A 284463-nucleotide genomic window follows, 5' to 3' on the forward strand; every position below is an offset into this window, starting at 1 on the left:
GTGGGTGTGAAACGATCTCAGAGTCACACCAATGCCTGGGTTGGAGCTATACATGACAGGAGGGTGTGAGCTGCGGGGCAGGCTGTCGGCATGTTGTATTTGCTTTCTCCCCTCCACCCCCAAGAGGAACAGTGATGTATATTTAATTGACATGTGAGGCTGGCTCTGGGTAAATGTTTTGTAGCCTCTTCCTTTGCAAGGGGGGAAGTGTTTGCTCAATCTGGGACATCGCCACCCTATTCCCATGGGAATCAAACCTCACCAACTGTGGAAGTCAGCCAGCAGCAAGCCTTTCCCATCCCTGAGGAACCCCACCTGTCCCTAGCAGAGTGGGGTTAGGGCAATGGGTGCAGCCTGTCTTGGGTGGGAATGAGCAGTGTGAGCCTGTCTCCGCTGGCAAGAGGCCACCTCCCCAGTGTGTGACTCATTGCGTGACCCACAGCCTGCCCTGCACCCCCCCCCCCCGAGCTCGCTGCACTGGTTCTACCAGCAAACACACCCCAGCTGGCCAGCGAATCGGTTCAACTCCCTGCTTGGTGCCCTAACCGCCAACTCCCCCGGCCAATCAGCCCTCGCCCCGTTACTTAGTTCCCTTGCTGTTAGCCAATCAGCTCTCGGTCTCTTTCTCCTCTACCCAATCCACTCCTGGGTGCCCTCGCCCTCGCCCAATGGCGGGGGGGCCGGGGCAATAAAGCTGCACGCTGACGCCTCGTTTTGGGTAAACAGTGTCAAGGTCAGAGCACGTCGTTGGCTGCAGCCGTAAATCTTTATTGCATCCCCCTTCCTAGGCCCTGCCAGAAACGGAACTTTCCATAACCCATCCCTTTATGGTGGGCCGCTAATGATTAACTCCGCTGGTGCTGGAGCGCCCCGGGCAGGGGGAAGGGAGATACGGTAAAGGAGGGGGTGGCTCATGCACAAAATATAGGCATCCGTCTCTCTTCCAGGGCACAAGCTGCATCAGGCAGGAGGGGGGTTGCTCTGTCTTTGGGGAGACCACGCCCCACCATTCAGTGCCCCTTAGAGCGGAGTAGGTGAAATCTCTGCGCCGCTCCCCCTGCAACCTAAAACGCTAAGTAGGCCGCGGTCATCTGAGGGAGTTATTCCTCGGGCCCCTTCCCCTCCGCGTTCACAGCCCTCTTCCAGCACACCAGCCGGCGGGCTTGGCCCTGGTGCACCTCCCACCGGTGCCTGGAGCCTGTGATTTCAAGCGGATGCTGTCCTCCAGCCGGCCATGAGGCAGGGGTCACACTGCAGGGAGCCCAGTCCACGTCACAGGGAGGAGGCAGGCGCTGGCTGGGCAGCGACTATGCAGGAAGCAGCCATGGTGTGCACAGCGACAGCTCACCTAGAGCCGGGGGACTCCTGACAAGAACACCGGGTCTGCCTCAGCGCAGACAGGACAGTGCCAATGTCTGTAGTTCCCTCTGGGAGGCCCATCAATGCAGAAAGGAGATGATTGAATTCGTATTTCCATGTAATGCTATCTTATCCCCGCTTGTGTCCGTTGCCCCAGCATCCCGCAGCCCCAGACACAGAGCAGGACCCCGGTGCACGGGGTGCTGTACAAACCCAGAACAAAACAACGGTCCCTGCCCCAAAGAGCCAACAGTCTAAGCCAGGGGTCGGCAACCTTTGAGAAGTGGCGTGCCAAGTCTTCATTAATGTAAGGTTTCACGTGCCAGTAATAAATTTTACATTTACAGGGGCCCCCAACAGAACCCTAGACTGGCAGCGGCCTGAGCGGGCCCGCAGCCAGGACCCCGGCTGGCAGGGGGCCGGATGGCTGGAACCCCAGACCTGCAGAGAGGTGAGCAGGGCCGGCGGCTGGTATCCCAGGCCGTTAGCAGGCTGAGCGAGGCCAATGGCCGGGACCCTGGCTGGCAAGGGGCTGGCGGACAGAACCCCAGACCGGCAGCGAGGTGAGCGTGGCCGGCGGCTGGTATCCCAGGCCGTTAGCAGGCTGAGCGGGGCTAATGGCCGGCACCCAGGCTGGCAAGGGGCTGGCGGTCGGAACCCCAGACCGGCAGCGAGGTGAGCGTGGCCGGAGGCTGGTATCCCAGGCCGTTAGCAGGCTGAGCGGGGCTAATGGCCGGGACCCAGGCTGGCAAGGGGCTGGCGGTCGGAACCCCAGACCGTCAGCAGGCTGAGCAGGGTGGCGGACAGAACCCCAGACCGGCAGCGAGGTGAGCGTGGCTGGCGGCTGGTATCCCAGGCCGTTAGCAGGCTGAGCAGGGTTGATGGCTGGGACCCCGGCTGGCAAGGGGCTGGCGGCCGGAACCCCAGACCGTCAGCAGGCTGAGCAGGGTGGCGGACAGAACCCCAGACCGGCAGCGAGGTGAGCGTGGCCGGCGGCTGGTATCCCAGGCCGTTAGCAGGCTGAGCGGGGCTAATGGCCGGCACCCAGGCTGGCAAGGGGCTGGCGGTCGGAACCCCAGACCGTCAGCAGGCTGAGCAGGGTGGCGGACAGAACCCCAGACCGGCAGTGGCTCACCCGCCTCCGGTCTGGGGTTCTGTCCGCCGGCTCCTGCCAGCCGGGGTCCCGGCCGCCGGCCCCACTCAGCCACTGCCGGCCAGGCGTTCCATTCAGTCAGGCCAGCAGCGGGCTGAGTGGGGCCGGCAGCCGGGAGCCCACCTGGCAGCAGCGTGCCAGTAAAAATTGGCAGGTTGCCGACCCCTGGTCTAAGCAAATGTCCAGCTCTCTTTGGAAGAACAGCATCGCTAGTCTCACAGCGCCCTCTGTTACTGCATTGCCTTGGGCCTGAGCCCAGAATCCACGCATTGCTAGGCCAGGTTGCAATGGCCTAGCAACTGTGTCACACATGCAGCTGGCTAGGACGCATCCATTTCCTTTGCCCGAGATGCTGCAGATTTGCCATGTGCCATGAAGCAATCCGTGTGAACGCAGCCTGGTTCTCTAGCTGCCACAGGCAAAGGAAGGCCGGGGGAGCAGGAGTGATCGTGGTATTGTTGGAGCAGAGCATAGACAGCGAGGATACCAGCTGTCTGAATGGAGAGGAAATGGGAGAAATACCAACCAGAGCCACACCGGAGCTAAAGCTATTTTAGTCTCCAGGGCTGGGAGCTGCATGCTGGGGACCTGATCCTGGGAGGGGCTGAACCCCCTCAAATCCCAGTCAGCTCAGTGGCAATTCATAGATTTCTAGAGTTTAAGGCCAGAAAGGACCAAGCTTGTGCCTAGATTGCCAGCACCTCTGGGCAGGGCCCGTCTTTTTGTTCTGTGTTGTACAGCGCCTAGCGCAACGGGGTCCTGATCTTTGACTGGAGCTCTTAGGTCTTTTGGTAACCTAAATAATGAGAATTAGCTCATGTAGCCTGGCCTCCTGTATATCCACAGGATAGAATTTCACCCAGTTTCCCCAGTGTTGAGCCCCACAACTTGTGTCTGACCAAAGCCTACCTAGCTAGCTTGGGGCTCTGTTCTGGCACCCAACTCTGCCCCTCTCCGGCTCGGTGTCTGAGCTGCAGCAGCCGTGCCGGGATTAGGCAGGGAGGGGAAGGGAAGACCCTCACTGCTGGGGCCCCTCAGTCTCTGGGCACCGAGAGGAGGATTGTGAAAGTGAGTCAGATGGAATAAGTGTGGAAGGCTAGACGCACGAGGAAAGCAAATGGTGACCCAGTGGAAAGTGGGGCAGGGTGGCCCTGACACTGAGCCACCCTCCCCTGAGTTGCTCGCTCTGGGCACCAGGTGCTGACTGTTGCTGGAGGGGCGGAGAAAGCAGCGCGGGACATCGGGGTGCTCTGGGGTAGAACAGTTCCCAGCTGTCCTCAATATGGCATTCCGCATTCACTGGGGCAGGCAGAGGGAGCTGTTAGACAGGACAGCAAGAGCCATTCGAGCCCTTCCCTGGGCTCTGAGCTGAGGGAGATGGCATATTGGCAGGGGAAACAATTAGCAGCGTCACCTCCATTAGGCACCAGTCATAAAGGGGAAAAGCAGTGCTCCGAGTGGGGAATAGCTGCGTCTCTCTCGAGTGCCCACTATTAACCCAGCCTCGTGCGCACACGCAGGATGAGCAGCCGGCCAGCGCGGGAATGTCTCGCTCCCAACCGCTCGGGTCTCCATCGCTGCCAGCCGCAGGTGCTGGGATACCTGGGACTCCAGAGGGAGGAAAGAGCTTTATTTCATTGTAACAGTATTTACACTCATTGTCCCCGTCCCCCTGTGTGCGCACCCATGGCCATGGCCACGCCAGTACATGTTCACTGTGGCACTGAGGAAGGGAGCGGCATGTGGGAGATGCAGAAGGGACCCCAGGAGATGCCGGGGTCAGTTATATGCTGTCCCTGGGCAGCGCACGGGTGGGTGGCCGGGAGAGGGTTGTGTGTCTCTTCCCAGTCTTCAGCGCAGAAAGGAACTGAGATGAGAGAGGACTGCAGGGCAGGCCCGGCCTCGCTGAGGAAGGGCCACCATCCTGCTCCTTGGTTCACAGGACTCTCTGCTGGCATCCTGGGAGCGGGCTGTTGTGTGTGGGCAAAAGATGGCACAGCCATTCAGAGAGCACTTTCCCTTTCTGGGCTGGCTCCCCAGCCAGGAGCCTGGATTGCAGGGGTTGCTTCTTGTGTATTTATCTTCTTCAGGGCAAAGATCCCAGGCGGGAAGTCTGCAGGGCTTTGGTCAGCATGGCCACTGCACGTCCAGTGGGGCAGAGTAGCTGCCCACAACATGGTGACTTGTAAGGCCACCAGTGCTAGAGATTGCATTTAGCACTAAGCACATGGTACCACAAAACTTTGTTTACCCATGAAAGCCATCTACAATCAAACCCAATCCAGTCCAGGATAAACCTCGGGAACACACAGCCCTTCAAACCCCAGTCCAGATTGCCCTGGCTTCCAGGGGATGCAGTAGCCCTCAGGAAGTGGGGAGGTTCAATTTGGATACACACAGGGAGCTGAGCTATTGGAGCTGGAGACAGGCTCAAACCATAAAATCCAGGTCCAGACGGAGACTTTAAGCCCATGTGGGGGTCGTTGGAACCTGGGGCTCGGCTGAGCCCACTGTAACGATAAAGGGCCATTTGCAAAATTCAGCCCTGGGTTCAGAGGTGTTTGGGGCCAGGATTTGGCCCTGCTCCGTCTTGAATACAGTCATGGAAATCAGGGTGTCGAGGAAGAAGTCCAGCTTTGCGAGCTTCCCAGCTAGAAGAACCCCCAAGCACAACCTTACTGGTGGTACATTGGTGTGTCTGCTTCTGGTCTCTAAGGGTGTGTCTCCCATGGGTTTTTCATCCTTGTGTAGACGTACTCAGCATCTACACAACTGGCTGTGCAGAGGATAATGAATATGAAAAACAGCAACCCAAGACCCTCCATGGGGTAGCTCTCTGGGTGGTTTTGGGAGATGATGCACTGGGCTCCCTGGCCTCTAGGAAGGAACCGGTAGGTTTGGAGCCTGTGTTCGGGTTTGAGCTCAGGTTAAGGGAGAAGTTTGGGCCCTTTGATGCTGTGTCTGAAACACTGCTCAGCTCGAAGTGGAAATAACCCTCCTCCCCCACAAGGTGGCGTCTAGCCACTACACAACTGGTGCGTTAATAACGCAAGAGCGAGTGAGCTGGGGAGCCGCCCGGAACCAGCCCATTTCAAGCCCAGTGTGCAGTGAAAACAGCACGCACAGAAGGGTGGATCTTCATTTGTTTGCAATGTTACACCAACGACACACGCACACTTGAGAACACACATCACAGCAGGCGAACACGGGGTACATTACAAACCACCACGGGGGCAGCTTAGGTATTGAACTGCTGCTCCTTAAAAGAGGATGCCCTGCACCCTCCAAACACAACAGCACCGGCAGGAGCTGAGCTGCTGACGCACAGACGCACAAACGCACAGCGGCTGCCAGGACCCTGCGGGGCGGGCTTTCAAAGTTGGAAATCACATGACCCAGAATCATTGACGCCCTGGCTACGCTGGAGCAGGACGGGCGAAGTCTGGCGCAGAGAGACGTACCCACGCTGGCTCTGATCAAGCTAGTGCGCTCACAGCATTACGTACCCGCAGCAGCGGGAAGGCCTAGCAGCCTCAAGTACAAACCCGGGGGAGGCCCTCGGCACCTACTGGGGGGCAGCTACCCCCTCCCACCGCAGCTCATTGCTGTTTTTAGGGCACAAGCTCTGATTGCGCTGACATGGGATTGCAGCCCCAGCTCGAGTGCGGATATCCCCGCACTGCACCGTGGACCTGGGCTTGTGGACTCAGTGTTTCCAAGCCTGCACTTGAGCGTCCACACTGCATTGTAAACCTGGGTTCACAGCTGCTGGACCCGGGTCTCACAGCCATGCAAATGCTTCCATGCTGCACTACGCAGACCTTCTGACTTGGGTCTGCGGCTTGACCTGCAGCCACGCTGCAAATTGCCAGGGCTTGGACCCACGTCACAGCAGATCGCAGACTCTGACCCACTCCCCTTGCAGGGTTCTAGGATCCAGGTCAGACTGATTTGTGTGTGGACAGAAGTGGGACTTGGGCTCAAACCTGAGTCAGAGCCCAGCCTTAGGTTATGTCTACACAGCAAAGAGCCTAGGTCAACTGATGCAGGGTTCAAGCTGTGGGCTAAACATAGCAGTGTAGATGCTCAGGCTTGGGCTGGAACCTGGGCTGTGAAACCTGGCAGCAGGTGAGGGTCTCATATCCCAGGCTTCAGCCCGAACCCGAAAGTCTACACTGCTCTTTTGAGCTCGGAGACTCGCTGCCACAGACTGATTGATTGATTTTTGCTGTGTAGATGTACCCACAGTGCACAGGTAGACATACCCTCAGACTGCTGGGGGAGGAAGGTGTGGAGAACTGTGTGTAGCATGGGGTGAGCAGAAGACCTGATTTTATAGGGACAGTCCCGATATTCGGGGCTTTGTTTTATGTAGGTGCCTGTCACCCTCCACCCCCATCCCGATTTTTCACACTTGCTATCTGGTCACCCTGGTGTAGAAATTGTAACAGGCCATGTGGGGAGAGGACTTCCTAGAGACTTTGACAAGTCAGTACATTCCTGGAACTTTACTCCATGTCATGCAAGCAATGACTGCCAGTCCAGGATTTTCCTATTACCATGTGAGATAAGGGGCACCCTCCCCCCAAACTTCAATAACAGGGACTACAAGGGAAGGTGATCCGTGCCCCCCTTGAGTGGACTCTGGCACTGGAGGAGAAGAAGTGAGACTGGATTTCTGTCCCTGCCTGGAGAAGACTCTGGAGGCAGCCCCTCAGCATGGGGTCTCTGTGCCCAGCGAGTGGGATCTTACAAAGAGCCCATGCAGAGAGGTTTCTTCCATTCCTTTCTGTGAAGTTATTTTAGTAACACTTCCAATAGCTCCTCATTCATAATTCACGGGCTAGTCAGCGCAGCACAGGCCCTGCAGCACAATGGACCACCGGTGCCAGAGAGCACGTGGCTGGTCCTGCTGCAGCCTTCACTCGGCGAGTCGGCCGACCCCTTCGCATTGCAAACGTGGAAAAAACACACGTCAAGTGTCCCCCCCCGCCCCCCGGCCTGCACTCTGCTCCCAGGGCGTGTGACTGGGGGGGCACTGCTGAGATTAGACATCGCCCCCTCCCAGCCCCCACTCTGCTCCACCCTGGGCGGGAATAGGGGAGGGACAGCCACAGCCAGAGGCTCTGCCCCACCATCAGCTGCAGTCCACGGAGGGGTTAACGTGACGCAGCCTCACCCCGAGGTTCTGAATTCAGCTGTGTGAGCAGGGGCCCAGAGTGCAAACGGCACCTCTTAAGAGCAACCTGCAAAGGACTGATTCATCCCAGGACCAGGGTTTACCTTTCTCTGTCGTGCACAGAAAGGCCTGTCCAGGGGCGGGTTGGTTTGTTTTATAACATGGGGTTTCTTTTCCCTAGACTTATTTATCAGGAATGGCCACTCTGGTCTTCCCTGGTGTTGCTGGAGGCTCCCAGTAGGGGCAGGACACACGGGCACCATGAGGACCTGGTGTTGCTGGAGGACCCCAGCAGGGGTGGGACACACAGGCACTCCACTGACAGGGTGGGGTTAACAAAGACATCCTTTCTCCACAACGTCCGTGCGTCATTGGAGTTAAACAGGCTTAGCAACAACAAACACCACCAACAACTACTAGCCTTGTTCTCCACTGCCTTGCTCACTGATGCCTGTGCAAAAGGAGCGCAAAGTGGGTGCATGTCGCAGTCTTTACACAGGGGTCAATGAGTCATAACTCTGGGCAGAGGGCACCCAGGCAGGGTGGGGCGGGCCTGGAGCAGGGTAGGGTCCGGGCAGCTGGTCCCAGACACTGGAGAGCTAACACACACATTCATTACACAGCTTGCCACACTGAACAAAAATCTCAGCAACACTGGAATTCTCAGCAGCGTTCTCCTGGAGAGGCCAGAGCATCCCGTGGGATGCTGGAAGGTCAGCAGCTCGCAGAAGGCCTGTTAACTGGCCCGAAGTGCCTAAGTGCAACTGAGCAAGTTCAGGGGTGCAGTCCCCCATTCTCTGCTCCCCACCGGGTTCGTGGCCTCCTCACATCATAGACTCCTCTTCCTCCTCGATCTCCCTGTCCACCTCGATGGCTGTGTTCTCATAGCTGGTGATTCCCCCATATTTCCTCATGTGGACCATCAAGGGTTTGGGGGACTGGCTACCGGCCAGGGTAGCCACGTACATGCCGGTTCTGTTCTCCTCCAGAGAAGGGCCCCAGTCCATGGCTGGCCGGCTGGCTTGCTGGATTCTCTGTGGTTGAAATCAGGAGATGAACAGCAGTGTTACAGAAGCACCTGCTAGGCACTAAGGCTCAGTACTGGTGACAGATCACCAGGAGAGCGCTTCAGACAATGCCCCAGCATCCAATGCTTTGGACTAGACTCACTCCATAGCTACTGTCAGGGTATCAGAACCAACGGGGACTCTAATCCCATGGGGCACCAGACCATCTCCAGCCAGCCCACTGGGGGTACTGTAATCACATGGGGCACCAGACCATCTCCAGCCAGCCCATAGGGGGCACTGTAATCACATGGGGCCCCAGACCATCTCTAGCCAGCCCATAGGGGGCACTGTAATCACATGGGACACCAGACCATCTCTAGCCAGCCCATAGGGGGCGCTGTAATCACATGGGGCACCAGACCATCTCTAGCCAGCCCATAGGGGGCACTGTAATCACATGGGACACCAGACCATCTCTAGCCAGCCCATAGGGGGCGCTGTAATCCCATGGGGCACCAGACCATCTCTAGCCAGCCCATAGGGGGCACTGTAATCACATGGGACACCAGACCATCTCCAGCCAGCCCATAGGGGGCACTGTAATCACATGGGACACCAGACCATCTCTAGCCAGCCCATAGGGGGCACTATAATCACATGGGACACCAGACCATCTCTAGCCAGCCCATAGGGGGCACTGTAATCACATGGGGCACCAGACCATCTCCAGCCAGCCCATAGGGGGCACTGTAATCACATGGGGCACCAGACCATCCCTAGCCAGCCCACTGGGGGCACTGTAATCACATGGGGCCCCAGACCATCCCTAGCCAGCCCATAGGGGGCGCTGTAATCACATGGGGCACCAGACCATCTCTAGCCAGCCCACTGGGGGTACTGTAATCACATGGGGCACCAGACCATCTCTAGCCAGCCCATAAGGGGCGCTGTAATCACATGGGGCCCCAGACCATCTCTAGCCAGCCCACTGGGGGCACTGTAATCACATGGGGCACCAGACCATCTCCAGCCAGCCCATAGGGGGCACTGTAATCACATGGGGCACCAGACCATCTCCAGCCAGCCCGTAGGGTGCACTGTAATCACATGGGACACCAGACCATCCCTAGCCAGCCTACAGGGGGCACTGTAATCACATGGGGCACCAGACCATCCCTAGCCAGCCCATAGGGAGCGCTGTAATCACATGGGGCACCAGCCCATCTCTAGCCAGCCCATAAGGGGCGCTGTAATCACATGGGGCACCAGACCATCTCTAGCCAGTCCACTGGGGGCACTGTAATCACATGGGACACCAGACCATCTCTAGCCAGCCCACTGGGGGCACTGTAATCACATGGGGCACCAGACCATCCCTAGCCAGCCCATAGGGGGCACTGTAATCACATGGGACACCAGACCATCTCTAGCCAGCCCACTGGGGGCACTGTAATCACATGGGGCCCCAGACCATCTCTAGCCAGCCCATAGGGGGCACTGTAATCACATGGGGCACCAGACCATCTCTAGCCAGCCCATAGGGGGCACTGTAATCACATGGGGCACCAGACCATCTCTAGCCAGCCCATAGGGGGCGCTGTAATCACATGGGGCACCAGACCATCTCTAGCCAGCCCATAGGGGGCGCTGTAATCACATGGGGCACCAGACCATCTCTAACCAGCCTGCAGGGGGTACTGTAATTACACGGGGCACCTGTCCAGACCATCTCTAGCCAGCCTACAGGGGGTACTGTAATCACATGGGGCACCTGTCCAGACCATCTCTAGCAGTCCATAGGGGGCGCTGTAATTGAGTCTGAATGGAGCAATTGAAGCTCTAAAGGTGCCCCAGCCAGCACTTGTGTGTGGACAAGGATTTGCTGCTGCTCTGAGCCCTGTTCCCCGTGGCTGGGCCTCTCCTTGGACCGGTGCAGCACTAACCCGGCACGGCCGTTTCTGTGTAACCTGGCCTGGAGGATGGTGAAATTGCCAGGGAACGCTAGTGCCATCTGCATCGGTGCCCTGCACCGTCGCTAGACGCTGGGAGACTCCCTGGGCGCAGTCAGGCCTAAGGGCGCCTGCGGAGATTCCCCAGGGACAGAAGAAAAAGGGAATGTCGTCCCTGTATTGAAGCATTCCCAGTGCAGTGAATGATGCTGCGTGCCAGGAGCCAGCGGACTCAGGCCCTGCTGCCTGGGGCTGCTGTGTGTTTGGATTAATGCATCGGGCACTTTGCTCACTGCTCTTTGGCCCTCCCAGGGGTAAAGGCACTCCCAGGAGCCATGTGATCAGCACCCACACAGGCCGCCTGTCTGCCCAAGTCCTGCAGCAGTGGCCCTGGGGGGGGAGACAGGCGGCCTGTGTGAGTGCTGAGCCATGTGATCAGCACCCACACAGGCCGCCTGTCTGCCCAAGTCCTGCAGCAGTGGCCCGAGGGGGAGGACGGAGGGGGGGGACTCCCTCTCGCTCCAGACCTGCATCTCAAAGGGCTGCTCAGCTGGGCAGCTCAGGGGTCTGAGCTGCTGCACTCTTCCTGTCAGGTTGTGACCTGATGCACCTGAGGACTAATCAGCAGGGTGAAAGGCTTTGGGGGCAGAAGCACTGGGCAGGGGGTACAAGGAGGAGGAGGGGCTTCCCCCTGAGAAGCAGCTTCCCACTATTCTCCTCACATCTGTGTGATGAGAGCAGCAGGGCTCAGGGGACACCAGTCCAGTGCAGGAAAATCACCACCCACCAGAACTGCCATTGCTTTGATGAGTAATCACCAGCTCGCAGCTGCAAGCCACCAGCAGAAACCTCTGCTTGCACAAGAAGAGGAGGGGCCACTCAGGCACAGAGGGAAGGGATTGGCTGAACCACCCTTCCATTAAGGACTGGAGAGGTGGGGACAGCCTTGTCCCAAGGCATGATGGGAAGGCAGCTCAGTATAAAACCCCCAGCAGTGGTCTAGCAAGCTAGCTAGTGGAGTTGTTTATGGTGTATGGGGAAAGGGTTTGGGGGGGGGTCTGAATTCAGTGGCTGTATTTGTTATGATTTGTCCTAGGTGCTGTGGCTTTGCTATGCAGTAAGTAGGGACTGATAGGGAGTTTCCTTTATTTTATTAGTCTGTATTAGAGATTGGGCCAAAGCAAGAACCCAGCTTCATCCCTCTCCTGTGGCCAAAGCAGTAGAGAAGCCTGGATCTGGGTGCAGCTTTGCCACTTGAACCCTCTCAGTTGCGTGTTTTTCCTTTGTCAGGGAATGAGGAAATTCACTGAAAGAATCAGACCTCCCAAGGCCACTTACATGCTGCTATTTTGGGAGTCAGCTTGGTCATTTAACCTCAAGAAAGCAGGTGTCTGCCTCTCTTTGCAATGGCCTCTGGGAGCCCGGCTGGGCTTCACGCTGGTATAGGGCACAAGTGAACTAGTGTCCTGAGCTCTAATCCTACTCCCTAGGGGGTGTTTGTTGCCCAAAGCCTGTGGGCAGGCAGGAAGGGTGTGGGCTTCTGGGGTGTGTTAATGGAGTCAGAAAGGCTGTTGCTATGGCTCAGTGTTATCTACAACAAGAATGTAGCTCCTGTCAAGAGGGAGGGAGAACGCTGCGAAATGTACACCGCAATAGCAGAATCTTCAGAGCACTGGCCAGAAACAGCTGACTTGACTGACCCAAGCTACTGCCAAACCTGGCTACCTGAGCCCATCCCAAATGCAGCCGTGGCCCAATGTGCTCAGAGAGGTTGCTTTTGGGGCAATAGTGAGCCACAAGGGGTAATGGTTATCTGACACAGCAGAGCTGTAAGCACGGACCCATTAAGGCTCAGCATTTGGACAGTTGTTGGGAAGCCTCTCACCTGACTGAGTTAGGCATTTGTTATTTCTGTCTCTTCCCCTTTTGTTGTTCATCACCATATGATGCTAAAGACCAGGGCGAAGTACTACGCTCAGGAAGGAAAAATCAAATGCACAGCTCCAAAGTGGGGAATAGCTGGCTAGGTAGCAGTGCTGCTGAAAAGGATCTGGGGGTTATAGTGGGTCACAAACTGCATATGTCAACTGTACAATGCGGTGGCAAAAAAGGCAAATGTCCCTCAGGGCTGTATTAACAGCAGTGTCCTAGGTAAGACCGGGGAGGTAATTGTCCCACCCTGTGTGACACTGGTAAGGCCTCAGCTGCAGGACTGCATCCACTTTTGGGTGTCACGCTTGAAAAATGATGTGAACAAATTGGAGAGAGTCCAGAGGAGAGCAACAAAAATTAGATGTTTAGCAAACCCTGATCTATGAAGAAAGGTTGAATGTGTTTAGTCTTGAGAAGAGAAGGCTGCAGGGGCATGTAACAGTCTTCACATTTATAAATGGTGGTTCTGTAGAGGACGGTGATCAATTGTTCTTTATGTCCACCAAGGGTTGAACAATAAGCAATCAGCTTAGTTTGCAGCAAGGGAGATTTAGGTTAGATCTTAGGAAAAGCTTTCTAGCTACAAGGACAGTTAAGCACTGGAAGAGGTTACCTAGGGAGGTTGTGGAATCTCCACCATCAGAGGTTTTTAAGAACAGGCTGGACAAACACTTGTCAAGGATGGTCTAGGTTTACTTGGTCCTGCCTCATCCCAGTGGGATGGACTAGATCTCTTGAGGTCCCTTCCAGCCTATGTCTCTATGATCCTGTAACTCAGGGAAGTTCTAGGATGAGAACAGAGAGGCTTGAGAGAGCTGTATATGGAAATCTGTAGCACCTCTTTAGCTGTAGCCTCTGCCATCAGAACTTCACTTTCCTGAGGCAAATCCACTGATTTACACTGGTTTAACCGCATAGCCTGCTATATTAATGTCACAAAACGCACCAAGAGGTGCGAACACACATGGGTCTGTGGCCTGCTGTCTGCTGTGCAGCATGCACTAGGAATCCACCTACAGCTATCCCCAGGTACGCCCCAGTGCATCCATCCCCCCTCCCTGCACGTGGGCTGCATTCGGAATCTGTGCACAGGCTCCGTCCACGTGTGAGCCACGAATAGTGATATCACCATGTGTTGCCATAGGGCCTGGCAAAGAAGTGAGGCGGGGCCTGTTTCCTCTCTGGATTATCATTCCCGTTCTACATCCCAAATAAGCATGACTTTGTGATGTCCCATGCAAACCACTAGAGGGTGCCACACACCATTGTAAATTCACGGGAATAAGCTGTCCTGTACACCAATTCTCAGGATTCGTGGACAGGGAGGGTGGGATGGGAACCCGTGCTTCTGAAGTGAGGCCTTTGTCCTTGCTGGGGCAGATGCATTAAATCCATTCTGCAAAGGTTAGACAATATGGGTATGCTGGGGCCCTCAACTCCGGACCAGGCAGAGCTTGTGAGGGAGCTAACAGGGTGAGCCTGGAGAGCGGAAGGATTGCCCTAGACAGGCTGCAGTGACAAGCCACAGGTTGAGCAGGCCGTGAGGTAGCCCAGTCTGACATGATGCTCAATTCTCAGCCCTCACACCTGGGAACAGCCCCAGGAGCCGGCCCCCTTTGACCTATGGCTAGAACGAAGACTGCAAAATGAGCAGGAAGGGGGTTGTCTTTTACCCAGCATGAACCAAAGAGCAAGATTTCATGGCACAGAAAACCAGTATCTAGCAGTGGGGAGAGCTGGGGAACGCAGCCAAGGGAAGAAACGCCCTGGAGGGGTAGAGTCCCCTCCCTTTTTACAGGCTGCCGCCCACGTCCATCTGCCACTTACCTCCCACAGCGTCCCTTCTTCTCTGAGCACCGCGACCACCATCCCTGCGGGGATCATCAGGCAGGAGAACAGCCCCATCAGGATGCCCAGGACCTCAGCCCAGTATGGGAAACGGTAACTCCCATACTCTGAGGGCTGGTACTTTACTATATTGTACACCAGCAGGGCCTGCAACACAGGGAGAGAGTCAAAGGGATGAGTCCTTCCTGGGGCTGTGTGACACAAGGACCCCTCAGTGCCAGCTGGCCAGAGGGTTACAGGAATGACCTGATTCTGGGATGCACATTCTGGTTCACCAACATCATGTGAGCTCTCAAATGAAAGCCAGGGTCACACCAGTCACTAATCTCTTTGTGAACTGTATGTACAGGTGCTATGCAAGGAGTTATGTGTACACACAACACGGTCAATACATTCTTATTTTGTATCACAGCAGAGGTGGAGAACCAGGTTTTCTGCCAGATGAGGTGTTTATTCACCTGTCCCTCTGTTGGCTAGACAAGATGGGTGAGGGAATATCTTTTATTGGACCAACTTTTACTGGTGAGAGAGACAAGCTTTGAAGCTACACAGAGCTCTTCTTCAGGTCTGGGGAAAGGGTGTCACAGCTAAATACAAGTTTCAGAGGAACAGCCGTGTTAGTCTGTATTCGCAAAAAGAAAAGGAGTACTTGTGGCACCTTAGAGACTAACCAATTTATTTGAGCATGAGCTTTCGTGAGCTACAGCTCACTTCATCAGATGTTTACCGTGGAAACTGCAGCAGACTTTATATACACACAGAGAATATGAAACAATACCTCCTCCCACCCCACTGTCCTGCTGGTAATAGCTTATCTAAAGTGATCAACAGGTGGGTCATTTCCAGCACAAATCCAGGTTTTCTCACCCTCCACCCCCCACACAAATTCACTCTCCTGCTGGAGAGTGAATTTGTGTGGGGGGTGGAGGGTGAGAAAACCTGGATTTGTGCTGGAAATGACCCACCTGTTGATCACTTTAGATAAGCTATTACCAGCAGGACAGTGGGGTGGGAGGAGGTATTGTTTCATATTCTCTGTGTGTATATAAAGTCTGCTGCAGTTTCCACGGTAAACATCTGATGAAGTGAGCTGTAGCTCACGAAAGCTCATGCTCAAATAAATTGGTTAGTCTCTAAGGTGCCACAAGTACTCCTTTTCTTTTAGCTAAATACAAGTCAAACAAAGAGTTTAGCATAAGTAGTTAGCACATATTCTAAGGGCCCATTCAAGGTGAAGTGGCCCATTTACACCTCTGCAGTCATAGGACAAAAAGGGGGAGGGGGCTAGTGGGTTGCAGATTGTTTTAATAAACCACAAATCCAGTGTCGCTCTTCAGTCCATGACTTGTAGTGTCTAGCGGAGTTGTGAATTTAAGCTCCCAGGCTCGTATTTTGGAAGTGTTGGGCAGGTTTCTTTGGAGGCTGAGGACTGAGAGGTCAGATAGAGAGTGATCGCTGTCAGAAAAGTGTTCTCCCACAGACAACAGGGTGGTTTTGTCTTTTATCATTTTCCTGTGTGAGTTCATTCAAGAGCATAGCGATTGACTGGTTTCCCCTACTTAGGTGCTGGGGCATTTAGTGGGCTGTTGTGATAGGCATATGTGGGGACCCATGGATCTTGACGGGTGTGTTGCGGAGATATGTCTGCAGGTCTGATCTCTGTAGGATGTGAATTAAACATTGTAGCTAACACAATGGATGCCCCTTTACATACAAAATTATTGAAAATATGTGATGTCAATAAGAGAGCAGCACACAGGAAACACAAGCCCCGGGAGGTTATCCTGTCTCTGAGGATAGACAACAAACTCTGGGGATACAAGTAGAAGTCAAAGAAAACACCCCTTTACCCTGCCCTAGTAGGTAAACGGGCAGTGCTATTACATTCATGAAATCAGGATCGCAGCCCAGCTGGACTGAAGATGTTGCAAAAGGCTTTGAGTGAGATAAAATTTATTAGACAGGAGGCTAACCTGATAGTTAAGGTTAGTCTCTAGAAAATGGGCAATGATTTTGTTTCCAGTTTCCTTACTCATGATCACTTGAATCTTGGCACTTTGATAGTAAATGCATTGCTGTTTTCACTATCAATGTATCTCAGTGCAGTGGTGTGAAGCAACGTGCTGGGCCTGAGTTGAATCGTACACGCTGGTGTGCGTACTGTTCCTTTGGGGATGGCAGACCTGGTGTTTTCGGGAGTGTTCAATGGAGAAGGGGCTGAATGCTATGGGGAAACGCTTCAAAGGGGCTCGGGGGCTGGGGCACACCTAATGTTAACCTGCAAGGCAAAGCTATGGCTGGCATAGCCCAGAGCAGAGGGCTTGGGTGGCGATCAGGCTGGGGATGTGAGGGAGCAGACACCCAGTTACACACAAGCAAGACTCTCTCATGCTGGCAGCAGGAGGGTAACAAGGTGACTCCCAGACCTAGCTACCCCGAGGATCATCACAGGCTATCATCCAAAATCTTTTGAGGGTTTCACACCCAAGCCCAGCCCTAGAACTTAGTGACACCTCCCCCGCACCCAGAACCTGGGCTCCCCAGGCTGGGATGGGAAGGGGCTACCTGGACCCCACCGAGACAACGCAGGTTGGAGACCCATGCTGATACCAGGGTGCAAAGACCATTCCATGCTGCTGGCTGTGAGGGGGAGCCAGGCGAGTTGGGAAAGATTTTGTCCCAAAGGGACTAATCCAAATGGTGCTGAGACCATGACAATGGGGAGTGGGCAGAGTAAGGGAAGCTCAGCAAACGTCGGCAGGGTCACACCAGTTACCATCATCATTGCCGGGGACAGGAACATCCAGCAGGCTTTAAAGTACAGCCCTGGTTGGAAGCCCAGCATCATGTGAATATCCCGGCAGAACCGCTTCATGCCTAGAGAAAGGAGGAGGAGATGGCATCAGAAACCAGCCAGCAACTCTAGCTGGGGGTTCTCCTGGCGAATCCCTTGGCTCCAGAGAGGCACCCCACCAGCTGTGTGAGCTCAGGGATTGGGCTGTCAGCCACGGGGGGCAGAGAGAGCCAGGAGAACAACGGATGTGTTGTTTCTCCTTCTGTATCACGTGACTTTCGCTGCTCTGCTATGAGAGCAAGGAAGGGGTCAAACTGAGGTGTCCGCTACCATTGTGATGACACAAATGTCTCTGGCTTGATCTGGAACTTCCATCCAGCTGCATCGACCCTGGGAAGCAGCAAGAGCCTGGAGCTGAAGTGTCTAGCCCTCTGCCGTGGGGTTCATCTGCACAAGCTGGAAACTAGACCTCCTGCTCCAGTTCAAACGCCCACTGAATGGACAAGTTTCTCCCCCCGCAGCTCTCACTTCCTTGTTCCTCCATAAGCTTTTGCAGGAACCTCTAAATGTTGCACCACTTGCCCTGCTCAGGAGAGTCCATGGAGGCCAGGTCCCCTTACCATAGACACGTGTCACCACCAGGCAGGTTGTAATCACCACCACCATGAGTCCAAACCCAGCACTGTAGTCATCCAGCAGGACTAGCCAGTACATCCCGCCCTGGAGAGAGAGAATGACAAGCAGCCAGACCCTCAGTGAAGGACCCGTTATCACCAGAGCTGGTCAACATGCTCCCACCCTCGCCTTCCGGGATAAATTCTCTTGTGCCCCTTTCCTGGTCACATTTGGGAGGCTGAGTTTTAGGGGCCTGAATATTCGTGGGGAGCGAATGCCAGTGGATCCATCCTGTTTGCACGCTCATCCAATCAGGGGACAGAAGTAATGCCACGCCACATATTAGATCAATTGCAGCTTGGATTGTGAATCTCAAGTATGGAATACTCACAGCAAAATGTTAATAAACATGGGCTCTACCGATTAGATAAATTATTCCCTGCGAATGATTCACTCTGCTCTGAAGTCACCTAGCGTCTCCACTCCCACGGCCCTATCCGGTGGGACGCTCCATCCATTTCTCTTCCCGAGCCCCCTCCCACTCAGTCATAGTCACAAATGATCATGGATCTGATAAACGTCCCCCTGTAAATCCTCAACTAACTGAGCACTCAGACGCCAGTCAAAGTCAACTCTGACAAGCTGGCCTGTGGGAAAGATTGCCTACCTCTGTCGTGAGAATGAGCCCCATCAGGTACATGGCGATACAGATGATGGCTGAGAAAAAAGCCTTCTTGGGCCGCAGGTAATAAGGAAACTCATCTGTCACTGCAGTAACAATGGTCTCCATGAAGGCAAACTGCACATAACGGAAAACAAGCCACCCTAAGCGTGTGTGTCTGTGTGTGTGTCTGTGTGGGGGGGGTTAACGTACAAGGTTCGGCATGCTGTGTCCTTACCTGGCTGTCCAGGCCCAAGGTCAGCAGCATGAAGAAGAAAAGGAAAGACCAGAGTGGAGAAAGAGGAAGCATTGTCATGGCCTGGGGGTACACCACGAAAGCCAAGCCGGGACCTAGGGGACAGGCAGAGGATGGGACAGTGAATGGGATCGTACATCAGACACAGCTGTTACCGCTGGGCAGGGGGAGGCAGTGTACCAGCCCAGGCAGGGTATGGCACCGCTGGGAGAAGGGGGGGCGGGAGAGGTGTCCTACAAGAGCAGACAGGAGGTGTTCCCATGTGTGGGATCGAGCAGAAGCAGGCAGGGGCCAGCACCGTGGGAGGGGGCAGGAATCCAGCCTCAAGGCTTTTTCATGCTATTTTTTTAGATAAAAGGTCACGATTGCCTTTTCTTGATCAACAGGAGTGTCGCGCAGCGCACGGCGGGCAAGGAGAGCCCCCAACAGCGGGCACCTCCCTTCTGCCCGGGAGGTCTCCCCCTGTCACCCACGGCCCCAGGTTTTCAACAGAATTGTACGCTGCCCGCAGCCTGGGAGATGCCCTGGCTGTGGTGGCAACGTCTCCCCAGCAGGGGGCACTGTAGGGGAGGCTACCCAAGGGGGAGCTGCTAAGTCGCTCATGGCTTCACCCGCCTCCCAGTAGGAGGCCCTATAGGAAAGCCCTGGCTGGTGGGAGCTCCCAGCTGGAGGAATTGCAGTAGCCTGCCGATGGAGGAGGTCCCCAGTACCTCAGGTCTCCCCACTCACTGCACGAGCGTCTGCCTCCAAGACCTGGGAGGGAACCAGCGCGGAAACGGAGGTTAGCCCTTTGAGAGGGGAAGCTGACGGATCACAGCCTCCAGGAGCCACTAGAGCGGGACTCTCCTCCCTGCCTAGTTCCTTATTGCCCCACCAAGGCCCTGAACGAGACAGCTGAGCATGATGAATGCCCCACTCCCCCCAAACCCACTCGTCTATATCAAGCTGCCATTGCTACAACAGGCAGCGCTGGCTGGTGGAGCTGCGTGGCTTTATTCAGCCTGTTGTCTGTCACCCCACCACCACGCAGCTAACATTCCCCCCTCTGCCAGCCCCGGGTTTGTCCTGGGAACGACATCAGTGCATGCAGGAGCTCCTGGGACGTCTCCCTAAGCACCAAGGGACAGGGTTGTCATTCGGCCCATTCCTGTGGGACTTGTCGCAGCAGCTCCTGCCCCGATGCACTGGGGTGGCTCATGTCTCTCGTAAGATGTTTCCCCCTGGGCCCCCAGTCAGGAATGGGCTTTGCAGAGAGCCTGGAGGAGTGAGAAGCTGGCTCTGATTATTGTTTCAGTGCTCTGGCCTGGTTTTGGAGAGCTAGGCTAGTGCCCACAGCTGCATGCTCAGGCTCTGTGTGTCCTGCTCCATCCCTCCATGTGTCAAGCCTCCCCTCTGTAAGTAACACCATCCCCTCCTTCACCCGTGGCCTCTGGGCAGCGCCTGGTCCCCACCACGCTTGGCAAGGAGAGTCCCAGGGGCTCCCAAGCCATCTCTCCTGCATGGCAGAATGAAGAGCTGGCATCACACCACCAAACCGCCCTTCTCTTCCTCTGGGCGTTCCTTGCGTTCTCTGACACCCGCTGCGGTTTTGTTTCAGTGCCTGGCTCCTCTGGTTCCACGGGTGCCCAGGGAGACATATGTCCCACCTGAGCCCAGATTCCTCCCTGGGGCTCCGTGAGCTGGCTTCAGCAGTTTTATCAACCTAGACCACTTTGTTACAGTCCTACCAGACCAGCTGACACTTGGGCAGCAGCCTGGACTCACTGCAAGGGAAGGAGCAATGGCTCCCTGCACACGGGAAAGGATAAGGGCCTGACGACTGCACCAGAGGAGCTGCTCTGGGGAGTTCTGTCTGCGCTGGGAGCTGGAGAAAGAAAAACGACCCACCAATGGAGGATAATACCACCCACCAATGGAGGATTTTTCCCACCCACCAATGGAGGATTTTTCCCACCCACCAATGGAGGATAATACCACCCACCAATGGAGGATAATACCACCCACCTTCATAATGTGCTTTGAACTGCTCCAGTGAATGGCTCTTTATCCATGCAAAGTCTCATGGTTATTATTGTTTTAAACTATCACACCTGAGTCTTATAAAGCACTTATAAGCCCGTCCCTTCTGCATACACACCCCAACCTACATATATCCCCACACACGCATGTATTCACACACACACACACACACACACACACACACCAAGAAAAGAGGGAAGGAATTATTATTTTTTGGTCTGACCTGCTTTTGCCACTTGGTTAACCGGGATGCCCAGCTCCTGCGACATGTAGCCCAAGACGGAAAAGATGGCAAACCCGGCCAGGATGCTGGTGATGGCATTGCCTAGGGTGACTATAAATGTATCCCTGCAGAACAGACAGCAGCTGATCTGAACGTGTCCCCATCAGAGCCTAAAGAGACTACACTGCTGAGAGCTCGCATGGTTTCCAGAGGAGAGAGAGGAGGCAGCGGCTGACTGGGGAGGGGCACCAAGAAAAGACCCACTTTGGGGGCACAAGCTGGCTTTCTGCGCCGAGCTGAGATGGGTTCCCCAGTTAGAGAGGGGACAGGCTCTTTTCTCTTTGCCAACATCCGCATTCAGGAGCCTGTGGGGAGCTGGACTTACAGAGAAACTAAAAGTGCGGAGGTGACACTGGGCAACTTCCCCACCTGTTTTGGGTTTTTATTACGAATATCAGGGAAAATCAATGGTGGGGGGCAGCAAATTCAGCTGGTTCTCAGCTCAGCTTGGCTGTGAAACACCCCTCTCAGCACTGGACAAGGCAACCCGTTCCTCAGCATCTGCTGGGGGCCGGAACCAGGCTAGGGAAAGCGGCACTCAGTACCTAGCTCGTGCCAAGAGAAGGGCCCCTCCTGCATGCAGATGAGGATGCAGGTGTCTCTCCTTACAGGTTGCCACTGGGCTCCATGCATCCCTATCTTTCTGCTTGTTTCTTGCCTGCTTCCTTCTTCTTATCCACCTTATCCTGACCCATCTGTTCCCTTTAAAGAGACAGTTGGTGCTTACCCGTTGGTGCCCCATGATATGCAGCTTCCATTCCGGGAAGAGAGGTTGTAATAACTCTAAGGACCCAGGTCAGTTTGAACCCCACTGTGAGTGTCACCCCGAGGCTCACCTCCATTTCCTGTGTAAGGACTGGAAACCTACCTGTAAATATTCTGGTGGAAGGTGTTATAAGACGCAAAAGTGAGCAGTCCCCCGAAGCCCACCCCAAGGGAGTAGAAGATCTGCAGAGCTGCCTCTATCCACACCTGGGAGGGGGAAACAAGGAAGAAGAGCTCACTGCACCGAAAGGAGTGCAAATCTCAGCTCCACTCTCAAGAAGAGAGTGCTTTCCGGGAGGGATTCCCTCTGCTCCAGACGGACATGCTGACTCCTTTTACCGAGCATATCTCCACTCTTTGTCTGCATCGCCAACACTGATTCCATCCAACACGGGTCTCTTAGAGTCAAGTGAGGGCAGTTCCCATGGTCCTTCGCTTCTGGGCTTCCTTCACAGAGAACTACCAAATGCTCCAGTGGACTCCAGCCCTGACCTGGTGCAACCACCTTGGGCAGGTGTTTGGAGTCCATGCTTGGACTTCTCCACCTGCTCTGAAATGGAGACCCCATCAGATTTGGAAGTACCCACATGGAGGAGGGAATTCAGTCTAGTTGCTTATTGATTACCCTAGGCTGCTCCACCAATGGGCCATCACCCTAAGGGAGGGAGAAGGTAATCAGTCCAGGGGTTTCTGCACTGGCCTCCAACCCAAAAGCCAATGGTGGAGAAGAACTGCATTTGGCCTTTTTGTTCGGGCATGCTTGGGCTTCTCTTAAAGTGCAGGCTGTCCTGGGCTTCCTAACAGCTGCTATTCATGCTGCTGATGTGTTTGCCGTACTTTATGCTGTGCAGTGAGATCCTGGTTGCAGGGATCAGGCTGGAAATGATTTCCTAGGTTTTCTTTTCTACTTTCAAAGGCAGGAAATGATTTTGCATCTTGTTTGCATGCCAGTCAGCTGGTAAGAGTGTTAATTAGAGCCACGAATAACCAGATTGACCTGCCGTGGCATTAAACGTCCTTATACAATGGAAGCTTTTCTTTTACACACATGTCAGATTTGGGGATTTCCCTGTTTCACAGCTCTGCTTTGCTTGTCATCATCACTTGAAAGCAGCGGCCAAAAGACTGGATCCCAGCCTGATCCAGGTAACTGAACCCCACAGTATGTTAAAAGTGCCCTGTCCCCTTCTCACCTTGGAAGACAGCAGGTGATCAAACTGGGGTGTGAGGTAGAACTTGATTCCTATCCAGGCCCCCTCCAGTGTCACACCACGAATGAGCAGCATGATCAGGATGAAGTAAGGGAATGTGGCAGTGATATACACAACCTGCGGGAAGAGCAGATGGATCTGAGTTGAAGCTTCAGCAAGACCTTCCCTTAACCGCACTGACACACAGGGGATCTTTGCCCACTGGACAGTTCCGGAGTCACTTGCAGAAGAGGCGTGCCCTTTGGGGAGCATCTCTGTTCAACTAAAAGTCTGCTTTATCTTGCACCTCACTGCTGTGTGGGTTTATGATGTGGGCAACACAATGTTGGATGGGTCACTGTGGTGTATCCATGCAATTTACTGAGGCACACGGCCATGCTAATTCCATCGGAAGCAGAGTTGTGTCATTAACTACATTCTAGCCCTGAATAGTGGGCAGGCATTTGATGATCTGCAAACTACCACCCTCTCCAAATTGTGCCTATTGATAGCCATTGTATTTAGCAAGAGAGCTAGTTATTCTAATTGATATTTCCAAGATATATATACACAGCCACACACACACAAATACTGTAGATCACGGAAAATGACCACTTAACCTCGCTCGGTTCATTCTCGTGAAGCAAAAGACAGGGGGCTGCAGGAGGAGAATGACTCCTGGTCTTACCTTGCCGGAGGATTTGACTCCCTTGAGGATACAGAGGTACACGATGACCCAGGAGAGCAGGAGACACAGGCATAGATTCCAGCGGATTCGCCCAGGGTCCCCGATCCCAGAGCTCCCTTGGATATGCAGAACATAACGACTAGGGCAAAAGGAGAGCCATTAATAAACAGGTAGCATCCTCCCTTCAGCAATGTGCCAGGGACCAGAGCTCCTGTCTGAGAGCCCGTACTTTACGCTGCAGCACCTTAGAACCTGGATCTAGCTTTGACTCTGACAATAAAAATGATACTGAAAATCCCTTTGCGCAAGGAGAGCCAAGGGTTTGATTCCTTGGCGGGGGGAGTTAATTCCTGACCACACGTTAATGAACTGAGAGGTCCCCAGGGAAAGGCTGGTTTTTAGCTTAATTGTCTCAATCAACACAAATGAACTATTTTGAACATAAGAACGGCCATACTGAGTCAGTCCATCTGGCCCAGTATCTTGTCTTCTGACAGTGGCCAATGTCAGGTGCCCTAGAGGGAATGAATAGAACAGGGAATCATCAAGTGATCTCATCCCATCGTCCATTCCCAGCTTCTGGCAAACAGAGGCTAGGGACGCCATCCCTGCCCATCCTGGCTAATAGCCATTGATGGATCTATGCCTACATAGGCTACATGTTCCATTTTCACAAGTTCGTGTAAATTAACCCTTCTGCTGGGTCACATGATCATTCCGTACCATGGGAGACTCCAACAGGGCCAGAGAGTGCAGAAGTTCTTGACCTCGCAACTGAAAACGTCTCTCCCACACCTGCCCCCTGCCAGAATGGGCACTTAGGGTGGCATGAATTTTCTATGGCATGGTCACCCAAGTGTTTGGACCCTCACTAGCTACCAAGTGCTCTGTGCCTGGCAGGGTGGAACGGGCACATTGTAAAATGACATCCAGGGGTTTTGTACAGCCACAAAAGCTATTCAAATGTCAGCCTTAAAGAGTCAAAGAAGAGAGAGAGAGAGACACACACACACAAAGAGAATGACTGCGTTTAAAATAGACAGTAGAACCGTCGCTAATGGTCATCCACTAACCAGGGTCACCCATCCTATGTAATGGCTAGTGAAACTTCGGTCCCTGCAAGTGGTTAATCTCGTCTGACCATGCAGCCGCCTGTCAGAACAGCCAGCAACATACCCAGGCATTTGGTGGCTAACAGGTTCCACTGAATCAAAAATACACATGGAACCAAGGCCGATTACACACAGACAGGACCAAACCCAGGCCCCTTTTGCCCATAACCACATGCCCCTTCCACCTAAACTACAGCTTCCTGTATCTGTGAGTAAATGGCAAACTGTTAGATAGTGAAGCCAGCCATGAGAAGGCACCATGATCCCAGGTGCTAAGCTGGCATATAACATATACGACCACTGTCTCATTGCAGCAACGCAGTCCAGGTTGTGCCGACACGCTGGATAGTGCTGATGACAACAGCCGCACGCCTCATCGTGCACTTGGAGAAGGTGGGTGCCCATCAAGCCATAGCGTGTGTGTTGTAGACCCATCGCCATGGTTCCTACACCAGTCTCACTCACTCCAACCCCCACCCTGCTCTGCCACGGTCTCTGGCTAGCCTCCTTACTTCCAGTACTCCTCGCTCGGGCTGACGGTGTTAGTGATGTTGAATGGGATGGCAGCATTCCCTGCCTTGACGACCTGGTGATCCAAGCAGAGGTCGGTGTTCCACCAGTTGCCGCAGTGCTCCCAGGGCAAGTTGCTTGTCAGGGATGCGAAGAGGTAGAAGAGCACGTAAGCAATGATCATGTTATAGTAAATGGCCACCAGAGAGACAATCAGGATCGTGCCCATCCCAACACCTAAGGGAGGGGAGATGTAAACACAGCTCAGTGTGACGGCAAAGAGACACCACCCAGTCATCTCTCCCAGGTGCTGCTTAGCTACTGCGATACTACCAGAGGCATCCTAGGGGCCCAGTCCTTGGTACAAGCAGACCAGCTGTTAGGAATCTAAAATGAACCTTAAACCACAGCCATGAGCTAGATCAAAGCAGAGCTGCTAGGTTATTGTGCAGGAAGGAACAATAACCCACCATAGCGAGGGGGATGTTGCATGAGAACATCAACGATCTGCTAACAGGCTCATTGCTTTCCTGGCTTTTCCTGGCTCAGGCCCAGAGCCAAGAACTCTGCTCCAGCCACATCTGAGCCTTTCCTCCTGAGATCGCTTTGAAAGTCACAGGCACTGGTGCAGAAATGTGATAGATCTATGCAAGGGGGAAGCTGCCTTCCGGTGGAGAGAACTATTCTAGATTCCTGTAGACAAGTGTCAGCCAGAGAGACTTCTTTTCCCTTGTCAGAACTCCCTTTCCAAAGCTTAGCAGTGGATTGGGGGTTTGCACTGGGTGAGAGAAGTAGCGTATATGCGCATACAGACCTTATATAAACTTTAATTATTTTTATATCTTAAATGAGTTTCATCTTGAGCAGTTTTTAAGTAACTTTTCTCTTTCAAGATGAAACTTTCAGAGCAGTGTTTGCCTTATGGCCCAGCCCCTGTATACCCAGATTGTCTTATTTGCATGAAGAATGATGGCATCTGATCATAAGATGTTCACGTTTATTTTTACTTTTGCTGATGGATGGACATTGAGTGGCTGGTTGTTGCCTAGAGTCTTTTCAAGCCATTATTTTTATAGGATTTGGGGTCAAACTTTCCATAAAGTGGTGAAATAATGTCATCGCAAGTTCTTTTCACCCAGCCAAGGCCATGTCAGCCTTCTCAAAAGTAATCGTATGTTCTCTACGTTTGATATTTGAAGGAGTGGAGGGTGGCTGTCACAGACGTACAGCCTCTGTGGTAGGCAAACAGCCTCTGTGGTAGGCAAAAATTTTTTAAATTGCTGGCTTAAGCAGGACTTTTCTCCAAATTGACACTAGCTAAGCATGATCTAACTCGAACCTGACTGGAGCAAGTTGCATGGCCATGCAAGAATTGAAATTGAAGGAAGGATCTGGCACTGAGGTTGAGGTTCAGTCATTAGATAATAACTTGGTTTCAGTGTCAAAATATTTAAAGAGCTCCAAGTTATAGATTCGATTGACTTTGATGAAGCTCATTAGCTCGGCTTTATAATGAAGTGGACAGTCAGCTCCTTAGATGCTGTCTTAGAATTTAAAAGGGTTGATTACTTGTTGCATTCATCAGATGATTTAACTAAATGATGATTTAATTACAATCCAATATTGAAACTAATGTGTTGCTTTTACCTTGATTTGATGGCTGCATTGCTTTATTCTTAGGTTAGTTTAATATTTGTAACAACAGCTTAGCTGTGGTGATGTCGATATTTATTTTTGTTCAATAGTTGTAATAAAATTTATGAAATTGACACTGAGTCACATTTCTTTCTGGAAGTAACGTGGGTCCAGAGCCCTGGAGGACCTGGATGGATAGATGCCAGCTAGTCAACCTAAAAGCCTGACGAGCTCCCCCTAATTAGCTTGTAGTTCTCACAATTGCCTTAAAGATCAAAGGATGGCGATGCTAACATGTCTCACCATCAGCCCTCTGTTATGAGGTCAGGAAGAAGGAGAGAAAAGAGAGCAGGGTTGGGGTTCGTCACACACCTTTAAATAGTGGGCTTATCTTCCAGACTGCAAGTGGCCCCAGGCTGGAGAACTGGCCTAGTGAGAGTTCCATGAAGAAGATGGGGATACCACATATTGCCAGCATGATGAAGTAAGGAACAAGGAAAGCTCCTGTAGGGGACAAAAAAGGCAGGGAGGGTGAGCCTGGAGCGCTGGTGCTGGGACAGGAGATCAATACAGTTTTATAAAGCTCCTGAAACATCTCAAAGTGCACAGAGCCAAAGCCTGGAAGGTGATGAGTACCCACCACTCACATTAAAGAGTCAATGAGGGTTGGGATTGCCTAGGGCCTCTCAAGATTTGGCCCTGTATATGTAGGGATCCCTCCCCCCACCACTGCAACACAGTCCTCTCTGCAGCAAAATGCTGTTCCAGCGAGACTAAGCATCAGTTCTTAGGTCAAGGAGTCAACGACTGGGGGAATTTCAGCAGGGAGAATATCATTATTATCTGCTAGAGTATGGTCAGGACCCCAGGGTTAGCACCCCACGAGTGTGAAAAGTTCTGGGAAAGTTATAGTAAGCAAGTAAGTAAGTAAGTCACGGCCTTCATTTTAAATCTCTTCTGCAAAGATGGCATCTCCAACAGCAAGGCACCCCTTGGTGTCATATTATCGTGCTAGCTGGACACTGACTCAGCAGGATGCTGCCTGCCAAATCATAACCATTTACTGCAGCGTCCGGGAAATTTATTAGAGGTGTTCCAGGACCAGCTCTGACTCTGCTTAGCTTTTGGAATCTGGGGCAATGAGAGCTGGGCAAATAATGCATCAGGAATGGTTTATTTCCTGTCCTTGAACTCTCTGCAAACAGGCTGTCAAATTCTCCAGTTTATTTACTATTCCAAATGACTAGCAAGTATCTCTCTGGAATAATTCTTCATCTGCGGGCTGTTTGCAAATACCCTACTGTGAAGATTTGTGATGATGTGCGGGATGGCCATATCATGATGGATCAGATCCTGGAATGGATGACGCATGTGACCAGACAAAACCCTGAATTTCAGGAGTCAAGTTGGCAATTAGCACTGTTGGTTAGTTATTGCATTGTGAAGAGTGCATGATGTTTGAGGTTTCACCCATATTCAGGCTGGGGTAGCCTGTTCACTGAGACATTTGCAGGGAGCGATTGCACAAAGGGCATGCCTAGATGCTGCAAATTTGTTCCATAAGTGAGATGAATACCCGTGGGAAATGTTTGCCAGGATCTACAGAGGTCTGGATTGGACCAACAGCAATGTGAGGTGGCTTTAGAGGTGGTGCCAAAGACCAGGAGGGACTCATAGCGTTTAAGACTATCAAAGCCCAATCCACATTCCCATTTTAAGGTCTTTGAATAGCAGGCCCCGTGGGGTGCTGTATTGTCACACACAAAGTGGGGGTTCCCAAGCATGCACTGTATATCCTTCTAGGGCATCATCAGATGAAATCATCCTTAGTCCATGGTAAGCCACTCCTGTACTGAGATACCAAGCCTCACAGAAGTGGACTGGTCCACTGAGATAAATCCTAGGCTGTTCCTCCTGACCAGTCTGAAGAGAGACCAGGCAGTTGCAGGGAAATCATCTGAAAGCCAAGAATTTCCAAGTAACTGCAGATTCCCAACCCTGAGAGGGAAGGGGAGAAAGGGACATAAGTGAGGCTTTAGTCCAACATGAGGGGATGGAAGTGGTGCAACTGAACCCATTAAAGAGGGGATGATCGAGCATGTACCTCCCCCATTGGTGTAAGCTCTGTATGGAAACCGCCACACATTCCCCAACCCCACACAGTAGCCAATACAGGAGAGAAGGAAATCCAGCTTCCCGGTCCAGTTCCCTCTCTCTGCTGGGTACTCCATCTCCAGGTCCCCATCTCCTTGGTCGCTGGGGCTCATCAGCAGGTCTGGAATTATGGGCTGACCGAGAAAGAGAAGAAGGGGGAGGAGGGTAAGGGAGTCGGAGAGAAGTAGGCCAGAGAAGGAGAAAGAGAGAATGAATAAACGAGAGGAGAGGAGAGTGCAGGCCGAGACAGGAGAGAGGATGAAACGAGGGAAGAATGACAGAAAGGCAGAAAGGGTTTGTTGTAGAAAGGGAGAAGGTGGAAAGGGAAGAGGTATGAGAAACAAGGTTAGAATTCATGTGGCTGATTCACCAAGACTTTAACCCCAAGGAAGGGTCCCCTAAGAGTCCCCTTATGGTCAGTTCCCAGAGGGCAGGCTGACACAAGTGACTCCAGGAGACCCTTGGCCGTCGTTCAGTGGAATACTATCCCTTCCACGTTTCTTCCCACTCCTGGCTGAGCTAAGGAGTGCCATGGGGACTCTCCTTGGGTGGCCAGAACCATCTCCCAAGCACTATCCTGCCTGCTTTTCCCAACCAGAAAATTCAGAGGTGGTAAAGCCAGAAGAGACAATGATGAACATCTAGTCTGACCTCCTATAGCACAGGCCAGAACATTTAGGAGGACAGAATGAGAAGAATGGTCTCTACATTGCCACAGACTGTCACATACCCACTGAGCCTGTGCTGGTGAGAACTGTGGTTGACCCTGCTTATATCCCCTTGCTACGTGGGACACTCCATGCTAAAAATGCTGTATTTATTTCCCACGCTTTTGGCTTACGGTGACCAGATGTCCTGATTTTATAGGGACAGTCCCGGTTTTTGGGTCTTTTTCTTATATAGGCTCCTATTGCCCTCCCACCCCCGTCCCGATTTTTCACACTTGCTGTCTGGTCACCCTATGTTGGCTTGAAGTACAGTGCTTCAGTGATAACCATGTGCCTGGTGCCTAAGATCCCTTCCAGGCTCACAGAATCTGACCCCTGATCCGCAGAGTGCATGCTGCTATCACGTGGCAGGATATTAACCCTTTCCTTTCCCCCAGGATCTCAAAGCTGGGCCACAGCTCAGCAGGATTGTGGGGCAAATCTTAAAACACAGCTAGTTTTGCTCACGCTCTTTGATCTGAAAGTATGATTGGATATTTGGCTTTGCAATGAGATATCCAACCCTTCCTGGTAAGACACGCTTTCCGTAGCCAAAAAGACGGCAGAGCCTTACTTGGGGGATTGGCTAGATCAGGGTTTTCAACCTTTTCTCATCGGCAGACCTTTAAAAAAATTCGAATGGAGGTGCGGACCCCTTCGGCATCTTAGACAAAGTCTGCAGCCCCCAGGGGGTCTGTGGACCACAGGTTGAAAACCACTGGGCTAGAAGATTAAGGCTGGTCCTTACTTTATCTGAAGTCATGCACCCAAATGACCGAACCTCCCTGACACACCATTGCCCGATGAGATCCCTGTACTGGTATGTCCCCAGGCAAGGGCTCTCTGCCACCCACAGGCATCACAGACCAAATGTCACAGGGCCAAAGCCCAGTGACAGAATGAGGGCCTCTCAGCCACTGCTTAGCTGCATGCTGAATATTCTAAGCCCCCAAGCTGCCGCCGTGTATCATGCTCTGACCAGTGCTGTGATGGCAACGAGACAGTGGAGGCAAGTAAGGCGACAGGTGTCATGGGACCACAACAAACTCACTGGCCAATAGAATACACACGGGTCAATGGGATGACGTCCTCCTAGTTCTAGCATTTGTACTAGGCTCTTACAAGAAAGACCCTATAAGGGTTTGGGAAACATCTGTATGAACAGCTGTCACACGGCGGGGAATCTGCAGGGGGCACCTGGTCTGTAGTTCCATGTTTTCTGCACAGGGATGGAGATGGCAGAAGACCCAGCTGCAGCTGTAGAGTCCCTTTTGGTCTGCACCCCAGAAAAAAAAACAGACCAGCAACTAAAACGTGACTGGAAAGCCCAGTGCTGACCGTGCCGCTGACCCGCCTTGCCAAACCCGCCCAGCACTCAGACAGCTGCCGTCCCAGCAGGTGAAATGCTGGTGAAGCCTCCCCTGCCTGTCCTCCGGCCCCCTCTTCCACTTCTCTCCCTCTCTTGCGGCTGAGCTAGGGCTGCAAAATTCCTGCTGCTCAGTTTCCATGGAGACGAGGAGTTGTTCGAATGGAGAACGCATGTGTGATGTTTAGCCAATCTGATCATTAAACACAGACCTGCCTGGGACGTGGGGGTTTGCCCAGATGGTTACACACCTATATGCCTCATGCCTGCCTAACATTTACATCCATGCATGCACACATAGACATACTTACACATGGGCACACATCATGCACACACATCCACACGCCTGCGTACCCATGTGCAAATACACACACCCACATTCTGGCAAGCTTGGAAAGAATATCAACCTAATACATAGCAGCAGCGTCCAGCAGTTTGGACAGAATTCTTCTAAAGTCTCAACAAAAAATCCAGCCTGAAGAATCTAGACTGAGACCAAAATAGTATCACTAAAAAAAAAAATAAAAAAATGCAATGATCATTGAAGACACCATTAAAAACCTACCAGTCCCTGCTGGATGCCCCTATAACAATACAAGGGCTAAATGAAAACCTCCAAAAATTCAAACTCAGAATATCATGCAGCCCTGTTAGTACATCAGATGAGTGGCTTGAACGCAGCACTGACCACATCAAGGAAGCCTTTCTGAAGCAGTTTCATTTGGCTCTCCAGTTCAGAGACTTCCCTGAGGTATGGTCACAGACTAATTGCCCCAATACACATAAGCAGTGGTGACTTTCACTCACAGAAGCACCTGGGTTTGCCGTAACACCAGCAAATTATTCTGTAGCCTCCTTAATGAAAGATTTGACCACTAACGAAGTCAGCCAGGAGGGTCGAGCTGGATTCCTCACTGAGAACCAACCTCCCCCTCCCCCAACCCCATCCTTACCACCCAGAGAGCACGTTCACAGATGTGTGGACTGGTAACCAGACAAGGGATCTGTCTGCTGTGGAAGTTTTTAACAAGCTTTTGACTCAACCTGGTGCAGAGGGCTGAACCTTAAAACGGGAAGGAAAGGGAACGAGTGCCGCAATGTATGACCCTGTTAAATCCATAGACCAATCATCAAACATAACTTAAAAATAAACAGCACAAGATACGGAAGCCCTTTAAGCAAGAAAAGGCAGCAAAACAACCGAGTCACCTCAGGCTGCCCTTTTCCATCACGAATGAGCTTGGCACTCCCACCAAAAACCACAGTGGCAGGCAGGTGATCCGCTAGCACCTCTGCAAGACAGTCGCCAAAGGCATTCCATATGACAGCTGCCACCAAGCTAAGTTTGACACTTGCCCAGTCCAGAATCAGTGACTGCACACAGAAGTGGAAGCCAGGGGAAAGCAAAGCAATGCTGGCCCCCCCAGTGAGCAGTGACTGCGAGCAACCTGGGGTGGAGATGAACTCTCTACTGTCATACACAAAATGCCAGGGAGTGGGAGAAAGAGATTCCCTCACATTATTGCAAATAAGAAGCACATTAAAAAACAATGAGGAAAAACGATGCCTAAGAATGGAGAGACCTGGCAGAGCTGGCGTCAGGGGACAGAACAACCTGCCACCGGGTCAAGGATGACCAATGGACCTAGGGGTTCAAATCTTCATAATCCTGTGAAGCTCCATCTGGGGTAGACTGTACCTACTTGTAACAGCGGCTGGAGGGTCTTTGGCAACACGTGTATTCGGCACCGTTAGTGAAATTCAATAGTGACACTAAATCTACACTGTCTGGGGAAAGCTGGGGTTCATCAAACATTGGACCCGCTTCACACAAGGACTTTCATGAGCTGTGGGGCCCAACCGTGCATAGCACGGGGGCGTGGTGTTGCATATGTGAGTATACACCGTAAGGAGCGCTGAGGGGGCCGGGGAGTGCAGCAGGACCTGATCCTGCATCGCAGAGAGCACTGCTGCCCAATGACGCCAGCCTCACAGAAGGAGTGAAGCCGGACGGTTTGCCCCAAAGCCACTGAAATCAGTGGCGGGGCTCCCATTGATATTTGAGCACTGAATCACGCCCAAACAAAGACACCTGTAGCTAAGAACCTTGTGGACATGCTGCGGTGACGATTAAGACTCTTTCTCCTCAGAAATGCCCATTCTCTGCCCAGGCTCAGCCTCTCTCTTATCCTGGCACCTGTGAGTAAGGCACGCAGAGGGGCTCTAGACTTCTTTCTGCTCTGTGCAAAGGGCTACACCTCAGACTTAGCTTTCCTCACACCTTGTGCAGCCTCCACCTGCTCTTGTGCTGGACGGAGCACAGCAGCCTGGCACGTGGGCGGTGAAATACAAGCAGAATGGACACTGACCCGTAGTGCCCCCCGGGAAGTCTTTAAAACAAGACTTGAGCGTAAGAGAGGGGTCAGGACAAGGCTGAACCTCACATCCCAGCCCCCTCTGAACTTCCTGGGACCCACCCCAAATCCCAACCCCCAGCTCTGGTTGTGAATTTTGGGCCCATCTCCAGCAAAACCCAACTCAGACCTTTATGGAAGCACTGGTTAAGGGAAATCGGGTATAAAATCCATCAAGCATGAGAGATGTCTTGTTTTCTGTTACACCTGAACTTCCATCCATTTCGGAAAAAGACCTTAAACTCCCAACTCATGGATGGAAAGTGGATCAAAATCAGAGGGAAAAGCTCTTGAACTATCCGAGATGTGACCCCCCCCCAAAGCCAACACTGTGTAAAACCTCTCAGCAATTGTACTGGGCTCCTTGGAGGAAACTTGATTTAAGAGATAATAACAAGTGTTCAAAGGTTCTAGGTGACAATGAGCACATGGGATTGTGGAACGGTTAAAAGGCCTGATCCTGTTATCCCCCTGCCATTAAGTTCCATGAGAGTTTTGCCAGGATAGGGCCCAAAATGTTCTGTAGCAAAACAGCATGAATAATGGGGAAAACAATCCTGGAGACATACATTTTTACTTGAGCTGGTATTTCAGGAACTAAATGTATCCCTGAATCAAAGTTTAAAATTGATCTCTATCAGGCGCAGTGATTGCTCATATGGAGACTTTGGAAGAAGGTAGGAAAAACTTGCCTATATGAACTTTTAATGGATCTGGCAGTCACTTTGTCATCCAAAGCAGTAATTTATGGGAAAGTGAATGAGAGGGAAGAGCCCAGCATAAGCTGGACCCTGCACTGAAACATCAGAGGGAGGGAGGAAACGTAGAAAAACATCCTACATTGTGCTGGGCAGCATAAGAGAAAAAGTGAACTAGGCAGAGACTTACAATGGGCAAAGAATCATGGGTAAGGGGTGATTTTACTTTAGCTCTCTAAACAGATATATATTACACAGATTATTCCAGGGAAACCTGTTGCAGGAGGTCAGACTAGAAGATCATAGTGGTTCCTCTTGTCTGGGAATCCATGAATCCAGGCTCAGTTACAGATGAGAGCAGGAGTTCTCAAATCTTTTCATGGTGTGGCCTACATTTCAATAGTGAGATTATCTCCTAAACCTCTCCCCTCCCATTCACTACAGTACATCCCCACCTTCTCTCCCATTCCCAATCCTGCAATGTCCCTTTGGTAGCTACAGGAAAGAAACATCTGAATGTCTGTCTAACTGTCTTTTAATGTGGATTGGCAGCTAGAAATAAAGAGGAGCCTGAACCGTATGACTAGCTCATGGAGGATCAGTCCATCAAGGGCTATTAGCTGAGATGGTCAGGGATGCAACCCCATGCTCTGGGTGTTCCGAAGCCTCTGACTGCCAGAAGCTGGGAATGGACAACCAGAGATGTATCACTTGATAACTGCCTTGTTCTGTTCATTCCCTCTTCTGAAGCATCTGGCACTGGCCACTGTCAGAGACAGGATCCTGGGCAAGATGGGCCACTGGTTTGACCCAATACGGCCATTCTTATGTTCTTAGCTAGGTAACTGCAGACCATTGGTGGTCAACAGAGCACAGTGTGAGAACCTACATACAAGGCTGTAAATGGCACCTATGGGATGGAACAGTAACGGTAGTAGGTGTAAATAGAGAGAGAGAGGTATGGAAAGAGAGTGTTTATACCTCATTCATTTACAGAGAGGGGAATTTAATTTTCAGGAGATTGAACTGTCATTATTTGAGACAAAATCACTGACAAAATAATTATATATATTGAACAATAAGCAAGCCTTCCACGAGAGCAGCGAGAGACAGGGCCAAAGCAGCCAAGGCTGGTAGAGTGACCGTATGTCTTGGTTTTACTAGGGCAGTCCTGGTTGTTCATACCATGTCCCGGTGTCTTAGGAACTTCTTTCATCATACCTGAAATGTCCCACGTTTTCGTTTCAGCCATCAGGCTGCTTGGACTTTTAAGAACTACAGAATATGTGGTCAAGACCAAGCTGGAATCCAGTCTAATAGGAAGAGTCGGGCGGCATGAGCACCCAAATGGGAGAAGGGAGAAGTTGAGCAGGCGTTCACGACACTTGTAACACGTTTTGTGATACGCTCAGACAGGCACTATGCCGAGCGCTATTCTAGCAGGAGCAACCCCAGCCCCCACTTCTTAATGAAGCGCACTCTTCTCTTTTAAATGAGCGTTGGGGGTCTGGCGGGAGATTGGGGAGCAGGGCGCCGTGGCAGAGAGAAGGGCTTGGTGCAGGTGGAAAATCTCCACACGTGCTGGAGAACAAACAGAGTGCTGGAGAAGAGAGAGAGCCCAGAAGCAAGAGGAAGAGGGTCAAGAGGAGAGACAGAGTCTGCGAAAGCAGGGCCTGAAAGCAGAGGTTTAATAGTAGGTTCCTAGGCTGAGAGTTCCAAAGGGGCCGGAGAGGGAGCGGAGTGCCCAGCACCTGTGGGATGACAGACCCCCTCAAGGCCCTCTGAACTCCCATCTTATGTGAAGAAAACTCCCTTCATGAGACCCAGTGTAGCCAGGCATTAGGGCTCAGTCCTGTCTGGAAGCAAAGGGAGAGATGGGTGGGAGAGTGCCCCAGTCACATTCGCTCCATTGTTTGGTCCCCTCGCGAGGCAGAGGAAGAGAGGCAAGTGGAGGGGAAAGGGGAGTTTTCTGGGGGTTGAAAGGTCTCTGAGAAAGGGGGGTGCTTTGGTAAGGGCGGGAGGGGCCACGCGAGCTGAGGGGGGATTTAAAGATGAGACGGGGTGAGACAATACCCGCTTTATTTGAAACTATTCTGTAAAGAGCCTCTCAGCATTCTCCATGTCTTGTTAGCTGGATTGTTTAAAGAATCCCACCGGTTTCCCTTAAGGTCTCCAGATGTTCCCCACACAACCTGGGAATCGCAAAGAAACCTGCATCCGACTGGCTGTGAGGCTTCAGTGCCCAGGCAAGGGAGCTATGGAACCTGACAGGAATAAGCCAAAGGGGTGACATTTCCTACCGGGGTGACGTTTCCCTTTCCTACCGGGGTGATATTTCACCTCAGCTGCCAGGCTCTCATCCAGGGCAAATGGAACATTTGTGCCCCTTTGTGGTCCTGCCCCTGTCTGGGAGGGGAACACCACTCCCAAGAACTAGACTTTGGGCCGGGGGGAGTCTCTTTATCAGCCAAAAGTCCAGCTGCTGGCAACTGAGGCAGGGGAGCTGGCTGGGACATGCCAGGGAGAGGACCAGTGCCTGGTCTGGGGAGGATCAAACTGCTTCCTGTCCGCTGGCCAGTCTGCTAATCCCAACAAAAGATCACTCGGGCTCTACTCCCTCCCCAGAGCACCTGTGCCCACCCCACATCCGCTGCACCTGTCCCACCTTGGGTGTGATGCCAGGCAACCACCCAACGCCTCGAGGAACAGCATGTTCCACCTGAGCACCCGCCCCGACACAACATGAACCATCCCGACGGAAACACCTGCTCGCTAGGAAAAGCATCTCCACGACGAGGCTGGCGGGCGAACGTGGGACCAGCCAATTAGCTGCACAGCGCCGGGCGTCGCTATTTACTGAACTTGCTAATTAAAGAGAGCGAGAAGAGCTCGTTACGAAATGACAGCCACCCACCTGCTTAATCTGCTACTGAGCCAGCTTTGGCTCCCCAAAACAGAAAACTCTGCTCTTCCCAGGTGCAACGAATGACCGTTAATAAGTACCCGAAACAACCCCCCTACCCCAGGGGGAGAGGAGATGGAGGTACTGTGAGGCTGAACGTTAGTCCCCTCGACCTGCCTGGTTTGCATTAAAAAGGCATCCCCATGCTGGTCAGCCCTGCAGCTTTCCCCCTCCTCTCCTTCCCTGGCATCTCATTCTGTGTGGTTACAGATTGCTGCTTCCTACCTCCCGGAGATGGTGCTCCTGGACCTTCTTCATCTCTGAAGCCCTGCTGCGATGCTTCCCCTGCCTCTCCGCGCTCTGACACCTTCGCTCGCCTCGGAGACCGTCTCTACGGCGATGGGGAGGGAGACGAGTCCGAAAAAGAAAAGGAAGAATCCCACTTCTCGCTCTCCGGCTCTCTCCTCCTCGGCTGGGTGTTCCTGGCACAGGCAGAGGAGATGTTAACCCTGTCTAGAATGAGGCAGAATGAGAGAGGGATGCCAGGCAGGCAGGGTGCAACCATAAGGGTTGGCAAACAGGTTTGCTCTGAGTTGGAAATCGCTGGGTGGGGAGCAGCAAGTGGGAAGAGGAGGGATCCCAGCAGGCTGCAGATGGGCTCTCCATCAAAAGGGTTTCTGCCATCTGCGGGGTCTGTGGGCTGAGTCCTGCTTCGGGAAAACAATGAGTTCCAATGAGGACAACCCCGGTGGCTCAGGGACTGGAGATCCTCAGTAACCCAGTGAGGGAATGCTCATTGGGTGGGAATAAGGAGGAGACCAGAGCTGCATCACATGTGGAATGAGTGTGCTGGATCTCATTGTGGTCCATCCCGGTCATGGATCCGGCTGGCAATCTGCCAATGCTGGCCACCTATGCCCGAAAGTGGCCCGGGATTGGATCAGCAGGCCATGTCACAGGTGAGGTTTGAGGTGGATGAGCTGTGGGGGGCACTGGAATAGCGGGGCACAGTAAGACGGGGCTGAAATGCTGCGGGGGGGCGGGGGGGCAGGACTTTAATAACAGGGTGTGCTGCTGGTAAGGGTCGAGTGTATCAGCAGATACAATGGGATCAAGCCACTAAGAGTTGGCCTAGATATCCAGAGAGACTAGACTCATGGGGTTCATCCAATCCGCACTGACTGGGCCCTTCTTTATGCAGGCCCTGCGATAGCCCATGCAGAAGGCACCCCAGGGTTCTCCAAACATCCTGTAAGAGATGGGCTCTGAGACAGGGAACCCCGAAGCACAGCTGTAAATGTCAGACACTGGCGAGTACCCCAGCAGCCTCCCTGGACAGCGCGACAGCCCAGCAACATACAACAGGGTTAGTGTGTCTGTCTGGGAGCAAGAGCTGATTCCCCAGCAGGAGAGGGGAACATGTGAGGGAAGTCCCTCTTTCTGGTCGTAGAGCTGTCGGCCAGCATGCAGGTGCAGGACAGAAAACCAGACGTGTCACGCTGCACCTCCCGGTTCATTCCTGCCCGTATTTATTTCCCTTCCCCCAAAGAGACATCGCCACGGGAGCCATCGCCTGCAGCAGCCGGCGCTCCAGGGAACAGTGCTAGGACAGGGGCTCTCAAACATTCTCATAGCGCAGAGCACCTCTTCCTAGAGAGATGGGCTCCCAGACATCTCCCCTCCTGCCATGTCCCTGGGATAACTACACCAACTGCCAACCCACAAAAGGAACCTGAGGGACCATCAGCAGCTGGAAATAAGGAGGAGAACATGCCTCATTTACTTATTGGCTTTTCTCTGGTGCAAATTACTGGAATCTGAACATCTCACATATGCTAATGAACTAATCCTCAGAGCACCCACGCCCGATGAGGAAGTATTATGACACCCTTATTCTGGGGAAACTGAGGCACAAAGTGGTTAACTGATTTGCCCAAGGTCCCAGAGGTCTGATGCAGTGCTAGGAACAAACCTCAGATCTCCTGAGTTCCAGCCCAGTGCCTTAACCACAAGCCCATCCTTCCTCCCACGCAATTAGTCAGCTCTCCAGGAACCACCTGCAAGGGTTGCATAAATCATCATTTGTCCCTGGATCACAGCTGAACACCTGCTAAGCTAATGGGCTGATGCTGTGACTTCCTGAGGCAGGACTCTGGGCACTGGCATCATACTGCGGTGGCAATTTCCCAGTTGCACAGAATCTAAGACTGCATGCACATAGGCACCGGGAGTCCATTCCTTACCTCCTGCTTCCAGAGCAAGAAAATCTTTAACATCCCCAACTCTGTGTTCCAGCCTGAGACCCCAGCACAAACCGAGGCTGCAGTGAGACACAGAGGGACAATGCTGGGATGTCGGGGAAAGATCCCCCCCTCCCCCCCCCGGGGCACAGGCGACATCCCCCCATCCCCAGGCTGGGGCATGAGAACGACCCAAGCAGAGGCAGCTCCCAGAGAATCCATCCCAGAAGCTCTGAACGGTGGGGGAGAGCTCTTTACTTGATCTCCAGCAGACAAGCAGCCATGACCGAGGTGCCCGACAAAGCTGCCTGGAGTCTGTGTGCTTAGTGAAGGCTCCCAGTAACCTCAGCCTTAGGCCCCCGTCTGCACAGAACTGGGCTAGCGCTCAGCTGTGCCTCCCGGTTCTATCGCGCGTTGGCCCCGTCCGCACTGACCAGTCACAGCAGGTTAGAAATGAGTTCCAGACACAGGCCCCCACCCGAGGGGGGCCAGGGGACCCTCATACCCACAGGCCAACCAGACTCCCCCTAACATGGAAGGGCTACAGAGAATATGTCTCTTTCCCTGCGGTCCCCATCCTCCAGTGAGAGACCCTGCTGGGCCGTGGGCTCTCTGAGGAGCGGGGGATGTTGCTGCATACCTCAGCTGGTCTGGACACCATGATCCTGCCCACTCCACCCCTCGCCCTGTAAAATCCGACGGATCAGATCAGATCTGGGCTCCTTCTCTCTCCCTTTCCCCTCCCTCCATCGTGGCTCTGCTGCTGTCATTCTCTCCCCCTCCTGTCTTGCTTTCCTCCCTTCCCTTCTCCTCCTCCCCTTTAGCCCTCCTCCGGGTGGGAGCTGGTTTCCAGCCCTGCTCTGCCCAGGGGAGTTGGGATGATGGGCTTTGGCGGCTGCCATTCCTACAGGGGTCTCTGCACAAGGCCCAAACCTGGTGTCCCTGCTCCCCCTGCTGGCGGAGCTCTGCAGCAGGCCCAGTTCGGAGAATTCTTGCAGCATGGGAGCAATAGAAATAATTAACTGGCGGGAAGGGTTGATTTTAAGAGGGGGAGCCGCTCCCTGGTGGTTAGGGCTGTCAGGGGCAGGAGCAAACCCCAGGGAGGGAGAGGGGTTATTTAGGGTGGCACACAGGGGTATAGTTCGGGCGACATGTAGCAAGCAGCGATGTAGGCGGGTGCTCAGCGGGGACCTGCTGGCAGTGAGCTGTACCAGGCTGAGCCATACGATCTCCAGTGAAGCGCTGGGACACTGGGATATTTTAGGACATCGGCCCCTTGCTTGGGGCATTTTGCTCCCAAGCAGGCGAAGCGATGGACAATGCAAGGACCAGCTCTGTATTGGGAGGGGACCAGCTCCCCTCAGCAGGGCTTGCCAAGCTCTTATCGCTCTGTTTCAAGAGCGAGAAGCAGGAATCCGCACAGTAAGGAACTGGGCCGCTCTCCCTTCCGTCAGGGCTTGCTCTGCTGGTTGTTAGAAGCCCAGGAGGAGGAATGGGCAGAGACTTCTTCAGCCCAGACGTCTCTGGGTCATTTAACAGACCGGCTGCAGATTTGAGGGACGGGCGGGAGGTGCATCTGGAAGGACTTGTTGAGACTGGAGAATAATACCCGACAGTGCTGAGCGTGAGCCCGGCATGGCCATTGTAACAGTGGGTAGGGTGAGCCAATGGCCTGAGTTACTGGTAAGACCCCACTTTTATGGAGTATCCCAGTGAATTATAACCGTGCTGGTATCTTATCCCATGGTGTCTTATCCCACCCACACTCACTGCTGCAAAGTAACCCTGGAACCCCAGTGGAAGGGCCTTTGGGCTGGGCCCCTGAGTGGCATTTCCCTTTCGCGCTGGTCCCGTTGCTCTCTTCTAATCCACGCGTCTCTTCAGCCAGGCTTCTCTGAGTTATGGGGAGCAGACGCCAGGGGGAGGCTGCTTGAGCTGTCATTGGCCACAGGCAAAGCACAGTTCACATTCCCGGGTACTTGGAAATCCCTGCTGGCTACTTAGTGGGACCAGGTGTCCCTGAAACCCAAGGATGTCCCTGTTTTCCTCCCATCATGTTGAGCCAAATCCACAGGGGGCTGAGGAGGACAGTTGCTTGACTGAGGAGAGGAAGAAGTGGGTCCCCTTCTCTGTCTCAGCCTCCCTGATGGCCACCAGAACCATCTCCAGCGCACTATCTCCCCCTCTCCAGGATAGCTGTCCTGGTTTGCCCTGTTAGAGGCAGGTAAGTGCCACATCCCTGAGGCTAATGAAATCTGGCCTTTGTTTTCTGCTCTCCCTCCCCTGCCCCCGGAGCTGGGTTCTACATGTGCCCTCTGCACGACAGGGGGCGTGTTACAGGCCAGGACATCATAGAGCGAATGGCTGAGAAATCCCTACAATGTGCCAGCCCTTGGGGGAATTAACTTGAGGACCCCTCTGAACATCACTGAACTCCTCTGTCAGAGCTCTAGGCATGAGGGGGCAGGACCATCAGAGCACGGTGGCTTCACAGACATGGGTAAAGATTCCAGGGTAGGTCCCGTTCCCCCCCCCCCCCCAAGTACCTTGTCAAACATGATCTGTCCAATACAGGGCCTGGCAGCCATGCTGCAGTGGCTGCTAATCTAATGGGAACGTCCCCAAGAGCCGCTGAAGCCATGATATCTGCCTCCTGCAATCTGACACTCCATGTCTGTGTGTGAGAGCAACTTTGCCCATAGCCGGCTGCAGCAGCGTCTGTCCTCAGATGGCAGGAGCACTGGTCTTGCAGTAATGCCCAAAGGTTCCAGTCAGGATCATTACGGCTATAATACTTTGCGTAGAGCATCCACAGATCTCAGTGTGAGTTATGAACACCCATTAGCTAAGCCACACGACACCCCAGGCAGGGAGATCGCCACCATGGGTTGGTCTAGGACTCTAGATATATTTAATTCAGTCTCAGCATGGGATGGGATGGATGAGATGGCCTCTTGAGGTTCCATCTAGCCCTACATTTCTGTAATTATCCCCATTTTACCAGTGGGAAAACTGAGGCATGGTGCAGTGAAGTGACAGCAAGTCAGTGGCCAAATCTGGAGTGGGATCTTAGCGTCCTGACGCCCAGTGCCCTGCTCTAATCTGGGCCACAGATGGGCTCCTGTGGAGGGGAAGCAACTACAGGCACTCCTTAGGGAAAGACGGAGCAGCTGCTAGAGAAGGAAATAGTCCCTGGGGCTGGTGGTGCCCCCGGAGCTGGGATCCAGTTTTGGGAAGGGCCTCACGCAGGCAGAAGCAAGGTGTCTGCACTTCCAGGAGCTCTCACAACTCCTTGGCACTCTCAACCCAAGAGAGCAGGGGGTCTGCGGCTTCAGGGACTGTCTAACAGGATGCTGGCCCGGTGAGCATGTTAAAGACATGGAAGCCACCGCCAGTGAACAAGGACAGCTTGATGCCACCTGGCTGCAGTGCCGCAGCCGACGTGCTGTTTCTGAACTGATGAGAGCAAAGAGGTCAGGCAAGCTGCAGACATCACTCTGAACGGAGGTTCTCCCTTTCTTGACTGCTGGAGGCTGCATCATCACCGATGCTAACAAGGCTCCTATAGATCACCCATGTCTGTAGCAATAAGTGAATGTGACAAAATATTTGTTCAGTGCAACCCCCCTTGCCGTCTACAGCTTGGCAGCCAGCCATCTGATGCGTAGTACGGGGTGCCTGGATTGGAATTCCTGCTCTCTCACGGACGTGCATGAAGCCAGTGAATTGTACCCAGGTGACATCGCCCTCTCTCCGTGGGTGCTGGAACTAGGGGCGCGGGGGCGTGCTGCAGCACCCCCTGACTTGAAGTGGTTTCCATCATACACAGGTCTTACAGTTTGGTTCAATGGCTCTCAGCTCCCCCACTATCAAAATTGTTCCAGCACCTTTGCTTCTCTCTGCTGTCTGACATTTGGATAAAACTTTTCACTGGGTGGACTTGTTTTGTGCTGTACAGCGTATAATAGCTGGGTAGGCCCTTGGTGACATGGGGGGGCGGGGGCATTATTTGGATCACTCTATCCAGCTCCGCCTTGTGAATGTGCAAGCATTCTCCTGAACCCTCCAACCTGCTTAGGTCTGAGGATGAACAAGGAGCGTAGAATTTGTGTACGTTGGGGAAGGTATTAGATTAAACGATAGCGAGATTTTCAAAGTGCCCAGGGATTTAGGAGCAAATCCCATGGATTTCCAGTGGGATTTATGCGCCTAAGTCCCTTTAAGCAGTTCTGAAAATCTACCCCTAAAAGGAAAAGGCGCCTACACATAAAAAGAATTAGCTACAAGAGCAAAAGGATGATGCAGTGCCTCAAAGTTTGCACAATTTACCACTTGGAGTCTACGTTTTATGATCTGAATTTCCCAGTGGGAGTGGGTGGAGCTGAGTGAAAAATGTATCCAGTGAATTTCTCCTCTTATCCTGCTATTAGAACAAACAGAATGCCAGATCCCATTTTTTTCAGCTGTATTCCCTATTTGGGAATACTCCGTGACTGCCCCCGCCGCCCCCACATACACCAATTTTGTTAACTCCATCGATCGCTCATGAAAGACAGCTCTTTGCAGATCTTCACTTTTGAGCTACATTGGTAGGCTGTGAGAGGGCAAAGAAGTCACATGGTATTATTTCTGTTCCCGGATTGGCTGAGTGTGCAACCACGTAGATTCATAGATTATTCAGACGGAATGGACCACCCAGATCATCTAGTCTGACCTCATGCACAGAACGTTCCTGAATTAATTCCTGTTTGAACCCCAGCAGACCTTGTAGAAAATACATCCAACCTTGATTGAAAATTTCCAGTGCTGGAGACTCCACCCCAGCCGGTGGTACGTTGTTCCAGTGATTAATTACCCTCAGTCTTTCAATTTTGCACCTTATTTCCAGTCCGAATTTCTCTAGCTTCACCTCCCAGCCATTGGATTGTTGTCAGACCTTTTGTCTTTTAGCCCGAAGAGCCCATTTTCAGAGGTCTCACTTCTGGCTTACACTGTGCCTCGGCAGAACCAAGTTTCTCCCGTCATTTGCATGTGCAACTTTGAGCTTGCCTGGAACATTTGTACCAGTGAAAGCCAATTGCATGAATGTTCATGGACAGTGGAAACAAAGCACCTGCCATGGGCAGTGGGTGAAACTTGTGATGTCAATGGAGTTGGGGCCATTTGCTTTAGCAGAGAATTGGGTCCAAAATGGGTGTGGGTGAGACAGATGCAAATTCACTTTGGTGCAGACCCGTGTAAGGTGTTCTGCAGAACCGGCCCAGCTCTGGCAGTAGGAGGGAAAATGCCACTCCAGCCGGTTTGGGCCCATTCAAGAGGAGAATTTGAGCAGATCAGGGATTGCACTTGGAATGCTGCTAAGATCAATATCAGGTAATAGGCTAAAAACCCAGACCTGGTGCAGGTGGCAGGGCCTCCACTGAGTTCAATGGGCTTCCTTCAGGGCTGCTGAACCTGGACCAACACTGTAGCAGAGATGGGAGGGAGTGGGGGCTGGATCTGCAGATTGGGAGGCTGGGATTTGGTGATGGGATAGGTCCCGCAAGAAGGCAAAGTGGATCTGGGACCAAGAAAGAGGCAGGGGGCCTAGGAGCAGCCGCAGTTCTGTGTTAAAACCCTTGCGATTCCCTGTGCAGATCCTGCCGAAGTGCCGCCTTCTGCTGCTTTCCCACCCTCCTAACTCCCCAGACGCACCGGTTGCGTGTCAGTTCTCAGCCCCAGAGTGGAATTTATGGCCACTTTATAAACCCGTGAGAAGACGCGTTTCTGATGGAAAGGCTGGCACAGTCCCCACCCCGCCCCGCAGTTCTGTTCTGTCCCGGTAGTGCTGTGATCGGCAGAGTCTGCCGGTGCCTAGCCAGCCCCCCGCACTCCTTCCATCGTAACCCTCTCTGCACAGCTCCCGAAGGCCGCCAGGGAAATAGGGCCGTACAGGCACTTGACTAATGAGGAGGCAGACACTTTCTATGGAAATGCCCCGGGGAAATCGCTTGGCATTGCATGGCAGCTTTCCAAGGACTGAATGGTGCCGAAGGACCAGGAGCGGGTGCTACGGGTGGAAGAGGGTGCAAGGAGGAAGAGAGCCCACCGACACACCCGGTGCATACACAGGCTGAGCACATTTGCAGTCTATACAGGGTGGTGCAAAGTTAGCAGCACCCGCAGCGCCCCAAGCCTCTCCTAAGAGGGTGGGCAGGGGCATGGTCATATCTCAACTCCTCCCTTCTGCGGCTGTCTGCTGGGAAGGGATGGTGCCGCACCCTGCAATCGTGCAGTGCCCCAGCCATGCTGCCCCGCCCCGCGTCCCCCGCCATTACTTACTATTATGCTATAGAGCAGGAGTGGGCAAACTACGGCCCGGGGGCCGCATCTGGCCCTCCAGCCATTTTAATCCGGCCCTGGAGCTCCAGCTAGGGAGTGGGGTTGGGGGCTTGCCACGCTCCACATGGCTCCCAGAAGCAGTGTCATGTCCCCGCTCTGGCTCCTACGCGTAGGGGCAGCCAAGGGGCTCAGCATGCTGCCCCCGCAGCTCCCATTGGCTGGGAACCGCGGCCCATGGGAGCTGCAGGGGCGACACCTGCGGACAGGGTAGCGTACAGGGCTGCCTGGCTGCGCCTCTGCATAGAAGCAGGAGGGGGACATGCTGCTGCTCCTGAGAGCTGCTTGAGGTAAGCGCCACCCGGAGCCTGCACCCTGCCCTGACCCTCTAGTGCACCCCAACCCCCTGCCCCCTCCCTCCCTCTGAACCCCTCGGTCCCAGCCCAGAGCATCCTCCTGCACCGCCAACCCCTTATCCCCAGCCGCAGCCGGAGCACTCACCTCCCCCCCCCCCCCCGCACCCCAACCCCCAATTTCATGAGCATTCATGGCCCGCCATACAATTTCCATACCCAGATGTGGCCCTCGGGCCAAAAAGTTTGCCCACCCCTGCTGTAGAACCTCAAGGGTCCACCTGAGACTGTGTGTACCCATTGTGCCAGGTACTGTCCTACGTCAACCCAGAGTGCCTGGCGCCATTGTCCTTCCATCGGGGCAGCGTGCCGTTGCACCTCTTCAGGGCTGGCCTTTGGCCTAAAGTCACAGCTGAGCACTGAGAGGACAAGCCTGTACAGTATCAGGGGTGGCACACATCGCTGGTGAAAGTGAGGGGCCGATTGAGCTGGCTGGTGTAGCCAGCCATTGTGCAGCTTCCCCTGCAGCTCTGCCCCTGCCCGTCTGTCCTGCAGCACGCCCCCCGCCCCCCCGCTAGTCCCACTCACAGGCTCACTTGAGCAAAGGCTACGTCACACGGGCATCTTGCAATGGGAACGAGTCCGTAGGTGACAGAGATGAGGACTGCAAACACATTTTACCCAGGAATTGGAGCCAAGGCCCTTGGTGAAAATTGGTGCAGTAACTCCCTGCACCCCGGCTGGAAGGCGGTTTGTCGCTGTGCCCACCTGGGACTCCAGAAGGAGTCAGATGTTTCATATCGGGCATTGTCACAGCTCCACCCTTTCCGTTCCATGCACTGATGCTTTGTTTGCATTTTGCCACTTTTTTATCTCAATCAACCTTTTGACTTTTTCCCCAGGGATCCACCTAAAACACACAACAGCATTAAAGAGAAGAGGTGGGTGTCTGGTTGTTAAAATTGCCCCAGCACAATGTCACCAGGGCATATACCTAACTGATTAAAAACAATGCAACATTTAGCTGAACTGATATCAAACTACGGGCTTGTTTACAGGGAGGAATTTTACCAGCAGAACTATACCAACATAATTATACACTACAATGATACTGGTATAGCTCTACATGGGAACAGTCTTATTCTGGAATAAGAGGATCTTTATTCCGGTTTAGTTTATGTCATTTTGAAAGCAATATAATCACACCGGTATAGTTTCTGGTCAATTTACCCATGTAGACAAGCCCTAAATGTAAAGAGATTCACCTCCACCATCAGCAGAAGTATGCCCTGGCAGAACCACCCACATGGGCAAAAGCCTGAGTAGCTAAATGAACTTTGTCCTTGTTCTGAAGGTCAACAGATCTGAGCTCCGTTCGAGCATTGAGGGCCCTCTTCTGCAAAAGTATTGCCCTAATGTGTCTTCCTGCAAAGAGAAAAACAAATACTTTCATTCAGAAATGAGAGTAAAGAATAAAGAAGGAACCAAAGTAGAATCTCTAAGAGAGAGCATGGTGCAGGGGCCTCTATAAAGGGCTGCAGCTACTCTGAGAACAAAATGGCTGCTAAACACTGCACACAGAGAGAGATCTTAGGCTCTGGAAGGTGCAGCACACCTAATAATCGTAATAATAATACCAAGCTCTGTTCATCCATAGACCTCAAAGTGCTGTACAAAGAAGGGAAGCATCAGTACCTCCATTTTACAGATGGAGAAACTGAGGCACAAAGCAGGGATACTTGCCCAAGGTCACCTAGTCACTTAAAACCTAAGGCATCAGTTTCAAAGCTGCATACGCTGCATGCCCCAGCGCCCAAATGTTCACTGCTCGGGAGTGTAAGTGACAGCACGGCTGTCGATTTTGGCTGCTGTGACAGAGCATGAAGAGAGCTGCTTCCTCTTGTGCTTCCTGCTGAGGTGGTGCCAAGCCAGAGCTCTGAGGGCAAGGCTGGGCTGAGCTGCTGAAAACATTTGCCCTGCTGGGGTGGCAATCCCAGCAACCATAGAGAAACATTTCACAGTTTTGCCACAAATTTTCCTGGCAAGCTTTGCCTGTGGCCAGACTCACCGTAGCTTTACGTGGGAACTGAACTGGCCTGGGTGCAAAGGAACTTGTGACAGACCAGGCCATTTATGGCCAAGAAAACACGTCCGACCCTCCGGTGACTAGCTGAGTGCTGTGAGCGGGTGAAGGAGAATGCTCCTCTTCTTCCTCCTCTTCTTCCTCCACTCAGCCCTGGCACTTCTAGGCTTGGCGGTTCATAGCTCTGGCACCTGTGGGCTTGCTGTGTCAGTTATGAGAGTAAAAAGATTGCTTGAGTGCCGGCACCTCTTTCATTACAAATTAAGCCCTGCTTTGGAGAAATTGACTTTGGGATGTAAATCATCATAACTGAGGAGCTGGCCCTTTGTGTCAGTAATGGGGCTGTGGATTGGGAGGTGAGTAGGGAAACATACCAGCCTCTGCTCTGGGCCCATTGTACTGATCCCAGCTGCCTCAGACCCTGGGCAAGCGGGGGCTATTGTTATTTACGTGATTGGTGCTTTACAGCCGGGTCTGAAGAGCAAATATCAGTTCTCTGCTGGTGTGAACAGGCAAAATTCCATTGATGTGACAGACGCTGGGGTCATTTGTACCAGCAGAGAATTTGGCCTTTCAACTTCTCTGGTCCCAGAAAGCTTATAAACTGCACCGTCCTGAGCCAACTGGTCTAGCTGCTCCGCTACCATGCCCCAGCCATCCTGCAAGCTAGCAGAGAGCCCCTGATCTCGGGACACGGGTGTCCCAATTCAGGCTCCACTTTGCAAGACGTAAGAAAGGAGACAGACGTCTCAGGGCACCAGGTAGTCACTGTCTGGTAATGTACCTGTTTGGAGACTGTTGGCAGGGTGGCTGCGTGTTGGGCTAATTATATTTTGTGGGTTTACTTTGTAAAGAAGGTGTCTCCATGCAATGATTTACCAGGATAGCATGAGATCAAGGAAATGGTGCTGAATGCCTCTAGGAGCATTGAAAATCCTGACGTGTAAGGGGCTGAGATATATACACACACCTGCAACACACACACGGTGTGGCCATGCTCCTTGGCCTTCCTCAGAGCCACCCTGTAAGTGCCAGCAGCCCAGTCTCTGTCCTGTCTGCCAGCGCTGGGATGAACTGGGAGCAGACCGTGCAGTGGCCGCTGGCAGCTGGTAGGACCGGGGAAGGAAAGTGAGTGCCTGCCACCTGCTGGTGGTGTGCCTGTCACGGCGACACGTGGCATCTGGCAGAGCTGCCCGGGGGGAGAGTTTGTGTGTATGTGTCTGTTGGGGAGCTGGCTCGGTGACTAACGATCAAATTGCTCCCACCTTCTCCTCCAGCTACAGTCATTGACCAGTTCAGGGCAAACAGCAATATCCCAATGCTTTCGAAACCTAAAGCAGGGTGGCCCCCGAGCCCCAGCAGGGACCTGGACAGATGCATTTCATCACCCTGGGCAAGGTGTGTTCTGGGGTTGGGGGCACATTTATTGCCACTTCCCGAAGGTGCCTGCTCCCTGCACACACATGGCCAGCAGGAACCTGAGGGCACAGCGGCTTCATGGACTTTTACCCTGCTATGCAAACAGTCAGGCACCTGATACGAGTATCAGGTGGAATTTCATCCCGACATCGTAGTGCAGGAACAACCTGCAAACGCGTCTTCTCTCCCTTCCCCAGGGCCATCCCGTCCCAGACCCGTCCCTCCACCCCTAGCTCTCCAAGATGCCACCTCTCCTTCCTGCAGCTCTCCCTGCGGTACCACGGCTCTTCCCCCATGGCTGCATCACCGTTCCCTTTGCCCACCTGGTCAGGGCCCACTCCCCTTCCAGCCCAGTGCCCTTCCTCCCCTGCACACCAGTGCTCGCACACGCAGACTTGCAAACCTGCCTGTCACACACACACACAGCGTGATTAGCCTGCTATCTCCACGCCAATGGTAGGATGATGGCAGAGGTGCCAACGGGCAGTGATGGAAAGACCTGTTCCAGCCACTGACTGGTGTGTGCCAGTGAGGGAGCGGCAGGGGCCTTTCTCTCCCCACCAGCTCTCACAGCTAACCTGGTGTGTTAACAACCCAGGCAATCCACAGCACCAACATTCAGCTGCAAGCCTGGGCTGGCTGGAAGGAACTTTGCTGCTTTGTTGAATGCTCTATTCGTGTAACTCACCCACCCCAAACCTTGGCGTGATTCCCCCTTCTCTTAACTTTTCCCTGCTCTTGTCCTGCCAGTTGAGAGGAGAGACAGCTCCTTGAGACACTCCAGGTCCAGGCAGCACTGGGGAATATGTCCCTGCACAACTGCCCCTTCCCAACCCCTCCCCTCCTATGAGACCTTCAGAGCTAACCCAGAATCTCTCCTCTGGCAGATACCTTCTAGTGCAGATATTAGCCCAGGTGCTCAGAATCTCCCATCTCCTTTACCCAGCTCGCCCAGACCCAGCTTAGGTGTGCAAGGATGGTCCAGTGGTTAAGGTGCTAGACTGGAGCTTGGGAAGGCGGGTTCATTTCCCGGCTCCATTGCAGCCTTCCTGTGGGATCTTAGGTACGTCACTGAGGGCTCATCTACCTGGGTAGAAAGCCCCACGCAGCTGGTGCTGAATAGCTAATAGCTATTCCACGCTAGTGCCCCTTTGTGGGGATCCGGTTAATCTGCTCTAGCACAGAATAAGAGTGTCTACACGAGGCAGTAGTGCAGAATAGCTATTGCACTTTAAATTTACCCCCTAGCTCTTGCACACTAACTTCCTTGTGCATTCCCCACGTAGGCAGCCCTTCATCTCCACGTCTCCATTCTCTTGCTGCTAAATGAGGGACACAAATAATTATGGCTGGAAATTGAAGCTAGACAAATTCAGACTGGAAATATGGTGTACATTTTTAGCAGGGGGTAATTAACCACTGGAACAATTTACTGAGGGGGGCAGCGGATTCTCCATCGCTGAACATTTTACATCAAGACGGGCTGTTTTTCTTATAGATTTGCTCTCGTCCAGCCAGGGATTCATTCAGGCCCGTGTGAAGCCAGAGGTCAGACTAGATGGTCACAGGGGTCCTGTCTGGCCTTGGAATCTGTGAGTCTATGAATAGCTGCTGTGATGACCACCCTGGTCATGTCCCCCTCCCTATACTGCATTGACCCCCCCTGTTCTATATTAACTTCATCATGCCCCTTCTCCAGAGCCCCGCGGAGCTCTGCCCACCTCTCCCCCTTCACCTGTTCCCTGCATTCTCCCTCTCCCACTCGCTACCCCATCTCTGTACCTCCAGCCCCTCCATGCATTAGGCCTGTAGTAAGCTCCCCATGCTTCCCCCGACCCCACCTGCCAGACCCACCTTCACTGCAAAGCGGCTTCCCCACGCCATGCAGGTGTTCCCACCTCTCTCCATGCCTCCGGGGGAGGGCGCTGTGTTCCGTGAGGTGAACAAACAATAAAACACACTGCTGATTAATACTGGAGAGGAGTCCCAGGCGCGGGCAATGGCTGGAAAGGGGTTTTCAAAGGCACTCAACCTTGCCCTAACTTTGCCATTGGCAGAGCAAGGCCCCATGTTGAATCCTACAGACAGCTCCACCCCAGCATGCCTGAGTCTGGATCTCCCTCTCCAGGGCCGTGGCCCACAAGGCACTGGGTTAATATGGAACCAAAATGACTCGTAACCATCCGGTCCTCCTCACACCAGCTCCTCTCCCCTTCCCCCTCAGGTTACCCCAGAAGCTCTCTGGTGCTAGCAAGCCGAGAACAGCAGGGGGAATTGGCAGGGGGAGTTGTGGGGCTGGGCAGTTGGGAAGAGGGGAGGGTGAGGAGGGACAGTGTAACCGCGGAGGAAGGGCGAGACAGGGAACAGGAGCAGGACCAGGATGTGTTCCCAGAGCCAGTCGCTGCCCATCCGCCCCCGTTCTCCTTCACCATCCCTTCACCGCGCTGCCAGGCACCGGTGCCAGCTGTTCCACGGGCTATCTTGCATCTTCTCTCTTTGTTTATTGTTCTTGACTGGGGAGGGTATTTGGCCTGTTAACCGCCATAAACAGAGATTAGAGGTGAGAAAACACCTATCAGAGGCTGCCACGTTTAGTGGTGGCTGGTGGCCTTGTTCTTTGTTCTTTCCCCTCCTCCATGATGTTACAAGATTACAGCCTTCAGGGAGGTTCCCCCAGGCACGGCAAACTGGCCCAGGAACTGGGAACCAGGACACTAGCTGCGTGACAGTCTCGGCCCATTGATGGAGCCACCTGATTCTTGCTAGGGCCTAGAGGAACTAAATCTCTGTGCACTGCACCCAAAACATGCCTGCATGTGCTCGGGGCACTGGGCACTGATGTGCCCATATGGGCCAGGGACACTGGGCACCAGGGAAATGCCTGTATGAGCCAGAGGCACCAGGCACTGGCGATGTGCCTGCATGGGCTGGGGGCACGGCACACTTCATACGTACCCCTGGTGTTAAGGCCCGGAAAACGATCACACTAAAAACCATAGAACCCTTTATTAATGTGACACAGACACTTCAAAACGAGTCAACAAGGGGGACGAAGGGCCCCTGCGCAGACAGCACCAGACACAAGCGTGCCCCCCCAGCCATCGATGTCGGCGTCGGTAGCCAGGTGATTGGGGGCATTAACTTGGCTGGGATCGTTGCCTTTTTCCCAGCCTCCACCAAACCCGGCGTAATGAGATGCCTGCCCAAATCTGACAGCCGGCGGGCTGGGAGCTGTGCGGAGATGGTCAGCATCCTGTTGGCAGCTGGGAGGAAAGCGAGAATGGCAGTGTCTTGCTTTGCTGCCTGGAAAACTCTCATTAGTTTAGATCACATCATGTGAATCTGGTCCGAAGCTTCCTCCAAGCCTGTGCTGGATACTAACTGAGACCGTGAGACCATTGGGGTGGGAACTGGCTAGCAACAAATTCACAGTGGGCCAGGTTCTTGCACATTTTTATTTTTCAAGCTGTTTTTTAAAAAAGGATTCCCCTGTATGTACAAAACCCTGAGCCGAAGCCCTGAACCAATATAAACATCAACGTTTTGACCCCTGACAGCAGCAGGCAGGGGGTGTCCAGGGGGCAGTGCTCATGTGTCGTGGGATGGGAGGGAGCTAAAACTGCACTGGAGGCTGGACGCAGGAGCAGGGCTGGCCCAGGGAACAGTCCAGGACCCTCTGTGTCATCATTGAGACCTCAGTTTCCTTCCCCCATTGGACTTCTTGCTCTCTGGGCTGGAAGTTTCTGGCAGTACCACTGGGGTATTAACCTCGGCCCCAGGGGACTGGGAAAGGAATGCATGGTATTCACCTGCAGCCCCCAGCAACCGACGGGCTGAGCAATGGTGGGGGAGATACAAAGTGGGTCTCGTCCAGTCCTCAGACTGTTATGATCCCCACGGAACTCCAGGCCGGAACGCTGCACCAACCCAAGAGACAGACCCAGAAAAGGCCATCCCAGCTTTGAAACAAGGCCCAGTGTGTGGCAGGACAGGACATCTTCAGAGGGTTCCTGTTCACTTCTGTGGTAGCAGAGCTGCAGATGCTCAAGCAAGCTGCTAGTTCTTTACCTTGGTACTGAGGCCCAGAACCCAGGCTATAATTAAGGAGTGCCCAGCTCAGGGTGGGGGTTGCAAGGCTGGACACAGTGCTCCCCTGCATAGGGCAGCTGGGTGCAGTAACTGTCCCCTGATGTGACAGGGTTTGTCTACACAGTGCCATAGTCCAAACCAGGCCCTGCTGGCATGAAAATGGGACCTAGTTCACACTGATGTAGTCCCATTTCAAACAGGACTACGTTAAAGTGAATGATGGACCTTTGAGTTCATGCCAGCGGGGTCTCCATGGAGCAGTTAGAGCTCAGAGCGTTAAGAGCGCGCTACAATTCACACACACAATCCTAGTCCGGACTCCGGCATCATGTAGACAAGCCCTTAGAGCATCCTAAGGGCTAATGTAAGTTACGGTGACTACCAATGGCCTCAAGGGGCCAACGTGACAATAGTGGCTCGGGGAAAGAAGGGCCATCCTAGCCATGCGTCTACGTGGGCACCCAGGACCGGGGGTGGTGTAGAACTCATGATGCCAGCTGCACACCACCTGAGAATTCTCCCGACACTGGGTGATCTTCCTGAAGCTGGTTATGCCAGCTGTATGTCCAGATTGCTCTGCCAGTGCACTGGGGTCTGGATCTTTTCCGTGTTTATCTGGAACACAGTATAGATGGTGACAGGAGCAAGGGGCTTTGCAGCAAGAAGAGGGCAAGGGGGATGGTGGTGAGGAGAACAATGGATGAAAACTCAGAGGGCTCTGCAGTGTGCAGGACTCCACTGAGGCAGAGAAATGGGAAACAACCATGCTCACTAGCTTTGGAAAACCACAACTTTTACAGCATCTTCCTGGAGCCTGCATTTCCCCACACATGTGGATGCCACTGTGTGTGCTGTCCCCTCACATCCATGGGGTGAAATCCCACCTTGGTCACCAGGCTGGTTGCATACAAACCCGATGCCACAGCAGCTGTATTCATTGTCACGCGTCATTTAAATCCTCAATTCTGCGCGCTGTACTAAGGGACCCTCTAACTTCACACACTCCTTCCCTTTGCACTTTTATCCTCCTCCACCTATTGGCTCATGCCACAAGCTGCAAGAGAAGACCTGCTGGTGGCTCCTGAAGCCTCCAGTAGGACATGCTCTGTGACTAGGACCAATAAGAGGTGCCCAATGGAACCAGCATGACCAGCAGGAAACTAACAGACTATTGTATCACCTCTGTAATAGCCCCATTCTGAATTTGCTCGGTCACACGAATCTCAGATATGACTTCCACCCCCCGCACCCAGCCTCAATTGGTTATGCTGCCCAGTTATCAAACCCCAACACAACTAAAAATACTCTTATGCTCAGCTTGTTCTCTTTACAGTTCAGACTGCTCCTACAGGAGGACAGATCTGCAGACCAGATGAGGAAATCTCTCTGCATTTAAAGACTTCTTAAGACAAGAATGAGCTAGCTCTGGCAGTTCCTTCAGTCAGCCTTCCTCTCTGGCTAACCCCAAAACCAGGTTATTTCTTGCCACTCGCATTCCATATGGAGAATTATTCTTGATGCTCCTTGGAAGGGAGGGATGACTCTGTTGCCTAGCGGATTTAGGAGCTGATCTGTCACCTCTGGAACTCAGCTTCAGCCTTTGGCTTGGAGCACAGTAAAATAAATGTGGGCGAAGGTGGGCGGGTGGTGTCAGCCTGGCTCCTTCTGGACATTTGTCCACTTTACAAATCAATCCCTATGCACCTGAACCCGGTATCCCAGCTGTTCAGGAGACAGGCAGGACTGGACTAGCATTGGCAGAGCTGTGTGTAGGGAACCTGGGACTAAATAGTGGGTGCTGCAGATGAGGACAAAGGCATGTTAGTGGAGTTCCCGCTCCTAGCCCAGTACTAAGAGGCCCTTGTTTAAAGGAGGACCAAAATCACCCTGTTTAAAACAGCCACCTTTCCTGGAACAGCGCTTACTCCACCTCCCACTTTCATGCCTCAGACTTACAAGAACACACTTGCTCCAGAGAACGTTCCTAGCTTGTCCCCATGTCCCCTCTCCACTTCTGTTCTCCCTCCAGGCACCAGCTGAGTGTCTTCTCCTGGCTAATCCCTTCAATCCTGTCTCCTGTGTGCTCCTCACCCGATTCTCTGCAGAAGGACTTCCACTGCTTTTCTCCCTTCTCCCGCTCTGTGACTGTGGGGGATGCCGGAGACTGATTCAGAGGCTTGTTCCCAGCAGCACATCTACCTAGTGGTTAGTCCAGACTTGTTTGAACGGCCCCATTCCGCCTGATGTGCTGAGGGGAAGTCATTCCTGACCAGTCTCCTGAACCTCCAGCCAGGAGCCCAACCTGTCCCCCTCCTGCTAATGACATTTCCTCGGCCTCACTGTCTCCTCCCATCCCCCAAGCGCCCCCTCTTGCATTTGATTATAAATATTTGAGGCCCGATCAGTGTTTCTTTCCTACCACAGAGTAACAGTAACTAACCTATTGTTTTTATACATAGAACTGAGTCCATGACACGGCCACAGCGGGGTCGTCTGCCATCAAGAAGAAAGCTTATTCTTCCTCCGGAGAGAGAGGAAGTGGCTTCATAGGCTCAGCCATTGCAGCATCAGGTCTTTGTGAAGGGATGGCCAGTCTCCAGAGCTCCCCACCTGGTTCCACGCCGCTGCACGGCACATCTAGCCGTGTCTTGCTGTCTGCTGGCCTTAGGGCATGAACTCTTCTTTGATAGTCATTGGGGAAGAGGAGACCAGGTTGGTGGTGCTGCTGCAGATACCGCCAATGGGACCCGGGGTGCCAACGGCCGGCGGGGTGGGAGTGGTGGTGCTTGTGGGTTGCGTCTGCTGCTGCATCTTCTTCTTGTTCACCTTCCTCTCCTTGGCTCTCCGGTTCTGGAACCAGATTTTCACCTGGGGAGACGAGACGAGAGAGACGGACAGGCATGGGAGGGGCCGGGGGAGAGAAACAGGGAAAGGAGAGAAGCAGGCAGGATGAAATATGGCAGTGAGTGAGGCCAGGGACAGAGGGGGAACGAGCATTTGGGAGGGAAAGAGCGTGTGAGGTGATGGGGATGAGAGGGTTGGAGGGAGTCAGTGCAAGGAGTCAATTCTCTGCCGGGTTAGTTTTTCTGTCTTCACTATTGTTCCTCTGGCACACACAGGATGGAGAGACTTTCCGACAGGGGACACCAGGGGATAGGGTGACCATATTTCCCAAAGGACACCGTGCAGGGCTAGCCCTGAGCCCCTCCCCCCCGGCCCGGGGGGGGGGCTGGCATCGCCATTTCCCCCACACACACAAGCACATTCCTCCACACCCCACATTTTTGACAGAAGTCGGCACTTGTCCCGTTTACTCTTGCCAACTGATCAAGCTTGGCAAGAGCAAACAGGACAAATGCCCACTTTTGCCAAAAGAGTCGGGACAGGGCTTAACAAAGGGATTGTCCCGGCCAAAACAGGACGTATGGTCACCCTAGGCAGGAAGGAACGAGGAGCCGTAGTGCGGAGCTTGGCGGGGAAGTCTTCGTTTTATGAGCCACGTCGCCGCTCCGAGCCTGTGCCCGAACACGAGCCTCCCGCCCCCTCAGAGCGCCCCTGATTCCTAACCTCGCTTCCCATCTCCTCCAAAGCTTTCTCATGTCCCCTACAGCGTTCCCGTCTCCCCTAGAGGGTGCTGACTCTGCTGTTTTATAGGATCACCCTAAGAGTGGGCGGGTTTCAAGAGCTCTCCGCATTGGTTTAATTGCAATGGAGTGCAAAGGAGTGCAACTCCTATGCACTCGGGAGTTTTACCGCTGGCTTCAATGGGTGCAGTTAGGCCTAATGTCCGAGGCTGCCTGCATCAGCCCATCCCACGGGACAATGCAGGTGCCACGTCTCAGCTGCCGGGGATGGGATCGGCTGGAGGAGCCCTTAGCCACTGGCAGTGGTTGGATGGTCACCCATCATCCTCCCATTGACGGTAGCTGGTGGGGCGAGAGGGAGAATAACCCCAGCCCGGCCCAGCGCGTCGTGGCTAACGCAGCACTGACCTGCCGTTCGGTGAGCCCTAGCGTTGCTGCCAGCTCTGCTTTCCGCCGGATGGTGATGTAGCGGCTGTAGTGGAATTCCTTCTCCAGCTCCAGGCGCTGGTGGTCCGTATATACCACCCGGTACTTGTCTTTTGTTCTGGTCTTGCCTAATGGGAACAGCAGAGAGGACCATGTCCAGTGACTGGAGTGGGGACTTGGAGTGCCGGCTGGCAAGGGATAAGTGTGAGGACATTACCCCCAGGGACCTGCCGGCTAGCCACAATTCAATGCCATGGATCGCTTGGTAGCACTGCAGAGCCCTGGTACCCAGAGGGCAGCGGAGACATCAAGCCCTTTCGGAAGGGATGCGGAAATGCTCTGCCCAGCAATTGCCCAAGTCAGTCCACCAGGGAGGCCCACAGACTCCTACCCGTTGGCAAGCAGTCGCTGGAAGAAGAGAGCTGGCTGGGGCGGGGGCATCCAAGAGAGAGATGACACTGTAGACTGAGGAGGAGGCTGTGCGGTATCTAATTGCACCCAAGGAAGAGAGAGACACACGTTACGGCACCAGAGAGAGACAGAGTGCCAGAGTCAGGTGTTGGAAGGCAATGATGGACGCTGGCTAGGAAATGTAGAATGAACTGGTTTGAAATGAAACCTGAGAATGCAAAGGAAACCGGAGTCCCTTGGCCATAAAACTCCAAACCCAACCTATTGGAAGAAGGTCAGGTTTGATCATTTTAAGGTGCATGCGCTAGAAGCCAGGGAGGGAAAGTGTAGTGGAGTCTAGGGGATGGGGCAGTGGATTGGGAATCAGGAGACCCGCACTCTGTTCTTCTCTCTTCCTCTGACTTGCTGTGCGTCCTTGGGCAAGTCGTCGTTCCCCGCTCCAGGCCTCGGTTTCCCCTCCCACCCTTTGTCAGTCTTGTCTACAGAGATGGTAAGAGCTTCAGGGCCAGGGCTGTTTCTCGCTATGTGTCTGTACAGCGCCCTGCACAAGAGGGCCCTGCACTTGGTTGGGCCTCCAGGGAGTACTGCAACCTGCACAAGAAATAATAACAGGAAAAGAAGATACCAGCAGAGCTAAAGATTTTCCCCCGGGAATAACAGCAGGATTGCAGATAGGAACAGCAGCTATGTCACAGCAGTAGCCCCAATGAGTTTACTGTCAGCTGTTTGGGGCCAGTTCTAGGGGTGAGCAAGCAGGGTTGTTTCTGGGTGCCAAATTCCAGGGGCAACATGTTCCTGTGCCCCTTGACTTTTTCCCCCTTTCTCTGCTGCATTGGCTGACCTGGTTTTTCACTGTTGCTTGGCCAGCCGGAGTTGGTTTGTTTGATTTTCCCCCTCCACTGCTGAGGCGGGGGCGAAAACATTTTCCACCCTGGCTGGCAAAATGGCTAGGGCCACTCCTGCAGCTGCAGGCGAAGAAACCTAAGGGCCGAGCTCTGTTCCTGGATACCTACCCGAGACTTCTAGCAAGTGACCCCAGGAGGCAGTGCACCTAAGGAGGGAAGAAGGCCCTGAATTGCTCACCTCAGCCCCTAAGTAATAGTGAAGCAAAGGGGCGGCTTATGGAATGTGCTATGAACACACGTGTGTCTCTGCCACTGGGACAGGGCAGTATCACTTTTTCAAAGGGCAGCACCTAAGTTGTGTCTGCAAATGTGGGTTTTGTGCACAAAGCAGATGCAAAGGTATATTTTGCAGGTGCAGCTTAGCTGTCCACCTTCGACCAGCGTTTAGCGAGACAAAGCGTAGGGCAAGTTACTTGTTTGTTTGTTGAATGAGTTAAATGTGTTCTTTGGGGATATTTGTTGTGAATCTCTGCATCTGTTCACTGAATAATTGTTCGCAAACATATTTTTCTGTTACTCCGTTGGGCCCATTGATTTCAATCAGGAGTTCAATAGGGCTCTTCGTAAGCAGCAGATTTGATTTGAGTGTGTTGATACATTTCACATGTAACACTGGAAAGGAAAGTGAACTGTTCTTCAGATCCATCACATGGTAAGTTATGTGAAAGTTGATTTTCTTTAGAGATGGCTGCTAGGCGGTAATAGAATGATGTATAAAATATCTAGAGCCTATTTACTGTAATAGAAATGATGATGATGATGATTAATAATAAAAGACAAAGCAGAGATGAAGCCCCAAAACCCCCAAACTCCACAACTGGACCCCACACATTGCTTCTCAGCCCCAGCCATAAGTAATTTAATTCCTCTGTATAACTATTTTCTCCTAAATGGAAAAATAAATGTAGAAGATGATACACAGGTCTCCTGCATTAGCTCATTCAGTGTGTGACATATATTTAGGGATAATATGCAAACTAAAAGATAAAGGTTTAATGAAAATATACCGTAAGAGAGAGGGCTCTGTCTTGGAGATCCTGTGGGATTTTGCAGAGTAAGACCTAACTCTAACCACACAACAGGATAATGGGATGTATGCGTCAAAGACCAGGGGTCGGTCATCCATTTTGCTAACCCACAAAGGTTTTGTCCGACAATTCTAGGGGTCCAAAATGTAGCATATTGGCTTTGTTAGCATTAAATACAAATGTCTGTTGAGCAATCCACATCGCTACCAAACAGAAGCCTAATTGCAGCAGAACATTCAGCTCCGCAATACCACGAGGTTGCCGGAAGACAAATGAGTCATGCACAACAGCGTCCTTGTGTACAGACAAGCAGTGACTCAGAAATACAGCAAATAAATACAACATAGGCCTTTGATGGTCCTGCCATCTCACTTATTACATTCCTGGATCAGTGGACATAGGTCCTTTCTTTCAAGACGTTTTAAAGAAGAACTGGATATACCCACATCAACAGGTTTACTAATAAGAATGTTGTGATTATCCCTACCAAATACCCAAGAGAGAGGGCAACAAACACAGCCATGAAAGTTTGTTTCATATCCAGAAATCAATAAATTCTGTTCCAGAATGGCAGGTGGGTCATGATGGTGTTTTCAACTGCATATTCAACATCCTCCTGCCTGGGAATCAGTCCATTTGTCTTCTTGGAAAACACAGGACAACAGATGTAGATGCCTGTCTTTTCCTAAACTTTTGCCAAAGAGACTGGAGCTGTACCAGGGAACAGTGGGTGCAAATCCAAAGCATCTTAATGAATTTCAATTGAGTTGCTCCCGATTTACATCAGTGTCACTGAAAACAGGGTTTGGCCGTGTGTTTTTTGACCTTCAGAGGTTCTCCAGAGCTTGACACAGCAACAACTAAGAGATTTCCAAAATTCAAGAAGGCAATGGGCCAAAATCTGTTCAGTTGCACTGGTGTAAACCTGGAGTCACCCCACAAAAGTCCGTGGAGTTACACAGATGTAAATCTGGAGTAATAGAGGGCAGGATTATGTTCAAGACAGCTCATGCTGCATGGTGACTGGTGGTGCCAAAGCATGGAAAGCCTCTTTCATTGAGAGGACAGAATATTGTCACCTCCCTCTTTTTTAATTTGGAAAAGCATGTGAGGGTATTAAATATATTATTAGAGTGTCAGTGTAATACTGTAGCAGTGAAAGGAACCATGAAGCCCTTCCAAACTAAGAAGTGTCAGCAATAGATTACATAAATCATCACAACCAGTCCCCCATGCCCACCCCACCCCACCCCCCATATACAGCTACCAGTTACTTTGCTTGGATCAGTTTAACCAGGAGGACATCCTTATATGGAGGGCCCAGTTCTTAGGTTGCTTGACACCCCTGCATGGTACAAAGCAGCTGGAAACCTGGTGGACACTGCCCTTCTGAAGATTCCCTCTGTGCAGGGGGAATCTGTGAGTGCCATAAAGAAAGTTTAGTGCTCTCTAGCATCCCGTCCTGGGACAGGGGACCTGGCCAGGGGGAAAAGGGCATGAAAAGGGATGTGAGAAGCCCACTGGAATCTCTAAAGAGGGGAGTTATTTGCTTTAGTTTTGTTTGTCTTTATCCTTCTTTAAGAAAAAAAAATGTCCCTTTCTCCTGATACTGGAAGATTCTTGTATGACTTGTTGACTCCATCTCTCCATGATGACGGCCATCAGTCACACTTGGTAAGACTGGCATAGTGAAAAGGAATGGGGGAGCTATGTATGATGCTGTGTATGCCGCTGCTGTGGAAAGTCCAGGCCTGGAGACCAAGATCCATTCCTACAGAGCAGGACAAGGTATCGGGATACAAAGCCTTTCACTTCAAGTTCTCTGGTTCACGTCTAGCCCAAGACAGGAATGTTGCCTTGCTCTAGAGAAGTGATCCTCACACCTCAGTGATTCAGGAGCCAAATTAGTGATCAACATTACCCAAAAGAACCACAGTCGTGTGAATTCATTGTTTCATTTCCTAAAGTACTATCGATTCACATGTAAGCAGTATGCCAGGGGAAGTGTTTAGTATAACATAGTAAAAGCATCCTGACTGGTTAATAACTGAGATTGGCTAATAATTAAATGACCCAGTGTTTTAATACCATGTACTGAAAACAGCTGCAGGAGACACGTTAAAGAGCCACTTGCAGCTTGGGACCCTCAGCCTGAGTATCACTGCTCGAGAGGCATGATAACATATTGTTATATTGTCAGACAATTCTAGGTGTCCAAAATGTTGCATAGCTCTCCTAGGTGAAATAAATGGTACCTGGTGGACAGGTATCAATGTCACCACAGGTTTCAGAGGAACAGCCGTGTTAGTCTGTATTCGCAAAAAGAAAAGGAGGACTTGTGGCACCTTAGAGACTAACCAATTTATCTGAGCATGAGCTTTCGTGAGCTACAGCTCACTTCATCAGATGCATCCGATGAAGTGAGCTGTAGCTCACGAAAGCTCATGCTCAAATAAATTGGTTAGTCTCTAAGGTGCCACAAGTCCTCCTTTTCTTTTTGCGAATGTCACCACAAAGCATGGGCAGCGTGGTATTCTCATGGGCATGTCTACTCACCCCAGGAGGGGTTCCTCCAGGAGAGGACTGGGCCCCATTGGCGGGCAGTGGAGGAGAAGCTTGAATTGCTGCTTCGGTGCTGTTCCTGTTCCACCGAGAGACGGCTCAGCCTTCCTGGGCTGCCAGCCTGGAGCCTTTCCACAGCACTACTCAGGCCTGCTCTTCACATCCCTGTGCCCCGCTCACTGTACCCTGACTCTTTGGGGGCCTGGTCTTTGCCCAGACTGCAACACCATCTTCGGAGAGCTAGAAATACAAACATACAGCCTGCCTGGCTGCTAGTCGATTTACTATGCCCATCACCGGGGTATCCGAACACCAGTTAAAAAGATCAGCATCCATGGCTCATGTGGAAATGTCCTAGAGGCTCTGCTGTGGAACAGGCTGATTTGTCTTATTATTAATCCCAGCAACCAAAGAGGATTATTGACCAAAGGGAACTGAAGCAGGAGAATTAACGCAGCAAAGGAAGCAGCGGTGAAAACGGGGCAAGATTTGCACGCAGAGTGCAGGGACGACCCAACTGACTCAGTGAGCAAAATGCAAAGCCAGTGGCAAGGGACTGAAAAGGTTCCACTGTGAGTTGCTCATTTTGCATCAGTCTGGGAATTTCACGTGGCTCCGTGTCATAAAGGCTCCAAGACTGGCACTTGGCCTTTTCTGGCCATCAGTCAGCTCCTTGCGCTCAGGAGGGTAGCCCACAAAAGGAAGAAAGCAGAGGAGGAACAGGGTTCAGAGGAGGAGGCACACACTAAAAAGGAAGAAAGTGGGACCTTATGCCCATCACTGTGGTATCTGAGGGCCTTGCAGCCAATGCCTGGCCGGCAAACCCAGGCCAATAAAATATTAACTGGTCCCTCCCTCAAAACCTTCCCCTAAAATATGAGCAAGCCCATTTCTGAGGGTAAAAATATAGGAGTGCGTGTCAGGCTGTCCTTTTTTAATTTATGAGTAGCAGCCTGGGCATTGCCTGCTGTCGGCCTCACCCTCGGGATGGAAAGGCCAAATGGCAACGGAGAGGCTCTTCCTGGTAAGGGTGGGGCTGGGCATTATTACACCACCTCACCTACCCGAGGCTTGGTGTTGATCGTACCAATGTTTGAGGGTGGGAGCAGGAAGCTAAGCCCCTTGCCCCAGTCTGGTCTCCCTGTGCACTTGGAACGCTTTGTCCAGCAGGTTCCAGCCACCAAGTTGCCCCTTTCAGCCTCTCCGGCTTCCTTTGCCGTCCCATGGAGGGTTTGGGAGGGGAGGGCTCGAGGTCTCTGCAGAGTACACCAGAGAAGGAACCGCTGGAGTGGAAGACGCAACGCCCCCTTGCAGCCCTACCTAGCTGGATTTTCCCCTCATTCTGGGAGGCCTCAGCCGGCCGGGTGTGTCTCTTCTATACCTTCCCCATCTCAACGAGATGGGGATTTTTTTTTAAATGGTTTCTTTCATGGAAAGAGGAGAGGAAACAAGGGTGAGCGTCATCAGAGGGCAGCGGCTCTGTGGCGGCCTGGGGCTCGCCCTGGGCCAAGGCACAGGACCCCGGAGGGAAGAGTCCTCAGGAGAGATGTTGAGGGCAGGGTCACCCTGCTGAGTGATTGACGAGGGATCAGCCCACTGGCGATAAGAGCGGGAAAGGACAGCCACCACAACAGGTGATGTCTGAGCGTCGGGGCAAAAAGCAGCTGCTTTTCTAATGAGTAACCAAGCCCAAGCCAGTTTACTTCCTGCTTCCAGTTTGCCTCCAAGCCAAATGCAAGAGTGTAAGCGTGTGTCAACACATGCGTATGTGTGAACGCATGTGTGAACCCGGGGGATGTGCCTGCATATGGGCGCAAGTGCTGGGAGACAGCTGATCCTGCTGGGACGGGACCTGAGGACCCCCGGCTACAAAAGCAGTCGCTCACCTTTTCAAGTGGAAGCAGGATTTCCATCCCTGTACCACTCACCGGGGCTTTTGTGTCCTCTCTCTAGGCCTCTGGCTGAGGAGGCCATTGAAGTGCATGTACTCGGCAAACAGCTCGAGCATGTGCCCGTGCATGCAGCCAGGGTTGCTCATCCCTATGTCAGTGTGTGTTCGGAGGTACACAGGCGTGGAGCATGGATTTGTATGAGCACCTATGTGGACAGAACAAGAGTGGGATTTCATATAGCACCTGTCATCTAAATAATAATGTGCACATCTATGCAGCCTTGCCTTAGAGGAGCTCAAAGCAACTGACAAGCAGCAATTAAGTCTTCCAAGAACTCGGTGAGGTGGGCAAGAGCACAGCAAGTCTGTAACACGGCCAGGAATAGAACCCAAATCTCTTAGAACTGGGCGTTAGCCACTAAATCGCAAGTAGCAGAAAAGACCTAATTTGATCATCCCTTTCATCCCTTGCCAGTAGAAGGGAAGCAAGGTAGTAAGACTGGCTCACGTCATATCTGCTCAGAAGAGAGCACCCAAGTTGGGCGCTGGGACGATTTTTATAGGGATTTTATACTGAAAGCCACTGAACAAAACTCTAAATGCTGCATGTGATGGAAACCGCGCATTTGGATGTTATTATTACTTCAAGCCAGCACCTCCAGTTCCAGCGTCCTACCTCAATTCCTCGTCACAGCTAGCAAGAACGAACAGCTTGGTGACCACTTGAGAAATGTGTTTCAGTGTGAGAGTAAGTAGGTGTAGTTGTGCAAAAGAGAGATTTTATGTTTGTGTGTGTAACACGTGCAAATATAGAGCGAGACAAACACAAGGTTAAGAAAAGGGGCCTTATTATATTATGGACCCACCATAGCAAATCCACGTTTACTGTTGTAAGACAATTTGCATTATAAATCTGATTTCCTCCCTCTAACTTCCACAGACTATAGGGCCTTTCCATCTGAAATTTGCATCTATATTCTCCTGCTCAGGGGGATTGTTGGTGAGGTTTTTTGCAATTGTGAGGTGGATCGCACCGGCTGTGTATGCAACATGTGACTTCAAAAATTACTGATAAAAGTTTTGAGCTAGGAACTCTAAAAGTGTTGCAGTCACTAGATGCCAGAGAGAACTAATGCACAGATGTGTATTAAACTGTGCCCGATGGATTATTGAAAAGCTATTAGCTAAGCAACAGGAAAATGGAACATCTTGGGGGCCATTGCTCCATGTATTCTCTGCAACGGCGATAACTTCCATGTAGAATTCTGTGTCTCTCACAACTCCCGCAGGCAGAGTATGTGGACAAAGTGATCCGAATTGCTCCAAGTCTCTAAAGTTACAAGCTGTGTAGGTGCAGCCTGAAATTCATTACCTGGTCAGGCACCCCTGGTCCTGAAATTTATAAATTCCGTTCACTAATTCTTAAGGGTCCTCTGCGTAGTTTATAAACTCTGCGGGGATTCTTGCAGAGTTAAATTTTGGAAGGACTCCTTCCAAGTTTATAAGTACTGCCGGGCTTACAAGCCCAATAATTTATAAACACAAGGAGTCATGAAGAAGTTGTAAACTCCACATGATCAGTGAGGTGGAAACCAGGGCTTCTACTCATGCAAAGCATATGGAAGCTCCATGGGAATCTGACTTCTAACTCTCTTTGCCCTGACTATTGTTGTGGGGGCGGGGGGGACCATTGGGAAGAGAGGAAATAAGATTAAAAATAAATGTTTGAAAGTCAAAAATCAGATGGTGGGTGAATCCTGAACGTTCCATGAATTTTAGCAGGAATTATTATTCATCCAAAAGTCCCTGCGGGAAATTAGTCATTCACTGTTAGTTGCTGTTCACCAGATCTCATTAATTAATTCTCCTCTTTGTTTCAAATGTTTCAGTCACCTAATCAGGCAGATGAAACAATACCATGTGACTTGAGCGACCAGTCACTCACCACAAACATTATTATTAACCTTGTTTATTATGTTAGGGCCTAGCAGCCAACCAAGAGCGGGGCTCATTGTGCTAATACCACACAAACACAGAGTAGACAGGTCCTCCCATGTGGCACTTACAATCTAAACAAAGTAGCAAAGGTTGCACATTCAACCCAAAGACTGACGGTAATTCATCCCAACTAATGGTCAAATGCAAATACATCTGCTGAATTCTAAAGTGGCTTGTGGCAGATTTAGAGGCAGAAGAAAAGACCGAAATAGTACTCACAATGAATAATTCAACTCTCTTTAAATACAAATGCAGAGCTGCAAACTTAATGCTATCTTTACTGTGATTTTTGTCCATAACAGCAGCGCAGACTCTGCTGTCAAGCTCACCTCAGGGCCTGAGCCCAAACGTCTACACAGCTGGTTTCAGTGCGATAGAGCAAGGCTCACTGCCATGGGTTTTCAAACACGGTGTAGACGCACCCTCCGTGGTGGGTGTAGAAAGAGAGAGGGCTTCAACCAGGCATTTGTGGTGTCGAGCTCTTATTTGCAACAGAAAGCGACGCGTCTGCGAGATGAATGATGTGCTCGCTCCGCTCAGTCGCATTGGAGTGAATTAAATCGTTGGTGGCTGGGACAGAAAGCCACTCATTATGCAAAATCCTTCGGCCACCAAAGATTTCACCTCAAGACAGCTTTGCTCTGTTTGGAAAGACCAGAGCTATAAAACTGGACCTTTATTTCCAGCAGTGAAGATGGGAGACTTAATGTCCGTACTCTAGTGATGCACATTATTAAAAATCAAATCACATCTCCAACTACCCTCATCCATGTCCCTCTTAAGGTGTGGCACCCCCCCCCCCGCCACACACACACACCTGAGTAGACAGCCCTTCCATACTGCGTAAGCTTCATTTAAACCCTTAGGGGCCAATCCAGTCCCCTCCGTCATGGCTGCAGAGGCTCCCCTGGCAGGGCATTGCTCCAGGGTGCAGGAACATATAAAGGACATGCTCCCCTAGCATGGTAGAGAGCCCAGCTCTGCTTTGCCCACTGCACTGCAGGGCACTGTAGTGCGTGGGTGGGGCAGGGCAAAAGAAGGTTGGGAAGGAGCCGCACCAGAAGGCAAACGGCGCAGCCCTGCAGCTCTCTCCTCCTCCTCGTAAAGGGGTAACTTTACTGCCACTCACTGTGCTGCAGCCTCAGAGTCGCAACAGCAGCTGCAGAATGATTCTGCAGGCTAGGACTTCCTTCCCTGCTGAGCAACCCGCGTAGCTCCCCAGCCCCCGGCGCAGCATCTGGGCTCTGTGCCGCGTGACTACGTTTGGGCCCGAGGGCAGAGCTCCCGTGATCGTGCACAAGCCCGCTACACCGGGCCACACCAGCCTAAGTGTAAGACTCATTCACGCGTGATGCAAGCCTGCAAGGATCGTGCGTGGAGTGTGGATGCCCCCCCGCCCACGCTCCCCAAACATGGAATCTTAAATTAAAACACAACCCCCCGGGGCCCAATGCTATGTTTCATCCCCAGCTGTTTAAACTGACCGCACGGTGCTCCCGTTCTCCAGAGAAAGGTCCCGTGTAGGGGCAAGTGCTCCAGTGCCCCGGGCCCCTCAGGAGCCACAGCAGCAGGGAGGATGGGCTTTAATGAACAGCCCAGAAGCCACAACCAAGGTCTCCATGAGCACTTTCCACCCTGCCATTAATAAGTGGGCACATGTCAGCTAAGGGAGCTTACAGAGCCACCTGCAGTGTTGCCTACAGCCACCCTTCTCTTTGCCCCCCCGCCCTCCAACAAGGTCTGAGGGGAGCGCCAAGGTCCCCACACTGGGAGCTTGAGCCAACTGAGGGCTGAGGGATCGCTCAGTGGTTTGAGCATTGGTCTGCTAAACCCAAGGTTGTGAGTTCAATCCTTGAGGGGGCCATTTAGAGATTTGGGGCAAAAATTGGGGATTGGTCCTGCTTTGGTTGGACTAGATGATCTCCTGAGGTCCCTTCCATCCCTGATATTCTATGAGTCTTTTGGATAGCTCTCAGGCAGGCCCAGTTGCGTGCCATGGAACCTGGCCTCAGGTTCCTGAGAGTATCAGCATGAACTCGCTCCCTCTCCCTGACATCAGATTCTCGCTCGCCACCTTTGCTTTCTAATTCCCCCCTACTCCTTATGAATGAAGCCCGCCTCTCCTGACAGCCTGGCCACGGGCCTCCTCAGGCCTGGAGCCCTTAACTGGCCGCTCAAATTTTTGAAAACGTTATCACTGCTGCTTCACAATCTGCAGCCAAGTCAGGCCGGCTTCTTTTTAATCTTTCTCTGTCCTATCACAATCATGGCAGGTGAATGACCGGCGGCAAGGAGCCCTTCACGAGGCCAGTGGGAAGGATTTCAGCACCAGGATCAAGAAAGGGCCAATGTCTGTGTGGGGAGAGGGTATCATTATCTTTGTTAATATATAACTCTAATAGCCCTCACCTTAGCCACGATTAGATAAGGGAGCAGCTTTAATGTGCTGTGGAAACCAAAAGGGACTCACTTCTGAGCGTGTGCACACAGAGACACACACCCACTCGCACACATGGGGAGGGGGACGGGGATGGTAGGTTGGGTCCAGATTCTGAGCTGCACCCAGCATCCACCTGCTGCACTGCCTTCTCACAGATAAGGCCTCGTGGGCTCTGCCTGAGATCGCGCTCGCTCTGAGACAAGGAAGGGAGCTCCGGCCTCAGCTCCAATGCACGGCATGTCCCATTATACCACATCTCATCAGAACGCACCTCTCTCACCATCTCCCAGCAGACTGGGATTGGCTGTGGCTGGGTTTAGGAGCTGGGTCTCCATCCATTCGCTGTGGCCCATGCAGCCCCAGACAAGGCGAGCTTTGTCGCTCCCTCCTAGCGGGGGAAGAAAGGGGAAATAAAAACTTCTTCCTGCTTCCTCTATTCTGTATCCTGGACTAGAGCAGCCTGCATGAGGCCAGCAGATAAATGAGGAAGTCAAAAGTCGCTGTTGGGGCTAGAAAGCAGAGTTTGGCCTTCAGTGAGGTCAAGGCGAATGGAAGATCCCACTTGCTCATGCCCAGAGAGGCAGCAGTAGTCAAGTCTTTCTCCTCAGGACTGACCTCCTCTTCCTGCTTCAAGACAGAGTTCTCAATGAGGAGCCTATGAGACTAGGCACCCAAAAGAATACTTTGGCATTGAATTGATTGTGCAAAGAACAGAATGATTCAAGGCGTTAGGTCTAAACTCGAAGGAATGGGCAAATATAGGGATGTTCAGATTAGGGTGGTATTAGGAACTGGAGGCTCAGGAAATACTTGGGAATATTCTGATTTGGAATGGAAATAACTGCATTAAAGAGTGACGGGCAAGGGCATAAAGACAGAAACAGCATTGGAGGAGCAGGCAGAAGCAGAGGAGGGGTGAGACTTGTATTTATTTAACAGAGGTGGCTGTTTCCTTCAAGAGATAGTTACCAGAGATCCAGCCAGCCCCGGGTGAGGAGGGCACAGCTGATGCAGCAAATGGGAATGGCTAAGAGGTGGGCACCATTGTGTTGGCAGATGGATAACAGGCATTCGGCATACACTGCAGCAGCAGGAGCAGCACAAATGCATGCAGAGAGGACAGGAGAACTGTACACTTTTATGATGGTGATGGACTCATGAGCACAGTGATAGAAAGAGACACAGATTGGAGCAGGTTGTGTTGTGTCCCTATATAGTGACTGCTCCACATAGAGGACAAGAGCCTACTACTGCTACCAGCTAGTGGAGTTACTCCTTTAACTCAATTGGTAGAGGCTGGTGTTTCTGGTGCTGAAGGTTCAGGATTATATGCTCATTGACAGCCCCTGGTGGGGACCCTCTCACAGGGGAGAGCACAGTGTAGGGGCTGGGGTTGGCAGTTATTAAACCAAAGTAATTAACACTGGAAACTCCAACGAGGGAGAGTGACCTCGAGAAATGCCAGCTGGTGGATGTGGTCAGGAGCACAGAGCGCCGAGTCCAGCCATTTATGCCTCAGCGTGTAGCACTGCTGATCAGCCCTGCGCATGTGGCTTCACTCATCCACAGTTAAAACTAAAACAAAGAATGTAGGTTTCCTAAACCGTATGAATAACGTAATAATAGACTGGCCTCCAGAGTCAAAAGTCAGAAACATCCAAAACTAAACAGGCAGAACCTGCAGCAAGCGAGCTTGAGCCAGGCCAGCTGTCTGAGAAGGGCACAACGCCCTGTGTTTGATGTGTGTGTAGTGTGGGGTGCCTGTGTCCACTTCTTGCTAATGCTGCCTTCTCTGCCCCTCACCCTGCACTAGCAATGAAGCCAGCAGCAGAGCCTGAGAGAGTGTGGCACTTCTGTTCATCCATCTGTCTGTCCCCATAAGGATCTTCTCTCTCTCTCTCATGTATCCCTTTCCATAACATCTAGCTGCCATTTTTGTTTTAATTTTTTTTATGATGAAAATCCGTACTTATCCAAATACAACCATGGCACAAACGTTGACTAATTACACCTCTCACCACCCCTGTGAAGTAGCTAAGTACCTATTATCCTCCCTGTTTTATGGATGGGGAAACTTAGGCAGGGAGGCAAAGGGACTTGCCCAAAGCGACACTGCAAATCAGTGGCAGAGTCAGGACTGGATCTCAGAAACTACGGACTCCAAACCCTGTGCTGACTGCTCCTACCTGCACTTGCTCCAACTTTAAATCAATGTCTCTTTTGTAGTTTGGAATAGGAGCAACCTACTGGTTTTTCTCCTCATCTCCTGCATGAAGCACAGAGAGGAAAGCAGCAGGCAAAACGACTCATCGGTGATGGCAAGATGGCTGCCACATCAGTTACATGACTGAGATTGCAGATCTAGACACTTATTGGTTCTCATGAGGTTTGAAGGCCTCCCACTGGACTCTAACCCTCTCAGGCAGTCAACCATTTTCCAACCCTTTCAGTGTGAATAGTCCTGAGGTTCATGCTCGTCGGCCAGTGTATGATTACAGTGGCCCCTCCCTAACATACATCCCTTCCGGCAGCACCCAAAGCAACAAGAAGAAGCCAAATATACAATACACCACTGTCAACCATGGCACATCTTCCTAAGAAAATCACAGAGAAGAAATATAGAAGTAATTAGCTGCAGGGGCAGTTATTCTATTCTCTACTGTTGCAGCCTTATCCTGGCTCCTAAGAAGCCCCTGCAGCGTTTCGGTCTCACAAGACCGACAATCCTTGCACTACAAAACTGTGGGGTTTGTAATACTGAGCCTGCACCCGTCACAACTCGCTCCAGCCTCTTCCACCAGGCCCACAGATCCTCCGAGTATATACCCGTAGGGTCTATCACTATTATCTTACCCCACAACTCTTGGTAAATCCCACCAGGGTCCGTGAGAGCCACAGTCCCTTACAATATCATCCAGCAGGATTGCCCACAAGTAACTAGGAATCCAGTACCTTAAGGGTACTTCCATGGGTTGGCTGAGAGAGAAGAGGAATGTGCCAGTAAAGAGATGGTTTCCTATTAAAGTCTCTAAACTATCCATGCAGGTGTGGGGTGGGTATTTTATTATTGAGATGGTAGGGGGCTTGATAGCTCAAGGGGCTGATAATGGGACATGGAGAATTTCGCCCCTCAGACAGTTATTCCGGCCTGGGTCAGGTCAATAGCCAACCACAAGCTGTTACCAACTGAAGGCTGCTCAGTAACCTTATGTGAAATGTTTGACGGTCCCAGTTCAGTTCTCACTGCAAAAGGGCTCCCATCACCGATAGAAATAATGGTAATTGCCTCCTAGTTCACAGTGTCACCAAAGAGGCCAAGAACTAAGCAGGAGGGCCTGGGACCCGAGCTACACGTCCTTATGGAAGCACAATAATCATAATGCTTTGCATTGATACAGCGCTTCCCCTCAGAAGAATGCCACACACTTTTGGCACATTATCTATTTTGCTAATGAGGTTGCATGGGGAAGCTGTTACCCACGGAGCTAAGTGTTCCCTGGCTAAAGAGCGGCCATCAGTCCTCAGGACAGTCAAACCAGCACATTCCACCATCACTAAACCCACTTTGTCTGAAGGAAAAGAAAGGTTGAGACAACAGCCTCCGTCTGAGAACCTGTGAGCCCTGGTAGCACCTGCCTTCCCTATTCTACCCACGCTCCTTTGTCGCCCTTGTATTTCATTGACTTCAGGCAGGAGCTCACGGTAGCTCCTACGGGGTGGGGGAGCCAAACGCACGATGGTTGAAGGACACTGTCCTGGCTGTGAATCAACAGGCCTGGTTTTCACAAGCCCTCTCCTACCCCTTTCTCAGCCCCCCACCACAGGAAGTGGAGTAGCAAAAATATAGACAGTGGATGAAACACTAGGGGTGTAATCTCGCTTTCAGAGGGGAAGGGGATGTCAGGTCATAGATGTGGCCAACAGCCGGTGTAGGAATCCTAAGAAAGCCCCTCCAAGTGTCCAGCAGCCAACATTGTACGTGTTCCAGCAGAACTTTCACGTCCGCTGAGTGGGAAAATTCCAACGTCCCATGTGGGAGTTTTCATTGCAAACAAACTTTTGTTTCATGTGCGCAAGTATTACTCCTGGGGAATTCTGTGCCACTGTGCAGAATTTCCTTTTCCCCACAGAAATGCACTGCCGCCACTATGGGCTGCCAGACCTGGCAGAGCCCAGTTTGCACGCCGAAGACACTGCTGGCGGGAGGGAGTGGGAGCTAGAGGGTTCCTGGTAGCTGCAGTTCCCAGCCTGCACACGGGAAACTCCGTGCAAGCCTGGGACTGAGCATCAGGCTGTTTCTCCCTCTGGATCCCTGGGCTCTGAGGAGGGGGAGGGAGGCGAGTGTCTGGGCTGGGGGCGGGGGGGCTGTGGCTGGGCTCTGGGGTTGAGGGGTGCAGGTGTATTGGCTGGGGGGGACCTGCAGCTGGGCTCTGGGGGGAGGGTGTCTGGCCCCCTGGCTGGGCTCTGGGGGGGTCAGGGAGCAGAGAAACAGTAACTGGATTATCATAGGGGTTTCTTTAACTGTACTCCAGGGGGAATTTTTGTGTGTGTCTCTATTGTTACAGAAATGCTTACTAACAGGTATTATGAAACAAATTACCAAAATAATTGAAACTGGCGTGATTATGTAGTTTGTTATTTTGACAAATAAAATTTCCAGAATTTTGCAGAATTTTTGTTTTTTTGGTGCAGAATGCTCCCAGGAGTAAAGCACAGTGTTCATCTAGTCAGGGAACAGAAATAATGCCATGTGACTCATCTTATCGGACCAATCACAATTAACCGCTACATCTCCAGTGCAAACTATTCACAGAAGGCTGGCTGCAGTCAACTATTATTTACAGAATTGTAGTTGATTTGAGGGCTTTTGTCTGAATGGGGGAAAAAGTGCTTCCAGAAATATGAATTATTTCCCCAGTTTTGTGCCTATCGGAAAGTGGTTGTCAAAGGCTCCACAGTGCTCCAAAGCCAGGCTTAGTTACAAGTTAAATAGAGAAAAACCCAGTCCCTCCTGGATCTCACCATAACATTAGAGGCATCTCACAGCAGTGAGGAAGGATCAAGAACCTGTGAGAATTGCAAACCAAAGCAAGGATTTCTTAATACAACCCACAATGAAATTCAGGACCCAGCCTAGGAGATGGTAGAACAGCTACAGTTTTCTATGTCACCCATCCCTAATCATCATCACACCCCCCTATTTAATGGAAAATGCACTGAAAACGGTGCTCTCTCTGAACCATAGGTGGATTAACTGTTAGGACGACATCACACGCAGACCTAGGGCATGTATTTCACGCAGACTCGTCTCTCCCCTTCCAATTCCTCAGAATTCAGCACTGATTTTGGCACCTGGCTGATTCTTTTGATTGCTCGCCCGGCTTTTCGTTAGTAGTACACTGCTAAACCTCCCATCAACCGTACCTGCTGTGTCATGTCATATGTGGGAAGGTAGAGCTGAGGCAACAAACAGATCAGCTGGAGGGTGGGTGTATTGCGTACCAATTTCACATGGTTCGCCACACCCTGGCTAATGAAGCATGGGCCTACAGCCCCAGCCTACCGTAATTCAGCACCTCTTAGGATTTTGCCTGCTGTGTCAGAAGGAGCAGTGCCTTCCTACAAAGCAGCTGCAGACAGTCCCTGAAAAAAGAAAAGGAGGACTTGTGGCACCTTAGAGACTAACAAATTTATTAGAGCATAAGCTTTCGTGAGCTACAGCTCACTTCATCGGATGCACTGAATGCTTATGCTCAAATAAATTGGTTAGTCTCTAAGGTGCCACAAGTACGCCTTTTCTTTTTGCGGATACAGACTAACACGGGTGCTACTCTGAAAACAGTCCCTGAAGATACTACAAAAAGAACAGGAGTACTTGTGGCACCTTAGAGACTAACATATTTATTAGAGCACAAGCTTCCGTGAGTTCTTTTTGCAGATACAGACTAACACGGCTGCTACTCTGAAACCTGAAGATACTAGCCCATCTTTCCAGCATTTTCTACTCTTTTCTCAACTGCTTTTCAGCTCCCAGCCTCTGCGCCACAGTCAAACTGTCCAGAGCGGGCCTGATTCTCCTTGCGCTTATAAATCAGAAGCAACTCCACTGAAGTTCATGGAGTGACCCCAGTGTAAATCTGGTGTGAGAGCAGAATCGGGCTCCCTTATCACCATGAAAGCACGGTGTTGACAGAGCGGGAAGGTGGGCATCCTTCAAGGTTCCCCCGTAAGAAACCTCCTCCGTTGGCCAGAGGTTTTAAGTGTCCCTTCACTAATCTCAGGGTATTATCTGGCCTGGCCTGTCACGTAGGTATCTTTAATGTTCAAGGGAAGCCCTTTTTTGTTCAAGGAAAGTCAATTCTAAGAAAGTTTGAAAACTCTGTACCTTGGACAGGCGACTAGCTGCTCAACAAATCCCTGGGTTAATAATTTAAGGGTGGCGGGGGTGGTTTGGGTGTGTACGTGCATGTGTATGGGTATATAGTGTGTGTGGAGGGTGGGGGGTTAATTGTGTTAAGGACTTTAACAATGGAGCATCATTTACTGAAAATGCCCCCCCCAGACACACACAGTTTAGCAGGCTGAATGAAATATACTGACCTCCTCAGATGAGACAATCCCCCTATTCACGAAGACATTGGGAATGGCTGCAAACGTTCCATCCCTGAGACTTCCTGCAGCAGAATTTCCAGAGCAAAACTTGCCACAACATCTCAGTAATTAGATTTTCTCCTCTCAAGATTTTGGGGTTAATACCAGAGCTGAGCAAATAGCGTGGGGAAAGTTCTGAGAATACTTGTTTGAATTCTAGACACATTTTGATTTGACCGCGCTTGCAGCAAGTTTAACATTTGCTTCCCACCAGCATTCAAGCGCTCAAACGTCACTGACATGAATGTTTGCAAAAAGCAGACTTTTTCCACTCATGGATGCACCAAAAAGTGAAGTTTTAATTGTACAATCAGCTGCAACGTTTGAAATTCACACCATGTTCATGAGTTACACAAATCCTAGAACACAATCCATACCATGCGCTTTATGTAACTCACCAGCACCGCGTGAATTTCAAAGTTCAGATCTGAAACATTTTCAGCAAGCCCTTCCAGCTATTTCCAGAGTGAGGTGAAATTCACAAGGAGGTTTGCAAATAACTGTGAACCATGAGCAAGCACGAGACTTTCACACTCTGCTTGTGAACATTTTATGAGCAGAAAAAAGAGGTGACGTTCGACAAATAATTTGTTAGGAATTATGTGTTCAATTCTATTGAATGCTTGGTTTCTTAACCAATTTCCCAACAACCCTTTCCCTGAAGTCTCTCAATTCTCTTGCATGGTACAGACAGCTGGGACCTCCCCCCGATAGTTTGATAGTTCAATTGGAGGAGAACATGTAAATATTTAGCGATAACTATATAAAATGTTCCCTTATTTAAGGCCTGTCCAAAGCTCATCGAATGACTCAACTAGAGACTTTTCATGGGGTCCCCTGGGCTTTGGATCTCTCTATAGGATTTGCACCCCTTTCTCCCATATAAAGTTTGATGTTATTACAGTATCTTATTACCTAGGAAAAACTCTTTCCCAGCGGCTTTCAGGCTAGAGACTAGTAGCTGTTTATTCAAGGAGTGATAGAGAGGAAGGTGTAATTTATAACCTTCTGAAATATTATGATTTATAGCACTCATAATTAAACAGTTGATATTTATAGTAAAAACGCTGTGGTATCAATTTCCTATTTCTTTTGCAGCAAGGTGGGTAGTTAATCAATCCAGGCTGATTAATGCCCAGTTTATTGATTGCAATAAAACAGTTCATTTAAGCATTTCTCCCTTACCTGTGCCAAACCTGCCTCTAGGCTGATTACTTTTTGTCTTAATAAAGAAAGTTTCTGAAGCATTTGCCTGTTTTAAAAAAGAATGGCCCAGGAAAGCCCTCAATATTTTATTTCCATTAGGTATGAAGGACCTGATTCTGCAAACGCTCTGCATACACAAATCCCACTGAAGACTGGGGTATATAAACAACATCTAATTGGTGCTAACCGATACTAGTCAATGGGAGTTTTGCTATTGATTTTGGTGAGGATTTCACCCAAGATCTCCCTGCAGGATGAAACTGCAGATTCTTACTAAGAACCCTGCTGTCCTACTCAGGCAAAAAATCCCACGTGTGGAATGTTTGTTCATGGAGGAGAGGGACAGAAATTCTAAGCCAATTTTCGAACAAAATGAACTGGTACTACTGGATATTGTCTGATTCGGCAGCTCTTTCCCGGGGAAATGCCCATGGACTTTGCTGGGAATTTATCTTGAGTGAGGCCTGCAGGACTGACTTCCCGAGGTAAGGACTGCAAGAATGGGCTTGTCATTAGAAGCCAACGATGCACTGGGCAGACGCAGAACTTGTTTTACACCCTCCTGATTTTAGACATTGGCTGGGGAGGGGAATTTCCTAATATGCATTGAAGGAGACAATGGCTACTTTATTTGGCCTTTGGTGTGTATTTAATCTAAGAGATACGAACTGAGCACCTCACGATATTTTTCACAATTCAATCAATCCAATTGTCATTTAACTCAATCAGAGGCGCTTTCAAGCCCCCATTTTATCTTAATTCCACTCCTGGGTGTAAAATTATTAAACAAGGTTCACCCAGAGAAGATGTTTGTTGGTTTCTTTCTCCCTTTATCAATTGTTTCAAACTTCTGCCCCTCCCAAGTTTCTTCTCCAAGGGCTGACCTGAGAGCCCAAAACTACCCCGTGCAGCTGGCTCTTCTTTTGATAATAGTGGATCATGGAGTTTTGATCATTCCAGGATTTCACTGAGCACTAATCAGAACGGGAATAAATTCCTGCCCTGGTACCGGGGGCTCTGGAGTCATCCACCCAGATAGTAATATCATGATTCACTCATCACATGTCCTCTCCAAGTCCTCAATTCTGCTATTTGCTGAATGTGCCTATGCAGAGCCCAGTGGGAAGGCAACAAGCTGCAAAACTGGGCACAGTATACGACAAAGAATTCACATGTGCTCTGCTCTAGTCAATTAATAGTATACATACAACTAATTCAATTAGGATTCCTATCGTGTAATCAATTATTGTTGTTAGAGTGCCTTTAATCTCAAAGTGTTTCTCAAGCTATGTACTTAGAGCACCATTGAAATACAACCACCTCTGGGGCAGAAATGCACAAGCAACTCTTGCACAGTACAACAGTACTGAGGGGATGGGGTATTTTCAGCCAAAGATATCTGGGCAAATGCCATTGCCCCTGAGAAATGCCAACCGATCTTTAGTGTCCACATAGAGCAGAGAGGGTCTCATATGAGAACACCGCACCCGCCATCTTACCCCACGTTGAGACCCTCCTCTCCCAAGCCAGTCACTTGGGAGAAAGAGTTCCCATTCCTATATCCTGAGCTACTGCTTCATCCAACTCATGACAGCTGCACCCATCCTGCTGTAAGAGGGAGAGGGCATCTGACCTGGTCGACATGTAGGTTTTGTATCCGTATAACTATTTCAGTTAATAGTGTGACTTATTACTGAAATAATGACACTGGAGTGCGATTACACTGGCGCATCCCAAGTGTGGATGCAGTTATACCAGTATAAAGATGCCTTGTAGCAGTAGAGTTTATTCCCCTTCCGGTATGGGACTAGCTGTACCAGTATAAGCCCTTTTATACCAGCATAACTGCATCCACACTAGGTGGCTGGTACTGCTGTAATTATGTTGCTACAGTTGAAGCCGTACAATTTTTGTGTGACGACAGCAGCAAGAGATGGCTACACAGCTCAGCAACGGGACCTTCTTGGCAGATGAGAACCCCCCATGGCCATATCTGTCCGCTTCTCATTCCAGCAGAGACTGAGGCTATCCCTCATGACAGCCCTTTTCCCCTTGGACTCAGGTCTCCTGCATGGCAGTGCAGAGCTCTCTCTCTACCCGCTAGATCATTACCCTATCCAAGCCATTCAAACATGTTGGAGGGGGTTGTTGTCAAAACTTTGAAAAGCTGCATAAAATAGGAAGTGCAATATTTAGATCACAGCCAAAGTGAGACACGGAGCATGTCTCATTTTGGCTTCTATTTTATTTAAGTTCTGATACCACCCCCACCCCCATGGCATCTGGATAGATGGATGAAAAAGATCTTCAGTGCTGATGGATCACATTCTAGCAGGGACATATTTCCAAGCTGAGGGGCTGGTAAACCCACTCAGATTCATTTGATTTGTAAAAATTCCCTTTTCAAAAGGACACCTCCAAAACTCTCTTGACCATGAAGCGTTAGGTACCTGAATTTTAACTCAGAACAATTGCGTGGAAGTTAGCAGGAATTCCTGGGTGCTGATCAATGGCCCGACTGGACATTATTGGCCTGATTTTCAAATGTGATCCCCAGCAGCTCTCACAGAGATGGATAATTGCAGCTGAGTGCTGGGCAGTTTTGAAAATAAGGGTGTGCACCGATTTCCCAAAACAACTTTTGAATCAGAAACTTCCCTTGCTAAGGTATTTATTCTGTGTACTGTATGCTCCCAGATATGGTCAAATTGGTGCAGATTATATGATTAGTGTGTAAATGAAGATTTTTAATATTACCAAGACCCAGTACTAGTGGGGAGGGGGCATCCTAAAAATCTGTACTCAGATACGTAGAATTTATACACAGCTTGATCTTTCTCCCACTGCAATCAATGGCAAGATTCCTACCGATTTCAATATAGCAGGATCAAGCCGCAAGCTGTCTGTTCTGGCCCAGATCTGTACAGCCCTGCAACTCCACAGATATCCACTTTAAATCCAGATGCAGATATCTGTGGACCATTTTTGCGGCTCATGGATCAGATGTGGATACAAATTCAGATCGGCCCCTTTTGCTAAGGTTGAGTAGTACCTTACTGAGCTACAAGCCCCAGGAGAATTTGAAAGCCCACAATGCTTCTGGGCTGTATTACTACTTGAAGAGTAAGTAAGGCAGTACTCAGTCTAGTAAGGTTCCTGGATTTAACCTTCCACTGTCATCTTGCTCAACTCTGAACCAAATCCAGACCAATCACGGTAGATGCAGACATGGAAAATCAGGGATTCCCCAGCCTGGGAGTGTGACTCCCCAAGAGAGACCATCCAACATATCACCACCTACTGCCCAATTTATAAATATGAAGGAGGCATTACTGCAATAAATTCTGCTACCCCTGATGTAGCCATATGGCTTGATCAACTTCAGGGGAAATTGTAGATGCTGCTCTACACCAGCCATAGGAAAGAAGACATAAGGAAGACAGAACTGGACCCTTTGTAAGGGCAATTTAAGTGATGGGCTGGTCTACATGGGGAAATTTACCACTTCTGATCCGCAGCTCACTCTGGGCAGAACCCTGGTGCATGTGAAGCCAATGCCAGTAGGATCTGCTCCTCTGATACATATATATTTTTAATAGGAGTCCACTTTGAGTTTGATATTGCTGGGGCTTTGGGGTCCTCACACCTGATGATGATAACCCCCATCTGAGGGGCAGTGATATGTAGCTGGTAGCCTTCCGGGTCAAATCTGGCTCTCCCCATGTCCCCTGAAGCCGCCCACCTAACTCCAGTGGGGCTCTGGGATCTAGGGAGGATCTAGGCAGCAGGATTTGACCCAAAGGCAGAGCGGGGAAGGGAGCAGAGCCCAAGCCGGGCTGGAGATGCGGGGCAGCCAGCCATGGGTCCAAGCCACTCACAGCCGGCCCCTTTCCAGCCTGGATTTCCCAGTCCTGCCAGAGCCCTGCCGGGTTGGCGACGGCAGTGGGAGAAGGCCCCTGTGCCGCAGGCTGGGGAGGTCGGCCAGCAGGAGCTGGTTGGGCCAGTCCCCTTCGCAGCCTAGGGCCGGGTCGGGGGCATTGGCCAGGCCTTGGCCGCCCCGGCAGTGGGAGCGGGAAGATGTCTCTGGGGCGAGGTCCTGCCCCGCACCGACCTCTCGGCTCGGCTCGGAACATCAAAGAGCAGAGCAGGGGCGACAAAGGCCGAGGACAATGGGGCTGCTGGGCGCCCCGCGCCTTCCTGCAACCCGGAGTCACTCCGGATCTGCATGACAAAGGGCAGCGCTTGTAAATTTGGGCTGCCCCCACTTCCAGCCCCCCTGCCTTAAACAACCGCGCTGCCTTTGAACTGGGCAGCCGGGCGGCCGCGGAGCGTGTTCATTTGGGTTGGCCTGGGGAGAGACTTCCACCTCCTCCCCCCCCCCCCCGCCGGCCCCCAGCCTCCGGAGGGGTCAGGAGTTCAGCTGCGGCCCGGAGCCTGCGGGAGAGGCAGCGAGGTGCAGCCTCGAACCACGAGCGGCGGGGCCCGGGGCCACACTGCGCCGGGGGGCAAGGGGCCGGAGAGAGCAAGCCTGGAAGGGGGAGCTGGACACACACACACACACAACCCTGCACACCTCACACAAACCTCCTCTCTCACACAAGAGCCCACACAACCCCTACACACACCGCTCTCTCACACACAACCCCGCCCGCACCTCCCACACCCCAACTCCCCTATACACCCCCCCTTTCTCACAGACACACTCACACAACCCCCCTCTCCAGCCCCCACCTCACCCACACACAGCGCGGGGGGCAGGGGGACGGGGGCGCTCTCTAAAATCAGTGTAGGTCACTCCAGTGACTTGTGCAGGGTCTGTCCGGGATCTCCTCCAGAAAGGGTCTGAACGATCAGAAACTCTCTTCCCTCCTGCCACTTCCCTTGGGGACGTGTGCTCCCAGCTCTCCGGCCCCAGCCCTGATCCAGTGGGGCTTGGGAGAGGCCCCCAGTCTGCGCTTAGAAGCCTGTTGCTCCGAGGGATAAGCTCTGGGCATTTCTTAACTACACCAGAAATGGCAAAATTAGAAGCCACTGGGCCGCCTGAGATCGAAGCTCGCCCGTTCATAATGCCTGGCTCCCAATAACAGAGGACAGGAGGGGATATAGGCTGTCTGAGTCTGATCCTGCATCAGCGGCACACCCCGCACTGGGGGGGATTGGGGCCCTCAGGGGAGAGTGTCCCAGGCTGGGAAAAGCCAGCCTAGCACCAGCGTCTCCTTGCCGGTTTGAGGAGAAACGGGTAAAACACCCAGGCCCTGGAAAATTGGGCCCTGAATCGGCCCCTCTCCGAGGACCATTGGGCTTTGGATCAGGTCTTGGGTGTTTAACAGAATGGCGTGACCCGAATTTGGATTTGGAAACTCTTTGGATTCCAGTCCAGGCGGACTCCAGGCAGGGCCGGGGGTTGAAGAGAGAGGTCTTTGCAATAGGAAAGGAGGACTTGTGGCATCTTAGAGACTAACCAATTTATCTGAGCGTGAGCTTTCGTGAGCTACACCTCGCTTCATCGGATATATCGGATGCAATAGGTTTCCCCGCAGCTGCCGCACCGGGGATGGCGATATTGCCCCGTGGGGACTATCATTACCACAAAGCAAGAACAAAGCACTTTTATGCAGCTCTACTGGGCAGGGGGAAATGCACTTCGACTCAGGGCCCGTACGGGCCAGCTCCGGGGACACGCTTGTGAAAGGACCCCCAGGAACCTGAGGCATCGCAGCAAAGTCTCCGAGATTGTAATTATCCCCCGAAGTTCAGATGGACGAAACCGCCGATATAAACTGCGTGTAAATATTAATTCACAAGCCCTGCGCTCTCCGAAATACCCTGGCACGTTACGGTGTCATTGACCAGAGCTCTCTAGGGTAACGGGCATTTGAAAACTCAGCTTCCCCCAGGCCGAATGCTGCCCTCCCTTCCTGGCATTGTTGGGGTGCAGGATTGCGCCCCAGCTACGACCTACGCAAAGACAACCCCGAGAGGCCGGGGGTGGTGGGGGGGTCCTTACCACTGCTGCTGCTGGTTGGGACGCTGCGCCTCATCCACTCATAGGGGGTGCGCCTTTGCGCATTGGGGGAGAGCTGGGCCACCGAGCTGTTGATGGCTGGAGGTAGGAGTCCAGAGCCTGGCGGCTGAATTGGGTTAAAATCAGGGGGGCTGAATCCGAGCTGCCCCGGGTTAGCGACGGAAGAAGCGGCTCCAGGCCCGTAGGAATGCCAGTCCTCCTTGGTGGGTGTGTATGGCGACCCCCAGGCGCCCGCAGGCTGCCCATGGTGCGGGTCACTGTTAATCCCTGGCACGTGATGGTAGCTGGCAAAATCCGAGTATTGAGGGGGCGCAGGCACGTAGTTCTGGGGGCTGAGGTTCAGGCTGGGGTGCCTGACCGGGGCAGGGTACATGTTAGTGTCCTTATCCAAAAGATAGCCCACATACATCATCCCCGGCTGGCTCTGCGCGCATACTGTGCCCCTGCGGCTGCCTCTGGCCTGGCCTGAGCTCCCTGTAACAGCTCCCACTCCTTCCTGATAAGCGGTTCACCTGAACTTCTTGGGCAGCTTTCCCCCACCTCGCAAAGGCACCTCCCTGACGAAGGGCTTTTATTGGGCCAACCTCCCGGAGCATTTGCATTGAAAGGCAGGTTTGCATTTCAAAGTGCAGGAATCAAAGTGGCAGGCAGTGGGGCGAATTCAAACGGTACAAATCGCTCGCCAGGCACAAGGTGGTGGGGAGGGGGGGGGGGGAGAAGGCCCATCCTGTGGGAAGGTTTGAGGCGGGTGGGGAAAGGCCGAGCGGCTCCGGGAAACACGGAGACCTCCGGGCTCAAGGAGACCGGCCAATGACCCGCTCAAGAGAGCGGAACTGCTGAAGCCCGGAGAACATTTACAAAGTCTCCCCTGCCCCTGCGAGCACCTCCGTGATGGCAACGGAGCGAGTCCCTTTCTGGTGGCACGAGTACTATTAGGGCCTGATCCAAAGCCTGATGAAATCAATGGAGCCTTCCCACTGAGTCCAGGGAGCCTTGGATCGGCTCCCCCGCCCCGGGGACACATGCCCAGATTTGGGTTTATTTCCCTTGCTAACGACCTGGCGCTGACCCTGGCTCCGTGTAACACGTTGGGGCTTCTGTCAAGCGTCTTGTTTTCCACCGACTTGCTGGGGCTGCTCTCCGGCGCCAGGAGGGCTTGGCTGGGGACCCGGAGGAGGGCGCCTGTTATGCGCAAGATATGGACCTTCATAAGAACACAGCGAGTGTAAAATACCAGACTTTTGTGCCCCTAAAAGGGCCCAACTGTCACCATTTTAAACCTACACATTACAAAGCTCCGGGGTCTAATCGCAGTTAGGATTCCAGTTTATTTATTACCCACAAAAAATCCCCCCTTTTCTGGCCTTTTCCCCTGGGGCCTGACTCAGGCCAAATGTCAGGACGCTAATGGGGAGTTTTGTTTGTATCAAAAACTTCCTGACCTGAGAAACCCTCTTAAATGACGAAGGGAGGGAGTGAAATGAGCCACTGGCTTTGTGAGGGTACCATGGTCACCTTATCTCCCCAACACACCAATGGCTGGGCCTGTATTTATAAGGACGTTGGCCTTCCCAGCTCCAAACTACGGCCTCCAGTTAGTGGAAAGCCTCCTTTCCTGACTGGGGCAATCGCAGGCTGCCGGTGCGGGGACAGGCCCGGCTCTGCAGGCCCGGCCCTGCCCTGGAGGGCGAACGCTAGTTGGCTGGTGGGGAGGCTCTTAACCATGGGATCTGGCGGATGGAGGGAGAGATGAGATTCATCGCCATGCCTGAGAGGGGAGTAGTGGTCGTCGCCCCACGCCAGCCGGGCACACTGCTGGACACAGTGCGCTCAGCCGGTTCACTCCCTCCAGGACTGCGGGGACACTCTCCCGAATGGGCTGTCCATTGCCCGTGTCACCCCTGGCCCAGACCCTCCAGCCATGTGCCGGAAGCTTTCCCCCTGAAGCCCCCGAGCCTGGCAGTCTCCCCCCGCCCCACCCCATCTCTTTCCTCTTGCTGGGGCAGCTCCCAGAACAGCTTCCCAGCCTGGCTCTTGTGGCGGGGGAGGGACTGGGGGGAGGCAGGACTAAATGGGGAAATCATCAAATGCAGAGCAGGGGGCCCCTGGCCCCGCTGCCTAGTTCCACATCCTCTCCCCTGGGCAGAGAGCCACCGCCCAACGCCCCTTCGTGCGCTTGGCCAGGGGCCGGGCAAGTCAAGTCCTAGGACGGGGCTGAAGTCTCTGCAGTGTATGTGGATTACAAGAAAGGCCCCGGCTCCGCTCAGCCCCTGCCCCCCAGCCTGAACCCTAGGGTCGCCAGGGGATCATGCACGGAAGCTCACCCCCAGAAGAGGAGTATCCCAAACACAGCCCTGGCCTGCAAACCGCAGCTGGGCTCCGGCTCCAGGGCGCTCCACCCCCGGGGGCAACCTCCGAACGGAGCCCGATCCCTTCCGCACTGAACGCGGCAACAACCCCCCCCCCCCCCCGATTCGCTTCAGTGGGAGAGCAGCCCCTGCTCCCCGAACCTCCTCGGGGGGATGGGAGTCCCAGGTGACCGGAGTCCTTGGGCGGAGGGTGGGTGGGTCTGGCTGGCCTCTCATCAAAGGCTGGAAGTGCGGCGGAGACTGGGAAAAGGGCGAGAAGGAGAAGGAAACAAGCCACGATGGGCGGTTGTCAGAAGGAAATAAACAAGGTGCCTCAGAAACACGTGGAAGCTGTGTCTGTAGTAATGACAATGTAATGTAACCGCGTCTAGCCAGAGCCGGAAGGGACCATCAGCATCTACTCTGACCTCCCGCGGAGCCCCGACCTTACCCAACACACCCCAGCCTATATTATGGTATATGTAGTGGGCTGTACATTTCATATGAGGCACCCCGGTGTGCTTTAGCAATAATCAGGACACTGGCCATTGGCTATTCTGGAGAACAAAGTCGACATCCCTTGTATGCCTTGTTCCTTTCTGCCTTTATTTTCTTGGGAGTCAGAGGTTTCATGTAAGCCCCGGTGTTTCTTCGAAGCATTGTGACTTAACCCCTTCAAGCATAAACACGATGTCCAGGTTAAGCACTTGTTTTGTACCTGGCCATCCCGGGCTTTTAAAAAAAAATGCCTTCGAAGCTGGAATTTGACCCTCACTATCTTGTGTCTCAGAATGAATTTTTCCAGCCAGGTGAGGAAGAAACGTTTTCTCAGCCTTCCCCCTCCCCCCAGTTTAAAAAGTTTGTATTGCTTTCTAAAACAAAAAGGGGGAAAGAAAAGAAAAGAAAAGAAAAGAGGAACTATTCTATTCTATTCTGTTCTGTTCTAAATCATCCATTCATTTTTATTATATGAGCACTAAATGGGTGTGGAATTCTCTCTCTCTCTGGTGGCCCTCTGCCATCGACAAAATGGTTTCACTCCAACATGCTGATTCCGGGGACAGCTTGGTCCCAGCTTGGCACAGCCCTGCTGTTTATTTCTTATCCACATTTGAAAACCAGAACCACACTGGACCCATTGGCATTTTGGCGCAGACTGTGCAGAACAAGGGCATTTCCTCCCTTTTTTTTAGCCTCATAGATTCGAAGGCCAGGAGGGACTGTAATGATCATCTGACCTGATCTCCAGCATGACACAGGCCAGAAATCCTCCCCCAGTAATTTCGGCACCAGGCCCATAGCTTATGGTTGAGCTACAGCGGAGCTTTTAGCAGGACAGCCAGTCTTGATGTAAGACGGCAAGTGAAGTCTGATCCCCACATCCATAGGGCAATTGTTCCAGGGGTTAATTTTACCCTTCCTGTTACTTTATTTCTAGTCTTTATTTTGTCTCACTTTGGTTTCCAACCACTGGATCGCATCATCGCCATCACAGATATTAAATTATTATTTTCATCAAGTCCTGGAGATTTTTTTTAAAATCCACTACAGTGATTCAAATGAGAGAAGCAAGGAGATTCCCCTCTCCTACACTGAGCCTGCATCTGCTCTGCTCAAACGCAATGGCAAAAGGCCTATTTACTTTAGCTGGAACAGAAGTGGGCTTTGATTGGAAGCTCCTTGGGGCAGAGACTGAATTTTTGGTCTGTGTTTGTCCAACACCTAGCACACTGGGGTCCTGGCCCAGGACTGGGGCTCCTAAGTGCTACCAGAACACTAAAGACTAATACATCATTCTTGGCCTAGGATGGCAAAGCAGTGCCCTTAATAGGGATGGAGACAGTGTAGGTAAACTGAACATGTAATAGGCTGGAGAGAGATTGTAATGCAGGAATGGAAATTTAGATCCTCAGTGGAATATTAAAACCCGTGACAGTTCCGATCCCGTTTGAGGTTACGCAGGACGGACACTCCCATATGCCCTTCAAGAGCTGGTGGGGGCAGTGACTACTTCTGCAGCAGCCACTCCTCTGTCTGCTGTAGTGTAATGTGCAAAGATTGTTCCCCTTCCCCGCCCCCAACTTCCTGCATGACCCTTTGATGTCTGTGATGTTATAGCCCTTCCAGTTCTCCCATGGTCCAGAGCATACTGCCAGACAGCCCAGGCCTGACATTTGATTCTAAAAAATAAACAAGACCCGCCCAAAAATTGGAAAATAGAACTCAAACCCTGCTTAGCCCGTTTAAAAACAGAATGAAGCCACAGCAAAGGCCACCGAGCTGTTTCTCGCCCCCCTACCTCCTGCTGAACAGATGGTTATTTGTGCGTTTGAAGGTCCAGCCTGTAGGATAGGATCAGAGCAGAGAGTCGTATAAAACCCTGGACCGATTGACAAATAGATACATAGGGTTTCTCCCAAGCACAATGGTAAACTTGGGATTTTTTTGCAAGGGCAGGACTGGGTCCCAAGATCTGTAGGAGTGAAGGAGGGGTAAAAGGATAATAACAACAATAATATCATAACGTTGAGAGCCCCTTTTATCTGAGGTTCTCAAAGCCTTTTACAAAATATTATCTCCGCTTTCCAGGTGGGGAAATTGAGGCACAGAAATGGTCAGTGACTGGCTTGGAGCCAGGCAGCGAATCAATGGCAGCCAGGGACAGAACCCTGCCCTCCTAACTTTTAGTCCATTGTTCTAGCCACTGGATGCTGCTGTCTCTCTTCCCTCCTCCATATAAAAGAGGTTCTTCGCAAAAGTGTCTTAAGGCTGAACTCATCTATGGTTGCACAGGGATTTGAGCTCCCAGAGATGCTGTGGAAATGCCATTATTTATTTGCTTAAGGTGGGATTTTCCAAGGGCTCAGCCTCCGCCTAACTCTGTTCTGCCACTAAAAATAGGTCAGCTAAATGTGAGGGCTAAAGATGGGCCAGACCACAGCCCAGCAGCAGCCCCAGCCCCAGAACGATGGGCCCAGTGACTTGCATTGCAGACGCAGTCCCAGCATGTCTGATCCTAGTTTGCTGGGTTTTTTTCATTTTTCTCGATTCAGTCTGAGATTAGGCAAAAATATTTCATGTGCTTGGAAACCCGTTTTTATCTTCTCCTGCTGGGAAGCTGCAGCAGCCACATGCGCTCCCTGCAAAAGGGTGAAAAGTCCATACTGAGATTAAAGGGAAATATGAGGGCGAGATAAGGGACGGGCCTGCAAAGGGAACCCTGCAGCTCAGTGACGCACAGGGGAGGCTGAAGCCAAAGCAACTGGAAATGAGCTCCTGGCACTCGGAGGCTAAAAGCAGAGTAGGTGATGCTTGGCCTTCGAAGCAGGGAGTCTGAACCCTGCCCTGGCAGAGCTGTGCAGCTTCTTGGACTTCCGTGTAACTGAGGGCAAGATTGTTCTAAGCACAGCTCAGCCCGAACCGTTACTAGCAAAGACGTGCCAGCAGATCTTGCTACACCCCAGCCACAGCTGCCCCGGAGACGTCTCCACAGAGAACAGGATGCAGCCCTAGACTGTTCCACCACCTTTTCCAGGGATTCTCCACAGGGCTGAGCGGTGTGGTACCCCATCCACCCTAGCCCCGCCAATGCCGCCCCTGCCCCGCTCACCGACTCCTGCCAAGGCCCCAGCTGCCCTGCCCACAGCACAGATGCCGGACTTGTAAAGAAGCTGTTGCAAGGTTTGAAGGTGGAAGACAGTGGTGCAGAGATGGCTGAGCCCACTCTCTGTGCAGGTGTCAGGGGATCTGCTTGTGGAGGGGCCTCTCCAGGCATGGACCTGGGGGCGGAGGGAGTCAGAGCCTGGTAAGGATCTTGGCTTGACCGGTGGAGGATACAAAAAAGGGTCCCAATTTAAAACATGTAAATCTTTCGTCAAAGAGTTTTTTGTTTGGGGTTTTTTTGGGGTTTTTTTTTTTTTGGGGGGGGGGGTCAGATTTGCAGCTTCATGGAGTTTAAGGCCAGGAGGGACCATTAGCTCATCTAACCCGACCTCTTGTATAGCACAGTTTGTAGAACCTGATCTAGTGATCCCTGTACCGGCGTGTGGCACGCACAGAATGCATGATGGTGTGGCCTGGTACACAGGCTTCACCGGGGCTTGGATGCTTTGTGTACGCTAGCTGGTTCCATCCATCATGCATATGAAATGTGACCATCCAAACTCATGCAATAACAGCTGCACCGTCGTGTTTGCTCTCTCTCATATCTACTGATTGATTGATTGATCGATAAGCAGGACAATTCCATTTATCCCAGATCCTAGACTTGCTAACAGCTTTACTTAAACCCAGAAGTCAGTGCCCTCTTCCTCCTCCCGCTCTTTCATGCAAAGAAGCCCCCAGCTCCCACTCCTGTGCCTGAGATGAAAGTCCGGGTTGGACAGAGTAAAAAGAAAAGAAAATACCAACCAGAAGAACAGTGGGACAAGCGAGGGAACTTTATACATTGTTAGACAGCTGCTGTGTTCCTCCCCAGAGGTGGCTACATTTCAGCCATAGGTGACGTGGTGCCTACATAGGGCTGGATTCTCTCCTACAGCTAAGCTCCACCCCATGCAAGGGAAAGATGTGGGGGGAGTGGTTCAGTGAGCTGGTTATGGTTGCCTGTTCCTGAAGGCTGGTGTGTGCCACTCCCAGCAAGAGTTAGAGCAGCCAAGGGGCTTGTTTAAATTATGCCCCTGGCCCAGAGTCCCCAACCTTTGCCAGTGTGCCCCTGTTGGGAACTGCAGGAAGCACCTCCAGGGGGAGAAGGGGACTGGGGTATGTAGTTAAAAGCAGGGAGCGCTAAAGGGATGTGGCAAACCTCACTGTGCTATTGCTCCATATGAGGAGCGATAAATAAGACTGGGACTTTTCAGCTAGGAAAAGAGACGACTAAGGGGGCATATGATAGAGGTCGATAAAATCATGACTGGTGCAGAGAAAGTAAATAAGGAAGTGTTATTTACTTCTTCTCAAACTAGGGGTCACCAAATGAAATTAATAGGCAACAGGTTTAAAACAATCAAAAGAAAGTATTTTTTTCACATAACGCACAATTAACCTTTGGAACTTCTTGCCAGGGGATGTTGTGAAGGCCAAGACTATAACAGGGTTAAAAAAAGAACTAGATAAGTTCACAGAGGATAGGTCCATTAAGGGCTATTAGCCAGGATGGGCAGGGATGGTGTCCCTAGCCTCTGTTTGCTAGAAGCTGGGAATGGATGACAGGGGATGGATCACTTGATGATTCCCTGTTCTGTTCATTCCCTCTGGGGCACCTGGTACTGGCCACTGTTGGAAGACAGGATACTGGGCTAGATGGACCTTTGGTCTGACCCAGTATGGCCGTTATGTTCTTATGCTCTGTTCTCCTCCCCCTGCAGTTCATTCCTTCTGCAGTGCCCTTTGTTTCTTCCTACGGGCCCAACCCCGATAGCTGGGTTTGGGTCACAGGTAGAAAAAGGAAACAAAGCTACTTCCTTCCATGGTGCTGCTCACGTATCCAGAGACGGGATCCTTCCGCCTGGACACAGGCAAAGCTCCCACACAAGTCAGGGGGGATTTTACCCTCATGAGGCCACAAGTCCAGGCCACAAAACTCCTGATTTGTAGCAAACAGTGACAGGGAGAGAAGCTGGAGGGTGGCAAAGGCTCAGAAGCAGGGGCAGACCCCAGCAAGGGCCTGGGGCCTGGGGCAAACCTTACTGCCAGACTCTAGGAACATCAATGGGTGTGGGGAGCCGAGCTCTCCGCTTGGCGTTGTTTGTGGTCACACAGGCACCTGCCCCCGCAGCTGGGGAGAAGCAGGTGGAAGCTACAGCTCAACGCCCATTTGCCAGGCACTTGCTAAGGACTACTCCTCCAGCTCTGTGTGAGTTCCCTCTGCAGGGAGTTTACCTTGGTGGGAGAGACTGGGGGGGGGGCAGGGAGAAATGACTGAGGAAGACAATGGTGCCAAGACAATGGTGTCATAAAGATCTGGGATGATAACATCTCTTTTTCCTCCATTTTATTGCCACTCAGGGTTGTGTTTGGAAAAGTTTGTTCGTGGAAAACAACAAGCCCTTTGTGGGGCTGAGAGAGGAGCTCGGTCTATGGCAGGCTGCACCCAGAAGACCAGGCGCACCCTAGATCAGCCCTTTGGAGGGCTATCTATGGTGGCTGGTCCACCCAGCTCTCACTGGGTGAGAAAGCAGCAGCCCCCTTGGGGGGAAGGGAATCAGAGCAGCTTTAATGTGAGTGCTGATGATTTAGCGGGTGTGTTAGACTTGGAGGGGCCCTGGGCCAGATCCTCAGGTGCACTGCGATGGGATAAGATAGCATAGGTGGCCTTTCTGCCCCCACCCCATCCCCTGGGCAGCAGCGTCTGGTCTGGATCACCCTTGGCACAGTTTAGCACAGCCTCCGGGCTTCTCCAACTCGCTGGCAATAAAGGCCTCCTGGGGGCCAGAGGCAGCAACACCAGCTTTACCTCACCTGGGGGTTTTCCTTGGCCAGGGACATCCCTCTGTGGCAGGTTAAGCCAGCTCCGCACCCACTTTGTGCCACGGCAGCAGTACCTAGAGCGTGGAGCTGGGCTGAAGATCTGGTGCTTAGAATAAAAGGCTCCAGGCCAGAATCCTGGGGGCCAAAACCTAATGGGGTCCTGCAACCTTGGGCAAGGGACCAGGCCTTAACCTTCCTCCTGCATCCCCCTGACCGCAGATACAGCCAGATCCCACAGGCCCGGCTTGCCTTGCCTCTCTCACCCAGTGCCTAGCCCCAGAACAGCCAGAGGACTGATACGCTGCAGAGAGAATGTGATGAGTTCAACGGTGCCCACTGCCCTGGCCTCTGGGCGCCTCCCAGCTCTGTCTGGCTCCGCTCAGGCCTGGCTCTAATGGGATCTAACAGGTGAGCTATACGCAGGGCCCTGAGGACCCCCAGAGTCAGGTCTTGGTGCATCATCAGAGGGAGCAGATACCCTAGGCATCTTGGTGCATCATCAGAGGGAGCAGATACCCTAGGCAGAAGTCTTCTGTGGGAAGCTCATTTGCAGGATCTGACAGCCCAAAGCCCTAATGGGCCATAAGGTCTAGGAAGCGACAGAGTACAGAGATAGGCTCTCAGTGAGCCCAGGCCAGACCACTGAGGGCTTCAGAGTTCACAGCCAGTCCCTGGGAGGTGCCTTCTCCTCACACATTTATGCAGGTGTCAGCCCGGGAGGGGGGCACTCCTGTTGGACAGGGTATGTCGTAGGCCTCCTCCCCTTTTCGTTGCTAGTGCGTTGATGGGAGGGGACTGGGTGAAGATTTCCCAGCCTCAGGGGGGTTCTTCTGCCTCTCTGGTTACCACTAGCCCATCCCTGTGGGGTGGGGGGATCTGTGCCCCTGGGCCATCCAGGGGATCCTGCAGGGGAGCAGTGGGTGTGCAAGCTCTGATCAGGTGTATGGTAAATCTGAGTGAGCCTGGGGGCCTTGGGGATTGTAAATTCCTGTCCTCTCCCCACCCCTTTCCCCTGCCACTGGCAGGCACCCAGTTTAAAGCAAATCATCTCTAATTGCTGCCCCTGCTTGAGCTGCAGGGACAGACAAGTTTTGCTGTAGGATGCCCAGGACGGCATGTCGTTTGGTTCCCGTCGTTCAAGGGGATGACACCCTCAGACTCCCCTTCAGGACCCCCCCAGCCCCTGTGCAGATTACTCAGTCGAAACCCCGCTGCGAACAAAATGTGGGTGCAACAGCTGAGAAGCAGCCGCCTCTCCTCACAGTAGAGGTAACTGACTCAAGAAGGAATGAGGCAATTCGTTGTCCCATTAATCGGCCCAGGCTGGTCAGGGGTGGACTGAGGCAGGATCCCTGGATATGGCCCTGGAGGCCTGAGCAGGCCAGGTGCCACAGGGAGGACCAGGAGGAGGAGACCAAGGAGTGAACAGATCAGGGAATGAACAGGGAGGAAGAGTCTTTGCAGGGCCTGGAGGGAAGCACATGGTTTTTGGGTGGCCCCAATGTTTGGCGGGAGGCAGAGCCGGGCTCCGGTTAGCATTAATCCAGCACTGCCTTACGGTGTTCACTTACGGCGAGGCCCCAAATTCCTGGCGGCGGTGCTGCTTTGCTTCGAACCGGTGCTCAGTCAGGCCAAACGCAGGGAGGCAGCAGTGCTCCTGGGGCAGACGGAGGCCAAGCAGATGTCAGGCCCAGTGAGGCAGCGAGGAGTCCACAGCACCACACAGCTCCCAAATCCAGGGCCTGGGCTGGGTTTTTCCCTGATTTATCTGTGATCTAATGGCACCACCTTGTGGAGCCAAAGGGTCTTGGTGCAAACAAACCAGAAACCAGGGCAGTGAAAAGGTAAAGCTGCCGCCAGCCCTGGGTTATGACACCGGCACAGGAATCATGCAGTAAGAAGAGGGGTGAGGATTCCCCTCGCCCCAAATGTTCTGTGAGTCGGCATTGAAGGGAGAGGAAACCTATGTGGCAGACGGAGGGGGCAGGGGTTAAATATCAATACAACACCATGAGCATGTCGGAATTGCACCAGGCTGCCTCCACCACCCAGAACTTCACTGTGGCAGCAGGTACAGAACTCAGAGCACCAGACCCTGACATTTGAAGCTTCTCTTTGATAGACATATAGGGGCTATGACACACAATTGCTTTTCTGATTGCACCCAGCAGAGGGCAGTGGTACATCCGCACACACATACACACGCTCTTTCTCCATGCTGGGCACAAGTCCTTGACATGCTGCTGTCATATCACAGACCCTTCATTGACTTCCCTTGGCTTTTTCTTACAGTTTTCTTGCATCAGTATCTCTAAAAATTCCAAGGAGGTACCATACCTACCTACTGATGCCCAGGTTCATCTTCAGAGCCCCACCCCAACATTGTCACACCCTCACTGCGCCTTTGCTGTTTTATCTCCCAGCTTTTCTAGAGACAAAGGGCACTCAGAACCATCAGCCCAAATGAGTTTATTTTAGAGGCCGGGGAAAGCAACAAGCCCAAGAAAGAACATAAGTAAAGTCTCCCTAAAACAGGACAGTGCATGAGTCCTCCACTACAGGCTAGGTCTGAAACTGAACGCAACGCGGCAGCTGCCTGCAGCAGGTGGCCAGTGTCTGGAAGTTTAAAGGGCATAAGACATGGAAAACAATCACAGTAACTTGTAGCTACAGTATGCACACCTCACACAGCTCTTGGGCATGGGCTTTGGGTATCATGGGCCATTCAGGACTGAGGTGGCCAGGATAAGACCAGTTGGAATCAGGTGTGATCACAGTTTTGGGCATGTGGATGCCTTTCCCCTAAGAACTGAATGCAGCCCAACAAGCCAGCATTAGTTGGGCACTGCTGACCCGGCTGATCTGCAGATTAAAAAGTCTCCAGCTCCTATTCCCAGTCCCTGAGCCTGCAGGTGTATATCACAGCCCAGTGCCCTGGCACTACTCCACTAAGCTTTGGGTCCCGGGGGATACTTGATGTGTGAACAGAAAAGAAGTGACTCCAAGACTGAACGTGAACATGAGCCTAGTCCGGCCCGGACCTGGGCTTGGAGCTGTTCCACTTCACTGCTGTGGTGTGTGATCATTCCCACTTCCCTGCCGTCCCTGCGCTCTGGGAGTCTGCTGGGACCAGGCGTGGAAACCCAGGGACCCAGCGAGAGAGCTGTCTCTGGGCTGTTGCAGGTATTGCTTTTGGGCCACGTTTGCAAAGCAGCTCGGCCCAGTGGGTGCACGGCGAGCTGAAAATGGGCTGGAGCGAGGAGCTCCCAGCAGGCTCTGCAGCAGGCCTGTTCTCGCAAGATTCCCAGCCTGGCTTCTGGACTAGGAGCGCAGGCAGGGGGGAAGACTCGGTGGAATACCACCTTCCACTTCCCCCGTGTGGTCCCCAGCAGAATCTCCATGTCACTGATGTGTGGGAGGAAGAGCATGGCCAGGCTGACGGGGCGCAAAGCCAGCACCGCATGCTCCTGCCTGGGAAAGACGTCGCTGGCTGGAGGCCAGTCAAACCAGCACAAGATATAGCTTCTGTGGGGACACCAGGGTGTAGGCAGCGGGGGGAAAGGGTTGGCAGCCTGGTACCGAGCCAGCTGGGAGCATTGCAGCACCAGGGACGCTGCTCACACAGGCCCCTCGGTTCTTGGCGTGGGCCTCCTGACTGCCCTGCCCCATCACCGGCCCTGCCTTCCAGATGTTGGGGGGAGGGATAGCTCAGTGGTTTGAGCATTGGCCTGCTAAACCCAGGGTTGTGAGTTCAATCCTTGAGGGGGCCATTTAGGGATCTGGGGCAAAAACTTGTGGATTGGTCCTGCTTTAAGCAGGGGGTTGGACTAGATGACCTCCGGAGGTCCCTTCCAACCCTGATATTCTATGTTCTATGTGGCAGACCTTGGAAAACCAATGATCAGAGACCTATGGGGGAACACAGGTGCCGAGGTAGAGGAATCATTTTGCCCACCTCTGGTGTGGAGCTCAGTCATCAGTGAAGAGCGCCTTGTAAGACTCCACAACAGCGTAGGGCATGAAGAGAAGGCAGGATAGCACCTCGATGTGAACCACAGGGGGACGAACCTCATTGCCCAGATTTGAGCCTGGCCACCAACGTTCACAGCCCTGTTCCTGTGAACAAATCCCGAATGACGGCAAGTCTCTCTGGCTAGGCTCGCTCGTCACCGGGGTATCCACTAGTCGCCAGGACCGCGGTTTGAAAGAGAGAAAGAACAGGCTGGCGGATCGTAACCAACCCACCAGGTATAAGCGTCTTCAGGCCAGTTCCCCACCGTGTGGGGACAGTTCCCTAACAGCCCTCAGCTGTGGAGCCCCGGCAGGAAATCCCACAGCCTGAGGCGCGCACATTTCAGCGTGCGCATGAGAACGGCATGTCCCTGCCATGCCGAGGGCCTCCGAGCCAGCCCCCGCTCCCACCCCCAGCCAAACCATGCGGAGCACATTGCTCTCATTCCTGAGGCATGTGGCTCAGGCTCTTCCTTCCAGGGAGCTGGGAATGGGGATGGAGAGGAAGGCAGAGTGTGGCCTTTGCTTTCGGTGGGCTCAGCTGCCCTACGCGGGGGGGCTCCACATCCCTTTGCCCTCGCAGGCCTGCAGCTGCTCTCTGGAGCGGAGGAGAAAGAGAGATGCTGAGGGGACGTGGAAGCAGCAGATGGTCAGTGCCCTGAGCCAGAGCTGGGACCATTAATAAACAGGGACTACAGACAGAGGGAGCAGGGAACAGCCATTTCCCCTGCCCTGCTAAACGCTAAAGGAGACTCCCCCGCTTGGCGAGGGTGAGCAGACCCCTCCCTCTGCTTGGCTGACATGCTGAGAGCGCCCCCTCCTGGCTCCATCTCTGTAACCCCTGCTAAGGGACTTCTCTTGCCTCGCTGGATTCTACTGCTCCCGCCACTCCCTGACACTGCTGTCTCCGGTGCCATCCACGGGCCCCATCCAGGCCAACCAGTTTTCAGCGCAGCATAACTCAGGGCTCTGTCGAGACTGCCGAGAGCCGCCCTGCTCTCCCCAAGTGTTGCACAATCATGAGACTGGCCTCCAAAATCATGAGACTGGCTTAAAAGTAACAAGAGTTCTTTTTGAAAGTGGGGCGCTTTAGGGTACACTCAGGTCCCGTTTTCTGGCTTTTCTCCACCACCACAAGGGCAAGAAACTTCCTTGGTTACAAAAGGAGCATTGAGAGTCTCATCTGTTTATACAACTCCCAGAGCTGGAGCTTTGTGAAAAATCCTAAATATTGCAATCCTCAAGATAAATTCACGTGCATTGGCAGTGCTGAGAGAGTGCCCTGATTCTTATGGGTGTACTGCTGTCGAAGTGGCCTTCCCCTTCTAAGTCTTCATTCCTGGCATCCCTTCTTCCCTCACCTCTAAGGTATATGAAACAGGCCCCACACTGGAGGATACTGGGATCAGGAATTTGGAGCATGACACGCACTGTTATTGGCATTAGCATTATTTATTCCACTCCATAGGTGTGCTCAGCCTTACAAAGGATTAAAAGGCAGGAATTGTGCATGTGATCTAGCCAGCCACAGACGTTTGCCAGTCAAGGGGGGGCTTTTTTTTGCACACTCATCCAGCTGTGCACATGCAAAGTAGATGTGCAAATGCCTGTCTACAACTACAAGCCTACCCGGGTACTGCAAACCACCGTGAAGACCTGTATTGTACTGTCTAGGCTAGACTTAGATCTAATCTCATCCAAGTCATCACTGAAGAGTCCAATGGTCCTTCTCTCCAGATGCTGGTTTTCTTCCTCTACACCCCCACTTCCTTCTCCCCTAGGTTGTTGCTTCCATCCTGCACACCCATAATAATGACTGGGAAAGTGGTGAATGGCTTTTTCTGCTGCAGGCATCCCCATGGAATTCACAGAACTGGCCACAGGAGGGCAACAGGTGCATTCTCCCAGAGACTGTGGCTCAACACCTGGAACAGGGTGAGGGAACCCCATGCTAGCGAGAGTGAAGCTCAAGGGGCAGGACTTTGTGTGTGTGTGTGTGTGTGTGTGTGTGTGTGGTAGTATTCACAAAGATTGCAAGGAACAGCCACTGGGCCCCTAGATCTGCCTCTTCAGCCTCTTTCTGTATGCGCCAGTGAAGAGTGTTTCAGAGGAACAGCCATGTTAGTCTGTATTCGCAAAAAGAAAAGGAGTACTTGTGGCACCTTAGAGACTAACCAATTTATTTGAGCATGAGCTTTCGTGAGTGAAGAGTGTGTTATGCTTAAAGACCTCAGAATTGCCAGTGGATTAGCAAGAGTGCTGGTTGCACATTCCCATTGGGCTAGCATGAGGGCAGGGTGTCTCTTCCCACTGGGTTAGCATGGGGGCTGGGTGCCTGTTCCCACTGGGTTAGCATGGGGGCAGGGTACCTGTTCCCACTGGGTTAATATGGGGCTGGGTGTCTGTTCCCACTGGGTTAGCATGGGGGCAGGGTACCTGTTCCCACTGGGTTACATGGGGGCTGGGTACCTGTTCCCACTGGGATAGCATGGGGGCAGGGTACCTGTTCCCACTGGGCTAGCATGGGGGCTGGGTGCCTGTTCCCACTGGGCTAGCATGGGGGCAGGGTACCTGTTCCCACTGGGCTAGCATGGGGGCAGGGTACCTGTTCCCACTGGGTTAGCATGGGGGCAGGGTACCTGTTCCCACTGGGCTAGCATGGGGGCTGGGTGCCTGTTCCCACTGGGCTAGCATGGGGGCTGGGTGCCTGTTCCCACTGGGCTAGCATGGGGGCTGGGTGCCTGTTCCCACTGGGTTAATATGGGGGCTGGGTGTTTGTTCCCACTAGGTTAGCACGGGGGCAGGGTGCCTGTAATCCCTCCGCTGAGAATGCCTACGTTGGCTGCAGGTTTTGTGATGTTGACACGCGTCTCATAGGCACTGGATTGACACCCAGCCACTGGTTTCACACACAGGCTCATTTCACACAGAGCAGCCAGCCTTTCCGAGTTACTCCTTATTCCCTGCAGCAATATAGTTGGTGGGACCGTGCGTGTGTGGCAAGAAACAATCCTTTCACTCCCATCTCGACTGATCCCTGTTTCTTACGTTGACCCTGCTGCGATGGGCAGGGCAGAGTTGAACCCTTGCCACTGAAACTGGAGAAAAAGGGCAAGAAGCTAATGCAAACCTGGGCCCTATATCTATCTGCCCTGTGTCAAGGACCAGGGAACAACGCTCTAAACCAAACAGCAGCTCCCAGCTCTTCCTCTCCAGCCGGTGAGATGCCTGGGTCCTAGCTCTGGCTAGGGATGGCAGCAAGGACACCTGGGACTAGACAGGCCAGACGCAATCTGGCCCCTGCTCTGTGGCTGCCCCAGCAGGCTCAGAGAAGGGGCTCACTTGGAGATGGGGAGACAAGGCTACCTTTGCTAGATGTCTCCTGTGGGAGGAGGAAGGGAGAGGAGTCCTTGTCATTCCGTTTAAGTGCAGGCATGAGGAAGAACCTGCATTGCTCTTCGGTCTCCATTATGGGGATCCAGGGAGGGGCCCAGGGTAGCAAGACCCCTTTAAAGCCCTGTAGAGGAATGAAGGGACCAACTCCACAGTAAAAGAAGTGGTGTGTGTGTGTGTGTGTGTGAAAGGGAGACAATAGAGTGGTTGGAGGCTCAGCAAGGAAACAATGGAGGGCCCAGCCCACACAGGATGGGAGTGGCCGGGAGTAGAGGTCTCAGCGTTTGCCCTGGATTTTGTCTGGCTCGTCCAGGCATTGCACTAGCTGAGCTTGCGAGGGGTTAAATATTCCAGAATGTAAGTGGCTCCAGATGTGTTGGAACGTCTGGGTGACCGGAAGGAGCTGCTATTATTATTCACCACTGGAGTTTGCTGCCTCTGAGAACAGGGCTGAGCCCACTGAGTTACAGGGCAGATCTCCTGTGTGAGAAGGGCTCAGAGAGCAGGACGGGCCGGGGCTGGGAGCTCTCCGCAGCCATCCGGGGGGAGAAGGTGGCGTGAGTTTGCCCCGAATCAACCCCCCTGCTGCTAATGAGGGCTGTTTCTCTCTGAACAACTAGGGGCAAAGTGGGCATGAGGTTCCTGAGAGATGGGGGAGAGGGTGGTAGGATTGCCTGCTGGGGCCATGGGAGAGGGGGCGGGGGCTGCACAATCCCATCAGGCTAGTGTGATGCTGCCTCTTTGTGGCATGTTGTCACTGCGTCCCTTTTAGGACAGGGTGATGCAGTGGCTTGGTATGGTGATGCTGCATTTGAACGCTCTTTGACTGCCCTGCTCACTGGGCCAATGGGATGCAGGATGGGCCAATGACACTGAGGAGCATCCTGCCTTTTACAGGGTGGCTGACAATACTCCAGCCCACGAAGGAGTTAATATGAGTGAAAAGCTCCCTTGCAGTCCCTGGCTTTTGTCCCTTGGCCAGTGCACGAGTGTGCAAATCCTCAGGACTCTCGCTCTGCCCCAAGAGGGGGAGGGATGCAGAAGGGGAGTGCTGGATGCCCTTGTTTTAGGGATCTGCGCTTTAGTGCCTGGTCATGTGATTGCTCCTGAAATCTATCCAGAGCTTCCTGCCTGCCTGGACTTTCTTTCAAAACTCACTGCTATCACTGCAGAGAAAATAAACCATTTACTTTTTCATCTGGGCGCTGGCATCCATTTCCGCATCAGCCCTCTGGACCACAGCATCAGTTCCCCCACAAGCATCGCTCGGGAGCAAGTGCTGAAAACTGTCCTTGAGAAGTCCAGGCAAAATCCTTTTAAAGCTGGCTCACAATGCGTTACGTGGGAGCTGGGTGCTCACACCCGCTGGATGGGAGGAATGCTGGGTGCTGTCTGTGGGTTAACCAAGTGTTATTCTGTGCACCCTGAAGCCAATGACCAAACTTTACAGCTTCTTTCATACGGTCTGAGCCTTAAAGGGCCTCCCTTTCTTTGCTTAAATCTGCAGGGAAATTGGCACATCCCAGGCCCCTCTTTTCTTTCCTAAATGTTGGAATCATTAACTGGGCTATCTCCATCCTTTTGTGGCCTCTAATGCCCTACTATTAGAGCAATCTTGTGCCCTCACTGAACCCCCCTCACACAACAAACCCAGGTCAGGGGAAAGGCAGTGCGGGGGAGGGAAGCTAGCAAATTGCTGCTCCTCTCCATGGTGGCAAAGGGGTGATGACTGTTGTCAGGATCAGCCCCAGGCTGAGTCTTTCATAGAGAGGCAGAGTCCCTGTCCGTAGGCTGGATTGGAGGTGCGGTCCAGCTGTCCGTCAATTCTCTCCTGGGGGCAGGAATTGGGGAAGACCAAATCCAGATGGGTCTCAGGCCTTCTCTGCGCTAGGGATTTAGTCCCTGGTGTAGCAGCACCAGTGCAAATCCCTGGTGTAGACAAGCAAAGCTACTGTGAACCACCATTTGCACAGGGCAGCTTGCTGTGGTTTCCAGCCGCATGAAGCTGCCCTGCTGCAAATCACAGCTGCCAGCGGCTGAGCCTGAGCTCCCTGCAGCAGTACCAGTGCCCAGAGTGCCCCCGGGAGGCAAGGCCTAAGAGAAAAGTAGCTAAACCCCTCGAGCAGTGTGGCCAGAGGCCCCTTAGACTGGTAAACTGGAGCAGGAAATAGAGGAAGGCAGTGAGAAAGGACTGGACACAGAGCTAGCAAAACCAAACCAACCCAAAGCAGAGACAAGCTCCCCTTCCCCCCACCCAGTTGGGTTACTCTGGTTTTCGTGCTTCCTTAGAACAAGCCTGTCCCAGGAGCCTCTTTAGACCAAACAATCTTTGCTTCTGAACAAAGCAACCTTGGACACAGACTTGGGACGCATCAACAAGGTCCGGTTCTCATAACAACGTTCCCAGCATGCGTCAGGCCCTCCTTAGTGTGACTTTGTCTATGTGATTTTAAGCCTTTTCCCAAAGTCCCAGGGTAATAGGTCAATGGCCTTGAGCCCAGTTTGGTCTCTCTCCCCTAGGTAGGCCAGTGCCAGCTGCCTGCTACCATTGCCTGGGTGCCAGCTTTCACTGCATAACACAGGGCAGAGCACTGAAGATTCTCACCCTGAGTTCATTCTGGATGGGAGTGGGAGCTAGGGGATTCCTCGGGAACAGGTCAGCCATTTGGGGGCCCAGCACTAGGAGTAGAGAGTTCCCAGGAGTAGAGAACTCTCCTGGCAAGTGACTAAAATCTACCCCATGCCCCTTTCCAACTCACTGGTAACACAGGGCTGGCCTGTGGCAGGCTGAGGCCTAAATCTCCATGGAGCTCAGATATTCTGATCCTGGAAACCAGGGAGGGTTTCACTACACAGAGTCTGTTCTAGGGCTTGGCAAACGGAAGCAAACACAAGCAGAACCCAAGCATGGCCCCCAGCCGGCTGCTTTCAAGCCTGATCAACGAGAAAGCTGCCAGGTCAGCTTGGCAGGGACCTCATAGATGTTCGCATCACAGTGTTACCTGGTGGCACCAATGGGCAAGAGAGGCAGGGTGGGCAGGGTGCCACCAGTGGCAGGGTGGGGAACCGCAGTACCTGCACCCAAAGGTCACTGGGTTCATCCATCCCAACCCCGTCTCCCCTCACTACATGCACATACAGCTTTGTGCACTTACCAGAGCCATGCCCAACCATCCAGCGAGGAGGTCACCCCTAAGGATTCATGACTTCCCTCTGAAGAGGTATGTCCACGGGATCTGGCGCCTCAACGCAGGGACTCAGAGGGAGCCAGCAGCTAGGGTAAATCAAACTCTCTTTGAAATTGATTTCCAGCAAAAATGGCACAGGGGAGCCATGTGCTTTCACTCATCCAGATCTATGCCACATTCTTCCACTAGCCCAGCCCAGCCCACCCTGACCTCCTCAGCAGGTCTCTGCACAGGCCGGTGCAAGAATCTTCTCTACATCTCCTGCGATCCTGGGAGGACCTCCCTTTCACCCTGTTCCTCGCTTCCCTCTCTCTATTTTCAGATCTCAGCTGCTCACATCTTTCCTCCCTGGCCTGTACCTCTGGGTGCTATGGTAATGGCATTATCTGCCCATCACAGTGGAGTAAAGCACTTGTGTGCAAGATACTATCCCACATGCAGTGGCATTGTATGGTAATGGCCTGGGGTTTGAACTTTCCTCCCCTCAGCAGTCAGATGAGATCGCTGAATAAACAGTCTGTACTTGGATTTTCATCAATGGGAAGACAAGAAACAGGGGAGATAAACCAGAGATAAATAGCAAGGGTCTAAACTGTTAAGGCTCACGAATTATTAGTCAGCTCTATTGTAAACACATCCCCATAAGGAACTACTAAATGATGACTCCCTCGTGTAAACACGGCAGCTCTTAGGCCTGGCCTACAACAGTTTTTGTACTGGTGCAATTATGTTAACTAGGGGGGTGATTTTATTACTTTGGCCTGGTCTAAACTCAACATTGCTACTAGCAGAGCTATGTCTGTTCGGGATGGGACTTTTTTACCAACACAGCTGCACCGGTACAAGCCTTTGGGGAGCTGTTATAGACGATACAGGCAAAAGACCTCCTGTGCCAGAATAAGGTGCGTCTCCACTTGGAGTGAAGACCAGGCCTTGCTACGGAAGACGGGCTTCTGAAAGTTCTACCAACACAACGCCTGGCGTGGATGCAGTTACACCAGTATAAGGGGGCCTGAGGTCTCATTTACACTAGCAAGTTTTACCATCAGACGGGCCTGTGTCAGAGAGGAGTGTGAGAAAATCGCGGCCCTGGCCATCCGAGCTGTGCCAGCAGAAGCTCTAGGCAATCACCACAGAAACCACTCTGTGACAGCGGCTGAGTCGGGGCCATCCCGACAGCGGTTCTGTCAGGGCTGGAGACGCTTGTGGCAGTCCTGGGAGGGCACATGCAGTCCCTTTAATACAGGCCTTCTTTAATAAAACCATGAGTCAGCTGCTGGCGTGGGCAGTGGATTTTCTAAACATCCCCTCATATCCTGAGAAAGGGGGGAAAATGGAAAGCGGGGGGAGGTTTGAACAAACTACAGGGAGAAAGGCCAGAACTGAAAGCAGACAGAGAGAGCTTGAGCTGAGCCCATTCTTGTTTCCTCAAGTCCAAGGAGGAAAGGCAGGGTGCTTGTCTCCGCTTTTGTTTTGCTTTGAGCTGGGCAGAGCTCAGGTCCAGGCCCTCCCCCGGCACCCCCCCCCCCCCTCCCAGCTCTCAGTGAAACTCCCCCTTGGAGCTCGATTCCTTTTCGTTTGTTTTGAATCGAAAGTTTTGGAAAAGGCTCCAGCTGGCAGGGGGCGGGGGCAGGAAGGGAAGAAGTTTTAAAGACGGCTCCAGCCTTTTGCCTATTGGACCAAAGCCTCTCCCCCCAAGTTCTGTGTTTTTTTCCAGTTGTATTTTTCCCCACCGGCTGCCGGGCTGTTTCTCCGCAGCGCGGCGCGGCACGGCGGGGCCCCCCAGGCGCACGGCCCGCGGCGATGCTCTAGGCTCCGCTGGGATGCGCTAGGGGCAAAGCCAGGGCGCCTCGAGGGGAGCGGGCCCCCCCTGCGGCGCGCAGAGCGGCCGGGAGCTGCGAGGAACGGAGCCGCTGGGGCGGGCGGCGGGCCGGGGCCGGGACGCTGCCCAGGAGGGCGAGCGGGAGAAGAGGAGGAGGGAGAGGAAGCGCTCGCGGCTGGAGGCTGGGGAGCGAGCCCCGCGCACGGTAAGCTGCGCGCCCGGGAGAGCTCCGCGGCGCTGCGCTGCGCTGCGCTCTGGGGCTGGAAATCCCGCCGGGCGAGGCGGGCAGCGGGGCTGGGCTCACGCCCGCTTTGCCAAGGGGCCGCGCTCAGCCCCGCGGCCGGGAGCCGCTTTCGGCTGGCGGGGAAGGGGGAGGAAGGGACCCCGCTGCCCAGCCTGGAAGCGAGTGAACTCCAGCCAGCCCGGGCAGCTGGATTCGCACCTGGCCCTCGCTCCGGGTCCTAAGATGTGCTGCCAAGCGCCCAGCTGCCAGGGAAAGGCCGGGGGGCTGCAGGGCGGGGCAGCATCCCGCCCGGACGGCCGGGGAAGCGAGCTCGGCGCTGCTTTAAAGCGCGGCTGCTTCCCCTGCAGAGCCCGCTGGTGGTGCCCCGGGCGGGAGCAGCAATCAGAGCTGCAGGGACGCGCAGCCCGCACGTCTGAGCGCAGGGGGCAGGTCTGAAGTGGGGCAGTTAGTTCCGAGAGAGCTGGGGAAGCCAGGGGGTTCCTGCCTTGCTGCTCGGTCCTTGCAAACCCCAGTCGCCCCTGGACAGTCTTATGTTCTTCGCATCGTTTTGCCCCTGCCCAGGAAGAGCCCTTTGCTATTGTAGGGCAGGGACTGGGCCCTGGGAGAACAAGGCTCTGGATGCTGGAGTAATGTCTAGGTAGATTGGATTAGCAGGACAGACCGATTCAGATCCTGGGGGCCTTGGGTCACTCTGGGCACTGCTGGTGACAGGGCAAGGTCAGCCTTCCCCAGGGCGCGTCCATCTACTGGCAGGGCTACAAATCTGGCTGTTTTATCCAAGGGCAGCGTGGCCTCCGGGGCTCAGGGCTTGGTTCCCACTGGCACGGCTGCAAATCTGGCTGGTTTATCCAAGGGCAGCGCGGCCTCAGGGGCTCAGGGCTTGGTTCCCCCATGAGCCTTGTGCGCAGCCCACACTGACCCGGGATGGCAGCAAAAGCAGAGGGAGCAATCGCAAAGGTTAGCGTGGTTGGCTGCTGAGCCGCATCTCTCCAGGACTGGGTCATGGAAAGGTAACCACAATGCTGAGAAATTCCTCTGCAGCAGGACAGGAGGGCTCAGGAGATGGGCAGTGGCCTTTCACCTTCTGGGCATTTATTTTGCATCTCTCCCAGCAGGGTGGCTGCTTAGCACGCTCTGGGGCGGGAGCTGGGGTCTTAGTCCAGTTCTTACTGGAGATAGGCGCTCAGGTCACACAGAGCACCACCACCACCAGTCACATGCTTGCTGGTAGTCTGAGCTGAGAGGCCGGAGTCTGAATGGGCCCCCGAGACTGAATTACCATCAACTGAAGTCACATTGATGGGGCACAGTGGGAGGAAGCCTGTAGCCCCTTGGCCATCCTCTGGTACTCTAAAGCAGGGATGTCACCCTGGTTCTACAGAGAGGGCCGAGTTCTGTTTTTAAGTGTGAGCTTTGGTCAATGGCCACAAAATTCAGTCTAGTCTAGCCTGGCTCTACAACGGAGCACCACGCATCTCAGTGATGGAAGGGGGGGCCCTTCCAGAGTAATGGCAAGTTTTAGGCCTTGCTTCATGGAAAGCTGTGAAGCACCAGCTCCAGTCCCCCCCCCCCCTCCCCCATTTCAATGGGAGTCGGGCACTTACTTCAGCGAGAGAGGGCCAGGAGGCTGAGATGTTCTGACAGTGAGATTGTGAAGCAGGCAGGGCTTCCTGAATGAATAGCAAGCCCTTGGGTGCAGCTGATGGGAAGGTGGCCACATTTACTCTGTATCCTCACATCAGAGGGTTATTAATGCTGGCTGGGACTTTCCGAGGGCTATGAGGGCTGGACAACATGGAACAGGCCATGGCGTGGGATGGAGCGTCCATCGCAACCTGCAGCCATTTGAGGTTATTAGCCAAGAGAATTAGTGCTTCCTGCAGGGCAGAAATCCCTGGGCAGGGACAGCCAGGCCTCTGACAGCGCTGAGATGAGGGTCTGCCGGTTATCAGCCCAGCAGCACGGATGGGGAGCATTTTCTTTGAGCCCAATCCTACAGCCCTTACTCAGGTGAGTGGGCTTCACTCACACAAGTAATTTTACTGATTCCAACAGGAAACCCCTAGACTGGACGGGGTTGGGGGGGGCTCGTGAGGTGGTGACTGTCTCAGGCCCATGGTGCAGGGTGGTGTTTGGTTCTTACCTGCTGTACTTGAGCATTGCAGGCTCCACTCTGCCCTGAGCTACCCCTCCAGGGGTAAGTGGAAGAGCGGGAGTCCGCTGCTGTGAGCTGGACCAAATCCTGGCCCCATTTGTTGGCTTCCATGGAGTAATGGCATGTCCCCGAGTCCGCCTGAAGGCTGGGATTGTTCTGGCTTTGTCAACGTCATGCCAGGGAAGGCCTCTGGGAGTTTGTTTGTTTTGTTTGAAGAAAGGGGACGAAATCCCAAGGAGGATGTTTGAGGGGATTGTATAAACCGCGTATTGTTTCCCCGAGAGCTGGAACCACTCCAGAAAGCTCCTTCTGCTCGGCTTGGCAAACAGGACATAATGAAGCTGGTTTTGGCTGCTATTCCCCACCCCCCAAATGCCTAATTAGGCTCCCTGAACCAAACACCCCTCTGGCCCCCTCAGCTTCCAATCCCCCCAGCAGGGACTGTCCGGGTCTGGAGCTGCAGTGTCTTTCTGGAACCCAGCAATATATTGAACTTGATCATTATTATTTTCATTGTGCTAGCACTGTGAGGCCCCCAGTAAGATCCAGGCCCCATTGTACTCATGTGACATATACACCCAGCAGGAGACAGGAGAGCTCCCCCCAAAGAGCTCCCAGCCTAAGCATACCAAGAAGGTTTTAGTATCCCCATTTTACAGATGCAGAACTGAGGCCCAGAGAGTCAGTGAGTTGCCTGAGGTCGGAGAGGAAGCCTGTGGCAGAGGTGGAAATTGACCCCAGATCTCTCCTGGGCCTCGATCCAACACTTCAGCGACAGGAGCAAATTGCACCTTGCAGTGCTGTGCTGCATGGTGTGTGTTGAGAGCCCCCAGTGCCCGGCGAAGGGGGCAGTAACTGGAAGAGGAAGGACAAGGGGCAGATGGGTGCGGAGAGAGAGGAAGTGCTGAGGTCGGGGTGGAGCTTCGCCCTCTGAAAGATGCACAGAGGCTGCCAGTCCATTGCCCCTCCCTGCAGTACAGAGGTAATGTCCCACTCACAGGGTGCTGCTCCTCCCCCACTGCGCAGAGTGCTCCCTGCTGGCTGGGCACTGCCCTCCTTCCCAGGGGGCTATAGAAAGGTCAGAGATCAGTAAGAATGAGGATAGTTGCATAAGGAGTCAGCAGATTGTCATTGAAAAGGCCAGTGCACCGGCAAGTCCCCATAAGAAATGAGGCCTGCAGGCAACTAAAATTCAGCGCGGGGTGATGTAAATGACATATGTCCCTCTGGGGTGTTTGCTCTCCTATGTCTGTCGTGTACCCAATTGCCATGGCATACGCCCGCCTCCGAGCATCACATCTGCCTACACCCATCACGCCAGGTCTCCTACATCCCTAGCTGCGCCCACCTCTCCCCAGCACGAGAGTACCCATTATTGTGCCCTTGGACAAAACCTGGAATGGGGGGTGGGGATGGGAACAGGAACAAAGCCCTGCTTGGAGGGTGTGCGGATGGGTAAGTGCAATGGCGCATTGTACCTGTATTTTGGGAGCAGAGACAGGCCTGGATCAAAAACCTGGTTCCCAAGGCATCTGGTTCCAACACCTCATGGAACAGATGGACTTTTATCCTGCCCAGAAGGGGGTTTATCCCTTACTAGCGACACTCGGTAGCCAGAGAGCTGGCAGACAACCTAAGCCAGCTGATCGATTCTGCAGGCCTGTCTCCTGCCGCTGTGCCCTGCGCGTTGGGTTCTCTGCCTTCATATTCTTGGCCTGTCCAGCACTTTAAGGGGCTGTGACTGAAATCTTAATGTTACCGAGACACAGTAATTGGCACCAATTAAATTGCTACATTCATGTTTGAATTGCTTTAACTGGCGAGACACACTGTCTTATTTATACAAAAAATATGTTTGCTTGTGGGTTTCTCTGAACTGGGGCCAGGAGAAAATACACCATCGCAAGCCATTTTCCCTGAAGGCGCATTCACCCCTTGCGAATTGGAAGTCACTTCAGTTTCAATTTATGTGCCTGGAAACCGGTTGCAGAATAGAAGCCCCACTTGTTTTAGGGGGTTGGGAGCTTCCACCACCTTTCAGAGCTCCCCCATTCCCCTTGCACACAGCTGCCAAGCTTTTCTCCTCCAGCCTGGGAGCTTTTCAAGAGAACATGGATGTGGCTTTATTTAGGAAGGAGAATTCCTCCAGGCCTAGGAACGCATATTGATCATTCTCAAAGCTGTGTCTGGCGGGTTGAGAAGAGAAGGTAGATTTGGGGAGCTGGCTGCAGCCGGACTCTCCCAGGAACGCATGGAAATCCAGCTCAGATTAGTGTCCTCCCAAAGCCATTGGCCGCTGTTCAGGGCAGGGCCTGTTTGCACAGCACCTAGAGCAATGGGACCCTGATCCTGACTGAGGCCCCAGGGCACTAGAGTGGTGGGATGAGAAGAATGGAATGCCAGGGTCTCAGCTCCCTTGCCCCTGTACGGGGACACTGAAAGAAGAGGAAACATTTCCAGGTTATAAAGGACAGGCTCCCCAGCCCCCCGCATCCACGAAGGGTTGCGGCTCCAGTGACTTAGGTCTCCATCACGTCTGCTGGAGCCATGAAACTAAAGATCTAGAGGATCGATGCTCCAGTGGTTGGGCTCCCCGCCCCGCTCTCCTGTGCTGCTGGGGAGTGGGTCAAAAGCTTTGCTTGGAGCACTCCCACCTCCTGCAGCCAAGAGTGGAGATCAGTGAGTGTTGGGACATCACCAGCTACCTCTAGTGCCCCTAACACACTGGGATCCTAGTGGAAGTGCCTATCATTTCTCACGGGTGGGCACCCCTTGCTTGCTGCCACTCCTGCTGCCCTTCAGGCTGAGCTTGGCGTTGGCAGGACTGGGGTCACATTGGTGAGATAATCTCTTCGACTTCTTCGAGGCCTTTCTGAGGGTGCCCCCAGCAAGCAGGGGTGGATCGTGTCCATGGGGGGGGAGGACCTGTGAGAGCAGCTGCATAACCCTCCTGGCAGATGCACCCAGGGTCGTTCTCTGCCGCTCTTTGTCTGTCCCCTCTCGCTCTCCTGTTTGCCTGGTAGGCGCCCCTTCAAAATGTTATGATTGTAAGAAGGGGTGGGGCGCCCCTTCAAAATGTTATGATTGTAAGAAGGGGTGGGGGGGCCTCCACAGCTCCGCGCAGCTGTATCGCAAGGGTCTGACCTCAGCTTCCTGCTGAGCCGGCAGGAGGTTTGCTGCTTGGCATTTTGCAAGAGAGCAGGAATCTTTGCGTGCGGCTGTGGCTGTCAGACTGCCAGGCCTGGAATGAGGAGGCCTTGGCTCTCCTTCCCCTTTTCCGATCTGTGGCTTTCGGATCCCAGAAAGACAGCGAGGCTTAAGGAGTATGCAGCTCCCCAGGAGCGGTGCGAGCATCAGGGGTTGATGGGGATGGAGCTGCTGACAAGCTAATTGTTTCAGGGGCTTGGGGAGCTCTGGCTCCGGGCCAGGTGGTCAGCAGAGTTACGCAGGGGATGAAACTGACCCCGGTCTCTTGTGTGAAGCTGTGGGAAGTTTTTGACCCACCAGCTACTCAGTGAGCAAAACCCTCCTCTTCCATCCTGTGAGTGCAATGCTCCAGTCTGACCGTGGGCGTCCCAGAAGGTCGAGTCACCAGTTCCTCATGGGATTCTCCTCTCCCCTCCAGCTGCCCCCCGTCCAAACATGCATGTTCCCCTTAGGGGCTGCCCGTCCCCTGCCACCCTTACATCCATTTTGCTTTCCCATCTTCTCCAAGGCAGCGACTAGAGCTGAAGGGAACAATTCCCGCCCCCCACCCCCCCACTGGTCCAATCGGCAGGAAATCTCATCCCCACTGGTTTCGGAGCAGATGTTCCGAGGCACAAATGCCTCCAACGGTATCACTTCGTGTGTCTATGGCACTTCCCATTAGAGCTCTCGGAGTGCTCACAGCACGAATGGATGAGGCCTCACTGCATCCCCACTTATTTTTCCACATAGCGGCACCAAGGCACGGAGAGATCAAGGGTCCACAGTCTCACACTTGTTCCCGGGCCTGACTTGTGTGTGCACCCCTCTCCCCCCAGTACAGCTGCACCAGTGAGGGGTGTTTGCACACCCTCTCCTGACACACCTGTGTCAGACTTCTGCACGCACGTCGATGTTGCATTATGCTTTTGAGAGGGTGGGCAGAAGCCACATGCTCACGGTCACACAGGGAGTGAGTGGCAGAGCAGGGCCAGTGCCCAGATCTCCTGAGTCCCACTGAGTGCTTTAACCACAAGACCATCCACTCCCATCCCTTGCCTGTAGCATTTAGCCCTGCACCTCCTACCCTGTGTTATTTTTTTCTCTGGGCACCACCAATCAGTGTGTCAGCTACACTGCGTAGCTCAGCGAGGGCCCTCAGCACCATACCTGGTATTCATCTTCTGTTCCGTTCCGCTCCCTCCTTTCTTGTCACTCTCTAATCTGCTGATCACTGCTACGCCTCTGATCGTAGGGTCTACCCTGCACCCCAGTGATGTCCCATGAGTATCTCTGCCTACCTCTTTGCACTGAGACATACTATTATCGTTAATTATTTGTATTACAATAGCACCTACTGGCCCTAGTATGTCGAGCACTGCACGGACACAGAGTGAGGGGCAGTCCTTGTCCCCAGAGAGCTTACAAGAGAAGCAAAACACTTCGGGTCAGCAGCTGTCCTAATGGTCTCTGTTTGTACAGTGCCCAGCACCGTGGGCTCGCCCGTTACTGGGGCTTCTAGGTTCTAGTGCAATGCAAATTCTAAAGAGTGGGAGGAAAAAGAGGGGCACAGAGAGGGGAAGTGACCTGACCTAAGTCACTGGTAGAACCAGGAACAGCACCCGGGTCTCCTGGTTCTGGTGTCCTAGCCACTTAGCCATGCTACAGGAGAAGGAGAGCGGGAAGGGGTCGTGTTCCACTGATTGCACCTCCCCCTAGGTTCCCTTCCTGGCTGCAGCCTCTGCAATCACAAGAAGCTGCCCTGATCACACTTCCACAAGCAGGCAAAGTGCCCCCGAAGCCCTTTCCAAGAGATTCCTCCCCGACCTCAAATCTGGAGAGCAGCTTAATCCTGGGCAGAAGGACAAGAAGCTCCATAACTAAGCAGTTAAGCCTGGGTCCTTCGCAGATGGTGGAGAATAGAAGATCAAACGCCTTCGTTGGAGCTGTTTCATCTCTGTGCCTGGCTAGTACTGTGTTTTCAAATTAGAGGCAGATTCATCTTCCTTGGTTCCCTTGGCTGTGCTGGGAAAATGCCCTGGTAGCTGCTCACTGCATTATGTGGGTTTCACTTTTGGGGCTCAGAGATGTCTCTGTCCCTGGGCTTTGAGGAGCTCCCTGGTTCCATTCAGCGGGGGGTGTTGAAAACTCAGAGAGGAACGTAAGGGGAAGGGGAATATTTTTTCTTTCTCCCTCTCCTCTTTGGCATCATCTCCCGCTACATCCCCCAGGCCCTCTCTGTTTATAATTAGTAAATAACTTGCAGCCAGTCAGTACATGGATGGCTCTCCGGATCCCACCCTGACTTAAACTTTGCCACAATGGCCATGCTGAAAGGACAGCATCCGAGCAGCTGAAGGAAAGACTCCTACGCACCAGGAGCATGGGTTTTTTCCTCTTGTATTCCTTAGTATGGCATTTCCCTTTAATTACTGCAGGAGGATAGATCACAGCTTCCTGCAAGCCACAGAATTATTTGACAGCAAGAAAACATCTGTCTGCCTCTCTAAAGCCAGCCAACTGCACAGTCAGAGTAACAGAGACAGCATCCCACCTTTGTTCCAGCCTTACTCACCACTTCAATCTGATACCCAGTGTCTCCTAGCTCCTTTTTCACAATGGAGTGGATGTAGTGAAGACTGCACTGAGATAAGATGTGCAAAGGGTGTGGGGGGGGAGACAAGCAAGGAGATGAAAGGATGGCTGCTCTGAGCCCTGATAACAGGTCACTTTCTCTGGCATGAAGCTTTGTGGGTCTCTCTGGCTTGTCTCCCGGTTGGGAGAGTTCAGCGCTGGCCTTAGCACACAGGGATGGGCCTGCAAAGCTGTTTCTCACAGATCCCTCCCACCCCAAATTACAGCTGACTCCTGTTCTCTCCCATCACACCACAGGTGCCAACTTTTGTTGGTGCCGGTGGGTGCTCGCGCCCCCGCCCCCACCCTGTCCCTTGCCCTGACTCCGCCCCCTCTCTGCCCCTATTGGACCCCTTCCCAAATCCCCACCCCCACCCCGCCTCTTCCCCGAGCACACTGCATTCCTCCTCCTCCTTCTCCCTCCCTCCCAGAGCTTGCCGTGTGAAACAGCTGTTTCGCGGCGCAAGCATTGAGAGGGACAGGGGAGAAGCAGGACGCAGCGGCATGCTCAGGGGAGGAGGCAGAGGTGAGCTGGGGCGGGGGGCAGGGATCTGCTGGTTTTTCCCCGTGGGTGTTCCAGCTCTGGAGCACCCATGGAGTCAGCACCTATGCATCGCACCTCTATATACCTAAGTGGAACAGACTCATTGTATCTAAGAAGTGCATGGAGGAGTGGAAGAGGATCTTTGAGCTACTCCTAGCCTCCGGCTGTGAGGGAGCTGGAGCCCAGCAGCTTGTGCTGTGGCCAGTGTTAATCACCAGCATTGTAGGGATGTTTGCAAGGACCAATTACCTAAATAAGCCCAAGGTCTGGAGGCTGCTGGGCTCCCACTCAGTGGAGCAGTTTTGCACTTTCTGGTTTATTTCATAGTTATTGTTTTGCAAACACTAATTAACCAGCACAGATTTTCTATGAAGTTGTCAGGACCAGGTGTGGGTGGCCAGGCCTAGTGGCCAGGTGCAGCAGCCAGTGACCAGGATCTGTGCCAAGGATCAGAGTCAGGCACCAAGCAGGACTGGAGCAAGGCTGAGAACAAGACAGGCTCAGGAATAGTCACAACTGCAGGCATAAACTGCTGCTGATCTTAAAAGCAGGCCTGCCTGCTCCCCTCAGCCAATCAGGCAGACCAGCAGCAACCCAGCTGAGCTCATTAAACTTCCTGAAGGCTGGGCTGGCTAGTCCTTAGGCTCAGCTGAAGGCACTCCATCCTGATGATGGCAGGCAAATGTTCTTATCCCCATGGAGGGAGCTGGGGAAAAGAGATGGAGTGACTTGACTAAGGCCAGAGAGGGACTCGATGTCAGAGCTGGGGTTAGAATGCCCCAGCCTCATACTTCATTCAGTGCTATTGAGCTGTTCCTCCTTTCCATTACGTGGAAGCAGATATTTTTGCATCTATCTTTAGTATAGGCCTGATTGTGGCTTTAAGCCATCGGCTGCAATGAAAGAGGACAAACAGGGTCAGCACAGAGAGTCCCTGACAGAACTCCGGCCGAGTTACCACAAACCATCAGGAGCAGGAACTCCAACCACCATTGACAGGGTGCTGCCTGCATCCCCTTGCCCGCCTCCCTCCTGCCGCCTCAGCCTAGCTGGCTGGGGTACAGTAGGGCAGCAGGGCTATTGGCCCCATCCCCACCTCACTTCTCCTCATGTCCTTTGGAGAGGCTAGTTCTTCTGCTGTCACAAGCCTAGCATGGACTCCCCACCCATGTCTGGCTGGCCCAGGCAGGGGCACAAGCAGTGGGTGGGAAGGTTCCTTGTGGGCCCTCCCCCAAACCCTCTTGTGCACAGGCAGGGGGCCCTGGGTGGGTTGAAAACTGGTGAGGAAGACAGGAGGGGCCTGATGTCTCCATCGGTTTTGTATTGGAATTGAGTGACACCCGGGATAGCCAGGGCCTGATTTCTTCTAGCCAACTACGGGAGGTGGCTAGCGCACTGCTCTTTGGCCTTGGGAGCTCTGCTTATAAATCCTCATTTAGGTCACCAGTGAAGCAGGATTTCATGGCCTTCGTCAAGTCCCCGTGTAGATGTCAGCCCAAAGCACAGCACCACCATCCAAACTGGCCGCGCGCCTCAGGATTTGGCTGTCACTGTGCAGAAGACGACCGAGCTTGGAACGAGTGGAAGAGGCAGGCATCATCCATCAGTCGTGAGCAATGGCAGAGCTATGTCCCACATCCGCTTTGCTCTAGGTGTCCTGTGTGTGCCGCTCCTCTTCCGAACTGTTCCAGCCCTCGTTTCCCAGTCTTTGTCCCCGGCCCATCCCCAACCCCTCCTCCTACCTGACAGGCAAACGCTTTCCCCACAGGCAGTCCCACATGCCCTTGCACTCAGGAATAGCCTTGCACCTTCTGGGACCTGTTCTTTATTCTGAAGGCGGAGATGGAAGAAGCATGCGCGGCTGAGTGGGTGATGAATGTCGACCCTCCGGGACTGGGGGATTATTTATAACACTGGCTCCTCTCCAAACAGATGTTTCCTTTTATTCTGAATTTATCCAAAAAAGGTCGTTCCTTTCCTACTTCTCCCGGGGGCCTGATGGAGAGTGGGGCAATGGGCAGGGCACGACCTGATCCCAAACGCCGCACAGGTGATGCAGTGAGCTTCCTTGAATGGACACGTGTCCACACAGGCGTGTGATCACATGTAGCTATGTTCATGCACATACACAGCGAGCCACGCACTGAAACACCCTGCTCTCTCTCTCCCGCACACACACGTTGCAGGCATGCCAACACAGCTTGCACACTCAAGCAAGGACAGGCATGGTAGTCACACACACACACAATACATCGGCAAATGCATCCACGCCAGCTCATTGTGAGCCTCCGGCCAACCTCTGAGCCAGCCCGTTTTTTGTTACTCTAAATAGCTGACAGCAGAAATGCTGAGTCACACAACCAGGGTTACACATGGCACAGAGAGGAACTCAACATCATTTCAAGCCTCCTCCCCCTCTATTTTTGGGTTGTCTCCCTCATCTTGGGCCTTTGTCAGAGGCTGTCAGGCCGATGAGCCAGCTTTGTGCACTGGGAGAGTTGTGTTTTGGCAGGAGTGGGGGGGGGGCCAGGACTGAGTTACTGCGAGACATGCATGGACACCTTGAGAGAGAGCACAAGAGGCAGCTGGGTCCTGCATCCTGAAGGTTGACCTGGTGTATTTTGGTGCTCATGAAAGTGAGGCCTTGATAGTAACAAGGCTAGACCCAGGCTAAATATGAGCCTGATCCAAAGGTGATTGAAGTCAATGGGAGGCTCTCCACAGACGGCAGTGGGCCTGGGATCGGGCCCTCTATGGGCTGGCTTCCCAACCCATTGCCACTGTTAAATCCTTCCACTCTCATGCTGCTCGTAGTGCAGTAATGTCTCTTCTGAGCTTTCTTTTGTTCCCGTGGTATAGAGAAAGGGCTGCTATTTTAAACCCCAGATAGTTTTATTCCTGGGCTAATTGCCATGGTTTTTCCTTTGCATTTGCATTGATTGTCTGTAGGGCTCCCCAGCCTGTTTAGACTGGAAATCTCTGTACAATAAACCAGTAAAAACCAGTAAAATCAATTATTAGAAAGAGATGAATTGGGCATTCAGGAAACTAAAGGCCTGATGTCACTGACATGTGGTGCTGGAAATGACCATGTCAGCTCCCATCACACTGCTCTACCTCGCTCCTGATTACCCACCCTCATTCTGATCCAATTCTGACCCGCTTCTAGATGTCCAAGGCCACTGAAGTCATTTCACAGGGGACTCAAGCCGTGACTAAGATGAGCCCTCCAGCTGTGAAAGGCTAGTTTATGCATCCAATATGCCTCCTAGCCTTTCTAATGTCTGTGACATTCTGGGGCCAGATCTTCACCTGGTGTCAATTGGCGTAACTCCATGGTAAATCAATACAGAGCCATTGTCTTCAATGGAGCTACATAAGTTTACGTCGACTGAGGATCTGCCGCTGGGTATTTAACTCAAGGGTAAAATTTACTAGGACCAGAGTGGCGATCCTTCCAGTACAATATTAGCACGTGGAGCTGTACGTTGGATGGATTATGTTCATCCGTAGCATAACTTCATTGACTGCCGTGAAGTCACTCAAAGAATGGATTTGGCCCTAAATTTTTACAGAAAAGGTTCATTTTTGGTATCTAAAGTCAGGCACCAACATCCATCCCTGGGCTCTGAAATTAAAGGCACCTGGTTCAGACTTCAGTGGGCTCTGAAAAGCAGGCTGCATTCATTGAGCTGCCTAAATATGGATCTAACAAACATTAGGCACTGACGTGTGAAGATTTCGGCCCTCAAGTTTTGACCCCCTTTATGCTAGCTTTAATGTCTGATCAGGGCACATTGTGAAAGTCACGTGTATGTATGGGGCACCACCGGAAAGGAATTTGGAAGGGGCGCCTGTTTATAATATGAATCTGTCTCTGAGCCTAATCATCTGTTCATTGTGGGCAGATCAAGGAGCGCTGGAAAACCCACTGAGAGGAGTCCCTTTTTGTAGAGGAGGCAGGGTAGCTTAGCAGATAGCACGCTGGTGTGGGTGTCAAGGGACCTGCCTTCTACTCCCAGCACCGCTACTGATCCGCTGGGTGACTTGGCTGCATCTGTGAAATGGGGATAATTCTACTGACTTCCTTTGTACAGCGCTCTGAGATCTGCTGCAGAACATAGCTGTACAAGAGCTGGATGTTACTATTGTAGCTGTGGGGTTTTCAATTAGGAGGGTTGTTAGAGGAAAGGCTTGCAACATCCTGCTGACTTCAACAGGGAAAGAGCTAGACTGGCATGTACTAGGTAACCACGCAGGGCCTGATTCTCATCATTCATACCTGTGCAAAGTGGGCCCAAAACTACCTGAGCAGAATGGCAGCAAGTTATACCCACTTTGCACTGGTGCAAATGCTTACACAGGCTGTAAGCAGTGGCGAATCAGACCCAGTCTAAATGTCCTAGACTGGAGCCAGGAAACTACATTTCAGCATGCGTGTATGTACCATGCATCCCTTGGGACTTTCCCCCGGCCCCCTGGCTTGGTTTCAGATTTCATACCTCTGTGTTTTATCATCAGTTGTTTATGGGCTTGGAAAGACAGTCTCTCCACATGTGTGCGCCTCCTAATTCCAGCCATGTGCTGGGAAAAGGCTCTCTGATGATAATCTGGCCTGTGAGTAAATGCAGTGTCATGGGAGCCTCTGGACCCCAGAGAAGGGATGTTGCAATTGAGGACAGTTCCAGCCAAAAAACACTCTGGTTTATTTAGATTAAAGGGTGGGAAAGAACTGGAGTCATGGAGGCGGGGTCGTGGTGGAGGAGACAAGGCAGATGAGGAGACTCATTGCAAAGACATGGTGATCAAAGTTTTTAGAACTCACCTTGCCCTGTTTGAGGAAGAACAGTGGGTCCCCAAAAGTGAGAACCCCTAGAGCCCCAGTGGGCAAAGCCTGGCAGGGGAAAGTCCCCGGTGTGGATGAATGGAGCCAGTACACACCGATCATGGGATCCATATGATGATTTTCATTGCACGTGGGCACCTATGATCTCACTTACTGACTCAGATATAGTGAAACAAAGCAAAAATAAAGTCTGTTTACTTTCAGCTAATTTACAACAGTTGTACTTTGCCTGCTTGGCAGAATTTTGGGTCCAGCAAAGCATTGTGGGAGATCCTGGAATCGCAGACAGGCTGGGACCTCATAAAAAAGAGCTAGAAATAGAAAACGAGAGGAAGAGAAGTGGCTTCGCTTTAGTGCCTGAGGCCTGGCTTCTCCCCACTTCTCTGCTCATTTCTTTGCCTTAGTTCTGCAGACAGTAAATATCAGATATCAAAAACCCCAATGGTTTGGGGCCTGGTTCTGCGGTCCTTATTCCAACAAAACACACCTGATTAACCCCCTCTTTATCTGTCACTGTCTCCTGTGGCAGGTTAGCCTGAGGAAGCAGGGGATGGTTTGCGCCCAGCAGAGGGAATTGGGATTGAAAGAGGAAGATAACAAAAGAGAGGGATGGGGCGACCCTTTGCCAGATGGCCTGGACTGCCTTTGCGGAAGTGTGATGGCATGGGTTCTAGCTATGGATGGACTCTAGCTATGGATGGATTCTAGCTATATTTGCTGAGAGATTGCCATGCATTCTGATTTTGGTGGGACAGGAAGAGTTTAATGGTTGGGTCAGAGTTCACCATCCTGGCCGGTGGCATGCAAGGTTCTCATTGTCTTCCTCGGCCCAGCATGGCAGCACCCGTTGTCCTATGCTGCTATCTGTGCACAAGTGGCCTTCCTTTTCTTCAGCGCATTAGCCACTCTCACTATCAACCTGCCGGATTTGCATGATGGTTTTCCAGTTTATTTGTATTTTTGGGAGCCCTACAAGATCATCTCATCCGCCCCTCTCCGCCCCACCCCCATTGCATCCCAAAGGCCCTCCCTATGGGTTTCATATATGCCACTCCAAACATCAGCTGGAGGGGGTGGTCACTCACCAGAATATGAGGTGTTCACTCCCCTACCCCTATCCCCCAGAGTTCAAGGGTGCTGCTTCCAGAACACCCCCTTCCCAGTAGAGTGAACTTGGGACTCCACTTAGGTTCCCATGTGGCTCTAGCCCTCATGGGGTGTGGGGAAAAGGTGGAAAACATGACCTGAGTGCAACCTAAAGCAGGACTGGTGCTATCGGGCGTGCAAAGGGGACGTTTGCCCCCGCCAAAACTACCTTCACGAGGCCCCAGATTATTGTCAGAAAGGCCAAAATAGGTCCAAAGTTTTCCAGTGTGAAGCAGTGAAGCAGCAGCAGCAGATTGGGCTGTCTTCCCCCTTTGCTATAAGTCACAGCAAAATACTGACACAGTGGCCAAATATTACCTTTTTAAGTCTTGCAATCCAAGATTTTCCAGGGGTCTCACAAGCCTGGAAGGTTAGTTAGTTGTTTTGCAAATAGAGACCTCCAGGGGCACCAAAATACCCACTCCCCCAACAAGGGGACCCCAGGACCAGCTGTGCCCTAAAGGCTCAGACACCAGAAGCTAGAACCCAAGAGAGCCCTACATTTACTTTAAGCCAATCTCTTGATTTTGAGGCTGGGGGGGCAGACTCGTGATTTGCAAATGCTGGGAGTGGGCAGTACTGTGTGTGGTGCTTACTTCATTCATGTTGGCAAGAGCTGTGAGATCATGGATGCTGGAGACAGGGGGAGCCAAAGGGCCATTGCCACCCCACCTTTTAAATGGGGGGTCATGCACCCCTCTTTAGAGAACCTGAGCTCGGCAGGGCACAATCAGAGAAAAGATCATCTACCCAGGCGCGTCTGAGTCCCTGCCCTTGTGCCTGAGCCAGCCTGGCATGAAGGGCTCTCCTAGGGCATCCTGGCACTGCTCTCCTGTTAGCTTCCTACAGGCCTCCGCTCTTTGCACAGCCCTGGTGAGCTCCGGGGAGCAGCTGCGATCAGGCTGCATAAGGGCTCAACTGAGGCCTGGTTCTGATGGCAGCCAGTGTATGGCCATGCTCTGAGCATCGCAAGCTCCAGGCCTCTTGGCTGCATTTGCCTTCGCGAGCCAAGCTGGACACACGGCGTCTGTGACGCTGCCCTGTTTGGAAGGCAGGCTGCATGCCTCGGAAGAGGCTGCTGGAGCGTGTGGGTGGGTGCGCAAGCAGGGCTGCTGCTCCTTGTGGGTGTGCCCAGAGTGTGGGGGAGGGGGAGAGCTTAATTCCTCATCAGGAAACAAGTTGAGAAACCTGAGACTAAACCCAGGGGACTGTCTGCCTGGTGCCACACTGCTGGCTGATACCTGGCCCCCCAACTTTTGCAGTCTCCCCTGTGCCCACGTGTGAGATGCTTCGCCGGAAGCTGTCGCCCTGTACAACAAGCACTAAGGACTAGCGTTCAGAGCAGACAGGCTACACGCTAGGGAAGTCAGCATAATTTCTCATCCTGTTACTCGTTACATGAAGAGAACTTCGGTGACAGTCATACCAGAGCCCTCACAGCGTCCCTTCAGTATCAGTAAAGGGGTCTTTGGCTTAATAACATCTTTGTGCAAGATCACTGCCCAGAAGGGGTGGAAATGTCATGAATCAGTGTGATCCAGTACTAGCCTGATAACGCTCCTCCATGTGATGTTGCAACGTGGTCAGAGACGGATAACAGGGGCACGTGCATCTCCAAGTAAAGGCAGGATGTTTTCCCCAGACAGAGGATGTACCAGTTACTACCATTAAACTGAGCGAGGAATTAGACCTGACCTAGTTCCCATCGCAGGACTTCCAAAGCAAGTTTGTTGCCCTAGAAGACGTGACTTTGGCAGACTATCATTTGCCAGAGGGCGGTTGAGAAGCCACAGCTGCAACCCGCCCCTGCAGACAGGAAGCAAGGGGAGAACCAGTCCCCTGAGCGCTGAGAAACAGCATGCTCCAGCAGATGGGACCCAAGCTTGGGATTCAAGAGAGGTGGGGGTCTATTTCCAGCTCAGTCGGTGACCTGGGGCACGTCATGTCACCTCTGTTTGCCCTCCATCCTTTGGCTGCCTTGCCTAGTTAGGTAGTCAGGTCTCCAAAGCCTGGACCCTGTTCCTGCAGAGCTTAGCACAGAGGGCTCCCGGTCTTGGTTGGGGACTGTAAAATTAACAATCAATCCAAAGAAGAGTGGTCAAAGGAGCTCTTTTTATTCCATCACCGCATGCCGTGCTCTGAAAAGCAGCGACCTAGGGCCAGGGCTGTGATAACATTTAACAACTGCGCCGTGCTTGCCCAGCGCCTCCCCGCCCCGTGCTTGGCTCTAGCCAGAGTTCTCAGACCTTCCTTTCCATGGGCTTGTAAACTGGAAAACTCCAGCGCTGCCCCTGTCCTCTATCTCATCCTGCAGTCATGAATCCAGCTGGCTTGCTGTGCAGAATATTCCCACTGATCAAAAGGAGCGACCCCTGCCTTGTGTTTGCTGACTGCAGAGGCATATGTGTGCAGCATCCAGGAGGGCCTGATGGGATTAGAGATGAGATAAAATATGACAATCAGGGCATGGTACAGATGTATAGAAGAAGGTTGGTTTGTTTCCTGGTCCCATTTTGTCTACATCCCCAACGCCTGGATTTAGTTCAGGGGTCCCGGTTCGGGCCCTTCTCAGCGTAGCGGGAGGCGGGGTTTTGGAACTAAGCACCGAGGCAAGAAGCGAATCTGGAGGCGTTGGGACACTTTCAGTGCTGGCCTACGGGACCGTAGCAGCAGCAGCTGACAATGTGCCTTTCGGTGAGCAAAGGGCCTGCGTTTCCAGTCCAGCCTGGGCTGGGTCCCAGAACCGAGTGACCTCCCGTCTCCTCTCCCAGCCAAATTCCTCTTTTAGAATAATAAACAGTTCAGCTCAGAAAACCTCCCCTGACAGGCTGCTAACGATTTTCCTTCGCACAGCCCTCTGGGGCAGAGATGGGGCAGGGAGGCCGGGCAGCACTGGCGTGGCCAGAGCCACATCTATCTCCCGTGGCAGGGGGAGGCCTCTGCCAGCGTTTAGAGAGCTCCAGTCCGGCTGGTTTGAATCCCACCCTGTCGCAGTTGGGTGCTGGGATGAGGGAGGGGAGGAAGGCTACTTGCTGTAAAGTCGCGGGGAAGCACGCGAGGAGTCCGGTGCCCTGCTTAGCAAGGAGAGCCGAGTCGGGGGAGGGGAGAAGCGAAAGCTGTGTCCTAGCCCTGGACCAAGGCAGCAGATTCCCCCCACTCTCTCGTCCCTCCTGCTCCCGGTTGATGCGCAGAGCCATGCCCCGGGGTGGGAGGCCGCAGCGGTTCATTCCAGGGGCACCGGTGGCAGTGAAATTTCCAAAGAAGCCCCCTGGAGCAGAGTCACTAGGTGGAGAGTTGTCTGTCTGGCGCCGGGAGAGGTGGACAACAGCCTTTCAGCTGCTCCAGGCCGGGGCAAGAGGGTGCAAAGGTTGGGTTCTCACCCACAGCTGGAGGGCAGAAGGGATATGAAACCTCATGCACCAGGGCTTCAGGCAATCGCCCTCTGTTCGGAGCCAGGATGAGAGATTCATGGGGAGCAATTACCACACGTCTGCCTACTGAGTGGGGAGGCCTGTACCTTACTTCGGAACATCTGGTGCTGGCCTGGGCCTGGGCTGGGCTCAGACCTCAGGTCTGAGCTAGTCCGGCAATTCCTTTATATCTGCCTTCTGGTTTCTGAGCATTTGCAGCCTTTTCATACAGTCATAGAGTTCAGGGCCAGAAGGGGCCACCAGACTATAGTCTCACCTCCTGTATAACACAGGCCACTAAATTTACCCCACCACCCCTGTACGAAGCCCAGTAACCTAGATTAGACGGAAGTGTTACAGCCCTCCAGACACTGAACTAGTGTGCCCGGATCAGAGAACAGACTTTTCTCTGCAACCATCAGGGCTAGAGTCTTGTTGGTGTTTCAATGAAAGCCGAGGGTCTCACCCTTATTCCAGGAGATGAGCTAGGAGGAAAAGAGCAAATATCACAAGAGTCGCAATATGACTGCCAGAGCTGGCAGTCCTCCACGTCACCACAACGCCCACTTCCTGAGACATTTTCCCATCTCCAGATGCAAAAGTCTGGGGCTGATTATTTGGGTTAAGTTTGAGGAGGTCAAACCTGACAACATTTGATGGGATCCATGTGTCATGGAGCCTTTGTGTGTGTGTGTGTGTGTGTGTGAGAGAGAGAGAGACCTTTGTGACAGCAAGATGAATAAGGATAATAAAATACACTCTGTCCTCCAGAAAGACGCCATGTAAATAAAAACCAAACACACTCCCTCAATGACAGTGTCTCCTCCTCTCTTCTTTCCATCCTCGAGGCCAAGGAGAACATGCCAGCTGTGTAGTGAAGCAACTGGAGAAGATATTAAGCATTTCCTGTAAGATGGGAAGAGTCTGTGTACGCCTCTCGCCCTGCCAGAGCGGATAAACAAAGGCGAGGTCGATGCAGTCGGTGAGATGTCACCATCTGTACGCTGTACGGGGAGCATCTCCAATGGAAATGCCTTCTCGCAGACAGCAGTTTTATTAAAACCCGCTATGAAGGCAGCCAGAGGCACGAGAAAGGAGTATGCTGACAGCGCTGTCCTGACTGCTCTTTGGGCAAATGTTACCGGTGTTGTTTCAGTGTTGAACTGTGTTCTAACTGAGGCCCAGTTCCCAACACCCTTCCAGGGAGGACGTAGCTGGTGGATTCACCCGTGGTCAGGCCTGGGTCTGGTAGTGTTCACTTTTTTCATGAGTGACTTGGATAATGTAGTGGAGCGTATGCTTCTAAAGCAGCATTTCTCAAATGTGGCCACCAGGAGTTTTTTCTTGTGGCCACAGCCTCCTGAGCAGTTATATGGGCGGAGGGGAGCAAAGCATTCACCCCTTCCCCGGGAACACCAGTAAGGGTTGGGCCCTGCCTCCCGCTGGAGCCATAAACACCAGAGGAGCAGGCAGCCAGTGTAAGTTCCCTCCTTTCCCAGGGGCAGTGGGGCTCAGACTTCTGGCTTCAGCTCTGGGGCGTTGGGCAGCAGTCTCTGGCCATGGGGCTTTAGGTTCCAGCCACAGGGCTTGGGTTCCATTCTCCGGCCATGGGGTTTTGGGCTCTCACCCCCGCCCCCCATCACCCATGGCCCCAGCTGCCTTCCCCAGCCCTCCGTTGCCCTTGGCCCCCACTGCCTCCCTACCCACCTCTCCATTCAGAGCTTAATTTTTCCCCCAGCTTGCCAGAGCTGAGTAAGTCTGCTGTGAAAAGCGGTATTAACAAATCTACAAATATCCGTTTTCAAGGGAGCAGACTTACTAGCTAGCAAGTCTTAAAAAAAAAACAGCAATCAAAAACCTCCAAAAGAAACAACAACAACAAAAGAGAAGAACGTGCAAAGCACCTTATTTCGTTTCTATTCTGTTTAGGTCCTGTAAAGAATAGAGACAACTGTACATTATTTTTATTATTGAGTCTGAAAAAAACTCTACATAAATAAATTACAATGACTTGGATGTGGAAACGTGCATATTTATTTGTTTTTCCTAAAGTTAATTAAGTATTTTAGGAAAAATTGTCAGCGTGTCCACCAGCCAGAGGCCGTGCTCTGAGGCCACCAAAAAATGTCTTGTGAGAACCCAAATTTGTGAAGCCACCATGCTGGGAGAGGCTGCAAGCACTTTGGAGGACAGGATTAGGACCTTGATACACGGGAGAATGGTTCTGAAATCAACAATGTTAATTCAGTGAAGACAAGTGCGAAGTTCTGCCCTTGGGATGTGGCACAATCAAATGCACAGTTACAACCTGGCGAATAGCTGGCTAGGGGATAGTACTGCAGAAAAGGAGGTGGGGGTTATGGTGGATCACCAGTTGAATATGAGCCTGCAATGTGATGCAGCGGCAAAAAAGGCCAATTATCATTCTGGAATGTATAAACAGGAGTGTGGTACGGAAGACATGGGGGATCATTGTCCCATTCTGCTCGGCACTGGGGAGGCCTCAACTGGAGGACTGTGTCCCATTCCGGGCGCCACACATTAGGAAAGATGTGGACAAATTGGAGAGAGTCCATTGAAGAGCAACAAAAATGATAAAAGGCTTAGAAAACCTGACATATGAGGAAAGGTTAAAAACCCTGGGCCTGTTTAGCCCTGGGAGGGGAGGGGGCTCCTGATAACAGTCTTCAAATATGCTAAGGGCTGTTATAACGTGGACAGTGATCAGTTATTCTCCATGTCCACTGAAGGTAGGATCAGAAGTAATGAGCTTAATTTGCAGCAAGGGAGATTTTGGTTAGCTATTAGGAAAAACGTCCTAACTCTAAGGATAGATAAGAACTGAAATAAGTTACCATGGGAGGTTGTGGAATCCCTGTCATTGGAGGTTTTTCAGAATGGGTTAGACAAACACGTGTCAGGGATGCTCTAGGTTTACTTGCTCCTGCCTCAGCGCAGGGGGCTGGACTAGATGACCTCTCAAGGTCCCTTCCAACCCTACACTTCTAGGTCAAGTAGCAAGTAGTACCTTACGCCATGAGTGACCCCCATTGCAATCAAAGGGAATACTCATGGAGTAAAGTACTACTCAGCATGAGGGATGAGGATCAAAGTCGGGCCCCAGGTGAGGTTAATAGTGATAGTTTTTAGATCTTCTTTGAATCAAGACTGGATGTCTTTCTAAAAGAACTGCCGTAGCGCAAACAGAAGTTATGGGTTCAGTGCATAGATTGGGACCTGTAAAATACAGGAGGTCAGACTAGGTGATCATAATAGTCCCTTCTGGTCTTAGAATCTGAGTAATACACCTTGTTGAAGGTGGATTGTGGAACAAAACCAATTGTTTGTTTTAGCCTTTACTGCACAGTTAAGAAATATAAAGCTGGCTAGCTAGCGATCTCTCTATCCCCTCTCTGCTGCAGGATTAGGGCAAGATTCTTGGAGGACTTGACTTGTGATGTTACATAAGTTTGCAGCCTAAGCAACATCTCACTCCTCTTCTCCACAGAGGTGTGTATACCAGCAAAATAAAACCCAGACGACTCGGGCTCTAGGGTTTGGGCGGTGGGGCTGTTTCATTGCTATATAGATTTCAGGCTGGAGAGCTCTGGGCACTCCCAGCCCACAGGGTCCTAGGGCCTGGGCCCCAGCTTGAGCCTGGAAGTCTACACAGCAATGAAATAGCCCCACAGCCCAAGCTGTCTGCATGGGCCGGATGTGGGTTTTTCTTTGCTGTGTAGACATACCCTAAGTGAACTGACTCTCTCTCTCTCTGGGAAATATACCTCTGAAGAAGCAGGAAAGAAAGAAAAATAAAGCTTTGGGGAAAGTTGCTGAATAAGTCAGCAACCTGGCAGGATTTGCTGGTAAATCAGTTATTTTCAAGCCAAAGCGAGAGAAAAACAAAAGCAGTGGATGACTGCACGTCATTTCAAAACCATTTCCCTCTAACGCCAAGCAGACACAGGCACAACCATAGGGACAAGATGCAACATATCGGTGCGGCACCTAGCGCCAGAGGTGGCAACGTTTTGCATGCCACAACTACCACGTTATTTCTTTAGATACGGACCTGACAAAGAGACTCCGGACCGGGTTCACGCTGTTAATGACCTCACAAGCAGAGAGCTGCCTTTGCATTTGTCTCTTCATTAGCTCCAGATCCACCATTCCCCAGTGCTTTGCGAGGTGGGCAGTAGCACCGCTGAAAGATGGTCCAGCCCATTACAGTGATCAGGCGCAACTGTGAAGTTCAGATCTGGGTCTGAGCTTTCTCAAAGTTCAGAGGTGTGCAGGCCCACCTCTTGCTAATCCATCAGGTAGCTGTACCGAGGAGGTGGCTTGCCGTTGGGAATGGGGTTCCATGCTCCGTGTTACTGCCCGTTTTGGATTCAGTGGCTGTGCAGGGTGAGATGGTCTACGTCGGCTCCTCCCTGTCACAGGGAGTTGTGGACAGTTTTCCCACCAGGGCTTTTAGTGGGGAACCTTGTACTGTGTCTGAGAGCAGGAGGAAGGGTTTGGTCAGACTCCTGGGTATTTTGAACCATGGCACAGTGCAGCGGTTCTCAAACTTTAGCAGCCCAAGGACCCCCACTTTGATTTAAAAGTTTTCGGGGACCCCCTACACCGCCCCTTAACTGAGGCCCCACCCCTGCCCCACCCCGTCTCCGAGCCCCCACCCCCATTCACTCCATCGCCCCTTCCTCTGTTGCTTGCTTTCCCCCAGCCTCACTCACTTTCACCAGGCTGGGGCAGGGTGTTGGGATGCAGGAGGTGGGTGTGGGCTCTGGCTAGGGGTGCAGGCTCTGAAGTGGGGTCAGGATGAGGGGTTTGGGGTGTGGGAGGGGACTCTGGGCTAGGGCAGGGGGTTGGGGTGCAGGGTGGGTGAAGGCTCTGGCTAGGGGTGTGGGCTCTGGGCTGGGGCCAGGGATGAGGGGTTTGGGGTGCAGGAGGGGGCTCCAGACTGGGGTTGGGGGTGGGGGGTGGGGGAAACTCAGGATTTTAACCAAGTGAAAATGTGTGTGGTAAGGTCTGCTTTCCTCCGAAACTTTCAATATTTTGCAAGAAAACCCAAACCACCCAAAATTTATTCGTTTTTTCAACAAAAAGTTAGATTTTTCAGGAGTAAAAGATCCCAGGGTCCACCTTTCTCCCCAACCCTTGACCAAGGGGAGAAGAGAATAAGGAAAGGAGGAAGAGAGAGCAGGGCTCTGCGGCTGGTCCAGTTCAAAGGACTGAGATTTCAAACAAACAATGAGCAAGACGTGACACATTTCACTGAAACACTCAGCAAAATCCCTGCTCACAAGAGACGCTTTAGAGTTGGCCTCTATGTGACTCCAGAATGAGGGAAACTAGGTAGGCCTGCTAAGAGTGAGAGACAGAGAGAAGCTCACGTTGGACCATGGCCTGAGATGACCAGTGGCCTCAGAAGACTGGAGGGAAACATGACACTCCTGGCATGCTGGCAGCCAGCAAGGGATGCCCTGACACAGCCCCTGTTCAGTTTTCTCCTGGTGGTTTCACTGCCAAGGCCCTGCCTGTGTGTTTGGAAGAGTCACCTAGACCGCCCTAGGGATAGGATCCAGAAGAGGGGAGTCAACAGCCAAAGGGATGTCCGAATAACAAAGATGGGTCCTTTTGCCTGGTGTATTCACCTGCGGCCTGATAGGTCTCAAGAGGGGTCTGGGAGCAGATGGTGGGGTTAGGGCCCTCAGCGAGGGGACTTGAGAAGGGGAGTAAACTCCACAAGCCTGGACCGTCATCATCCTCAAACAAGCCAAGTGCCTTGGAAACATGAAATAAAAAGGTCCTGCTCCCTGCAGACACCTGGGGGCTGCACTGAGCTGGTCTGGGGGCTGAGAAGGGACGGGTAACAGTATAGTTAGGGAGATGGGGGCTGACCTAGGAGTCCTTTCTGGTGTCATTGCACTAATTGTGGGTTGCCTTGGACAGGATGCGGCCTGCAGTGCAGCTGAACCCCACCATGCTCCTTCCAGCTCTGAAGATGTTCCTCCTCTTCCTCGCAGGTGAGCGTATGGCTGGGCATGAGGGTGATTCTTTGCTGACGGATGATTTCTCCAAGGACGTTTCCCGCTTTGGGGACAGAATGATTAGGGCGATGGGGGGCAGTGGGGCTGAGATGAACACACACACCTGTGCACCCACAGTCCCATGCATAGACATCCACACACACACACTCACACACACACAGGCAGACAAACACCCACACCAGCATTCATATTTAAAGGGCTAGTGTCACACATTTCTGGTCCAAATCAGGGCCCAATTTCCTTTTCCTACATGGCTTTGATGCATGTGAGATGAGTCGAGAGGAGGATTCCAGTGGCTACACGCGTGTCTCTCACGCAGCCTTGTGGGGAGAGCTGCAAAGTGCAGCCGAGGTGCTCTGCCAACCTAGGGATGAACAGTTCTTAGAAGCTGAGTCAGGACTCAGCTGCCATCGCTAGCAGGGGATGAGGCAGGTATCCCCACATTCATTTGCTCCAGGCTCCCCGGCTCACTGAATCTCCCCTCCCAGGTAACATGCACAATAGTGCAAAAACTCGGCTTCAAAAATTGTTCTCTCTCTCTTCACTGCTCTGGGCCAGGGAGGTGCGTGTAGCTCAGCAAGGGACCCCACCTCAGCTGCACCCCGCCTGCCAATGGGAGCGCAATGCTTTAGGAGCCCTGGTGGCAGGGCGCTGAGTGGAATACTGTGTGCGCCCTCCAATTCCAGCTTGCTTCTTCTGCCAGGAACAGGTGTGTAGGGGCAAGTCTGAGCAAAGAGGGCAGCTAGGAAGCCGTCAGCAAGGAAGAGCTGACAGGGAGTGGCACAGGAAACAATTCAGGAAGAAGTTGCCTTCTGTATTGCTTCTAAAGGATTTCCTGGAAAGTTTATTTTTGCTCCCCCCCCTTTTTTTTTTTTTGTTAAACAACATGGTCCAACCTCATCCATGTCTCTTCCCACACTGCCCCATGGGAACAGAGCTGATGGGGAGGGAGCTCCCTAGCGGTCGACCTGTCACATCTAATGCAGGACCCTTCCGGGCCTTCAGAATATGCATCTGGGGCCCTCAGTGAGGAGGGAGTGAGGTGAACTTGCATCAGGGCCAGGGTCATTTCTGTGACACGTGCACTGTTGGCTGTAAACACAGCTCTTGGACTCAGCATTTCTGGGGCAAATAAACCAGAGCAAGGGGATTCATAGGAAGCACAGCTATTAGCAGGCTGTGAGGGGCACTTGGGTGCCCCCTGGCCAGATTCTCACAGCACTGTCCACCCCAAAAGTTCCCTTCCACGATCCCGAGGGCAGGTGTAAAGGCATCACGCCGCAAGATGGTGAATTTGGCTCAGTGCACAAACTTTTAGCGTCCAAGTTTTCAAAGGCTGGCACCTGACTCACACCTGGACAGTTTGCACACTCACCATCTGTGCCATCCCATCCCAAATGTTCACATGAAAACTGAGCTCTACAGTCCCTTGGGGTGCACTGTTACCTCATACATGTGGGGGGTGGTCATTTAGGTACAGCGCAACACTGGGAGTCGGGAGGACCTGGGTTCTATTCATGCTGGGCCTCAGTTTTCCCATCTGTAAATGGGGGTAATAAAACTTATCTACCGCCTAGTGTTGCTGAGAGGCTAAATGCATCAAAGAGTGCAATGAGCTTTAAGATCCCCAGAGAGAAGTATTCATTCGGATGGTCTGGTTATTGCTGATGGCAGGTATGACAGGTGTGGGGGCTCCATCCAAAACGTGAATGGCTTGGGGGGGCGGGCTCCGAAGGATTTTGACACACACTCTCAATCAAATGAACGGGAGTTGTGTGTCTAAATCCCCTGGTCGGTTCTGAAAACCCCAGGCCGGGTGGCAGCGGCAAGAGTCCATGTGTATTAAGAGCTGCGGTGAAGCCGGCAAAGGGAGCACCCGTGTTGCTGTATGGATCTCAGCCTATGGTGGCAACAGTTAGCTCCAAGTCCGTAGCGATGGAGCCGTGAGGTCATTCCTGAACGCCACAATGGGTTACTTACCCTCTCAAACCAAATGCTCCTGCTCTGGTTCTGATCCAGCCCCCACTGAGCTCAGTGGCTCCATTGCCCCACTCTGGTTTACTCTCTACGCTCTCTCCTAGGTTTGCCAGCTGCGGTGTCTGGAAGCAGCAAGCTGCACATTTCACCCAGCAACCCCGAAGTCATCCTCAGTCTCTTGAGCAACTTCTCACTGACATGCTCGGGGGAGGCCGAGGTGGTCTGGGAACGGGACACGCAGCCCATAGCCGCGTCGCCAGAGTGGAGAGACGGCACCTTCTCCAGCACGTTCACACTCTGGAACGTGACAGGCCTTGACACGGGGGAGTACGTCTGCACCTACAACCAATCCCAGAACCAGAAGCACGCGGAGAGACAGGCCGTCTATGTCTTTGTGCCAGGTAGGGGACAGAGCACCCCCATCCCCTCTCTGTGTGCATCTCTGGGGGATGGAGGCCAGTGGAAGGATGGGGCTGAATTTGAAGATGGTAGAGGGGGGTTCTTCTGCTCTGCAGTAGGGCTGCGGGGGACGACAGGACCTAAGAGAATGAGCGACATACGTGAGAGGCTGGAGTCGCCTATCTGCATCTGCATCGAAGTGCCCCTGCAGCCCCCCACCCCCAGCGCAGGGGCCTGGTGCAGACCGGGAGAAGTATAGGTCCCCAGGTGGGAGAGGATCATTGGAAAGAAAAAGTGAGTGAAACTCACGTCTTGGAGAACAAGGCACGCAGCCCCGATGGGACATGTCCCTAGTAATAACCCCAGCAGCTTCGGGAGAGAAACGTCCCAGGAGTTTAGCACATCCGTCTCCAAGCAGAGGTGTTGTCCCATCCCGTGGATCGTGGGAAGTTGCAAGCAGGGCTGCAAAGCAAGTTCTTCTCCTGTCTCTCTTGTAACTGGATTGCCTTCCCCCTTTCCCTTCTGCAGACCCCTCCTTGGTCTTCCTCCCCACAACCTCCGAGGAATCATTCATCTTCATGACCGGCAACAGTGAGGCCACCATCCCGTGCCGCGTCACTGACCCCCAAGCCAGGGTGACTCTCTATGAGAGGAAGGTGGAGAACCCAATTCCCGCAGTCTATGACAGGCAACAAGGCTTCAAGGGGTTCTTCGAAGACAAGACCTACATCTGCCGGGCAATGCTAGATGAGCGGGAGGCGGACTCTGAGGCATATTACGTCTACAGAATCCAGGGTGAGCCACTTCTTAGGTCTGCCCCAGTGGGATGGATCAGAGGGGTCTGGGCTGATCTGTCTAAAGGCAGCTTCAGCCTCTCTCCAGCTAACTATCTTCTTCGGCTGCCCCTCGCTGCGAGGATGGTGTCTGTCTAGGGGGGTCACTGGTGAGTTTTTAAGTGGCTGAGGAGCCCAATTCTTGCCCTGCAGATTTTCCCACAGAAGTGACAGGTGTAGTCTTGGAGGAGACATAGTTGTTGGCTGGAGTAGTGTGCCCGTTCTTTCCTCCTTTGTCGCTTCTCTGTCTCAGGAGCACGTCTGTTCTCCTCAGCGTGAGCTGTGGCTTGGTGTATGGTGTAGCATCACTGTGTTCTGACCGCGGCCCTGCTGGAGAGGCCGCCCTTTCCTGGGTGAAAGAGGATTCGGGCACTGCTTTCTATGGGGTACATTTTGCCCTCATTTACCCCATTGGCTTTGCCATAATGAGCATGTACCATGGTAAATAAAAGCAGAAGCCAGGCCTCTGGGCTCACTCCGTTCTGAGTTTCCACCACAGTGCTCTAGCAGCGCCCCCAGAGGAACAGGCTCTCCTCTCAGGACTGCAGACCCCCTATCCCTCCTGCCCTGAGCCGTTCGTAATGACAAGCTCTGACGGCAGGCATAGTGCTCAGTGCAGGTCCACGCACTCCTTCCCTGCTGAGCCCGCAGCTCCAGCTCCTGGGGAAGGGAACGGTCTCACAGGGCGGTAAAATGGGCACAAGGTGGAACACGTCAGAGCCACGCTGGATTCCATCGAGAAAAGGGCTTCCTCTTTGCTTCCCCCGGAGAATTCCCTGGCTCCCCGGAGGTGCCTGGGCTCCACAGGATCTCTTTAAGATCATGCCCCTGCCTCACTCCACAGTGCTGGTCGAAGCCTGGGACATTTTGCCCTTGAACTCAGCTGAGATTGTAATCCCTGTTCATTTGTATTTGCAGTAAAGCCTAGTGGCCAGAGCCCTGTAACGCTAGGCACTGCACGGTCCTAGACCAAAGAGGCCGTCTCTGCCCCAGAGAGCTTACAGGCTGAGTAAGAGACAAGAGACAGCAGGTGGATGCAGACAGACGGGGAGAACAAGGAAGCCATGAGACGATGGTGGGAGGTAGTGGTCCCAGCATGCCAGCTGCCTAGGGTTTAGCTCTCCCAAGCAATGATTCACCCCCTGCTGTTTCCCTCCCTCCTCTTTAGTCTCGTCCCTCAATGTTTCCATCAGTGCGGTGCAGACCGTGGTGAAGCAAGGCGAGAACATCACTGTGATGTGCACTGTAAGCGGCAACGAAGTGGTCGATTTCAGCTGGTTTTACCCTCGCCAGGAGGTGAGCCCATGCTCTGTAACCAGATTGGCAGCTCCTCCCCTTGCCGGTTGTGCCAGGAGATAGCGGGCCAAGGCCACATCTGTGTCAAGCCAGGCTGCCCCCTTCACGGCAGGAGCCCCAGGACTCGGCTCCCACAGGGGGTGCACAGCTGCCATCTGGCCACCCGCCATGTGTCTCCCTCGGTGCCCGCCTGACACAGTCTGTGAGTCTGCTACAGGCTTCGGCTTGAGAGTCTGGCTCCTTAGTTCAAGCTTCAGAGACTCATGGATTTAGCTCTGGAGGGCCCCAGTTCAGACTTTGGTGCATTGGCTGAGAGAGCAGCTCTCGGGGTTTGAATTGCTGTCGGGCTCTGGCCCATGAGACCATCACACGTCCACCACAGAGCCCAAGAGGGAGGAGATGCCCCACAGCAGCTGGGAGTCCTGGGCTTTTGACCTAGCTGGCATATGCAGCACACAGCCCTGGCTACCTGGAAGGTGGGGGTGAAGTCAGGGGGCAGCTTGTGGTGGGTCTAAACCCTGCACCTTTTGGGTAAAGCCATTGCACCCCTGCATTGCAAGGTCATGTCCTGTGTCTGTCTAAGATACGTATCTGGTCCTCATCCTACCTGAATACCTCACACCCCCCCTGTTTACAGATGCGAAACTGAGGCACTATGTGGCTTATGTAGGGTCACACAGGGAGTGTGGGGTGAAGCAGGGGACTGAACCCAGGTCTCCCAAGTCCAAGGCTAGTGCCCTAAACCACTGGGCCATCCTTCCTCTGTGGGGGACTCAGCCCGCTGGTCAATGCTCCCTCCCGCAGCTGGCTGGGCCAGCAATGCACGGCTGAGTTCAAGTAGACTGAGGAAGGAGGGGGAGCTGTGGGGAAGTACTGCTCACTGGAGCCCAGGCGAGGTGGGAGAGCCGCTCGCCCCTTCTCTACAAACCCTGCCACTCAGGGGAAGAGTGACCTCTGGCAGTGACTAGGGAGCGGGGCCAGTGGACTCTGAAGGGAGCTCCTTCCAGCGCTCCTGCCCCTGGGGCAAGCCCAGAGCTGTGTTCATGCCTGACCCTGCAGTGAGTTCTTCAGCTGGAGAAGGCTGAGGGTCCCCACTGCATACGCAGGCTGATCCAAACACACGGGGAGGTCCAGTTTCCAGTGCTCCCCTGGCCTGGCGGTCTTGTCATTGCTGATCTCACGGGGCGGGGGTCTCCTCTCTCCCCTGCACAGGCAGGTAAGGCCGTGGAGCCTGTGATGGCCTTCTTGCCTGGATCCAGCCATGACATCCGCTCCACCGTGACCATCCAGAACGCAGAGCTGGAGGACGCCGGCACCTACATCTGCCACGTCTCCGAGGTCTACCTCCAGAATATGGACAAGAAGGACATTGAGGTCAACGTGATCGGTGTGTTGCCACACCCTCAGGGCCAGCTAGCTCTGGGCACCAGCTAGCCCTCCAACCTCTCTCTCCCCATGCCACGCAGGCCTGGCTTCATCCCTCTTCCACATGGCCCTGGCAAACCCTGCTCCCAGAAAGTCACTCACCCGCCCCCCAAAGAGGCCTAGACTCACCCTCACTTACTCCCCCATGTAAGAAAACCCCAGCATTTTGCTTATAGCCATGGGCAAGAGACAATGAGCTACTCGTCCATGCTGGGCCTAGGAGATCTGAGGCCCCATGAGATGTGGCTGGAGCTCGGCTGCAGCCTCCCCAGGACACAGGATCTGGCTCAGCCAAACACACTCGCCTCATGTGTATAATTCCTCTCATTTTAAACTGGATTTTATTGAGTGAAACCTGCCCCTTCAGAATCATAGAAGATTAGAGTTGGAAGGGACCTCAGGAGGTCATCTAGTCCAACCCCCCTGCTCAAAGCAGGACCAACCCCAACTAAACCATCCCAGCCAGGGCTTTGTCAAGCCTGACCTTAAAAACCTCTAAGGATGGAGATTCTACCACCTCCCTAGGTAACCCATTCCAGTGCTTTACCACCCTCCTAGTGAAATAGTGTTTCCTAATATCCAACCCAGACCTCCCCCATTGCAACTTGAGACCATTGCTCCTCATTCTGTCATTTGCCATCACTGAGAACAGCTGAGCTCCATCCTCTTTGGAACCTCCCTTCAGGTAGTTGAAGGCTGCTATCAAATCCCCCCTCAGTCTTCTCTTCTGCAGATTAAACAAGCCCAGTTCCCTCAGACTCTCCTCGTAAATCATGTGCTCCAGTCCCCTAATCATTTTTGTTGCCCTCCGCTGGACTCTCTCCAATTTGTCCACATCCTTTCTGTAGTTGGGGGCCAAAAACTGGACACAATACTCCAGATGTGGCCTCACCAGTGCCGAATAGAGGGGAATAATCACTTCCCTCGATCTGCTGGCCATGCTCCTACTAACGCAGCCCAATATGCTGTTAGCCTTCCTGGCAACAAGGGCACACTGCTTATATCCAGCTTCTCATCCACTGTAATCCCCAGATCCTTTTCTGCAGAACTGCCGCTTAGCCAGTCGGTCCCCAGCCTGTAGCGGTGCGTGGGATTCTTCCTTCCTAAGTGCAGGACTCTGCACTTGTCCTTGTTGAACCTCATCAGATTTCTTTTGGCCCAATCCTCCAATTTGTCTAGGTCACCCTGGACTCTATCCTTACCCTCCAGCATATCTACCTGTCCCCCCAGCTTAGTGTCATCCGCGAATTTGCTGAGGGTGCAAGCCATCCCATCATCCAGATCATTAATGAAGATGTTGAACAAAACTGTCCCCAGGACCAACCCCTGGGGCACTCCTCTTGATACCAGCTTCCAACTAGACATCAAGCCTTTGATCACTACCTGTTGAGCCTGACAGTCTAGCCAGCTTTCTACCCACCTTATAATCCATTCATCCAATCCATACTTCTTTAACTTGCTGGCAAAAATACTGTGGGAGAATAACAAACTCCTTTCCTGCTGTGAGTTTTGCTGGCTTCCTAGAAGCCCTCGGTCTCCAGAGGACCCCACACAGACCTTGGAAGGACCATCCTCCAACTAAAGACGGGTCTGAGGCACAAAGATTGGATCCAGATCAAATTGTCCCGAGATTTCAGGGGCATTGGGCCATCTCTATTCTTAACAAATAGAGTTGTGTATCCATATGGCGAGTAGCCAGATCCCCTTCCTAGGGTGACCAGGTGTCCGGTTTTGCACCGGAACTCCTGGTTGAAAAGGGATCCTGGCAGCTCCAGTTAGCACTGCTCACTATGCTTTTGACTGTCCAGTTGGTGCCACTGCACAGCGGGGCTGGCAGGCTCCCTGCTAGCCTCCATGCCACGTGGCTCCTGGGAAGCAGTGGCATGTCCTCTCTCCGGCTCCTATACGTAGGGGCAGCCAGGGTGCTCTGCACACTGCCCCCGCCCCAAGCACCATCCCCACATCTCCCATTGGCCGGGAACCGCGGCCAATGGGAGCTGCGGGGGTGGCGCCTGTGGACAGGGCAGTATACAGAGCCGCCTGGCCACACCTCTGCATAGGAGCCGGAGGGAGGACATGCCACTGCTTCCGGGAGCTGCTTGAAGTAAACACTGCCCTGAGCCTACACCCTTGAGCCTCCTCCCCAGCCCTGATCCCCCCTCCCTCCGACCTCCCTCCCTCCAAACCCCTCAGTCCCAGCCTGGAGCACCCCAAACTCCTCATCCTTAGCCCCACCCTAGAGCCCGCACCCCCAGCCAGAGCCCTCACAACTCCCCATGCCCCAACCCCCTGCCCCAGCCCTGATTCCCCATCCCACCCTCCAAACCCCTTGGTCCCAGCCCGGAGCACCCTCCTACACCCCAAACCCCTCATCCCCACCCCAGAGTCTGCATCCCCAGACAGAGCCCTCACCCCCCCAACTCCAACGCCCTGCCTCAGCTCAGAGCTCCCTTCCATACTCTGACCCCCTCTGCTCCACCCCCCAGCCCGGAGCCCCCTCCTGCACCCCAACCCCCTCATTCCTGGCCCCACCCCAGAGCCCGTGCCCCCAGCTGGAGCCCTCACCCCCTCCTGCACTCCAGCCCCCTGAGCCAGCACAGTGAAAATGAGCGAGTGTGTGAGGGTGGGGAAAGCGAGCGACCGGGGGGGGGGGGGGGAAGGGGTGAGTGGGGGGCTGGGCCTCAGAGAAGGGGTGGGGCATGGGCAGAGCCTCAGAGGAGGGGCGGGGTAGAGGGCAGGACAAGGGTGTTTGGTTTTGTGCAAGTAGAAAGTTGGGAACCCTACCCCCTCCCACCCTTCTCTCTGTCTCCCCCCAGCCTCCCTGCTCCTTCTCCTTTCCTGGGAGCAGGCCCTGGGATGGGGGTGCTGACCCTGCCCCTCTCTGAACCCTCTGCAGAGCGTGGCTTTGTGAGGTTCCACACTGGTCTGAACAACATCGAGTTGGCCGAGGTGCACAAGAGTCGCACCATCCAGGTGCAGATCGAGGCCTATCCGCAGCCAACCATCCTGTGGCTGAAGGACAATGAGACTCTGTGGGTGGGGAACAGCAGCGAATTCGCCATCACCAGCAAGAACCTGTCGGAAACCAGGTGAGGCGGCCCCGGTGGGTGGGACACAGCCCTCCCCCCAGAGATTGGTGTGGCAAGGGCCCAGCGATACAACCGCTCCCATCCTGAGTGGAGCAGGGCGGTGGGAATTCTCTGTGCCCAGCCAGAACGTGGTGGGGGGTCCTCCACATTGATCCTGACTCGACCGTTTGCTGTGCGGTTTCTGTGCCAGCCTCAGGGTTCGGCTGGATGGGAGCGACTCACCCCAGTACGCCTGTTGGGCAGCAGAGAGTGTCTTCCCATCTTCACTGCTCTGGGATCCTTTTCCCTCCAGGTACCAAACCACTCTGACCCTGGTGCGGGTGAAGCAGAAAGAAGGGGGATTCTACACCGTCCGGGCATCCCATGAGGATGACACGCAGGAGCTGTCCTTCTACCTGCAAATTAACGGTGAGGAGGCGGCACCACCGACCTTTGAGACACTGCGGGTTAGAGAGGGTCCTAGCAGCTCCCACCACAATTCACAGCGGGACATAAAGACCCGGCTGCTTTGACTGCAGCCTTTTTGGGTCATTTTTGTAAGAACAACAGGCGGAAGCAGACAACACCCTCACTCGAAATGTCTCAGATTGATTCACCACTGCCTACTGAAACTAAGCAATACTATTGCCATGTGCATACAACAAACAATCGAAGGCAGGTGAATGCTTCACATTTGGTCCGTCAGGTGGCAGTACGTACTGCAAGTGTATGTTCCTGCCTAAAAACAGTCCGAAAATGCCAGTTGTTTTTTGCGGGAAATTTTGTGGGAGAAAGTTGTGGAGGTTTTTTTTTGGTTTGGGGTTTGTTTGTTTGTTTTTTAATTTCCAGTGTTTTTTTTTATTTCCCTAGAACCACAAAACCAGAACCACAAAAGATCTGTAGTTTTCAGAAACCATTTCCAGTCAAATTTCCCAGTTTTCAAAACTCCCGACGTGTGTTACCAAAACATTTTTTTCATTTTGCTCAAAAAGCCTTTTTTCAAAAAAAACATGTTGCTGGAAACCTGTCTACCCTCCCTGGGCATAACACGTTCCCAGCGCGGCGGGACTCGGGGGCCCGTCGTGAAATGGGTGCAGGTCTAGCAGACACAGCAGAATGGCACTGACCCCACTTACACTGTGTCTGAATTTGCCCCTTAAATCGCAGCCCATCTGAGGTGTAGAAGTGTTCCCTGCTAGTCCCCCACAAGCTAGCAGGGCAGTCTGGGAGGGAAACCTACTGCCCGCACCACCTCGGCTCACCCTCTGCCTCCAGCAATGGACTTCAAGGGAGGAGACACGCTCATCCTCCATTCCAGTGGCTGGGGGCCCTCAAATTGTACAGCTATTGCTGAAGGGACCATAGCTGTGTACACGGCCACCAGCCCAGGCCCCTCCTTGGCCCTCTGCAGAGTGACTACTTACTTCACTCATGTTCTCTAGCATGGATGAGTTCCTGCCCCCTGGCAGTCTCTCTCCAAACACACGGTGGGATCTTGCATGGCTCCAAAAGGGAGGCTTTCCTGCTCCCCTCCTGCCGGCAAAGCAAATGGCTGACTCTCTCTTTTCCCTTCCCAGTGCCCGCCAATGTGTTGTCGCTGAAGGAGAACAGCAATGCCAGCAGTGGGGAGCAGACCGTCACGTGCTCCACTGAAGGGATGCCCCAGCCGGAGCTCAGGTGGTTCACCTGCAACAACATCAAAGGGTGAGGGGGCCTGGTGACCCAGTGCAGGCATGGAAAAGTGTGTAAAGCACCTCTTGCTGGGCGAGGATGGGACTGACAGTTGTGGGTGTCCTCTCACCCAAAGCTCCTGGACCATGCCCTGTAGCACTTCCTGCTGTGAGAAACCGGGAACTGGGCATCTCTAGGCATTTCTCGCCCCATGCCCAGACCTCCCACACCTCGCTTACCGTGTCTCCTGTTGGGAAAAATTGGGACTGAATTTTACTGTATAATTGATGCACTTGTGTGTCTAGTTAGTGCTCCATAATCTCAGTCCTGAAGGGGTTTAGATCTCTGCCAGTGGGGTAAAGGAGACGGAGCTCTGGTTGTTCACCTCAGTTATTATTTGTATTACCATAGTGCCTAGCAGCGCCAGCCACAGATGGGAACCCCAGTGCACTAGGGGTACAGACACAGAACAAAAATACAGTCCCTGCCCAAGAGAGCTTCCAGTCTAAGACAAGAGACAACAGGTGAATATGGACAGACAGACGGGAGGCTGGCTTATGTGATAGGCAGCAGTCACAGCACATGTGAATCAGGTCACTTAGGGGCTGACCTTTGGCCTATTGCTGCAGATTGGCACAGCTTGTCCTCACCAGTCTTGAATCTCCCATTTTTGTTTTCTAACATCCTCTGTGAGGCCCCGATATTATTTCTCATGGGACACACAAAAATCAGTGGGTGCTCCCCCTGCTGGCTCTGCCGCAGCAGTGCACTGTTCTAAATCTCCATTCCCGGAGCTGCACAGGTACCAGCAGATCCGCGTGTTGTGCTGCGAGAAATGGAGCCCAGCGGCTTGTTCCCTCCAGCCCTCGCCATTCGTTTGTGTCACTTACTGTTTACGAGGAAAGGGGCTGGAACAAGTGCCTCAAAACAGAAGCTGAGATAGGGCTCACTTGAGTCCCCCCAGCTCATCAGTGATGGAGCATGAGACCAAACAAAGGGCTCTGTGTTAGTAGAGATGCAGCGCCAGGGAAGTCAGCGGGGCAGGGAAGCTCACTGGAGGAAGAGCTGTAATCCGCAAGCATTTGCAGGGCACAGGCAGGGTCACAAAGAGCCGAGCTATAACAGCTATAATACAGCATCCTGCAGCGTCATGCAGCCGGGATTGTCTCCCATGTGTGGCTTTTTCAACTGGAAGGTGCGGCACCAAGGAGCAGCCCACCAGGGTCCTGGGGAACAACTCAGAGGAGATCAACCTGCAAACCATCTCTACGTACCACGAGACACTGAAGGTTTACAGAGTGAACAGCACACTGCGGCTCCGCAGGGTGGACGAACCCCTGCTCATCAGATGCTCTGTGCAGAACCTCCTGGGCAGTAACTTTCAGGACATCACCCTGGTCTCACACGGTGAGTTGGCTGGCACTCGCTTTGTCCCACGTGTGCAGGTCTCTGCGCTGTTTGCTGTGGGGTGGAAACTTAGCCCAGGCTGGGGGACTAGTGTCTGCAGCCTGCTCCTTTAGTTCAAGCAGAAGAGGCCTCTTTATGGAGCAGCGTAGCTGGAGCCCTTGGTGCCCATTGGATGTGTCCAACAATTTGTGCCACCTGAATGAGGCAACTTCAGTGCCTGGTATGTGCATGCTTTGCCTATCTGGATAAAATAGCCCCATTCCTCCCCTCCCTCTCCCGGCTCGTCTTCCTGCAGAGCTACTGCCTCCTGCTTTGGAGTCTGTGTCCAAAGGGTAACATTTACACATCCCTTTCTTTGCACAATCCAGTTGTAATGTCCTCTGTCCTGACACCGAGCAGTAACATCAGTGTAGAAACCAGGAGCGGGTGGATGTGCCAGAGCCAGACCCCACAGCGTCGGTGCGAAGGGAGAGCAGGGTGTTTGCACAAACAGATAGCAAGCGGGCATCACCCTCAGTATATTTCACCAGCATTCGTGTGAGCAACTTGTTATCCAGGCTGCAGGCACTAGGGGGAGCCACAGCCACACATTTATAGGGTGCGAGAGGGCTGAGGCTAGGCCACTAAAAAAGGAACCGACACTCTGGGCTAAAGGGTCAGCCGGGCCAGCTCCCACCAAGAGCCAGACCACTGCCTCCTACAGCCCATGGCTCTGTACACAGCCATGAGGTCAAATCTCTTCCAAAAGCCTCTGGGCCGTGGGGAGCTCTCCTGCAGCAAAGGGGCTGGAGCGTCACCACTAATTCCTTCCCACCGCACCCCGATGGAGTGGCCCCCCTCCCCGTGTGTTTGTGCCGCTTTCCAGCACCCCTCGGGGGGATTAGTTCTAGGGACAGGGAATAATTGTCCAGGGTTACCCTGAGTCCAGCAGAGAAGGGAGAGGGTCCTCTCTGGGCATCCCTGGCTGGTCTGGATCAGTGAACACTTCTCATGGGAGTAAGGGCTGGGTACAGCCAGCCAGGGGACACCGCAGAGGCCTGGCTAAGGGTCACTTCCTGTCAGTTTCCAAGGGATGGCACGAAAGCACCAAGATGTGCCCCAGGCCCCAGCAGTGGCTGCCAGGGGTTGAAGTCATCCGGGGAGGTTTGGAGAGGGAGGGAGAGCAGGACTTATGGGACAAGACAGGGCAGGGTCTCAGAGTGGGGCATTTTGGATGAGGCCCTCTTGGCTAGTTTCTCCCAAGTGGCTGCCCTGAGCTCCCCAGGCCACGTGGGGCTGGAGGCATCTGATTGTTTTCCATGCTGTTCTTGCTGTAGCTTTGCCCTTCAAGATGATCATCATCTCAGTCATTCTGGCCTTGGTGGTGGTGCTTGCCGTCATCTTCCTGGTGGTCCTCATCGTCCTGTGGCTGAAGGTCAGAGCAAGCACCGTCTCCCCCTTTGGGAGGTGGGGAGGTCTCCTCCCTTTGACTGCATGCACTGAGAGGGCTTGGCCGGGCTGCAATGGGCAGCTGGGGAACATCCCCCTCTTCTAGCTCCTTGGTGCAGAGCTGGAGGTGCCAACTTCATGGGTGCTCCAGGGCTGATCACCCAGGGAAAAAATTTAGTGCTTAGCACCCACTAGCAGCCAGCGCCCCCCTCACCCTCAGCACCTTGCATCCGCCGGTGGCCCTGCCGATCAACTCCTTCCCCTCCTTCCCAGTGCCTCCCGATCAGCTGTTCTGCGGCATGCAGGAGGTGCTGCAGGGGAGGAGGGAGGAGCAGGGATGGTTGGGGGAGGAGGCAGAACTAAGTAGAAAGAGGCGGGGCAGGGATGGGCGCTTGGGAGAAGAGGTGGGATGGGGCGGGGTCTGGGGTGGAACTGGGTGGGAAGAGGTGAGGCAGGGGCGGGAAGAGGTGGGGAGGCTTGGGGGAAGGGTCAGGTGGGGGCGGGGCCTGAGGCAGAGAGGGGGTTGAGCACGTCCAAGGCCCGGAGGAAGCCGGCATCCGTGCCACCTGAGCTCGCCGGTGTGACGCGCAGCGGCGGACCTTCCCTCTGGCCATACTGTGCGAGGCAGCACCGCTGGGATGTCTCCCTGCTGGAGCTGTGGGAAGCAGGGAGTGCAGGGTAACTGTCTGCAGGGGACACCTCCCAGCACAGCCCCACTCTCAGCTCTCTCCTCTCCCCTCCCTTCCCCCTCTCCAGAAGCCTCGCTATGAAATCCGTTGGAAGGTGATTGAGTCGGTCAGCTCCGATGGACATGAGTACATCTACGTGGATCCGATGCAACTCCCCTACGACTGCAGCTGGGAGCTCTCCCGGGACAAGCTAGTGCTAGGTACCGTGTGCTCAGCAGGAATCACCAGGGGATGCTCAGTGAAAGGGACGTAAAAGAACGGGGCACAAATCCATGACTCCACAGAGGGAGAGCATGCCTCCAATGCCAGAGGGTGGGCCTGTAGCCAGGGCCAGCTGGGCAGGAGGTGGGCCACAGATGCGCTTTCACGGGATGTGCATGTCAGCGACGCGCCGATGCTCTTAGCACGGAGAGATGGGACATGGGGAGCACATCCAGATCGCACCCAGAGCCTGTGCTCCTTAGGGCATTTAGGGGAATTCAGTGGCCTACTGCCTGCTTTGGGGTGGGCTAGTGAGGCACATTCCACAGGGCTGTCAGGTCCGGTGGCCCTGCCTCTAGGCCATGCTTCTCTCTCCACTCCGCCTGAACCAGGGGCATTGCTGCTCGGGCAGCATCAGGGTGATGTTAGCCGTGCTTCCAGCACCGGAGGCAGCCCCCAGAGTGTGGGAGCACGCTAGTACATATGGGACCATCCATGAACCCACATTCAGCGTTGAAGAACGGCCTCCATTGTGGGAATAACAATGTGAGCGTTCCCCGTTCTCCTACAGCCCTTTACCTGGGGATCTCGAAGCCCTTCACAACTGCCTAGGGGGCTGGGAGAGCAGGAGGGCATATGGGTGGGGTAGAAACACCAGGACTTTCCTTGGGCTCAGGAACTTTTGGTAGGCCTGGTCCCAGCATGCATGGGGGAACAGAGAGCGGGGGAATAGGACCCATTAGAAATCTCAGGGCCGATAGATCCAGGCCCCCGTCAAAATGATCACTGAACTGTCAGAAGGAAACCAGACAGTATAAAGCACCTCTGAGAATGAACCTCTGCGGGGATGGAATTGTCAAACAGTGCTACCCCTGGTGACCACATCTGGAATAGCTACAGTTCTGTTTGGGAAAGGAGCCTCGGGCTTTTCCTCTTTATTAACACGCTTCCCAGCCAGGCAGAAATCAGCCCTGGCACTGACATAATAACTCCCAGCTTCCGCCATTCCCTGCTGCAATCGCCGGGGGTGTGCAGTGCTGCTGTCTTTCCAGTAAGGGATGCACACTTTCTGAGCAGCTGCCTTGTGGGCCCCTCCCATCTGGCCCTCTGAGGGTTGCTGTTGCAGCTGAAATCTGCATCTCCCTGGTGTTTTGCTGCAGGTCGCACTCTCGGATCCGGAGCCTTTGGCCGAGTTGTGGAGGCAACGGCCCATGGCCTGAGCCATTCGCAATCCACGATGCGAGTGGCTGTGAAAATGCTCAAATGTGAGTTTCCCACCATCTCTTCCCTTCGTTCACTGTCACTCTACCCCTCTTCCATTGCTCTCCCCCACTGCTTCCTTCCCTCTCTCTCCCTTGCTTGTTCCCTCTCACCGGGAGACATTCCCTCCCTCTGCATAGACACCAGCTGGGTCAGTCATTGTCTCACCGCTCCCAGCCCTGCCCATGGTGGGATCAGGACTGTGCTAGCTACATGTCTGTTCACTCACAGGTGATTCTAGCAGGGTTCTGTGGCCCCTGCCTAGCACGGACAGCGATTTATTTCTAAGCACCACTGCCTTTCTTGCCTTCTCTCCAAAAGGCAAAGGTCTAGGTAAGCAGAGGGAATTGCTTATATCAGTATCATAGCCTGGATAAGAACTCAGGAGCTCCCGCCTCCCAGCCTCGTGCTCAGGGCACCCCTCCCTCTGACGACCCAGTGCTGTGTATGTGACACCAGTTCCTTGTGGGTGTGCGTGTGTCAGGGTCATGCTCGCATCTCTCACACCTCAGCATTCTTATTTCATCTTACTGATGGGTCCGTTTAACAGCTACCGCCAGGACCAGCGAGAAACAGGCCCTGATGTCTGAGCTGAAGATCATGAGCCACCTGGGACCTCACCTAAACATTGTCAACTTGCTTGGAGCCTGCACCAAAGGAGGTACCTGTCCGCTCCCATGTCCCTCCCCTGGACATGACCCCCCTTCATCACAGCTGGTACCCGTCCCCTCCCCCTACTGACCCAAACATTAGCATCCTTCTTAGAGGTCACCACCCTTAGTATGGTGACCAGGCTGAGTTTAGGCGGCCCGGCCCATCTGTCCGCATGGGCCTGCTGCCTGAATGGGAGAAAACTCTGCGCGAGTTGCCAGACTCCACCCCTCCCTGCTGCGTGTCCATCCCCCTCCAGCAGCAGGTATAAGAAAATGATCTCCATCCGATCTCCTTCCAGCAGCATGACCCATGGAAAGCCCAGGTAGCCGACGGTGCTCCAAACTCGAAGGCCAGTGGTCCTGCCTGCTCTCCACTCATCTGAGTGTCCCAAGCCCTCAGCAAAGCAAGGGGCCTTCCTCCCTGGGGCTTCCTGAATCCCCTTACAAGTGGTTGTGAGAACGTGCAGACACCTTTTTGTGAAGGGGTTGGCAGTAAAGCCGGTCAGGGATTTCACTAGAAAATGCCGATTTGTCAAACTGAACCTGTTCTCAGGAAGAAGTTGGTTCAGACAAATTTTTCAACCAAAAAAAAAAAAATGCTGAAAAGTGTAGAAATTGTCGACATTTTCACAATGAAAGATACCAGTTTTCTGTCTCAAAGTGACTTGTTGTTTTGAAATTTAAGCTAAGGGTAGTCAATAAAATTGTTTGTCAATAAAAAATGGTCGAAACTGAAATGAAATGTTCCAGCTGACCCAGAACCAAACGTTTCGAGGGGGTTTCCAGTTCATGACAGTTTGCAAGATTTAACTTTTCGTCCTAATTCGGGACAGGGAAATTCTTCGTTATCTTGCAAATGTTCACAAGACAGGAACCGCCTTTCCCACCCAGCTGTGGTCGCTAAGAAAAGGGCCCAAGCCCACACCTGAGTCAAGCGTTCTCCTCTCCTGCAGGCCCCATCTATATCATAACGGAGTGTTGCCGCTACGGAGACCTCGTGGACTACCTGCTCCGGAACAAGCACACCTTCCTCCAGTACTACACTGAGAAAGCAAGGCGAGAGATGGAGGTGTATGGGAATGCCTCCGAAGAGGACAAGGTGTACAGGTGCCTTTAAGTAATAGCCTTCTCAGGAGCAACAGAAGGTCTCTAAAAGTAGGGGTGCCAATGGTGCTCAGACAGTGGCCCCGCCCCCCATGCCGCCCCTTCCCCCTGAGTCCCCGCCCCTTCCCCCAAGGCCCTGCCCCCGCACCGCCCCTTATCCCTGAGCCCCCGCCCTTGCACTCTGACTTCCCCCGAAACCCCGCCTTTGCACTGCCCCTTCCCCCTAAGACTCACCCCCTGCTCACTTCTCTCTAGCCCTTCCTCCCACAACATAATAAAGTGGGAGGGTTATTTCCTCCCACTTTTAAAAGTGGGGGGGCCATGGCCCCCCCCGTTCTGGTGCCCCTGCCTTCTATTTCCTTTATGCATGCAGCCATCCCAGCCAGCCACAACAGGGTCCTGTCCTAAATCCTACAGATTTTGTTCTCTTGTTCACACCAGGGAAGACTGGTGACTTAAGGGTAGGCTAACCTATGGACCAGATCTGCAGTACATTAATTTCAATGGAAGTTAGGAACCTAAATACCTTTGCAGATCTGGGTCCCGCCCTGGAATTTTCTGCTTTTAGCTCTGCATTTGCCGAACAGGTCCTGTTGAGCTCAGTGCCGAAGTGGGCAGATTTAGCGCAGCTTTGTGACAGCTCTTCTTCCCCGGCTGAAACAACGGAAAATAGTCCTGTTACTGTCCCGCTGCCGTAAGAGGTGTGGGAATCTCTGTGCGGATTGACTGAGAGGCATCGCAGATGGACGTTACAAGGCAGTGTTTTGTCCCAGTGCACAGAAGCAGTAGTGAAACAAGACAGGCGCTCAGTACATTGATGGAAGCTCTTGCAGTTTCCATTTCAAGTCAGATGAGGCAATAATAAATGTTGAACAAAAGAACATTAATCTGGGATCTCAGTCTTCAAATTAAGGCCTTGAAAATGCTACCTACAATTTTGTGCACACCGCAGCTTTTCAGGGGAGTTTTGGTTGGTGCAAAACTTTGGATTTCTGCATGCCAGTTGCATTTGTGCAGTGTACATGGATTGGGATTGCCAGGCATCCGGTTTTTGACTGGAACCCCCGGTCGAAAAGAGACCCTGGCGGCTCCGGTCGGCACCACTGACCAGGCTGTTAAAAGCCCAGTCGGCGGAGCAGCAGGGGCCCAGGGCTAAGGCAGGCTCCCTGCCCTAGCTCTGAACGGCTCCCGGAAGCGGCCGCCAGGTCCCTGCGGCCCCTAGGCGCTGGGTGGGCAGGGCCTGGGAGGTTCCATGTGCTGCCCCCGCCCCAAGTGCCTGCTCCACAACTCCCATTGGCTGAGAACTGTGACCAATAGGAGCTGTGGGGGGCGGTGCCTGCAGAGCCTCCCTGGCCATCCATGCATCTAGGGGCCACAGGGACCTGGCGGCCGCTTCCTGGGAGCCATGGTAAGCACTGCTGGGACCCCACAACCCTCCTGCACCCCAACCTTCTGCCCCAGCCCAGAGTCCCATCCTACACCCAAACTCCTTCCTGGAGCTTGTACACCCCCGGCAAAAGCCCAGCACCCTCTCCCAGCCCCCTCCTGCACCCCAAACCCTCATCCCTGGCCCCTCCCCACTGCCCACCCCCCCGGCCAAAGACCACACATCCCAACACCCCAGCCCCCTCCCGCACCCCAAACCCCTCATCCCTGGCACCCCCAGTATCCCACTCCAGCCAGAGCCTGCACCCCCACAACACTCTAGCCCGCTCCTACATGTCAAACCCCTCATCCCCGGCCCCACCCCACTGCCCACCCCCCCAGCTGGAGCCCACATCCCCCAACACCCCAGCCCTTTCCTGCATCCCAAACCCCTTATCCACAGCCCCACCCCAGAGCCCACACCCCCAGCCGGAGCCCACACTCCCCCCAACACCCCAGCCCCCTCCTGCACTCCAAACCCGTCATCTCCAGCCCCACCCCCCCCGGTGGAGCCCACACCCCCACAACACCCCAGCCCCCTGCTGCACCCCAAACCCCTCATCCCTGGCCCCACCTCAGAGCCCACTCTCCCAGGCAGAGCCCACACCCCCACAACACCCCAGCCCCCTCCTGCACCCCAAACCCATCATCCCCAGCCCCCACCCCAGAGCCCACACCCCCAGCAGGAGCCATCACCCCCCTCCCGCACCCCAACCCCCTGCCCCAGCCCGGTGAAAGTGAGTGAGGGTGGGGGAGAGCAAATGACGGAGAGAGGGGGGATGGAGCAAGCAGCGGCGGGGCCTCGGAGAAGGGGTGGGGCCTTTAGCAACCCTAAAATGGATAGTTACCATTTAGGTAGTCAGGCCCAAAAGGAGACCTCAGGTTTTGTGTACAGGGTTACCATAGCAGCACATGAAAATGGCTAATTAGATATGCACCATCACCTCATTTGCACACTGTGATGGGGTCTGTCAGGCCTTCTCTGCTGCCTGCTAGAGGCTTTGGGTCCCTGACAGCCTGGCCCAGATCTGGACTCTTCTGCTTAAGCAAAACCTGCTCAGGGCCAGGATACCAATGAGACGCAGTCCTCCAGGGGCCTAGAAGGGCCATGAGGAGGCACTGACCAATAGGGAGCTAGCACACCAGTTAAGAAGGCTTGCCTGTGTCTGAACTGGGCAGTGCTGAGTGAGAGAGGAACAGAAGAGGAGGTTCTTAGTACTAGCCCAGAATACTAGGGGCGGGGCGGGGCGGGGCAGGTTGGGTTGGGTTGGGTTGGGTTGGGTTGGGTTGGGTTTGGCTTCTACTTAAATACTTATAACTAAGCAGTCATCCCTTGTGTTGACTAGTTTAAAGGCACAGAGCCAAACTTGAGTTTGGTTAGCATTAACCATTTAAAGACTGGTGCTGCACTCACAGCAAAGGCTGTTCTGCTCCAGCCCAGCTGCCCGCCTACACACGAGCACGCAAGAGTAAGCAGGCAAATTTGCACACACTTTTGCATACAGATCACAGGCCTCCCTCTAAGGACCCCGTTCACCTGCACCAATGTGAGTTGACTCCTGTGCAAAAACTCACATGGGAAAACATGTAGGCACCAAATTGCAAGTATGCTTAGAGAGGCTGGGCTCAGGCCTTGTAGGAGATGTGACCCAGTGGTTAACTAAAGAATGAGGATTTTAAAAATACAGTTTAGTGTGGCTCCTGCCACCTCTCCCAAGAGAAGAGGGCAGTTCAGTCTTCAGAGTCATTCATTTCCAGGGCTTTCAAATGTACCAGCGCTCCCCATAGCCCCAGCTGGGGTGGCCCCCTCTCCTGTGGAGGGAGAAGGAAATTCAGACTCCGATTTTTGCCCTTAGGCATGTGTGGATATGTGCACACCTCAGATATGCAGCAAATTTCCAAGGTGCGTGTGGAAAGGGGGCATTTGCTCACACGTGGCCATGCAAGTGCCAGTCCCTGCTTCGTGCATCGGAATTTGCACCCACAACTCAGGCCTGAGCAATGATACGTGTGCAATTGTCCATGCCTATGTTTGGAACTCTGGCCCTCCATAACCACAGTCCCTGAAATTAAGTCTCCCTTCTCTGAATCTGAAATCCACTCCAACCTTTCTCTTACACTATCTGTTCTGAATGGTTTCTTTGCTTCCCCATTCCAGCCTCACCTCCTTCTCTGTCGAAAGCGACGGGGGCTACATGGATATGAGCAAGGATGACTTCCTGGACTACGTTCCCATGTCTGATATGAAGGGAGAGATCAAGTATGCTGACATTGAGTCCTCCAACTACGGCACCCCCTACGAGCTGGACAGCTATTCCCCCTCAGGTAACGGGAGTCCCTCGATGGGAGGGAGATGGTGTTTGTGCCGGGGTGACTGGTTTCCTTTGCTTTAGGAGCTGGTTGGGATGTGAGCTGTTTCCCGCAGGGTCTGTTGAGCCAGAACAGTGTTGGCATAGTTTCTCCCACACTGAGGCTCTGTGGAGGCCTGAAAAACCCCAGACCAACTTCTGTTCCCTCCGACGCGAGCCCCAGCTTTAATCCCTGTGGGAGCCTGGTAACAGCCGTTGTGCGTCCCTCTGTTCTGCCCTTTTCCTCCCTCCAGCTCCCGAAAGGACGGATCGCGTGACCCTGATAAACGAGTCCCCGCTCCTCAGCTACACAGACCTGGTTGGGTTTAGTTTCCAGGTGGCCAACGGGATGGAGTTCCTCGCGTCCAAAAACGTACGTGTGCTGAGTTGGCAGGTGGGTTTGGCGGGAGTCGACTCTGAAAGGGAAGAAATCAAAGCTTCTTCTTGGTGTGTGATGTGAAAGCCCTCTTGACCAGCCAAGCCTTCAGTCAGGCTTTACCAGGAGCCGACTCTGCTTCTCTGACAATGTTGCCTCCCTCAGGAGAGAACAGGCCTTTGCATTGAATAGCTACTGACCGCCTTGACTTTCTGGCACTGTCATGGGGCCTGTATGACTAGACTACATGTTCAAGTAGGTCTGGCTCCAGTCAGGCCAAGCACTGCCTTCCAAACCTGCAGCCCCCTAGAACCGCTCTCCGGGTGCTTCTGGTACTGTCCGGTGCCCTTTCCTCAGAGCCAGCCTAAGCGTCCTCACCAGAGGCCAGTGTTGTGTCAATGAACAAGCAACCCAGCCTGGGGCAGAGCTCTCTCCAGACACCCGTCCAGCAGCCAGGCTTACTGGTGCAGTGCTAGGGCTTCTGGAAACAGTGGGTATTAAAGCCGAACTGCCAATGAGGACAGAGCTCCCAGGGTCTCCAAAGCTAATTTGACTGGCTGAGCTTCAGCCAATTGTGAATGTAACCAAAGCTCTGTTGTTTATTAGGAAAAGTATTTAGCTGGGGTGTGACAGCAATGGGGACGGCCCTAGAGAGAAGCTCAGAGTGACATTTCTGGTCAGTCTCCCAGTCCCCTTCACATGCCTGGCCAGGCAGCTTGCATTAAATGAGATGCCAGCCATATCAACTGTCCGTGCTTCAGTGATGGATTGATACCGGAGGAGCCTGCCTTCTTTGCTCGTGCCAGTGCAATGCTTGAGCAAACCCAGTGAGCATGCTATGTCCGGGGTACGTGAAGGCATAAGCCAGGCTGGCCTAACCCTGCTGCTCCAAGACTCCGACTGTCCATCTGCAATCTGCAAGATTGCTCGTTTCGCTGCTCTCTGTGGGGGTTTGCTCTGGTACCATGGCAACCTCTATGGCGCCTTCTGTTGCTCTGAATGCAGGTGTTTCTGTGGCCTGGGCACCCCTTCTAACAACACCCTGTCTCCTCCCTTACAGTGTGTGCACCGAGACCTGGCAGCAAGGAACGTCCTCATCTGCGAGGGGAAGCTGGTGAAGATCTGTGACTTTGGCCTGGCCAGAGATATCATGAGAGATTCCAACTACATCTCCAAAGGCAGCGTGAGTCAGGGACCCAGCCCTTCCTGCCCGGTTCCAGCAGGCGGACACACGCCTTGTTCTACCGGGCGGAAATCTCTCTTCCCAAGGATGGGGGCAGAACTCTCACCTGACTCCCTTGATCCTCCCCCACTCCCCAAATAGTCCCAAAAGTCCATTATCCTGACAACAAATCAAAAAATCATAGAACTGAAAGGGACCTGGAGTGGTCATCTAGTCCAGTCCCCTGAACTCAAGGCAGGACTAAGTATTATCTAGACCATCCCTGACAGGTGTTTGTCTAACCTGCTCTTAAAAATCCCCAATGATGGAGATTCCACAACCTCCCTAGGCAATTTATTCCAGGGCTTAACCACCCTGACAGTTATGAATTTTTTTCCTAATGTCCAACCTAAACCGCCCTTGCTGCAATTTAAGCCCATTGCTTCTTGTCCTATCCTCAGAGGTTAAGAAGAACAATTTTTCTCTCTCCTCCTTGTAACAATCTTTTATGTACTTGAAAACTGTTATCATATCCCCTCTCAGTCTTCTCTTCTTCAAACTAAACAAACCCAATTTTTTCAATCTTCCCTCATAGGTCATGTTTCCTAGACCTTTAATCATTTTTGTTGCTGTTCTCTGGACTTTCTCCAGTCTGTCCACATCTTTCCTGAAATGTGGCACCCAGAACTGGACACAATACTCCAGTTGAGGCCTAATCAGCGTGGAGTAGAATGGAAGAATTACTTCTTGTGTCTTGTTTACTCCTGCTAATACATCCCAGAATGAGGTTTGCTTTTTTTCAACGGTGTTACACTGTTGACTCATATTTAGCTTGTGATCCACTATGACCCCCAGATCCCTTTCCACAGTACTCCTACGTAGGCAGTCATGCCCCATTTTGTGTGTGTGCAACTGATTGTTCCTTCCTAAGTGGAGTACTTTGCATTTGTCCTTATTGAATTTCATCCTATTTACTTCAGACCATTTCTCCAGTTTGTCCAGATCATTTTGAATTTTAATCCTATCCTCCAAAGCACTTGCAACCCCTCCCAGCTCGGTATCGTCCGCAAACTTTAAGTGTATTCTGTATGCCATTATCTAAATCATCAATGAAGATATTGAACAGAACCGGACCCAGAACCGATCCCTGCGGGACCCCACTCGTTATGTCCTTCCAGCATGACTATGAACCACTGATAACTGCTCTCTGGGAATGATTTTCCAGCCAGTTATTTGCCCATCTTATAGTAGCTCCATCTAGATTCCATTTCCCTAGTTTGTTTTTGAGAAGGTCATGCGAGACAGTATCAAAAGCCTTACTAAAGTCAAGCTATACCACATCTACTGCTTCCCCCCATCCACAAGGCTTGTTACCCTGTCAAAGAAAGCTATCTGATTGGTTTGACATGATTTGTTCTTGACAAATCCATGCTGACTGTTATTTATCACCTTATTATCTTCTAGGTGTTTGCAAATTGCTTAATTATTTGCTCCATTATCTTTCCGGGTACAGAAGTTAAGCTGACTGGTCTGTAATTCCCTGGGTTGTCCTTATTCCTCTTTTTATAGAAGGACACTATATTTGCCCTTTTCCAGTCTTCTGGAATGTCTCCTGTCTTCCATGGCTTTTCAAAGATAATTGCTAATGGCTCAGATATATCCTCAGTCAGCTCCTTAAGTATTCTCCTGTCTCTGAAATGGCAACAAGTGCTCAGGGTAATTAGTGCCGTTTGCATCCCAGTTCCCAGAGTGCTTTGCCTCGTGGTGTTACACCTTGGTTAGACTAGATAGGTGGGGAACTCTCCCCGCCAGCCATAGAGGAGTGGGAGCTGTGGGAGCACTGGTCCCCCAAGTCAGGGAGAGGAAGGGGAGATTTCCCTCTGCCCCCCCTTTCCCCTCTTACTTTAACCCCAGCTTTACCTGTAGTGGAACCACATGATCATGCTTTCTAGGGTCCTATGCAGGAACTTAGAAAACAGCAGTAATGACTGCCCACAAATACAGCCCCTTTTGTTCAAGGACCCTAGAGCACAGGACTACCCCTCATCCTATCCCTGTGCGACTAGTAGCTCTGAATCATCCTTCAGATTGAGAGGCTAAACTGCGTCACTGTGAATTTCTTGCAGAGCTGGGAATGGGATCCAGACCTTCTGACTCCCAGGCCCCTGCTCTAACCACTCGACTGCACAGAAAGAGGAAGTGCTTTTCTGCAAGCTCCCATGCGAGTGCTTTCAAGGAAGGAGATTCGGGTCTTTCAGGTCGGAAAGAGCCCCTGGTTCCAATGAGCATTCTCCAGAATGTTCTCTTTGTTTTAAATTCCAATAGACGAGCAAGTGCTGGGGGAAGATGAATAATCCCTAGCTCTTCACATCAGCAGCTCTCAAAGAGCTTTATGAAGGAGATCAGTGTCATTACCTCACTTTACAGATGGGGAAATTGAGGCACAGAGAGGCGAAGGGAGTTGCCCAAGGTCACTCAGCAAGTGAGTGGCAGAGCTGGGGCTAGAACCTAGGTCCTGAGTGCAAGTGCAGGGGTTGAGCCACCAGACCACACTGGAATCGTGTCAGGGCTCTTCTGTTCCACTCTCTTCTTCTTGCTGAATCACTGCCAGCCAGGCGAAGCTGGGAGTGGAGAGCTCGACAGGGGTAGGTGAGCTGCCCTCGTTGCTTGGAAGCCAGAAGCAGCCAGTGTAACACAGGAGCTTTGGCCACCCACTCAGCTCATGGGCAGGGGGCAAGGCCCCTCCTTTTCCCCCTCCACAGCAGGGCTGGGGCTTTCCAATCCAGCTTTGCTGCCGCTGCTGTTCCTGATAAAATAGGAAATGAAACCAGGCCCCTTTGCAATCCTTCCTGGGGATTATTTTTGATACCAGTTGCGCAAGGAAATCCGCATCCAGCATAGGGCGCCACGCAGCCAAAGCCGCACGCAAGCTGATAGAGGCAGGGCTGGATTGGGCCAAAGACAGGAAACACGGAGAGAAGAGGACTAGGATATCTATCTTGGTCCTCTCTTCCCAGCTTCTTAGAAATCTCCAGTCAGGTCCTGTTCTGTCAGATCTATTCATAGTAGGGTGACCAGACAGGAAGTGTGAAAAATCTGGACAGAGTGGGGGGTAATAGGAACCTATAAAGAAAAAGACCCAAAAACCGGGACTGTCCCTATAAAAATCAGGATATCTGGTCACCCTAATTCATAGTGATGCACATTTGCCAGGTTTCAGACACTCAGCTTAGACTGGGATGGGTGGAAAGTCGTCATGTGACCGCATTTCAATGGCCTGGGGTCAGTAGACTCAGTCGAAGGCCAGGTATCCGTGGCATAAAAGCCTCCATCGCAGCAAGCAGGCCTGTTGGCTGAGATGAGAAGGGATGTAGAAACCGAGCTGGTGCCTGACCTGAGCAGGCAGCTTCTCCTGGTCAGAGCGGAGGCGCACCGGAGAGCGGACCTGAGGGAAGCTTGTGCTGCTGGGGCCTTCTGTCCCCAGAGCGGTCATTTTGGCACCAGCTGCAGGTCTGTCTCAGAAAGGCAACAGTCCGTTTTGCCAGGCTGATGTAGTGGCCCAGCAGGAGAACTCAGCCCTGGAAGGGAGGTGGCTTTGCAGGGCTGGAATAGGGTGACCAGACGTCCCGATTTTAACCCATTTGTCCCGCGTCCCGACCGCACGTCGGTCAGGACGCCCTTTGTCCTGATATCAGGGACGGACCGCTTACCGTCACCGCCAAAGTCCTGGGGCTGGCGTGGCGGCACTTCCTGGGGCAGCTCCCGGCGCCCGCGCGCCGGCAGGAGCCTGCAGTGCGGGCGGCCCCTAAGCACAGAGGTGGAGGGGTTCTCCCCGTGCTGCACCGGCTCCCTCCTGCCCAATCAGAGCTGTGGGGGCGGGGCTTGCAGGCACTGGCAATGGGCAGAGAGCCCTCCCCCTCCGCCCCCACCCGACCCGACCCTAGGAGCCAGAGGGACCTGCCAGATGCCTCCTGGGAACCACCCCAGGTAAGCACTACCAGGACTCCCTACCTCGCCCCGTGGCAGGTCCCTCTGGCTCTTAGGGTCGGGGTTGGGGGGCAGGGGGCTCTGTGCACGCTGCTGGCACCTGCAAGCCCTGCTCTGCGGCTCCGGCAGCTCCCATTGGTGCTTTTTCCAGCCAATGCGCTTGTGGCAGGCGCAGCATGTGGACAGTCTGGAGACCCCCCTAGCCGCTCTGACCCTAGGAGCCAGAGACCTCCCAGCAGAGCTGGTGAGTGCAGCCAGGGAAGGGGGCAGGGTGTCATGGAGTGACTGTCTGGGAGGTGTGTGGGGGGGGCACTGGGCAGTGGGAGAGGTTTGTGTGGTTTAGGGTGCTGGGCAATGGGGACCTGTTGGGGGGTGCTTGGCAGTGTGGGAGATCTTTGTGCGTCAGGGCACTGGGCTGTGGGGGTCTGTGTGGGGCATTGTTTAGTTGTAGTGGTGGGGCTGTGGGAAAGGGCACTGGGAGGGAGGAGAAACCTGTGCCCCTGGCTCCATGGCTTCTGCTGGGGGCTGGAGCTGGGGCCATGAGTCCTTGCCCCATGGCTTGTGGTGCGGGCTGCAGCAGGGGCCGTACACCCCTCTTGCAGCTTCCTAGGGCTGTGCACCCCCTCTCATGGCTCCGGTCAGGGCTGTGCACCTGTGGATCTCTTCCCCCTCCCCGCCCCACCCCTTGCCCAATGTATCCTGATATTTCACTCTTGCAAGCTGGTCACCCTAGGCCAGAAGCTCTCCGTGATGGTGTGAGGGGGTGAGAGACCTCAGCAGGGCCACAGCAAGTGTCAGGACTGAGTGGAACTGTGAAGGGGACTGCAGTTCTCCTGGCTCATCTGACATGGGTCAGTGTAACACCCTGCTCTGGGAAATTGGAGTCAAGGCCCTAAGGAAAACGGTTGATGCAAAGTGCTCAAGAGTCGCTCCAAGGGGCTCTCCTCAATCTTTGTAAAGTGGGCTCCATGAAGAGTCAAGGAGAAGGTGTCCAACTTCTCTGCTTATTGGTGCAGAAGTGAGCTGTCTCCAGGGGATTGGCTGACTCATGGGCCTAACCCATTCCTGCTCTCTCTCGTCCTCACAGACCTTCCTGCCTTTGAAATGGATGGCGCCTGAGAGCATCTTCAACAACCTCTACACAACCCTGAGTGATGTGTGGTCTTTTGGGATCCTCCTCTGGGAGATATTCACTCTGGGTAAGTGCCCTGACATCACTCTCCTTCAACAGAATGCAGCCTACCTCCCAGGACCACACAGGTCCCCCCGTGCTTGTCCCTGAATCTTCCTCCAGTCCCACCCTGGGAGAAAGATACCAATCCCTGAGTCCCATCCCACCCATGCCACAAGGGGGCCTCTGTGGCAGAGCCTTGTCCTATCACACACTGACCAGCACAGGTCTGGTGATGAAGGTGGGGTAGGAATGGTGAACAGAAGGGAGGGAGGGTAGTGCTGATTTTATAACAACACTGACAGTGTGAGTGTGGTGGAGCCTCCCCGTTAGCCTGGTTTCCAACTCTTCTTTCTCCTCCTAGGTGGGACTCCATACCCTGAACTACCCATGAATGAGCAGTTCTACAATGCCATCAAATGTGGCTATCGAATGTCTAAACCCACCCATGCTTCCAACGAGATGTAAGTGTTCACCGTGCACGTTTGCACTGGCCACATCTCCTCAAACTGGAGAAGCATCTTTGCTCCATCACCCCTTCCACCATCTAACTCTCTATGGTGTCCCCCCCCCCCCATCTCCTCAGCTATGACATCATGCAGAAATGTTGGGAAGAGAAGTTTGAGATAAGACCTTCCTTCTCTCAGCTGGTGGTACTTATGGGGAACCTCCTGGCAGATGGATACAAGAAGGTATGTCCCAGGAATGCTATGATGGAAGTGTGGGAAGGAGACTCTACTCTAGACAAAGGAGGGTCTAGTGGTTAGGATACTAGCCTAGGGCTTGGGAGACATGGGTTCAAGTCCCTGCTCTGCCGGCTTCTTGTATGATCTTGGGCAATGAGTCTCTCTGTGCCTCAGTTCCACGTCTATAAAATGAGAAGAACACCACCACCCTATCTCAGAGGGGTGTTGTGAGGATAAATACATTAATGATTATGAGGTGTTCTGATGCTATGGTAATGGAGAACATGTAAGCACCTTAGTTAGATACACCACAAGCATTTCTTCCTTTGTCTAAATTAGACATAACCTATCCATGAAATATACAGAGTCTGTATAAGAAATGAGCCCCATTTTACAGCCAAACATATTCTATGCTTGGTGACACCTCTTTCAGATGAGCTGGAGAACTGAGGCTCTGACAAATTCTGGTCTATAAGATCCCCAGGTACTTTTGGGAGGGAAAGGTGTGTTAATCCCATTTTCCAGGGCATATCCCAACTCAAGCAATTACATTCTGGCAATCTAAATCCCTCTTGCAGTTCCAACTGGACACAGCATTCTTCTTCCCTTCCTGCCCTAAATGCTGTGTAGTGTTCCTGTGTGCAGTTAAACATTTGCCATTTCTCAGAGCAGGCTGCACTTTGGTGGCAAAGTGCTCTTTGTGTATAGTTTGTCTGAGCTTTTGTAAAGCACTTCTGGCTCCTTTGGGGTCAGTGGTGATAATGAAATGTTAACAGTTTAATTCATAAGGCTTGAAATATATTTGCTGGTCAATTTAGAGAAAAAATTTACAAGCGACACTAAAAATCAGCAGCCTTTCGTAAAGTGACATTTCCCAGCGTGGCTGGGTTTATTGGTAACACTGAGAGTGGCCTGGATACATAAAAAGAGAGGGACAAATGTAACGTGTGAGCATTGTCTCGTTGTTGAAACCCAGGATTGGGGCTCAGGAGATCAGAGTTCTGTTCCTGGCTCTTCCCCGGTGTTCTCGGGTCACTAAATTCCACGTGCTTCCCCAGTTGTCCAGCCACCAGCGGGCGTGGCTCAGTTTTTGGACACAGAAGGCCTGATTCTCCTCTCACTCACACAGACGTAGAGCACAATGGGGCAACAGCAGTATCACCCCTGATATCTCATGTGGCTCACGCAAAAATTGAACCGCTCGGCAGATGCTTGGAAATCGGCCTCCTCCCTCCCAGGGTTGCCCTGAGGGCTTCATTAACGCCCGGCTGGGAAGCACCATGCAATCCTGCAAGGGAGGACACTATAGCAGTGCAGAGTGTGGTGCTTCCAGTGGGAACGGGGCCCAGACTCTGTAGTTTCTCTTTATGTGCCTGGGGATGCCGGCTTGACCCCGGTTAGCACCACCCCCTCTCACCCACCTCATTTCTTTTGTAACCTGCCCTACGGGAGCAGAGGTACCAACAGGTCGAGGAGGAATTCCTGAAGAGCGACCACCCTGCTGTTCTGCGCACAAGGCCCAGAATCCCAGGGGTCAGCAGCGCCGGGCTCACCCCCAGCTCTGGCACCGGAAGTGTCCTCTATACAGCTGTGCAGCAGGATGGGGGGGACAACGATTACATCATCCCCCTCCCTGATCCCAAGCCCGACGGAATCGATGACGCCCCTCAGGAGGCTTCTGTCAGCCGGGCCAGGTAGCAAACACAGGCCTCTTCATGTTTCCCCCTAATCTGATCTCTGTCACCACTGACCATCCTGAGAGCTAAACAACAAATGCTTCACACAACAAAAGTGGAAGCAGGAGAGTGTGGTCAGGTAGAAAGGGGTAGGGATGGGGGTGGCGGGAGGCGGAACAGGTAAAGCAACCCCAGGATCTGCTCCCTTCACTCTCAGGATCCTTAAATCTACGCCCAGCCTGGCTTTTCCCTTCACAGCTGCCCAGTTATTCTATCTGCACGGCCATGGTCCTCACACCACGCTGGGCTGGAGGCCCGGAGAGAGGCTGGACATCACGTTGTTATGTATACCCAACAGCTAGCACTCCAGGTGTGCACAGCCTGTGGGGCGCGGATGGCTGCACTGTGCGCGCGTGAAGGGGGGCGAATTTAAGTTCCATTTTGTCAATCGTTCTGTGGGAGTTGGAGCCTCAGTAGAAGCCTGTCTAAGATGGAGGGTGGCACTGGGCCCCTGTGGGGCATAGGTAGTAACTCCTCGTGCCACAAGAGAGCCAGCCATGTCTTTCCTAGCAAGTGGGTCCTTGCTTGGGACATCAGCGATTACGGACAGCACATTTATTTCTCTCCTTTCTCTCCTCCCCCTTTAGTTCTACTCTGAACGAAGTGAACACAGCGTCCACAATATCCTGCGACAGCCCCCTGGACCTACAGCAGGAAGGGGAACAGGAACCTGAACCAAAGTCGGGCTGCCAGGAGCCAAGCCCAGGGCACCACGACATGGAAGAAAGTTTTCTGTAGAAGGGGCAGAGCTGATGCTAGCCCACACCCTACCAGTGAGACCAGCTGTGGGGCAACCAGACTTGGTGGAGAACCTTGTTGGGTGCTTATTTATCCCGCCCTCCATCCCACCTCCCGGCACAACGTGGACTATAGAGGCACCTTTTCCCTCCTCCAGCCTCACTGCCACACTCCACCCCATTGATCAAACTACTGAAACGAGGAGGGGTCTCCTCACAGACAAACCTCTTCTCCTCACAGTGAAGCCTGCAGTGCTCCCAGACCAAGGGGCAGAGCGCCAGCGAGTCTCCAGAGGAGATCCTGCCGTTCACTCCACTTGTTTGATATCCCAGCCTCCTTCCCGTGCCCCGGTGCAGTAGGTGGCTCTGAATTTCAATGTCCGTCTGGGCCGAAGCTGCCTCTTTGATGTTCTGCGTGTCCACCACGCTGGGGTACAGCTGCCGTAGTGCTGTACATGGCTGGGCTGGACAGATTCCTTGCAGCTCACTGGTGGGGTGTCGGGAAGCCGACAGGCCAGGCCCCAGTCGCTAGAGAACAGGATCATACTGAGTGGATTCTCTCTCGAGCACAGAAGAGCTATTGTGGCCACTGAGGAGAAACCAGCCGTGGGTTTCGGAGACGTTTAGTCACATTCTTGCCCTGTCCAGCCTTTCTGAGATGGATGCGGCACCACATGCACTATGGTACAGGTACCTGTGGCACTGGGCCACAATGCTGCATCTACCCCAAGGAGAGGTCTTAGGCTGACCCTCTTTCTGCCCACAGCAACCTGGGTTCCAAAGGGCCTGCCAGGAATCAGGGATGCTCCGATTCTGACTCTGCTGTGGCAGCATCTCACTCCAGCATTGTCTTCCTCTATGTGGACTCTAAGCCTAGACAGTCTCCATATCGCTCATTTAAAGGGAACAAATAAGATCTCTTAATTCACTAGCCAGGCCAGTATAGGAACAAAAATGGCTTTTCATTAATCCTCTAGTGCCAGGGAACCGATTTCACCTGCTGGGAAAGTCTCTCAACCCAGCTGGTGCCAGAATCTTTGTTTTATCTTTGGGAAGCAGGGGTATGAAGTTGATGTTACTTTGTTCATACGAGTTCCCCTTTCCGTGCCGTCTGGGTCCCTCACGTGAATTGCAGCCTCTTGCCCTAAGTGAGTAACCAGGCTGCATAAACACAAGCCCAGGCGGTCCAGGGACATAGAGAGAGAGAGAGGATGAGAAGTCATCTGTAGTGATGCAAGACTCACCCCTGCAGCGCCTCCTGCTGGTCATCCAGGGAATTAGCTCGCCAGCCTCCAGATCGCCCTCTGTCAGCCGGTGTCTCGCCTCTCGCTAGCCCCCCGTATCCCCCCTGAACCCCGGTGTCCCTTTCCCTTGGAAGCTGCCCCCTGGCAGTACTCCCACAGTCTCTGGGTCTCCCGTCCCAGGGGTACCCCCAACCCCCTATTCCCACCTCGCCTCAGTATATGGCTACTGCCAGTCACCACCTAGCCCCTGTTCACTGGGACGGACTGCAGTGTACAAGCCACTCATCACAGGTAAGGGGGGTTTGGGCCTGCTGCCTCCGCCTACCTTTGGGCTGCCCTGTTGCAACCCCAGTACCCTGTCTTAGGCTGTCTGCCAGGCCTGCAGCCTGGGGCTTTTCCAGCCTGGAGTCTCCCAGCTCCTCTGGCCTTCCCCAGCCCTGCTTCACCTCAGGTACCCTGGTATGCTTCCCAGCAGCCAGGCCCATCTCTCTCCACAGCTAGAGGAGACTCTGTCTGAGCATCTGGCTCACAGCCCTTTTATAAGGGCCAGCTGTGGTCTGTTTGGGACGTGGCCCCAGTGGTGCCTACTTCCCCAATCAGCCTGGGAGCTACTTGCCCCCAGCCACAGCCCTCTCCTGGGCTGTTTTAAGCCCCTCTGGGCAGGAATGGGTGACCACCCCTCTACATCATCTGAGAGCTGTATATGGTCCTGCCACTTACAGTCTCTTTGACTGTACAAATACATGGGGGAAGCCAACTTTTAAACAACAAGCAGCATTTGTGTTTGCCAGGAGCAGCCGTTCTCATGCTGACAGGATCCATGGAGCCTTGCAGGATGGTACATTTTGGGACCCAAGCAGAGGCAGAAGGATCAGGTTGTCAGATGGGAAGTGGGCCTTAGAAAGTGGAATGCAGAATGGAAATGTTGGAGACCCCTCGTCTTCCTTCAAACCCCTCCTCTATCCCCATTGGCAGGGCTGTGACCTGTAGTGCTCTGAGCTTCCACTCCTTATTCAAAGAGTTAAACCAGGTGGAAAGCAAGGAAACCATGAAAATCCCCACCATAGTGGCTGAAAAGCCATAAAACCAGGAAGGTTATCACAATGCCTTCAGCTAGGAAACCAGCATTTTCTCCCTTTTGAATAGCATCAAATTTCTTAGCACCCTTTTCCTCCACATCCACAGCTCCTTCTAGCTCATCCACTTCCCTGTCTCTCTCTCACACACGGTGGCTGTGCACTTATTAACAGAGATGGTTGGAAATGTTCAAATTTTCAATGATGTTCTTTGTGGAGGTTTGTTGGCCAGTTTATAGAGCCGTCTAAAACTGTCCACCGAAAAACACTGAAAATTTTGGTGTCTTTTCCAATCAGCTCTAGTTGTTAACAGTGACTTATTTATGAAGTTAAATCCAGAGGAACAGGTACCTGTGTGTGTGTCGGGGGGTTATGTTTTTAATAAAAGGTGAAAGCTAGACATAGCACTGTTAGTGGTAGCCAGCCAAGTGCTACCGCAATACTGCAAACCATGGCCAGGGGCGTTTCTCTATTTCCTGCAAGTATGGTCAGATTTTCTCATATCCCCTCATCCTCAGGAATCGTTGTGTTTTCCGACACACTTTTCCTCTTGATCATAGTGCAGGATCCAGTGGACATTACTCAAGAAATGCCCCAAACCACAGGGAAGCAACAAAACATGAGATCGTTGGGGTTAGCTCACTTTTCCTCAGTTTCTTAGGTGCTCTGTAGGGCACAAGCCACTGCAACTTCAGCCAGGTGAAGGGATACTGCTCTTATCAAATAGTTTGTGTCCCGCTTTTGTCCCAGATTTCTAACACCTCTCAATCTGGGTGGATTTAAGAGATCCTCTTTATGGTCAGAGAAGACTTCTCTTTTTATGATGCCCCATGCTACTACTTGAAATAGAAGCTGTGATTTAAAGAACCCATTAGCTAATGCCTGCATACCAGCCCTATGCAAAATTTAGCTGTACAAATCTGACCTTGTGACTCTGGGGCTAGCAGGAAGTCTGGCAAATTTGTGCTGGTGCTGAACACTGTCTGGCTACTTCCAGCCCCATCTGGGCTTGACATGAAGAGTTTGATTTGCCTTCCGCTCCGCTGGGTTGGAAAGCTTTTTGGTTTCACATCCTGCTGCGAGCATGCAGTGTCTCGCTGCCTTGTGTCAGAGTGAGACACCCACTCGGATAAGGGCAGACAGCGCTGACCAGGTGAGCCTACCCCAAGGTAAGAGGTCCAGCTGGGCAGCCTCAGTAACACCAAGCAGGGAAAACCCTTTTCAAAGAAAGGAGTCTGCTCATTTTAATTGCCCACCAGCCAATGGATACAATGGTGGCGGGTCCATGGGCAAAGTACACCTACCCCTTACAGTTGCCAGAAGAAATTCCCTGGCCAATCCCTGCCAGGGGTTAAGGTTCACACCCTCTCTCTCTCTCTCTGCTTCTGAAATCCCCACCTGGATCCGTCGGACTTCTGGGGGTGACAAATGTTTTAACGCATCTGTTGCCATCAATTTTGTAGCCATAATTTGTCCTGAAGGGAACCAATTCCTCTAAGGTTTTTATTTTATATTGTTACTATTTTTGTTTGTTTTTAATGTTGGGGGATGGGTCCAAACTGAACCCCTTTTCCAAGGACCCCAAAGGGTGGAGTCTCCAAACCCCCAAAAGGGAACCCAGTGCTGCAGTTTGGGCCCATCGCTGGTATATTTTTTTAACTCCTATTTTAATCTGCAGTCATTACAAAGTTATCCGCTCCGATATATGCACATTCCTCCTGCCAGTCACGACTTCTGTGCATCCAGGGGGTCTATTGCTACACGACAGTGTCTCTCTCCATATTTAAGATGCTTCCTCAGACTGACATGTTTGACTTTTTAATGTTTGTCATTTTCAGTTGGGATGGTTTTATGTAAGGAGAATCGTGTTTAGTGTTTTGCGTCACAGTGTAAAGTTTAGAGCACAGTGGACTTTACTTGGAACTAAGTTGCCTCTATTCACCCCTCTGGGGACCAGCAGCTCCTTGGTGGACTCGGAGCAGTGAGATGGGAGCTAGACATGCAATGGCAATGAGCAGTCAGTAGAAAGGTGGCCAAAACTGGTGTTAAAGACCCACCTAACTTAGGATTGCCAACTCTCTGGGAGGTACAGCACCAACAGGCAGGAAATATCCAGTGTCAGATGGAGATCCTGGGGAACACTGTGTTATGTCAGTACACTATACTGAACTAAGATGGGGAGGGATATCTCATAGCTGTATCCTTTTGGGAGAGTTTTGCCACATCCCAAGCACCAGGGAGGGCGGGGATCTCTTCCTTGTTCCACTGCACAGAGGTTAGAGAAAGAACTAGAGTAACATGTTGTTAGTCTGTCTCCTCCTTCCAAGCAATGCAGGGTTGTTCCCCACAGGATTTCTGCTCCAGCTGAGTTTTAACTTGACCCTCGCCATTACCTAGGGAGGTGGTGGAATCTCCATCCTTAGAGGTTTTTAAGGCCTGGCTTGACAAAGCCCTGGCTGGGATGATTTAGTTGGTGTTGGTCCTGCTTTGAGCAGGGGGTTGGACTAGATGACCTCCTGAGGTCTCTTCCAACCCTGATATTCTATGATTGTTGAAGGTCTCATAGCAAGCCAGGTGGCAGTCCTAGAACAGGTGGGGAACTAAGAGTGACTGGCCACCTGACCCCGCTCTTCCCCCATAAAGGGAGGGGGAATTTAAAGAGACAGAGCCTTCCTTCTCACCCTCCCGTCTTCCCCCACATCAATTGATGCCAATCCCAGCGTTGCCAGTTTTTGCAAAGGGGTTAAAATATTGGCACAGGCTCACACAACCGCCACACACACATGCAGGGTACCAGGGAAATGCTCTCCTTTCCCCACTTTAGGTTTAAGACAATGCTAAGAGAGTGGCTGGCTCCTGACCCTGCCCTAGAGCGCTGGCGACCCTAAGTATGACACAGTGGTTTATTTCAGAGTAACAGCCGTGTTAGTCTGTATTCGCAAAAAGAAAAGGAGTACTTGTGGCACCTTAGAGACTAACCAATTTATTTGAGCATAAGCTTTCGTGCAGTGTTTCTATTCAGACAGCAAAAGGGCAGCTGACCTGCAGCTTTTACATCACATTGCTGCAGATGGCAACTCTGCTCCATGGCCCATGGGACCAAGCTCCTGCAGCTTCTAGATTTCCAGACCTGTAGGGACACTTGCTTAGGTCAAGCCTATCAGAAACCTGAGCTGCATCAGACAGGTCACTGACACAAGCCTAACACAGCATGTCTCAGTGACATGGCAGCAGCGGGGAACTTAACACATTGGGAAGAGGGGAGAACCATTAATGAAATCCTCCCCAGTGAGATCAAACTGCAGTGAAATGAGCCACCCATCCCCGTGGCATGTCTCCTGGGCTCCTCCTCCCCTCACTTTCAAGCCTCATTATAGGCTCAGCAGCTTCCTTCCTATGAGCAGTCATTTCAGACCTGGCACATCTCTAGTTCCTCTAACCTTCGTTTCAACCTTCTGCGTTTCTGAAGGTATTCAATGGACAGGAGCCAAAGTTTAAAGCGCCAGGTCAGAACTGGAGCGGGACATCTGACACAGACTCTCAAGTGGCAGTGACAGAACGGAAGGGAAGACCCTGCAGGGAAGGGACTGTGGATTAGGAAGCAGGTCATATAGAGCCATGGTGGCCTGATGCAGAGTTCAATGAAAGAGAATCAGATCTTTCGCTTGGAGCCACTCAGCAATGCCATTTCTAAAGGCGAAGTGATATTGATGCCGGTACTCTGTGCACACGCAACCTTGCAGTCGCAATCACTTCCACACCTTATAGACAGGGAATGTCAGGGAGGGACCTGCCTGCCAAGCAGATTATCAGCCTCACCCCATTTGTTTCTATCTATGGTACTTATCTGACTCTCATTCCTGGGGTATCTGAGCGCTTCACAGTCTTTGGTGTATTTGTCCTCACAGCACCCCTGTGGGCCAGGGCAGTGCTTCTATAGCCCCTGTACAGAAGGGAACTGATGCCCAGAGAGGCTAAGTGACTTGTCCAAGGTCACACAAGGAGTCTGTGAGAGAGCAGGGAAATGCGCCCAGGACTCCCAAGTCAGCACCCTCTCCACTGGACCAGTTAAATGGAGTTCCCAGTTTCCCGTGAAGGGGCAAACCCTGCTCTCTAGTGTAAATCTGGAGTGCCCGAGCGTAGCCATGGAGTTGTTCTAGATTTGCTCCCGGGTTACTCTGAGAAGAGCTTGGCCGGATGTGTGATTCGTTCCCTCTAGACTGAAGGGATGCATGAAATTGAGGAGCCAAGCAGTGGGAGGGCATATGACACAGGGGACTGGTATGTCTCGCCTCCCCCCTCCTCCGCCCCCCGTTTGCTGTTTCCCCCTTTATAGACTGCACTACCAATTCCAAAGCACTAGTGAGTTTGCCCACTGATTTCTATCTCTCTCAGCTCACCCCCGCACGGTACAATATGGATAATCTGTTGGGATTGCACCTTTTTAAAGCACGTTATTTAGGCCTGTGTGGAATCTCTAAACAGAAACAGCGCCTGTATTTGCATTTTTCCTATTAACCTGTCCTAAGCCATCATGGGGGCAAGACACGGAACAGCCTTCAAACTAAGGTACCAAAGAGTTAACGTTATCCTAGGTTTACAAATGTATTTGTAGGGCTCGTATTAAGTTACATTTATACCTATGAGATATTTTTATGCTGTAAACTTTATATACATGTTTTTAAGGAAAGATTTTAAAATTAAAGGTATTTCTTCTTTTTCAAACGTTTTCTTGCTGGTTCCTGATTTGTTTGCCTTTTGGGGAGGTTTTGGCTGTGTTTCCTCCCATAATCTCCTGTCTGGTTGTGTTTGTGTTTTGGTGGGAATGAAGATTAGCTGTGGGGAGGCTAAGGGAGAGGAATGTTGTTATGCTCTGTAGAACTCCCCAGGCTTAGGCAAAGCTAAGCCTGCGATTGTGGATGTGGATCGCCCTGCTCGAGCCCTTCGATTACTGAGCACACGGGGCGTCGGTGTCCTGAATGGAGGCAGGTGAGTGGAGGGATGCTATTCAGCAGCATTTCAGGCAGATGTGCAAATAGCTGGGCTCTAACGATTCCCAGGGAGGGCCCATGAGCCCCTCTTGAAGACTCCACCTCCCTCCTTTTCCCCTCCTGCAAAAGCCCTGTGTCACAGAGGGCTTCCCACTGGTGGAGGCAGCCTGGATGCTGCTTTCCCAGCACAGTACAGCTATGCCAGAGAAGTGGGGTGGTCCCCTTTCCCCACCCCATCCACGGCTGGGCACGTTGTCTCTACAGCACACCCAATCCTGGTCAGAAAGTGAGCAAGGCACCCAGCACGGGCCTAGGGATGAGCCAGGAGCTGGTGTACGAATGCCCCCGAACCTAATGCATCGCTGACTGCAGAGACAGACCCAAACTCTGGGCGTTCAGGCCCTGCCGTCATCAACCTGGGCCTGAAGCTGTGCTGGCCTCTCAGGTCCTGGAGGGCAGTCACAGCTTCTCTCTCCGAGTCAGACAAGGAACACCAGAATTGGCAAGGTCCATGTAGCCCAGGTGCTTCGGAGGTAAGAACCCAACAGTAGCAGATGCAGGGTAACCTGTCCTTGCCCTTAATGTCTCATCCTAATCCCAAGCAACTGGAGCTTGGCTTAAACCCTGATCCAGAAGGTGTAGTAGCTCAGAGAGGCCAGGCCCAGCGCACGCTCTGGAAGTGCAGGATTGAGAGTGGGGAAGGCGATAGCTGGGGCGGAGGGCCTAGCCTTGGTGCCTGAGTGAGAAGTCCCATGTGGTTTGGTTGGGCAGATCTCTCTCCCACCCCCCTGGTTCTCCTCCCACCTGGGTTTACCCACCCTCCTCTCCTTCCCCACCATAATGTGCAGAAATTAGGTAATGTCCCTTTAAGCAGTTTGAGAGCTCTCCAGAAGAAGCAGGGTGGAGAAGGTCTTCCAGGAGGTCTCCTAAACTATTTAAAGGGACATTACCCAATTCCTTTATACTAAACCCCCTCACTCCGGGCTCCCTGCCTCCTTCCTTCCCACCCCGGCTTTCCCTCTCTGCCTCTGGGGGTTTCTACCATCCCCTAGAACCACAGAGAACAGTAGAATGCAGTCAGGCTACTTCCCAGGGTAATGAACCTTGCCTGTTTAGCCTGACCCAGTGTGGCCAAGGCCGCAGACATAGACTACAGCAGGAGACAGTGAAGTCGCCTGCCCTCGGCCATTGGGACCGGCCGGCCCTGTGCGCCTGTCTTTGACACGCAGTGTTAGTTGCGGAACGAGAGGCTGATGGTTTTCTGAGTAGCTCGGGGTGGTTCTCCCAAGGAAAAGACAGATGGGCTTGCTCTGATTCATGCGGCAAGGCTGAGCTGTCACAGGCAGGCTGGCACCTTTTGTCCCTCAATTGAGTCAGCCGGAGCTGACTCAGCAAGGGAGAAAAAAATCCCCTTCTCAGTGAAGCGGGATGCAGCAAGGTCCTGAATCCCTTGGGGAGTAGACAGCTGGAACACAGGGTGGGGGAATGTAGCTAGCTGTTACTGTGGGAGCCAGTTCCCACCCCCCTCCTTGGCCATTCCCTCCCAGTTTCCTCTTTGGATTTCAGACCTTTTGCATGAACACAAGCACTAAAGAGAAGCTGCTAGTGTTCTAGGGAACACCTTAATGCCCAGGGAAGAAGCACCAGTCATCAGGGGAGCAAGGTGAGGTGCTTGTTAGGCTAACGCTTCACCTGACCATGAAGTGAGAAGGAATTGGCTTCTTCTGTTTCCTCCTCCATGCTGTGGCAGTAGCAATGAAGCACGGTGGGGTGGTACTGGGACTTGGCTCATGCCCCGTTCCAAATGTGAACCATGGACTGGTGTCTTCCTTCGTCTGCAGAGGAACTGAACCAATCACTCTAATGGGATGTTGACTCTGAAGCCTAATTATGTGATTGTCAGTATTGTTCATTACTCGTTTCTGATTATTTTAGCAGAAGCTTATTCTGGTATCATGGGCATAGTAAGGAACTGTCCCCCCACCACCCTTCTCCCATCATTCCCTGTCTACATTCTATGCAAAATGCCTATTACTATTTACTCAGGATAAGGCAGATGCAAACTGTTTGCATGTTCCTGCGGGTTATTTCATCATTAATTAGACACCTGAGGTTACTAGCTTGCAAATTAAGTATCCCACAGACCTGCAGTTTTTAATAGGTCTGCACTGTAAGTGTGAGACTTCTTGTCAGTGATATGAAAATGGTGCTAATGTAATCCAGCTGCGTGATAACACTATCATGCTCTTCACTAGGATGTCCTTGGGCCTGGTGCCATCCCATCTGCCTTCATGGCCAGAGCCAAAACAGTGACCCACTGACAGGATTGCTCATGGGCTAGCAGGGGCATTGTGGGAGTGTTCTTGTGATTATCTAGAGATACCTTCTGGAGGATGCATGCAGTGGTACCAGAGAACTCTGAAGGGAGCTCCCCACACAGCCCACCCTGTGCTGGAGGAAAGGTCTCCATCAGGTGGCTCCTTTGTGAGAAGGACAGAGTTTAATTTGTGCCAGGGCTGAGCCCTGCCACCTCTAGGCTTGGCAGTTCATAGCCCCAGTGCCTCTCGGCTTGCCACATCAGTTACGAATGTAAAAAAAATTGCTTAAGCCCTGGCACCTAATTGCTTGAGCCTTGGCACCTCTTTCATGACAAACTAAGCACTGGAGAGGGAGGAGTATAAAGGGAGGAGACAATAGAAGTAGCGGCCAGTGTAAAATCCAAGCTGTTTTCTAGTTCTCTCAATGGCCTGGCTGCGAGAAAGCCTCATCTGTAACGCCTCTGCCTTAACGATCACATTTAGAAGGAAGGGCAAGTAGCGGTAACAGGCTCCGACTGATTCGCCTCTTAATCTGAGCATGAATCGGACAGGGACTGGACAACGGGAACAGCTGAAAGTCGTTCATGCACAGATGGTGAAAGGATCTGACCTGGCTGTATGTTGTCTTGGATGCAAACCGTTAAACCCCTAAATGCAAAGATTTTGTTTGAGCCACTAAATTCCCATTGGCTACTGCCACGCATGACCCCTGCATGATTCCAGACCCAGTGGTCCATCCTGATGGAGACACCAACACTGAATGCTGCTCACTTGGTAGAAGACCCTCCTTGATGTCCTCTCAAAAGATTTGTCCTGGGCCCGGCCCCAAGGTCACCTCCAACTAGGAAGGGTCACAGCCTTTGAGAGTTTGCTGGATGTTTGCACTAACTGCAGCTCACCCAGTCAGCACAGTTACAAAATTTTCCTTGGAATTAGGTCACATTTTACTTACCAGGCTCAGGATTAACATGAATTCTGCCACTGCTGTGAACTAAATTGTGTCTCGTTAGTCCTAGTTACTCATTTCTTACCTAGATTTAGTCACGTTTGCCCGGGTCTGCTGTGTGATATCGTGCATCTAGTGTACACGGTGCAAATCCTCTGTCACTGCTTATCTCTGCTTCATCTCCTCCAAAGTGCCTGGAACGCCAGCTTTTCAAAGACCGTCACTGACACTGTTGCAGCAAAGCGTTTATCCTAAGTCTTGTGTGAGTGACCTGATTTGATCTCCCTGCTCTCTCCATTGTAAAACTATGTAGCAAGATTTCATGCTTTCCTCTGACTCCAGTAATTTAGCCCTAAAATTAGCAGGCGTGCAGTCTCCTTGGTCGCAGTGCAACTAGCAATAGTGCACATGCTTGCCCTCTTTTGGGAGTACGCTTACTGAGGAGCATCCCTCATAGAGGACAGCTTTTCTTTTTAAACCTTATTTGCTGTAGCCAACTTCAGTTCTCAGTGGAGAGCAGTTCTCCCGGCTACATGTCAGCCCTTGGCCATGTGGTTTCCAGTGAGAGAAAGGCATATGTTCTCCAGATACTGACTCTCTGAAGTGGTGCAGCTACACCAGTGCCATCTGCATTTCCTGGACCATGGCCTACCTGTGCTCTTTGGTGAGAAGGAGCTGGAGGATGACAATGGCCTGGCCTCCCAATTGTGGCTTATGGAAATACACCTCCAGCAATCTGTGGCTGAATGGAGCAGGAGGACAGAGTTCATTCTGCCTCTGGGATGTGGATTAGGCAGTTTTGCCAGCACACACAACGTATCCTTTCAAATGTTCTGCTGCCCCTGGGGTCTTTGGGCAGCTCTGAAGCTCTGTTTTCCCCTTGTGGGAATGCAGCATTGGTTCCTTTGGGTTTACATTTACTTTTGCGTTCTTTGCCCCTCTGGTACGTTCAGCCCCTGGATGAGTGACCCTTATGCTCGCCTTCCCAATTCATCAGTTCCGAAGATAACCACACTGACCCACTGGTGGGGATGAGATCAACGGCTGCCTTTCTAGTTGGGGCTTGATTTGCAGAGGTGCTGAGCACCAATAACTCCATTTCAAATCAGTGAGAGCTGCAGGTGCTCAGCACCTCTGGAAATCAGACCCTGGGTCTCCCACATCCCTGGAGGGGGACAACTGTTCTCCCAGCACAGGGAGTGGACTTCGAACTTTTGCTCAATGGGATGTGTGGGGAAAGTTGTCCTCTTCCTGCAGCCCCGGAATGCCCAGCTCAGGCAGTTCTGATGGCAGCAGAGGGGGCTATCTCTGGCGCACTGCTCGTGATGTAGTTGGATGTGGTAAATGTGCCTAGAAAGAAATCCAGCAAATTACCAGTTCTGTTTCCTCTTTTCTCTGTGGTCCAGTACATCTGCTCCGAGCTATTTGCAAAGGGCTGCTCTGTTCATGGACGCTGCTACACGGAAGGAACCTCTGCACGGATGGACACTCACGGATTTTGAACACTGCTCAGGAACATACTAGAATCTGGAGAGGGCCCCTTTAAGAAAACCAGCTCTCACTAGCAGCTGCGTGTGGGGCCCACAACCCAGGCTGATGTTCCACAATTTAATGAGGAAAACCAAAGGGGGCTGTTTGCTTTTCCCAGATGGAATTACAGCCCCTTATTCACAGACAGCCCTATGGGAAGCCAAAAGAAAACAGAGGCCTTCTGTTGTTATTCACAACACTGAACATGGTCTAATGGCATTGGCCGGGGGAGGCTTTAGAACCGTGGCTCAGGAGCCAAATTAGCGATCAACATTACCCAAAAGAGCCACCGACGTGTGAACTCACTGTTTCCTTTACTATTTTTATATGTAGCTATATTATTCTTACAGCAGAGTGACTGACCAAGTGTTCTACAATTGATTAACAACATAGTAAAAGCATCCTGGTTGGTTAACAACTGAGATTGACTAATAATTAAACGACAGTGTTTAAACATCACGTGCTGCAAAGAGCCGCAGGAGACACGTTAAAGAGCCACTTTCAGCTCTCGAGCCACAGTCTGAGTATCACTGCTCTATCTGTTGAATTGGTTCCCAGGAACACTGAGCAAGGTTTGGTAGCCTCAGTAAAATTGCTTTTTATGTGGAAGACCTGGTATGTGATGAGTTGTCACCCTCACGTTGTGGACTGTCTATCCATAGTGTCTGAGCACGTCCCGTGGTGACCTTGTCTCTCTTCTCTCCTTAACCTGGTAGCCTTATATGATCATGTTATGCTTCCTAGTGATAGCAGGGGGATTTTACTGGCGATGCTCCAGGAGCCCTCATTACATCTTTCTGCCACACCAGGATCAGTTAGGGTGCCGTGCTTTTGCCCTCTGGCTCTTTGATGTCAGTTACCTGGGTAGCAATGCCTGGCATCTGGTGAAATGGGCTCCAGCGGAACAGGCTCAGTGCCAGCCTGAAATGAGGCTGTGGTACTGAGTATGATGTGTTTAGGTGCTGGGATGCTAACATTGCTACTGGAGATGGAGCAGTATCGGCCATCGCATCTTAGGAGAAACAACCCCAGCAATAGCCCCCATGGGCCAGAGGTTTGCTGCAGCCATCAGCTTCCCTTGAAGCCTTCCTAAAAGTGACTCTGGCACTTACTTATTGTAAGAACTTCAGCATCTCTTTCCCCAGCGTGCCAGTGACCCGTAACCAAAGTCACCAGAAGGGAAGAACCCGGGGTCTTCAGTCGCAAAAGCACAGGCCCTACTATGGAAGCTGAGTCTACACTAGCCTTTCCTCCTCCCTCCCAAATTTGATCTGGTGGTAACATGATAGGAATTTTTTCAGAGTTAAGGGCTAGGCGAGGAATAAGGCTATTAGCCGTCCGCATTTAGCAGCCTGTTGTAGTTGCTGGGACCAGCCAGTGGGGGTGATAGGATCATACACTAATCTAGACTATCACAGCTCAGGTATCCCAGGTCCACCAGCATTCCAGTCCCATCAGCAGTGCTGTGCTTTGTTATCCGGGGTTTTCAGTGGTTGGTTTGCTGGCATTTTGCACATTCTGCTATGGGCCTGTCCAGAGGGAAGAAGTAATGGATGAGCTGCTTGAGAGCTTGTTCCTGTCCCTGTAATGAGCTGGGCTGGTTTAGCACTTGTTCCTTCTGGTGAGTCAGTTCCCTCTGAGTTGGCATTTGTTCCTGGAAAAAAGGAAGAGGAGAGATAAACAGGCTTTAGAAATCCCCTCTGGCCCGAAAGACAGAGAAAGAGAATTAGCCCAAACGTCTCCTGCACTTTTGAGCAGCCAGTGTGCATCATCTCCTCACCTGCAAACGCCCAGCTCTGGTACGTGACCCTCATTTGAGACAGACTCCCCCTCCTCTGCCCTGCACTGCAGATTTTAGTGGCAATTCTTCTTTCCTTGGCTAAGCCAGGAAAAACTACTGAAAGGAAACATTTTCCTTCCAAAAGCTGTCTTTTCTTTAACCCCCCGCCCCCAGACTTTCCTCACATCCTCAAGGGCTAGCCAGTGTTAATTAAATTCTGATCCAAATCCTGGACCCCCTGATCCACAGAGAGGCATTACATCTATACTACTGCATGGCATTTCTGTGGCAGCACTTTCCAGGGCCCTTTTTACAAATTCTGATTAGTGCCAAACCACGTTCATGCCATTTCTCTTTTCCCTTCCCTTCCCCGCCCCCCGCTGTTTCTTCCTGCCAGACAGAAGAGTGAAGGGAGCAGATAAATCATCACATTGGTTCTTGAGCTTGATTAAGTCAAGCCCTCACTTAGCTATGGACAAGGTCAAATCAGCCTCAGTTTGGTTTTATGCTTTGGCATTTGCATGCAGGATATTTCCTGCTGTGTTCATTTTAACACACTTAGATGTTAGCTTTAATTTGGTGTCAGGTTTCTTTCCTGGCTTTGAACTTGATTTGGTTGGAAAGGCTAGCGTTCTGTAAGAAGAGGACTGCTTTCCAAAATAGGTCATTAGCTAAGAGCTCGGCCAATAAATAATAACAGTACGTAATCAATAATGCATAGGCTGCACACCTCCTTGAGAAAGGACTCTTTGAAGTCTCCCACTTGCATAAACAGGTCATTTGGTGGCAACAGATTCAATTGGACCAGCAAAGCCTGCACTGACAAGCCCAGTTTGGTAATGATAAAAGATCTTGGACACTCTGTGGTGACCGGTGTGCAACAAGTCTCAGTTGTGTGCTCAGTGGACAAGTTCCCACATCATAAACAACCATCAAAGTGAGCATTTATTGACTCCCTCTGAGGCAGCCTCAGCAAAGAGCATGAGCCACATCGCCTGTCATTCACAGGGCTGATTCCCTATGGGCAGCTTATTCCATAGGTACCTGTGTGTTCTACCTCACCAGCACATGTGGAATCCCCATTGCTGCTCGTGGGCGTCAGATGCATGTATGGAGGAAACAATGAATCACTAATGGCTGAGCTCATGTCTAGTGCTTCTTCCGTCCCCCACCCATCCTCTGGCCTGACCAGAGAGGGCGAGCTGCAATCACACAACTGGAGATGGTGCCTGGCTGAGACATCTAACTACACCCATTTGCCAGATACTGGCAGCTGAAGGAGTTATTTGGAAGGATACCATGGTGCAGGTCACAAAGAATATTCCCGACCTCACTTTCCATAAACCCGCTCTGAGCCATGCCTTTGAAAAGGGTGTGCATTATGGCAAGAAGGCAGACATATCGTTTTGCAATGTGAGTGTCACCTCAGAGCATAAGACTATGTGGAAAAACCAAAATCCTTTCTTAAGCTCCTTCCATAGAGGAAAAAAATACAGTCAGAGCACAAGTGGGGCTGGAGCACCACAAAGTTTATGACAGGTTTCAGAGGAACAGCCGTGTTAGTCTGTATTCGCAAAAAGAAAAGGAGTACTTGTGGCACCTTAGAGACTAACCAATTTATTTGAGCATGAGCTTTCGTGAGCTACAGCTCACTTCATCAGATGTATACCGTGGAAACTGCAGCAGACTTTATATACACACAGAGAATATGAAACAATACCTCCTCCCACCCCACTGTCCTGCTGGTAATAGCTTATCTAAAGTGATCAACAGGTGGGCCATTTCCAGCACAAATCCAGGTTTTCTCACCCTCCACCCCCCCACACAAATTCACTCTCCTGCTGGTGCTAGCCCATCCAAAGTGACAACTCAGCAGTTTCTCGCTGGAGTCTGGATTTGAAGTTTTTTTGTTTTAAGATAGCGACCTTCATGTCTGTGATTGCGTGACCAGAGAGATTGAAGTGTTCTCCGACTTCAAATCCAGACTCCAGCGAGAAACTGCTGAATTGGAATTCATTTGCAAATTGGATACTATTAATTTAGGCTTAAATAGAGACTGGGAGTGGCTAAGTCATTATGCAAGGTAGCCTGTTTCCTCTTGTTTTTTCCTACCCCCCTCCCCCAGATGTTCTGGTTTAACTTGGATTTAAACTTGGAGAGTGGTCAGTTTAGATGAACTATTACCAGCAGGAGAGTGAGTTTGTGTGTGTATGGGGGTGGGGGGGATGTGAGAAAACCTGGATCTATGCAGGAAATAGCCCGACTTGATTATGTAAAGAGTTGTCACTTTGGATGGGCTAGCACCAGCAAGAGAGTGAATTTGTGTGGGGGGGTGGAGGGTGAGAAAACCTGGATTTGTGCTGGAAATGGCCCACCTGTTGATCACTTTAGATAAGCTATTACCAGCAGGACAGTGGGGTGGGAGGAGGTATTGTTTCATATTCTCTGTGTGTATATAAAGTCTGCTGCAGTTTCCACGGTATACATCTGATGAAGTGAGCTGTAGCTCACGAAAGCTCATGCTCAAATAAATTGGTTAGTCTCTAAGGTGCCACAAGTACTCCTTTTCTTTTTACAAAGTTTATGGTAAATTGTCTCCCCTGCTAGGTGGAGCAAGGTACCAAATAACTGACAGGAGTTTTACAAGCCTGCCTTTCCATGCATTTGAGGTCAGGGGGGTTGGAACAATTTTTATGCGGGGGGTGCTGTGAACCATTGAACCAAACTGTAAATCCTGGATATAATGGAAACCACTTCAAGTCAGGGGGTGCTGCAGCACCCCCCAGACCCCTAGTTCCAGCACCTGTGTTTGAGGTCTCCTGGCATTTTGCAGAAACACTGGCACAAGGATTTCTTTGAGCATGTACAAGTTGCAAAGCGCTAAAGAAAAAGGCAGCAAAGGCAGCTGGTGCTATCTGCAGAATACACCATGGGCCATGCATCGGGCCACATCCTCAGAGGGTGGAAATTGGCATGGCCCCATTGACTTCACTGGCGCGATATTGATTTACACCAACTGAGTCCCTGGCCCACTGACTGCATGTAGCCCCATAAAGCTGTTTCACTCCAAAGTTCAGCACAGAACTGCTGCTTTAGCATATACAGCCCTTGGCTCGTGTTTACAATGGTTTCGGCAGGGTGAGAAGTGGCCACAACTTCACTAATGCTTACGGATAATGCTCACTGAACTGTCCTACTGTTGATGCTAGTGGGGAGGCCTAACCTTGGGTGCTTCTCCTTACATTTAATATGTACATATATAAAACAAACAAGGCTCCTCCCATGCATGGGTTGCCTGTTGCCCATATGGAATAATGGCCTCAGGTACAACCTGGCTTCTACAGTCTGAATCCTGAGGATCTTGCCTTTGTTCAGTCCTTACGTGGACATCACTCCCTCTGATTTCACTGGGAAGCCACAGATGAAGGCCCTCAGGGTTTGACACTATGCGCCAGCTCTCCACGGCTGTACCCCAGTGTGCTCCCTGGCTTCACACAACCTGCATTTGGTGCCAAATTTGCCCTGACAATCCCTTTGAAATGATTTCTGGATTAATTTCTGCCATGGTGGGAATGTAGTTGAATTCTCAATAGCCCGGCCCCCAGCCCTGCAGCTTACTGTCGGGCCATTGCAGTGCATTGGCCTGTCCCTGCAGCTTATGCTAGTGCGTGTTTCACGTCAAGAACGTTTTCCGTAAAGCTCCACTTCACGATCCAGCTTTTCTGACTGTAAATAATTGACCCATCACAAACCCAGGAGGAGACAGGGGTGGGAGGAGGCTAACCCAGGCCTGCGCTGAAAGGTGGGGTTTGGAAAGGTTCTGAGCAGAGCGGTGTGCGGTGGTGTCCTCTGCCACTGGTGACACTGTGTAACTCTTTTTTTAAAAAACAAACAAACAAAAAATAGGGATTTCCTAACTTGTGGTCAGTTCAGAAAGAAAAGGAGAAGTTTATCCCAGAGAGAGACGGCAGCAGAGAACAGTTGAAGACGACTCAGCAGCGCTTTCCATTCCAGCCTTCTCCATTCTACTCGGGAGGATCCGCTGAGCTGAAGCACTTGTTCCTTCACCTGAAGAGGCACCTTCAGTCCAAGGGAGATGGACCCTGCCGTCCTGGTGCTTCTGGCAGCAGCTGGCATCTGGCATGGTAGGTCTGACAGCACCAACTCCACTGAGCCAATGTGAGCCCGCGGCAGCTGGAAAGCGGTGGCATGTAGGATGTGTCTAGAGAGAGACTTGCATGTTGGGGAGACTCTTTCTGCATGACCCATAGGTGACTCTGCAGAACAGGAGGGATCCCAAGCTCCCTGGTCAGTGTTTGCTCCATCCTTTCTCCAGCAAAGTCCCATTAAAGTCACTGGGCTGGATTTTTAAAGGTGTTTAGGACCCTACAGATGCAGATAGACGCCGATTGGGGTTTGCAAAAGCACTCGAGTGCCTAACGGCTTCAGGAACACCTTTAAAAATCTGGCCCTTAGAGCTCTGCCTGGGTCAGGATGGAACGGAAGTTCAGCAAGGTGCTCCGGGTTTGGCCCAAAGAGCATGCAGCCCCGAATCCAAAAGGGAGCGCAGCACTCATGATCCCATCCCCAGCAAACCATGGGGGGCTGGGGTGAAGCGTTACAGCCCCTCATTCAGCAGACTGTTGCAGGGGGCAACTGCTGCAATGGTGGGAGAGTTAAAAGGCGGCCCCTCCGACACAGCCGGAATAGGCAAGGTGTGGTTTGCCTTGCAGACTCATTATGGCTCATTTATAGCACTGGGCACAAGAGAATGATGCTGCACTAAGAGCAACATGCCAACATTATCAGGGATTTACAAGACAATCTGAGGCTCCTAGGGCCAGATTTATAAAGGTATTTAGGTGCCTAAAGATGCAGAGAGGCATCAAGTGGAGTTTACAAATCAAGTTCTGCAACTAACTCCCATTGACTTTTGTTCTGTCTGTACTGTGCCTCTGATGGGGGTCCTGGTCCCTGACAAGGGATCCGAGACGCTCTGAGAATCCAGATAATAAATAACAATGGGAGTTAGGCACCTAACGTACTGAGGCAGATGGGCACCTAGAGGAATTTACAAAACTGCCTGTGTCAGTCCAGTCCCTTGTGTCCCAGCTGTTAGAGCAAAGGGCTAGGAACCAATAGAGCCCCAGGACAGATCTCCGCTAAGCTGTGGGCTCATTCTATTAGTAACGCCTGCACCATTGTTTTGAACATATAAGGCACTGTAGACGTGCTAAGTGTTATTGGATGGGCGTGGACAAGCCCTGGTGGGTTTTTTTTCTCTCTTGGGAAGGCAGGATCCCCAGTGAAAATCATGGGCTGCATCTGAGGGGCACTTATTCTCAACTCAGTCCCCCTCCACTCAAGAGCATGAGCATGCTCAAGAGCTCCACTCAAGAGCATGCTATGAATAGCCGGCGCTGGTTCCTGCAGGTGGCCTGTAAACTCGGCAGTGGCTAGGGTATTGGGGCGCTGTATCAGATTGTGTTTGAGGGTTGCAGCCCTTTGGTGATGCTGGTGGTGCATATAGATTAGATGCTTTCGTGCCTTATGACCCAGTGTTTCCACCTCTAGCTGTCTAGTGCCATGTTTCTTGCTCCATTATAATCTATTCCCACAGCAGCAATGTCTTCTCCAATCTTTTTTTTTATGTCATCTCTTCTCCTTCTCTTTTCTGTCTTGCACCAAGTGGGATCCAGTCAAAGGCTTGTCTAGGAATACTGGATTTTTTTTTATATCCCTACAACATGCCTAAGCCACTTCAGCCTGCTTTCTCCAATCATTGTGAAGGGCTAGGCCAAGGGTATTGTTAAGCCTTTCAATGGAATGGGATGGGAGAGAAATACAGCAAAGTCTGAGCTGTCTGTTCTGATTTGGATGCTATGCCCGTTCCCTGTCATTGTCTCTCTTCAGTCCTCCAAGAGAAGCATGCAGGATTCTCCCGCCCATTTGCAAAATAAAATATGGAAAGGGGACCCCTCTGGAAACTGAGTGTTTTCTGGTTTTGCATTTCAAGCAATGGTGACATTGTGGGAGAGGTTCCCTCCCCAGTCCCTCTCCCCTGCAACCGAACTCTAACCCTAACCTTTAAGGAACTGTGCAGTTCCTCCATGAAACTGAGCATCTGGGACTGTCCCAGGAAGACAGGAATGGCTGGGAACCCTGGGTAGGATGGGAACTTGGGATAATGTGGACTAGGCAGTTACTGGGGAGACACAAGGTTTCCTGGAGCCTAGAGAACTCTGTCAGGATCTCCCCTGGAAACATAGACACGTTTACAATGAAGATCCACATTCAGTGGGTCCATCTCGTTAGGCATTGCTGGGTATTTCCCTACAGAGTTCCCCCATGAAGCCTTTGATAGCTGAGTTTTATCACAGTTATTCAGAAATCCCACAGCACCAAGAATCTTGAAGCATCCCTAGGTTTGCATGAACCAGCATTATCCCTGCATAAGTCTCCAGTGGGTTGTATTTTGCTTTCTGTCTGAATTTGATTAATCTGTTTCTTGACTCCTTAGTTGTTTCTTTTGGCATTGCTGTGTTTCCCCCTGCTAGGTCACAGTACAGTTGCTGGGTCCCAGATATACTATATTTCTTTAATAACTTTGGGCCCAGTTCCCAAACATGGCATCCCTGCCCCCAGATCAAATAGGCTGGCCAAATCCCACATCAGATGCCCCACTTGCATGCAGCGACTGGTTGTTTGCGTATCCCAGGGTGGGATCTGGACACCCTTTTAAGGCACCTGTGTTTGAAGGTTGGGCTCTGAGGGCTGACCCCTCCAAAGGAGTTAGGCTTCTAACTTCTGTTGATTTCAGTGGATGTTAGGAAACTTAATAGAAGTTAGAAGCCTAACTCCATTTGAACATTCAGCCCCTGAGTGTTTGACATCTTGCATGCTGGGACAAGTTTGCCAAGGGACTATACCATTTTCAAGGGGGTCCTAACAAAGGCATGGAGTGTCACTTCACTGGACATCCCCACAGGGCAGTGAGGGATGCAATGTGGGCTACGCTCCGGTAGGGACATAGATGTAAGGTTATTCCTGATTCTGGAGGCAACTGGAGGTGCCTGGCTATTAGAATATTATGGACTAGACAGCTGGGATGTGTGTGAGAGAGAGAGAGATGGGGCACTGAAGGATGCTGCAGTTGACTCTGGTTAGTTAGTGCCTCAGGAATTGCTTCTAACGCAGGACACTGAGCCATGAGGCCCCATGCCCTTTCAATTTCCAACACCTGGTTTAAGTCCTGCTGACTCTGTGTGAGCCTGGGGGACGTCGCTGGGCCTCCATGCACTCTCAGGCTGGAACCTCACCGGATACTAGCATCTGCCTCTGAGCTTAGGGTCCCTGGGAAAATAAGTTTAAAGAACAACAAGCTCTGGCCCAATGAAGGGGCCTGGCTAATTGTTGTGGCTGGGATGGTCAAGGGGGATGGGCTTCATCCTGCAACTGGAGGTCATTGTTACACAACCATGGTGTGGTGAAGCCAATGGCCAGCAGTTACCGACAACAATGAGGAAGTTGGTGGGTGACGCTCTCCAGCTTTGTGTGAGATTGCATTCTGGTCAGCAGGAGAACAGAACCCTGAGCCAGAGCTCCTGCCACGTTACGGGGGGGAGGGGGCTGATTTACTGTCCTAATGCATCTCACCAGCAACTCCACTCACACTCGGGTACTGGCCCTGGTGCATGCTTTATCTGCTTTAATCAAAGCTAGTTCAGGTATGTCTACAGGTGCTGTGATCACACCTCCCGACTGCAGTGTAGACATATCCTTAATACTAATGGCCAATGCTAAGTTTACCAAGCAAACCAGTTAGCAAAACAGCGACAGCAAGGCACACTGATGGCTGGACAAGAAACCAACATACAAGCAGATCCACTCCCATCCCCTCATACAGAGCTCTAGCATAGAAGGGAGCAGGAAACTGTAGATACATGGAAAATATGGTTTCAAAGGGATTGTGGGATATTTCCTTCTCTGCTTGGGGACTAAATGGGTTTTTTCCTGTTTCTATAAGAAGTCAAAAAACAGCAAAAAAAAGTTCAAGAGGAATAAATGTCAAATATTCCATATGTCGTCCTTTCCAATAGCTCATACACAGCTCTGTTGGAGTCTGCTCGTTGAGTTCCTGTTGAGTTAGGCCACGTCTACACTAGGAGCACTTTGCCAGTATAGGAAGGGTTTTTTTTAACTTGAGTGTATGTTCCTTTAAGATCTGGGGAAGAGGTTAGTGTTCAGAAAAGCAGAAGTGGGAGAACAGCCAGCTCTTGGAAGGGGCTGGCTGTGTATTGCGGGGGGAAGCCAACCCCCTCAGAGCACAGATAGCCATTTGCAATGTGTTTCCTGTCCCCTGAAAGAAAACCTGTCATGAGGGTATTATTGCAGCTTTTTCCCCATAAGGCACTGATTCATTTTTCACTTCCCCCCTCTCCTTAAATATAGGCAGTGACTAAAAGAACTCGCTGACAAGACAAAATAAATGTGTTTCTCTATGACAGTGAGGACTGAAGGAGGTTCCAGGTTCCCCTTTACTCAAACAGATGAAGGAGTTAGTTCCACAATGCCTCTTAAAGGCAAATATGGCAACTCAAATTCAGGCCTGAAGTGTGACCCACTGTAAAATGGTGATCATTAGGCTAGGAGATCATGTGGCCCAGTGCATAGCTACAGGTCTGTGAGTTAGGAGGACTGGGTTCCACCCCTGGCCTGGCCAATTACTCGCTGTTTGACCTTGGCTAAGTCATTTAAATGCTCTGTGCCTCAGTTTCCCCATCTGTAAAATGGGAATAATAATGCTTCCCTTTATACAATTCTGTGAGTACTAAGGATGAAATGCTATCAGATCTGGGTAGTTATCTGGCCTCTATCACCACAGTATTTGAGTACTTATACAAGTACCATGTATTATTTTGTAATTTTCAAAATCCACGACTCAGCCACCAAGAAATTAGTTTCCCCAAAACAGTTTTTGAAACAAAATCAGTGCTTTGAGCTCTTTCAGTTGGCTCTGCACAAAATAGTTTGGCACATTTCTTTCCTGTTCTGTTCTGATGTTAGCACTAATGTAGTACACAGAGAGAAGTAAACAAAAGAAAATGGCATTGATTGCTGCTGGATTAAAAATGCAGGAGTAGGAGTATGTCCCAGCACAATTTGCACAATGTGCTTACAGCTCCACAGTGAAATTTACGGCCAAATAAATGCTGATCAATAGGAAAAAAACAACTTCTAAGAAAGTAAAACAAAGCAACCCTGGAGCCTGGATTAATCAGTGCAAAACAGTGGATTTTGCCACCTAAGGCTCTGAATGTTCTGACAGCAAATACCCCTCCTAGCCTAAAATTCATTCCATCAGAGAAGTAATTAAAATAAAAAGCCCAGCCAACCATATCAGCCTAGAATCTGGGCTATGAGTATGAAATGAACCAAAAGTCCAATTCTGGCCAGCCACCCCAGTCTTTATGGCAACTGTTCCTTGTGCCCTTGCCAAGATATTCCATGCGAGGTGAGATGAGATCCCACCAGTTTATCTGTAAGGCACGCTGGTTGTTCACCTATCCTCTCTTTCTTGTTTGCAGGCTCGGCATCTCCGACAATCGACCCTAATGTCACCGCCATGATTGTGAACAAAGGAGACCCCGTAACCTGGCGCTGCTCTGGGGATTTCAGCGTGGAATGGGTCGGCACCAGACGGAATATGATCGTGGACTCGAGGGGTACTAACAGCACTCTCACTATTACCAGTGCCACGTACAGGGACACCGGCACCTATCAGTGCGCTTACATCCACGGCGGAGACGTGAAGCGAGCGTCCGTCCATCTCTTTGTGAGAGGTAGCTAATGCCGTTCCTTCGCTTACTGTCACACTCATTTAAGGGTTGTCTACACAGGATAATTTTACCTGTTACCCTGATACAATTGTAGCCATACCAATACCAATTATACCAGTATAACCCTCTCCCCCACATGTGGACGCTCTTATTCACCCTTAGGGAGACAACGTGGCCTCCTGGATAGAGCACTGGACTGGGCCTCAGAAGGCCTGGAGTCAATATTCCTGGCCTCCCACTGGTTCGCTAGATGAGCTGGGCAAGTCATGTCAATGCTCCATGCCTCAGTTTCCCCATCTAGAGATCTATGGATGAAAAATGCTATGTAAGAGCTGGATATTCCAGATAAGAGATACTCTGGGATTAGATTTCAGAGTAACAGCCGTGTTAGTCTGTATTCGCAAAAAGAAAAGGAGTACTTGTGGCACCTTAGAGACTAACCAATTTATTTGAGCATGAGCTTTTGTGAGCTACAGCTCACTTCATCGGATGTGAAAGCTCATGTGAAAGCTCATGCTCAAATAAATTGGTTAGTCTCTAAGGTGCCACAAGTACTCCTTTTCTTTCTGGGATTAGAGTGGATTAGAGCGGCTTTCTTTTTTTGTTTTGTTTAAACCCCTTCCAAAACAGCATAAGCGAGACCTCATTGGGACCTAGACCAATACAGTATGCATTTAAATTCACACCTTAGCTTATACCATTATAACTTTCTTGTGCGGAAAGGTTTTGCTTACTGCTTCTAGTACACTCCTCTAGTGCAGTGCTTCTCAACCGTTTTGATGTCGGGGACCAGCTTGCTGCCTTCCTAAACTGTGTTGGGAAAATCTCAGGGACCGTCACTGGTCCGTGGATCAGCTGTTAAGAAACACTGTCTAGTGCCCACACAGGTGACTGTCACCTGGCTTCTGCTGAATATACCCTGCCAGGCAGAGGGTTTGTTATTGGGGACCCTACGCAGGCAGGGGTGCTATGATGGCCTCATGGACAGAAATCCACGGTGCACTGCAAGCCACGAAGCTATGCTCCCACCATTCTGGGAAGGCGTGCAGCATATTACCCCCAGTGTAATATTAATTATTGTATGCGCTTTGCTTGATTCCACTATCTGGTTTGTCTTATTCCATCGATAGATCCCGAGAAGGTGTGGTATGTCCATAGCATCAGGGTCAGAGTGAGCGAAGGCCATGACGCACAGCTGCCATGTCTGATCACTGACCCAGAAAATGGGTCCAACGTTACCCTGCTGAAGGACGATTATTCTCCAGTCTTACCAGGGACCGAGTTTTCTTTCAGCCCTCGGGATGGAGTAACCATATACAACGTGAAGCAAGAGTATAAAGGATCTTACAGGTGTGGGGCCCTGATCAATGGAAAAATGGAGAGGTCATCGAAAATCCAATTGATTGTCCTGAAAGGTAAAGGGTTAGGTTTCTGATCACTCTTCCAGCAGTTCCATGGGGAGGCAGCTATTGTTAACTCTGTCAGGAGCGGGTCCAGGGAGCTCGTTTGGGGAAAGGTCATAGAAGTTAGAGATGGAAATGACCTCCTGGGCCACGGAGGCTAGAATTTTCGAAGGAGCCTAAGGGAGTTAGGTGAACAGTTCCCATTGAATTTCAGTGGGATTTGGTCACCTAATCCCCATAGACACCTTTATAAAGCAGAGCCCAAGTCCATCCCTCTACCAATGCAGGATTGTTTCTGATTGTGTATTCCCAGGACTTATGTCCAATCTAGTTTTAAATGTTCCCATTGATGGGGTTCCACCCCTTTCCTTGGGAGACTATTCCACAGCCTGACAGGAACCTTTTCTCTGTACTCTGTTTAGCACGGATGTGCTATTGGACAGTCCCGTGTACACTGCTGTTACTACATGAATAATACATTTGATCGATGGACTCCTATTAATGCTGATAATACCCCTGGCATCTTGCTCCTCTACCTCCTGGCTGTTTGCATCATGCAGATCCTTGCAGATGCATCCAGCAGCCTGAAGGAAAATCTGCTCTTCCTACTGGAACACTGCAAATCCTGAGGCCTTGGTGCAGTGCTCTTGCAGCTGGGCAAACAGGCAGATGGGACAGGGATTCCTCACCCTGTAAGGCTTTTGAGCCAGCTCGTGGTGATGGCCCCGCCCTGAAAGTGATAGTGCTGGGAGGAGTGAGGATGACAACAGTGGTGAAGGTGGTGCCAATGATGGGTGAAGGGATTAAAGTGGATGGCAGCAAGAGCCAAGCAGCCACGTCCTTGGGGATTCTTCAAGGATGCAGAGGCCTTTAAGCCCACCTGTAACTAATCCTTGCCCATCTCTGCCTTTGTTTAGCAATGGTAAAGCCGCTTTCAGTCACTGTGGAACAAAAAGACCATGTGCGAATACAGGGGGAAAGTTTCCAGATCACCTGCAATTTAATTTCTCCTTCCCACAAGTACAACATCAAGTGGATCCATCCAGCTCAGAATGTAAGTCATTTTCCCCTGTCCGTAAGGGGGAATGTGATCTCTCTGGAAAATGGGGAGGGAGAGGATGGCCAGAGTCATTCCTGACCCACGGAGCCTTCCATATGGTAGCCGCTGATGGGAGCACAAAACTGAAGCGCATGATTAGACTGCGTATTGCACGTAAACGCTGGAGACCTAAGCACAGCCATCCTTTCTCTCTCTCCTTTGTTGCGGTGACAGTTTACAAAGGGTTAAGAGACACATGCACACATTCTTGGTGGCTCACTGTACGAGAGAATGAAATGGGGGTTGTTTTATTGGGGTTCGCTGAACAGTGCCTGCAAAATGACACGTAAAACCCACTTCTACAAGCCAGCCTTGCCCCAGTAACCCCATCAACATCCTAGCTTATAAAACAACAAACACCCACAATGCACAGACACTCCCCTCGAGAAGGGGAGAGCAAGGGCGGTCTTCTTGGGTTGACTTTACTACATTATGGGTTGGTTTTAATACTTTTCATACATAGATAAAACTTTGATGAGTGCATTTTAAAAACCTAGGTTAGATAAAATAGTACTTCCTGGTTGAGAGTTGTTACTGTCTCAGTGTAGGAGATGATATTAGCACACAAAGTATAGCAGTCTGTTCAGATAATGCAATGTAACTACAGCTCATAATCAAAGGGTTGACAATGAGTGTAAAGAAATCTATATGCCTGTCTATGCTACAAGTATCTGCACTGAAGACTTCAATTAACTGTATCTGTTTGTCTCCACTTGTCTGCACTTTAGCCATATAAATTCTTGGACAAGGTCTAGTAAGGTAGAAAACAAGACGAAGGGCACAGTAATCGCTAATACTGATTTCTGTTCCAAAACAAATCAGTCTAACGTTCCTTCCCTATGGCTGCAGGTCACCATCACTACCAACAACGACTTTGCACAAGAGGACTATTACGTTTCCTTCACCCTATACATTCCAGCGGTGACAATAGGAGACAGTGGACTATACAGTTGTGTAGCAAACAATTCTGTGGGATCCAGTAATTCTTCAGCTGTGCTCCAGGTTGTAGGTGAGCAATTCCTGAACAGGCAAGAAAAGTGAGATCATGGAATTTGTGCCCATGCACACGCACATACAACCTCGTCTCCCTCATTCATTTGCATCTAACACCACAACCTTGTCCCTGTGTTGGTTTGCCAGTGGAGACTCCCTGATTAGACCCACCTGGTTCAATCCCAGAACTCTACAGTGGATAGAAAAGGGAAGTCTAGGTGTCTTGAGAGAAAAGGGGCAGGTGCCACTATCCAGTTAGTGATCTGGTTGCTGGTGCAGTCAGATGCAAAGCCAGGGAAGATCTTCTCTTTGTCTACAAGTTTAATAAACAGCCCCTAAAAAGATTAATCAGACAAGGTCACAGCAGAGGCCATTGAAACAAAAGCTGACTGCATGCCCCACACTGGGAGAGGGTGGGTCTGTGCTCCCTTCCAGTGGCAGATCCATAGAAGAGAATAAAAGTCTAATGCAGATGCAAGTTGAAAGAGCTACTTCTGCAGTTCAAAAAGAAGCAGCTCATCCTTTTAGCTCTGAAGCTCCTGAGCTCAAATTAGCTGATGACCAAAGCAGGGGTTTGTAGTACGCTGGTGGGGGAAGGCGGGCTCAGATCTGAATGTGCTCCCCAGACGAGAAGAGACCAGGGGCTTGGCAAAGGGAATGGACTGGACTCCTGGGGGATGCACAGGTGATACAGCCTGCTAGTTCAGCCACATCACTCTTTAGCATAGCTGACTCAGCCAATGCATTCAGGTCCTCCCCCTTCCCAGCTATCCTGTCCGTTAATCAGTTAACCTCAAGTCCTTGTCATATCAGTTCCCTCCAAACCTGGGTATGGGTCACACTATATAGTAAGGTTCTATTTATAAGGTGTTAATGGATGGTTCATAGATGCGATATGCTTGTTGCAGACATGAGTAGTGTAGGTCACATGTGGTTATAAGAACACCAGCAGACAGTGTTAAAGATAGTCATAAGCCATGGTTCTAAGCAACCAGTTAACCTGCTGGGCTGTAACAATCTCTAGCAACTGATTAGCCATCTATTAGCCCTTTGTAAATGGAACTTTAATATGAAGTGTGACCTGGATATGCCCCAGCCTCTGAGAGTAACTGAAAGCTCATCAGGAAAAGACAGCATTGCACTGAGAGAATGTAATTTCATTGTCCCGCGTCAGGCTGAGCTGGGTCCCACCAGGAACTGGGATCAGCAAAGACCTCTCTACGCCCAAGCCAATCTTGGTGTAAAGGCAGGCGACTACTGAGATCAGTGGAGCTGGGCAGCACTTGTGCCAGGGCTGAATGTGGATGACCTTTGTCCTTCGCAGACACACCCACTGATTGGCTTTGCTCTTTTTGTCTCTCAGAGAGAGGTTATGTACATCTGTTGCCCATGCAGAACAGCAGCCACGAAGTACAGTTGGGAGGAAATCTGGAACTGCAGGTCTTGATTGAGGCTTACCCCAGACTTAGCAACTGGAGGTGGACACATGAGAATCCTTCCCAACACTCCGTGAGCGCCGTACACAATGACCAAATGGTCCCTGGTAACAACAGGTATAGTATCTCCTCTCGCCTTTGTGCTCATCAGCAGAGTATTTCATCATAGGCACCATAGAATATCAGGGTTGGAAGGGACCTCAGGAGGTCATCTAGTCCAACCCCCTGCTCAAAGCAGGACCAATCTCCAATTTTTTTTGCCGAATTTCCCTAAATGGCCCCCTCAAGGATTGAACTCACAGTTCTGGGTTTTGCAGGCCAATGCTCAAACCGCTGAGCTAATTTCCAACACTGCCAGATGGATCCTTTCTACTGGGAACAGGCTCCCCCTACAGCAGACCCTTTCTAGGGGGATTATTCATTTTAAAGGGCAAGGGGACTATCCCCCCTTTTCCAGAGAGCAAGGCAGCCTTTCCTTGGGCGGCACAACAGGGGAAGTCCCCATCACTCTCATAGGCATTTGATACTGTTGTTCATGTTTGTTCACTTTTTGGTTGGGGGGCAAAGAAAATGCAAATGTGGGCTGAGGACAGGGTGGCTTCTTTCAATGCAACCAGACACAGGGATAAAGACAGCCATGTCTTCATAATTCCTATGGGATGTGACAGGGCGGAGGCAGCCATACGTCTGCATGTCTCCTACTGCATCAGACCCTTCCATTACCAGGGGCTGCCCACCACAGATCCACACCCAGTCCACCAGCCCCTATCCTCCACTGTGGTCCCAGCTGACTCTGGGGCCAGTGGACTTCAGCTGAGACCGAATTCCTTAAGTGGCCTCTCCCACATCCATTTGCACTTCAGCTTCACCTGCTGGTTTCACCAGTGGCTATGGAGCTCTCACACAGGCTGGGGGATGATGGCCAATGCTGGAGGTGGGTCAGAGGCAGATGAGATGTGGCCAGAAGCCAAAGGAAAAGAGCTGGCTGGGACCTCACACAGTGCCCCACAAAAAACCAGCACATTTAAAGAACAGAACCTTCTGTTAGTTGGGAAGAACTGGCTAATTCCCCTTTTGTTTCTCAGAAACAAACAATTACCCACCGAACGAGGAACTGGAGCAGTGAACTATGGAGAGGGCCCTCCGTCACTCAGAGTCAGGGTTCTAAGGGCTGTGTTAGGGGTTCAGGAACACTAATGGGATGAGATAGATGGTGGGGCAAGTTGAGTAATGAGGGAAAAGTCCATCTTTTCAAAATTTGTGTGGCTGGCCATTCCCTGTCCTTCTCAGTTACAGACTGGAGACTAACTCTCCTCAGTGTCTGAGTTCTCTCTCCTGCTGGGGCGGGCGTACTGTAACCTCTCTGGAGTTTGCTGTCTTCACACACACTGTTTTATCACTTTGTTGGGTCAGCACTATAGATAGCAAGGGGAATAGGGGAACATCACATGGGAGGCAAGCTGCTCACTTCATCTCCTGCTCCAGCCAGGGCGATGGTAAGAAGATATCATTTTGGAAGGTGTGGAGAGAAAAGTGTCCCCAGCTTCTCCCCACACACATAGGGATTATAATAATGACCATCTCTCTGGGATCAATCAAGTCATGTTTGCAAGGCACTTTAAGATCCTTGGCTGAAGGTACTACTACAAAAGTGTCTTGCAAACTTGAATTGAGTGAGTCCAGAGAAGTCCAGATAAAGAACCTCTTGCTGAGAGGCTAAGTGACTTGCTTATGGTCACAGAGAAAGTCGGTGGCAGAGCTAGGAACCAGAATCCGAACTGCCAATCCTTTGCTTTAACCACTGGACTTTAACCTGTTTGGGTTGGCAATCCAGAAGTGCCAATGATATTACGTGGCAGCTGTTTACCAATTGCTGGTGCCTTTCATGTCACTGTTTACATCACAAGATGCATTCGAGGTCAGTGGAAGCTGCATGTGCTCAGCCCTTTGAAAATCAGACCTAAGATGTGCTGGAGAGGGGAAAGTGTTCATAGCACTCCAAGGCCGGCACAGCACAGAAGCAGGTCTTTTTAATCCAGGCTCCTGGGTCAAGGCAGGGACAGAAGCTCCTGTGGATATGATGCTGAGATCCCTCTTGCCTGTCTCGAGCGGCCAGCCGGCTGAAGACTGAAGTCCCCATAGCACTCTCCTGGGCAACATCCTCTCTCTCAGAAGAACAGGTCTCATGTCCTAGGGGGAGATTTTCATTGCCTTTCACAGAGGGTGAAGCCGCTAACTGCCCTTGGTGCCACTGAAACCCTCCCTGTAAGGCTAGGTGTGGGTTATTGCTAGGAACGCACTGGCTGCTGCAAACGTGCATGCAGTGATCGCACCACCACTGCGCAGCACTGAGAGACCTGGTTGTTTTTGTGATGTGCAGCTTTCTTCAGTCCCTTTTATTCTCTCTCGGGACAGATACAACAACACGCTCTCCCTGAACCGGCTGAGAGAAGAGGAAAGCGGACTGTATACATTCTATGCTGCGAATACTGAGGCCAATGCATCGGTGACCTTCAGCATCTCCCTGAAACGTAAGTGCCCTGCCTGCCGCCAAATCTGCGAAGCAGAGGATGGAAACCAGTAGCGGATAGCAAGGGGATGAGAGGAGATGGTTCTTGCTCTTCCTGCCAGCAAATGAGGAGCTTACAGAATTAGTTCCAGGAAGGCAGCTGTTACAGTAACCATCAAAGCAGCCGCTGAGAACATCAAAGCTGCTAAATGCTGCCTCACTTACGCCTGTGGGGTGGTGCACTCACGAGAGTGATGGTAGCGATGGCCACTTTTCACAGTAATCATTGTGCTTGTCAACTCTGGCTCTCCAAGCCCTTTGCAATGGTGGGTCACTGTACCTGGATACAGTCACCTCTGCTAAGCTGGTGTTACAGTCAGAAGTTCCAAGGTACAGTGACTGTAACATGGCAGAGTCAGCATACAGGGAAGGTGTTAAGCTTTCTACTGTACTGTATTCGGTGGATTACCAGCAAGTAAACTATGACAAATATATCATTGTATATTTACATTAAATACCAGGATTCACTGTTTAAATCTTACTACATTCATTACTGTATGCAAGCTACAGCATTGTTACAAATTCCAGCTTAGCAGAGGTGAATTTATCCAATGGTACTTCAGGGCAGAGAATTTCAGCCTCGTGCCACTTGCAGCTTTTAGATTCCATTTAATAAATGCTGTCTCTGTTTGTTCACTTCAGTACCATAATTTCACTGTATGACATTTGTAGCTCTACTGTAATTTCAGAATAAAGGCTGTATTTTTTTCTGTAGGGTAGCCTTCTTTGTTCGTTCTTCTACAGTTCTCTCTTTGCTTCTTTTCTGGGGAGTCCTTGTGGATCATATTGAAATAGGGGTCACTGGCTACATGGATTGTGAATCCCCAAGATTCTGTAGTGTAGCATATTGTCCATATGAGAAGAGGGTCGGGACAGAAAAGGGTGTGCACTACTGATGAGATAGGTCCCAGCGTAGGGAGTGTCCTGCAAGATGACAAATGAGAGTAACAGGAAGGGTTTGTGCACTCAGTAAAGATTTGTCCTTGCTGGATGACAGACCATGTGAAATGGTGCTTGTAGAAATGCTGCCATAAGTAACTGGCTGGGAGGACTGATAAGGAGCTATGCGACCTTCCATCACTAGATCACTGGGTCCAGGATGGCAATGCCTGAAAGTTGTTACCACGTGACAGTTTGGGGGGTGGCCTATGGAAGTGGCCATGGAGACTGAATTCTCACTCCCAGAGGTCACCAGTGGAGGCAGTCGGGAATGAGAAATACTGTATAGGATGGAGTAGAGCAGCTTGCCCATACAAAACCTGGTCTCTGGATATGCAGAGTTGCTTTGTAGCTGGGCTGTTCCCAGGATATTAGAGAAACAAAGGAGGTGAGGTAATAGCTTATATTGGGCCAACTTCTGCTGGTGAGAGACACAAGCTTTCAAGCTTACGCCTGAAGAAGAGCTGTGTGAGGCTGGAAAGCTTGTCTCTCTCACCAGCAGAAGTTGGTCCAGTAAAAGATATTCACTCACTGATCTTGTTCTCTGGATAGACAGATTACCAAGATACAGCACAGGGAAGGGGCAGTGTGGAACCTGGATCCCAAAGACCAGGCCAAGAGACCAAAGGGAGCTATTACCCCTTCCCCCAAACACATAGCACTCCCCCTGCCATTTTGACATTGCACATAAATAAGTAGGATTGAAATGTAGAGAGAGCTGTGTTCATATAACTTCTGTACCTAACATTCCTTTGCATTCCCTATTCAGTCCCGCCTGAGGTCCATCTCGTCTGGATGGTACTCAATGACTCCACGAGCCTTCACTGTAAAGCCAGTGGTTACCCTGCTCCACGTATTGAGTGGTATCAGTGTTCTGGGCAATCAGACAGGTGAGAAACATCAGAGAGGGCTGGGGAGCCTTCCGCTGTGCAATGCGTCCAATCGCAATGCCAGAGCTCGCCGCGTCCTTCCCTGCCCCTACAGTAGAACTCCGAGATTCCCCATAGATGTCATCTGTATTTGCTAAACTGCTCAGCACAGACTTGCAAAAGATACATGACAATATACCAGAGTTCTGTCCAATATTACAACAACAGAGAATTATTCTGCTATTTAAAATAGATGTTTATAGATTTCAGCATCTGTCCCAGGGGTGGCTTTCCAACACCAGGTGATGGGTACCAGTTCCTAATAGCAGTGTCTAGAATACACACTAAAACATGCTTGCTGATGGGGCAGACCTGCTTAATGTGCTATTGCCCCAAAATTCAGCCCTGGTGCATCATTTGGGAAGGGATGTAAATGAGGAGCCATTCCCCAGTAATAAAGCTGCTAGGAAAGGAGATTGTTGGCACAATCAAGCTGATGCAACCCATACAGTGAGCAGGAGCTGGGTCCAGTTTTTCCATTCATGTGCAGGGGCACTGCTTTGCTGACCATCTCTATCACCTGAATGCAGGGGGCAAGGGTGCCGTGCCACCCCTGAATTACTTCCTTTGACAGGTCTATTTAGGGAGGGATAGCTCAGTGGTTTGAGCATTGGCCTGCAAAATCCAGGGTTGTGAGTTCAATCTTTGAGGGGGCCATTTAGGGATCTGGGGCAAAAATTGGGGCTTGGTCCTGCTTTGAGCAGGGGGTTGGACTAGATGACCTCCTGAGGTCCCTTCCAACCCTGGTATTCTATGATTCTCTCTGAAGTTGGCGGGGCAATGTGTAGCATTATGACCCCAGACCACTTGTCTAGCCATCTGTGTCCACCTAGCCCTCTGTGATAAGGTAGCAATGGATTCCATTTGTAGTCAGGCATGTTCCATGGAAATGTTTTCTCTCCCCTGCTTGGTGTTTCTGCAGATATGACCAGGGAAGAACACTGATTCAGAATGACACCAGCCCATTGGTAATAAGCAAATTGCCCTTTGGAAAGGTGGAAGTAGAGAGCATCCTTCAAAATAAGGAGTTGAAGGACAATGTTACTTTTTGCTGCTGGGCCATTAACAGCGAAGGGAATGACTCACAGATGCATAGCTTAGTCCCTTTTCCAGGTGAGATAAATCAGATCATTTATTATTTATATATCATTAATAAATTTAATCCAGACTTCAATTAAAGATGGCTACAGGCTATTGGGGATCCAGTTGTTGGGGACACTGGGCACTACACTAGGTAACTCAGGAGGGTGGAAGACCATGAGTGTCAAGGAAGCCCTCCTGCTCTAGGCCCGGATAAACCAAGGTCCCTTTGCTTCTTGAACCCTCTGTTATCCTGCATAACTCTGAGGAAGCTAGCACACAAACAGACAGGTTTGCACACGGCTCGACAGCCAAGGCCAGCTTCGGCCTGGGAAACAGATAGATAAGGCAGAAATGTTTAGCAAAAACCAGTAACAAATAGGACCAAATAAGGCAAGGCTTGGGCAATGCTACTGAGGAAAAACACAACTGGCTGCTTTAGCTGATTGGCTACGGTATTGTACGGGGCAACAGGTAATTGGTTGCATAAGATTCTGTAGTGAAGTAGGAAAAGGTATAAAACGTATACTGGAATCTGCTGCAGAATTTGAGACAGCTCAGTCTCCCTGCGCCCTATTTGGACTCCAAATAAATCTCTTTGCTTCTCCACCCCATTGTGGTCATTGGCGCGACGCATACCGGGCAACGAACCCAGCTGTTGCTTGCCTCGGGCACTCTGTGCCGGCAACACAGTCTTCCTGTGCATACACTCTGAATGCCCCAATAACTGCTCTTGTTGACAGGTTTCAGAGTAGCAGCCGTGTTAGTCTGTATTTGCAAAAAGAAAAGGAGGACTTGTGGCACCTTAGAGACTAACCAATTTATTTGAGCATAAGCTTTCGTGAGCTACAGCTCACTTCACGAAAGCTTATGCTCAAATAAATTTGTTAGTCTCTAAGGTGCCACAAGTACTCCTTTTCTTTTTGCTCTTGTTGAGTTCATTAAGAGGGCAATCAGATCAATCCTAACTTGAAGGGATTAAGTATGTCTCCTCCCCTCGCCAATAACATACTGCTAAAGAGGACTTCAGTTTTCATTACTTGCATCCATGAGGACATATTGGTGACCTGGAGAGTTTGGGTTTGAATCCTCTGGATGCTGGAGGGGATGATGGGTAAATCTTTAGTGGAGTGCCAGGGGTTTTAGCCACACACAACTCCTTAGAACGTCAATAGGAGATGCATGACTAATTCCTGAAATTACACCCAAAATCACATACCTGTCAGCGCAAATTTAAAACCTAATGAAATCAAGAAGAAAATATCATTGTTTCAGATCGTCTGGCCTTCTCTTGGTCCTAAGTGGCTCTTTTGGGGAAAAGACACATCTTTGAGTTTAATCTAATCCATTCATACTGGCATTTCCAAATACATCTACTGCCTTGGGGGAAATTTCATTTCCAGCCCCATAGCAGCGTAGGTAGGTTGGTAAATCCTGGATTTCTAAGGCTAGGTCTTGCTGTACTGCATGTTGTTCTCCTGACCCTGTGAAATCTGGGAGAGAAGGTAATGCACTAGGATAATTATCCCCTACATAAGGCACTATCATATGGAGACCCAGAGATTTCAACTCAAGACTTTTATTACTACAAACATAGGCTACTCACTTAGCTACACAAGCAACACCAATGACAAAAGAAACTGTTGTATCGGTACATCAAATTCCAGTAGAGGGCATCAACACACACACACACACACCCCAGACTGAAAATGTGCCAAACCACTCATTTTCACGCTCAAAGCCATACCATTTTTCTCAGGTATTTATATGGATTTGCTAATTTAATCCAGAGTGAAACTTCACTTTGCAGGCCGCTGAGCTGAGCTTTAACCTGTGGAGACGACAGTGAAACCTCCCATCTTAGACATCCCCCAAAATGGCCGTTCCTCAGCAGAAGAACCTGCTTTTAGTTGCTAACCAATTTATTTGAGCGTACGCTTTCGTGAGCTACAGCTCACTTCATCACTATGGATGCATCCGATGAAGTGAGCTGTAGCCCACGGAAGCTTATGCTCAAATAAATTGGTTCGTCTCTAAGGTGCCACAAGTCCTCCGGCTCTTTTTGCGAATACAGACTAACACGGCTGCGGCTCTGGAACCTGCTTTTAGTTGTTACATTTATAAGTAAAATACTGACGAAGATCGAGTGCATAATAGCCTCCATTTCCTACCACAGTGAGATTTTTTGGTCCACCCCTTAGTGCGTATGAACCATGTTAGCGCCGGGGCAAAGTCACACAACAAGATGCTTGAGATGTAGATGATAAGGGGGAAGTTCGTTATATTTCCTGGGTTTATAAGGACAGTTGGTTCTACTAGGACTGTATGACAGTCCTGTCTCTCCGCTAGTGCCTACAGTAACACTAGGGACATGCATCTGCTGGTGCTGATACCCCACATGCAGGTCAGGACAGAGGGATATGTGAATGGAAGCACGAGACAACATTCTGTATGGAACAGGCCTGCGTTGGCCCTGGGCAGATGGACTAATAGGCTCCTTTTATTGTTAATCATTCTCGGTCAAATCCTGAGGTCTTTACTCAAAAGCATTTTACTCTGGCACATTCTCACTGAATATGGGTCTCAGGAGCTGTCGCTGTATTATGAAGGGCTGGGTGGTTTTTGTTATTCGTCCCTGTTTCTATTATATACTTTGTAGAACAATATCTTTCATCTTGAAAAATTAAGACCTCCCTCCCCCGACTCCTTTGGGGGCAGCACATCAGCTGTGGGGCCACCCCCGTGTAATTAGGTACAGGGGGATTCTAGAGCAAATACCTGGTTGGGTAAAATGCTAGCATGGATGACGCTCTAGTGAAGTAAACATCTGAACGGCTGGTTCTCACCATCCTTCCTTTGCTCCTCTAGGAAGAACATGGATGCACTCACATGAGCTCTTCAACCCCATTCTCTCCGCCTCTGTGGGAATATTGGTCCTGCTTCTCCTGCTGCTCCTCTTCCTGCTGTACAAATATAATCAGGTCAGACTCTGATTCCTGTTCTCTGGAGAGAAAGGACTGTAACCCATGTATAAATGTCCGTATACGCAGCACTGCCCCTACCCAGCGATGCAGCCAGTGGGTTTGCCCAGGAGCCACAATGGCCCAGATCCTCCAAAGCATTTAGGCTCCTCTAAATTCCACTCCAATCCATGGAAGTTAAGAGCCTCAGGATCTGGGCCAATGAGTTGACATCTCACTGAAGCTCCATTGTCTCTTAGCTGGGATACTGTAAGATCTGGGAATGATCAACAGTCCCTGAGCCCATGGCTCTTCCCCTAGAACCCCAGGAGGAATTCTAACTCTGTGCCTGCCTCCAGGTCCCTCTCCCACCACAAGAACGTGTCTTCTTAAACCTGACTTCTCATTAGTCATTCAATACCAGTGGAAGTCTGATGCAAACCCGCAAAAGCCCAGCCACTCATGGTACAGGCTCTTGCTCCCCAAGTGACTCATCCCAGTGTCACTGGCTCACAGATCTGTGCAGGATGTTACTTAGAGCACTGGGCAAAGGTACTAGCTCCTACTTCTCTGAACTGTCTCATGTGAACTGTAAGAGTATTTTGTATGGGTCAGCTGAAACATGCATTCACTGGAGGGCAAAACTGCCTTTTCAGCCAGTGTTTTGCAATTTTTGCCTCAGTTTCCCCTACTCCCCACTAAACAAAAAGCTGTTTCCACAGTGACAGTGGATGCTGGGAATGCTAACACCCAGTTGTCTCTAGTGAGACTTCTCTATTGTCTTCACACAGGAACTGCCCCCGTTTTGCCTATTAGAGCTGTCTCTTGGCTTTGGGGAGATCACTGATAGAATTTTGACAATAAACCACAAATTGTCCGTCCTTGCACAACTGCTGAAAACAGGATTTCTTTTCCCATCAGGGTTGAAGGTTTTTTTGTTTGTTTTTTGTTTTGTTTCCCCATAGCTCTTGTTACATGCCCTGCTGCATGTGTTTCAGCAAGTGAGCATAAGGGAACTTTATCCTCAGTTGTTGAACTCCTGTTTCTTGTCTGTTTAAGCTGATAATTAGCATGGAGTATCTTACAAAATGAGGAAAAGCTAGAAAAGGTGTCTTCAGTTCTGAGAAATCTCAGTCCCAGGCAGAGTAACTGAGACCTCAGCTCCGCATTCTACCATCACTGGAAGGAACAAGCCCTCAGCCACTGATATGGAGAGAGAGGCCAGTGGGGACCTGAAAGCAAGCCCAGCACCGATGATGCTGGGAATTTAGGAGAGTCTTGGAACACAAAGAGAAACAGGAGGTGCTTCTGAAAGGATGCATCACTGCTGGGTTTCTTAATCCAGCCTGGATCCCTGCAGCCTGAGACAATTCATGGAGAAAAAAATCAGCAATGCTCCCCCTGCATGCACGGTCCACAGTAAACCAAACCCAGGTGCACACCTTTGATGCCATGTAGGACCTACCCTCATTGCAGCAGTTTCTGGGGACTTGGACCTGCTGCCTTCTTCTATCATTGGACAGACCTTTGTGGATGCAGGTGTTTAAACCTTGGATTAGGAAGAAGGGAAAACTGCCCAGCCAGGAAACACAGAGAACTTGCCCTAGCCTTAGGTGGTGTCCATCTACCTCAGTCTTTCTCCCTTTCATGCCTGTGGCCCACTCAGCTCCCTAGCCATCCACATGGGTGACTCACCTTTGTCTGCAGCTGCCCAGCAGCAGCAGAAGGAGGAAGAAGTGGTGGAGGAGGAAAAATTTCCACATCCAGGAACTTGGCCGCAGAGTGAATCATCGTGGTCATGGCTCGTATTGAGCCAGCACGCTCCACTCCTGCTAGTGGGCAAAGACAAGACCTCTAGGCCCTGCTGTGCAGACAGAGGAGGAGATGTCTCATTCCCCTTCACTCATGGGGGTGGGCAGCACAGATCACTCTAATGCCAAACTCTTTCACTTCCTCTTTCTCCTTACATCAGTCTGGTCTCTCCCATCCTTCTGACGTGATATTGACAACAATCATATCAAGCTGATGGCTGCTTCTGTCCACCGCCGAGAGCAGCTTGCCCTCCTCTTCCCTGCCTGTTTACTTCTGCTGGAATCAGACACAGGCAGAAGAAGAGAAATGCTAAGTTCTATTTCTCTGTTTTAAAAGGAACAAAATACATGCCAGTGCTGTGCTCAGCAAAATGGAGTCAGGCAGTGCTGGTTCAGGAATGCAATGGGGAGGAAGAGAGGCTCCTTTAGGAGAAGGGATAGCTCAGTGGTTTGAGCATTGGCCTGCTAATCTCAGGGTTGTGAGTTCAATCTTTGAGGGGGCCATTTAGGGATCTGGGGCAACTATGGGGGATTGGTCCTGCTTTGAGCAGGGGGTTGGACTAGATGACCTCCTGAGGTCCCTTCCAACCTTGATATTCTATGATCTATGATTTCCACTGAAATGAAAGCACTTACTGTGCTGACATCTGCTGCCCACTCAAACCATCTAGAGATGTGCTTCCTCCATTTGTGGTACACACCAGCTGTTCTAGCACCATGTTCCCAGATGCTCTCGCAAGCTTGCCCAGAGAATGAAGAGAGAGTCAACAGACAGTTTCTGAGAACACTGCAGGCCCCCTTGCTGCTACTTGAGGAGGAAAACGGGAGTGCCAGCCTAAGTGCTGACCTCAGCTGGTGGAATGTGTAGTTCTTAATATACAACCAAGAACAGGGGGCAATCAGGCTTCACGACCAGCCAGAAGGACCCATGATGTAGGTCATAATGCTTAGAACCAGCTTGTCAGCTTTCTTTCCATTCACCCCACATTCAAAAGCAAGAAGCCCTCGATGGTATAAAAATAGGACTCTCCACAAGATCTGTGGAGCTACGTGATGCCCCAGGGAATGTGGTGGGGATTTAAAGTCACTGTGATACGCTGCATTGTTTTTACAGACCTTTGTAGAGCAGGAGAAGGAATTTTAATTAATCAGATTCTCTTCTTTACAGAAACCAAAATACCAGGTGCGGTGGAAGATCATTGAGGCCTGTGAAGGGAATAACTACATCTTTATTGACCCCACCCAATTGCCTTACAATGAGAAATGGGAATTCCCCAGGAACAACCTGCAGTTTGGTGAGAAACATTCAGAGCTTCTCTACTGTTGGTCGGTGATTCAACTCTCAGATCCAGATTCTCAGATGTGCAAAGCTAAAAGGGCGCTGACGATGTCCAAACCCTTGTGATCTCTTGCATACAGGATTAGAACAATACAATACAATATTGTCCCCATCCAAACGCTCACATCCTCTTGCATGCAGAACTACAAACAACATGATCCTGCTCTTTCTGCAGCTTTCCATGTGCTCTCACATACAGAGCTAGGGTGCTATGATTCTGCCCCAACCTGTCACATGCAGGCTCACACATTCAGAATGAGATCACCCTCTCCAGACTTTTTCTGACATGTAGAGAAAGACTGATCCCATGTCTGGACATTCACTTCCTTACAACTCTGCCTTCACTCCCAGTGAATGCCCCATACATGTGGGCAGAGCTCCATGTCACTTGTGGATTCCATATTGCTCACATGTTCTGCATCTTGCCAGGGTTCTGCTGCTGACATGTCACTAGGCTGTCCGGAGGGTCTGTCCAAAGCAGTTCTTTTGAAAATCATCATCACTCAGTTGTTGTTTGGTTGGTTGGTTCTTCTGAGCACATTTATTTTTGTAGGAAAGACCCTGGGAGCAGGAGCCTTTGGAAAAGTGGTAGAAGCCACTGCTATCGGGCTGGGGAAGGAAGACACTGTCCTCAAAGTGGCTGTGAAGATGCTCAAATGTAAGTCAAGAGCAGACTGCAGCGCAAGGCACACTGAAAACACAAACACATGTGCACAGAATTTGAGATGTGATTGTTGCACTGGTTGCCAATAATGGATTAAAATGCATGGTTTTTAGGCACCAGTTTTGGCAAGACAGCCATCGCTGTCCTAGGCATATATATATCCAGGCAAAGGAAGCATGTTCGTCATCTTCTCATGCCTCAGCTCTTTCCTCCTCTCTCCATCCCCATTTTTCCACTGTTTTCCTCTCTCTCGTTTTTTCCTCTTTCATCCTTTTTCCTGCCTCCCCCAGCTCTCTCTCACCCTTTTCTCCTTCCCCCCACCTCTTCTCTCTTTCTGTCCCTACTCCCATCAGACTTGAGGTAATCTTTTCCAATTTGATTATAGCAACAGCCCACACAGATGAACAGGAGGCCCTTATGTCTGAGCTGAAAATCATGAGTCACTTGGGCCACCATGAGAACATTGTGAACCTGCTGGGAGCCTGTACTTATGGAGGTAGGATGTGCTGGCACCATTCCTCTAAGAGCCTCAGTAGACATCCTCCTGAATTCTGTTTTCAGTGACACCTCCACCCCCAGGGGAACACGAGGGGCTTTGCACAAGTCTTAAGTTGCTGACTCCCCTTATAATCCCAAGGAGATGGTCTGCTTAGATGATCATAATGGCCCCTTCTGGCCTTAAATTTATGAACATTCCTGTGGAGGCTTTCCATGTTTATTTCTTCTTCAGGGAGCTCCCTAAGGGATGTGTAAACCAGTCTGCCTGTCTGAGCTAGCAGAGCTGCCCATCCTGTCGCCTAGACAGGCTCCAAGAATTAGGGAGCATTAGCATGGAGACCCATATCTGAACTGAAGCGGCAGTCTCAAGATTATCTAATTTATTGAAATCTACCATTTTCACTAGAGATGGAGACTCACACCAAACCTATCTATGTACTCATGCACCTATTCACCCCCACACATCCAGGCCTGCCATTCTAAAGAGGAAACCAGGCCTCCAGGAGAGAGAGAGAAAGGATGCAATGAAATCACCTCTTGGTGATCACCACTTCCTACTTTTTAGGCCCAATTCTGGTCATCACGGAGTACTGTCGCTATGGAGATCTGCTGAATTTCCTGCGGAAGAATGCAGAGTCCATAATCATCCAGGACTCAAGCCTGGAGTCCTCTCTGGATAGCACAGCCGATTACAAAAACATCTATCTGGAGAAGAAGTATGTCCGAAGGTAAGACTCAGGACTGGAGATTGTACATGCAAGCACTGGAATAAATTGTCTAGGGAGGTTGTGGAATCTCGATCATTGGAGATTTTTAAGAGCAGGTTAGACAAACACCTGTCTGGGATGGTCTAGAATAATACTTAGTCCTGCCTTGAGTGCAGGGGACTGGACTAGAAAACCTCTGAAGGGCCCTTCCAGTCCTACGATTCTATGTAGAACTCCAATGCCTGACAACAGGAGGCAATGGGAAGGTTTTATTGGCATGAGGTTGGGAGGTCATGGTACTCACATGTAGAAATGTTTCACTTTAAAAAAAAAGAAGAAGTACAGGTAATATTTTTAAACCCTCTGTAAAGCCAGAATGCACCTGGCCAGGCCTTGGAGTGGAAAATCATGACTGGCACATTTCAGAAACCTCTGAAAATTACTGATAATGTTTTCCACACAAATGTGATTTTATGCTTCTTGTCCATTCTCCCCCCTTCTTCCCCCCATCTTAGCTACTGAGTCAAAACTATTCCATTGTTTGCAGTTAGTGTCATGTCTCAGAAGGAGATCTGGCCAGTCACACTGATTCAGGAAGTACCTTTTACAGAAGGAAAAGTGCATTTCTAGAAAGGGTAGTTACAGTCTATTTCTTTGCTGAATGCTCCCACACACAATCTAATTAGCATGGGGTATTTAGATCACTATTGGCATTTGCTCTGCAGTTCAGCTTTTAAAATACGCCAAACCTCACAGGTACTTAGAAGTGTTTTCTCTGCTCAGCACTGGGCTCAAAGGATGAATAGACAGATATAGTCCTGATTGTTTTTAACAACTTGTCCCGTCTCTGTTCTCTCTGGTTCAGTGATAGTGGGTTTGCAAGCCAGTGTTTGGAGACCTATGTTGAAATGAGACCTGTGCCATCAGACTCCATGCCAGCAGAGGGTAAGTTACAAGGTATGGTTTCCGTCTTCCATTGGGGCTCTGCATTCTGATAGGCATACTGCTTGTATCATTCCCCATTGTGGGCCAGGATCCAGTGAACGCAGCACTTACATCTCCTGCCAGAAGGCAGTTCCTGGGTTAACCATAAAGAGCTCTTCTCTGTTCCAGGCAAGAGTGCAAAGGAAGAACAGGATACTCGGCCCCTGGATCTGTATGACCTGTTGCAGTTCTCCTATCAGGTGGCCCAGGGGATGGCCTTCCTTGCCTCAAAAAATGTAAGTGGCAAAGAGGACGGTGGCCCAAGGGCTGCCTACCAGGTTAATTAAGAAACACACTGTTAGCCCAGAGCATAAAGATCTGAGGGGCAAAACATAGTCAGCCTTGTGAACTGGGGTGGAACCTCTGTCCTTGAGCCTTCTGAGTAAACTGCTGCTGTGGATACATGCCCCTTCCATCTTGGGCAAGGGGGCGAGCAAAGAGGCCTCTAGCATCCAACTTCCACTTTTTTGGGTCGCAGGATAATGAGTCTTCCTTGCTGATGTGGCCTCACCCAGTACCCAGTTCAGATTTCATTCTGTAATCCTGCCTGTATTTCATGGAGAGTAACAACTAATAGTTCCCTTTGAGTGTTTGCAGCTCCACGCGCACAGTTCGCTAGATCAGAGCAGAATTACTGAACTGAATTTTGTGTGTGTGTGTGTGTGTGTTGTGTGCCAATTTCACATCTCTTCCACTTGGCTTTTACATTAGGTCAAGATTTAGGCTCTGCACGGTCCCGCACCTATAGCCTTTTTTTTTCCAGGAAAAAGGAACAGAAAGCGATAGTTGAGATTTCTGCCTGAACCTGGTTATATACATTTTAAAAAAGAGCAAACGTACTGAGTGTTCTCCATTGACATGGTCTGCAAAGACCCCCATACATCTGAGACTCCATCAGCACGGCACCTGAGGGCAGGGCCGAGTGATTCCAGGATGTAGTATGAAGCGTTTCAGAAGTGAAGTGGAGTGAACTGGGTTCAAAAAAGAATTTAAATAAGTTTATGGAGGAGAGATCCATCAGTGGCTATTAGCCAAGATAGTCAGCAATGTAACCCCATGCTCCGGGTAACCCTAAACCGCTGACTTGCAGGAACCAGGAAGAGATGGGTGGATCTCTCCAAATTGCCCTGTTCTGTACACTCCCCCTTGAAGCTCTGGTACTGGTCGGTGTCAGACACAGGATACTGGACTAGATGGACCATTGGTCTGTTTCCATATGGCAGTTCTTATGTTGATAATAAATTGTAGGAAGGGGCACGTATAAAATATGAGAGAGCACCTGCAATTGTAATTGCTGACATCTAGTATTTTTCAAAGGGCTTCATGAATTCATCTGCCCCACACCTGTTGGACGGGCAATTACCTTCTTAGAGGGAAGAAAGGAGGTTTTGAGAGTGTTCCATCACTGTAGCAGGGTATTTTATTTGGATGCTGTTTTGCCATCTGTTCTGTCCAGTGCATCCACCGGGACTTGGCAGCAAGGAATGTGCTAGTGACCCACGGACGAGTAGCCAAAATCTGTGACTTCGGGCTGGCGAGGGACATCATGAATGATTCAAACTATGTTGTCAAAGGCAACGTAAGTAACTGGGAGCATTAGCAGAAGTGAGGTGTAGGGCAGGGATTCTCAAACTTCATCGCACCGAGACCCCCTTCTGACCACAAAAATTCCTACATGACCCCAGGAGGGGGGACCAAAGCCAGAGCCCGCCCGAGCCCCACCACCCTGTGTGTGGTGGGGAACTGAAGCCCAAGCACTTCAGGCCCAGGCAGGGAGCCTGCAACCTAAGCCCCATTACCCAGGGCTGAAGCTCTCAGGCTTTGTCCCCAGGTGGTGGGGCTCGGGCTTCAGGGGTCCCAACCCAGAGTTTGAGAACTGCTGGTGTAGGGTGCTTAAGGCAGGGAGGATGGAGCAGGAGAGAACAGGACTAGAATTGTAGTGCAAGTAAGCAAGTTATCCCCTGAGTGGAGCATTTTGCCCTTGCAGGCCCGGCTGCCGGTGAAGTGGATGGCCCCAGAGAGTATTTTTGACTGCATATACACTGTGCAAAGCGACGTGTGGTCCTACGGCATCCTCCTCTGGGAGATCTTTTCGCTGGGTAAGGAAGGATCCTTCAGAATTCTCAACCTCCATCACTTACCGATACACAAATGTCTTTAGGCAACAAGTAGAGATTGGGGAAGGGCTGATTGAGAAACTGGGCTTTGGGAGGTAGGACCAAAGCAACCTGTTTAACACCAGCTGTACAAATTACTGGTCCTTGTCAGTGTCTGTTACCATCGGCAACCTGCCACAGTAACTGTTCTATTTGGTCACAAGAAACTCAGTCCATGCAAACTCCTGCAGCACCACTCAAAGGCATGCTGCATATTGAGTTTGATTGCAAGATCTCTCCTTATCACGTCTGCTCTAAACCATAGCTTGTTTTCTGTTGTGGATGCAGGTAAAAGCCCATACCCTGGCATGCTGGTGAATAGCAAGTTTTACAGCATGGTGAAGCAGGGGTATCAGATGGCTAGACCAGACTTTGCTCCTATGGAAACGTAAGTACAGCCACTTGGAAATGCATGGGTAGCAAAGGAAGCAGGCACAACAGCTAGTGAAAAAGCTAGCACTAGGTTATTCAGGGTACTGGGGGCCAATGAGTTCTTCTACTGGGAAGTTCATGATTTAATTACTCTAGCGCTAGAGAGAGACACTCAAGCCACAAAGTTTCCATCCTAATTTAAACAGCACCCAGTTTTTGGGAGTGTTTGGTCTGAGATTTTGTTTCGGACCCAGCTCTGCTGAGAGCCTGTCATTTTGCTGCTTAAGATGGCACGTAATGCTACAGGCAGTAATGCCATTGTCTAGGCATATTTCCGCTGGATATACGAGCATGCAGTGATGGGGCTTTCTGGGAATGGACTGTAGTTTCCTTCCAGAAACCACCCATGACATGGCACCACTTACCACCTTGTAAATATTAAAGGAAATGGTTTTTTATCCAAATGAATCCCATTACCAATTGAAGGTAGGAGTGTAAACACAAATTCTTGCAACCCACAGAAAAGAAGCAAGCTATAATATACAGTCCATAGAGCACTGCATGAATGTGTGGCTTCTGGCTCTTTAGGCTTCTAGCAATAGTCTGTACTCTCTCCTAGAGCAACTTCCATCTGAGGAACTCAAAAGCACTTTACCAATATTTATTAATTACTCGTCACAAGCATGTAAGGTAAGTGCACAGAGAGGGTGAAGGCTGGCTCAAGCCAGAAGGTCATGCACCCAAGGCATGAAGTATGTCCATCCTATTACAGCTTCCAGGGAGAGCCTTGAGCCATGTCAGCATGCCCATTGCTCAAAGTGAGGCTAACACTTGTTACTGCTGTTTGATACTGCAGGTATCGCATCATGCAAGCATGCTGGAATCTGCAACCCACCCAACGGCCCACCTTTGACCAAATATGCCTTTTCATTCAAAAGCAACTGGATGCCAACAAGGAAAAGGTGAGACTCTTTGGAGACTCAGGTGCAGATAAGTGGGGGGGAGAGAAAGGATGTTCCTTTCCATCCACCAGTGACCCAGGGCCCTGCCTTATCTGTCGCTTCTCATCTTTTAATCAAAACGAACACTTTTTAGTGCTGGTGGAAAGGTACAGAACTGGAGTACGCAGTCCCCCAACTCGCCCCTCACATAGGTACGTTGGCAGCACTGGTTTTCTGATGGCATCCATTTATTTCAGCACTAGGGACTACTAGTGAGTGCTAAGAAAATGGGTAAGCCACCACACTGATTCAGTTGAGGCTGCCAGTAGCCATGATGTTCTGGGGTGTGGACACATCTACATCTCCATTCATTTCATGCAGGCAACTGGTGGTAGAAACTGTACTGTCACTCCTAACCTGGAGTGGCATGGAAGCAGTGAGGCAAGGGGTGCCATACCTCATGAACAGTACCCTGGTATATCCAAGTGGCCCTGGAGAAAGCACAGATTTGCTCTCTCGGAGGCACCTAAGCAGGTCCTTGATTATCAACAGCAGCTCCCCTGCACTTAAACATGCCACACTCTTGCCTGGCCAGTAGCACCTTTTAAATCAATTAAATGCTTAGAAGGCTGAAGTGATTTTTTTTTTTTTTTAATACTGTGCATAGTTCGAGATGCACAAGAACTTCTAAGTGTCACGGCCTCTCTGCTTTGCCAGCTATGGCACAAGTTACAGTCATACCACAGAAGACGCAATATCAAGAGCACATACTGTATTAACCAATTACGTGGGGGGATCTTGAAGTCTAGTTAGTGCCTTATCCATAAGGGTCCTGCCCAGCTCCTGTACATTCAATGCCTACTGAAATCAAAGGCAGTTCAGCATGTCCCCCCAAAAGATAAGAAAATCCACAAATATAAATGAGGAGTCTCCTGGGTGTGGAAGCAGCAGCATTTCAGTCTGGCAAGTGATATGGAGAACTAGGCCACAGCTGGGTTTAAGTAAACTCAAGGGACTGAAACTTATTTTCCCTTTCTTACTTTAAGGACTATACAAACCTCCCCAGTAGCTCGGAGGAAGACAGCGTGTGTGAGCCCTCTGGCTGCTGTGAAGAGTCCTGTGACCAAGGAGATAGCAGTCAGCCTCTTCTGAAGAGCAACAATTACCAGTTCTGTTAATGTGTAAGGTCAAATTTGGATGGATCTTCCCCTATCCTTGCAAAGGACTTAGTCCCTCTCTTGGCTAGAAGGCAGGTTCCTCTTGCTCAGTGTCTCATCTCTGTGCTTTCTAAAGTGTGAAAGAATTACAGAACTCCCCACTTGAAAGGACATCATTAGAGGAGCTAAGAGGCAAGACTCATGCGTGGTCCCTACAGTTGTGTTGAAGCATAGCTCAAAGTCACCAGGAATGTTATACATGATCCATGTATATGAGGAGATGATCAGATCCCCTTAGAGTCTCTCACCAACACTGGTAACATACAGGCCCACTGATGCAGTCGTCCTGACAAAGCACTTCCTAACTCCATGCTAGCCGTTCTTGCTTGACTGGCTCTTGACTTGTAAGAAGTTTCCAAAGGCCAGTTTTGCAGGCTGGTATGCATGCACCATGTATTGTTCTACATGGATATGTATTGCTGTGCACCTATAATGCAATCCTTGGGTTTCTGTATGTGAGTGTATGTCTGGAGGCACAAGAGCTTCAAAGTAAGCCGCTTTAACTCCTAGACAGCCCTGCCTTTTTCTTCACTACTCTCCCTCCCTCGCCTCACGTTACAGAATATTAGTTATAGCTGAAAAGCTTCTCTCTAGCATTAAATATGTGGCAGACCCCACATCCCAGCCAAGTGCAGGTGAGGATTCTGCATCTCACTTCACTCGAATGGCTGCTGATGTGACACTCAGCATTACAAACTTTGAGAGAAGAGTCCCTTTGAACCATGACTGCTCCAAAGGGTGAATGTCCTCAGGTGAAATATGAAGTATGACCATGCTCTCTTTAAAAGAGTCATGGAATGTAAATCCCCATCAAGGAACCCTGGAAACAGCTCAACATCACACACACACACAAAATACTGTATGTTTGAATTACTGAACAATTAATGTAGCAACTCAGCAACTACTGCCAGTACCAAAACCATTGTGGGAATGTTTTAAAGTAGATATTGATAATGTGATACAAGATCATTTTTTTATAAGCTAAGGCCCTGCGGCCCTCCCAGGAAGCTTTTCTAAATCTTTAATTCTTTTACTCAGGGTTACTAATTCTACACAGCAGCCTAGTCTATATTAGTGTAAGACTTCTGGTCAGGGAGTCTCTAATGAATGTTAGCCTTACCCGACTGCATTGCCAAAATATATTATATGACAGGGTATATACACTGACTTGGCTTAGGCAACTGTTACTGTACAATAGCAGCTATATAATTTGATCTTTATCAGACTACTACTATCCATTACTTTGTGGGCCGTTTTTAATTAAACTTTACACTTACATGTTTAAACTACATGGTTTAATCCTATGTTGAAGATAAATTATTCCTTTCCACTAACTAAATACAAGCTAATGTATTTCCACTTAGCATTATAATGATGAAAATATAATTAACATGATTAACACAGCAATGTTGTCCATTTTTTCTTCTCCAGAGAACCTCATAGGAGTCTTTCCTCCCCTTCCCTTCAGGTGTCAGAGAAAGGGCAAAGCCTAGCCAGTCACTCTAGACCCTACTGATTTGCTCTGATAATTATTTAGGTAGCTAACTAACCCCTTTTTTCCAGTTGTTGGAATGTTGACTTGATTACAAGCTGACAAACTTGTTAATGGCAAGCTTCTTTTGAGCCGAGGTGCTTATCTGTTATTGGGAGAAGTAAAGTAATGGAAGGAGGAGGGGTGCAACTGCAGGATATTTTCATTCATAGGTTAAAACACTTTTGGGAAGAAAATAGATGAAATTATGGTATTTGCCTGTGCCACACACTGGGTAGAGTGGATGCCTGGCTGAACAGGATAGGTTGGCATATGAAGGGAGAAAGTGCCTCTTTACCTCTGCTGCCTCCTTCAGAGTCTGTTCCACACCAATGCACAATTGAAACAGCAAAAAGCTGAAGATGAAAGTGAAATGATTTAAAAGACCCACATCAGCACTGAGGGAGAGGCTTACTGGTGAGATGTCATCTGCTCAATTTCCCTCCTACAAACTTTTTCATTATCAGAACAGTACAAGTAATTGTAGAACTATAAGCTTGTATCAACCCCTCCTTTTCAATGCTGTATCTTAGCTATATGGGAGTGCTCCAATGCTAATTCAACCCTTGTGTAACTGAGTCAGTGGAGTTACACAAATGAATGAATTGGACCTGTTGTACAGTGAACCAAAACCTAGACTTCATTCTGCGCTTCTTGCACCATGAAGATAAGCAGACATCAGTATATCTCCAAAAGGTTATTTATTTTTAAATATTGTGTTCACCCCAGAAGAGCAGCTAGATGATGCATAATCTCCCACATGAACATCTGAAATGCTGGGGAAGGGGGAACATTTGACTCTGACATTTGTTTTACAGTTAGACACCAGGATTAATTCTTTATCTCAGGGGCTGCCTTCTTTCCATTTAAAGGAGGTACACTATAATTGTATTTAAAAACACAACTTTTTCTGAAAACCTCACAGATTCAGCAGTGGGGGTTAGGAGCCCAGGTAGCTTCTGTATTTGCCCCTTTCAGAACTTAGCGCTACAGAGAAGACCAAAAACTTTTCCCCTAATTTCCCCTAATTTTTCCTCACGTGAAGTTCATGTAGCTGTGAGAAGCTGGCATGCCTCTGTGTCAGCAGCACGGCTAATGTATCTGTCAGACCACACGACTAATTGGCAGATTTACAAGCTTTTCCCATTAGCTATCAGAGTCCTTAGGCTGTCAAATGTCAATAAAAACGCACTTTGCCACATAGTTTCACCCAAAAAATTGGAGATAATTTATTAAAATTTATCACTGACTGAAAAAAGTCACTAATGTATTTTATAATAAATTAACATTTTTAAACAGAAAAAACCCCAAACCATAATTACTGCATTTGCTCATACTTAATACATTTATGTTTACAGTATGGTACTCAGCAGGTTCCCCTTCACAGAAGGAAATTTTCATCTACACCACAAGTCTCTTATCCACTCTTCTGACCACACCAGGAAAAGCCTTCCTGGACGTTTTCCTGGATTCCCACCATTCCAGTATCCCACCTTCTACCTTGTTTGAGCCAGACCAGACGTGTATATTTTGAGATTTATGGCCAGCAGCAGAGAAAGGGTGTCAGTGGGCAATGCAAGCAGCTATACAAACAGGATTTGAGCTGCTGTTTAAATATGTTGGAGGGAAGGGGGACTCAGCCTGTCTCGTCAAAGGAAAACAGTGAGAGCAGTGTATAGATAGCATGAGACCCATTTAAATTTTACAGCGCTGTGGGGATAATGGCAGGATGGGTTACCACACTTTGCAAAGGCCCCAGAAAGCAGAGAAGCTGCAGCCCCCTCAACCACAGTCTCAGCAGAGAAAGGATTATAAAAATCTCTCTTCGTGGGCCTCTCTGGTTATGTTGCATTCATTGCCTCCTTACTGCTGCACAGATGTCCTTTGCCATTCAACCCCAATTGTAGGACAAATATGAATTTTCCTTGACGTCCATGAATGGGATGTAACAGCTAAAAGAATAAAGTGCCCAAAAAAGAAGTGCGTGGAATTTGAGTGCCTCACTGGTTTAAGTTGTTGCTACCTTAGATAGCTCAAAGCAGTCCTTAAAGAAGTTTGTTAGCCCTTGGCTAGCCAAGTCAAGGGCAGCCCATCAAGTTCAATGCTTAGGTAATGCAGATAATCAGCAACATCTACATAACTATTACTGCTCCTCCTGTTAAGGGACTAACAGTCCTAGAAACTCAGACACACCTCTCCACACGCTAAATACCTGCACTACTGCACTGTTACTGAACCCAGGACAACAACAAGGAACATCCACCCCTCGTGACTACTTAACTCAGTCCTGGGCACCAGCACCTCCTGGGAGGCTACCCAGACATGACTATTTTAAAGCTGCAGGCCACCCAACATGATCCTTTTGAATGCCTAGCCAGATGGAAGGGCTGATTCCAAAGAGGGAATGTCAGTCTATTATGCTAATCCATTCAAACTTGGACATTTTCATCCGCCTTTCTTCCATCTACTCCTGCTCCCCCTCACCCAACCCTGTATTGAGGATATTAACAAGGTCAGCAAACAAGATCCATTGGGGTGGTGGGAGCACGCAGGGGAACAAAAACCCAACCCTGTACTTTTCTATCTCAGACATTCCCAGGGACTAGAAACGGATCCCCCCTTCACTCCATCCAGCTGCTGTGTGAGAACAGCCCATTGCACGACAAATCATTGGGTCCAAGAAGCACCTTGGAAGGGAATCCCATCCTGTAAGCAAGAATGTTAATGGAACTTATGCTCACAGCAGCACTCATGATCCTCTGGAAGCACATGGCTCTTTGGTCAGTGTACGCAGTCAAAGTCAGCAGTATCACAGCTTCTTTGTTTAAAAAAAAAACAAAAAAACAAAAAACACTACCTCAATTAAGCCTGGCCAGTCTGCCAAGACCTTGCAGCAGCCCAGCATGCCATCTGCATGGTTAGATAGGGATTAATCACCAGTTAAGAGTGGTTTATTCAGCAACCTCTCCATCATCTTCCTGGTTCTCTTCTTCCTCCTCCTCCGTTTCTGTCTTGATCTGTGCCACTCCCAGTCGGTACAGCGTGTCCCGGATCACCACCTCACCAGGCTGACAGCTCTGCACGATTTCATGGATCTGCCGGTTCACGATCTCCCTGCTGGTGAAGAAATCCATCAGGCGGTTGTAGAGGTAATAGTGGGTCGCGTTGTCGAAGGTGATGGGCCTTTGGCGGACACTGCTGGTTTTGCTGTCATTGATGGCAGTGATGATGGCACTGTAAGGCTCTAGCTCTTGGCACAGTGAGATGGAACGGTGCCGAGCAGTTGGACCACTCTGGCTGTTCTGCTCTGCCCCGGTGTGAACAATTCGGCGGGCTGTGGATTTGGTGACTGGGTGCTGGACAGAGTGCTCAGCTACAGTCATATCTACACTGTAGTGTTGGTCTAACAGCTCCGGGCAGGATACACACTGAGGGAGAGATAAGAATAAAGATTGCACACATACCAGCTGAATGCTCAGCAGTTTCCCTCAACCATGCCTGATCCCAAAAAATAAGAAAGCCCTAAAATTTCCCTGAATTAAAGAGACTAGAATAATGACCTGGAGCAGGATGGAAACAAATATACTTGGCTTGCCCCAAAAGTCCTAGAAGGATGGGTCCGTACACCCCATTGCCACCACACAGCAGCTCATCAGTGATGTTCTCTGACTCCCCAGCCTCCCTATCAGGTAAGTAATGACCAATAAGAAGTTATGTTATACAGAGTACACTGCACTGTCCCCCTTAAAAATGTGTCACATCTCCACAGTCCGTGAGTTGGATAGTTATGGTATTCAAGAGACAGACTGCGCTGGTAAACCAGCGACTCTGTGAGGAGTACAAATGTCATGCAATACAGACAGTAGAATTAGTCTGTAACTCTCCTCAGGAGCAACATGAAAAGTGAAGCCACAGCACTGGGCAGGTCATGAAACATGCATTTCCAAAGGTTCGGTCATCTTAATAGGCAGAATGTGGGGCTCAAATCTCCAAGATTAGCCTAGTAACAAAAGGTTGCATAAATCACTCGCTTTTTTTTTTTTTAAAAAACTTCGCATTAATTGCACACTACACAATACAGATACCAACACTAAAAATTCCTTATATCCTCACAGACAGCATAGACTGAACAATGTAACTAACCGTTGGGGGCTCCATAGGATCAGAGAAGCATCCCTGGTTTTTCCCCCACATCTGGACAGTCAGGTCAGGGCAGCAGATATCGGCACACAATGCCACCGAAGAAGCCATATCCACCACATAGACTGGTGGCCAGTGGCGTGAGGAGACTAGTAGGTCCACGTGGTCCCGGGCAGTTTCCCCTCTCACAATGTACTTTGAGCCACACACCACCTTGGAAGAAAGTGAAGAGGACAAACATGAATTTTTGGTCTGGTGCATTGCACTAGAGCTGAGAAAGGAGAATTTCTAAGGAACAACAAAGAATATAGAACAAATCCAGTGTTACACTTCCTCTCCTCAGTGCGTCTTGAAACTACCTGACTCAGCAACCTCATGTTGTTTCAGATTTTCTCTCTCCTCCCCCAAAAAGCTGACTGTATCCCAGGCAAGGAACAATAATTTCCAATTCCACCTCTGTGGCAGAGTCAAGAATTCAACACCAAACACCCTCTTACTACTAGGCAACATGGCATGAATGCTTCTGGAAGGCAAAGTCCACCCCCAGGAGAAAATCTGGCTCATCTTTCCTCACCCCTGAGTGTGGATAACAAGAACCCAAAATTCACTACCTGCCTACTCTCAGCCTCCTGTTTATTCTTCCAAGAGGAAAAAAAAAAAACCCACATTTTGTGGTAGGTCATGTGTCAGTCAAGTTACTGTCTAAGAATCTGTCAATCACATCTTATAGCCACAATGCAGTTTCTAGTTTGCCTTACCTGATGTGGACACACTTTGTAGATTTTTCCTCCTGTGTGGTGGACTGGGGGTTGTTTGGCATCTGCCCCATTCTGAACAAAGTCATAAAGAGCCAGGAGGGAGTAACAGAGCTGATTCTAAGATCAGAGAGACCAAGAGAAAAGCCCGCATTTAAATTAAGAATCAAAGCCTGGGGCTCTCCAAAGAAGGTCATGGCTGTAAGTGAAATATCACAGAAGTTGCATTTAAACACATGGTAACTAACAGCCTTTTAATTCATTGCTCAGTACCGTGAGGATGACAAGCAACTCCAAGATGAGAAGCCCACGACAGAGTAATTATAGGTTTCCATTTTCCAACCCACCAGGGTTGAATTTTTCCCCCATGTGTCAATTACCCTGTAATCTGCAGGGTCTTGTCATTTCTAATCACCTCTTTCCTTCCTAAATATAGTGGAGCGAAAAGTTACTTCTCATATTATCATTCTGAATAACCATCATCTCCTCTTGTCTTACAAGAAGGCATGAGAACGGTTCCCCTTCCAAAACTAGATGTGGTGGGGGCATAGCGGGGGACAGGGAATAGGCCTGTTACCTTTGTGTCTTCTGCCCCCCAGGGGATGCTGCACTGTGTCAAGAAATACTGCAGCTCTTCCTCACTATAAGAGTTGATCTGCTCCAGTTTGCAGGATTCTTCCTGAAGCAGCCTCACCAAAGCACTCCCACTACCTGCAGAAGCAGAAAGCATTCTCAACACCCACCCTCAGAAGGGAAAGGACACCATGTAGTTTCTCCAGAAGTGGGTGGATTGTAGCCAAGAAACACAAGGGAAGTCAGTGAGGCTACAGTGAAAAGGCAAAATATGTGGAAAGTCCCAGAACCAAAGGTAAAGCCCAGCCTGATCCTGAACTATTGAGTCAGCAGATGTTTATGTTTCTAATGAGGTTTTCTGGGTTCTGATAGCATCATGACATTTAACGTGCACCAGTTCTAAGAGTCAGCAGGACCAAGTCATCCAAGGAGCACTCTCAGTCCCTCCAAATATTCTTAAATAATTTGTTGGGATTAAAGTGTTAAGTGGGCATCAAGACAAGACCAGTCTGCTGCATTCTCACTGCACAGCAAGTCCCTTTCTTTTAAGAGCTGGCCTACCCTTTGGCCTACCTCTTCATTTTTGTCTCCACAACTCTTTTTCCACCCAGGCCTGCCTGCATGCTGCTCCTCCACTATGCAGTGCTGGCTCCCAGGTGCAGCCCCTCTCCTAGGCCAGCCAGCCACTACCAAGGGTCGATGCTCCTGTTTCTCCACCAGCTTTCCGGCTCCAGTTCCCTCCCCCAAAATTGGCCACTACCCACCTTCTGCTTCAGGAGGACCACATGCTACTATCAACTCTGCCCTGTGCCTTTTCCCCAGAATTCAAACTCAGTTCAGGAATGAAGAGGTTAACTTTTTTTTTTTTAAATTCACTCCCCCTTAGAATTTAATAAGCCCTGGGAGTCAGTTCTCTCCAATTCAAGGTAAAATTTCAGTGTCTCTGCTAACCAGAGTTGTAAGAAAAGAGCTAGTAATGGTGAATCCAACTCTGATGCAAGTTATTCACTCGTAGCTCATTATTATATATGACTGAAACACAGGCTGTCCTGACCCAGCATATTAACAGCATTAACCAGGAGTAAATTTAGATTGTGGTATCGGAGCTATATTGCGCCCATCATCTTGTCCTTTATTCCTTTTATTCCCCATACAGACTTAAGACATGTCTCTCTGGTGTCTCGGCAGCAGCACAAAAAAGGTACTGTCTGCAGCTACAGAATACAAGTTTTCACAAAACAGAACAAAGAGTATTCTAACAGTTTCAGCAAGTGCTGAGTGACTAATCTCCCTGTAACATTCTGAAAACACATTCTGTTTATAGACTTTGATGTACTTTATTTGCAGCAATGGGATGTTCTGCTGGAGACAAGATAAAGGGAAATTTAAGTGATCACAGCTAAGCATTCAGACTCCCCTGGGTAGACCAAGTCCCCCATTTGGGATTCAAAATTAGAAATACCAAATTTGACCTACACATCCCTCTCTGGCTTTGGTGGATCTAAAGACTCCACCAGGAAGTGCCAAGCACTTCTCTTTAGAGCATATTGTGTAACAAAACCCTCAGTTCTTAACTGCAGATGGGTCACCTACAGGTATCCAACAGCAGCACCACCCCTAGCCAAAGCAGCCCTAGGAGCTCTATGGCAGTGAGTTACCTGGCACCGGACGTGCATCTAAGTTCTTGTCCTTCTCAGTGTTGACAACCACAGCTCCTCTCATCAGTGGTGGGAAGAAGGGGGCAACAATAGAGGCATCAAACTTGGTGATTGGGATGCTAGATGGGAACGCCACCTGCTCTATCACTTCTGTCTCCATTGTGGACCAGAAATCTTCCACATTTACCTCGCTGGATGACAAAAACTCTGGCCAGGTAAACTAACAGAGGTGAGAGAACAAACACATCATATATTCAACAGCACACATGCTTCATTTCTAAACAGCTCTGTATCCACTTGTGACTTGAAACAGAAGCATAAGGCTAACACGCACACTGTCCAGAGTAGGAAGAGGAGCCTGGGGTCTCCTTACTGTATTTGGGGTTGGAGTCCACAGGACCCTTCTGCCCTACAAGGATTCAGACCAATCTATTTTAGCTAGAAACAGGGTTTACTACATAGCACTATTCGTTTCCCTGTGTGTTAGGAAAACACTCCATGACACCTCAGAGAAACTGCTACTAACAAAATCAGAAGGATGCTTCAAAGTCAATACACAAGAGAATGGTTATCTGAGAGTTTCACTCAGCTCCCTTACACCAGAATCCTGTTGGCTCAATGGTGTGATCCAGTAGGACAGACCCTATTTTTCCAAACTGCTTATCTAAAATCTCTCTCCCCCAAGAGAGGACAACATGTGGACAGCATGGAGTCAGGCCACATGCTCCGGTTTGTCTAATATTTTCTGCTGATGCCTAAATCCTTGTGTGTAATGACTATGAATTACTAAGTTTAGACTGAGCAAATGTCTTCTTGAGACTTTACCTGGGGGCCTGCCCCTTTATGGCCAAGAGACCTGGAGTTAGCCAGCTCTGTTTAATTAGCCCTGTCTTGCCACACCTGTGCTGGGGTTAGGACTTTAAAAGGGAGGAAGCCCAACAGTTAGGGGTTGGCTGCGGAGGAGAGCAGTTGAGCTGGGTTGTGGATGGAGAGCTAAGCCACAGGAGTGGAGCTAGCTTCTGTGGTGGGTCCCCTGGAACAAAGGGCTGGGCTCCAGGCAGGCTGTCCACAAGGGGAACCGGGAGCAGATGATGGAGAGGGGTGAAAGATATTTAACAGTGTTTTATTCTGGAGCTCTGCTGAGGGGCCCAGGGAGAAGCTCTGGGATATGCTCCTCTGCGAAAGAAGAGTGCAATTCTCATTGATTTAGAAGGACTTTGCTGCTGACTCAAAGGGACTATGAAGAGGCCAGCTGGGAGAAAACAGCATGGGGCCTGTGTTACAGCTGGACTTGGATACCCCAGAAGGGAAGGGAACTCTTAAGTGACCTAAGGGCTAACCCACAGAAGACACAGATTAAGGAAACCAACAGGATGCAACCAAAGGGAAGGCCCAGCAATTCTGCACCCAGCCACAAGGAAGCGCTAACTGGTGAGTCACTTCTGCACATGTGGGGCTTGCCCGGGGATGGGACTATAGAACAGAGACATGCGTTAAACAAAAGCTGGAGGGAGATTTGTGACAATCTACCTCGACATTCTTTAGTGCCAGGACATTTTCTGCATTCCTCTGGGCTATCTCAATCTTGGGTGCAATGCCACAGACGCCACAGATCATATCATTGTAGTCCCGGACAGTGAGGCACTCAAAGGCCCAATAGCCATTGCACAGAAGCTCCTGGAGCTGACTCAGCTCCTCAGGACTCAGGGTTTTCTCTGTGAAGAAAAGAGCAGGTTACTTTTGAGGTCATTTCCACGGTTTACTCAAACTGCATTCACACAGCTTTCACTTCCTAAAGCCAATGGAGATAGCACACTACTCACCAACAGAAAACATTTCATTACTCAGAGAAAGCACACTCCATAGATATATCTCCATGAAATTTTTGGGGAGAATTGATAATAAAGGTACAGTTTGAAATGGCTCTCTTTCCGAGTCCAAAGTCTCTCAGCAACAGGCCAAGTCTGGCTCTAACCGGAGTACTTTCTAAGGCGAGCTCTAAGAACAGCTGGACACCGAAGAATCTATAGTAGCTCTTGGAAGCAATTTTACTTCAGGGTGTCAGTGTCTTTCCCCTTGGAAATCTCAATTGCTGATATCACTGGTAAGGAAAAAGCCTCACAGAGGCAGCTGGACAGTTCCAGAAGAGAGATTCATATAATGTTTCTGGATTCCTCAGAGAGCAGAGTATGACCATAAACCCCCCACTTAATAAAAACAAGCATCAATAGCTCAGAAAGACAGCCAATGACATGTTGCAAACAAGATGCAGACACAGTCTAATCTATTTTAAAGTGAAACATCCCCCAGGAAGGGTTTTTAGACAAACAAGGTTTTAAATTAACCCAAGTAACCCCTAGACAAAGCACTTCAAGAAGCAAAGAGCCACATTTTCCGTTGTTTGAAAACGAGGAAGTTAATGGCTATATGGGCCATTTTCTATCAAAGACTGAATGAATACAGGTTCAGAAAGAATATAACATTAAACACCTGTGTCATTGGTAGGGGCCTATGGCTAAGGATGGCTCTGATCTCACTTCCTGAAGACTATTCCCTGGTGCCATATTGCTTTCCCAATCACCTGGACACTTCCAGCCACACCTCCATCTGTCCAGTGTGTGACATTCCATAGCTCCAATCACTCACCCCCCAGGCATCAATGATAGATCTCCCCTCCAGCCTAACCTAGGACCCTAGCTGCCTTCTCAGCCTGAACGCATCACACTGGAAGTCTCCAGGCCAGCTGCCTGGTTCACCTGACTGAACAAAGAACTCAGGCCTTCTTTATTTTCCCCTTTCTCCTCTTTTACCCCCAACTGTCCTTGGCATTGCAAACAGATTAGCTGCCAGAGTAACCCCTTGTCCTGAAAGGAGTAGCCCTTCCTTTCTGCAGAGGAGACATTAAGGATGCCCGGACAGAAGGGAGCTATAAAATGTTATATCCTGGGAAGATGGGGATGGAGCCAGTAGAGTTCAGATGAAAGAGAGGGAGAGACAGTTTTTCCCCTTTCACAGAAGATGGCAGCCACCAAACAATACATTTGACTGATTGCTAACTAGAGCCATTTCCATTGGTCTGGATACTAAAAAGATACTGAATTCTCTGTTTAACACACACAGTAGAAACCTCTCTCAAAAACAAAATTCTACCCAGCTCAACAGGAATACATTAAACCTCAGAAGGGCTGAGTTTTATAATGCAGCAGTCACTTACTACTTTCATCTAAAATTAAACCCAAATCCCTCTCCACACAATTCTCAGAAGACGGAGGTCAGCAAGTTCAGAATAGCCACTGTTCCGAGAGAGGGCTAGGGGAGCACCTTACCGGTCTGTTCCTGCACAGATTCCAGGATACTGCCAACTGCCACTTTGGGATCCTCTCCAAGTTTAATATGGTTTCGGACGGTGAACAGAAGGTCCAGGCTCACTAACAACTTGTTACCCACGTTGAACAGGCCTGCAGTTTAACAAACAATACAGCAGTTACCAGGGAAGATTTAGAATTCCACAGACACCGAACGTAAAACACTTGTTTGCTGCCAAACAAGTCATGCTGAGTTTGGTTTAGAAGGACAAATACATTATATCTAGAAAGGCCTTCTGGGGTCTGTATTCCCTCTCCTTTCACTACAGCAGGATTAGCTCCCTTTTGAGTCTTGCCTTTAATTGTAACAGTACCCAGCCCTGCACTGCTTTACAAAACCTACAATGATCACAGCTTCAATTCCCTGAGCCAACAAGGACTAGGAAGCCCATGGAATTTCAGAATTGTTCAGCTGAGCCTGAGCGCTCATGGTCTGCAACACAGAATGAATGATTTACTATTTGCATATACAAAGACAAGTGGGGTGTGCTCTCAGTCACTATCATGACGAACATATACCTCAGTAAGGAAGAGCAGCAGCTCACTTCTCAAACCAAAAATTCAAGTCTGGTAGGGTGGAGAGAAGAGATCTTTTCTGTACAAGGAGGACTCTTCTGTCATAGTCCAGAAGCCCTAGATTTCTAAATATCAGTCTCAATAGATTAGCCACTGATAGCTTGCTTTTTCCCCCTACCTGTGTATATATCCATGAAGCTATGCAAGGCCAGGCACTGCAGATTCAGACACACTTTAACCTGGGAAGTAACCACCTGTAACCGGTTAGCAGTCAGCAACCAGCACTCCTGTGGACCAGCAAGAGAACTGTAACAGAGAAGCAGGCGGGGGAGGAGGGGAAAAAAAAACACATAATTATCCCACTAGCAAGCAACCACACCAGCCACTAGCTGAGAAGATGGGAAGGCAACTGATTGCCAAGATTCTTTCCAAAACCATCAGCCTGAGTTCTAACAACAGACAGAACCAAACCTAGGCTGAGCTTTGAGAATTTATGCACAACCCATCAAAACTATCAGGATCCACACAGCAAGCACTCTAACCGGCAACAAAATGAGAACAGGGAGAACATGTAGTATTACAGCACATCTATAATCCTGCAGCTTTACACTATTGCACCCTTCAGACCTGCCTCACCGTGCACCTCACAAAGCATCAGAAATGGAAAAATAAAATGGGATTAGCAACCAGAAGCCGATGTCAAATAAGATTTAAATCTAGATTTAATGCTCACTCAACCCACTGAACTCTCCTGCTGTAGGAAAGCAAACCCCAAGGATGTGAAACTTTAATCTGAACCTAGAGAAACCAAGAGACAGCTCATACCCAATTTCCTAAAATATCGAAGTACAAAAACAGTCATAGGGACAAGTAATTCAATGGAAGAAGAGAGTTTAAGGTTGTGGTCATGCATCATACGTTAAATGAATGTGAATGCTTGAAGTTTGCTTGTTAGCTTTCAGAGGAGTGCAGGAGCTGTGATAGGATGAGAATCATTGCTGCTGCACTTCAAAAGAATCTGGAGTTAATCTCAAAGATGGTAGCTGCACAAGGATTAATACTTGTCAGCTTTCGTGCCTGGAAACCTTGGTTCATTGGATGTTATCAAAAAGATACTACACAGGTTGACATGATGGCGTGAGCATTCAGGACTGAAGTGTTCTGAGTAACAGACATACTGCAGGTCAAGCAGAGCTATGAGAGGGTACAGAACTGGAGTAAGCAGGTGGTACTACAGAACCAGGACTGAGGTGGATGGATAGAGCTGTGGATGGAAAATTTACACACTGTCTGCTTCTGGATAGTATTTGCAAGTCCTTCGCTTTCAGAAGAACAACATTCAACACCATCACCCATCCCAGATGCAGAAAGGGCCTGAATACATATTACAATAGTCTACTCCCAAACTCACAAACATGGATGTGAGTACGGCTGACCTTGGGAGCTAAGGGAAATGTGCACTTCTTACAGAGATGCAGGTTGCATGGTGTTTACAATGGCTTTCATATGGAGAAAATAAAGCAGTATTTTCCTCAAAGACATCTTTAATACAGAACATCAGATAAGAGTGAATGAGAGTCACAAATCTAAAACAGGATCTTACTTCTGTCCCCCTTTGAACAAAGGGCTGTTACAGAGGAGGCACTGCGTAGATGGAGACTCATAATAGTTTGACCAGGAGGTCTGCTCGATGGTGACCGTCTCCTCACTCACGTTGGACAGGATGAGCCGTGAGCTGTTGAGTTCATGGATGAGTGCGAAGACCTCTGCCAGTTCCGACTCATTCTCTGGAATTTGCATTACCTTGCGCAGCAGCTGCAGCGTTGATTGGCGCTGGATCTCCTTCTGGGACTGTGTTAGCGGTTCACTGGTGTTCAACACGTCAGGAAGACCTGAGCTGACCTCCTAGAAAGAGAGCAAAATGTCACTTGGATTTTGTCAGACAAATGTGGAGTAAAAAGCTGATTATGAAGCCTCAACACTCCTGAGAGGTAGATAACTATTCTTCTCATTTTGCTGATAAGTAAACATATACAGAGATATTAAGTAATCTGTTCTCGGGCAGAACAGCATAGTACAGAATCCAGAAATGCTGACTCCAGTCCCCTGATCTGTTAGACAATGCATTGTCTCTGCAGCTCATAGCTTTAAGGGCTGGGTTATTTATTTTTATTTCAGTAGAACTGCTTTATAAAAATAGGTAGAATGCAGCAGTGAGGAAACCTCACCTACCATCATTTACCAGCTCCTGCATAAGCAACAACTCTTTGCAGGCCTTCAGAAAATTTGGTGATGAAGTGTTACCATATAGACTGGATGATGGAGAGTATGGGGTGAGCACAGCAAAGGTATACATATTAACATTTCTGCAAACTATCATTTACTCAACTGCAGGCAACTGCATAAATTCTCCTCCCCTATAGCACATGGTCAGACACAATGCATGGTATGTAGAAGATAAAAATCCACAGAGGAGGTGATTAGCAACTGAATGTTAAGAGAAAACTAAGTGTCCAGCACTGAATGCACTGTGATTTTAAACAAAACAAACAAAAAAAAAAATGATTATGGTGCAGTCTATGGAAATACAAGCGACTAGGACAGGGGTGGGCAAACTTTTTGGCCCGAGGGCCACATCGAGGTTGCGAAACAGTATGAAGGGCCGGGTAGGGAAGGCTGTGCCCCCGCAAACAGCCTGGCCGCCGCCCCCTACCACTTCCCGCCCCCCTCAGAACCCCTTACCCACCCAACACCCCCCGCTCCTTGTCCCCTGACTGCCCCCTCCTGGGACCCCACCCCCATCCAACCCCCCTGCTCCCTGTCCCCTGACTGCCCTGACCCCTATCCACACCCTTGTCCCCTGACTGCCCCCTCCCGGGAACCTCTGCCCCAACCACCCCCTGGGGACCCCACCCCCTATCCAACCCCTCCCCATTCCCTGACTGCCCCAACCCCTATCACCCCCACCCCCAACAGGCCCCCAGAACCCCCGACCCATCCACCGCCCCCTCCCGCGACCCCACCCCCCGCTCCCTGTCTCCTGACCGCCCCATTCAACTGCCCCGTCCCCTGACGGCCCCCCATCCAACCTGCCCCTCCCCCTGCCCCCTTACCATGCTGCTCAGAGCGGCAGGACAGGCTTTATTGGAAAGCCTGGGAGGTGGGCAGGCGCAAGCCATGCTGCCTGCATGGTGGCATAGCTGCGGGGGAGGAGGGACAGCAGGGGAGGGGCCGGGGCTAGACTCCCTGGCCAGGAGCTCAGGGGCCAGACAGGACGGTCCCACGGGCAGTAGTTTGCCCACCTCTGAACTAGCAGCTCAAAGAACTAAGGTATACAGGAAAAGAAGAATCAAAACACTAGGGGGCTCAACAGGACAGAAAGAACATTACAGCCTTTAATCCAACTAATCAGTAAAACAAACCATCCTGATAATGCTTCAGCTTGTGTTTCTGTCTAGTCTAGTGATAAGATAAATGGCCTGTCCAAGAAAAGGGTACACTGCATTGATTCCAGAACAACAAACCATATTACACGAATGTTAAGGCTTGTTAAAAACAAAAACAAAAAAAACAGAAGTCCAAAAAAGCCAACAAGGAGAAAAACAAACCAGAGTCTCTCTCAAAAATGCCAGTCCATCTTCGTGCATTAAGGAAGCAGTTAAAAGAAAAGCATTACATTAAGTATCTGTCTATGTGAGAGTTTCACATGGGGTTATTGGAGGAGGTTTTTCTGGGGGGGAGAGGGTAGCTTTCACACAGTATGCAGAACAATTTTGTACTTCCAAGTAAAATACAGCTGAAGGAAACAAGTTTCCTGTACAGACTGGCAGGCAGCTGGCTTAGCTAGCGGGCTCAGTCAGCATGTAAGAACAGGGCAAACTCTTTGGTTTTATTCAAAACAATTTTGCATGTAAAACACAAATGAACTTCAAAACTAAATTTATAAAATCCAGAAGAGATGTTTGCTCACAATGGCAAAAACAAGCATCTTAAGAAACCAGAGTTCATTATTAGCACTTTTATATGTAAAAGTAACCAAAGCAACTTTATTCAAATAAAAAAAAAAAGAAAATCCTGGCTGAGAATGTGTCTGCCAACAATTCAGGCGCGGTATAAATCTGAGTTACAAGCTCTTGCAAACAGGACATTGTAGTACACAATGGACAGACTGAACTGACACTTGCCACCGCAGCTCAGTCACAAAGGCAGCATCAGACTACACAAGTGGGACCGCACCTTCTTCAGACTGCACAAATCAGACAAGGCTGCTGCTGCTCTCTAGTTTTAGGAGGTTTTGCCCCATATGCATCTGATCCATGAGGCATTTTTTTAATTGCTGAGTGCCCCCAGAGGTAAGATTGAATACAATAAGTCTGTAGTACCTATTCTCAGTGAAAACTACCATTCACAGCTGTGGGCAGCGTACAGCCCCCAAAAGAGGTCACTACACAACTACAGTGGGTTGACAGTTTTCCAGCGGATCATTTTTCAGTCACCAGATACTGATTCATCAAAATCTAAACGTTCACCTAAGAATGTCAATTTTGATAAATTTTTCACTTTTACAAAATCAGTTTAATAGGGTAGAAAAGTTTCAGACTTTCTTGGAATTAGTGTTTTTACTTTGTGGTTCTAAAGGCCTGTTCACTTCAAAGAGAAATTTTTTAAAGTCAAAATCAGAACCAAACTTGCCTATCAACCTGAAACTAAATTTTTTTTCAACAATTTCATTTTTGTGGAAAATTTTTAATCTTTTTGGTTTTGTTCTAATTCAGAGCAAACACAAATTTCAAACTGTCAGTTTCCCATAGAATGGAAATTCTGAGCTTCAACCAGCTCTCTCTATATATATATAACCCAGAAAGCCAACAGACTACAGCAAGGTATAACATTAGTCAGTGGCTGGAAGCTGAAGCTAGACAAATTTGAACTAGAAATGAGGTTTTTTGTTTTTTTTTTTTTAAACATTGAAGGTAATTAACTAATGGAACAATTTACCAAGGGTTGTGGTGGATTCTCCATCACTGGCAATTTTTAAATCAAGATAGGATGCTTTTTTTTAATAAGTATGCTCTAGGGATTATTCAGGGGAATGCTATGGCCTGTGTTATTCAGGAAGTCAGACTAGATAATCACAATGGTTTCTTTTGGCTTTGAAATCTATGAATCTAAAAGACAAAATATAATTAACTCAATAATTCAGCAAGCGTGAAAGAACATAACTCACCAGGGATTTCACAGTTTTCTCAGCTCTATCTTTGGCAAGGTTGTAGCCACAGCTGGGACAGATCCGCGGCTTGTGCCTATTTGTGTATACATAGCTACAGGAGGGGTTCTTACACTTCCCTCTGCCGCGTGATGTCGCCAATCCCAAATCCTGGAAAGAGACAGGCAAAACTTTCTTCCATCTTACTTTCATATGCCAACAGGCTCAAGACAACAGAAGTCTACTAGAATAGCACATGCTGACCCCCAATATCTAACACTTAGTTTCAGGGGATAAACCACAGGCATAGCCACTTACTTTGAGGACCAGTTCAATTAATCTGTATGCTTTAAATCTAGTTCCAAATACCATAAATACTTGGCAGAGGAAACAAATTCAGCAATAAAAGGATATTTGACCCTCCTGGATTAATACAAGGGGGATGTACAATTGCATTAGGGCACCAAGAAAAATCCAGTTTTTAAGGGATTAGTAGTGAATATGATTTCAACGCAACACTAAACTTTCTAGTTCAATGCAGTGTTGTAAGTCAGCAATGAAACAGGATATTTCCGTGCAAGCCTGAAAGTCGCAGGAGCAGAGCTATTCTAGAGAGATGAGCCTGACTGAGAAGCCAAATCATAAGGACTGTGTGACAAAGTACTTGTAATACCACACAGAACCGTCCAACTTTATGTGACTGGCTCAAATCCAGCCCAGGTCAGTAGTGACCTGAAATCACTACCTGCTGAAGCCTGCACAGCAGTTCATGGAAAAAATGAGCTAGATTTGGCCTCTCAGGTCAGACTCTGTTAGAGAGGTGTCACTTCACAAAAACCACCACTGCAACAGGTGTTTCGTATGGCAGTCTCAAGAGAACAAATATTTCATCAGCATGGAAACTGTAGCCTACATTCTTCCCTCTAATGATGGCTTCTCCAGCACAGAGTTGAATGTTAGTACTGCCATGCAGGGAAGTTTACCTTACCATTACCCATGCAGGAGACTGAGATGTTTAGTGCTGTTAATGCAGCACATTACATGGACAATACCTGCATTTAAAAATTAAAAGAGCCAAACCCTAAGCTGTGCCTTTGGAGCAGACTGAAGAGCCAGAAGTGGTTGCTTGAGTACCCACAAGAGACTTGTTAAGTTTAGAATTTTCAATTCCAAAGCACTAATGATGAAGAAGAAAGCAATTGCCTTTCAAGAATATTGCCACTTCTCAAAACAGGCTCAGTGGTGCCCCCCCTTAAGGAAGCAAACCACCAAAAGACCCTTACCAAAGTTACGGTGCAGCTGTATTTATAGGAGGGAAATACATCTGGTTTGACCTCCACTACTTTCACCTGAGATGCTCTGCTGGCTGGGCTGCTGTGGAGCTGTAGATTGAGAGCAGTTGAGGAGGGGGAAGCATATAAATCAAACATTTGAGAGATCTGGCACTGATTACAGCTCACAAGCAGTAACTATTAATGGCTTTAAAAGAAGACCAGTGAACACCTTTAAGTAACAAAGGATTTTAGTACATTTTTTTGCAAATTATAGGGTTAAAATTCAAACTTATTCCAACAGCTTTGCTTCTTAACTAGTCCTCTCACAGCACACCTGCAAGAATATTACTTAGTACTTCTATCAGACATCACATTTTCAAAGCACTAATGGATCTCCAAAATACCCCTCTGAGATAACTAAGGAGGTGTTATCAAAGACGCAAGTGGAAGGACTAATCCAAGGCCACAGAGCTTCAGACCCAGGATTAGAACTCAGCATTTCTTGGCTCCAAAGTCCCGTGCTCCAATCACTAGCCTATGCTGCCTGACACAAATCTCACGTACTAAGTAACAGACACAAATTCCATCATCAAGAAGTTCCCAGATTTATATTCCATTTCTGCACATTCAGGTCAAAAGAGTGAAATCCTACCCTGAACCTACCAGAGAAATCCAAGTGCAAGCGAACATGCATTTGGAAAAGCAAGAATCACTCTTACCTTTCGCTCACTAATGCTAGATGGCTGTAGGACAGACTGACCCAACTGCTTCAGCGTACTGGACTTCAGGCCTGAGGTTCTCACAGAGGAATGCTTATCTTGAAGAAGGAAAGAAAACAACAGGTTAATTGTGTGAAATCTGCTTTTTGTTTTGCTTTGACAACTTTGGCAAATGCAGCCACGGGACACAGTGGAGCTGCTGTTCTCTGAACCTGAACTGATCAAATCAGGCTTTGCAAATCCCATTCTGTCCAGCGGAGGGGTCAGGTGAAGTAGCCCTTTGCTGCCGAAAGCTGACTTTGTAAAGAGTCCACTGGTGACTACAACAGACCCACTGAACTCTAAACCACCTGTAATCCAAACAAGTACTTCTAAAATGTCTTTGTGGGGCATTAACATTGTAATATCAAGCCAGCAAGTCACTATAGCATTCCACTACATGCCATGTGCTAATTGCCTCCTTCTCCCCATGCTAAAGGAGCTTCTGCTGTCTAAGCCTATTGTGGATGGCTTCTTGTTTTTACCATTACTTGGAAAGCCCTGTCGGCTACTGAGCTGCTCTGTGCGGGCTTCCCTCCCCAAGCTAGCAGGGGCAGGTAGGATCGCTCTCATGGGTCTCGCAGCAGCCAGTAAGGAGGGCTTGGGTTTTGGTTTGCTCTTCAGTTCTTGTCCTTTGGGTGCAGCAGCAAGAGCATCAATTCTGAAAGACAAGAAGTGCAGTTGTAGCAAAAGTTCCACCTATGCCAGTGAAGTGCAGTCACATACCATGGCAGAGGGAAGAATGGAAGAGAGCAAAACTAATAGCTACAATGTTTCTGGAGATCAAATCTCTGACCTCGGATTTATCCTGATTCACTTGTTACCTAAATGAGCCATCCCAAGAAGCTCAGATGCCAGTACTGATCAGTACCATGAACACTGCCACACACAAGTGATGGCTCAGCGTGATATCTCTATGAATCACTCAAAATTGACTGGTTTCAGAGTAACAGCCGTGTTAGTCTGTATTCGCAAAAAGAAAAGGAGTACTTGTGGCACCTTAGAGACTAACCAATTTATTTGAGCATGAGCTTTCGTGAGCTACAGCTCACTTCATCGGATGCATATATCCGATGAAGTGAGCTGTAGCTCACGAAAGCTCATGCTCAAATAAATTGGTTAGTCTCTAAGGTGCCACAAGTACTCCTTTTCTTTTTTCAAAATTGACTCACCCCATTGGCTTTTTTACAGTGGCAGTTGGACTGGCAAGTGGACTTGTCATCCCAGCAGATGGCTGTGACCCTATCCCTATGCTGTCTTTCTCAGGCTGCTCTAAGGAGGAGTTGCCTTGCACATCGTTCTCTTTAGCCAGCGTTGCTGCTGCTGCATTCCCTCTGTTTGCAAGGATGTGAGCCTCAGAGATGATCACTTCTTCCCATTCAGTCTCCTGTATCTGCTCCTGAAGAGGCACTGCATTCAGTAGCTGGCTGACAGCTTCAGAGCTTTCCAGAGTAGACTTGGTGGCATCTTCCCGAGCAAGTGCCTTCTCTGTGGTTACTGGCTGCTGGCTTCTTTTAGCCCCCGGTGCTTTGAGGGGGATACCCGAACTCTGCTCAGCTTTGCCTTTTGGTTGCTTTTCCTAGAAAGAACAAGAAGATCAGAACATCCCAGATGTTTTAGAGCATCAGACTTTCACATCCGAAACTTATTCATATCTTGGCTGATTTGCTGATGGCTGCTTAACATTGGCTAGAGGAGCAGCAAGGCAGGGTCTGAGCCAGAACAAACCTTATCTCCTCAGACACTGAGATCCTTGCTAACATTACATACAAAGTGTTCTATCTTGTCATGCCTTTTTCATGAACACTTCATTACATAGCATGAGGCCACGTCTACACTACGGATTAGACAGCAGCAGCGCCGCTGTAGCGCCACCGTGTAGACACATGCTATGGCAAAAGAAGTGGTTTTCCAGTCAATGTGGGTCACTCACCCTTCCTGAGCAGCAGTAGGTAGGTCAATGGAAGAATTATTTAGTCAGCCTAGCCACATCTTTCCTAGGGGTTAGCTTGGCTTAATAATGGCACTCAGGTGTGATTTTTTTATTTTTTTCCCCACAGCTAGGTTGTTCCAAATTTTAAGCATAGACCAGGCTTTAGTCATTTTTGAAACCCTCTCAGGACATCAGCATTACTATCAAAATAGCCACCTCAGAACTCGTTCATCCATTGCTTTCTCTAAATATGGTGCCCTCTCTTTACAGCTCCAGCTCTCTAGAGCTGCCTTTTCCACCACACCCAAACCAGGAGCTAAGTATACTAAGTGAGCAGCCAGGTCTGTTACACACAGGACCTTGCTGACCCAGACTGAAGTGGGGAGGAGGGTGGTGGTTCTGGAATTCCTGTGGCTTGGCTCCCAAGTGGTCCAACTGTCCTCTGTATTTTGAAGTTTGCTGTTTGTTTCCCTTTGAGATCATGCTAAAATGGCTGTAGTGGAATCTTACCCTACTAAAATGGCTGCAAACCAGACAAGACTATGCTTGTTTTGTTTACCCACCTGTCTATAAAAAGACCATGAGACAAGTGGTTGAACTGAGTCCCTCAGTTCATTTGATGCTGTAAGCAGGTTTGGTGGGCACCTTTCAAACACTGGCATCATGTTGCAGTCAGAAAGCAAGAAAGGAACAGTGTCCTGTCTAAGGATCCGGGCTTCACAAGGTTGTCCCTTTTATTCATGATTACTACATGAGTGGCATCCTCAGCACAGAGACAAGAAATCCAGAAAAGAGCTCTGTGACAGAAAACAAGTCTAACCCTCTCACTGGTGACTTGCTCTTGCAGAGACACTGGTGGAAAAGTACAGAGATTCACTTCCTCAGGTCTCTGACCTGCCCAGCACACAGACTTTGGGGTTTCACAGGTATTCACACAAGTGTCACTTTCCAGCTGAGACTCAGTCATTGGAAATAAAAAAGTTATGTGAAGTGTGGAAAGGTACCTTTGGGATCCATTTCCCTCCCAGGAAGTTCCCGCACTTTGGGCACTTTGGCGGTTTGTGCCTGGTGACATAAGTAAAAGAACAACCAGGACTGGTGCAGTTTCCATGGCCCCTGCGGGTGTAAGTGGTTGTCTGAAACAAAAGGGTTGCCAACAATTTCTTTTCAGAATTAGGTACATAAAGCCACATCACAATCATCGTTCTCTACCAGTAAGTACTCAAATATTAACTCTATAATCACCACAATCCTCCATAAGCCAAGTAGTACTACACATTTTACAGATGACGAACTGATGCACACGAAGGTCAAATATTGTGCCTGTAAAAGGTCAGTGAGTCAGGGTTGTAGTCAGAACCTAGAGGTTCAGAGGTCTAGGTCCTTTACTGATCACTAAATATTATCAAGGCCCTTGTTTTCTGCGGCTGTGCAATTTGGCACAAGATATAACCCTTGCTGCAGAAGCTAAGCTTGCATTTTTAAAAATGCATCTCAATCCTTTATGAATGTGAAGAAACATGAACCAAGCATAAGCTGATTCACTGCCATACCAGTATGCAAATAGCCAAAGAGACGTGAACTACTCTATTAATCGCAGTGGGTGTTAACTGTAATATCCGAAGTTGACCCTTAAATTGTGAAATATCTCACTGATGATGATTTTAACAAAAGGAGAAATGGAAGGCAATTCAGGTTTAGGTATAAAAAGCCTCAATTGTGTCTCAGAACAATTACCAGCTGCTCCTTCGTCCCCAGTCAATCTATACAGTATAGTTATTCACGCACCGTTACAAAAAACATGTGTAGCTTACTACCAGATGAAAGTGTGAAGACAGCCTAAAATAAACTAAATTTACTCTCAAAGTAAGCAGCACAGAAGGCGGTTGTATTGACTGCATTATTTGTTTCCATATTCATTATAAAACTCCATTTTTTTTAAAGTTTATCTGAAGCTGTGCACTAGAGTATACAGGAACTTATATGAGAGAGGAAGGGATAGCCATCTGGTAGGGTAAAGGAGCACAACATGATAAAACCTCTTAAAGCTATGTCTAGGCTAGGAGTTGGAAGGTGTCAACCAATATATGTTAACAGCCTAATGTAGACAAATTAGTACCCTAAGGTAGACAAGGCACACTAACACCTTCCATATACTACTGTAGATAAGCCCCAAGAGAAACATACAAGCTCCTCCTTTACTCACCAGTTTGATTGCTGTTGGGTTCTCCACAACAGAGTGAGCTGGGAGAGGTAGCATAATGAACTGTGTAGTAGGCATGGAGGAGCAGCTCTCATCTGTGTCCTAAAAATAAAAAGCGGAAGAGGAAAAGATATGTAACAGACAGGGGGACACACCTAGCTAGCTGTGTTCTGACCTTTTATTGAGGGTCTCTTCAACATCAGATTTAAGAGTATATCATACAGGAGAGCAGTGGGGCACCACCAGTACAAGTGACAGGATTTCAGGAGTGAAGGCCTAGTGGCAGTACTCTGCAGACTGAATTATCAGATTGTTACTCTTTTTACAATCTAAGCACTATGAAAGCAAAATACTCCATTCCTAAACAGAAACTGCTTTATGTCACTGAATCCTTAACACCAACCAGGGATTCTAAAGGACTCCTCATTCAGTCCTCTGCAGCTGGGAAGTTAGCCACGTGGGAAAGAGAGATAAAACACAGAGATACCATAGAACAGTGCTTTAGTATATCTGTGGAATCCAACCCACACCTCACAGCTTGATCCAGCACTTCATCTTTTAGGCCTGAGGGGAATAGTGGAAGGGAGGAGAGGAGACACTGCACTGCATTTTTGACTGACTTATAATGAGCAAAGATTGCTGCTCCCATCACTATTGATCTAGTTGAGCTGTGGAGCAGGAGTGGTGTAATTTATTAATGTCACTTTCAGCCAGCATGAATCACTATCAAGATTTTAAGCAGCTCTATGAAAAATTCAGGCAATAAGTTAGCTAGTAACTATTTCTATTATCACTAAGCTTAGCTTACCCTCCCGGTCACCACTGTTACCACAGACAAACCATCAGAAACCTGGGGTTCTGCCACAGCAATGCTCCCATTGGAGATGTCTCTGCAGCTGCTAACCAGAGTCTCTTCAATAACCACACTAGTTGTCTGATATGGATGCCCCTCTCCTATTTCCAAAGAAGCCTCGTCCAGGAGGATATCTCCAGTCATTTTATCTGCTATGGGTCTGACATAATGAGAGAGAATCTCTGAAGCAACTACTTCTTCTATAGTGTCTGACTGACCAAATGAGGCAGTCTCTTCCGTCAGTCCTTCAATGGCAATGCACTGTTCAGAAATGCCAACATGGCTCGAGTCCACAGAAAGGATGTTTTGCATGGAATCGTGGGCAACACTCGTGATATTGGTGGAAGCTGTTTCTCCTTCAGATGCTGTTTGACCCTGTGCCACGCAGAGTTCTAGGTGCTGCCTGCTCCTGTCCTCTTGAAGAGTGGTTTTGGGGATAATTATGTAATCCGAACGAGGGAGGATTTTACGGAAACCTGGAATGTCTGGAACTACTGCAGTCAGAGTGGACAGCTTGGAGTTCTGTTGACAAGACAAAGCATGGAATAGAGAGGAGCAAGAGACACAGACGGAAGTAGGTTTGGTTCATGATCATGGCTAAGGGGTGGGTTTGTTTTTTTTTTAAGTGCTCCATTACAGCTCAAATAACTTCCAAAGGCAGATTGCTGGCGAGTCCTTCACATCTCTAACAGAGCCTTCAGAATCCCCCCCTCTCTTCTTATCCCTTACATTAATTCCACTCAACCTGGAGGCCTTACCAGGAAGTCACTATTCCTCTTACCAGTAGGTACTGGACAGGACCCTTTTGGAGTCTGCCAATGCTGCTCCTTAGGTAGCTGGCTGGAGCAACAGAAGAAGTCACCTTCTTTTCATCCCCAAGCATGAACAACAATCTTAACCCAAGCAGGACTACAGACCAAAATCCGTAATTAAGAGCATCTCACCAACATAACCATGATCTGCATTGCCACTAAGCCAGCCATATTCTAGGACTGGTCTAAAACATCTCTCATACATATAGTTAGTCTGCTTCTGTCCTTTTACGCACTGTGCTTTGTCAGGTTACCATTACTATAACTGTAACCTGTCTGACTGTACTGCACTATAATGTGACTTAGTCCAGCGTAATCAGATATCACTGGACTCAAAATGCTTTGCAAATTTAAAGAAAAGGAGAAGCTCTTCAATTCTAACGGAGAGGTCATCTCAACTACATCTGAGTACACGGGAAACAATGCTTACCTGACACCAAAATCAAATTTAGATTAAGTAAAAAATAGCTGGCAGCTCATGACTTTTCCTAATATTTTACTCATCATATTTTCAGGCGAAAGCAAAGGATAAAGCAACTGATGATTCATATGCCTAGGGACAGCAGGAGATGTGAAGTTATTTAAGAAAGTTGACTTACCGGGTCCAATCCTTCTTTCTCCAGTTTGGCCTTTTCCAAATAGTAGCTTTTTTCAGCCACACTGAGCAACCTCCAGCTCTCACTGATCTTCTTGTTAATTTCAGATTGGGGGAGGTGGGGGAGCTCCTGCTGTACTTTCAAATATATATCATAATAGTACAGGAGGTAAGCAGATCTGAAACACAAGTGGATACTGAACTTAAAGTCTATTCCTTAACAACACACCTGAAACAAAGACACCATCAGTGGTATACTGGCCTCAAGGGCAATTATGAGAATTTATGAGAATTATGGGCTTGTTTTCCATACACAGCCAGAGAAACGGGAAAAGTCTTTATTAATAAAAGTAAAAACATATGAAGAGTCTTAGGGGACAGGGCACACAGACCAATAATTATTCAACAAAATATGAAACATACTTGAGTCGCTAATAGTGCTTTAACCATTTAGTGGACAAAGCAGTGGATCACAAATTAAACATGCAATTATTGGGTACTGTCAATGGATGGATAGCCTCTTAAGAGGAGATGGGCCTCAGACCCACTTGTGACAAGATCAGCTCAGCTCCACAGGTGGGAAAATGATTTTGCTCATGTGATAGGAAGGGCAGGTGACTAACTCAGGTCAAGCCTAGGGATATAAGGAAGAAGCCAAAGGAAGAAGCCAGTAATGCTCTAGGTAGGACAGATACCTGGGAACCTGTGGCTGGTCTGAGTAAGCAGTTGCAGGTGAGTGCTGCAGGGAATAAAGGGATTGTTTAGATCACAGTCTAGCTCTAGAAAGGAGGGCTATGGACTCTAGATTCCTGGTTCTCCGAAAGAATGAGACGCTAGGATTATAAAAAGGACCCTACAAAATTCATGGCCATGAAAAACGCATCATGGACCGTGAAATCTGGTCTCCTCCTGTGAAACTTGGTCTTTTGTGTGCTTTTATCCTCTACTATACAGATTTCACAGGGGAGACCAGCATTTCTCAAATTTGAGGTCCTAACCCAAAAGGGAGTTGCAGGGGGGTCGCAGTATTGCCACCCTTACTTCTATGCTGCCTTCAGAGCTGGCTGGCCAGAGAGTGGCAGCTGTTGGCCCGGTGCCTAGCTCTGAAGGCAGTGCCCTGCCAGCAGCAGTGCAAAAGTAAGAGTGACAGTACCATACCATGCCACCTGAGCTGCCACCAACAGCAGCACAGAAGTAAGGGTAACAGTACTGCAACCCCACCCCATAATAACCTTGCAACCCCTCCTCCCCCAACTCCTTTTTGGGTCAGGACCTCTACAATTATAACACTGTGAAATTTCAGATTTAAATAGCTGAAACCATGAAATTTACTTTTTTAAAAATTTTATGATCGTGAAATTGACCAAAATGAATTGTGAATTCGGTAGGTCCCTAACTATAAGAAAGGGGAAGCTGGCAGGTGCCTGTTCAAGGAGAGAGAACTGTTTGAATTGTGGAGCCCTTGGTATGATTTTACTGCCTTTAAAATACTAATTTATTTTCCTTTGCTTTCATTTGAGGTAAATGCTTACCTGTACATTACTCTGCTCTATTTTATAACCAAGAGCCCCGTGTACTTGGTGACTACGGTGGCCTAAATTCTACTACACTCCAGAGCAGCAGACTAGAAATTCTAGCAGACTCGTGTTTTAAAAAGACTTATTTAAAATGGAAATACTAATGTTCAATTTGATATAAAACATTCTACTATGACCCTTAATACTTCAAGTTGTCATTAGGTGTCAGTCAATACTCAATTGAGATGAATGAAGTTGTTCCCCATTAGAGCTTCAGTTTCAGGCTGCTTGCGACTCAGACAGGCAACATAAGTGTGTTTTTTAGCTACCCTTATGGTTGCAATGGTTTTTAAATGAAATTTTAGATTCTGGAGTGCAATTCTGCAGTAAAGGGTTTCCACCCCCCCAGCCATGGAATTGCAGAACCTGCAGGACTCTGGTCAAGCAATAGCAGTTATCACAAAGGTACGGTACATACATAACATTATGTCAAAGTGGTATGGCTATATTCCTGTATACATAGAATACATATGTGCTCTTCTGTGCTGAGTAACAGTTGTTTAGATCAATAAGTAGACCAGACCAAATATATTGCAGAGGTGAATCTTATACCAAAGGTAACGAATACTGCTCCCAAATGTACAAAGCCAGAGATTATCTAAGCAAGGAAGACAGAGGAGCTCACCTGGGTTTTTTGGCCCTTTCCCCTTGATCTCCAGGACTTCTGTATTTTTTCTTCTTCTTAGATGGTACTGGAGATGCATAGGTGTAGGTGCCCTCTATTTCCTCCATCACTACAGTTACTTCAGTGCCATCATACTGAGCCTCCATTGCTAAAACAGACCATTATTTAAAAATGCATAACTTCAGAAACTGAACACCACTTCAGTTTTAGTAAATTGTCTTTAATTCATCTTCATAAACTAAAGACTGCACTGGCCCTTGATTCCAACAGATCAGATATTTAGCTTTATTTTCACTATTCTTGAGTTTTGTACAGTACAAAAAACACAGAGGGACAATAGTGAAGTAAGTACAGCACAGACCACCAATGTAGTCAAGATAATCACAGTAAGGTACTGTGATAAGGAAAATTAGATTTCAGAGTAGCAGCCGTGTTAGTCTGTATCCGCAAAAAGAAAAGGAGGACTTGTGGCACTTTAGAGACTAACCAATTTATTTGAGCATAAGCTTTCGTGAGCTACAGCTCACTTCATCTATGAATAAAATAAAAATAAATTTGTTAGTCTCTACAGTGCCACAAGTCCTTCTTTTCTTTAAGGAAAATTAGGTGGCTCATGGGACTAGCTATTTTCCTTTAAATTGTTAATTCAAGTCCAGCCCAGAGTAGTTGCACCTAAAAGTTATTTGGGGCAGCCACCATGAAATGTTTTTTTGGGGGGGTTTTTAAGCCCAGGTCTCCGTGGACAGTTCCAAAAGCCACTTTATCTGACTGTCCATGCTCACGCCAGCAAAGATTGAATGAGCATGGAGCTAAATAATCCTCTTATCCTAACAGGTGCCCACTCCATTTGTTTTTGTTTTTTTTTTGAAGCAGGCTTCATTAAGTACACGAGAGTCAGGCTTTCAGGATCCTCACGACCACAACAGCAGAACAAAATGCAACGGAATAAAGAAAAAGGCCTCCGAGCTGCCTCACACCTCGGCAGGACACAGCCAGCTCACGGGAGCGACGCAACGCAAGCCTGCCCTCGGAAAGAGAGCCGTGTTTAGGTCTGGCTGAGCGAGCACGTTGCCGAAACTCGACCACTCGTCCCAGCCAGGCCCCAGGCCGCAAGCAGCGCGTGGTCGGCCCTGGCAGCTCCGCGGGGGAGGGCGGCGCCCTCAGCTGTCACGGGGAACGGGCGCCGAGGGGCAGCCCGGGGCTGCTGGGGGAGCCGGGCAAGCAGGCGCAGCCCAGGGATCGCCTAGGAGCCGGCGGCAGCCGGGAGGGGCCAGGCCGGGGCGTTACTCACTTGGCGGGGCCCGGTCACATCCCAGCCGGGGCCCGGCGTCCGGCGCAGCCGCAGCGTGGAGGCGGGGGCAGCGGCGGACATGGGGGGCCGCGGGCCCAGGAGGCGGCGCTCGGCGAGGGGGGCGGCCGCCCCAGCATGCCGGGGAGAGGAGGCGGCGGCGCCGCCGCACGGCCCCGCGGGGAAAGCGGCGACAGGCACCTCCCCGCCGCTGGCGACCGACCGACCGACCGCCGGCAAGGACCCGGCCCGCCACCGCCGGAAGTGCCGAGCCCTCCCCAAGCCCTTCCGGGGTCAGAGCACGCCCAACGGCCTCGCGCCTTCCGGCGTCCGAGGGAAGCGTCGGGGGGGGGGGCCGGGGAGCGGGCGTCACCTCAGAGCGGGGGAGGGGGAGGAGTCCTGTGCCCCATAGCGGGGCGGGCTGCCCCGTTGGGGGCCCTGGGAAGACAGAGCGAGGCGGGAGGAGAGGCCCCCGGCGGGGTGTCGCGGGTAACGCCCCCTTTGGGGGAACACCCAGGCCGGCGCGTTGGCCCCACGCGCCAGGGGGCGCGAGCCGTCCGTTGACCCGGGCCCCGCGTGCTCCCCCCCACGCTGTGGCAGGCTCTTCTCCCCCCGCCCCCGGGCCCTGCACCCGCCTCGGGGCTGAAGGCTGTGCGGGGGGAGGCCAAAGGGCCGGCTGGAAGGGGCCTGGCTGACCGGCACAGGCTCGAACGGCAGCAGCGCCTCGGATTCCCGCGGGCACAGCCGCTCCCGGCCTTTGCCCCAGCTCTCGCCGGGGAAGCTGCTGGTGAGGCTGTAAACCCCACAGGCCACCTGTTGGGTGGGTTGTCCCCTGCCTGAGACTGAAACCGAACCGGATTTGGGCCGTATTGGGTGTTGGAGACACCATTTTGAGGAGCACGCTGCTCCACTGTGTGACCTCCCGCGCCCTGCAGGTGAGGTCACAGGAGCAGGGCAGCGCACTCCCCAAAATGGCATCTCCCCCCCCCCCCCATGTGGCATGTTGTGGGGGGTAAGTCACACCATTCCTGGAATTACCAAATGTCTGGGAATGCATGAGTGGCCACCCTACAATCACCAAGGCTCCTAATTCACAAGATCCTTTTCCCCGCCCCCCAGCTCACAAAGCCACTCCCAATTTCATCCCAGCTTGCACAGCCACTCCTGCCTCATCGCAGCGAGTCCCTGCTCTTACTCCAAATGACACATCCAGTCCCTTGTGTTTTTTCAACTGCCATAACTACTCCCAACTGACACAGACTCTATCATGGGAGCTGCTTATCATGTATTGCTTGTATTATCATAGTGCTTAAGAACCCCAGTCATGGACCAGGTTGGTGCTGTACAAACAGAACAAAAGGACAGTCGCTGCTCCCTGATCCTAATGTGCCCCGGCCCACCCAACTGACCTAGCTATTGCCAAATCACACCCCAGCTGCCACAACCGCCCTGTATTCCATCTCTCTCTTCCACTAAGCATGCCTGTCTGCTCTGAAACAGCAAAGTAAAATAAGAACCAGATTTATTCTAGCTATAAGCTTGACACTGAGAACTAGAATCAATCAACAAGAATCAATCCTGAAGCAGTTGCATGAGAGGAAAGTGATCAGGAACAGCCAGCATGGATTCACCAAGGGAAGGTCATGCCTGACTAATCTAATCGCCTTCTATGTTGAGATTACTGGTTCTGTGGATGAAGGGAAAGCAGTGGATGTATTGTTTCTTGACTTTAGCAAAGCTTTTGACACGGTCTCCCACAGTATTCTTGTCAGCAAGTTAAGGAAGTATGGGCTGGATGAATGCACTACAAGGTGGGTAGAAAGCTGGCTAGATTGTCGGGCTCAACGGGTAGTGATCAATGGCTCCATGTCTAGTTGGCAGCCGGTATCAAGTGGAGTGCCCCAAGGGTCGGTCCTGGGGCCGGTTTTGTTCAATATCTTCATAAATGATCTGGAGGATGGTGTGGATTGCACTCTCAGCAAATTTGCGGATGATACTAAACTGGGAGGAGTGGTAGATACGCTGGAGGGGAGGGATAGGATACAGAAGGACCTAGACAAATTGGAGGATTGGGCCAAAAGAAATCTGATGAGGTTCAATAAGGATAAGTGCAGGGTCCTGCACTTAGGACGGAAGAACCCAATGCACAGCTACAGACTAGGGACCGAATGGCTAGGCAGCAGTTCTGCGGAAAAGGACCTAGGGGTGACAGTGGACGAGAAGCTGGATATGAGTCAGCAGTGTGCCCTTGTTGCCAAGAAGGCCAATGGCATTTTGGGATGTATAAGTAGGGGCATAGCGAGCAGATCGAGGGACGTGATCGTTCCCCTCTATTCGACATTAGTGAGGCCTCATCTGGAGTACTGTGTCCAGTTTTGGGCCCCACACTTCAAGAAGGATGTGGATAAATTGGAGAGAGTCCAGCGAAGGGCAACAAAAATGATTAGGGGTCTGGAACACATGAGTTATGAGGAGAGGCTGAGGGAGCTGGGATTGTTTAGCCTGCAGAAGAGAAGAATGAGGGGGGATTTGATAGCTGCTTTCAACTACCTGAAAGGGGGTTCCAAAGAGGATGGCTCTAGACTGTTCTCAATGGTATCAGATGACAGAACGAGGAGTAATGGTCTCAAGTTGCAGTGGGGGAGGTTTAGATTGGATATTAGGAAAAACTTTTTCACTAAGAGGGTGGTGAAACACTGGAATGCGTTACCTAGGGAGGTGGTAGAATCTCCTTCCTTGGAGGTTTTTAAGGTCAGGCTTGACAAAGCCCTGGCTGGGATGATTTAACTGGGAATTGGTCCTGCTTCGAGCAGGGGGTTGGACTAGATGACCTTCTGGGGTCCCTTCCAACCCTGATATTCTATGATTCTATGATTCTATGAACTAGAACACAGCTTCCCCCAGAAGGATGAATAGGGGAACTGATAAACTCAGAGACCTCTATAGGTACAACTCTCTCTCTGATCATTAATTCAGACACTTTCCAAGAGCTGCCTGAAAATAGGGTACCCTCTTGGTACTATTTAGTGGGTCTGCTTCTTGTTTGGGTTTTATTTGTATATATTTATATATTTTACAGGCATTCCACCTCTAGTGATAGGGAAATCCAACCCTCTTCCATCCCAGAAGTATAAACACATATCAAATCTGAGCATTGGAATAAGGACTCCTTTCAGCTTATAAAATCAGCTGCTAGTGAGATGACTGTAGGTATTAAATCTAAGGGCAGTTATCCTGCTGAAATTCTGCAGCTGTTGACCTGTTGTGTATGTGTAATTGGTGGCAAACTGTTCTGTATTAAGTATGATACAGCCTACTTTAAGACCCTGTACAGTCCTGTAAATTCCACAGATTGATCCCAGAGCAATGTGTGGCCATTAGACATTGTATATCATTATTTTAGGGGGGGCAGGAGGCTGACTGAGTTCACCTGGCTGACCTGTAAATATTTTCATTAATTCAGAAAACAAGTGAAAGTGTCTTCTTTGAAAGAAAGTACTACATTTTGCACATTGTTCTTAGCTAAGTTTCTCATTCTGTATATGCTGTCAGTTGCATTTGAAATGAAAGTTTTTGTCTAAAGTGGGCATTTCAGAGCATTCTCTGGGCATACAGCTTTATTGCTGAAAAGTGACACCAGCAGTGTGAAATTTTTTTCCATCCTGCTGTAATAGTGTTTTGAGAAACAGAAAAAGAACATTGCTATTTAAAGATCTCAATTTCTGGCCTGCGGAAGAGTGCAAAGATGCGCACACTGGCCACCTTTGGAGACAGAAAGCATCATTTCCCCAGTACTCCCAAGCCACTGTGTCTCAAAAATTCAGACTTGAGAGAAAAGTGGATCACCCTCTTCAACTCCCTGCAAAATTATACTTATTATTGAGCTAATATACTGCTCTTTCACTTCTGATGAGTTATTTTCAGATCCTGATTTGGTTACCGATTAAATTGAACGTGATAGTCTCATTGGGTTGTTATGGCTACTGTTCATCCACTCTGAAAGCCTTCATTCAGAGTCCCATGCAGCTGTGTCCTCTCTCCCCCATTTTATTTAACATCTGTATCAAGCTTTTGTGATGACTGGTGAGACAACTAGGGCTTGAGCACAAGCAGTAAGCAAATGACCCTCAACTCTCCATCTCCTTTGTGTCAAACAAACAGTATGATTTCTAGCTCTCTACCTAGTTGAAATCAGCATCTGGCTCAAGATAAACGCAAGTATGAACAAGGTGACCATGGCAGGAAGAAGGAAGTGCTTCAAAGAACTTTCCTCCTCTATACCATCCCCCCTCTATAGAGAGCATTTTCATGTGGTGTAGACAGAATTGAGTATTCAAAACTTGAATGGCTTCTGCACAAGTCTTGTTTACAATAGGGAAAACTTGCAGAAAATTCCCATTGATGCTAATGCTGGTTCAAGCGTAATGCAGCATTTGATTAGCCCTCTTCTGAGCCAATCTTAGATGATGGGGTGCTTAAGCTGCCAGTGTTTTATGTTTCAGGCTCTTAATATTGCTAATTTTGGTGGCTAACATGGCTATTATGTTGATCACTTAGAAGTTATTGTATACTTATGTAAGCAGTGTCAGGGTGAGCTCCACCCTGACATCTGGTGGTGAGGTGTGGCAAGTTGTGGAAAAGAACTTCAGGGGCTGATCTCATTTGCATAGGCACACCCATCCCACCTAGAATGAGGCCATAGATGCCCAAATGGTCACTTTGGCTGCTGTGGGATCCCCAGTGTCTCTGTTATTGGGGCAAGAAGAATAAATTGTTATTACCCTGATTATGGGAACTGTGCTTGGAACTGTACTTGGCCTTTTGTTATGATGGAGGGACTCACCATCAACTAAGTGGCACTCGCTAGGCAAGGGTCATGGGTTCCAAAACTCTGTGACTGGAGAGAGGCTGGGGACAAGTATTAATACTTGGTGGCATGGGCCCCTTGTTGAGGGCCTTACATGATAATTGCACTTCCTCCTCTCTCCACTGTGGAATATCAGAGCTAATTTTGATTCTATTAGGAGTCTAGTTACAGGCTGCTGAGCTCACTTTGGGCTAACAGTGCACCAGCTCCCCTACTACAAGCTGAATTTACCTAATAGCTGAACTGACTAAGAAATCACTGAGTGTTGTGTTAAGTAGTGGGGGAGCCTGAAGATATGTTGTGGAGCAGTTTGCGGGATGGCTGGAGTGCCTTGTGGACAGGCTGGTGGAGCAGTTCGTAGGATGGCGGGAGCTGCTGGTGGGACGCGGAGCAGTTTGTGGACCGGCTGGTGGAGCAGTTCGTGGGATGGCGGGAGGTGCTTGTGGGCCGCGGAGCGAAGGAGTTTGTGGGGCAGCTGGTGGAGCAGAGCGAAGGCCTATGGAGCTGTGGGGTGGTCAGCTTCAGATCATGTAAGGTGCCTCTTACCCCTGTCCCATCTCCACCCAAGTTGGGAGGTAAAGCTCCGCAGATAAACTTTTGAACTCTGACGGACAGAAGGGTTACACTTAGTGTTGCTGTCTTTCATTATAGCTATTTATCTGGTGCTCGGTTACACTTAGTCTTGCTGTCTTTCATTATAGCTATTTATCTGGTGCTCTTTTTCTTGTGGCTTCGGGACTCCTATTTTGTCACACCACTCAGAAAGATTCTTCTTACTGATGAAGATGCACGTCTGTGAAATGGAGGCTAATGAAAATTATATAATACAGAGAGAGAAAAGACTTGTGTGTCTGTCTGCAGAATGGTAAATGGGTCAATTTTTTGCAGAAATGTTGAAACAAGTTGTTACTATTTTTAAAATGGCGCTTGTGGAGAAGCAAAAATGGGCCTGTTACTATTTTGCTATGTTTGAGAAGTGTCTGCAAGGACAAACACCAGATCTCAAGCAGGTTAACATTTTCAATATTCTTAATTATATACATAGTGTAAAAGAGTTGGAAGTGGGAGCAACAATAGTTTAGCTCACAGACCTTAAAATGTTCAGTAGGGCTTGTCAGGAGCCTCATTGTTTTTAGATTTAATAGGCTTTTAAAGTAGTTTTTGTTGTTTATTAAGTGCCTTTGCTTACCAAACATGTTTCTATTTTTGGGAAGTACATGCCTCCTTAACTTCACCAAACCCTAACAAAGGTTCACGTCAACCAGGAAGCTCTTCTCTTACTAAATCAAGGATTAAGAAAGATGGACCATTTTGTGTGGAAGGGGGAGTCATAAGAATTCCACACATATTTTCAATCTGTAATCTGCGGCAGGAAATCCAGATTCATAAAGACATTTCTCCTCACAAACATACAGCAACTGGGAAAAAAATATCCATCCCCTAATGTAGCAATGCAACTTGTCAGATTCCATCTCCCAATTCCCCATCGGATAGAAAAATTGTAGTGTCAGATGCCTTCTGAGGCTCAAAATATCTTTAACTTATCTTAACTCCTGAAATCCTAGTCTCAGAAGTTGAGCTTGTTTATGTTCAATGGCATATTGCACTTCTTCCTGATCTTTCAGATCAGACCTCAGCCTGACCTGAAGTGAGTTAGATTGTTTCATCCTTAACCATAATGGATTTAAGTTCACCTCATAATGCGACATAGAAGTCTTTGCTCAGGATTGGGCTGTCACTGGAAAATTGTGTATAGTAGGGATGAATATGTGGCAGCTCAGGATTGGAATAGCATAGCTATACCAGTTAGGATTAGGATACTTTGGTCGGGCTGTTTAGGAGATTCTCATTATTGAGGCTTTGGTTTCCAGTTAAAATTAATCACTGAAATCTGTGGTAAGTGAGGGGCCCTGAAGACATCTTGGCAAAGTGGCCAGCCAGGCGGCTAGCAGAGAGGGCCAGAGCAGAGCCCCGCAATCGGCCATTGGGACGGAGCGTGTAAGGTGATTCCTTATCCACGCCCCCTCCACACAAGGGTGGGAGGTGAACTCTGTAGATGAACCTCTGAACTCTGGGGATGCACTGGCCAAGCAGAGCAACTGTGAATGGGGTGCAGAGAAGGGACGAGCACCTTAAAGGGACTTTTGGGTTGCTGGACTTAAGAACCTGAAGGGAAGAGGGCTCTGCCCAACTTACTTGTGAGTGGGTCTTTTGATCATGGTTTATGTTTATGAACCCTGGTTGCGGTGTTCTCCCAAATTAATGCAGTGTTACTTTCCTCCTTTTATTAAAAGTTTTTGCTACACTCAGACTCTGTGCTTGTGAGAGGGGAAGTATTGCCTCTCATAGGTGTCCAGGGGGTGGTGTGTAATTGTCCCAGGTCACTGGGTGGAGGCTCGAGCCGGTTTTGTGTTGTATTGTTGAAAAGGAACCCCTAGATACTGTACCCACCCCTTGTTGCTACTGGCTCCACCTGGCAGAAGGGTTACACATACAGTACTAGCTAGAACATTGCAGGTTGCAGAGACAGCGTGCTTAATCACTGCACAGACAAGAGCATGTTTTCTCACCCTGAGTGACTGTCATGTGTCATCCCAGTTGCAGTATTGATAGGGTTCACAAGGAAGCACAACAATCTCTACTGGGCTGGAAAGCCAAGATCAGACCAATATGGGGCCTCTGGGGAATGAAAAAATGGAGGAAATGCCAGATGAATGATCCCATCCCAAAATATCTCTGTACAAAAATGATGAAATCTTGGACTCTTAAGTATAACTGCCTTTCCTTTATTGAAGTTGTAATTAATTACTCAGGACCTAGACTGTTAATGAGTTTAGGCTGTTGCATAAGAAAAGAGGTTGTAAGTGCTGTTTGATTTAAACTAGATTCCAAGAGGAAAAGTCTCTCTTCATTTCATTAAAAGCAAAATAACCATTAAATGTAGAGAGTTATTGCACTGACTTATCCATAACCTCCCTGGAGCATAAACATTTCAATTTATCAAAGAGACCTAATATACCCATACATAGTGCTTACATAGGGTTTCATACATTAAAAAACAAAATGGGCCTCTCTTCTTTGAAATTGCTTTGACTTGAGTCCCCAGCAAACAAAATCTGTCCAGCAGTAATAAGACTAGGACATATTTCACAATAAGATAACTGAATTTGTTTTAAAGAGCGTACATAAAACATTTTCAAGGCATTTAGTCAAATCTTCTTAACCACAGTAAACAAAGGGACACAGATCCAAGTTGCTTCTGTAGTCCAGTTATCCTTATATCGTTGTTTGCTAGCCTTAAAGGTGACTTTTTATATTTCAAAAGAAAATCCAATTTGTACCTTTTTTCCCCAAATGATTTATAAAGAATCATATTTCTGGTAATGAAAATAACAAAAGGCATGGGAAGGCTTCTGTGTGAGGGGAATATTGAAAAGATTAGGACTATTTTGGAGAGGAGACAGATAAATTAGGGGCATGACACACACAAATTAACAAATGGCACAGAGCAGGTCAGCTGGGAGCTCCGATGTAACTGTTCTCATAATAAAAGAACAAGGGACAGACAATTAAATTGAAAGGTAACCAATCTGAAATTGGCAAAAAGTAATACCACTTACCTCCACTACATAAACTATGACAGGTTTCAGAGTAACAGCCATGTTAGTCTGTATTCGCAAAAAGAAAAGGAGTACTCGTGGCACCTTAGAGACTAACCAATTTATTTGAGCATGAGCTTTCGTGAGCTACAGCCAGCTGTAGCTCACGAAAGCTCATGCTCAAATAAATTGGTTAGTCTCTAAGGTGCCACAAGTACTCCTTTTCTTTTTACATAAACTATGGAACTCATGGCCATTTGTTGGAGTTCAAGAATTTAGTAGGATTCAAAAACGTATTAGACATTCATATGGATAATGAGAACATGAATCCATTAATGCTGAATAGGATAAAAAAATAAAAGATTCTAAGCCCTCTTGTTTTAGAATAATCCGACCACTAACTGAAAGGAGTTAGGAAGGAACTTCCTCTATGGCCAAGTTATTCCATAATTGTCCTTTCAAGAGGTTTTTGCACCTTTCTGTGAAGCATCTAGCACTGACAACTTTTTGAGACAGACTGCTGGACTAGGTGGCACAGAGGTCTGATCTGCTGTGGCAATCTCTGCGTTCCTAAAGCAATTGTGGATAATTTTTCTACCCCTCCCCCCGAGAATTTTTATGCTTTTTTTCTTATTTAAAAAGATGAGATATATCTTTCCTGTTTTTTACTGAAGGTCTTCTCTTGTTCTATGAGTGGGAACCTTTTCTATCTTCAGTTGGGCATAGATTTTGAATTTTCTCCCATTTTTTTGTAAGTTATTTGAGTTTAGTAGTGTGGTGCTTCGCAGGTGTAACAACGGTTGTGAGGCACTGCACTACCACCTGCCCTTAGCATGAGAAGTCTCATCTGTATCTGCCCTGTATTGCCGACTCCACCTGCCACAAGCAGCACAAGGCACACTCCAACCTCTGCACCCTCCAAGCATCTCCTTGGACTTTTCAGCACTTGTTCCATTAGACACTTGCAGTATTCCGATTCACGGCTTCCAATTAAACAGTACCCCCCAGCTTACCAGTTTCATCTCAAATCACTGTTCTGCTTGACACACAGCACTTAGATGTGTTTATAGTGATAACAAGTAAAAGCTTATTTAACAAAGTATAGAAATTCAAGAAATAGCAAACAGAAGTATTGGAAACAAAAGGTTACATATAAAAATAAAATCATAACATGCATTCTAGAACCTATACTTACTTAGCTGCTGGTTGTGCAGTCAACAAGAAAGGAGTATACAGGAAAAAACAATCTCTTAATCAGCATCTTGGGTCTGCAAATAGGCACACATTGTGAGGTATTCATATACCATGATCAGACTGGGAGATAAGTGTCTGTTACTCACTGCCTGAAGGGAACCTGCCTGAGACATGTTCCCTCCTGGTTACCTATCTTAAGAACGTAATTTTTAGAATAGAGCCATAAGTCTTTAAACATTAGCCATACAAATACTTTGCAATGGTTATGATGACCGCTGCTCTGTTAGCACATCGGGTCTATTGAAAGTCACCCTTTTACTGAATTGTTATGCAGATATCTAACCCGGGGGATCTGTAAAATCCTTTGAAATCCCTGTGCACTCTGCCGCTTGGCATCAAGAAGTCCCTGGGTTACAAGAGTTGTTAACAACAACAAAACCCCACGTTCAAGTCCTGGTATGTTGTGTGGTTGTTTTGTCCAAGACTGCCCAAGCCATTTAATGACAGACATAATCAGAGACATAGGAAGATCATCCTAATACGGGGCAAGCCACTGATGTCACACCAGCAGTTGTGCTATCTCCTTCATTCTATCCTTTCTGCCAGCATAGAGGCAATGGGGACATGGTCAGGATATCTCTATATTCTACTGATACTGGACTGATATTTTGGCCTCCAATTGCATTATGAAGGATTCATCCTCTTGTTACTACTATATGAGAAATCCAAAGACCGAGCCAGCCCAGGGCTGTGCACTGAGGCTAACTGCTTGGTCTTGCAGAAGGCATATGGATTTTGTACTTCTTACTAGTTTGCTGTTCCAGAAATAATATAACTTTCTGATTTTAATGTGGTGCTACTCTGTCTGTCTTGATTAGAAGCCTTGCAGACATGCTGGACCCTGAGACTCATAAGCAACAATGCTATCTTTCAAAAGCAGCCTGTTGCTTTAATTTGTTCTGGATTTGTTTATTTTTTGTAAAAAAATATTACACAGAGACACTGCACCCATTATTTAATGAACATGTTAATGAATTAGATCCATGATGGGTCTGCTTCCAATGTAATGTATTCCTCAGATCCTTCCAGAGCTCACAAATTACAGATATATGTCTCACTGAGCTGGTAAATATATTCATTGGTTAGGGGTGGGCATTTACAGGCTCATTGCCTTTTGAAATTAGAATGTCCTTTGTGCTGAGACTTGGCCTAGGTGATTCACAAGTGGAGGAGATATCTGGAGTCCATCTGGAGTCCTGGAATTGAAGGCTGCAGCTGCAATAAGCAGCTTTCTCTGGCAATAATAGTACTTATCACTTTACGTGCAGTAACTAACTGATCATCTCAAGTGAATTAGGTAAATATTTTTATCCCTGTCACAGGGTGGCTGGCCCTTTAAGGGGAGCTGGGCTCAGCTTCACCTGTGACTGATCAGTGACCTCCTAGCCAAACCTGAACAAGTGATTATAAGAACCAGTAAGTGGATTAGTGGATGGAGAAGGTGTGACCAGTAGATAGGTTCTTATAGCTAGTCCTGGAGCATGGGGAGAGAAGTAAGGGAAAAGGCAGCTGCAGCTTTCTTTGGTCAGAGAACTAACTTTGTTTTGGTATTTGAGGTTTGAGGAATACAACTGTTCCCTGAAGGAAGGGCCTGAACAGACACTGGCTGTGGAGTTAGTCCTTCCTGTGCTGAGGGAGATGGACCAACAGCCTACAATCCCCTTTTTACTGATGGAGAAACTGAGACACAAAAAGGCTAAGGGCCTAATATTCAGAAGTACTCCACATGCTCATGCTCCCAATGAAGTCAGTTACATCATTTACTGAGGTCATAAATAAAGTTAGTATCAGAGCCAGTTTTGGAACACAGGAACTCCTGGCTTGGCACAGACCAATAGATTCTAGTGACCACTAGACTGTGTTTCTTCCCTCTCCACTCTTTGCATGTGGTACAGCAGAGTATCGTGGTGACATTGAAACAGACCCACTATTTCCCAGTATTCCTAACACCAAACACTTAAAAATCATGAATCAGCTCCTTAAAGATCATGAGAGAGCACAGATCTGCTCTGCCTATACCCAACAGCCAGTTGCATTCCCACCTAGAGTTCAGTACATTCAGGCATCTGGACACCTTAAAGGAGTTTCAACCTAAGACTTGTCAGTTGAACCCAATGCCCTTCATGGCTTGTGAAAGAGAGTTATGGACAGTCGGTGCCACTCCTGATCAAAATAGCCAGTGCCTCATTCAGAAAAGAAATCTTCCCTTCCTCCTTCAAACATACAGTAATCCAACCAACACTGAAGGTGCCCCTCCTGGATACATCGTGTGGTAGTTGGCAAGAATCAGTGTCAAACCTCCCATTCATGAGAAAGCTCACAGAGAAGCTAGCCAAAGGCCAACTTTAAACTCATCTGATTGATGCTAATACTCTAGACCTGGCAGTATCTGGACTCAGGCCAGAACTGAATTGAAACCACTTTAGTGGCACTGATGGATGATCTCCTGTCAGTGGATAGAGTGCAGACATCCATTCTTCTCTTCTGAGACTTCTCTGCATCATTCAGCACTGTCGACCATGAGCTATTGCTATCTGACCTGAGAGGTGGCAGGGGTCCATGGTAACACACTAAAATGTTTAGAGTAATGCTTTCTACCATCTCCAGTTAGCTAGGAGAATAAGTCCCAGCATGACAAATGATAACCTGGCCTCAGTTACTCATGTGTTCATCATCTCTTGGCTGGACTACAGCAATGTGATAGACCTGGGCATGAAGCCTTCAGTGCTTAGGAAACTCCAATTAGTATGGAATGCTGCACATCTCAGCAACACAGGCTACTGTGAGCGTGTAAAACCTGTCCTATGTTCCCTACACTGACTTCCCAGAGAATTTAGAATCATTCAAGGGCATGGCCCTTACCGTCAAGGCTCACCATGGGCTGGGCACAGGATATCTAAAAGACCATATAAAGTTCTCAGATGAAGACTGTGTCTGACAACAATGCTCCTCTGGCGTAATGAAACTTTCTACAATAAGGGTAAAGCTTGTCTGTGTGCGATACAGGACTTTCTCTGAGGTTGGTCTGAGACTGTGAAATGAACTCCCCTTGGAACTAAGGGCCATCATAAACCTCATCACCTTCTGTTCCAAATGCAAGGCACATTTCTTTGATCCTGTCTTCTCTAACATACATGTGGGGTGGGGGGTGTGGAGGATGTGTGAGTGAATTTAAATAAAAACACTCCTCTGCAAATACTTCTTTCCGTGGGGAGAGGATGAGAGAGCGAATGTGGCAGAAGTTAGCCATGTTGGTTAATACCTGACTGGAAAGTGTTCAAAGACTATGGTAATGAGCACAGTGTAAGAACCTATGTAGAACAGGACAAAGTAAACTCACTGCCCAGTCTAGCCATTTGAGCAGCTAGCGTCTTCTCCTCTGCAGTTCCTGGATGGCATATTAATTAAAGCATGCTGGAATCTGGCTTGTTTATAGATTCCAATGCCAGAAGGGACCATTGTGATCATCTAGTCTGACCTCCTGTATTACACAGGCCATTGAACTTCCCCAAAATAATTCCTAGAGCAGCTCCTTTAGAAAAACATCCAATCTTCATTTTAAAAATCGTCAGTGATGGAGAATCCACTACGACCCTTGGTAAATTGATCCCATGGTTAATTACCCTCACTGTCAAAACTTTTGCCTTAATTTCGAGTCTGAATTTACCTCTAGCCATTGGATTGTGTTGTACCTTTCTCTGGTAGACTGAAGAGCCCATTAATAAATATTTGTTCCCCACGTAGCTACTTACAGGCAGTAATCAAGTCACCTCTGACTTTCTCTTTGTTAAATTGAGCTCTTTGGAGTCTATTTAGCTTATCATTATCAGGATTGTTTTGTAATCCTTTAATCAATCTTGGGGTTCTTCTCTAAACCCTCTCCAATTTATCAACATCCTCTTTGAACTGTGGGCACCAGAACTGGACACATTATTTCTGCGGCGGTCACACCAGTGCAAAATACAGAGGTAAAATAACCTCTTTACTCCTAAGTTTCAGAGTTGCATCCGTGTTAATCTGTATCCACAAAAAGAACAGGAGTACTTGTGGCACCTTAAAGACTAACATATTTATTAGAGCATAAGCTTTCGTGGGCTACAGCCCACTTCATGCATCCGATGAAGTGGGCTGTAGCCCACGAAAGCCTATGCGCTAATAAATGTATTAGTCTCTAAGGTGCCACAAGTACTCCTACTCTCTTTACTCCTACTTGAGATTCTCCTGTTTATGCATTTTAGGATTGCATTCGATCTTTTGGCCAGAGGGAACTCATGTTTAGCTGAGTATCCACCACAACCTCCAAATCCACAACCCCCCAGGAATCTTTGTTCTCTTGGGATCCCAACACTGCTGGAATGATGTAAGCTTTCAACAGCACTTGACCTTCAGCAGGGTGCTCATAAATGTAAACTCATTCAAATCTCTAGTGCTCCGTTTAAATGCAATTCACAGCTTATGCAGCACCACGTTTGTCACTAAACTCTTAAAATGCCACATGCCCCAGCAAAGAAGCAGCTTTCCTATAAATAAAGTGTTTTCCATTGTATCATGGTAAACAAACACAGGAACTAGCTCTGGGCTCAATTACTTCAGTGTATCCTTACTGAACATAATCTGGTTGCACACAGAGTAACTGAGAAATATTAGATCCTGGAACAGTTCTTTCCCTTTCATGTCTTAGCAGTGACATTCTGAACAGCCTCTGCACCTACTATGCTGTTATTCTGAAACGGATAATACTGTTACAGAGTGCAATGCCGGTAATCTACTCTTTCCATTGGAGGAGAGAGGGCCAGGCCCCTGGGTTCTAGGCAGGCCATTTGCCCAGTGTTAAGCCAGACAGTCCTTTTCTTGTGTGACTTGTCCCCTGTCCAGGGATAGTATAAAACCAATGGTTTTATCTGATATCACACGTGGAGGATGCCATTTTGAAGAGCTCTATCCCTGCTGACATGACCTCACGTGCACACACTAGCAGAGGCGGGGTCAAGCCATTCCCAGTACTGGAATGTCCGGTATTCTGGGGATGCATCTGTGGCCACTCTACTGGAGTCCGTCTACAATAGGGTGACCAGATGTCCCGATTTTATAGGGACAGTTCTGATATTTGGGGATTTGTCTTATATAGGTGTCTATTACCCCCCACCCCCGTCATGATTTTTCACACTTGCTGTCTGGTCACCCTAGTGGTCAACATGGCGTCTGCCTTCAGCCACATTCACCTCCTCCCATCTCGCTGTAGCCACCTTCATTTTAAACTAAAGCCACGTCACCTTATCACCCTCAGCAGCTGTGTGTTGATTAAAAGAATTAAGAGCTTGAGCCTTTATTTTGCTTGCATAACAGAGCATTTCTAAATGTTTACAAGTCTCCAGCAAGCAAAGCTTGATGTCAATACCTTATTACTGTGTTCAGAGCAACTTGGCATCCATTAACACTCTGGAGGACCCAGTAAGCTGAACCATAGTGCACATGGCTCATATGGTGAGCCACAGTAAAGCTGCATAGAGGTTCCAAAGTTCAGATTCTTTGTGGGGGATTTATGGATTACACAGTAGGAATACTTCCAGTAATGAAATCACACCTCGTAGTAACTCTGAAATACTCAATTATCAACACTCCTTCCAAAAAGCACACATCATTTCACCAGGTTTGGTTTTATGTGGCATCACTCCAGGCAAATTCTGGCCTGGTTATATGGTCCCTCTCTCAAAATATTATTCTGGAAGCACTGAACCAAAAATTTTTGCTGTCCCAGACACATGGACTGCCACCTCCAGTTCTTTAAAACAAGAAAGTGTCCGTATCACACATATAAGCAGAACCAAACAAATAAAGGGAGTGAATTGTATAGCATACAGTCCTCTATAAAATTCAAGGGCTCGTCATGTGGCTGTTTTTAAAAGGCATATTGATTAGTGGTCAGAGCAAGGAATCGCCTGAGTTTGCTCAACTGTAAAATTTTTACTGATAAAACTCACTGGAGTGTTCTGAGGCTCAGCTGGTTAGTTCTACCTCAGGTACATTCCTGTTTTTGAACGCTTATTTTAAGCTCTGTGCATCTCATTACCATAGAGATATTAACAAATTGGAGGGAGTTCAGAAAAGAGTGACAAAAATTATCAGGGAGCTGGAGTCACTGTCTTTCCAAAATGAGACTAAAAGAGCTCTATGCATATAAGCATGGCTTAGAGATACTTACCGAGAAGGTGGCGTGATAATGACCATAACGAAGGGTGTAAACATTCAGGAAGGAGAGGAATTATTTATTAGGAGAAAACCAGGCATCATGGGAAGAAATTAAGAAAGGGAAAATGTAGGCAAAATATCAGGAGGCAGTTCCTGACAGTGCAATCTATTTGTCTGTGGAATAATCTCTCAAAAGAAATAATGGAAACCCCATAGTGGGGATATTTAAAACTAGCCCAGGTAAAGTACTAGCAAATGCACTGTAGGGAACAAAAGGATTCTGTTCCAGCTAGTCTGGGCTACCGGCCACTCCCTTAGGAATCATTGCAGCCTGTGACCCAGGAACCAGTTGGAGCCAACTGACAGGACACTGGAATTGCATAGGGTTTTACAGGGATCCCCTGGGTCAGATATCTGCATAATAATTTACCAAAGGGTGACATGTGAGGTCTCTACCGAGAGCCAGTAGCCCTCTGGACATCTTAATCTTTGTGAAATATAGGTAAGGATAATATTTAAGGAGAGATGTATCTTCTACTGAAAGTTATGTTCTTGGAGTTAGGGCAGGTCACCAGGAGGTGACAAATCTCAGAAAGGTTCCTTTCTGGCAGCAGATGACAGACTCCTATTTCCCTGTCTCACCATTTGTGTATTTTATGCCTTACACTGCCTTACCTATTTGCATTCAGAGCCAGCTGGAAAATGAAAGGTTGCCTCACCTACAGGAGAATAAATCTGAAGGATGGGGGGAAAAAAACAGGTTTATGAACAAGGACAAAAGATTGTTCTGCTCTTATCTTGTAAGGAAACACACTGAGTCCTTCACCTAGTAGGCAAGCTGACAGCATGCTTGTCTGATGTAAGAAGGGTTACAGCCGGCCTGGCTGTAAAAGCACTGCAAAGATTTTGGATGAACAAAACTCTACAAGACATGCAAGTATCTTGTTAATTAAGTCTAGGCTCTAGAATGCAAATTATGATTTTATTTTATATGTAACCATTTGTTTCCAATACTTTAGTCTCTATGCTTTGTTAAATAAATTTATACTTGATTTCACTATAAATAGGGCCCTACCAAATTCAAGGTCCATTTTGATCAATTTCACAGTCATTGGATTTAAAAAATCATAAATTTCATGATTTCAGATATTTAAATCTGAAATTTCACAGTGTTGCAACTGTAGGAGTCCTGACCCAAAAAGGGGCTGCAGGGGGAGGTCATGGTATTGCCACCCTTACTTCTGCACTGCTGCTGGCGGCCACCCAGTTCTGAAGGCAGCACAGAAGTAAGGATGGTAATACTGCCCCCCCATAATAACCTTGCAACTCCCCACAACCTTCTTTTGGGTCAGGACCCCCAGTTTGAAAAACATTGGTCTCCCCCATGAAATCTGTATAGTATAGGGTAAAAGTACACAAAAGGCCAGATTCACAGGGGGAGACAGATTTCACGATCCGTGACGCATTTTTCATGGCCGTGAATTTGGTAGGGCCCTAACTATAAACATATCTGAGTGCTTTGTGCTAAGTGGAGTGGTGATCTGAGGTGAAACTAGTAAGCAGGGGTGTACTGCTTCTTTAAAAGCAACACATCTGCAAATACTGCAAGTGTCCAGTGAAACAGGCTAGATGCTCTAGAGAGACGCTCTGAGCACTCGAGGTTTGGGGTGTACCAATTACTAACAAGTAGACTGACAGCAAGACCTAAAGGGCAGTGCTTCTATTGCCCATGGAGCTGGGGAGCTGACCTACTTCAGGCACAGACAAGGCTTCCTCATGCTAAGGGCCGGTGATAACAAGGTACCTTACAACCCTGGGTACCTTGGGAAGTGCCACACACCCAGTGGCAGCCCTGAATTCCAGAGGTGCAAAGCCGGTATAAAGCCATTTTTACCCTGACCCCTTGGCACAGCTCAGAATTGGGGCCGTTGTCTGTATATTGTTTTTTAATACACTCTTCCAGATCTGACTCTGTAACCAGGAGTTGTACACACACATCTCAGGGCAGAATTTGGCCCTTGGTGTCTGTAAAGCATTTCCAGACCCTCAGATGGATGTGCAATGCAAAGCATTGAGGTTTGGGGCAGCAGTTTTTAAAAAAAAAAAAAAAAATCTCTGCTGTACGTTAACAGGCAGACAGCACATGGGCTGCAGGTCTGGGGGGATGTGATCCAGCCACCTTATTCATAACAGTTGAGACACAACAGTCTGCTTTCCAGCAGCCTAATCTGGATGTGAGAAATATTCTACTTCATGAGGTCACCTATATGCTGCTCCCAAATTTCATTTTCTGTCATTGCAGGTTGCCAAGATATATGTGAGATTATAAACCTCCTTTGTAAGCTATTTGCATCATTCTTCTCTTCAGTCCATTTACCGCTGCTGAAGTCCAGGGCTCGTGATCTTACAACTGTTTCATAGGCGAAATCTAGTGATGGCACTTTATATATCTTGGCAATCAGGGAAGGAAATACAAGACAGCACATGGCAGTAGTGAGAGTTTGCTAAAATATGCTGATTATTTAAAAAATTAGCCTCTGTGGAGCAGAAAACAAAAATATTTTTTCAATGCATTTCTATATCACCTTTCATCTCAAAGATCTGCTGATGTTTTGCAGTCCTTTCTCAGCCTCTACTCAGGCATGGTTCCCATTAAGATCAATAGAAGTTTTGCCTAAATACATTGGATGCTTCTCTGCACCTTTGCCAATGGAGAAAATCCCCTTTGGATTCACGTATGATTGTTAGCGTTTTCTGGTAACTTGTCCCCACAGAAGAGCTCAGAGAAGACCACACCTGATTTTCACTGAGTTTTTTAACAACACTTTAAATAAAAGCAACATCCACCTCTGTTAGCAAATGACTGAGAAATTTAGTTTTGTATTAAATTATGTGTTCAAATACAATGTTTCACTTCTGTAGCATCATTCAACTAATAAGTGCAGAGTGCTCTGGAAGCATTAATGGATAAGTCTCAGAACACCTCTGAAAGGCAGCTGTTATTCCTATTTCATACCTGGGGAAACTGAGGCACAGAGGTTAGTGGCTTGCTGCAGATTTCACAGGAAAGCCAGGACTAAAATGTACAGCTGGTTCTATTTTCTGTTAAAGTTTTTTTGACAGATGTGGTAAGGTATTCAAATACTGCACTGCCCTAGCAAGGGTTAATGAGCTGCTGCGGTCTCAATTAACTCCACCCTGCTACATCTGCATGTACTGTCAGGCTTGCCTTGGAGAGGGCCCAGCTTAGTTGATCTGAAGGAAGTGCAGAAGTAAGGGTGGCAATACTGCAACCCCCCTACAATAGCCTTGTAGTTGCTGCCTGGCTGGAAGGGAAAACAGATCCCTTGCCACCCTTACTTCTGCACTGCTGCTGGTGGCCGCGCAGCCTTCAGAGTTGGATGCCGGGACAGCTGCTCTCTGGCTACCCAGCTCTGAAGGCAACACAGAAGTAAAGGTGGCAATATTGTGACACACACCCCCCTTCTTGGGTCGGGACCCCCAGTTTGAGAAATGCTGACTTAAGGGCTTTACATGTTTATAGTTGCTGTTTTTAAATACATATTCATGCTTTGTTACAACACTGTGAAATTTAATATTTAAATATCTGAAACCATGAAATTCAAGATTTTTAAAATGCTGTCACTGTGAAATTTACTAAATGGACTGTGAATTTGGTAGGACCCTACCTATAAAACAAAAGAAGCTTTTTAGAAAGCCTCCCCGTGCTGCTGAGGGGCTCACAGTCAGGAGTTTGATACCCATGTTTCAGAGGGGTCTATGTTTCCTAGGCTCTTCTTGCCAATAGGAATGCAGCAGCTCCCATCATGGACTCCAGTTTAGCCTCTATGCATGTACAGGGGTCCCCCACACAGTGCCTGCAGGCACCATGGCGCCCCCTGGGGCATTTTTGTGCGCCCTCAGGAAACCCCGCCGCTGAAATGCCGCCGAGAAGCGTTGCCATTTCTCTGTGGCAGCACTTCTTATTTCGGCGGCGGGGTGCCTGGCGCCAGCCACAGTCTTCTGGCAAGAGCAATATGCTATTCCCACAAGAAAGGTTGGGGACCACTGCATTAAGATAATTACTAGGTCTGGGATGTGCAGCTTACTGACTTTCAATGAAGCCAATGGGAATTCTGTCGGACTAAGAACTGCAGCATCAGGCAAGAGGGAAACTGCTTATCTGGATCAGATGTCGCCAAGAAACTGCCCCTTTGAAGGTGACATCGTTGCCACGAGGAGTATCCTGTCACTGGCACTCTTCAGGCAATTTAGAGTTTCAATCACTTCTTGCCATGCTAACTCTCCCACATTAGCTTTGGTTAATTGGGCATTGCAGGTCGTCTGTCCCTGAAAAATGAGCCTTGTTCACTGAAACCACTGCGGCCCTTCATCCAGGCTTGGAATTTAAAGTGGTATTTCACACAGCAAAGCTGTGAACAAAACTGGAATGATATGCTGAATTGCTATTCAAATGCATTAGCTGAGTCCAATTTACCCATTGACTGCCTCTTGATATTGGAGATGAGCTTCTAGCTAACGAATCTGATTTTGAATTTTTTACAATTTAAATAATAGAGGTCCTGTCTAGACACAAATCAAACTTTAACACTAGCTTATCTGGCAGGGACTTAATGGCATTGTGTGCACATGTCTATGGGGCCACAGGATTTAACTTCATCCCTTACGGCTTTTAAATGAAAATACCTGACTTATTTCCCTTTGATAGGTTTTATTTCTGGCACTCAGAGTTCGACCATCAGGAGTACCACTGTGCTACCTCTGTGTGCACTGATTGTAGTTGACAGCTGGATTAGAGCACGTGCAAACTCTGCTGCGAAATGCCTCCCCTGGGTGGAGGTGGCACAATGAGGGATTATTTCACAAGGCAGAAAGAGCCCAGAGGCTCACACAGCCAATCATGTCGGAAAGACAAGGTCAGGATTGTGCAGACTGGGACAGCCGCTTATGCTTGCGCAGGTCATGAGAGACCTTCCTGTGTGAGAGGGTCAAAGACCCTGCCATGCCCTGAATGCACAGGCTGATTTTCCAGCGTTGCTGAGCAATCACAGCTCTCAAGAAATCAATGGCTGCTGAGCACCTGGGAGAATCAGCCCTCTTTCACTGAGATGCCTAGATATTTGTTTAGCTGCCTAGCAGAGAGGACGGTTGGTGCAGTGGTGTGTAGAGCACCAGTCTGGGATTTGGAAGGCCTGGGTGCAATTCCCTGCTCTGCCACAGACTCTGTGGGTGACCTTGGGCATGTCACTTAGGCTCTCTGGCCCCCATGGACACTAGGAACCTAAATATCTTTGTGGATCTGGGCCACTGTGTCCCAGTTCAGATGATAACACTTCTTTATCTCAAGGGGGTGTTGTGGGATAAACACACTGAGGACTGTGATTTGCTCAGATATTACTATAATGGAGGCCAGATAAGTAACTAGATTACTTTGGGCACCCATGTTTGAAAACATATAATTTAATCAAAAAATTATCAGAAACAATTACACAGAGTGTTCCTGAACTAGCCTTCTATTTCACTTGTTTTAGTCCCTTGTATCATCTAATCAATGCGTTCAAGCCTTGATGTTTACCCTTAAAACACTAGTAGATAGGCTCTCCTTCGCCTGGTCTACACTACAAAATTAGGTTGACATAAGTTGCCTTGTGACAACCTATTCATGCATGTGATTACACTCAAATTTGTCTCCTGCCAATATAAGCAATGCAATAAAAACACCTCCCCAAACAACATGGAGCCACCGCCAACCTACTGAGGTCAACACAGTGCAAGTTTAGATGCTCCATGACCTGTGTCGACCCTACCAGTCCTGCAGCAGCCATCCCACATCATAACACACTTTCTAGAGATGAAACCTACTTTACCAAGCTAACCTTCTGTCTAAGGAAACGTATCTCTCCCCAAAGTCTTTTGTCACATTTCAACAAAGCCTGATTGAGATCCTGTTTCCAGTAATTAAAATGTGCTGTCCACCCTTGGCAGTCCTTGGAGAACTTCATGGTTGCAGCTCACTACACTTCCCGTCATGCCACGTGGCACCAGAAGCTGCATCTTTACCCCTCCGCTCCACACCTGGGGACAGCAAGGTAAGCCACAGCTTCACATACACTGACCTGTGAGAACCAGGGTTGGTTTAGGAGTAGCTACAGTGGATGACATTTGTGCACTCTAATGGACAGAAGTGTTTGTTTGCTACCTTTCCCATTTTAAAATTTCACTCCATTTATGTTAAAAGCTTGTTTGCATTGCCTGATTTTTTTTGTATGTTGTGTTTTTTCTTTTTGCACTGTTTTTGCCACTCAATAAATTTCTGGTTTTTTAGACCATAACATTATCTTTATTAGTTCACCAGGCATATTACAGAATGCATAAAAACATTCAAACCACTTGTAAATATACAGCAAGCACCACTGAATTCATAGGTTCAAGAAAACACAGCTGTATTTATAAATGTACAGCACTACATAATTCCTAGCAGCACCCAAAGCTCCGGGCCCAGAGACACGCTAGCATAGAACACTACTGGGGCTGACTGTTGAAGTGCCCTTTCAAAGCCTCCCTCAACCACATAGCTCCACGTTGAGCTCTTGTAATGGCCCTTGTGGCTGGCTGTTCAAATTCAGCAGGCAACCTTCCACCTCCACCTTGGCAGCAGCTTGTTCCCCTTCCTCTCACAGACATCATGCAGGACACAGCAGGCATCTCTAACCATTGGGTATTTTTCTCACTGATACCCAATCTAGGGAGTAAACACCAGCAGTATCCCTTCAGTCTACCAAAAGCACATTCAACTGTCATTCTGCACTCACTGAGCCAGTAGTTGAGTCTTTCCTTGGTGTTGTTGCTGTGGCCAGTGTACGGCTTCATGAGCCAGGGGAGCAAGGAACAGGCTGGGTCTCCCAGAATCACTCCTGGCATTTCAATATCTCCAATAGTAATTCACCGTTCAGGAAAGAATGTCCCCACTTGCAGCCTTCTGATCAGTCCTGTGTTCTTAAAGTGGGGCCATCCTGCTGATATCGGGGAAGCATCCCTGGTGATCCACCAACGCTTGCATGCCCATAGAAAAGTAGCCCTTTCAGTTCATGTACTCTGTGGGAAGGTGGGCTGGTGTCAAAATAGGGAGATGTATGCTGTCTATCACCACAGTTCAGGAATCCCATTGCTGCAAATCCATCCACTATTGCACATTGCCGAGAGTCAGAGTCCTGTTTATTTGGAGCCGATTAATGGCCCTCCACGCTCGTATAACAGTGGCCCCTATGGTAGATTTTCCAACTCCAAAATGATTTCCCACTGACTGGCAGCAATCTGGTGTTGCAAGCTTCCAGAGTGTGATTGCCACCCATTTCTCCACTGTCAATGCAGCTCTCATTCTGGTGTCCCTGCGCTGGAGGGCTGAGGGGAGGTTAGCACACAGATCCAGGAGTGTAGCCTTTTGCATCCGAAAGTTCTGCAGCCACTACTTATCATCCCAAATTTGCATTTCGCTGTGATCCCACCAGTCAGTCCTCATTTTTCGGGCCCAGAAGCAGTGGTCTACCATCTACAGCTGCTCCTTGAATGCCACCAACAATCTTGAATTGTTTTTCGCTATGTGCCTCAGCAAACTCCTCCCAGAAATTCTCTGTCCCCCTTTGTTGCAGTACTTCCTGTGGGTCTGCATATATCCTGTATTTGCAATGTTCATGAGAATAGTGCAGAGCTCTGCAGGCTCCATGCGTCTGTCCGAGATGGCGGACACAGAAAATACTGCATGGGTTTATTGGATTTTTTTTTAAAGGCACAAAAACTACGGGATATGGATTTGTGAGTCATTTCTGTCCTACAATACATTGTGAAAAGTTCCCAAAAGGATTGTGCCGGATGGCACCATGCGGCACATTGGGATACCTACCCATGGTGCACCGCACTTTGTATTGACACATGCACTCCTGGTGAGTACATGTAGCATTAATGCAAGCAGCCAAGTACACACACGTACAAACAATATCCAGACTTCAGCAGCTGTACACTGCCATAACTTGTGTTGACCAAAGTCTGTTGTGTAGGCATGACCTAACTCTCAACTGGCCGAGTGAGCAAACAATTGATCTGGTTCTTTCAATCTTGTCTCATAAGTTGGTCCCTCCTTCCCCTGTATCAATTCTTTAGCTCTTCTCTCTATCCCCTGCAGTTTACCTGTCTCTTTCTATGTATTCAGAAACTCAGTAAGAGTAAATTACCTGCATGCAGTACAACTGGTATAATAATGACACAGTAGAAAAACGGGCCCTCATGTCCAATCAGCACCCAAACAATTGTGACTCAGACCTGAGGAAACTTCTCTCTATCAGATATTAATTTCTGTGATAGACTGATGAGTCAGAAAGCTGTCAATGGGTGCTCAGGCTTCAATCTTTGCTTGGAGATTGCTTGATCGGAGTAATTGACATTGATAAAGTGATTTACATAAATGCTGCTTAACCAACCACTAGAATGGCCTATTGAGCTTTCTCTTCCGTTTTTTTCCATCCTCATGGTTTCCTCTTGTATTTCCAAAAGGTTTTTGAACTTCTGTGTGGAAAATAGAAGTCAGTGCTGAGAAGAGCTGGGATTTTACCCTCCCTACCTGTGCAACCCTTGGAGTCCTGTGAAGTCAGGTTTGCTGAGATGTAGCTGTTAAAACATGGCCCAGTACCCCCTGTATGGTCATCCTGTTGTAAGAGAACCCAGTCGCTGGGTGCCTTGTGCTTCCAAGCCAACTGGGTCTGGGTAGAGTCTAGTCACTGTTTCTAGCTCTGGAACTATAGGCCACACTCCCAACCACAGAAATCTTGTCAGACGCCCTTCTTTGAAATAGGAGGTGCCACCATCCAGCTCCCCATGACCACAAAATTGGTGTTTGAGACCTCCCAGGCCACCCCAGTCACTTACAAATGCACCCCTACAGCTCCACTTGGGCTGTGGACACTCCGGCCTTCTTGTTTAACCCCTTCAGGTACAACGTGGTAGTCAAGCAAGGAACACAGGCTTTGCAAAAGAATTTCTTACCCACTACAACTTTACTCTGAAAGCACCCAAGAGGTACAGATCTTTGACAAACCAAAGAAAAGTCCTGAAACGCTCCCTCCCCAGGTCTGATCTCTCCCCTTCTTGTGAATCCAGACAGGACAGAATCCCCACTGGTCTCACTCTCCTGCATGTCCTTCTTACTTGTGGCAATGGTCAGTCTTTTACCCTGCACAGAGCAGTACCCCCTCCCCCCAGCCACTTTCCACTGGGAAGTTCCAAAGACTTTCCAGTCATGTTTCCCTCAGCCCCTATGTGGACCCCTGTGTAGAAAGTCCATTGATAGGCCGGTAGTTGAGTGACAGTCAAAGTCCCTGGCCCTGGATTGCTGTCTTGATGGTTTCTCAGTGATAGATAGTCCTTCAAAAGGGTGTCAAGCACTGCTCCAGGACAGGGCAGCTGTCTGGAATACACCCTAATAGGTTGCCCTTGGGCAACTTAGACTTATGTTCAGCACATAATACAAAATAGAGTTCGTAATCTGATACAGACATATCCTCCTCTGTCACCGTAACTGAGAGCACAATTCAGCCCTCTATGAAATTTTCTAGTCTCTCTTGTGGTAGCGATCCTGTTCCTCCTGGACTCTGGACTTCACAACTCTCAGCTATTAGCGCTCTTGCCCTTCAGACATACACAGAGACAGTGGTATCTGCTTAGGATTTCAATGTCAAAGAAACACGCCCCAAGAAAATTCTTCTGTCACCTCAATTGCCTCTTCTAATGCTTCAGAAGTTGTAATCTTATAACCCAACTGATACCATCCTCCTCCTATATTCAGGTTGTCTTTGGAGTGGACAAGTAGCCAGTAGATGAATTGCCCATTCACGCTTGTGACAGGTGGTGTCTGAAAGTGTGCAGGGGCTAAGCAAAGTGACCCTGTATGGACTCCATGCCCAGGCACTTTAATAAACTGGTGGTAAACAAAAGGCTTCCTTCTCTACTTCTCTACTAACAGATTTATTTGGGTCTTTAAGGTGCCAGCAGACTCCTTGTTGTTTTTGTGGATACAGACTAACACTGATACTTCCCTCCCCCTGATACTTCCTTCTCCACTGTTTGCAATCTTTGCTAACGCATTGAAAGCAAAATTAAAAAATACATAAGAAAGGACCACATGCCAGTCTCCTCCTGTGAGCACCAGGAGATGTCTGCTCTATTCCCTTTCTGCTCATTACACTGCACCGGCTCTGAAATAATATTGTCAGAAAAAGCATCTTCTGGGGAATAAAAATCATGAGTGACAAAATGGTGTTATTATGGGCAGAGGCAAAGTGCTTTCCTCCCACAGAATTACAGCCTCATTCAATCCCATACACATACGGCACTTCTGCACCCAGTGGTGGGGTGTCTGGGTAGTTAATTAAATATGTGTTGTATATGTCTGAAGATAAATTGGGGCCATGTGTGAGAGTGACTTTGTCTCTGTCTTTGTCTGATTTATCTTTAACTTATAAAACACTGAGAATAGAGATAACTATAAGCTTTCAAAATCTACTTTCCCCTCAAACCGCTCCTATATAAGTCTCTTCACTGAAATAAGCTCAAGAGATAGATAAATGCTCTGGCAGGAGTATGCAATATTATTTCTGGCACTTGAAGAACCTCAAAATAGATAAGGGAGGAATTGAAAGGAGGCTGTGAAGCTCTGTTTGTTCTAAAGCATGGGGCCAAATTCCGCTCAACAGTTGAAGTGAGCTGTAGCTCACGAAAGCTTATGCTCAAATAAATTGGTTAGTCTCTAAGGTGCCACAAGTACTCCTTTTCTTTTTAGGTCCAGAGTAATTCTTTTTAAACTATTGGAGTGGCTCCTGATTTATGCCCCTTTAGCTGAGAGCAAAAATTGGCACAGAATGTTTTTTTAAGAAAACAAAGCCCGTGGAAACCCCAGAGCCCCCATAATTAATAGATCCACAGACGACAATTCCAAGAAGAAAAGGCACCAAAATTGCAGCTCGTGCCCAAGCAAAAGGTTAATTTGGCTCCAGAACAAATAAGCACTAATAATGAAAAGCTTAATACCTGATTTCAGGTGGAGCGCTGAGCTGTCAGTGACCTCATTCTGGAGCAGAGCATCCCAGGCATCTCTTGTTAGGATCGATTCCTCTTTCTCCTGACATAGCGTTCGTTCTTCCTGCAAAGCCTTTGCTAAAAACCCAAAGCAATGTTTTCTGGGGCCATGTCCAACAGCATATGTGGTAAAATAGAAGCCATCTGACATTGTTTATTTGGGCTTTCACATGTCCAGGAAGGGACCAAGTTTTACTGCAGTGTGAATGTTCAAAGGGGGATTAGCCTAGTCTCTCTAGCTCAGAGGCCCTTTGGGAATATTTGGTTCCAACTCCAGTGGAACCCTAATACAAGGTCTGTGACAGGCAAACCCTGTTGCAGAACATTCCATCGGAATGATCACTACATCCCGAGCCTTCCCAAATCAGCCATGTGATGGGAACAAAGTCTGACGTGCAAGGACAGAGCAAGCTCTAATAGACACTCAACTGCTCTGCTTTGGCATTAAGAATCTAGATTATACACGGTTCTTAGTAGCATCTCCGCACTCATTACCTACAGCTGCCTTGTGCTCAGAAAAGTGAAACGGTCTTTGGCCATGATTGTATTCCCCTAATCCTTGTGCAGCAGCATCCAGTTCCTTCCTCTCTGACCCTGCAGAGGGTTCTCCATGAATGCTGGGATTTTCACATAGGAAGGGGGAGGGAGATTTGGTTTCTTTTTGCCAGACCTCCCCTGCCCCGGTGGGGATCCCCCTTTAGGGAAGGGCTCCAGGAGAGCTGTCAGATAAACATTGACGCTACGGCTCCAGTGGGGCTTAGCTGCCAAGAAAGAGGAGTTGCATGAGCGAAGAGTTAATGTGGAAGCACAAGGATTCCACAGATGGCTCTTGGCTCCCTCTGATCACCCCACCAGTCAGCTGTCCCCTTCTTCTGACTGAAGCCCATGGAGTCCAGACAGTGGAAAACCAATGAGAGGGGAGAACTGGCTCCAAAGTCATCCAGAGAAGTTTTAGAAAATGTTTAAACCTGGAATCTGTTGTGAGATTCATGGACAAACTTTTGTTTTCAAACTCTACCGAACCCTCCACCAGTGAAGGCAAATAGGCACAAGCTGGTTGAACCCAGCCTGCAACATACTGATAGGGATATGCCCCAAAAATACTCTGTGAAAAATAAAAACCAAACCTATATTTCTTATATTTACACTTGAACTAAATTGTTATAATCACATCTGCTTTGGAAAGCAAATGGGATAAGATTTTCTAAAGCAGTCTAGAGGATTTAGGCACATACTTTCCAATAAACAAGGTGGATGCTATGTATCTAAATCCCCTATACTGCTTTGAAAATCTCAACCATGCTGTTTTTTCAGTTCTGTGTTGTGTTCTATAGGGACTTGTTGCAGAATGCTGGTTTGATAAGGAACTCTTGGGCTTCTGAGAGCCCTGGAAGACTTTGTAAGAGAGAGACCACAATTATTAACAATAGCAGCTGTTTCTAGACTATGTTGCCATGTCAGTGTGGTTCCAATGTCCTTTTCGCATTTGTAATATTACGAGTTGGTAAATTACCGAATAGCTTCAGGTTGGAATAGGACAGAGGACTAAACATGGAGAAGATGTCCTGCAGCCCTACCAAAACAGACATTACGTAGCAACTCCATCCTGCTTCCACTAAAGTCCGTGGCAAACTTCTTATTGACTTCAACACGAGCAGGTACAGATGACCCTACCTCTGGGCTTTGGAAATATATTAAACACTTGAATTGTAGCTGCTTACAAGTTTTGTGGGGCTTATCATGCAATTAGTGTAATTTCATAGGCAGGGGTTACACTGGGGGAACCCTTGAATCATATCTTTATGTAAACTTAAATCTATTTGCCTTTCAGTGGATTGTCATAATTGTTCTGAACATGCTGATTAATTACCCAGCGTATGTGTGTTTGGTAGAGAACTTCGCTCCTTTGCTGTTCACTTTGTCCTGTTTGATTCGGCAGTGAAGTCCAGGGGTCAATTTCTCTCCTTGTAGGAATGCAATTTCCACAGAAACCCTGCGTGCCCATGTGATACTGAGCTGTAGCTCACGAAAGCTCATGCTCAAATAAATTGGTTAGTCTCTAAGGTGCCACAAGTACTCCTTTTCTTTTTGCGAATACAGACTAACACGGCTGTTCCTCTGAAACCTGTGTATTAAGAGTATGTCTACTCTGCAGTTAAAAACCCACAGCTCACCTATGTCAGCTGACTTGGGCTCGTGGAGCTGTAACATTTGCTGTGTAAACATTCAGGCTCAGGCGGGAGCCGGGGCTCTGGAACTCCACAAGGGGGAGGGTCCCAGAGCCCAGGCTCCAACCCAAGTCTGAACGTCTACACCACAAATTTTACAGGCCTGTAGCCTGAGCCCCACAAGCCTGAGTCAGATGACAGAAGCCAGCCCTGGGTGTTTAACTGCAGGGTAGACATACCCTTAGATCACAGTTATTTCCAGTAGCCGCGGGGGGGCAATAGGCAGACAGCTCAGAGAAAGAAATCCCTTAATAAAACTGCAAGCATATTCAGTAAAGCAAAGAGAACTTTGCTGAGTATATTTATTTTCAAGCAAATACTTTTCTTTCCTAAGTTTTCCACAGAATGACAGTTCCCCTATAAACAAGATCACTAGCTTTTATTTGGGAAGGACTATGGCCTATTGAATTATTTACCCATGTTTAGTTTAAAAGCCTGACTCCAATTAAATGGTCATTCATAATGTCATCATGTCCATCCTTCTGCAGTCAGACATGCTGTGTAGTGTCACAGGACAAGACAATTTGGCAAGCACTTAGGAAAGCAACTTGGCTTCCCATGCTTCTCAGCTGAAAGAACGATCTGCTCCAGAATCTGTCTTGCTGATGTTCTACTGTGACATATGTTACTGAGCGCTAAATTGCTTTATGACATGTTTGTTGGTAAAACTCAATACTTGCCACTCATTTAAGCCTCCTTTAAGAAGATAAACATTTTTGTTATCCTCTGGTCTGATGAAGATACATAGTGATAAGTGAGCTGTAGCTCACGAAAGCTCATGCTCAAATAAATTGGTTAGTCTCTAAGGTGCTACAAGTACTCCTTTTCTTTTTGCGAATACAGACTAACACGGCTGTTACTCTGAAACCTGTCCTTGGAAGATGAATCACAGAACTGACAAATTCATTAAATAGCAAAGGATTTTGCCAAGATTGCTCCTATATAAAGAAGATACCCCTGTTATCCAAACACCAGAGCTTAAATTCATTAGCAAAATCCCCATTTGTTCCCAAGCACTCTAAAAAGAACCGCATGGGGTTTGATTTAGAAAATCTGCAACCAGCCAGGTTTTATGACAATTCTTCATAGCAATTGTCACCAGACACTCTGCCCAGGCACATAAGTGAGGTCTTGGTGCCATAACTTGCAGCGCAATGGTCCCTCTGTTTGGAAAGAATAACTGTGCCACCTATGGACTTTTTTATACCTCCTTGCAGCTAGGGTTAAATTAATGCAAATACTAGGAGGAATGAAAAGACTGGAGGAAACTAATCTAATGTGGCAGCATAAAGCTGAGCTGAGGAGCAAGCATGGCTGGAGCCTGGTCAAGACAGGGAGGGGGTAGGAAAACAGGACCCACAAATAAGTCATTTAGCAATTTTTCCCCCCCAAGCTTCCCAGGACTCCAGTCTTGATGGACCAATGATCTGATCCAATATGGCAAATCCTATATTCCTGTGGTCTTTCATCCTTCTCTCATTTGTTTTCCTGTGTTCCATTGAAGACTTACAAATCTTTTTTTTTTTAATTCGGAGGTATGTCAAGTCCCTTTTCCGGGGTTCTGGAGAGTTACTTTCCGCTCTGTTGAACACTAACTTCAAATGACACAAATGATGAGCTGTTAAGATCACTGTGGCAATCAAGTCTCCTTTGATGGGAAAGCTAAAAATATGTTTCTCCAGCTGACGCAGCCTGAAAGAGGAAAATGCTGGGGTTGGTTTAAAAGAATATATCTTTTTCTGTACAACTTCCCTTAATGTAAGTACAGGGACATTGTCATGGTGGGTTGGTTAACAGGTTATTTCTGCCTTCCAAACTAGAGCATTTATATACAATCTAAATCTGACTCTAAACAGACTGTACCTTAATTACTCATTGTTTATAGGGCGTTAGAAAATGGGGTTATTGCTAAAGACCCTCAAATAGTGATTCGTACATTTTCCTCAATGATCAGTGGTTCTGGACGTTGGGGAATGAGGCCCACATCTCTGAGTCTGGATGAAAGCAATACTGTCAGTAATCCTGAGTCAGGAGCTTAACTGATCCATGCAGAGGTTGTTCATGATCTGCCAACCCACATCTGCTCTCCCCTCCCCACATTTGCTCTTGATCTGCCAGCGCCACAACATTGTTGTCACTGGCTCTCTGACTCCCAGACTAACTAAACACAGCTTGCATTGCCTAGTGTCACCACATGGGGTCTCCCTAAATCCTTGCCTAAACTAAGCAGTCATGGAACAAACTACTAATTACACAACTGCTACTACTCAGCCTTTCTAGAAATAGTAGCTCCTGTTAGAGGTAATGCTGGACAAGTAACCCATCTGCAATGGCTGGAAATGTAAAATCATGGGACAGGCTTATGTGCTGCATGACTTTAACTTTCAGCTGCTCAATCCTGCTTGTCCAAGACTGAGTCTGAGTTGAACAGCAGCAAGCAGAATCCTAAGTGTTACTATTTCTAGGATAAAGTGGGATTCTCCTTGTTTGGAATCATTGTCTAGGGAGGAATGAATAAGGGTCCCGAGGAAGAGATTCAAATAAGAGCATGTACATACCAGATACAAGAATATATTTAATGTGCATCAGTCTCAATAGATTCATATTGGTGGTGGATCTTATTTCAGTGAATGGAAGCTTTTTCACAACAAATAGCAGAAGAGAATCGCCTCATTTTTTAAATGGAAATATCCTTTGTACAACACATGTTTCCGTGCTTACGTACAAACAAACTGCTCTCTGTACTTCTGGACAAGTAAGCACAGAACTCAAAGGACAGAATACTTAACCTGTTTCATAAGACAGAATGGACAGTACACCGGGTTGATTGTTTTGATAGATACAGTAGGTGCTTCCATTTGGCTACGGTAGCTACAATATTTTGGCAACACAACATTTCCCTCTAAAAGGCATCAGTCCTGGGAGGAACTGTTCAGGGCAATCAGTCTCTGCCCTGTGGATAATGGGTTTCTCATCTCTATACCTCTGTCGGCAGCTGCCCATTGCCAGCAGAGTGCTTGATGCTCCCATTCAGAGTGGTGGCCTTGAAGGTGTAAGACCGGCGTCTAATTGAACCGTCAGTGTAGATACTCTCAGGCTTGTTCTGGCAGCTGAAGAACGTGAGGAACCCATTCCGGTAGTTCTTGTTCATCCACCCATAGAGCAAGGGGTTTACAAATGTGGAGCACATGGCCACCACATGGAAGACAGTGTAAAGGAGTTTGTACTCATGGAAGATGAGCACCAAATCCAGGTCGATGGCAAGCTGGAAGATGTGGAAGGGGAGCCAGCAAACTGCGAACACCACCACCACCATCACTAGCATTTTTGTTGTCTTCTTCCTCCGGCACTGGCTGTTGCTGCTGGAGGTGGGGCTGATATGATTTTTCAGCTTGAACCAGATCCTGATGTAGGCATAGCAGATAATGGCAAGTGGAAGGATGTACTGCAGAAGGAGCATGGAAAGGCTATAAATGGTGGCATCTCTATTATTTCCGGAAGGCCACTTTTCAGAACAGACGGCTATTTTGAGGTTGATGGATGGGATTTCCTCATGCCTGTACTCTCTGAAGATGGCCAGCGGGCCAGCCAGGACTGCACCAGTCAACCATGTAATGGCTATGATCGTGAAACTGAGCCTCTTGGAGATCCTGCTGTCCAAGTGGAAAACAATGCATCTATACCTGTCCAGAGCTATCACAGTTAAGGTGAGGGTAGACACATGGACACTCAAAGCTTGGGCATAAGGGACCAGATGACAAAGAACAGCCCCAAACTTCCACTCATCCAGCAGCGTGTACACCAAAGTGAAAGGCAAACAGAGAGTGTCCACCATGAGGTCTGCCACGGCCAGGTTAGCGATGAAGAAGTTGGTTACAGTCCTCATGGTTTTATATTTCACTATCGTGTAGATCACTAGGGAGTTGCCGATGAATCCCAGGAGAATGATTAAGGAGTACGCTGCGATCAATATGACCTGGACCCCAACGATCTTGGTACTGTCCATCATCATGCTGCTGGAACCTTGGAGACCCTGGCTAGGAGTGACAATGCCATTGGAGTACCAGCCTAGTGGCAGCTTCTCATCCAAGACCAGCTCCTCCATGACCAGGGTGCTGTTGGTTTGCTTCAGCAGCCCCATGTCTGACGTGTCCTTTCAGGAGGCGGGGAGGTCTATAACGTCACCTCTGGAAGAGTAAAAGGGAAATAGTAAAAGTGAGACCATTTCAGACAGCAGAGCAGCTTCAAGCACCTCAATTCACAGTGGCATATCCAGGTTGACATTTCAAATGAAGCAGCTGCAGTAACATCCCTTGCCTTTTCCCTACTCCCTGATAAATTTGTGGTTTCCAGACATAGTTACCACGGCCACTCAGAGGGATGTTAATCCCCATTAGACCTTATTTTAAACATACGCTAAAATTCATCCTAACCCACTAAGGAAAGGCCAGTGCCCATTCCATTTCCCAAATGAATTTTTCAGATTTTATTTATTTAAAAGTGAATGGTGTTTTTAACAAAGCAAACAAACAATCCTTCCACTCGCCATACTGATGCAACAAGACGGAGCTCAGTTTACAGCACCACTTCTGTGCGCCTTGCCTGTTGTGGTCTCTCAGGCCCCTGCTGTGCTTTAGACTAGAGAGAGAAAAAATAAAGTACCCAAGCAGGGGCTGGAACCTGTGGCACTGTTTCTCCCAGCCGGTGTCTAAGGGTGGATTGGCACAAGCCGATATCATGTATGAGAAACACCAGCGTGGCACACGAGAATGGGTGCAATAAAATACTCTAGTTCGGTACGCAGCCATCAGCTTCATGTATAACAATAAGTGTCCATGTGACATATCCACCAGGGCTGTGAACTAGCCCTGCACAGGAAAGTGAGCATCTAAGTAGTTCTTGCCTTTACCAGCACTGGGTATCTTAGTATTTCAGTGTGAGCATCTGAGCAGGAACAAGCCATCGTTATCAAGTACTGAAGTCAGTGTCTAGGCCAGAATGCAGTTGCATGCAAAAGAGTGAGCATATAAGGCCTTCTCTACAATAGGTAGACTAGAACCTGTAATTCACCTCCTACTCTGAACAGGGTTAGATGGAGCCTTGTCTACACTACCACTTCAACCATTGTTCCCACTGATGCTAGGTCTGAAATCTGCCGCTGAAAATTCAACCTGAGCATTCACTGACATTCTGCCGGAACGTGTGTGAATGTGTGTGCACCGGAGTCGTGGATGGGAATGAATGACTGAGTGTGAACAGGCTCCACCAGTGTTGTGCATGAGCATCCAAGCATGAACAAGCATCTGAGCGTGACACACAAAAACAAGAGTCCCGATGTGAATATGCCCCCCCAGCAAGGTGCACGAGCCCAAACATCTCACATGAAAGTGCCTCTGGCAGCATTGTGCATGATGACACAGGGCCAATCCAACTCCTTAAGCCAGTGCTGGATTTTGTTGCGATCACAATAAGAGAATGTTGCCACTGCAGGGGTTTTATTCAGCACATACACCGCAGCATAAAATTCAACACAGCTATTAAATCCCCACCAGCCTTTCTCTGACAGAACCCCTCCAGCTGAGAAGTGACGGGGGCTGAGCAGGGGTCACACTCTCCACCTGCTCAGACCCAAATGTGGGGCCAAGATCCAAGAATAATGCTTGAACAAAGTGCTGGGTAGATCACTTGAGTTGCATAAATAACAACGTCTGCAAATTTGCCGTTCAGCTTTTCTGTTCTGGATCATTTCCAGTTGAGCGAAAGGGTTCTAATGCTGCTCAACTGAGGTAAATGAAATATGGGTCCAAAATGAAGAGTGCACCCTGAGAGGCAGGAGCAGCTGCACAGCATCTTATCGTCCTTCTTTCAAATGAATTGGTCCAAGTTTCACATTTGTTTCTACAGGAACCAGCGAACCGTCCGCTTCTGGGCAGCTCAGCAGATCCTAACCTGACAGCCACAGTTGCAGGGTTCTCAGAACAGTATGTCCCGAGGCATGGATGACTCTGAGTTTTTATGTGAAATGTGCAAGTGGTTTAAGCTAGTTCCTTAAATAAATGGAAGAAAATATTGGCCAGCACGATGGTAAATGAGGCTGCAATTATGTTGTAATGAATAATAAATAGCTGTGTTCATTTATCACTCCTCAGAAACAAGGATCATAGCTCCCCTTGGGAGCAGCTTCAGGAATCTGTTCTGGTGGCTGCAAAGCGATGCTGTTTGGGAAGCCCAGGGAAAGGGGAACAGCCTCATTTAGACTCGTCCCAGCTGTGCTCTGCCTTGCGCGCTCTGTGTTTTTATTGGCACCAGTGGCTCTGCTGGCGGTGCTGGTTTCTATGGTAGAGATGCGAGGGTAAGTTCTCCTCTCAGCGCAATCAGTGCAATCCCATTGCAGTGACAGGTTTCAGTGAGGCTGCTCTGGTCTGACCAAGAGGAGGTGATTCTCTGCCTTTGTAGTATTTCTCATCTAGGCAAAAGCAGTGCATTGACCAAGTAATTTCTGCACAGCTACAAGTGAGGGAGAAAGGATGGTCCAGGGGTGAGGACAGTCCCTGGACAAATTACTTAGACTCTCTGTGTTTCAGTTCCTTAGCTGTACAAAGAGAGATCAAAGCACTCTGCTTGGCTCTCAAGGGCGTTGTGAGGCTAATACACTAAAGGCCGTGAGAGGCTCCCATAGTATGGTAATGGGGGCCATATCTAAGGTGGGAGAGGTCAGGAGCAGGGGTAACCCTAGGCAGCAGGGGGAAAAGGGAGAAGTCAGCGTTGAAGGTAACCTGTGGCTGGGTGGGGTAATGGGAGGGTAACCCCACTTGGCACTGGTTGTGTCTACTAAACCTTCACCAACTAAACCAACATCCCCAGGCAGGTTTGCTGGAACTGTTCTCTTCTCCCTGCGGGACCCGTTAACAGCAACAGAGAAAACCCTAGGGCCACCTGCTCATCCCAGACAACTAAGAGAAGCTGGCTTAGCAGCTCGCACCACAGAGGCTTCTGCTCTTGCACTGAATGGAGACATGAGCTGAGCAGGGAGAAGTTGGGCCATAGAGAATGTATTGATCAGTGCACAAAGAAAATGTGGAGAGACACAGTTTGTTGCACGAGCCTCCATGGAAACAAAGCTGCCGATCAATGGGCAGCATGCTGCAGTGGTGACCCAGCCCCACTGCTTCCCTGCGGCCCAGAAAACTCCCTCCGGCCTGCTGCCCTCCTCAGGTGCCAGGTGCTGGGCTGAGCCAAAGTCAAACTGCAGTAGGGAAGAGCAGAGTTACACTTCAAAGGCTGAGGCAGAAAACAGAACGAATGATGGGCATGTTTTCACTGCTGACTTTCTCAGCTTCCTCACTGTTGTCTATCTTGCCCCATCTGTAGTCATCTAACTAGCTATCTACCCACAGCCTTGGCATCATCCCTGGTCCCGAACCTTCCCTTTCTCTTTTTCCCACATCAGCTGCCAACTGGCTGCAGTGTTTCCTATTTAAAATCAAGCTATTTTTTTTAGTTGGAGACTGGCGATAAAAACAACCTGGGAACAGCCAGAAACATAATAATCATTAGGGCTGTTTTTGCCTCAACCATAAAAGGTCTTAATGGATGTTTGCTTTTCAAAGGGCAATAATTAAAAACCAATTAAGGAATTTTAGTTAAGAGGCAAAACCGCAATAGGCTCATAGACTCATGGACGTGAAGGCCAGAAGGGACCATAGTGATCATCTAGTCTGACCTCCTGCACATGGCGGGCCCCAGAACTTCACCCAGCCACTCCTATAATAGATCCCTAACTTCTGGCTGAGTTACTGAAGTTCTCAAATAATGATTTAAAAACTTCAGATTATGGAGAATCTACCATTGACTCTAATTCAAACCACCAAGTGCCTCAGGCTGCAGAGGATGGTGAAAAAACCCCCACCACTGGGCTGCTCCAAGGCCATTTGGGCTGCTTCTAGGTCGACAGCTCATGCACCAAGGTTCATCCCAATGGGAAATCAAACTGTGGAGTTACAGCCCCCTAAATGCATATTGGAATGTGGGAGTTAGGGTAGCAAGCCACTCACACCCTAGAGTCCCAGCAAAGCTGCCAGGCTAAATGGAGAGATTTCAGGAGCTAGGAACTACTTTTGTGGGAACGAAGCAGTAGCAGTGCAGACAAGTGGGCTGGCAGAACCAGAAATACTCCCATTGCTGTTCAGTCCTCTCCACTACCGTAAACACCTGGGAAAGTGTTCAACGGCCTTGTGCCTCTGACAGGGAAATTATTTAGATCTGTTCCACTGCTGAGATGAAACCTACCATCTCTGTCTCTTCAAAGGCAGAGTAACGCTGAGGAAGGTCTGTGGTCTGCAGGGAGCAAGAGGTGACCTCAGGGGTAGAGATATACACCCAGCTGTCTCTGAGAGGAGTGTACCTTTCAACGGGAGAGGCACAGGTCAAGTCTCCTTGGTGGCCCAGGAGGGTCACCTTGCTCAAGGGCCTGAGGATGCCTGATTTTCAGAGGTGCTGAGAACCCACAAATCCCACTGAAGTCACTGGGAACTGCTTGTGCTGAACCTCTTTGGTAATCAGACGACAGTAGCATCCTGTGCAGCACTGAACACATTGCTGGGGCCGAGTAATAGTCCTGTATGTGGATGCTTCATCCTCTGCTTCAGGGAAGACCTGCCACACTGAGTGTGGCAACTGCAGCCCAAAGGGGAGAGAGGCTACCCCCAGTAAGGAGAACTGGGATGTTGGATGTCTCCACTCCTGGGTGCTACAGTCTACCTCCTGCCCATATGGGAATGTGGGAGAGTGACACTGTGCACAGTGCAGGCTTTAATGGCTGCACCCCAGGTCTCAAGGCAGGACAGGACCAGACTGAGGATGGGATAGAAGCATGTCTGGTGGACATGCAGCCACAACTGGGAGTTCTGTAGCTTCCAGTTATGTATAGAAACCCCAGCTTAGCATCCATTCAAAGGATCCATCAGGGCTGCAGCCACAGTCCATCCCATCTGAGCAGTGCAGTCTACTTTAGGTTCCTTTTCTCCCAGGGATTAGACCCAGAGTCCACTCCATTTGGCAATGAAATCCAGTTCCAGAATATTCACATTCTAAATGACCTGGCCTGCCTGCCTGCTCTCACTATCCAGGTCTGCTCACCTGGGAGTGATAGGTGACTCACAAATCGCACTGTCACTGGGTGACTGGCACCTTTAAGGGGAAATGGGACCAGCCCCACCTGTGCTGTAATTAATTGCATCTCACCCAGAGGGAGTGGGACTAATGGGGTTAGGTGTTAGAATGGCAAACACCTAAGCCTCACATTAAAAAGGCTTAAGCAAGTGCAGTTGGGACTGACTGTGGAGGACAGCAGTTGAGCTGGGTTGTGGCTTGACAGCTGAGATGCAGGAGCAGAGCTAACTCCTGCAGTAGGCCTTTGGAGCAAGAGCGAAGCCTCCAGAGAATCTGGGCTGTGGTTCTGCAAGAGAAGTAGGGAGCTCACGAAGATTGAGAGGCTCAAGCCTGGAGAGGGGTGAAATATCCTTCAGTAGTGTTTAATTTCATTTGTAGTTTGAGTTCATTTGCATTCTACTGAGGAGCTGGAGGAGGTGCCCTGGCACGTGCTGCTCTGCAAAGGAAGTGTGAAATTCTGTCAAGTTCTGTTTGGAAGGACTCTGCTGCCAGCCCCGGGGAAGCCAGGAAAAGGACTCTGAAGAGGCGGACTGGGGGAAGCCAGTTTGCAGCCTTACCAATTACAGCAGGAGGACTTCCCTTGCCTTAGGAGGGGACTGAACTTTAAGTGTGACCTGGCTGAGTAACCCAGAAGAACTCTACTGCAGAACCAGATTGGCCACCAAAAGGCAGTTCTGGAGTGGAAAGAATCCCTGCAATGCGGCGTCCTGACCTGCAAGGGTGAGTGTGCCCCCACGACATGCACCCGTACAGCCCCCAGTACTAGCCACCTGGATGGTTTGACTCCTATCTATACATTGTTTCCGTGAGTGTCCAGGCTGTGAACATGCTCCATACAGAGACAGGACAGGAGAAATGGCAGAGGGCATCTCCTGAAAAATGAGACAGTTGGACAGAGTTGGAGACAGAGCGGGAGAGTCTTTCCCTTTGGAGACAGAAAACAGAGCTGGTTAATTCAAAGCCGTGCACAGTGAGATTATGGTGGCTCCAATCAGCAGTTTCTGAGCGTGAGGGGGGCACAGGGAGCGGATGGGAGGGGGATAATGGCAAAGGCTATCCTTAGATCAAAGGCCCTCTGCAGTCACGAGCCCGTCACCATTAGGTTTAAAGTGGGAAAGGAAGGGACCTGGAGCCAGACTCTTCTCTCTGCTTCCAATCTTAGAGTAGCTGTTCTGATTAACATTGCACATGGTCTCTTTTTGCTCCTGGCATGGGGCATGAGGAATCAAAGGGCTGCTAATACCTTCTGTATTTTCATGTACCTGCTCATGGTCCTGTTGCTGCTATTCCCTCTCTCCCGCTCAGACCCAAACTGGCCCATCAGGTCAAAACAAGAAAAAGTGTTGAGTTAGGGCTTGGACTAGACCAATGCCTAGAAAGGACTAGACCAACTCTCCCTTCCCTACTTCAGACCGACTTCACGGTTATCGCGTGAGGTGGGGCAGCAACGCTGGAGTCATTGCCTGAAGCCGGGACCCTGCAAGAGCTGGATCTATCCTTCGTGCAACACCAGGGAATCATTATGGACCGCACTACAGGGGGACTCTGGGGTCTGAGCCACTCTCTGCCCTCCAGAAATTATGTAGCAATAACGTTCTAGGTTTCCACTGTCCCTGGTTAGACCTAAGAATTGCCAGACCAGATCAGACACATGATCCATGTAGTCCAGATCCTGTTTCTGAGACTGGCCAGTAGCAGATGGCCTTCAGTGGAAGGAGCTATGACAGTTTTCTCTGGCTGAGGGTCTGCCCCAAAGTGTGTGTGTGAGAGAGCGAGAGAGACACCCTTCCAACCTGCCCACTTTCCACTCTACTCCTCGTTCCCTGCAAAATATCATCTGATCCTGGAGGAGCACAAAGCCCCCATATTGTGTAGAACAGTGATAGGGCTTTCTTGGGAGGGTAGAGATTGCCGGACAGAGAGGAAAATCAAGAGAAGTCAGGCAGCTGGAAATTGAATCATAGAATATCAGGGTTGGAAGGGACCTCAGGAGGTCATCTAGTCCAACTCTCAAAGCCACAGGAATCCAAGAGCACCATCAAGTGGCCACTTCCCCAGCACTCTGGCACCTCCTGTGCTCAGAAACCCAGTGGGCCCAGGTTTGAATCTTAATTGATTCTGAAAACACTGGGGAATGTCACGCCAGCAAGGTGGTAGCATAATCCCTCGTCACTCCATGACTGAGCCCCTGGGTGGAGGAGAGAGGATAAAACAAGGAAGGGACAACAGCACTAAAACCACCCTAACAAATGTAGAGGTCAAGAGTTGGATAACCTAGCGCTGCTCAAGCGATGAAGCATAACTGGGGGGAATAACCCCAGGGGCTCCTGTTTCCGTACGGGGACCTGCGGGTTCCTAGCATGATGTGTTCATACTTTCACGTTAGGGTGCTTCAAAGGAACAGTAGAAGTTTCTGCAGGAAATGGTGCAAGGGAATTGATTGGGGGAGCTCCCAGCTACTTGGCTCAGAAGAGGAGGAGTAATAGGAGGTGGCAGCACTAGCTGTAGGAGACATAATTCATCTATACTTCAGCCCTAGTTCTCCCCCCACAGAAAGCACTGGGGGGAATGTTGCAGGAGCACTGACAGCGGAAGAGCTCACAGCCACTCTAGTCCCAGCAGAAGATCCAATAGGGAGGGATGAAGGAGCACTGGCTGTGGAGAAGCTCACACATACTTCATTCCCAGTGGTTCCCAGCCCTGTGGAGAATGACAACGGAGCTGGTATTCCCCTTACAGACATGAAAGCCTGTCGCAGAAGTGCCTGCAACGTTGTCATGTGGCAGAGATTGGCTGGGCATGGGGAAGCAGATTCCTGACATGCTTTTCTCTTCACCAGCTGTGGGAGGCTGCAGGAGGTAAGAGAAGGGATATTCTGGTTGTGTGCCAGGATCCAGCTGTGGTTTGGGGAGTGTGCGGCCTGATTCTGCTCCAGGAGTGAGATGTAACCACAGCAGATAATGGAGGAGGCGAAGAGAATCCCTGAAGAGAAAGTTGGAAGGGAGAAACTGGAATCCTACTTCCACCAAACCTGTAGCAGTAACTCAGCTTCTGGTTGGACACATTTGAGGAGCAGACGGCAAAGAGTCTACCCCAGCTCCGGGAGCGGCAACCACTCTTAAAAACAATATGCAACAAGGGAGGAAAGATGGCAACCCCTGACTTTCATGCTACACCCAACCTCTCCGGCTTGCTCCTGGTAGTGACAGCAGCATACCAGGAGCGTGTTCCTTTGTAAATGACAATGGAAACCAGCATAAGGCGGTTTCTATCAGAAGATTCAGGGAAAGATTTACAGGGGGGAGCAGAATTTCTCAGGCAGCAGCTCATTATATCCACACCTGCCATTCTCTGCTCTGTAGGTTTGTGATTCGTTTCCACAGATGCCCCCAGCCTCCCCACTCCTATCCCCTCTTTCCTCTGAGCATCCTGTTCCCCAGGCTCCCTGCTTCTGCTCAGGAACATCTCAAAACTCTGGTCAGTGTTGCTTGCTGCATGCGTCTTCTTAATTCCATATCTCAGGGCTGCCAGCACCTGAAATCAGTCCCCAGGGTGATGATGCTTAAACTCTGCCATGGACAAAACATACCAAATCTCCACAGTGCACCAGGAATGAGCCCTTCCCAACCCACCTGGCAAATGCAAGAGCATTCTCTGAATTCAGTAATGAAAGCACAGCAAAGCCACATACCTGGAATTACTGTCTCATCGCTGTCTGGGATGGGGATCTGTCCTTTCCGTTCCACTTTCTCTCCACGCGGATCAACCTATAGCAAGCAGGATTAAAGTACTTCTTCTGGAAACTAACTAACTCCTGGAAAACAAAAAAAAAATCATATGGACGACTGTGCTCCTGGAATGTGCTTCATCCCGGAGGAACAGTTTGACATGCCAGCCTGCAGGCACTCGGAGCTTCCTCCAGGAGAGTGACTGACAATCCCTGCCACACAAAGCTGGATGCTCCGTTAGATACTGAATGAGAGAAAGAAGAGGGAGTGTGTGTGTTTTAACAAACAGGAAAGGAAAGGGGGAGGGAGCCTGCTGCTGCTGTTCATACATTGTTCAGCCACTGAGGGGCTTCTTGCAGTGGAGGAGAGGAGAAGAAGCTGAAATGTTCCATCACATCATCTTCCTATCCCACGGAGAGGTAGTGTGGTCTTGTGGCTAGGACAGTGGCTGAGGAATGAGGTGACCAGAGTTCTGTTCCTGGCTCTGCTCGTGACTTTGGGCAAATCTTATTCCACTCGTTCTGTGCCTGTCTTGCCTATATAGATTGTGAGTGCATTGGGCCTGGAACTATCTCTTCCTCTGTGTTTGTACAGTACCTAGCACAATCTATGTGCTTCAGTGGTATAAATAATAATGGTCTGAAATGGCAGTAGCCACATAGCAACTGCTTGTCCCTTTTCAGAAGTTGGAACTAGGAAGCCGAGTGAGCTTTCCATGTGCCTGGTGCTGTCCAAACTGAACGGTCTCTGCCTCCAGGAGCTTACTGTCTAGTGCAGATGTGTCTACGTTAATACGTTAATAAGGCATCGCAGTGTGTTGGAGTTGGTGGAGTTACATTTTCTATTCTTTTTTGGAATAAAAAAAACCATAGAGACATAATTCAAGAAAGAGAGAGGTGATCTATCATGACCGCAAATGTTCGGTGTTGCTGCAACAACTAGCCTGGCAGAACCGTGGGGCATGGCAGAATATCCTGCAGCCAGAATGAGGGAAGTAGCAGAGGGGGCAGGGTTTCCTGTCTTGCTGAAACAACGAAGAGTCCTTGTGGCACCTTAGACACTAACAAATTTATTTGGGCATGAGCTTCATCAGATGCATAGCCCACGAAAGCTTATGCCCAAATAAATCTGTTAGTCACTAAGGTGCCACAAGGACTCCTCGTTGTTTTTGCTGATACAGACTAACATGGCTACCCCTCTGAAACCTGTCCTGCTGAAAGTCCCACAGGAGGATAGCCAATAGAAAGGAGGCTCTAGGACATGAGCTCTACGTGTGTTTGCCTTTCCAGCTGACCTGGACAAGGAAATGCAGGAGAGAGGGAATGAGGAGAAGGAGACCCAGCATCTGCTTTGAGACACTTTCAACTAGGAAGCCATTGCGGCACGGGTTAGTATGACACCCCAGGCTTGGCTCTGGCAGGCTGCGCTTCCTCTCTCTGGTCAGCTGTGGAGAATCAGGAGCCGAATAGCATCAAACTGGGTTTTTTGTGCCTGCTCGAAGAGGTCCAGGGTGCTAAGTGGGTCATTATAATCAGGGGAAGGGAAAAGGAGAAAACCCAGGTGGCCAACAGAGAAAGGAAAGGTAAAACATGTCCGGAACAGAGACATCCCTTTCCTGAATCAGTCTGAGTCACCCACAGCTTCCAAGCACTCAGTAAATGGATGCATGGGGTAGATTCTAACCAAAGCATTCTTTATTGCTCCGCAATATAATCACACTACTTTTTCAGCAATGTATTAGACAGCTGTACCCAAAGGCCTCTGAGCACATTAGCAAAAATACAACTCTAAACAGTAATAAACACAGTGCGAGGAGTGAGCAGGCCTGATCTACACTGGCTGCTGCTACAGGCTGACGTGTAATCATTTCACAAGCCTAAGGATTATGCTTGTTCACCTCTGCCCCCGTGCTGGGTGCAAATGTGACAGGCAAGTGCAGCTACACTTCTCATCAGGCCTGTGGTATACAGAGCACGTCTGAACTCTGCCGGTTCAAGAGTCAGGCCACCTAATCACTCCGTCCAGGGGTCAGCACTCTGCTCTGGTTTGCGGAAGACTCAGGTCTGAATGTAGGCTTCCTTTGACGGCCCCTCATCAGCATCAGCCCAGGAGACACAAAAAACAAAGCTGCTCGCTGAACCTTTTCCGCTTACCAAGGTCAGGTGAGGATACAAGGCTGATGAGCTATACTGTACACTTTGCTTTAATGTATTCTGTATTGCCTCTGCAGTGTGTCATTTGCCAATTGTTCCAGGGGATTACATCTGCCCAGTGCAGTGGGACCCTTCAGGATAGGAGGCATTAGTGTATTAATTTGTAAGTTGTTATTACAGTATTATTACTATTCCAACACGTGGGCAGTATTTCAGGACATGGCAGCACACTGGATACTAGCAAAGGTTCTTTCTCTCTATAGTGCTGAGAAGGATGGTTAACTGCTGGAGCTGGTCACGTAGGGAAGTTGTGGAACCCGCAGCAGTGGGGGTTTTAAGAACGTGGTAGACGAACGCCTGTCAGGGATAGCCTAGATATACTTCATTCTGCCTCAGGAGGGGGTGATGGACCTCTTGAGGGCGCTTCCAGCCCTACATTTCTGGGATTCTATATGGCCCTCATCTCCTTAGTTTCTGAGCACCTCACAGTCTTTCATGTATTTATCCTCACAACTCCCCTAGGAGGCAGGGCAGTACTATTATCCCCATTGTGCAGCGGGGGAACTGTGGCACAGAGAGGCTAAGTGACTTGCCCAGGACACACAGAAAGTCTGTGGCAAAGCAGAATCCAAGTCTCTCAAGTCCGAGGCAAATGCTAACCATTGGACCATTCTTTCTTTTGTTTGCCATTTTCTTTAATAAAAGTCTCTTAACAAGTACAGGACAGAGCTCAGTAACCACAGGCAGGCAAATCCAGCAAGTGTGTCATTTATACACTCTTGCTGAGCCACCCTTGCCTGGGAGGTTTGCATCTCTTTCTCTTCCCCCTTCTTCTTTCACACTATTCATTTTGTTTTAGATGTACCAGAAACTTAAGACCAAAGGGACAGCTGTAGCTCTCAATTCCCAGCTAGCTGGGTGAAGAGAAGCAGCAGGTCAGCCCCCTAAACTGAGGAGCCCCAAGCTGAGCCAGTGTCTCCCAGCTGTCCTCTTGGAAGATAATGAAGCAGGTGATCACATCCCAGCAGGGGAAGCTGATGGGTAGTGAGTGATGCCTAATATCCTGAGTCTCTTCTTGTAAGAGGGAGAAAGTCTGAATCCAGCAACAAGAGCCTTAGGACTAAAGTGGATGGCTGATTTCTACCCATGTTGAAGAGAAACTCCTCCCTTCTCTTCTGGGAAGAGATGCTTGCTACCCGTGCCCCAGAGCTCTTCGCTGAGATCCCCCCTTGGCTGTCCTGAGATGCCTGTGAAGAGGGCAGAGGCTGCCCCCAGCAACATCCTCCTCCGCCTGGTGCTGTCAGGATGCAGCTCAGAGCTACGGGTGAGTGCCTTCCATTTCTGGCATTGGGTGTTGCAACATCACGGCTGATTGGATGCCAGCAAATATTAACGCTAAGTCTGGGGCCAAAGAAATTATGTGTTTGTTTTTTTTATGGACTTTGGATTAATCAGCGTAACTGTCTGTGCTCGCTCCCCTCCCACAGCTCAGATGGGTCCCAGCAGGGGGTTTAGCACTAAAGATGAGATTTCTGCAAATATTAACAAATCACTTCAGCCAAAGATGAGATATTTCTTTATGGGCTTTGGATCACTTCAGCAGTGCAAGAGTCAGAGCCCTCTCCTCTCCCAGAACTAAACCGGGTCAAAGAGCCTGGGACCCTGAAAATGCGCGGGCTACACTAGCTTCATGACAGCCCCTGTCTCTCCCAGTAGAAGGGGTGACAGAGCCCGGGAGGAAGCACTGTATAGGCTTAGCTGCTGACTTTGCTGCTGTCCGCATGTGGCCACGGATCATTACCCTGGCAAGTGAAAGAAACCCTGCTAAATAGAACGTTCCCGCCCCTGCAGAGTGCAGTCCATCGCTGACGTACGACAGGCGAGGATGGGCCGCCCCCCAGATCCAGCCCGGCTGTGTGACCTGAGTATTGGAGAGCTCTGCAGCACACCACAGCCTGCAGCTGGGCACTCGTTGCCCTGGGGTTGTGTGCGCTCCTGTCTGTCTATTCAGTTAGTAAAGGCCAGACCTGCGTCTAACTGGCAGCTATCCATCCGGACTCGTCTTCTACTTCTTTAGGACTCTACTATGGCTCCTAAGAGCTTGAGTCATGCTGCGGGGAAGGAGTGCAGTGCCAGAGGGGTGGTACCTGTGTAAGGATCAGTGGGGGCAATTGGCACTCCCGTGTGCATCAGGCATAGAGTGCATACCCTACACCCACATCCCATGCTGCCCTGCCAACTCTAACTGGTATCCAAATGGGCTGGGCCATGGCTCCCCCTGCCACGTACAGACAGGCCCCTCTGAGACTGAGTGCTGCGGGCAGCTTGCCACTCCTTGCGCTCCCGGGGGCTTGCAGCCACAATGGGGCTAGGAAGGATGAAGCCCTAAAAAAGAGCCCCCACTCCATGTAACTGTGGAGTAACCATGCACAGCTGTAGCATAGCTCAGGGCTGGCCTGCTAGTGAGCGAAAGCAGACCTCCCATTGCTGTACCACTGTCCACGAGACGGCATCCTGCCTAAGGCTGCCCCCAGTTAGCCAAACCCCCTTGCACAGACCCTGTCCTGAGAGCCTGGCTCTCCTTGCTGCACAGCAGGTTTGGGATGCGTGCCAGCCTTCCTAATCTCTCCATGCCGTAACATAATTATTCATAGATTCATAGATTCTAAGGTCAGAAGGGACCATTATGATCATCTAGTCTGACCTCCTGCACAACGCAGGCCACAGAATCTCACCCACCTACTCCTATGAAAAACCTCTCTCCTATGTCTGAGCTATTGGAGTCCTCAAATCGTGGTTTAAAGACTTCAAGAAGCAGAGAATCCTCCAGCAAGTGACCCGTGCCCCATGCTACAGAGGAAGGCAAAAAACCTCCAGGGCCTTCCAATCTGCCCTGGAGGAAAATTCCTTCCCGACCCCAAGCATAATTATTATTGGATTTGCGCTCTGGTAGTGAAACGCTAAAACACCACTTGGACCCTGAGCTTCTAATTTATTAAAGAAACCACTGGGCCAAGAGCCACTCACCTTCCTCACTTGCTCAATGGGAGTGATCATCCTGGGGAAAGCTTTGCTGTAAAATCCCCCACTGTTTTCGAGGGTGGCTCAATTGCTGGTGCAGCAGGGGCTGGGTGATGGCCTATCCCCTCTGCGGAGCCGGTAAAGAGATGGAGGTACCAAGTAGAGGGGCCTGTCTAAATTCACAAATGCCTAGATCCGCAAACTCCAAATGTCATACACCTGAATACCTTTGATCTGGGCCAAACTACTTACACAGTTATGGTCCTCTCTAGGAAAGCCAGCAGGTTCCTCCAAGATAGAGATTCAGTAC

The 284463-nt window shown here is 50.1% G+C and overlaps 6 protein-coding genes across 13 annotated transcripts; 2 read left to right on the forward strand and 4 right to left on the reverse strand.

Annotated features, from left to right (window-relative positions):
• Nucleotides 1-5633: 5633 nt before the first annotated feature.
• Nucleotides 5634-37924, reverse strand: SLC6A7 (solute carrier family 6 member 7). Its single transcript, XM_048861662.2, has 14 exons — nucleotides 37485-37924; nucleotides 29063-29246; nucleotides 27331-27462; nucleotides 25326-25560; nucleotides 23702-23840; nucleotides 23017-23151; nucleotides 21927-22030; nucleotides 20999-21123; nucleotides 18739-18851; nucleotides 18507-18638; nucleotides 17845-17944; nucleotides 17207-17307; nucleotides 14410-14577; nucleotides 5634-8725 (listed from the first exon to the last, which is right to left on the reverse strand). Exons 1-14 carry the CDS (start codon nucleotides 37515-37517, stop codon nucleotides 8516-8518), a joined length of 1911 nt encoding a protein of 636 aa, XP_048717619.1. The 5' UTR covers nucleotides 37518-37924; the 3' UTR covers nucleotides 5634-8515.
• Nucleotides 37925-56124: 18200 nt separating this feature from the next.
• Nucleotides 56125-83260, reverse strand: CDX1 (caudal type homeobox 1). The gene is made up of 4 exons (XM_075131961.1): nucleotides 82833-83260; nucleotides 67299-67323; nucleotides 57694-57839; nucleotides 56125-56569 (listed from the first exon to the last, which is right to left on the reverse strand). Exons 1-4 carry the CDS (start codon nucleotides 83238-83240, stop codon nucleotides 56366-56368), a joined length of 783 nt encoding a protein of 260 aa, XP_074988062.1. The 5' UTR covers nucleotides 83241-83260; the 3' UTR covers nucleotides 56125-56365.
• A 20566-nt stretch (nucleotides 83261-103826) lies between these two features.
• On the forward strand, nucleotides 103827-166360 carry PDGFRB (platelet derived growth factor receptor beta). 2 transcript variants are annotated; one of them, XR_007357910.2, is made up of 24 exons: nucleotides 103827-104263; nucleotides 128179-128252; nucleotides 130358-130654; nucleotides 131181-131447; nucleotides 132654-132781; nucleotides 133994-134168; nucleotides 137103-137295; nucleotides 137588-137703; nucleotides 138852-138978; nucleotides 140141-140352; nucleotides 141669-141766; nucleotides 142537-142669; nucleotides 143831-143935; nucleotides 144481-144591; nucleotides 145537-145690; nucleotides 149271-149437; nucleotides 149715-149833; nucleotides 150897-151019; nucleotides 156073-156184; nucleotides 156521-156620; nucleotides 156743-156848; nucleotides 158298-158536; nucleotides 159166-159999; nucleotides 165105-166360. XR_007357910.2 is itself a non-coding variant. In XM_048859753.2 (23 exons), exons 2-23 carry the CDS (start codon nucleotides 128180-128182, stop codon nucleotides 159314-159316), a joined length of 3306 nt encoding a protein of 1101 aa, XP_048715710.2. In that variant the 5' UTR covers nucleotides 103827-104263; nucleotide 128179; the 3' UTR covers nucleotides 159317-166360. The 2 variants fall into 2 exon arrangements, 1 of the variants encoding a protein (XP_048715710.2); XM_048859753.2 differs by having other exon boundaries at nucleotides 159166-166360.
• On the forward strand, nucleotides 162690-208539 carry CSF1R (colony stimulating factor 1 receptor). 4 transcript variants are annotated; one of them, XM_048859756.2, is made up of 22 exons: nucleotides 162690-162804; nucleotides 177215-177345; nucleotides 182788-183042; nucleotides 184170-184454; nucleotides 185360-185496; nucleotides 186391-186550; nucleotides 187898-188087; nucleotides 190386-190501; nucleotides 192248-192368; nucleotides 193330-193520; nucleotides 196356-196468; nucleotides 199427-199553; nucleotides 200151-200255; nucleotides 200647-200757; nucleotides 201325-201487; nucleotides 202332-202423; nucleotides 202580-202686; nucleotides 203907-204029; nucleotides 204438-204549; nucleotides 204895-204994; nucleotides 205835-205940; nucleotides 206966-208539. In XM_048859756.2, exons 2-22 carry the CDS (start codon nucleotides 177297-177299, stop codon nucleotides 207095-207097), a joined length of 2895 nt encoding a protein of 964 aa, XP_048715713.2. In that variant the 5' UTR covers nucleotides 162690-162804; nucleotides 177215-177296; the 3' UTR covers nucleotides 207098-208539. The 4 variants fall into 4 exon arrangements, with proteins under 4 accessions (XP_048715713.2, XP_048715714.2, XP_048715711.2 ...); XM_048859757.2 differs by having other exon boundaries at nucleotides 202332-202411; XM_048859754.2 differs by lacking the exon at nucleotides 177215-177345 and having other exon boundaries at nucleotides 162720-162804.
• A 1332-nt stretch (nucleotides 208540-209871) lies between these two features.
• HMGXB3 (HMG-box containing 3) lies at nucleotides 209872-237059 on the reverse strand. 4 transcript variants are annotated; one of them, XM_048859750.2, is made up of 20 exons: nucleotides 236802-237059; nucleotides 235511-235658; nucleotides 233313-233487; nucleotides 231899-232423; nucleotides 231052-231150; nucleotides 229850-229981; nucleotides 228085-228491; nucleotides 227398-227573; nucleotides 226874-226971; nucleotides 226164-226262; nucleotides 224902-225051; nucleotides 221278-221579; nucleotides 219853-219980; nucleotides 219120-219251; nucleotides 217324-217508; nucleotides 215794-216013; nucleotides 214140-214273; nucleotides 213566-213682; nucleotides 212811-213020; nucleotides 209872-212095 (listed from the first exon to the last, which is right to left on the reverse strand). In XM_048859750.2, the coding sequence occupies exons 2-20, from the start codon at nucleotides 235654-235656 to the stop codon at nucleotides 211619-211621; spliced, it is 3912 nt and encodes a 1303-aa protein (XP_048715707.2). In that variant the 5' UTR covers nucleotides 235657-235658; nucleotides 236802-237059; the 3' UTR covers nucleotides 209872-211618. The 4 variants fall into 4 exon arrangements, with proteins under 4 accessions (XP_048715707.2, XP_048715706.2, XP_048715708.2 ...); XM_048859749.2 differs by having other exon boundaries at nucleotides 231857-232423; XM_048859751.2 differs by lacking the exon at nucleotides 226164-226262 and having other exon boundaries at nucleotides 231857-232423.
• Nucleotides 237060-268637: 31578 nt separating this feature from the next.
• Nucleotides 268638-279219, reverse strand: LOC125641213 (neuropeptide Y receptor type 2-like). The gene is made up of 2 exons (XM_048860773.2): nucleotides 278943-279219; nucleotides 268638-270267 (listed from the first exon to the last, which is right to left on the reverse strand). Exon 2 carries the CDS (start codon nucleotides 270219-270221, stop codon nucleotides 269058-269060), a length of 1164 nt encoding a protein of 387 aa, XP_048716730.1. The 5' UTR covers nucleotides 270222-270267; nucleotides 278943-279219; the 3' UTR covers nucleotides 268638-269057.
• Between the last annotated feature and the right edge of the window lie 5244 nt (nucleotides 279220-284463).

Source organism: Caretta caretta, chromosome 8 (assembly GCF_965140235.1).
Source record: "Caretta caretta isolate rCarCar2 chromosome 8, rCarCar1.hap1, whole genome shotgun sequence".
NCBI lineage: Eukaryota > Metazoa > Chordata > Testudines > Cheloniidae > Caretta > Caretta caretta.

What these genes read in the sequence shown, in the direction of transcription:
- CDX1 (XM_075131961.1), bottom strand. Translation starts at nt 83,240, where the DNA reads ATGATGTATGTGGGCTATCTTTTGGATAAGGACACTAACATGTACCCT. An exon ending in ATGAGTGGATGAGGCGCAGC is followed by an intron (nt 67,324 to 82,832) that starts GTCCCAACCAGC and finishes CTGTCTACTCAG; the next exon opens with GTGTGTGTGTGTGGCGGGGG. An exon ending in TAGGGCTCACCGAACGGCAG is followed by an intron (nt 56,570 to 57,693) that starts GTCAGTGCTGCG and finishes TCGTCTCCCCAG; the next exon opens with GTGAAAATCTGGTTCCAGAA.
- SLC6A7 (XM_048861662.2), bottom strand. Translation starts at nt 37,517, where the DNA reads ATGAAGAAGGTCCAGGAGCACCATCTCCGGGAG. An exon ending in GATAAGCCCACTATTTAAAG is followed by an intron (nt 25,561 to 27,330) that starts GTGTGTGACGAA and finishes CCCCTCCCTTAG; the next exon opens with GTGTTGGGATGGGCACGATC. An exon ending in TAACCAAGTGGCAAAAGCAG is followed by an intron (nt 18,852 to 20,998) that starts GTCAGACCAAAA and finishes CCTGTCCCCTAG; the next exon opens with GTCCCGGCTTGGCTTTCGTG.
- HMGXB3 (XM_048859749.2), bottom strand. Translation starts at nt 235,656, where the DNA reads ATGGAGGCTCAGTATGATGGCACTGAAGTAACTGTAGTGATGGAGGAA. An exon ending in TAACAGTGGTGACCGGGAGG is followed by an intron (nt 231,151 to 231,856) that starts GTAAGCTAAGCT and finishes TTTTATTTTTAG; the next exon opens with GACACAGATGAGAGCTGCTC. An exon ending in ACTGTAAAAAAGCCAATGGG is followed by an intron (nt 227,574 to 228,084) that starts GTGAGTCAATTT and finishes CTTGTCTTTCAG; the next exon opens with AATTGATGCTCTTGCTGCTG.
- CSF1R (XM_048859754.2), top strand. Translation starts at nt 162,720, where the DNA reads ATGCAGTGTCTCGCTGCCTTGTGTCAGAGTGAGACACCCACTCGGATA. An exon ending in GGGAGCCTGTACTTATGGAG is followed by an intron (nt 200,758 to 201,324) that starts GTAGGATGTGCT and finishes CCTACTTTTTAG; the next exon opens with GCCCAATTCTGGTCATCACG. An exon ending in CCTTCCTTGCCTCAAAAAAT is followed by an intron (nt 202,687 to 203,906) that starts GTAAGTGGCAAA and finishes TGTTCTGTCCAG; the next exon opens with TGCATCCACCGGGACTTGGC.
- PDGFRB (XM_048859753.2), top strand. Translation starts at nt 128,180, where the DNA reads ATGCGGCCTGCAGTGCAGCTGAACCCCACCATGCTCCTTCCAGCTCTG. An exon ending in TTACGTCTACAGAATCCAGG is followed by an intron (nt 131,448 to 132,653) that starts GTGAGCCACTTC and finishes CCTCCTCTTTAG; the next exon opens with TCTCGTCCCTCAATGTTTCC. An exon ending in TGGAGCCTGCACCAAAGGAG is followed by an intron (nt 144,592 to 145,536) that starts GTACCTGTCCGC and finishes CCTCTCCTGCAG; the next exon opens with GCCCCATCTATATCATAACG.
- LOC125641213 (XM_048860773.2), bottom strand. Translation starts at nt 270,221, where the DNA reads ATGGGGCTGCTGAAGCAAACCAACAGCACCCTGGTCATGGAGGAGCTG.